General features: G+C 43.6%; 3 protein-coding genes and 3 long non-coding RNA genes across 20 annotated transcripts in view; 4 read left to right on the top strand and 2 right to left on the bottom strand.

The window, feature by feature from the left end:
- The window catches only part of LOC112586103, a 16,985-nt gene extending 9,866 nt beyond the window's left edge, over positions 1-7,119 (top strand). For all 4 annotated transcript variants that reach the window (XR_003110496.3, XR_006552325.2, XR_006552324.2 and 1 more), the window contains one exon: positions 4,235-7,119. This is a non-coding gene — a long non-coding RNA (uncharacterized LOC112586103). The remainder of the gene's footprint in view (positions 1-4,234) is intronic.
- Positions 7,120-57,055: 49,936 nt separating this feature from the next.
- SOD3 (superoxide dismutase 3) lies at positions 57,056-62,983 on the top strand. Of its 5 annotated transcripts, none has more exons than XM_025290239.3 (4): positions 57,056-57,155; positions 59,755-59,889; positions 60,535-60,773; positions 61,326-62,983. In XM_025290239.3, exons 3-4 carry the CDS (start codon positions 60,727-60,729, stop codon positions 62,065-62,067), a joined length of 789 nt encoding a protein of 262 aa, XP_025146024.2. In that variant the 5' UTR covers positions 57,056-57,155; positions 59,755-59,889; positions 60,535-60,726; the 3' UTR covers positions 62,068-62,983. The 5 variants fall into 5 exon arrangements, with proteins under 5 accessions (XP_025146024.2, XP_006041542.3, XP_006041541.3 ...); XM_006041478.4 differs by having other exon boundaries at positions 57,075-57,186; XM_006041480.4 differs by lacking the exon at positions 60,535-60,773.
- A 5,093-nt stretch (positions 62,984-68,076) lies between these two features.
- On the bottom strand, positions 68,077-189,189 carry CCDC149 (coiled-coil domain containing 149). Of its 8 annotated transcripts, none has more exons than XM_044946031.2 (14): positions 189,035-189,146; positions 160,926-161,025; positions 141,815-141,976; positions 140,060-140,098; positions 124,323-124,430; positions 104,233-104,349; positions 103,249-103,421; positions 102,469-102,541; positions 101,191-101,272; positions 98,440-98,584; positions 88,096-88,172; positions 86,702-86,734; positions 81,093-81,209; positions 70,370-73,129 (listed from the first exon to the last, which is right to left on the bottom strand). In XM_044946031.2, the coding sequence occupies exons 3-14, from the start codon at positions 141,872-141,874 to the stop codon at positions 72,702-72,704; spliced, it is 1,452 nt and encodes a 483-aa protein (XP_044801966.1). In that variant the 5' UTR covers positions 141,875-141,976; positions 160,926-161,025; positions 189,035-189,146; the 3' UTR covers positions 70,370-72,701. The 8 variants fall into 8 exon arrangements, with proteins under 8 accessions (XP_044801968.1, XP_044801969.1, XP_044801966.1 ...); XM_044946029.2 differs by having other exon boundaries at positions 160,930-161,025; XM_044946030.2 differs by lacking the exon at positions 189,035-189,146 and adding an exon at positions 177,934-178,506 and having other exon boundaries at positions 160,930-161,025.
- On the top strand, positions 68,346-72,456 carry LOC123334456. The gene is made up of 2 exons (XR_006552322.2): positions 68,346-71,089; positions 71,697-72,456. It is a non-coding gene; the product is annotated as an uncharacterized LOC123334456 (long non-coding RNA).
- Positions 189,190-195,277: 6,088 nt separating the features above from the next.
- On the top strand, positions 195,278-197,527 carry LOC112586222. Its single transcript, XR_003110661.2, has 2 exons — positions 195,278-195,566; positions 197,287-197,527. It is a non-coding gene; the product is annotated as an uncharacterized LOC112586222 (long non-coding RNA).
- A 61,464-nt stretch (positions 197,528-258,991) lies between these two features.
- Positions 258,992-287,646, bottom strand: LGI2 (leucine rich repeat LGI family member 2). The gene is made up of 8 exons (XM_006041992.4): positions 287,217-287,646; positions 285,251-285,322; positions 283,623-283,694; positions 281,000-281,071; positions 275,510-275,581; positions 274,350-274,519; positions 267,962-268,126; positions 258,992-260,203 (listed from the first exon to the last, which is right to left on the bottom strand). The coding sequence occupies exons 1-8, from the start codon at positions 287,411-287,413 to the stop codon at positions 259,386-259,388; spliced, it is 1,638 nt and encodes a 545-aa protein (XP_006042054.1). The 5' UTR covers positions 287,414-287,646; the 3' UTR covers positions 258,992-259,385.
- Between the last annotated feature and the right edge of the window lie 712 nt (positions 287,647-288,358).

The raw sequence follows: 288,358 nt of genomic DNA, 5'->3' as shown, positions 1-288,358 counted from the left end.
TGACAGTGGATGACTTTGCTATAGCAGACTCAGAGTAAATTGCCTCTGCTTATTCTCGTTTAGTTGGTCTTCATTTATTTCCATGATCTGCAGGGATCTGCTGGGCACATTTATTTGTGTGGTACCTCTTTGTAGGATGGGGATGAATTGGAGGGGAAACCAGGGCCTTGCGGCCCATGTAGACTCTGTGCCACAAATTGAGGAAGTGATTAACTGAACTATTGGAGGTCCACGAAAAATAATTTAAAAAATTTTTAATTAGTTAATTTTCATTTCTTTCTGCATTGTGCCTTTCTTTTCTGCTTCTGCTCCTTTCCAGATTTCCCTCTGCTTGAGGTTGGGGGATAATATCCAGATCATTCTTTAACCAAGAGGAGCTGGTTAAAAGGAATGAAAGGAAGCCATAAAAAGAAGCTGCCCTCATCTGCCTTCTGGGGACCAGTGTAGCAGAGGTTCAGATGATCTGTTAAGGTCCCCACCAAATCTGAACTTCTCTAGGAAACTCTCCAGGATGGCACAGGTAGAGGGAGTCCTGAATCTAGATTTTCTGCCTACAGCTGGGTTTTATCTCTGTTAGAGCATAGTTTAAAGCTGGTGACCTCCTTCTTATACTCAGTGCTGGAGATGAAAGGAGAAAATAGCCACAATGATTTCATCTCACTCTTTTTCATCGAAAATTACTTTTCAGAACTATTAAATCTTCTGTGAAGGTTATAACAGAGGACTCAGGTTCAGTTTCACCCATTTATTAAGATATAGGCTATCAAGCCCCAGTAGAAAAAATAAACAAACAACTAGCAGTTGACGTGAATTTATGCACAGTTTGTCGAATCAATCAATCTGTAAACATTATGCAAATGTGTGTAAACCCAAACCTAGCCCAGACTTTACGTATGCATTGTTATGTAAACGATCAATCTTGTTAATGCAAATATTAATATAAACCTGACATTAAACACTAGTTTACACAGCCTTGCTAGTTGAAGGCAGCTTAATTTACATTGAAATGTAAATAGCAGTAGTGCTCTGTTTGGGGCTTTGGAAAACAGGCTGACTAAAGCTCATTGGGTGGTGTGTCCCCACCAGGGTCCCCAGATCCACTCCCGGAACCCCTTCATTCACTGTATCTCATGAGGAATTGGGGGAGGGTTTGGACAACAGCTAGTCTGTGCCTACTGGAGTCCTTGTTGTTGACGCCTTGCAGGACACCACCGTTAGAACCAGAGGGCCGTAGTCTCTGAACCAACAGTTCAGGGAGAGTCATTCACAAAACTTTCCACTCCCACTTTAGTTGAGAGTTTGCAGGTGAACTGTTATACCAGTAGGACTTGCCAGTAGGTGGTTTGTGGGCAGCTCGGTGAGGGCAGCACTCAGTTCACTCTGTCCCACCCTCTCCTTCTTCTTATCCTTCTAATCTGCTGTAAATGTCACCTCTTTGGACAGGCCTTCCTTGACCATGTATTCTCGGTAGGGGCCCTCCTCCACCGAGCTCTAGCACAGCACCTGTGCATCACAGCCATAATGCTTTCCTCAATTTGTGAGGATGTATTTATTTACTTGTGTGTTTACTGTTGTGCATCTTCCCCACCTATGAACTTCCTGGGATCAGAGTGACATCTGTTTTGTTCATCCTTTCAAACTCAGTGCCAGGCACATTAGATATGCATAGACAAATTTTGTTAGGGACTTCCCTGGTAGTCCAGTGGCTAAGGCTCCACACTCCTAATGCAGGGGGACCAGGTTTGATCCCTGGTCAGGAAGTAGATCCCACATACTGCAACTAAGAGTTCACATGCTGCAACTAAGACCCAGTGCAGTCAAATAAATATTATTATTTAAGCTGTGTCGTGTGGTATGCAGGATCTTAGTTCTCCAACCTGGGATCAAACCTGTGGCCTCTGCATTGGGAGCACAAAGTCTTAACCACTGGACTATCAGGGAAGTCCCTAAATATTAGAATAAGATAAAATTAACTAAAAAATGACATTAAAAAAAGAAGATTTTGTTGGATGGATGAATGGATGGATGGAAAAGTGGATGAATGGACACATACTTGGGAACCTTGCTGCTTAGCACAAAGTTCTGTCTTTCCATAAGCAGTCTTGAGAAATTGCCCAGTTCTGTCTTTTCTTTCAGAGAAGGTGATGGCACCCCACTCCAGTACTCTTACCTAGAAAATCCCATGGATGGAGGAACCTGGTAGGCTGCAGTCCATGGGGTTGCAAAGAGTCGGACACGACTGAGCGACTTCACTATCACTTTTCACTTTCATGCATTGGAGGAGGAAATGGCAACCCACTCCAGTATTCTTGCCTAGAGAATCCCAGGGATGGGGGAGCCTGGTGGGCTGCCGTCTGTGGGGTCACACAGAGTCGGACACGACTGAAGCGACTTAGCAGCAGCAGCAGTCTTTTCTTTAGGACCTGGGTTCTGCTCTGAATATATTGATAATCTTCCAGGTCTCACTTGTCCCAGGCTTTCTGCTAGAATTGAGTTCTATTCTCTGAGCTCTTGCCATAGCATGATAATAATGACAGTAGAAGGAGAAGGAGCTGTCATCCATTCAGCACTTAGTAGGTCCAGTTATTGTACTCGGAGCTTTACATGCACACATCGTCTCACCCAGACTTTGATGTTCAGAAGTTGATTTTTCAGAAGATTCAAGAACTTGAGTTTTCGAAAGATCAAGCCTTTAACAAGAAGTCCAGGGTAAAAGGGCTTGGATGAGGAGAGAGTGCAATGCACAGTTAAGAGTCCAGATTTGAAGTCAGTGAAATGTGAGTTCTAATCCTGACTATACTGGCTATGGATCTTAGAAAAGATCTTTACACTGAGCCTCCATTTCCTGAGCAGTAGATCAGGGAAGTACATATTTGTTTTCCAGGGTTGTTGTGACAATTTAATGAGATTGAGAGTATAGCATAAGAATTTAGTCAATATTAGTGTTTACAGCTCTTACACAAAAGTTCAGATTTAGAAGCCAGGGGCTGGCTTTATTCTCTTCAATCTTTTTGTCTTCTTTGTCCTCTTCAAATCCGTGACTGTTTTTGGCTCTCTTGGATCACGCTGTGTTCCTTGTAGTAGAGCATTTATATGAGATGAACCTTTAGGTGCATCCACTGAGATCAGCCACCCCAGGGTGAGACTGAGGACCCAGGACGCTGCAGGTGAAAGAAAGAGGCACTAAACATAACTAGAACCCTTATGCACACAGAACAGTCCTAACCCCAAGAGCCGCCCCCAAAAAGGGAATAGAACTAGACCTCGAAAGTTAGAGCTAGTTGGTCACAGCTTCCAGCTGAAGCACATCTATTACTGGCATATCTATTTATGTCTCACTGCCCTGAAAAGCAGGGCCTGTGTCTTACTCATCTTTGTAATTCAGCAGCCAACACAGTGCTGGAACTTGGTGAGCACCCAATCAGTTTGTTGAATGAATATTCCCTTTCCAACCTCTCCTACCTAGATTCGTTGGAGTTCTATTTGGGGGTGTTTATTGGTAGGGGGTACTTTTAAGTTTTGACTTTGTTCTTCATTTGGGTGGGAATTGAAGTGCATTGGGAAGAAGACCACACAAATATTCTCCTGCACTCTCTAAGTCTCTAGGTGATGCCTGCCTGAGAATCACCTGTTTACATGGAGGCTCAATTTTGACCAAATGAAACTCAACTCCCATGACTCAACTTCCAATTATTAGTAGCAGCTTCATTTAGAGCAGAGAGTGGGTAGCCATTTCCTTCTTTAGGGGATCTTCCAGACCCTGGGATCCAACCCAGGTGGATTCTTTACTGTCTAAGCTACCAGGGAGACCCCAAATCTTCCAGCAAGAACACAAATACCAGCAGAATGAGACAATTTCTGTTGCTTGAAGCTGAAGCAAGAAAAACTGAAATGGAGCGAAAAGGTGGAGCTGAACTATTATTCTTATACATTATGAATAATAACACCTTTTATTTGAACAAGGCTTTGAAACTGATCAAATGCCTGGATTATCTCATTCATTGCTCACCACCCTTTGAGGGGTATTATTCGTCAATTTGCAGACAATGAAATTGCTCAGAGACAGTCCACAATAGCAACTGGACCCTCCAGTGATCAGCTATCAGAATCCTTTCATGAAAAGTCTTGGTTCCTTGATGTCTCCCTGGGAATATCTCACAGTTAGTATAGGGCTTTATGGCAGTCAGCTAGATGACTCCTAGCTGAGCGGTTGTCATTGTTCTGACCATTATAGGCTCACAAACTCTGTTTTGAAGAAAGGAGACATTCGCCAAGATGGGATTCTCCCAAAAGAGTTCTTTAGAAAGAGTGCCGGAACCTTCGCTTTCCACCTTGACAGTCCCCAGAGACAAACTGAAAGGACCTCGCTTAATGTCTCATCCGAAGGGTATTTGCCGTGCTGGCTTCATCATTCAAAACAGGAAAGGCCTTTGTCATGGTCAAATGCCTTTAATGTGTTTTGAATGCTACATAAATTCAAACTTGATGGCTCATTTATTTGTTGGATTGAAGTTTTATACAATAAACTAAGCCTTGGTATTTACTAATAACTTGTGCACTGCCCTTTGTTTGTTTAGAACAGCCGGAAGGCAAAGAAGTTGACCGAGTCCCTACTGGCCAATATGGTGTTCAGGTCCTGGCATTTCCTGGGAGAGTTTATGGATTGGTGGGAGGGATGATAAAAAGGTTGTTTGCGGAGGCTGGGGAGACAAGAGAGGGGGATAGGAGAAGGGGAAAGATGCAGGTGGGTGTTTTATTTCAGACTTCTAAAATTCCTGACAGAGCTCCACCCCAGCCACTTCAAAGCTGAATTCAGTGAGCTGGGAACTGGGAACTTTGAGTGACAGGCTAGGGTTGGCTAGCGACTTGTGGCATGACCTTGAGAAATCCGTCACCCCCTGCTGTGTCTCACCATCTCACTCTGAAAAAAAAAGCAAGAAAACTTGTAATAAATTCTATTCATCGTTCAAGGGGAGCTTCCTTAAGGTAAGCTTTCTCCTTTCAGGAGATCTTTGCTCTTTATCTTGACCCTATCCATAAAAGCTTCTCACTTTCTCTAATTCCAATAGGTACTACTTGTCCCATGTGTTATGGGCAAGAACACAGGCTTAAATGAGCTGAATGAGAGTCCCAAATCCTCTCCTTGTCTAAACCTGAACAAGTCAGGGAATATTTTTGAGCTTCCATTTTCTGTAATGAAATGAAAATAACAGTATGTATTCACTATATCATGAGAACTAAACCATAGGACACATTAAGTCCTCAGCTCAGTGCCCAGCATTTAGGAAATATTCCTATGTGTATATGTGTGTATATGTGTGTGTGTGTTAGTCACTCAGTCACATCTGACTTTTTGCAACCCCATAGACTGTAGCCTGCTAGGCTCCTCTGTCGATGGGATTCTCCAGGTAAGAATATTGGAGTGGGTTGCCATTCCCTTCTCTAGGGGATCTTCCTGACCCAGAGATCGAACCCAGGTCTCCCACAGGCAGATTCTTTACCATCTGAGCCACCAGGGAAGCCCCATTCCTTATATATACATGAGCAATATTAACTATAGCCTCTTGTTTTGGGGTCTGGAATAGAGCATAAGCTCCCAAAGGGAAGGAAGCAGGTGGGTACCGATCTTTCAGAACATCCAGCGTGTGGAGATGAACTTATAGTCTGTGATAACAGACATTTACAGAGACAGATAATGTGACTGTCTCACAGAGGAGTCGCTGAGAACAGAAGCATCTTTGAGTTCATTTGTATGGTAAGAATGAGTGTGGGAATGATATTAGTGGGCAAATTCTAGAAATCTTGACATTTCCATGGCCGAGGAAATATCTTCCTGTTTACACTGGAAGACAAGATTTGCCTTCAGTAGCTCACTTGAAGGATACAAGTTTGAGTAAGCTCTGGGAGTTGGTGATGGACAGGGGAGCCTGGTGTCCATGGGATTGCAGAGTCAGACACGACTGAACAACTGAACTGAACTGAACTTCACCCTGTTTCCAGACAACTCCATTTCCCCCCAGGCATCACCTGTAGAGTCCAAGGGCTTGTTAGCTGAGGCAGATTCTGACCCTAACAAGGTACACGAGGCAATGCTCTACTGGTCTAGAGCCTCGGCAAGCCTTCATTGGTGTCTCTCTGACTCCTGGATACTGGCACCTGGCTGCCTGTGTCCTGACCTAAGGCTCTCTTGCCTCCCAACACTTGCCGGCTGCTGTAGCTGACCTGGCAAGCCTTTCCCCTGCTTCTGTGCTGGAGGAGTCTTACTTTTGTTCTAGTCTGTGTTAACAAATAAATTGGGTCCCACTGATCACCACTTACACAATCAATAATCACGAATGTCTGTAGGAAGAAAAGATGCCTTTAATAAGAATGCAGGCAATCTGGGGAGATGCTGGACTCAGTGTTCCCCAAAGAACCACCTCCAAAGATTCTGCTTGGCCAAGAAAGTTTTAAATGGAAACAAAAAAGGAACCTCAGTTAATCATTGAGATAGGAGGTCAGAGTCATCACCATCCCCCAGTGTGTGCAGGCGCGGATGTGGGCTTACCAACTTCTCTAATCTTTCTCTGGATGTTATCTTGTTCACATAGTTCAGTCACACACTTTGTTGAGTTTACTCAAGGGGAAGCTGAGGAAGAGCTCTGGTCATCTGTTATTTATTCTTCATTTCTATTTCTTTGATCTATGAAAAGAACCAACAAGCCAAGCAACGTACTATGTGATTAAAAGATTTGAAAGGTATGCTTGGGTGGGAGATTAGTAGAGCCTGGGGGTGCCTGATTTAGAAGTGAGTTACAGTAGAGCTTTGCTAAAGAGACAGGAAAGGGGCTTCCTGCTAAGGGTGGTTTCCTGTGAAGAGCTGCTTACATTTGCATATCTTCCCCAAGCCACTTTAATGAATTCAGATTGGTCTAAGTGAATCATGGCACTCCCATTCCCTAAATGTGGCTGATGACAACAAAGCTTCTGAGTAGGGTTTCTTGACTCTAAAAAAAAGACAAAATGGATACCAAGAAGAGCTGGTCCCCTTTATCATTAGGATTCTCCAGAGAACCAGATATATATATACAGAGAAAAGGCCCTAATACTGGATGAGATTGAAAGCAAAAGGAGAAGAGGGTGGCAGAGGATGAGATGGTTAGATATCATCACCGACTCATTGGACATGAATTTGAGCAAACTCCAGGAGATAGTAGAGGACAGAGGAGCCTGGCACGCTGCAGTCAATGAGGTTGCAAAGAGTCAGGCATGACTTAATCACTGAAAAACAACAACAACAAAGAAATGTGTAGAGAGTGAGAGAGAGAGAGAGATTTATCATGAGGACTTGGCTTATGCAATTATGGGGGCTAGTAAGTTCCAAAAGTGACATGGTGAGTCAGTAAGCTGGAGACCTGGGAGAATGTATGGTTTAGTTCTGGTCTGCGTCTGGAGGCTGAGAACCAGAGGCAATGGTGTAGATCTAGTCTGAAAGCCAGTGGCCCAAGATTCAGGAAGAACTCATGTTTCAGTTTGAGTCCAGAGGCAGGAAAAAAGTCAATGTCCCAGTGTGAAGGCAGTCAGGTAGAAGAATTCTCTCTTACCTGGGGAGAAGTTTGCTCCTTCTGTTCTATTCAAGCCTCCAACAATTGGATGAGGCTCACCCACATTGGGCTTCCCAGGTGGCGCTAGTGGTAATGAACCCATTTGCCAATGCAGGAGATGTGGATCTCATCTCTGATCTGGGAAGATCTCCTGGAGGAGGGCGTGGGAACCCACTCCAGTACTCTAGCCTGGAGAATCCCATGGGCAGAGAAGCCTGGTGAGCTACGTGGGGTCACAAAGAATCAGACACAACTGAAGTGACTTACCATGCACGCAGGTACCCACATTAGGGAGGCAATCTGCCTTACTCTCATTTAATCTCATCCTCAAACACCTTCTCAGAAACACACAGAATGATGCTTGACTGAATATTTAGGCAACAAAAGACCCAATCAAATTAACCATCACCTTCCCTTTCTACCTAATGTACATTATGGGTTGATCATGTTTCACCAAAAACGTCTGTTGAAGTCCTAAACTGCAGGTTACTTCAGAAGTTGATCTTGTTTGGGAGTGATGTCATTGTAGATGTAAGGGGTTAAGACGAGGTCATATTGGAGTACGGTGGACCCTAATATAGTACAACTGGAGTCCTTATAAAATAAGGCAAATTTGGACATAGATACAGAGAGAGTGCTGAGTGATGATGGAGGCAGAGACTGAAAGTATGCAGCTGAAGCCAAGGAACTCGGGGAATTTTTTTAACACCAGAAACCAAAGGCATGGAATATTCTTCATCAAAGCTCTCAGAAAGAACTAACCTAGCTAACACCTTGTTTTCTGATTTCTGGCCTCCAGAACTGTGAGACAATAATTTTCTGATGTCGTATGCCATTCAGTTTGAGACATTTTGTTTTAACAGCCCTAGGGAACTAGTCCAGTGTGTGAAGGTGTGACGCCTGGGGCTGCTGGACCATCTTGCTCACAGAGATGAGTGGGGCTTATAGGCACGCTGAGGAGGATAGTATAGAGTTGGAAAAGCCTGGGTCTTTGATAAATTTGTTGAGCTTCTGAAATAACCAGCTCAGAAAGCACCCTTTCTCTACACTTGTAATATGAGATACTACATACCCTTATTGTTTCAACCATTTGGGATTGAGTTTTCCGATATGTGTCGACAAGTGCATCTGACTGATGGATGGATCTCATAGCCTCATAGTTCAGACATATTGTGCCTTCTGTGTTTCTTGTCTTAGTGAAAGGCATTACCATCCATCCAGGTGCCTGAGTTTCCCAAAGGAGAAATTTGGTAGTCAGTCTTGATGCCTTCCTTTTTCTCATCCCCCAGCTTAATCATTCATCAGATCCTGACAATATTATCTCTTTATTGGCTTTCAGTTTGCCAGCCATCACTGCCTTGCTACTGTCCTCCCACAACATCTTAACTGGACTCCATGTGTCAAATCCTGATCAACTTAAACCATTATCCTCACCAGGGCCAGAGTGATATTCTGCATATATAACTTTCCCAGTTTCTGCTTGGCAGAAAGTTGTTGGGTGGTGCTTAAAACCTGAAATGGATGGAAACTGACCAGACCACGCCCTCTGCATACGATAGTTGCAGAGTCTCTTATCTCCTGGCAGATTTTAAAAGCAGATCATACCCCTTTGTCCCTCATTTTTTCCCATACCCCAAACCACATCACTTGCTCATTTCTATCAGTGTATTTCATAAATTTCATTCTGTATTACTAACCCTAAATATAAATAGAATTGTTCAAAGGAGACCATTCTGTTGTTAAAGTACTTAGTGACATATGTATAAGCTCTGCACGGTGGAACTAAGGACAGGGCCCTTTCTTGCACCTGAACATAAATGTAAAAAGAAGATCCATTTTTGAGTGATATGAGACTTCAGCTTATTTGTAATTAACTTTCTTCAAGACAAAGTTCAAGCCCAAACTCCTTAGCACGGTATTCATTGTCATTCATGATCTAGCGTCTGGAAGCTATTTCAGCCTCATCTTTTATCACATGACCTGTGATCAGACTTGAAACCATTGAAGTTATCACTCTCTCTCTTGCCTCAGGATCTTTGCATATGCAGTCCCCTCAAGGTGAAATGTGTTAACCAAGCATTCCAAGAATGGAGACCTGGTGAAGGAAAAAATGTTTATTTGGGGTTTGTTAGGATTGCAGCCCAGGAAGTAGAAATTCAAAGAAGTTCACCTTGAATTATGTTTGGCTGGAAGGAAAGTTATGACCAACCTAGATAGCATATTAAACAGCAGAGACATTACTTTGCCAACAAGGATCCATCTAGTCAAGGCTATGGTTTCTCCAGTGGTCATGTATGGATGTGAGAGTTGGACTGTGAAGAAAGCTGAGCACCGAAGAATTGATGCTTTTGAACTGTGGTGTTAGAGAAGACTCTTGAGAGTCCCTTGGACTGCAAGGAGATCCAACCAGTCCATCCTAAAGGAGATTAGTCCTGCGTGTTCATTGGAAAGACTGATGTTGAAGCTGAAACTCCAATACTTTGGCCACCTCATGCGAAGAGTTGACTCATTGGAAAAGACCCTGATGCTGGGAGGGATTGGGGGCAGGAGGAGAAGGGGATAACAGAGGATGAGATGGCTGGATGGCATCACCAACTCGATGGACATGAGTTTGGGTAAACTCTGGGAGTTGGTGCTGGACAGGGAGGCCCAGTGTGCTGCGATGGGGTCACAAAGAGTCGGACATGACTGAGCGACTGAACTGAACAGGACTACAAAATAGGGGAAACTTATAAAGGTACCCCCCACTCCCTGCCAAGATTGGATAAATTGTTTGTCAAGAATTAGGGTTGGAGCTGGCAAGAAGTAAAGGTGCTTGTTAAGTCAGGAGTGGTTGGGGTTCTAAACTTTGAAACTTTGAAAGATGTTGCAGCTAGCTCCTGCTAGGAGATACTGGTTTTGAAAATGGCTGATGGTGTCCTTGAGTTTGATACAGTTCAGAAAATTCAAGTTCTCAGTGATATAGGAATGTGTCTGAAACCACATCCACAATGGCCCCTGGGGTTTATTTTCAATGCCTGAACCATAGTTACTCCATTTTGATTTTTGAGAAATCTTAAGTATGTCATCAAATGCTACTCAGCTCTCTTGGCTAATTCATCCTTCAGGCCTGAACTCAGCCACTCCCTCCTTCTCCAGGTGACCTTTTCTGACACCCTGCTATTGTTTGGTTGGGTATTTTCAGATTCTAGAAACAATACTGGCACTCAGGGAAATGTGGCCTGGAAAGCCCCTCGTTGTTGTGGCAAAATCACTGGAGAGAGAGTGAAGAGACCTAAGTTCCTGCCTCAGTGTCTGCCACTGAGGAAGCTGTGGGGCCTCGGGGAAGTACCGTCTCCTCTTGTGGGGGTCAGTCGTTCTGTTTTGAATAAGAAAGTAGGACTATGGTTAGTAGCTTCCAAACTACAACCTTCAGAGCCTAACGGCTCTGCAGACACAGCCCAGGTAGGGAGCAAAAGGAGGGAGAGACAATCCCTGGATCCTGTCTTCTCATCTCCTCAGGTCTTACTACATCTGCTTCACATACTGTGATTTTATCAGAACTGGGGGGAAAGAGAGGAATTAAGAGCTCACAAATGTTAGAAAACCAGTGATCTTTATAATTAGTTTCATTCAGGGCTTCTCTGGTGGCCTAGTGGTAAAGAATTCACCTGCCAATACAGGAGACACAGGCTCGATCCTTGATCCTGGAAGATCCCACATATCTTGGAACAACTAAGCCCATGCACGACCACTATTGAGTCTGTGCTATAAAGCCTGGGAGCCACAACTACTGAAGCCTGTGTTCCCTAGAGCCTGTGCTCTTCAACAAGAGAAACCACTGCAATGAGAAGCCCACACACAGCAACTAGAGTAGCCCCCGTTGCTGCAACTAGAGAAAAGCGTGCAAGCAACGACAGAGACCCAGCGCAGCCAAAATAAATAAATAAAAATTTTTTATAAATGTCTCATTCAGTTCGCAGGTTATGTTGTAACACAGGAAGATGAAAAGAGAGAGATGGTTGAGGAAACAAAGTCGGTGATGCCAATGTCTATGGGAGGAAGCAGGGAGAGCCATTCCCATGCTGTTGCACAGAGCTTGCACAGAAGTGACAGGCTCTGGGATAAGACTGGACATTAGGAGTTTGGAGTCCAAAGCTTGGGTCTTTGGGATTTCAAACAAGTGGCTCCAAACCTCAAGCAAACAATCTGTTTCCTGTCTTTACATACTGCCCTTTTCTGAACATTTGAAATTATAAAATATATAGTCTATTGTGTCAGGCTTTTTTCACTTCATGTAATGTTTTTGAGGTTCATCCATATTATAGACTTATAGGCTGTGCAAAGGATTTCCAGTCTGATGAAGGATAAAAATATGACCCAGAGAGGCAGTAACACACGAGGAATTTCATTGCGTGGTGCTTAAGCTTGCATTGGAGAGGAAGCATCTTTCAGGATGAGACCATCCAGAGACTTATGGCTCTGGGGTCATCATCTAGAAGAAGAGGGGAGCAAGGGAACTAATAGAGAGCTGGATCAGAAAAGGGGCTTGTGTGTTTAGGTAATATTACTCTGCAGTGCCTGGCAATCTCCAGGTCAGACATATGGAGAACAGTAGTATGGGGTCTTGGGGCCCAGGGCATACCTTTTTGATTGCTAGCAGATATGGGGTGAGGTTAAGTGGAGCATACACATCCTCTGGAGAAAAAAATGGCAACTCACTCCAGTATTCTTACCTGGAAAATTCCATGGACAGAGGAGCCTGGTGGGCTATAGTCCATGGAGTCAGATACGACTGAGCTGCACACACATTACACATTATACACACATCAGGGAAGTTTAAGTTGCTAAAAATCTGCTTGTTTGGAATATTTTTAGGATAAGTGGATCCATAACCATTCGAGTTTTATCAGGACTTTTGGCTAATAGGTTTCAGTCTGAAGAAATAAACACCCTAGGGACCAATACACACTGGCCATATTTGGCTCATTTATACAACAAGCATATGTCAGTATTTCATCTCTTTTCTTTCCTTTTTTTTTGTTGAATTGTATTTCATTGTATAGATATACCACATTCTGTTTATCCATTCATCAGCTGATGAATATGTGATTGTCTATCACAAATAATACTGCTATGAGCATTCATGAACATGTCTCTTTGTTGGCATATGTTTTCATTTTGCTTGGGTAGTTTCCTGGGAGTGGTTTAGCTTGGTCAAATGATAACTTTATGTTTATCTTTTAAAGAAACTGTCAAGCTATTTTCAAAGCAGCTAGATACATTTTACATTCCTGCCAGCAATGTATGAGGGGCCTAATTTCCCCACCTCCTTGCTAACATTTGTTATTGGCTATCAGTCGGTCAGTCAGTTGCTCAGTTGTGTCCGACTCTTTGCGACCCCATGAATCGCAGCACGCCAGGCCTCCCTGTCCATCATCAACTCCCAGAGTTTACCCAAACTCATGTCCATCGAGTCGGTGATGCCATCCAGCCATCTCATCCTCTGTCGTCCCCTTCTCCTCCTGCCCCCAATCCCTCCCAGCACCAGGGTCTCTTCCAATGAGTCACCTCTTCGCATGAGGTGGCCAAAGTACTGGAGTTTCAGCTTCAGCATCAGTCCTTCCAATGAACACCCAGGACTGATCTCCTTTAGGATGGACTGGTTGGATCTCCTTGCAGTCCAAGGGACTCTCAAGAATCTTCTCCAACACCACAGTTCAAAAGCATCAATTCTTCGGTGCTCAGCTTTCTTCACAGTCCAACTCTCACATCCATACATGACCACTGGAAAAACCATAGCCTTGACTAGATGGACCTTTGTTGACAAAATAATGTCTCTGTTTTCAATATGCTATCTAGGTTGGTCAGACAATAATTGGTGCAAATAGTTGGTGCTAAGTGGTGTCTCACTGTGATTTTAATTTGCCATCCCCTGAAAACTAATGATGTTAAGCATTTAAAAATAAATATATAAACAGAAAATTTGCCATTTTGCCCATTTTAAGTTATAATTCAGTGGCATTAATTACATTCTCACTGTACAACCATCACCATTATCTTAAAAAAAAAACATTCACTCATTTGGCTACATTGGGTCTCAGTTGCAGCACACACAATCTCTAATTGTGGCATGCAGGCTTAGTTGCCCCTCGGCGTGTGGGATCTTAATTCCCCAACCAGGGATTGAACCCATGTTCCTTCTGTTGCAAAGTAGATTCTTAATTATTGGACCATCAGGGAAGTCCTTCTGTTAAGCATTTGAAAATGGGCTTATTAGTGATTCATTTCTTTGTGATATGTCTATTCAAATCTTGTGTCCATTTAAAATTGAATTGTTGTCTTCCTTATTTATTATGTTATTTATTCTGGATACAAGTCTTTTACCAGATATACAGTGTGTAAACATTTTCTCCCAGTCTACAACTTGCTTCTTCATTTTCTGAATAGTCTCTTTTGAAACACAAAGATGTTTAATTTGATGAAATCTGATTTATCAGTTTTTTTTCTTTTATGTATTGTACGTTTGGTGTTGTATCTAAGAACTCTTGTCTAACCCAAGAACACAAGGATTTATTCCTATTTTTTTCTTTCTTGAAGTTTTATTTTATTTTATTTTTAAACTTTACAATATTGTATTGGTTTTGCCAAATATCGAAATGAATCTGCCACAGGTTTCTTGAAGTTTTATAGTTTTAGCTCTTAGACTAAAGTTTAGTTATAATCCAGTTTGAATTAACTTTTATGTATGGTGTGAAATTTGGATATTCTTTTGTTATGTGAATATTCAATTGTCCCAATGCTATTTGTTGAAAAGACTATTTTTTGTCCATTGAATTGTCTTGGCATCTCTTTTGAAAATCAGTTGACCATAAATATGTCTTTATTTCTAGACTAAATTCTGTTTAATTTAAATCTATCTATCTATCTTCTTATACCAGTGTCACATGTCTTGATTACTATAGCTTTATAGTAAGTTTCGAAGTGAAAGCTCTGCCACATTTCTCTTCTTCAAAATTGATTTTGCTATTCTGACTTTTGCCTTTTTATATAAATTTTAGAATCAACTTGTTAATTTCTGGAAAAACAACTCCCAGAATCTTATGGAAATTATGTTGAATCTATAAATTACTATGGGGATAACTGACTTCTGTAACAACTGTCTTATGATTCATGAACATGGAATATTTCTTCATATGTTCAATTCTTATTTCTTTCAGTAATGGTTTCTAATTTACAGTGCACAAGCCTTACACTTTATTGGTTAATCTATTATTAAATATTTTACCTCTTTTGAGGCTGTCATGAACTAAATTGGTTTTTAAAAAAATTTTATTGGAGTATAGTTGATTTACAATGTTGTATCAATTTCTGCTGTAATGAAATTGTTTTTTAAATTTCATTTTGTGGATTGTTCATTACTGTTCTGCAGAAATACAATTGAGTTTTGTATACTGATCTTATATCCTGGACCTTGGTATACTCATACATCATTTCCAGTAGTTTTAAAAGAAAACTGCATGGATTCCTTAGAATTTTCCCTATACGGGATTAAGTAATCTTCAAATAGAGACTATTTTACTTCTTCCTTCTAATCCAGATAGTTTTAATTAAAAATTTTTGCATTGATTCACTAGTTAGCTAACATTCCCTAGCTAACAATGGTGGTGCTATACTCATCATGTCAGATTCTTCACAACCCCATGGACTGTAGCCTCTGTTCAGGGAATTTACCAGGCAAGAATACTGGAGCGGTTGGCCATTTTCTGCTCTGGGGAATCTTCCCTACCCAGGGACTGAACCTGCTTCTCTTGTATTGGCAGGCAGATTCTTTACTACTGTGTCACCTAAAACCTCTAACAAAATGGCATTTCAAAGTGATGAGACAGTACATTCTTGCTTTCTTGCTGATCTTGGGGGGGAAGGCATTAAGTCTTTCACCATTAAGTATGATATTTAGCTTTAAGGTTTTCATAGATGCCCTTTTTCAGGTTGAAGAACTTCTCTTCCTATTTTGTAGAAAAATTTTTACTTGAATGAGTGCTGGATTCAGTTAAATCCTTTTCCTGCATCTATTGAGATAATTGTGTGGCTTTATTCTCTTAATAGGGTGCTTTACATTAGTTGATGTTCAGATGTTAAACCAATCTTGTATTACTGAGATAAATCCTACTTGGTCAAGGTGTGTTATTCTTTTTATATGTTTCTAGATTCATTTGGCTAATATTTTGTTGAGGATTTTTGTGTCTATATTCCTGCCCAGGTTTCACAGTGGTAAAGAATCTGCCTGATAAGGTAGGAGATATAAGAGATGAGGGCATGATTCCCAGTTGAGGAAGATCCCTGGGAGTAGCAAATGGCAACCTGCTCCAGTATTCTTGCCTGAGAAATCCCATGGACAGAGGAGGCTGCCGGGCTACAGTCCATGGGGTCAAAAAGAGGCGGACACGACTGAGCAACTGAGCATACACACACATTTCTCAGGATACTAGTCTACAGTTTTATTTTCTTGTGATATCTTTGTCTGATCTTGGCATCTGACCATTACCCGATGTTGGCATCTGAGTAATAGTGGCGTCATAGAATAATTTGGGAAGTTTTTCCCCTCCCTGTATTTTCTGGAAGAGTTTCTGAAGGATTGTTTTATTTATTATATACATACTTAATAGAATTAAAATTCTCCAAGCCAGGCTTTAGCAATACGTGAACCATGAACTTCCAGATGTTCAAGCTGGTTATAGAAAAGGCAGAGGAACCAGAGATCAAATTGCCAACATCCGTTGAATCATCAAAAAAGCAAGAGAGTTCCAGAAAAACTTATTTCTGCTTTATTGACTACGCCAAAGCCTTTGACTGTGTGGATCACAACAAACTGTGGAAAATTCTGAAAGAGATGGGAATACCAGACCACCTGACCTGCCTCTTGAGAAACCTGGATGCAGGTCAGGAAGCAACAGTTAGAACTGGACATGCAACAACAGACTGGTTCCAAATTGGGAAAGGAGTACATCAAGGCTGTATATTGTCATCCTGCTTATTTAACTTATATGCAGAGTACATCATGAGAAATGCTGGGCTGGAAGAGGCACAAGCTGGAATCAAGATTGCCAGGAGAAATATCAATAACCTCAGATATGCAGATGACACCACCCTTATGGCAGAAAGTGAAGAGGAACTCAAAAGCCTCTTGAGGAAAGAGGAGAGTGAAAAAGTTGGCTTAAAGCTCAACATTCAGAAAACGAAGATCATGGCATCTGGTCCCATTACTTCATGGGAAATAGATGGGGAAACAGTGGAAACAGTGGCTGACTTTATTTTTCTGGGCTCCAAAATCACTGCAGATAGTGATTGAAACCATGAAATTAAAAGACACTTACTCTTTGGAAGGAAAGTTGTGATCAACCTAGACAGCATATTAAAAAGAAGAGACATTACTTTGCCAACAAAGGTATGCTAGTCAAGGCTATGGTTTTTCCAGTAGTCATGTATGGATGTGAGAGTTGGACTGTGAAGAAAGCTGAGCACCGAAGAATTGATGCTTTTGAACTGTGGTGTTGGAGAAGATTCTTGAGAGTCCCTTGGACTGCAAGGAGATCCAACCAGTCCATCCTAAAGGAAATCAGTCCTGAATATTCATTGGAAGGAGAAGCTGAAACTCCAGTACTTTGGCCACCTCATGCGAAGAGGTGACTCATTTGAAAAGATCCTGATGCTGGGAAAGATTGAGGGCAGGAGGAGAAGGGGACGACAGAGGATGAGATGGTGGGATGGCATCGCTGACTCAATGGACATGGGTTTGGGTGGACTCTGGGAGTTGATGGACAGGGAGGCCTGGCATGTTGCGGTTCATGGGGTTGCAAAGAGTTGGACATGACTGAGCGACTGAACTGAACTGAATTGAATAGAATTCACTGAACAAGCCATCTGGGTCTGGAGTTTTTTTGCCTTTGGGAGATTTTTATTTACTAGTTCAAGTTTTGTTGTTGTAGGCCTTTTTTAAAATATTTTTAAAATTTCTTCTTGAGTCCATTTTGATGGTGTTCTTCTAGAAATCTGTCAATTTCATTTAAATTGTCTGGTTGTTGCCATAACATTGTTTGTGCTGATTCTTTGTACTAATAATTCCTTTAATTTCTATACAGTAGAATCCTCTTTCCTTCTGATTTTTGCTATTTGTGTTTTATCATTTTTTTCTTGGTCAATCAGGAAAAAGTGTGGTCAGTTTTTGGAAGTGTTTCAAAGAAACAGACTTTGGTTCTATTAATTTTTCAATGTTGTTTTGTTTTCTGTTTTGTTCACTATAATTTTTTATTATTTCCTTTCTCCATTTGCTTTGGGCTTAGTCTGTTCCTTTTTTCTAGTTTCTTAAGGTGGAAACTTAGGTTATTGATTTGAGATTGTTCTTTTATAATATACACATTTAAAAGTATACACTTTCTTACTAGCATTGTTTTAGTTGTATCCATACATTTTTGATATGTTGTGTTTTTGTTTTCATCCATTTTAAAATATTTTCAAATTTTTTTTCCTTTGATTCACCAGTTCTTTTGAAGTGCATTATTTAATTTCCAAATATTTATGGATTTCCTGATTTTATCTCTTTCTTGTTTCTGATAAGGAATCAGCTACTAACTGTATTGTTGTCTCTCTGTATGTGATGAGTCATTTTTCTCTTGTTTCTTTCAAGCTTGTCTTTAGCTTTCAACAGTTTGTATATGATGTGTTTATTTATTTAAAAAATGAACTGCAGTTGATTTACAATATGGTGTTAGTTTCAGGTGCACAGCAAAGTAATTTAGAGTGTATATATATATATATATGTGTGTGTGTGTGTGTGCGCCCGCACGCGTGCATGTATGTATGTGTATGTATCTGGAAAAGAGTATATATATATATTCTAGATTCTTTTCCATTATAGGTTATTACAAGATATTGAATACAGTTCCCTGTGCTATACAGTAAATCCTGTAGTTTATCTATTTTACATATAGTGCTGTGTATGTTAATCTTATACTCCTAATTTATCCCTCCCCACTTATACCTTTGGTAACGATAATGTTTTCTATGTTTGTGAGTCTGTTTCTGTTTTATATATAAGTTAATTTGCATTGCTTTTTGGACTCCAAAAATATCATGTAATATTTATCTTTCTCTGTCCAACTTACTTCACTTAGTGTGATGATCTCCAGGGGCATCAATATGGCTGCAAATGGTGATATTTTATTCTTTTTTATGGCTGTGTAATATTCCATGGCATATATACACCACTTCTTCTTTACCCATTCATCTGTCAATGGACATTTAAGTTGCTTCCATAGCACATGCGTGTGCATGAACATTGGGGTGCGTATATCTTTTCAAGTTAGAATTTCCATCTTTTCTGGATATATGCCCAAGAATGGGACTGCTGGATCATATGGCAGCTCTATTTTTAGTTTTTTTCAGGAGCCTCTATACTGTTTTCCATAATGGCTGTATCAACTTACATCACCATTAACAATGTAAGAAGGTTCCCTTTTCTCCATATCCTCTCCAGTATTTATTGTTTGTAGACTTTTTATGATGGTCATTCTGGCCAATGTGAGGTGATGTCTCATTGTAGTTTTGATTTGCTTTTCTCTAATAATTAGCAATAATGAGAATCTTTTCATGTACCTGTTGACCATCTGTATGTCTTATTTAGACAAATGTCTATTTAGATCGTCTACCCATTTTTTGATTGGATTGTTTGTTTTTTTGATATTAAGCTCTATGAGTCATTTGTATATTTTAAAAATTAAGCCATTGTTGGTTGAATCATTAGCAAATATTTTCTCCCAGTCTGTAAATAGTGTTTTTTTTGTGTTGTTTATGATTCCTTTGCTGTGCAAAACCTTAATTTGATTAGGTCCCTTCTTTTTTTTTTGCTTTTACTTCTTTTGCCCTGGAAGATGGATTTAAGAAAATATTGCCATGCTTTATGTCAGAGAATGGTTTGCCTATGTTCCCTTCTAACAGTTAAATGGTGTCATGTGTTATATTAAAGTCTTTAAGCTATTTTGAGTTTATTTTTGTATATGGTATGAGGGAGTGTTCTAACTTCATTGATTTATATGTGGCTGTCCAGCTTTCCCAACACTTGCTGAAGAGACTGTCTTTTCTCCATTGTATATTCTGGTCTTCATTGTTGAAGATTAATTGGCTATAGGTGTAGGTATATGAAATAGTTAGATATAGATCTATTTGTATTTAAACTACTTGAACTTCATAAAACTTCTTGAATCTGTAGATTCATGTTTCTTATCAAATTTGGGAATTTTTTGGCCATTATTTCTTCTAGTATTTTTTGCCCTTCCCTCACTTCTCTCCTTCAGATATTACCATTACATGTATGTTGGCATGTCCAGTGGATTCTTACGACTGCTTGAGGCTCTATGCAATTTTCTTCTTTTTTGTTCTTCAGATTGTATAATTTTTGTTGATTTATATTCAAGCTCACTGATTCTTTATTATACCATCTCAAATATGATGTTGAGCTCCTCTAGTGAAAATTCCATTTCCCTTACTTTACTTTTCAACTGTTAATTTTCCATTTCAGTTAAGTTCAGTTCAGTCGCACAGTCACGTCTGACTCTTTGCGACCCTGTGGATTGCAGCACGCCAGGCCTCCCTGTCCATCACTAATTCCCGGAGTTTATTTAAACTCATGTCCACTGAGTTGGTGATGCCATCCAACCATCTCATTCTCTTTCATCCCCTTCTCCTCCTGCCTTCAATCTTTCCCAGCATCAGGGTCTTTTCAAATGAGTCAGTTCTTCACATCAGGTGGCCAAAGGATTGGAGTTTCAGCTTCAGCATCAGTCCTTCCAATGAATATTCAGGACTGATTTCCTTTAGGATGGACTGGTTGGATCTCCTTGCAGGCCAAGGGATTCTCAAGAGTCTTCTCCAACACCACAGTTCAAAAGCATCAATCTTTGGTGCTCAGCTTTCTTTATGATCCACCTCTCACATCCATACATGACTACTGGAAAAACCATAGCTTTGACTAGCATACCTTTGTTGGCAAATAATGTCTCTTCTTTTCAATATGCTGTCTAGGTTGGTCATAACTTTTCTTCCAAGAAGTGTCTTTTAATTTCATGGTTTCAGTCACCATCTGCAGTGATTTTGGAGCCCATAAAAATAAAGTCTGGCACTGTTTCCACTGTTTACCCATCTATTTGCCATGAAGTGATGGGACCGGATGCCATGATCTTAGTTTTCTGAATGTTGAGCTTTAAGCCAACTTTTTGACTCCCCTCTTTCACTTTCATCAAGAGGCTCTTTAGTTCTTCTTCACTTTCTGCCATAAGGGTGGTATCATCTGCATATCTGAGGTTATTGATATTTCTCCTGGCAATCTTGATTCCAGCTTGTGCTTCATCCAGCCCAGTGTTTCTCATGATATACTCTGCATAGAAGTTAAATAAGCAGGGTGACAACATACAGCCTTGACATATTTTCCTTTCCCATTGGTTCCTTTCCCAATTTGGAACCGGTCTGTTGTTCCATGTCTAGTTCTAACTGTTGCTTCCGGACCTGCATGCAGGTTTCTCAAGAGGCAGGTCAGGTGGTCTGGTATTCCCATCTCTTTCAGAATTTTCCACAGTTTATTGTGATCCACACAGTCAAAGGCTTTGACATAGTCAATAAAACAGAAATAGATGTTTTTCTGGAACTCTCTTGCTTTTTCGATGATTCAACTGATGTTGGCAATTTGATCTCTGGTTCCTCTGCCTTTTCTAAAACCAGCTTGAACATCTGAAAGTTCACGGTTCATGTATTGCTGAAGACTGGCTTGGAGAATTTTGAGCATTACTTTACTAACGTGTGAGATGAGTGCAATTGTGCGGTAGTTTGAGCATTCTTTGGCATTTCTTTCTTTGGAATTGGAATGAAAACTGACCTTTTCCAGTCCTGCGACCACTGCTTTTCAACACATGATTTCTATCTGTTTGTTAATATTCTCTATTTGATGAGTCAGTCACCATACTTTCCCTTAATTTTTAAATGTAATTTCTTTTAATTTTGAACATATTTTTGCTACCTGCTTTACAGTTTTTTTCTTCTAAGTCCACCATCTTATAGAATCTCTCAGAAACAGCTTCTATTGACTGCATATTCCCTAAGCATTTCCTACTTTCCTGTTTCTTCAAATGCCTTATAATCTTTTATTAGAAACTAGAAATTTTAGATAATATATTGTAGCAACTCTGGATTCTGACTCCCTTTCTGGGAGTTGTTGTTAGCATTGTTTTTTGTTTGTTTATTGACTTGCTTTGACTTATTCTGTAGAGTCTCTCAACTTCAGTCTTTGCTAATTTTCTTTTTTGTTCTTGCTTTCCTAAGTTTGCCTTCCTACAATTAACCCTTAGTTCAGCATAGCTTACTAATTGGTCAGAGGTTGTATTCAAGCACCTTCAGTCAGTAAAGCTTCTACCCCTGGCTGTTGGAGCGCTCTATGGATTTTAAAACACATTTAAATTCAAGCAGGTTATACATCTGCCCTTGCTTATACTTTATGCCTGTTTGTGTCTTCTCTGTTTGTACACAAAATCTCACATTATTCAGGCATATGTACATAGCTAAAATCTTCTCCAGCCTGTCTTGGATATGCACTTAGCCTAGAGCATGGTTACAGCTTTTGAGATCTCTGGGGATAGGCTGAAGCTTATTGAGGCCAACTATGCCTATCCAGTTCCTTTAATATCATTGTCAAATTTCTGGCTATGTTTCTAAGTCTTCTTCTACCAGTGTCCCAAACAATATCACAGCCTAAAGACTAGCTGTCACATTAACCTTTCCCATTTGTTTGCTAATACAATCAGTACTGTTAATCATGATGTCTGAAGGCACGGGATTTTTTCCATGCTCCACTCCAAATCATGTCAGCTTTCTCTGAAAAAAAATGTAGTTGGTTTTCATTGCTTATCCTGCCCTGGTAGACCTATGATATTGATGCAGCTGAAGGGATGATGGGAGTAGCTGTGGGTTGAAATATCATAGAGTCCAACTGTCCTTGGCTAGGTTTCAGTAGGTTTACTTTAATAAACACATCTCACTTTTGTTGCATGTCTTTGGACAGTGTTCAGGGTCTCAAAGTTGTTTTTGACATTTCTATCTGGTTTTACAGTGGTTTGGGACAGAAAGAATTTATTGAGTTCCTCTCTCTGCCATTCTGGAAATCCCACCTTTTCAATATAACTTTATGTCCTTATGTCTCTATTGTGTGTTGCTTTGCTGAGATTGCTAACCAGAGGCCGCACCCTTTTCTAGCCAGGAGATACACCTAAGACATAAGTGAGACATCAAACTCTCCGGGCTCAAATTTTATTTATCTATGGTAAAACACCATTTATTTATTATTTGGCTGTGTTGGGTCTTCGTTGTGGCACGAGGGACCTTCTTTGTGTCGTGTGGGATCACTCGTTGCGGTGCACAGACTCTGGTTGCGATGCGCTGGCTCAGCACTTGCAGCACGTGGACTTTGTAGCTCACAGGCATGGGAGAGCTTAGTTCTCTGACCAGAGACTGAACTTGTGTCCCCTGCTTGCAAGGTGGATTCTTAACCACTGGACCACCAAGGAAGTCCCTGGACTCAAATTTTAAATCTTGATGGGTGTGATACAAAGTCAGGAAATAAGAAGTTGTAGTTCGTTTATTTGAGCCACACCCTGATAAGATTGTCAATTATCTCTTGCTCCTTACTTTTCTGGGACTCCCCTGGTTCTCATTATATACAAAGCCTGGTTGTCTGGCCTTTTATCAATTGTGGAAAGAACCCCTCTATGTTCGTTCAAAAAATACCTTTTCTGCTCAAGTTAGCCAGACCTTGTTTCTGTTGCTTGCAAACAAAGAACCTGACTGATACAGCTTTTCAAAGGATGTGCAGAAGGGAATCTTCTAAAGACTCCTGATAAGAGGCCAATTATTCACTTGACAGTTCTCGGGATTGCTATAACACACATGTGCCTGTGGGAAGCTCCTGAGCCGGTGGTGTGCTGTGTATCTGATGAGATCCCACTGGAGGGGCCAAGTCTGCACCTGTCACCAGCCACAAAGAGGATCCAATTTTTTTTTTTTTTATCCGTTTCATCTGGAGAACCATCTGGGCTGGGAATAGAAGTAATAATAACAAATCATTGTCACCAGACTTCCTCATAGATAGCACTTCATTTTTGTGGCTCTTGTTAAAAATCAAGTGTTCAAGCCTGCTGGTGAATAAACAGCCAGCGATCGTTACAAAGGCTGTCCTGAGCTGTCCTGAGACTGAATTGGGACTGGGCCTAAGAACGTGGCATAGAGAGACTTGGCTGCTGGCTGTCTTTTCTGGAGGGGCAAGAGGCTGGAAAGCCCCAGAAGCTACAGTAAGAGGAAGCCCTACTGAAAGCCATGCAAAGCAACATTGTGTAGCAATGGCCTCCTTCCCAATATCACGCATGAGAATCTAGGGTTTTGTTTGATGAGGGCCAGCAGCAGGATGTGGGGGCTTAAGGAAGCAATCTGTGATATTAAGTAACATTAATAGAGGTATATTATCTTAAACAAGGGAGATGATATTTATTTCTTTATTCTTTCTTTATTCCATGCTTCTCTGAGCACTCCAAGTTATGTCTTATTTTGGCATCATCTATTTCGCGTGCTATAGACTAAAAAGAACCTGTTCAGCGGAGAACAATCAAGATGGCAAACTGAAACTGCCACATGATAAACAATGGGAGAAACGGAGGGCATTTTGTTTATGGAGGAGGGATTAAGAGGGTGAAATAGAAGAGGGGAGGTGTGATAACTATTTTTAAAGATCTCCAGGGCAGACAGGAGGAGGAAGGACAACGTTCATTCTCTTTGCTGCCAGTGACAGCTAGGATCAATGGGCAGAAACTACAAGTAGACACATTTTAATTCCATATCCCTTTAAGTGAAATACTTAAATTTCCCCCAGGGTCACTAGGAAATGTGTTTTCATCTTATAATCTCGTCAAAGAATGTTTCTTTTTGAAAACCATAGATGTTAGTTTATACGTACGGACACTGATAAGTGGCTATATGACTTACATATATACAGACATATATATTTCCTGTTTTAACTCACTGTACAAACCCTATTTGTTAAAAAACTATGTGTACTTTAGGCATTTATTGGCTGAAAAATGTTTGAGTTTTAAAAGAATTTGCAGAACCATGTGTAAGAGCTCAGAGAACTGGAAGAAGATACACTAATAAAACCTTAAAGAAGAGATCAAGTAGCTGACAAGCGAGAGACTAACAGTGAACCAGGAGGAAAGAGTGGGAATTAGAAGAAGAGCAAACAGTTCTACAACTGTCAGAAGGAGCAAAGGAGAGTAATCCATCACCTGTAATCAAGGTGGAAGCGCACAGCACAGAAAATGTTAAAGCTGCATGCACTGCATTGATCTTAAGACTGTGGTACCCTACTGTATGGGCTTCCCCAGTGGCTCAGCAGTAAAGAATCTGCCTGCAAAACAGGAGCCACAGGAGACTTCAGTTTGATCCCTGGGTCAGGAAGATCCTCTGGAGGAGGGCATGGCAACCCACTCCAATATTCTTGCCTGGAGAATCCTATGCACAGAGGGACCTGGGCTAGGCTAGGGCCCATAGGGTCACAAAGAGTTCAACATGACTGCAGCGACTTGGCATGCATGCATCCTACTGTATATTTAAATAATCATCCATGCACCACAGGAGTAAGATTCAGGACCTCTGCTGGCTCATCCAACGCTTACAGGTGAACTAGAAAGAGGCCATCTACTGGACACATGCAGCCCTGCAGGTGAATGAATCACTCACAGTGAAATGGCCAGACTTCACCTTTCTCATGTCCCTTCTTCTGAGCATCTTTGTACAGGGAATTGCCGTCTTCACAGGCCTGGACAGTCTTGACATGATCTGTTCCCGTGTTCTGAAACTCACATTTAGAATTTTATATCTGGACCCTTTAAAGACTGGATCAGAAGAATGAAGTTATTCATTGCGTTTGGAACAGAATAGAAAATGTCAATCTACATACAACTGGTAAGGAAGAATTTTCAGAGCTATCCAAATCTGAAATGCAAAGCTTTAAAAGAAAGTAGGCTTCTCACTTTGAAGTGGTTCAAGTAAATATTTGGTTATAGGAAAAAAGAAAACGGTCCGGTTACTACAGCCAAGATCTAAAGTTTGAGTAAAATTAAGAGCAGAGTGATGAAGCTGTGTCAATGGTTCTAAATATTAAAATGTATCTGAACCTCCTGGAGGTTACAAGCGTATATTGCCTCAAAGTTTCCGATTCAGTAGATGTTCTAATAGGCTCTTAGCTGAGGCTGATGATGCTGCTTCAGAGACCACATTCTGAGACTGGCCTAGACAGTCATTAAGACGTTTTTACGTGGGTATGAATCACTTGGAGATCTTGTTAAAATGTAGATTCTGATTCATCCAGTTTGGGAAGCGGAGGCTGGGGATTCTGGACAAGCTTCCAGGCACTGGTCCAGGGACAAGGCTTTGAGTATCAAGCACCCAGGACTGGTTCCATGGCAGTTGCTGAATCTGAAGTCATGTGACAAGTTACCTCAGCTGTAAAGACTTAGAGGACTGTTGGGCAAGAAGCCATGTGGCTCATTCATTCATTTCACAGATATGAGTGCCTACTGAGTCTCAGCTGCTGGTAAAGGGGACATAGCAACGAAGAGGCACAGACCTCGCCTCCACGGAGCTCGCATTCCAGAGAAGCCAAGTCATGTTTACGGCTCACTCTCCAATCTCTCAGTGATCTCGTCCTTTGGCTTCAATATTTCATACCCCAGCTTATCCCAAGGAAGGAGAAGAAATATAAAGGACTGAAAAAAAGCAGAATAACTTAAAATACTTTTTTTCTTCCCACTTTATTTAAGAAGTATAAAATTTTCTGACTCTTGAAAAAAATTTTCAGAAAAGACATTCATATATTGACATAGGCACACTCACTTTTACTTTCTCTCCAATATCTCTAAACAAAATGTACATCAAGATGAACCTTAATGTCATTGTCATGTGTGAAACAGACATGGTTAAAACCTAGATGCTGACTTTTGAATTGGGATGGTTCAAAAATAGGGATCAGGACAGTATTTGGAGGAAGTAGACAATTTTGAAAGAAGCAAATGGGTATTTTCCACTGCCTTCTTCCTTCCTTCCAGAAAGTCTGGGTGAGTGGGAAGGAAACAGTCAATAGATTGGCCATGAAAAGTAGTGGCCTAAAGCATGGCTTCAAATTCTGTCTCTATCACTTACAAATTGTGATCCGGACAAGTTACCTAATGACTCTGATTTATAGTCCTTATATGAAAAGGAGGAATAAAGTCTACCTTGCAAGGAAAAGAATGAAATAACAGTTCAACATGCATATGGTTCACAGTAAACTCTCAGTGAATGGTAATGATAGCAAGATCCAGGTAGACCAGAGTGAAACTCACTCAGTCATGTCCAACTCTTTGTGACCTCATGGACTATATATACAGTCCGTGGAATTCTCCAAGCAAGACTACTGGAGTGGGTAGCAGTTCCCTTCTCCAGGGGATCTTCCCAACCCAGGGATTGAACCCAGGTCTCCCTCATTGCAGGTGGATTCTTTACCAGCTAAGTCACCAGAGAAGCCTAGAAAGTCAGTATAACTCAGGGCTATTTTTAAATATTTATTTTTATTTATTTTATTTGGCTGCCCAGGTCTTAGTCGTGGGACATGGGATCTTTAGTTGCAGCCTGTGAACTCTAAGTTGCGGCATATGGGATCTAGTTTCCTGACCAAAGACCAAACCTGGATCTCCTGTGTTAGAAGCATGGCGTCTTAGCCCCCAGACCACCAGGGAAGTCCTAGTTCAGGGCTATTTTTGAGAGGTGTGTAAGCAATGCAGAGGGAAAATAGCCCTTCTTCTTGGCCAGCCTTCCAGGAAGAGGCTCAAAATACAGTAGAATAATTTTGTTTGGATAAAAAGGAAAACATCAACCAGGTGATAAAGAACTAGGTTAGACTGAACTGAGGGAGATCTGTGGCTGCAACTAGTATGGATTCTGTTCTAGGATTAGGGTATTGGAATTTTACAATAGATACACAAGAACAGCTTTGGATTTGTGACGCTTTTAAATATACCTAAAATTATGATACCCAAAGCTGGTGAAGTTGCAGTTAAACTGCTATACCCATAAGGTTTTGGTGGAAAATTGGTACTATCTTTTAGGAGGGTAATTTGGCACTGTGAATTAGACATTATGAACATGTTCATATGCTTTCACTTGGTTATTTTCCTTTTGGAAATTTATTCTAAGGAAATAATCCAAGTGAAGGAAAATGAGGAAGGTGGTTATTTTTATTACCTGTATTTGAGAAAAAGAACCGGGAAGCAGCTGTAATAATTAAAAAAAATTTTTTAATTTTTACTGAGATATAATCACATGTAACATCGTGTCAGTTTAAAGTATGCAATGTGTTGATCTGACATACATATATTGCCATATGATTACCACTGTAGCCTTAACTAACACATCCATCATGTTATATAATTACTGTTTCTTCCTTGTAGTGAGAACATTTAAGATCTAGTCTTTTAGCCACTTTTAATTGTATAATACAGTGTTGTTAACTATATCACACTGCAGTGATTAGATTCCCAGAACCCATCTTCCAACTGCAAGTTTGTACCTTTTGACCAGCATCTTCCCAATTTCCCCCATACCACTCTACTCTCTGTTTCTAGGAGTTTGGTTTTCTAGATTCCACATATAAGTGAGAACATATAATATTTGCATTTATCTGTCTGACTTATTTCAGCGTAATGCTCTCAAGGTCCGTCTAGGTTGTTAGAAATAGCAGGATTTCCTTCTTATTTATGGTTGAATAATATTCCATTGTGTGTATATGTAGACATACACCACTTGATATATCCATGCTTCTTTCATTCATCTCTGGATGAGCACTTAGGCTGCTTCCATATCTTGGGTGTTGTGAATAAAATGCTGCGATAAACGCAGAAATGCACTTATTTATTTGATATCTTATTTTCAATCCCTTTGGATATATACTCAGAAGTAGAATTGCTGGATTATATGGTAGCTCTATTTTTAAGTTTTTGAGAAACTCTATACTGTTTTCCATAGTGCTGAACCAATTTACATTCCCACCAACAGTGCACAGGGTTCTCCCTTAATTTTTTAGATTGATGTAATCCCACTTGTTGATATTTTAGTTTTGTTGTTTGTGCTTTTTGTGTCATGTCCAAAACACTATTGTCAAGACTGGTGTCAAAGAGCTTTTTCCTCTGTTTTCTTCTAGTTAGCTTTTCCCCCTAGAAGTTATATGGTTTCAGGTCTTATGTTTAAGTTTTTAATCCATTTTAATTTTGTGTGAGGGGTATAAGTCCAACTTCATTTACTTCCTGTATGTAGTTATCCAGTTTTTACACCATTATTTATTGAAAGGACTATCCTTTCCTACTGAGTATCGTTGACTTCCAGCCAAGTGTTAGTTGATCACATATGCAAGGAGTTATTTCTGGGCTCTCAATTTTGTTCCGTTGGTCTACGTGTCTACCTTTATGTCAGTATCATACTGTTTTGATTATTATATTTTTTTAGTATAGTTTGAACTCAGGAAGTGTGAGACTGCCAGCTGTTTTTCTTTCTCAGGATTGCTTTGGCTAGTTGGAATCTTTTGTGATTCCTTACAAATTTTCAGATTATTTTTTCTTTTATGTGAAAAATGCCATTGGAATTTTGATATGGATTGCATTGACTCTATAGGTGGCTTTGCACAGTCCTTCCTTTACTATAATAAACGGTCTATTTGCAGCTGGGTAGCTTTCTCATTCTGCTTTTATCTCACAGAAGGGCTGGAGTTTCAAAGGCCTTTTTTCCCCCCATTTCACGTTGGTGCTGTCTTTTTCAGTTCAAGGTGGTATTGCTTCTGCAAGTAAAATTCTCTTGAAAATTTTGCGGGTCTTTATGAAATATTATTGTTTCCTTCATTAGGTAAAATTCACAAAACGTCTTTGAGGTAGACCCTTCTCTCCCTTCAACTCTCTATAAATCTGCTAATGGCAACATCCTTGAGAGTCCAGAAGTCCTATCATTTAAGAGGTATGGTTTACAAAGAGTGGCCTTAAGGTCCTTAGACAATTTTTTTTATCTGGTTGATGATATTTTTGAGATACCAACTTGGGTCTTTGTGAAATCTTTAAAAGAGTGTTTTAAACTCACCCTTTCTGGATTCATTTTTACCCTGTGACTACATTTTCCTGAAAATCTTTTTCCTGGGCTTGTTTCTACTTTCCATCCTCTGCTGGATAAAAATATTCTCTTTTGCCATTTGTATTTCCTCCAAATTCTACTTGAAAACTGTATAGTTGGTTTTTCAGTTAATCTGTTTATATCATTCTACTCTCATTTTATTAAAGGCAGCTCCAAAGAAGCCAGGTGGCATCTTAAACACTCTGCCTGGAAGTTCTCTTACCCGAAGCATAAAGTTCATTGAGTGCATTTTCTACTTTCCACATCACTGCAGGAGATGGTTTTGCTAAACCTTCTACCACTAAACAACAACAGTCTCTTTTCCTTTAGTTCCTTGTAACATTTTTCCTACATTCTTTCAAGCTCTCGCTGACATAGTTCTCATGGCCCTTCCAGCCCTTATACCTTGCCCAGCGTCAATGTCACATGTTTTAGGTTTTTATTATAGCAGCTGTTCATTCCCAGGTACCAAAATTCATTTTGGTTACTAGTGTTGTATGGAAAACTGGCTCAACACTTAGTGGCTTAAACCAACAGTTTTATTTTACTTATGATTCTGTGCATTGGAAACTTGAAAAATGCTCTGCTGAGCAGTTCTCGCTTGAGGTTACTCATGCAGTTGCAGTAACATGTCAGCCTGGGCTAGATGTCCAAGATGGCTCGCTCATACAGTTAGCAGTTGATGCTGGCTGTCAGCTGCAAGCTCAGCTGGGCTGTCGATCAGAGTGTCTACGTGTGGGATTCCTAGCATGGCAGTCTCAGGATACTTGGCCTTCTTACATGCTGCCAGTTTCCCCTAGAGCTAACATCCCAAAAGAACCAGACAAAAGCTTTGTGGCCTTGTCTGACCCAGTTCTGAAAGTTACACAGCATCACTTTTGCTGCATTCTGTTGGCTACAAGAAGGTCACTAAGTCATCCCAGATTAGAGGACAGGAGAGACAGAAACTACATCTTAAAGACAGGAGTGGCAAATAATTTACAGATATGTTTTAAAATCTCCAGACAATATATCCAATTCTACAGAATTGCATGTATACTGTCAATGGAGCAATATACAAGGGGCATATGGAAAACACTGAAAAGAATGAAGAAATTATTAAAACTATTTTGTTATTATGGAATATTTTTCTTCATTTATATTTGGAAGGAAAGATGGAAGGAAGGGAAACTACATACATAGCACAGATCTAAGTGATTCCATGTTTCTGCTTTCTAACCTTTGTTACTTTAGAAACAAAGTAAATTCAGAGAACTGAATTTACTGACCCAAGTGATGGAGGCATTTGAAGGATACAAGGCAGAAAGACAGCGATGAGGAATCTGATTTGAAAAAGTCCAGCAGAAAAACCATACTCATCCCAGTGGAACTTTATCACAGTCAGAAGAAGACTGATACACAAGAGACTGGAGAATGTGGTGGATCAAGGTCTTATGTTTGACAACCCTGTTTGTGATCATCGTACTTGTGTTTGCTAATCTTAAACAGCTGCATAGAATAATGTGCGAGGGAACATGGCAGCTGAAGAACTCAAGAACACTACTGCTGCTGCTCAAGCTGCCTCTCCTGACACTACTGATATGATGGCCAAGGAATGACCTGGAAAATTTCCAGAGTTCCACTGATGAGGAGGAGGCTCCAAGCTCCCCATTGTTGGTTTCTGTTCCCTATGAAGCCCACCAGAAGCCTTCAAGCTCAACTTCCTTCTTAACTCATGAGCACCATATGCCTTTTGCACATTTGCAACAGGCTGATCACTGAAGATGTTTAACAGCTCTCCAGATCCACATAAGAAAAGGGCTTTGTGTAGTGGTTAAAAGTCCAGGTTTTAGAGTGTTCATTCAGGCACATGGTCTTAGAAGCTTTGCAGGCTGTGTGAGCTTAGCTGAGTTACTAGGCCTTTCCAAGACTCAGTTTCTCTTCTATAAAATGGGGATGACAATATAACAACATCCTGACAGTAAGTGGGGTCTGTACCTGGTTGCTTCCATCCTTTGCAGGATGCTTGGACCCTTGGTGAGAGACCTGGTTGAACCCAGTGCCAATTTACCTCAATCAAGCTGTCAGAGTCTTACTGGGGGCCCTAGAGCTAGGTGAGAAACCCCTTTCCTCCCTGTTGTTGAGATACGCCAAGTCACCTGGCCTGAACTCTAAAATGTGGGGACATCTTGGCCTTTCTGATGACAGGTGGTGGAAGCTCATCCTAGCCCCAGAGTAGTCAGGAGGGTGCATGTCAGGGAAACTGACCTGTGTAGGATGCCAGGATAGGTGAAGGCCCATCAGAACTATGAGCTTTGATCTGTAATTTACTTCCCTGCATCACTCTCACGCCTGTTAAAAAATGACATTCTGGTCTCTGATCCTCTGGAGAACCACATGGAAGGACCTGCCCACATTTGGGATTCAGTGGACACAAGAAAGGGAGCCCTGACTTCAGACTGGCCATAGTGGTGGAATCACCAACAGAGGGCCAGTGGGGCAGAGGCACCATACAGAGGCATGATGAAGATGCTGAGTTGCTGAACTCAAGAGTCTGTGTCCCAGAACATGGGAGATGATATCCAGATGACTGAACTAGCAGGAAAATGCTGTGATGAAACAGAGGAGTATTTTCTGCTAAGTAGGCAAGTCTGTGTATACAGTCCCTTGGGTTACCAGCCCAACACCGTCTTCAGGTGGACCACATCTACATCTATACCCAATGTTGATGGTCACTATACTTAACCTCTACTGTATTGATTAGGACTAATCCCAAAGGATGTAGTTGGCACTGAAGCTTCCAGTCATTTTTGGAAGAAAGAAAATCTCACAGCTAATGACATGGAAAAATTCTAAAACCCTTTTATAAAGAAGAGAAAGGATAATTGGGTTGTCCATGATTTCCCCCCCAAACCATGGATTCCTTCCTGTTGATACCAAAAGAACCCTCACCACTAATCTTTTTGAGTTCTGGATTTTGATACTGGAGGTTTCGTTTGTTTGTTTAAGAGAACAGAGGGAATTTGATTTTCTGGATGTCCCGCTGCACAAGGAATCAACCCTTTGCTGTGGCTGCTGTTTAGTCACTAAATTATGTCTGATTCTTTGCGACCCCATGGACTGTAGCATACCAGGCTCCTCTGTCCGTGGGATTTCCCAGGCAAGAATACTGGAGTGGGTTGCCATTTCTTTTATCCAGAGGATCTTCCCAATCCAGGGATCGAATCCAGGTCTCCTGCACGTCCCCTGAATTGCAGGCAAATTCTTTTACTGCTGAGCCACTGGGGAAGTACATCAACCCTTTAGTTACTGGGTACTGGGGCAATTCATGAAATCCCAGAGGAGGTGCTGGGTAGCTGGTAGCAGTGAGACAAACAGAGGGCTAGGTCAATATACCTTTACCAAGGAGCATGAAAATATTCCAGTGTTTTAACAATGGGAGTAGCTGAGCACCGATGTACACCTAACTTACACACAGCACAGGTGCTCTTACCATGATGCCATCTCCTGACCAGGTACAGAGAGAAGACTGAGGCTCTGGGTCCCCCAAGCTTTACTGAGAAAAGGATAGGAGGTCAACTCTGCTTCAATTCAGGCCATCTTCCCTGCCAGACAGATAGATCCACATACTTTCCCTATCCACCACTGTCCATATAGCATAGTCAGGGAAGCTATGGAGGGAGGTGAGATCTTGGGTTAGTGCTCCTTCCCCCCATCCCCTACCTCTGTCTCCTGAGTCTCCAGAGCGAGGCAGGTCCACATGATACCCAATTCCCATTTCAGGGTGTGCTCAGCCTTGCCTAAAATGAAAAGGTTGACTTACTTTTAACTTCAGCTCTTCTGCTTCTGGACTGAATGAATGCTGGCTGATTCGTAGCTGGCAAAATGGAACTATTTCCATGACCACAAATCCTCATTCAAGGTCCCCACAAGCTCAGCCCACACCCTCCTACTCCAAATCAATGAGGCTGACTCAGTTTCCTGGTGACTCACAGCAGTCCCGGCTTTATCAGGCAGCTAGCTCCACAGGTTGAATGCGGCTTGGGGTAGAACCCACGACCTCTGGGAATCAGAGCATCGCATATGGCCACTGTGAGAGGCTCAGTGTGGTCCTCAGATCCCCTGCATTTTCCTCATGGCCTGGATCTCCTCACTGCGCTGACTGTCTGATTCTGAAATGGAAGTGTGAACAACAGCGTGAGGTGCAAAGGCAGATGGAAGCACATGGCTAAGATCACTACAGAGCCTTGATTCCTAACCCAATTCAAAGGCTACTTGAAATCAAACACCTTGGGATATTCAGGCAACCTGATGATCAGCTGCTTAGAAAATCTGGATTCTAAACTCCCAATCATGGGGAGTTACTCCGGAAGGAAGCTAACTCTATTGTTGGTGACATGGAAAGACTCGGAAGCCCTTTTATCAAGAAGAGAAGGGAAAATTAGATTTTCCCAATAAAACCCATAGTCCTTCCTGCTGAGACCAACAGAACTCTCAACACTAATCTTTTTAATTCTGGGTTTTGCTGCTGGAGTTCTTTCAAGAGAGCAGAAGGAATCAGATTTTCTTAAAGGAATATGTTCCTGACCTAAGATCAACCTTTTTACATTCACTCTAGTAAATCTCTGTGCACAATTTACAATACTCACTCCTGCTGGCAAAAAGTTGATAATCTTTTAATAAAAACATCCAATTCCAAGATGATGGAACAAAATACCTTATCTTCTCCTAATTCTTAATTTTAATAAAATCTGTGGGTTCTGGGAATAGGGCTTACAAGTAACAGGTAAATGGTTCCTCTAGGGATGAAGCTAAGGAATTTAAGAGGGCATCTCTTTGTAACCAAGTCAGGGAAATATACCTTTAAATAACCCTGAATTCCTGTCCCTATACCCTAATGATGAAATTTTTGAATATTTCCAAACAACTGTTAAATTGTGATGGTTAATTTTGTGTATCAACTTGGCTGGGCCACGGTGCCCAGATATGTGCTCAAACATTCTTCTGAATGGTTTTTGGATAAGATTAACATTTAAACCAGTGGACCTTGAACAGAGCAGATAGCACTTTATATTGTGGGTGGGCCTCATCCAATCAGTTAAAGGTATGAATAGAACAGACGACTCACCTCCCCAAACAAGAGAGAATTCAGCAACAAGTGGTCTCTAGACTTGAACTGAAGCATTCTCTTCTCTGGTCTCCAGCCTGAAGGCCCATTCTGCAGATTTTGGATTTCCTATCTCCATAACCACATGAGCCAATTTCTTAGAATAAATCTCTTTATTTGTACATATATATCCCATTGGCTTTCCCCTGGACTAATACCAATGTGTTTCCCTATTTCTCTAATATGATTCCCTGCTCATATTCTCTTCTCAATCTTAGCTAAACAGTGGACTCACCAAGGGGAGCTTTAAAAAATACGGGTGCCTGTGTTTCTAACTGCAGAGTATGATTTAATCCATCCAGGCTGTGGCTGGGACATCAAGATTTTAAAAGCTTCCCAGATGAAGCTGAGGTGCAATGAGATGGCTGAAAAACACTGTCTTCTAGCTCCTTGGTCAAATAATGTAAAGAAGAACTGCATTGGAACTCTACAACTATCCTATTTCTAATCATTTCATTGGATCCCTCTGCTGGGAGTCTCACCCTTATGGATTCCAGAACAGGGTCACAATGTCCCAGGAATCGACTTTTTCTCACCCACCTACTTGTGACAGTGCTTGAGGTCACCAAGTGTAAACCAGGTCATTTTGTGTTAACACAGATTTTGATCTTTCAGAAGAAAAATATGTTTTTCATTTAAAAGTTTTACATTAATTCTTTGACACTGGCAAGTGGCTAGTTAATTTGCATCTGTTTTACTCTTGAGGAAACTGGGGTAAAACAGACAATTTCTTTGCATAGAATTTTTCCTAAGAGCCAAAACTGTCCAGTGAAGGAATAAATTGTCTTTTGAGAATTTCTTCCCATAGTGCCTCTTATGAAGTCATGGAACCATGTCCTCTGCTATATTTGCACAGGAGCAAAATGACACGCACACAAGGTTATCCATTAAGGTCTGGATTGTGGAAGTAAAAGACCGGAAACAACCTGAGTGTCTACCACAAGGGACTGGTTAAAAAATTATAGTACATCCTAAAATGACCTGCTACATTGTCATGAAAGGGAATGAGGCAGCTCTTCATGCTCCGATATGGAAAGATCTAGCTGTGTGATGGAGGCGGCTTGGACCAATTCACGAGTGCAGATAATTAGCTTCTCTTCCTAACTCTGTACTCAGTGACCTCACACAGCTTGAAATTGACCATGGTAGTAGTTACACCACGGACATCTGTAAATACTAGCAATCAAGGCACTCGCTACCTCACAAAAGCTGGTCGTTAACTACTTACCAGCATACCACTGAAAAGATCTATAGAGCCCATTGTCAAGTGAGTAAAGCAAAGTGCAACACAATACGTGTAGAATGCAGGCAACTATGTGAAAATAGAGGAAACTGCATGTTTAAAAACTTCCTGTTTCTCAATATTTAAATTCTATTCTATTGCTGTATGACCCAGCAATTTTACTCCTAGATATATATGCAAAAGAAATCCATATGGAAACTTGTACACAAAAGACTATAGCAGCATTATTCATAACAATCAGTAGGTGAAAACAACTCAAATGTCATTCATCACCAGATAAATGAATAAACAAATTGTGGCATATACATACAACAGAATGTTATTCAGCCATAAAAAAGAACGAAGTAGTGATACACTCTACAACTTGGATGAACCCTGAAAACATTATAAGTGAAAAAAGCTAGACAGGAAAGGTCATGTATTGTATGATTTCTTTTATAGGAAGTATCCAGAATAGGCAGATTCATGAAGTTGGAAAGCAGATTAGTGGTTACCAAGGCGGGAGGCTAGTGGGGGAGAAATGGGTAGTGATAACATAACTGCAAGGAGATCCAACCAGACCATCCTAAAGGAGATCAGTCCTGGGTGTTCATTGGAAGGAATGATGCTGAAACTGAAACTCCTATACTTTGGCCACCTGATGCGAAGAGCTGACTCATTTGAAAAGACCCTGATGCTGGGAAAGATTGAGGGCAGGAGGAGAGGGGGACAACAGAGGATGAGATGACTGGATGGCATCACCGACTCGGTCCAAGTCGGTCCACCGACTCTGAGTGAACTCCGGGAGTTGGTGATGGACAGGGAGGCCTGGCGTGCTGCGATTCATGGGGTCGCAAAGAGTCGGACATGACTGAGCGACTGAACTGAACTGAACATAACGGTTAATTTTATCTTTTGCTTTTTCTGGGGTGCTAAAAAAGTTTTAGAGACGTGATGACTGCACAACATTGTAAATACACCAAATGTTACTGAATTGTACACTTTAAAATTGCCATATGTCAATTTTACCTCGAGTTAAAAAAATGCCTCTGGGATTTTATACATATAAACTGTATTGTATAAACTAGTTGTCTCTGGAAAGGAGAACTGGGTACCTGGGCAACAAAGCATCAGGGTGCCTTTTCGTTGTATGTGCTGGTGGGTTGTTTAGACGCTAAGTAGTGTCCAACTCTTTGAGACCGCATGGACTGTAGCCTGCCAAGCCCCTCTGTCCATGGGATTTTCCAGGCAAGAATACTGGAGTGGGTTGCCATTTCCTGCTCCAGGGGATCCTCTTGACCCAGGGATTCCAGCATTGCAGGCAGATTCTTTACCACTGAGTGACCAGGGAGGCCTTTTTTGTTGTATGCCTTTTAAAAATAATTTTACTGAACTACAGTTGATTTATTTAATATTATATTAATTTCTGCTGTATAGCAAAGTGACTCAGTTATACATTTTTTTTTCTATTATGGCTTATTATAGTATAGTGAATATAGTTCCCTGTACTATACATTAGCATGTAGTTGTTTATCCATCCTATATATGATAGTCGCATCTGCTAATCCCAAACTCCCAGTCCTTCCCTCCCACTCCCCCCTTCCCTCCCACTCCCACCTTCCTCCCCACTCCCGCCTTCCCCTTGGCAACCACAAGCCTGTTCTCTATGTCTGTGAGTCTGTTTCTATTTTGTAGATATGTTCATTTGTGTTGTGTATACCATTTTTGTACTTTAAAATTCTGAACCATGTGGACAAAAGGGGATACAAAGATCTAAACAGATGAATGTGTTCCCTCTACAAAGCCCAAGATATGTAGATAAACAGGTAAACAATGAGTTAGTGGCAGACCACAATTAATTTAGAGTCTACAAATACAGATTCTAGCTCAGTTCTCCAGATGCTAGCTTTCTAGAGGCTTCCATTGGCTGAGCTAAATTCACCATCAGTGGGAACATCTTTCCAGAGGGCAACTGGCATCTGGATGACTCTGCCCTGTGGACAGAAGACATAGGGGAATGTTTGGGAGCCCTGGTGGTAGAGTGGGTGAGGCAGACTTGGGGAACGGCCATATGTCCTTGGGTTAGGCATGTGACCCCTCTCTACCTGCTGATGTAGCATGAAGACTCACTCTGCCTTCATTGTTCAATTGTACAAGCTTGATATTTTACCAATAACTTTCTGAGACCTTCATTTCTTCTGTTTTTACAAATCAAGACTGTATCATTGAAGTGGAGGATGAAGAACAAAGAATCAAACTCCTAAGAGCAACCAGAACTATGATTTGCTGAATGCTTACCTTGGGTCTTGTATTTTAAATGTATTGCTTCTGACTCTTAAAACAGCCTTAGAAGTGATATATTTCAACCCTCATTTTAGACACCACAGAGAATTTGAGTAACTTGCTCATAATAACACAGCCTTAGTAAGAGGGCAGAGGTTGGAATCCAGGAGTGCCTGGCTTTCTACTCTATCATGTTTCATCATGGAACCAAACTTGCAAATTTCCAAAGTCAAAGCTATTTCTCCAGTTGAACAATCATGGAATCTAGATGAAAGTTGGAAGAGACCCCAAAGAGTATCAAGTCTAACCTTTCTCTGACATGGAACCTTAACCTCAACATCCTTGATTTTTTTATGGGGAGCTCACTACCTCATGTGATGGTCCATTCCATTTTTAGACAACTCTAATTTCTAAGAAGACTCATAATGTCCTATTTGCCAGTCAGATTCACCTGCTATTTTCATTACAACTTCATTCATCCTGATGAGGCCATCATTAAGACATTTTCAGCTGAAATCCTGAATCCATTACCTCCTGGACTTGCAATAGGTCCCTTCACCATTGCCAAATAAAGTCCCTCTAGAACATCAGTGATGCAGACAAAGTCATGAAAGGGATGCTGATTGCTGCTTCAAATGAATCTGGGATAGGTGATTATCTCTTCCTGAGAAAAGGTTTTTTCTGGATGGGATGTATTGTCACTCGGGACAGAGGTATAGCATATATTGCAAAAGTTTAAAAATAATCAGAGTCGTGTGCATGCAACACAATTCCTCAGTTAATTAAAACACTGCAAAAAGCACTGAAAGCTGATTTTTGTGCTTCTCCTTCTTCCTGGTTTTCAGCTTCTCTGGCAGTTTTCTGTTGACTTGAAGGACAGTCTGCTCTAAACAGTCAACAATGAGCTAATGTCGCTAGCATTCTGCACCTTGACCTTACTGTAAGATCCAACTGCTCATAATGGAGATTAAAAATGTGTAAGAATTAAGAAGGGGGTAGCCAAGGTCTTCTGAGTGTGGGAGCCATGCTCATCTGATTCTCCACAGGGAAAACAAAATATGTTTATGTGATTGTGCAAACTGCAGGAAACTAAAAGCTCAGGGTCAGAAGAGCAATGTGGCTCCTCTGGGATTTCAGGTGGCAAATCGGATTGAGAATTGTAACTTTAATGAAGACAACAAAAATCACATAATTAACACACACTGTTAACACCTCATTAGTCTCCTAGGGCTTAAGTTATGCTAAAAATAATCAACACATTTTGCTTAAATAGGGTGCTCTTACAGGTGGTCTTGAAGGCGGCTTGGCCGTAGCAGAATGAGGCCACTGCTCTGCAGTTTCTTCAGATGTTTTAAAGCAGGACTTATCTTCATCCCGAGGAAAGGATTATTAAAGACATGTGGAATCACAGAGTGGAAATGAGTGTATTATTAAGAGCCTCTCTGACTCTGAGCCTGACTACAAAATCTTACATAACCCTATTTCACAACCCAGGTCCCCTAAGTTAGGATTGTCTCCTAAATGAATCTGCCAGGAGGCATTGGTACTGGCTACAAGCCAAGCTGTAAAACTGATCAGTTTTGTTCAGTATGCCTTCTTTTCCTAGTGACAGTCTGAGCATTAAAACTCCTAAACATTAGACGTTTACCTCCACCTAACTCCTTGGAAGAAAAGTTATGACCAACCTAGATAGCATATTCAAAAGCAGAGACATTACTTTGCCAACAAAGGTCTGTCTAGTCAAGGCTATGGTTTTTCCTGTGGTCATGTATGGATGTGAGAGTTGGACTGTGAAGAAAGCCGAGTGCCGAAGAATTGATGCTTTTGAACTGTGGTGTTGGAGAAGACTCTTGAGAGTCCCTTGGACTACAAGGAGATCCAACCAGTCCATCCTAAAGGAGATCAGTCCTGGGTGTTCTTTGGAAGAAATGATGCTAAAGCTGAAACTCCAGTACTTTGGCCACCCCATGCGAAGAGTTGACTCATTGGAAAAGACTCTGATGCTGGGAAGGATTGGGGGCAGGAGGAGAAGAGGATGACAGAGGATGAGATGGCTGGATGGCATCACCAACTTGATGGACGTGAGTTTGAGTGAACTCCAGGAGATGGTGATGGACAGGGAGGCCTGGCGTGCTGCAATTCATGGGGTCACTAAGAGTCGGACACGACTGAGCGACTGAACTGAACTGAATCTAGTTTGGCCCATAACTGCTTTGACCAATGGAATTTGGAGGAAAGATGTTGCAGGAATCTGAGCCCAGGCATTCAGAAGGCCTAAACCTTTTGCCATGCCCTGAGCTCTCAAGTATAATGTCTGAGTTGTTGTTTAGTCACTAAGTTGTGTCTGACTCTTTGTGACCACTTGGCCTGTGGCCTGTGAGGCTCCTCTGTCCATGGGATTTTCCAGGCAAGAATACTGGAGGGGGTTGCCATTTCCTTCTTCAGGGAATCTTCCTGACCCATGGTTCGAACCCGAGTCTCCTGCATTGGCAGGCAAATTTTTTACCACAAAGTCACCTGGGAAGCCTGGGTACCCTTATCATAAAACAAGGCCACATGGACAGGGCTTGGAGGATGAGTCATCACATGAAGGATGATCACACAGAGGAACACCTGAGACTCAGATATCCAGCCCAGTGGCAACCCAGTTGCCCACTGACAGAAAGTGCAAGAAAGAACCCAATAGAGACCAGTAAAGGAGCTGCCAGCAGCCAATCCTCAGCTAACCCATTATCTAAACAACCCATGAAACATGAAAAAAATGGTTGTTGGGGTGCATGCTTCAGGACAATAAATAACCCAAAGACCTCCTCTCTGCCCTCCCCTTTTAAAAATCTGAAAGTACAGTTATTTTATTTGGTGGGAATGTTAAGGACTCTGAGCCCAAGAGGCAGCATTCCAGTAGCTCTGAGAAAACTGCTCCCTCTGCCCCACTTTTTAAGATTCTGTTTTTCTCTTGGGCACTTCCCGTCTTGTAAGATCTTGGCTTCCCGACCAGGGATTGAACCTGAGCCCTTGGCAGTGAAAACATGGAGTCTTAACCACTGGACTACCAGGTAATTCCCACTCTGCCTCTCCCCTGACGATGCCCCTGTTCACCATCTCTCTGGGCATTTCCAAGGTATCTTCTAACATGTTTGGGAAAATCACCTACGTGTATTCACATGTGCTCATGGAAGCAGGTCTCCCTCCATTTTTTGGCAAAATAATATTCACTGCGATTTTTGGAGATAAGACAGCAGATTTCTTTGTCTTACCTAAGAGAGAAATACTAAGTTGTTCCTTAACTTTTCTTGCTCTCGTTTTCTCTCTGGGTAAAAATAGGAACACCACAACCCCTGTGGGATTAAACAGCAAAACCCTGGTGGTAGTGCTGATTGGGGAGAAGGGTGAGAGTCATTGCTTAATTTTGCTGCCCTGTACATCTCCCTAAGTTTAAGAGGCAGTGATAGGTCTCCAAGGGGATTTTTCAAGTAATTCTCAACTTGAAAACTCTTCTCTTCCTGTCAAAAGTCAGGGCATACAACAAAACTGCTTCTACCCTCTAGTGAAGATTGGAGCTTGCTCCAGAGACAGGCAGGGAGGCAGCAAGCAGCCTTACAGGTCTGATAGACAGCAAAACAAGGAATTTGTGAGCATATTGAAGGAACATTTACACAGACCTGTGCAGTAGCCTCATCACTAGGAAAGGTAAAGTTTTAGAAGTATTGTTGACAAGACTCTGTACTTTAGAAAGCTTATATTGACTAAGTAAATGGACGGATGATGGAAGGATAGACAGACAATGGATGGATAGATAGGTGGATCATTGGCAGCTCTGCTCATGGGAAACAAGCATTTAACATTGTGAGACCCAGAGAAGGTCTGTGAATGGTGCAATACAAGGATGATAAGGAAGATCTGGGTGCAATGTTTCTTTTAGCTACATCTGGTTAAGGTTTACATCATTCCGTTTAGATAAGAAATAGACAAGATTTTGTGGTTATTTCTAGCCTGAGTCCTCTTTATTCATGCTTAAGTTAATTGTAAGTAGTTAATGCCACAGGATGAGCTTGGTTCTTCTCATCTAATCTTCTTGCTGTCTTTGTAAAATCTCAAATTAAAGAGCTTCTTTAGTTCCTTAAAGAACTAAAGATAAATATCTGAACTAGTGTTGCAGTCATTGCAAGCCGCCTCCCTAGTAAACATTCTCTTCATTCTTAATAAGGCAAATTTAATTTTGCTAGGGTAGCAGTATTTTAGGCTAAGCACACTTGCTCTGTCAGAGTCCCATGAATCTAGAGATGCCCTGTGATACTTTCCTCACCATGAGACATAAATTGAAGGCATCAGGGAGACAGGGTGCTTCCACTGCCCCCTCCTTCTGAATGAGATGGACATCTGGAGGTTTCAAAGCCAACTTGCAGGACGGAGGCAGCAAGCATGAGGTCAGAAGTCTACACACTGCTGATGAGGAAAAGGAAAGATGTGAATTTCCTGAGCCCGGAGCCACAGTGAACGTTTTGTTCCATGAGACAAACATCCAAGTGTTTAAGTAACCTTCTATCATATTTGTAGCCAAAAGCACCCCTGGCAGTTACTTCTGGGTTCTTTCTATTGAAAACTGCAGCCTAGGTTCTAGTGCCCAGGTAGGTAAGGGGGAAAAGCATTCTTAACTAAGCATTGCCTGAATAAAGGTGAATTCCTTACTGGGGATGGTACATCGTATTAGTATAGGCTACAAATAAAGAAACCCCTGACTCGTACTAACATATATAATAAATCACAGAGTGGAAAGTCCAGAGATAAAAAAGACTCAGGTGCAGAACCGTTGCAGCTCAGGGATCAAAATTATTCCATCCCTTTGCTTGACTGTCCTTGGGGAGCCCCATGTGCTGGCTGAAGTAGATTAATCAGGAAATTTTCTTGGTGATCTGAATCTTCTTGGGTAGAGTTGGATACTTGAACAAAATGTATGCCTATCAGCAAGGAAAAGCAGGGGTTGACAGTCGTATCCGTGACACACAGGCCATAGAAGTTCTCTGTAAAATGTGGAAAGCCCCAAAGGATGAATGACGGCAATTCCAGCAGCCTAGAGCCAGCATTGATCTGAACATGTTCTGCTGCCACTTGAAAAACAGAGGACTTGTTTTCTTGTCCATTCAGCTAAAATTTATGGCCTCCAAGTGAATGGTCTGATTCATTCATCCCATTTGACTGGTCTCATAACAGGAAGTAAAGTATCCCAAGGGACCAAATAGCCCTCTTATAAAATTGGAATATTTGAAAAAATAAACAATTCCTTCCTTCTCTTCCTCCAAACTTCCTTCTTCCTTCACTGGTGGTACCTAATAAATCCAAACTCTGTTTACATGGAAAGAAGAGATTCCAAAATCTATTTAATAACAGGACAAAGTCACGGATGCTTATTAGAAATAGTCTTTTTTTTTTTCATCGTGGAGCTAATGTCCTTAAGAATTTTAAGAAGTGGCGCCTCACTGGGAATAGATGTGAAAACTGAGTGCAGGGCCCTGTGATGTGCAGACAGCTTCCCAGGAGTTCTTTTCTCCCCAGAACACTAATCTTCTTGTGGGTAATCTACCGCAGTGCTCACTGTGGCATCTGTTGTAGAGAACAATTCCCAGAGCCAGGAACCACTTACGAGATATCTAGAATTTTGACAGCGAGGCACCCATGTTTTCCTTTGGGGAATTATGTCTTTCTCTCTCTTCCTTTGTGGGTTGGTTGTGCTGACCCTGGCTCCTGGCTATTGGTGGGCCTATCACAGTAGTGTATTCCATTCTCATCCACGCTGCAGCTGGTTCATATGTGGGACCCAAACAAGCCCCCTAGCCTTAACCTGGGACTCCTGTTGGACTTATTAGGGGTTGCAGGGTTACTGGAATATAAGACACTGGATTGTTCGGTTCTGTGAACCCATAAACTCCTGTTTGCTGAAGTTGGCTTGAAGGAGATGTAGCTAATATAGTGACAGATACCAGTATCTTGACTCCTCTAAAGGAGGATCAGTTACCCATGGTGAGATAAAGACATTTATTTTATATTTACACGTCTTCCCATACCCATCCTGACAACTCTGTGCATTCCCTAGCTCAATTTATTAAAATGAGCAATTCTCAAAACAAACAAACAAACAAACAAAAAAAAACCAACAACTAGAAGTAATAGAATGAGAGTGTGGTGGTTACTATGTGCCAAGCACTTTGCTGGTTACTTTTATACACGTATCTCATTCCATCCTTACACAATTACTGTCCTGTTTTCATTCGTGAGGACCTTGAACTTGGAGTGGATAAGGTCTGTGAAGTGGTGCCCAGTTCAGCTAACCCAAGCCAGGTGCAGCACTCACCGTTCCTGAGGTCTCCATCAGAACTTGGCAGAAGGCTTCAGAATTGATTAGCTCCTCAATAAGACAACCATTCAGCAATGGATAGAAACGCCTCCTCTTTCTTATCTAGAATGGTTACTCACTACAGGCTTGATCTCAAACTGTGAGACTGAACTTTAAGGACCAAAAACATAAAATCCAAAATTCCATTTAGATGACTTTGTCTGGAAAGAATTTGAACTTGAGGTTATTTTCACACCAGTGAGGTTCAGCCCAACAGCTGCCAACTTGATTATTCTGCTAATATTTACACATGTCTTTGCTTTTCAAATTTACTGAAGTACAATTTACAAGCAATAAAATGTATGATCTTTGACAAACCCTCATTTAAGCATCTCATATTCAATATAGAACATCTCCATTACCCCACTTTCATCACTCCAGAAAGATTTCTCATGTCTCTTTGCAGCTAATTCTGATACACATCCATATTCAGCGCCCCTTAACCCCCATCGTAGGAAGCCCTTGTTCTAATTCCTATGACAATAGATTAGTGAACCTGTTCTAGAACTTCATTTGAATAGAATCACACAATACGTACTATTTTGTGTCTGGCTTCTTTCACTCAGGGTGACACTGTTGACATCACTCTACCTTGCTGTATGTACTAGCAGTTTATTCCTTCTTATTTTTGAATAGTGTCCAATTATGGAAATATAACACAGATGATCTATTGACCTGCTGATGGACATTTGTGATGTTCCCGGTGGAACACTTACGTTTAAAGCTCTTATGCATATTCTTGCATAAGTCTTTGTGTGGATATTCATTCTCATGTGTCTTGAGTAAATATCTAGGAATGAAATGATTGGATCACATGTTATTTGCTGTTGTTCAGTCGCTAAGTCATTTCCGACTCTGTGACCCCATAGACTGCAGCACGGCAGCCTTCCCTGTCTTTCACTATCTCCTGGAGTTTGCTCAAACTCATGTACATTGAGTTGGTGATGCTATCTAACCATCTCATCCTCTGCCACCCCATGCTAAGTGTATGTTTAACCTTGTGAGAAACTTCTGAAAACTTTTCCAAAGTGGTTCACCATTTTACACACTCACCAATAATGTAGAAGTTCTAGCTATTCCACATTCTCACCAACATTTACATCATCCGTGTTTTTCTTTTTAGTAAGCATATTGATGTACTGCTACTGCTACTGCTAAGTCACTTCAGTCGTGTCCGACTCTGTGCGACCCCATAGACGGCAGCCCACAAGGCTCCCCTGTCCCTGGGATTCTCTAGGCAAGAACACTGGAGTGGGTTGCCATTTCCTTCTCCAATGCATGAAAGTGAAAAGTGAAAGTCAAGTCGCTCAGTTGTATCCGACTCTTAGCGACCCCATGGACTGCAGCCTACCAGGCTTCTCCGTCCATAGGATTTTCCAGGCAAAAGTACTGGAGTCGGGTGCCATTGCCTTCTCCGTATTGATGTACAGTGATATTCAACTGTGGTTTTGTTTTGCATTTTCTTGATGACAAATGAAGATGCTTATTGGTCATTTGTACTGAAGCATTGATTAAATTATTTGATCCCATTTTTAAAATTGGGTTATCTTTCTTATTATTTCATTGTAGACATTATCTATACATTCTGTATACAGGTCCTTTGACAGACAAGTGTGTTAGTAATACATCCTGGTCTGTGGTTTCTGTTTTCAGTTTTATAAAAGTGACTTTTGAAGAACAAAAAAATTTTTAATTGAGACGAAATGCAATTTGTCCATTTTCTTTTATAATTTATGCTTTTTTTGTTCTACTAAGCAAACTCTACCTACTTGAAGGTCATAAAAATTTATCTCCTACACTTGATTGGTAGAGTTTTCTAATGGGTCTTGAAGTCAGGTAGTATCACTCCTCTAACTTTTTTCCTGCAAAATTATTTTAGCTATTCTAGATCCTTTACTTTTTTACATACGTTGTAGAATCATCTCTTCAATTTCTACAAAAGTCTGCTGGGCTTATGACTAGAACTGCATTGAATCTGAGATAACTGACATCTTAACAATACTTATTTTATAATCCATGAATATGAAATAACTATATTTAGATCTACTTTAATATCTCTCAGAAACATTTTGTATTTTTGTACATTTTAAGGGTTGAAGTATTAAAATCTTTTTATAAATTTATTACTGAATATTTTATTCTCTTTGATGTTCTTATAAATAGTATTTATTTCATTCTCAGTTGTTTTTTGCCAGTATACAAAAATCCAATTGATTTTTATTTACTGGCTTTGTATTATGTGACCTTGCTAAGTTCTTTTAATTAATTTTTATTGGAGTATAATTGCTTTCAATGTTGTGTTAGTTTCTGCTGTACAGCAAAGCTAATCAGCTCTACATATATCCCCTCTTTTGTGGATTTCCTTCCCATTTGGGTCACCACAGAGCATTGAGTAGAGTTCCCTGTTCCCTGAGTGTTAATACACAGTATTTGTTTTTCTCTTTCTGACTTACTTCACTCTGTATGACAGTCTCTAGGTCCATTCATGTTGGATTTTGTCAAGAGCTTTCATGCATCTATCAAGATAATCATATGGTTTTCATTCTTTAATTATTTGTTAATACTGTGTATCACATTGGTTGATTTGTCTATATTGAAGAATCCTTGCATTCCTGGGATAAATCCCACTTGATCAGGACATACGATCCTTTTAACCTTGTTAAATTCTTTTACTATTTATAGTAGTTTTTAAAATAGTCCTTGGAATTGTCTCTGTAGACAACCACAGTGTTTGTATCAAGTTTACTTTCTTCCTCCTCAATATCCATCTTTTTTTTTCTTGTCTTACTGCACTGGCAGGGACTTCCAGGACAGTAGGTAGGAAGAACAGTTCCAATCTTAGGTGGAAAGCAGTCAAAATTTCTCCATCACCCATGCTGTTATCTGTAGGCTTTTCATAGCTGTCTTTGATGAAATCAAGGAGGTTCCCCTCTATTTCCATCTAATCAAGGAGTTCTTATCATGAATGGGGATTAGCTTTTGTCAAATACTTTTTCTTCTCTTATTGAGATAATCATGTGATTTTTCTCCTTTATTCTGTTAATGTGGTGAATTGCATAGGCAAATTTTCAAGTGTTAAACCAATATTGTATTTCTGAGATAAATTCTACTTGGTCATGATATACTTTCCCTATTATATATTTTCTGGATTTGTTTTGCTAATATTTTGTTGAGGAATCTTTTTCTGTGTTAATGAAGGACATTAGTCTGTCAGGATTTTGGTTTCAGGTTTATGCTAGTGTTGTAAAATAAATTGAGAAGAATTTTCTCCTCTATTTTCTGAAAGAGTTTGTGTAAGTGTGATATTACTTCTTTCTTAAATATTTGATAACTGGTAGAATTCACCGATGAACCCATGTGGGCCTATGCTTTTCTCTGAGGAAAAGATTTTTGAGCTACAAAAAAATATATTTTTAATGTACAGGGCCATTTAAATTATTTTTCTTGTATCAATTTTGGTAAGTTGAATTTTTCAAGAATTTTTCCAATTTATCTCAATTATTGAATTTATAAACAAATTTACTCAGAATATTTAATTATCTTTTTGATAGCCATAGGATATGATGTGTTATGCCTTCTTCTATTTCTTACACTGGTAATTTGGATTACTCTCTCTTTTTAAATTAGTTTTACTAGAAATTTATCAATTGTATTAATCTTTCCAAAGTACCTTCTTTTGGCTTTTTAAACTTTCTCTAAAGTTTATCTGTTCTCAATTTCATTGATTAATGTTTTTTATTATTTCTTTCCTTCTGCTTACATTGTTGTGATTTTCCTAGCTTCTTAACACTTAAACCTCCCTATTTTTCTAACATAGGCATTTAAAGTTATATATTTTCCTCTAATAACTGCTTTGGCTACATTCCACGAATTTTGATATGTTGTTTTCATTATGATTCACTTAGAAATATGTTCTAATTTCCCTTAGGGTTTCTTCTTTGACTCATGGATTATTTAGTGTGCCTTATTTAATTTTCATGTATTTGGGAATTTTCTAGATATCTAATTGTTATTGATATCTATTTTTCTTTCATTGCAATCAGATAACATATTAACATAATCTATAAAGCTTTAACTTTTTTAAATATAATGAAATCAAGATAGACTAGGATATAGTCTACCTTGGTGAATATTTCATGTAAACTTGAAAAGAACATTTATTCTGCAATTGTTGGGAAAATAATTTTAGTCATGTTGGTTGATAGTGTTGTCCAGATAATCTATATGCCAAGTGTTTTTTGTCTATTTCTTCTATCAACTAAAAAGAGAATATGTTAAAAAATGTCCCGGTGGCTCAAAGGGTAAAGAGCCTGCTTGAAACGCAGGAGATCCAGGTTCGATCCCTGGGTCAGGAAGATCCTCTGGAGAAGGAAGTGGCAGCCCACTCCAGTACTCTTGCCTGGAAAATCCCATGGACAGAGGAGCCTGGTAGGCTACAGTCCATGGGGTCGCAGAGTTGGACACGACTGAGCAACTTCATGGGCTTCCCTGGTGGCTCAGACAGTAAAGCACCTGTCTGCAATGCAGGAGACCCAGGTTCGATCCCTGGGTTGGGAAGATCCTCTGGAGAAGGAAATGGCAGCCCACTCTGGTATTCTTGCCTGGAAAATCCCATGGACGAAGGAGCCTGGTAGGCTACTGTCCATGGGGTTGCAAAGAGTCAGACATGACTGAGCGACTTCAATTCACTTCACTTCTGTCAACTAAAAAGAGAATGTGTTAAAAAATGTCCAATTATGATTATGCACTTATTTATTTATCTCTTTAGCCAAATTTCTGTCAATGTATTCTAATGGTTTGTTATTGTGCTAAACATTTAAGGATTACTGATAAATGTGCTTTCATCATCATAAAATGCCCAATTGCAATGATCTACACCAATCATCTTTATCTCGACATCCACTTTGTCTGATATTAGTATAATCGTGCTTGTCTTAAGCTGTTTGCATGGTAAATCTTTTTTCATCCTTTTAGTGTCAATTTATCTGTATATTTGATATGTAGCCTTTACAGACAGCAAATAACACTATTGAGCCATCATTTGAAAAACGAGAACTATTACGTAGAGATGTCAATCTCTGGTCTCTCTTGAAAACAGAAGGTATGGCAATAATAGGCAGCATTCCCATTTGGCAACATCTGGTTGTGCAGCTGCTGCCCCATATCTATTCAGAATTTCTCTCCAATCTCCACTCTTCTCTATTGTTTTCCAGGCACTGGGGCTGAGTTGCCATTTTTCAATGGGCTGTTGCTCTTTTTCTCACAGAAAAGAAATTTTTCTTCAGGTAAATACCTCCGCTAGAATATGAAGACACAATACATATAGAAAGGCTATGTGTTTAATGACAAAAAGGAGACAGCACATAGCTGGCCCACTTTCGACATGATGTGACCTGTCTGGCCCCCATAGGTGTTGGAGTTTTCAGTTCCTATTGTAATAAACACTCGAGTTCTGTTTGAGTTGATAGGACTTTGAAAGTTAGAATGCTTCTAACTAAACTATCCTCAAAAGAGAGGATGGTTTCATCCCAGGCATAGGCATTTTCTTTTACAAATGCCTGTTCGCTCCTTGTAATGTATTTTAAAAGCAATTTCAAGTCTATGTTAGTGTGTATGTAATAAATACATGTTCCCAAATGAGAAGATAACTTTATTCTGATCAATAATGCCCAACCAGGAAGATGCTCTGATGATCAAAACACATTTCCATAAGTCAAATAAAGTAGTTGAACCAACAGTTAGATCCCAACTCCTCTGTCTTGGATTTTAAGGGAAATTAACCCGGTGGCTCAGTGGCAAAAAATCTAAAGAATCTACCTGCAATGCAGGAGACACAGGAGATGGGGGTCAGATCCCTGGGTCAGGAAGATCCCCTGAGAAGGAAATGGCATCCCACTCTAGTATTCTTGCCTGGAGAATCCCATGGACGGGGAGCCTGGTTGCCTACAATTCATAGGGTTGCAAAGAATCAGACATTATTTAGCATGCATCAGCCAATAAGAGATACCCCCTAGTTTCTGATGTAAAAATTTTGTGGAGAAAGACCAATGCGAGAAGCTTCTTATGCTAAGATGGACAAAAGCTGGAGAAAGTTCCATGTCCTGGTTCCCATCTGGGTCTGCCAATAGTTCCTATTATGTCCCCGCTATAAGGAGGATGTCCCAAAACCTCAAACCTACTCCCATTCTCTCCAGGAATGGCAAGATGGATCCTGAACAGCTGTGTCTGGGCTCAGAAAAACTGCGAGGAGGTTGCTTGCTTTGTAAAATTGCTCCAAAATTCTGTGAAATGAAATTCAAAATATACTACAAGGGCCATAATGCAGGACTATCTAATCTTTCAGATACTGCTGCCCTTCTGGATTCACCTCTGGGTGATATTGGTAGGTGATGGTGGTTTGGAGGCTGTGATGAGAGTCACTACTCACTCCATTTGAGATCATCACTAAAGAAGGGCCAGAACCCTACTGGATTCATTTTCTAAGTGAGACACATGGCTGCTTCTCTATTTTCCTCCCTGTGCTTCAAATCTGAGGCTTTCTGAATTCCGTCATCATTAAGACTGCCTAAATCCTTTTCTAAAATAGAGGCTGAGTCAGAGAACCTCTTCTGCACAGTTTCTTCCAGCTTTGATTTTCTATAACCCTAGGAGCAGAGAATGTTATGTCACTTCCGTCCCTAGATGCCAATCTCTACTTGTTGCAGTGTTTGTGCATTTTGCACAAGCTCCCTGGGGGTTTCCTGTCCGTCTTTTTCTTGTTGTAGTTTGTTTGGTCATTCTGAAGGTGTGGACAAAAGGAATTGGGCCAGGGTGGCCATCTGAACGGGGAGAAGTTTTCTTCTTCCATGTGAAGTTGCAGGGTGTGTGTGTATTGCAGGAGGTGGTCAGAAGGGGAAAGGGAAAGAGATAGTCTATGAAGCATCAGAACCAGTGAGATAGACAGGCACCAATCTGAAGGCTCAGCCATCTGGGCTCAAGTCCTTCCTCTGCACCTATTAGGTGTGACACTGAACAAGGCAATTAAGCACTGTGGGTCTCAGTTTTGTTATTTGTAAATTATGAAAATAATACTGGGGAGAATCTGTGGTCCTTCATATATAGGTCTGTTCAAATAGATTATGAGCCGCCTGAACTAAGGTTATGATTCATACATTTTCACAGTCATGATGCCCAGAGCAGAGTCTGGTACGTAATTTTATCAGTCAGGCATGAATTTGGCTATAAGTATTAATAACAGAAACCCACTGACAGTGGAAAACATGGAGGTAATTTCCTCCTATTATCAGAAAACTACAACGGTGCTGGTGTTAGTTAAGGTGCTCAGCGAGACACTTTTCCCTCTTTAGCTTTTAATTTAATTTCGTTTTTAATGAAGCTTTTGAGGACCTAGGTTCTTTCCATTTTTTTCTCCTTCATCCTGTGCACTTTGGCTTTTGTTCTCATTCTCACCAACTTATAGCCCCAAAGGAGCTGCCACATTACCAGGCATCAAACCCATGTTTAAGACAATAGGAAGGATAAAGAGGCAGCACAAATCATTTCTGTCTTTTTAATAATGAAAGTGAGAACTTTTCCCAAAGCCACATCAGATTATGTCCAATTGGCTATAACTGGGTCTCATGACCACCACCAGCTGCAAGGGATTCTGGGAAAGTAAGTGCCTGGCTTTCCAGCTTCAATAGTGGGAGGCAGCAAGCAGAGGGAGGGATCAATATGGCCAATGGTTCAACAAATATTTTAAAATAAATACAACTAGAAAATAAGCTGGAAAATACTTCTCTTTTTTCAAGTGGAGTGTACTGTGCAATTATTTTGAGGAGATGAATGCTTCATTGGATATGCTTTTAAATATTCATACTGCTATTTTGTTTTTATGTGGCAAAACAGGAATGAGCTAAGTGTTCTCTCACAGGTATGGGCAGGAAGTGGAACTAGAGGCAAGGTCAGACCCCGTGAAGGACTTAGCTTGGAGGGATTTTACTTTGATGTTTTCCTCAGAGAATACTTTGCACATACTCACCTTCTGACCAGAAAGACATTGCTTTTCGTGAGCTACAGTTGGTCTTCTCCTCACATGGCCAGCCAAGTGTAACTTGTTCAGAAGTTCCTGGTTCTGACTGGTTTCCATTCCCTTCTGATTCACGTACATTTCAACGGAAGGGTTACACATTCACAGGGAAAAGGAAATTTCCCAGAACACAGCATGGACACGGGATGCAGTGTCTCTTCACTGAAGAGCAGGGCTATTATAAATAAAAGGTGCATGTGAGTCACTTAACTTGTGCCTGGCAGAGAAGAGGCACGAAATACATCTGAGATAGTATTGGTTTATGACTGTTAATAAGAGTGATGTTTTTAATCTCCCTGACCACTTTGCCAACAAGCGTCTCCTTTTCCCCGTATTATCCTGTTGGGTTTGGACAAAATGACAGGACGCAAGGTTAAACTACACAGGTCCCTGGTTCCACTCCTACTTCCCAGGGGCTTCTGGGAGAACCCAGGCGGGCAAGACACACTTGAAGCTGTCTCAGGTGTATCTGAAGTACTCTGGTTGGGTAAACTGTTACCACACAGACTCTGGCCTTTTAGGGAGGCAATCTGAAATCCTAACTGTTGTGTTCAGAAACTTTCTCCTCACAGTAACCACTTTATTTCCTGGTAGAATTTAATTCTATCAGTTTTCTGAACACAACGAGAAGGAAGTTATGTACAACTGATATTCCTGCATAAAAGAAGTCCGAAGTTCTCTAGCAAAGCTCTCTTCTATTCAGATGGAAGTACATTTGAATGCATCTCCTAATAATGGCTGATTTACAATGCTTGCTTGATTTTCCATTGTATTATACATTAGCACAAGGAGAAAGGAAGAGGTTGAGGGTTAGGTGTCTTGTTTGCACGGCACTCATTGACTACAGGGATAACTGGGAGGTACAGAGTCATTTGTTTCGAACTTTTCTTTCATCTCCCCTTCAGACTTTTGGAGGTAATAAAACATAATGATTAAGGGACCAGGATCAGCAATCAGAGACTCTTGGGTTTAAATTTTGCCTTTGCCATGTTATAACACTGAAACTTTCGGCCTGTTCTTTTCTTTAAAAAAACTGAAGTATAATTGACCTATTATTCAGAAAGAATAGTCCTTCTGAATCTCATTTCCTTATCTACAAAGTGGGCAAATTAACACCTATCCCACAAAATTAATGCAAGCATTAAATAAAGCAGTATGTGAGAAAGTGTTTTGTAAAGTGTTTGGTCTCAAGTGCAGAAAATGCAGCCCAAACAACTTAAGCAAAAAGAGAAGGTATTTTGTAATAGACTGGTAAAACATACTAGTCTATTAAAAACAATAAATTAAAAATAATTTTTTTAATGAAGTAATGCTTTCTCATAAATAATTTTAGGAAAAAAAACTCCAAATGGTGATTAGGGTGCTTCTTCCTCTCCTTCCTCATTCTCAGTTCTGCACCCCAAAGACAAATGCCATTAAGAGTTTCTGGTTTTAATACATGTTGTAGGAATAGAAAAATAGAGTGTATTGTTTATTAGGCTATGTTTAAATATATGTATTATAAAATGTGTATATTACTAAAAAGGTACAAAAACTACCAATAAATCATTTGTCCATTTAAAAACAACAACAAAAAGAATGTATTTGACTCACATAATGAAAACAGTTTCAGGTACAGCTGGATCCAGGGGCTTAAACACTGCTGCTGCTGCTGCTGCTGCTGCTAAGTTGCTTCAGTCGTGTCCGACTCTGTGCGATCCCAGAGACGGCAGCCCACCAGGCTCCACCATCCCTGGGATTCTCCAGGCAAGAACACTGGAGCAGGTTGCCATTTCCTTCTCCAATGCAGGAAAGTGAAAAGTGAAAGTGAAGTTGCTCAGTCATATCCGACTCTTAGCGACCCCATGGACCGCAGCCTACCAGGCTCCTCCGTCCACGGGATTTTCCAGGCAAGAGTACTGGATTGAGGTGCCATTGCCTTCTCCACAGCTGGGTCCAAATATAACTCTACTTTGATTCTACTTCCCTCCACTGGCCCCATCCTAAGATGGGTTTTCCCTGAGTGGAGCAAGGGGGTACAATAACTCTACCCTTTCTCCTCCAGTTTCAAGTCCATTGGGAAAGAGAAGATGCATCCTTCACAACAGTCCCAGCAAAAATGTCACTGCATCTTACTGGCTCTGAATGTATTATTCTGGAACTAATGCAATATTATGACTGGTCAGGAACCCACTTCTGGAGCAAAGGGTGAATCAATACTACTTTCATGGACTGAAAATGCAGCGGTTTCTAAGAAGGAAATTGGGGTGCTATTGCCAAAGGAGTGGTGCATGGATGTTCACAAGGTCGGGTAGGAGAAAAAGCAAATTTCTCCTAGAATGCCATAAAAAGGAAAGTGAAAATGGACTTTAATACCAATCCTAGAATATCATAGCAGAGGAAATCTTTCTTGGCCCTTAAATAAAACTAAGTGAAGAAAGTGCTACTTCATACAGTAGTTATGAACTGATACAAGTCTTACTTCAATAACAATGAAAATACAGATTTCATTTTTTTTTTTCTTCAGTTGGATGGACGATTCAGAATGGGAAACCAGAATGTTTCAGGGTGAGGTAGAGTGGAGGGCAGCATCTGGAACTCAAAATAGTCATTAGTTAAAGGCACCTATGCCCATCAACAGAATGCAGAGTGGGAGGGACTGAGCCCATGAGGCCTGAGTACTCAGTGTGTCAGGTGGGCTGATGCCAGGGTAGAGGCTGGAGGCTCTGAGTGCCCAGAAGTCTCCATCTTATCTTGTGCAATGGCTGCTCCAGGACAAGATCTTTAGTTTGAGTTCTGCCTGCCACTGCCTGCCAAGCAGAGGTTTCCAAACCCGGTTGTACCCCAGAATTCTTGTTGTTTCAGTTGCTACATCACATCCGACTCTTTTGCAACCCCATGGACTGTAGAGGGCCAGGTTCCTCTGTCCACGGGATTTCCTAGACAAGAATACTGGAGTAGGCTGCCATTTCCTCCTCCAGGGGATCTTCCTGACCCAGGGATCAAATCTGTGTCTAATGCTTGGCAGGTGAATTCTTTACCACTGAGCCACCTGAGAAGCCCATACCCTAGCTAGTTTTTAAAAAGATGATTCCAGGAAGCCCTGCTGGCAAAGGATTAACTTAGCCTGGGATGGGGCCCAGAAGTCTAGACTGTGAACAAGCTTTCCTGAGGTCAGGACAAGGGTCTGGGTCTCTAGGAGCCCTGGCTTTGCTTCCCCAGTTGCAGTCCCCACTCTGTACTGGATGGATCTGTTGACACTGCTGTTCCCTCCCTGGAGTGTGAACCCCAAAAGGCAGGAACTCACGCAGCTTTGGGTACCAGTACACAACAGAGTGAGCACCCACTAAGCATTTATTGAAAGCAGGCTGGAGGGCAGACAGGCAGGCAGGCAAGCCGCCTTTTCCAATGTGGGCTTTTCTGGTGGGGGGGAGGGAGCTTCTATTTCTGGAAAGAACTGCTGTGATTAAGGAAAGATCATGGCAAAAGAAGGAGAAAAAGGGCACTGGGAAAGTGAAAGTGGTTCCTCCACACTACTCATTATTTTAAAGGACTCCTCCATAACTTTAATGAGGAAGCGAGAACAGGATGAGTGGGACTACAGGCAGGGCACTGGGTTAACTTCATCTCCCCATGTTACAGATGATAAAACAGAGGCACAGGCACATCCTTAGGAAGTGACACGGCTGGGACTCTGCAGCCTGAGTGGGTAACTGCTACCTCACCTGCATCTCACTTCTCACAGGTGTGGAAGCACGGTCCTGGAGAAAACATTATGCATTTTTGCAGGGTGTCCATTTCCATCTTAGACATCCAGCAAAAGTAAATCAAGAGCTGAGGAAATCAGGGGACAGCAAAGGGCGTCTCAAGAAAGAGACCATTGTACACCTCTCCAAACAAGCTATTTTCTGTCTATTTTTTATTCCCCTGCTGTGCCCTGAAGGTCACTTGCTACGTCTGCACAACTCAGTGAAGTCACGAAAAGGAATACTTGGCCAGGGAATGCAGGGCTGGGGAGGGACTGCGGGGAGGGGACAGAGCTGGGGGAGGTGAGGCAATTCCACAACAAGGACTGCCTGGCCGGCTTCCCTGCCTAAACCAGCCCAATGACCTTCTTTCCTCTCAGTGACCACTCCCCCGGAGGCTGCCCTGCTCAGTCACAAACAGCCCGGGAGTTGCCCGCATTCCTGTGACCAGCTGGTGAGGTGCTGCTCCTTGGGTCCCAGGTGAGATAGCGCTCTTTGAAGAGCTGGAAAGGTGGGTGTGAAGTCGAGGTTCATTTCACTCTTCTCAGAGTGTGCTTACTGAGTCTGAAAATGGGACAGGGCATCCAGCCTCTTCTAGGAAAAGGATTTGAACATTTTCATGGGAGAAAACGCACTTCTTCTTGACAGAGCCCAGCTGCTCTGAAGGGGAGGAGGAGGGCGGTGGTGAGAGGGCTGAGGAAGGCAATGGGCGGGGGCAGGAAGTGACTGTTTGGGGATCCGTTAATGCCCTTCAAGAGGACCTCAGCATCCTCTGGGTTAGAGAAAAGAGAGATGTGGAGTGAGGAAGGTAGATGTTTCTGGATGTTGTCTGGTGTGGGTGGCAAGGAAAAGCCATCTGCTTAGGAGAGGCACAAAGGGAGGACCCCGCAGGCTCAGACTCACAGCCGGGACCCCGTCGCTTAGGGTACCCAGGCATTAGAAGACTCCAGGGTCTTTGAGGGGGTGAGGAGTAAACAGTTTTCCCAAACCCAAACCCAGGAAGGAGGCACCAGCTTGGTAGCTTGCTTTGTTCCCTGATAACTTTGTTCTCCCCTCTGGACCAAGCAAGCCCTTCTGAAACCACTTGGTCATCTACAGCTCTGAGAGACTGAGAAGGGTGAGCCTTCTGCGAGCTGAACTGGAGGGCTCGAAGTGAAAAGCTTAAGACCAAGGAGGTTTACCTGGGGTTTAAGAATTCTCTTTTATTTAAGAGGGCTTCCCTGGTGGCTCAGAAAGTAAAGAATCCACCTGCAATGCAGGAGACTCAGGTTCGATCCCTGGGTAGGGAAGATCCCCTGGAGAAGGGAAAGGCAACCCACTCCAGTATTCTTCCCAGGAGAGTTCCATGGACAGAGGAGCCTGGTGGCCTACAGCCCATGGACTTGCAAAGAGTCGGACATGACTAAGCGACACACACACACACACACACATTCTCTCTCTCTTTTTAAGACAAAAACATCTCCTTCAAGTGTTAATTATGATCCAAGCATTTTTGGAAAAGAAAGCTTTGTAGACATGTCCAAAACAACCTGTTTTTGCTGTATGCTTTCAGTGAAAAACCTTCCAGTTGGCAGAGCCCTCCTGAGGGGTTGGACCAGCTCAAAAGGACAGGGGTGGTAGGTAGTGATGGAGAGCTTGAGGCAAAGATGTGGCCTCAGGGATAGTCCTCTATTCCCGCCCCGGATCCCTGGGGCTTTACCATAGTAACCAGGCCATGTCAGAAGTGCTTCCCTTGATGTCACTTTCTGGACTTCTCCTCCTACCTGTCACTCCTTCTTGGAGCCTTTCCTGGCCACCTCCTCCTCCCACAGCTTCAATAGCACCTTTCAGTGGATAGTCCTGAAATCCTTATCAGCAGTTTTTCTCTGATAACTAAGAGCTGCCACTTACTAGGAATGTTCTATGTACCAGGCTCTGGGTTAATTGCCTCTGATGAGAGCTATACAGTGTGGTGCCTAAACCCTGGGCTTGGGGCAGACCACACCCCTTCACATCCTGCCTCAGCTATTATTGAATGTGTAACTCTGGGAGATAGTGGAGGACCGAGGAGCCTGGTGTGCTACAGTTTATGGGGTCACAAAGAGCTGGACATGACTTAGTTGTCTGTACAGCATTCACCTTTTTGTGCCTCAGTTTCTCTGTGCTCTAGAATGGGGGTAACAATACAACCACCCCAGAGGGTTCTTGGGAGGCTACATGAATTAACATTTGCAAAGTGTTTTTAATAGTGCCTGTATGAGTGTTCAGTAAACGTTAGCGATTCTAATTGTGTCTTTCAAGCACCACAGCAAGTCTCTAAGGTAAGTATGATTATCTCTATTTGCATATAAGAAAACAGAAGGCTCAGAGAGGAGGGTGAGCCCACCTAGACTCTGCAGTCCAGCACTTTCTCTGGTACTCTGTAACAAAAATAACAAGTGTGCCTACTTTAAGGGAGTAAGTAAAGTGGCAGTGTCAGGCTTCAGATGCAGTGAGTTCTGGAATCTGTGATTTTAATCACCATACTAGATTGTCTTTCTGTAATGATTAGGGAAGGAATAAACACTCAATCCCAGATTTTAACTTTAAAATGGCATCTGCTTTGAGGTTGGAGAAGGCCTTTGACAATGCAGTTGACGCTCAAACCAGCTCTTTAGAGGCAGCATTGATCCCTGTGGGCAGGCTTAAAAATGTGAAAATGGCCTGTCATCTCGTATCTCATTTAACCTTCCTAGTGATCCTTGGTGGTCTTACCAGCCTTGTTTTATAGCTAAGGCAGAGTCAGAAATTTCCCCCACAATACTGCAGTTAGTATATGTGTCTTGCTTTAAAATTCCTGGTTGGGTACCAGAGCTATAAATAAAACAAAATGAAACAACTCATGCCCACTGAATCAGACTCTCTTAGGGTGTGGCCTGGGCATCTGAATTTTAAGATTCAGAATCTGATGTGTAGCCACCAAACACTGAGAACCCCTCCCACTGACACTGCCTCTTCCAAGGGCCAGAACTCCCATTTACAACCGTCTGCCCAACATCCCACCTGGGATCTTACCCTTAGCAAGCTTGGGCGAAACTTGCCCTCTCTCCTGTCTTCTCAGGGCCTGGTACACCATCCATCATCCAGTCTCCCCTGCTGGGAACTCAGTCATCCCCAGCTCCTCTTCTCCACTGCCAGTGTACCCAAACCGTGAAAACGTTTGAAGCACTCCTGAAACCGTGTTGCCTCCACTTTGGTAATAGCCTTCATCATTTTTGGTTTGGATTGCTGCTGCTGCCCCCTAATTCATCACCCTCTGCCTGTCTCCATTTCTCCCTGGGGTCTTCCCATCCCTTCTCCTCTGTCCTCTCCATTCCCGAAGTCTAGCCCACATCCTTTCTCCTGCCAAACTAAAAACTATCTCAAAACTCACTTTTCTGCTTAAAAACTTCTACCAGCACTAGCTTCCTGGTTAATAACCACGCACTTTAGCAGAGCAAACCCAGCCCCTCCCTCCTTGGCCCAAAGCTCCCTCTTCAGCCTCGACTCCTCCCTGGTGGCACAGGCTGCGTCCCAACCACACTAACTTTCCCCCATGCCCCATACAAACTGTGTCCCTTCACAGTCTGTGAACACTCATGTTGTGCCTCCTGCCTGAAATGGGCTTCTGACCTGGCTTGGCTGAAAAGCTTCTACTTGTCCTGTGGGACCTTCAGAAGTCACCTCCTCTGGGAAGCCCTCCTGGAGTCCCCCATGGAGACACACACTGCTTATTCTGGCCTTCCCCTGCACAAAGCTCCATCTTCAATCAGAGGATAGCATTGGAATGATCTGATGACACATCTGTCTCTTAGTAAACTCCTCATCCCACATTCACATATTAAATGTCTCCTACTGCCAGGTGCAGGCCCAGATGCTGGGTATACAGATGAATAAGACTGAGTTTCTGGCTTCAAGTCTACAGAACATGGCAGAGAGGAGGGGATGGGCCACTTCAGAGAGCACATAGCAAGTGCAAGAAGCAGTGGCAGCAAGCCTTATGCTGCCAGTCTAAGGATGCAGAAAAAGAGTGGCAGGAGATGAGGGGGCAGAGATGCTGAGAAGAAGGAGATCTGGAACGGCCACGAGAGCCTCCCTCAGGTAGCCTGAGACAACCCCTGTTGTGCTTAGTGGCTCTTTTGTGTCCGACTCTTTGTGACCCCATGGACTGTAGCCCACCAGGCTCCTCTGTCCATGGGGTTTCTCCAGGCAAGAGTACTGAGTGGGTTGCCATGCCCTCCTTCAGGGGATCTTCCCAAGCCATGGATGGAACCCAGAGGTCTCCCACACTGCAGGTGAATTCTTTACAGTCTGAGCCACCAGGGAAGCCCACCCCTAGGCCAATGTCCCGGACTCACATTGCTATGGAGATGGTAGTTGGGAGGATCAAGATAAGACTTGTGGCTCAGAAAGATCCCTGTGAGTTTCTTGAGATTATTCCTCATCCATCTTTACAACGGCAGCACCTAGCCCAGTTTCAGGAATACAGCAGGCCCTGGAGAGACAGGGGCCAAAATAACAAAAAAAGCACGCTGGGCAAGAAAGCCCCTCACAGCAGGAAGGGTCTGGAGTCAAGGACCCCGGAGGGTTTGGGATTCCAGGTTTGCAGCGACTAAGCCTCGTTCCGCCCCCACCCCCTGGGGGTGCCCGCAGGTGCTCGACTCTGGCCATGCTGGCGCTGCTCTGTGCCTCTCTGGTCCTGGTGGCCTATGCCTCGGCCGACCAGGTCCAGCAGCAGATGGGCTCCAACACGGAGGAGCAGATCCGCGACATGCACGCCAAGGTGACGGAGATCTGGCAGGAGATGATGCAGCGGCAGGCGGCGGCCATCGACCCGGACGCGGCGCTCCATGCCGTCTGCCGGGTGCTGCCGTCGGCCACTCTGGAGGCGGAGCAGCCCCGGGTCAGGGGCCTCGTGCTCTTCCGGCAGCTCCGGCCTGGCGCCCTGCTGGAGGCCTTCTTCCACCTTGAGGGCTTCCCGAATGAGCCCAACGGCACAAGCCGCGCCATCCACGTGCACCAGTTTGGGGACCTGAGCCAGGGCTGCGACTCCACCGGGCCGCACTACAACCCGATGTCCGTGCCGCACCCGCAGCACCCGGGCGACTTTGGCAACTTCGCCGTGCGCGATGGCCAGGTCTGGAAGTACCGCTCCGGCCTGGCTGCCTCGCTCACCGGCCCGCATTCGATCGCGGGCCGTGCCGTGGTGGTCCACGCGGGCGAGGATGACATGGGCCGCGGCGGCAATCAGGCCAGTCTGGAGAACGGTAACGCCGGCCGCCGGCTTGCCTGCTGCGTGGTGGGTCTATGTGGCCCCGGGCCCTGGGCACGCCAGGCGCAGGAGCACGCGGAGCGCAAGAAGCGGCGGCGCGAGAGCGAGTGTAAGGCCGTCTGAGCGCTCCACCTAGGTGGCCCTGAGCTCCGACCGCGCACCGCAGACCCCTTCTATGCGCTCTGGGAGCCCTTTCATGCCTCGACTCCCCTCTAAATGCCCCTAGACCGCTCCACGCCCGGACTTCTCTCCAGGCTCCCGAGATTCCCCCCTGTGTGCCTCAGTGCCGCCTCGCCACAACATACCCCAGTATCACTGTACGCTGTGACATCTCTCCCAAGGACCCCAGGCCTTTCTACACCCTGACATTCCTCCAAGCGCCCAAGATGCTCTCTATGTGACCCAGGACCCCTTCTACGCATCCTGGGGAACCCTGGGACCCCTCAACATCCTGACGCCTCTTCAAGGACCACGATCCCCTCCTTGAGACCCCAAGCCGCCTACCCGCTCACCTTGATTTTTCTCCTTCCCCTCCCGGAGACACTCTGTACTCTGGAGTACCACTTCTGCCATGGCTAGGATCTAACTGAAAATCCCCTTCACTTCGAGGTCTTCAACCGTGTATATTGAGACACCCCCCTTTCATCCTGAGGGCACCCCGAGCTCTGAGGAACCCCCAGAGATACCGAAGTAAACCCATGAACCCTGAGGGTCTTCCAGACTCTCTGAGGTCCCTTTCCACCTTGACACCCCCATCTTTACCTTGTGAGCCCTGAGATCCCTCTATGCCCTAAGCACCCACCTACCCCCACCTCCTATGGGCTCCCTCTAGGCATTCTGAGACCTCTCCAGAATTTGCCTACTACCACTCCCCCACCTCTGCCCCCTAGCTTGTGCAGCCTGCACTTAGGTGCCTCTTCCAGGTGTCGCCAGGTATTTCCCCCCCGCAACCCCACCCGCAACTCCCTCAAGAAAGCAGCTCCTTTGGGGGTTGTTTGACAATGTTTGCATTGCACATTAAAAACTCAGCAAATCAGTACTTCATGGGGGCCTTGGTTACTTTTTTCTTTTTTGATGCTTCTTCCTGGCTCAGCTATTTTTGGGGAATGGTAAAGATGTTTCCCAAATCCCTGCAGGACTTCTCTTTCCTCCCTACCTAGCTCCTCTGCAAGGTTTAATCACCTATTGATCCTTATGCATTTGGGTGGAGCTGCAAGACGGAGGAAACCAAGATCTCTTAGGGAAGTGGCAAAACAAACAAAAAAACAGCTTCTTGGGCTACATCCCAGAGCTGTAGAATTCAAAGGGAGAGGAGGAAATGTATTTCAAACAACCTTTCCAGTGATTCTGGGCTTCCCTGGTGGCTCAAACAGTAAAGAGTCTACCTCCAATGCAGGAGACGTGGGTTCAAGCCCTGGGTTGGGAAGATCCCCCTGGAGAAGGAATAGCTACCCGCTCCAGTATTCTTGCCTGGAGAATCCCCGTGGACAGAGGAGCCTGGTGGGCTACAGTCCGTAGAGTTGCAGGGACTGACATGACTGAGCGACTGGCACTTTCACTCCCAGTGATCCTGATGCTGGAGCCACTGGCCTGGCATGAGGTGTGCATCAACTTGCTGGGCTCTGTGGCCTTTCACAGCTGCCTCTGTGTGAAGCCTGAGGTCCATTTCCCAGATGGCAGAGACAGGGCCACTGAGGCAGTGTCACTGGGCAAGTTGCAGGGAAGTTGGTGTTGGTATCTGAAGTTGTCAGCTTTCTCCACAACCAGGACAATGCTCTTCTTGACTTTTTTTTTTTTGGCCATGCCATATGGCATGTGGAATCTTAGTTCCATGACCAAGGATCAAACCCTGGCCCCCTGCTTTGGAAGTGTGGAGTCAATCACTGGACCACTAGGGAAGTCCCTCTTCTTAACTTCTTGATTACAAAAACAGTTGGAACCAGTGGGGTCCAAAGGTAGGTTGGTCTTGATCAAGGGTTGATGAGGGAATGGTTCTGCCTCTCCTCTTGAAAATTATAATCTATACACAGACTAGATCAGTCCTGGGTATTCACTTTCATTTATTAATGAAAGTATATTAACTTTTTAGCTTCCTGGGATAGACCCATTTGCTAGCTGTGAGTTTTCCACCCTGGTTCTTTACAGGCAGCTTCTGTTTCTCTCAGACTCTTGAGGCAGTAAGTCAAACAAAACTTTAGCCAAAAACTCATCCCCAGTGGTTATTTTTACCTCTTACTAGGACTAACTTGTTATTTAAAAACCATTCCTTGAACCCAAGTGACAATTGGGAAGAAAGACTATTGCCTGGTGAATTTGCTCCACCAACTGGTTCTCACTGGTTTTGAAACTGAACAGGACTCTGCGAGGCCTTCCCAGGGATACACTCCTTGTGTTCCCATACCCACATCCCCCAGTCTGTAGAAGAACTCTAGCCTGCTGGGCCTTCCCCGAGTTCTAGAGAGCAAATGGAATCAAAGAAGTGAGAAAATGCAGAAATAAAGAAAAACCACCAAGCAAGACAAAGTAAATGTTCAGTTATCAAATACTTATAAATGTAAAATAGTTATATTTTGTTATATTTAAATAAATGTTTAGTTATAAAACAGTCAAGGACCTTTAGTTCCTCCTCAAGGGCTATAGAGAATGTAAGCCATATCCTTGAGCCATTTTGCAGATACTAAACCCCCTACCAGGTGAAAGAGGTTCATGGCGTGGTGACAACCGTGTAGACCCCAGACCAGCTGGAACCAGAAGGTTGATGACTGAGATTCCTGAAACATCACTTTGTCTTCATCACCAGCCAACCAGAAGGATGTTCTTGAGTAGCTCATGCACCCTGTGACCTTCTCCTTCATCTTAAGAAACCCTTCACTGAAAACCATCAGGGAGTTTGAGTCTTTTCAATGAGCTGTCCATTCTTGCTTGGCCCCACATTGGGTGCCCTTTCCATCACCACAACCCAGTGTAAGTAGGTTGGCTTTACTGAGTATCAGGCAAGCAGACCCCAGTTTGGTTTGGTAACAGTCTGAAATATTATTTTAAACTGTACAGGTTGGCACTGATAAGGGATTGGTAAACCATGTATTTAAATATCCTGATCTCAGATGCATTCCCTATCCCCACAATTAAAAGTTGTGAAAACAGGCAACAATTACATAGGAACACACAATGGGCAAGAATAAAAAGCCAGCACCCCATCTTTGACACTGCTGCCCAGATTACAGGTTAATTCAGGATTGTCAATGGAAGTTTGTACTTGTTTTTCAGAAGGGGCTGGCGCCTCTCATTGTTTATTTTCTGTCTTGGTCCATTTGGGCTGCTATCACAAAATACTGCAGCTTGGCTGGCTTATAAACAATAGACATTTATTTCTCACAGTTCTGGAGGCTGGGAGTGCAAATCAGGGCACCAACATGGTGGATGAGAGCCTCTTTGGGTCTCATAGCCTGCACCTCTTTGCTGTGTTCTCACGTGGTGGAAGGGGTGAGGGATCTCTTTCGAGCCTTTTTTAAAGCACCCGTCTCATTCAAGAGTGTTGAAGAATTGGCACTTTTGAACTGTGATGTTGAAGACTCTTGAGAATCCCTTGGACTACAAGGAGCTCCAACCAGTCAATACTAAAGGAAATCAACCCTGAATATTCACTGGAAGGACTGATGCTGAAACTGAAGCTCCAATACTTTGGCCACCTGATTTGAAGAATTGACTCATTAGAAAAGACCCTGATGCTGAGGAAGATTGAAGGCAGGAGAAGGGAATAACAGGATGAGATGGTTGGATGGCATCACCTACTCAATGGACATGAGTTTGAACAAACTCTGGTAGTTGGTGAAGGACAGGGAGGCCTGGCAGTTGCAGTCCATGGGGTTGAAAAGAGTCAGACGTGACTAAGTGACTGAACAACAACAACAACTCATTCAAGAAGGTTCTCCCTTCATGACTTAGGGACCCCTACCAAAGGTCTCCCCTCTTAACACCATCATATTTGGGGGTTAGGATTTCAACATGAATTTTGCAGGAAACACAAACATTCAGGCCATAGCACCTTCTGTTTTCAGTTTCTCTCTTCACTACCTTTGACTCCGCTAGACTGAAAAGATACCCTGGCAGATCCGCTTCATTTCTGTTCTGTCCATTCATGGACATGGGGTTGATGAACTGCTCTATGGGGTTCCTGAGGCAAGAAACAGAAAAAGGAAATACTAGAGGGGCAAATTACGGTTCACTGTAAGGACAAGGAATGTGTATAGCACAGTGACCAACAGTTCAGGCTCAGGTAGGAAGGCCTGTTTGGAACCCCAGCGGGACCACACTTATAAACTCTGTGACCTAAGTGAGTCACTTCTCCTCTCTGGGCCTGAGTTCTCTCATCTGTAAAACAAGATTATTACATTGGCTTGTTGTGGTGATTAAATTGTTACTACTGAGAGGTGTATAGCATAGCGTTAAGGCCTAAGGATCTAATGAATGATTAATTAATAATAATAGCTTAAGGTCAGAAAAATAGTTACCTAGTAATGGATTCGGAGAAGGCAATGGCACCCCACTCCAGTACTCTTGCCTGGAAAATCTCATGGACAGAGGAGCCTGGTAGGCTACAGTCCATGGGGTCACAAAGAGTTGGACACGACTGAGTGACTTCACTTTCACTTTCATGCCTTGGAGAAGGAAATGGCAACCCACTCCAGTATTCTTGCCTGGAAAACTCCAGGGACAGAGGAGCCTGGTGGGCTGCCGTCTATGGGGTTGCACAGAGTCCGATGCGACTGAAGCGACTTAGCAGCAGCAGCAGTAATGGATTGGATGGGGGCTTCCCTGGTGGTGCTAGTGGTAAAGAACCCACCTGCCAATGCAGGAGACACCGGAGACAAGGGTTCAATACCTGGGTCAGGAAGATTCCCTGGAGGAGGGCATGGCAACCCACTCCAGTATTCTTGCCTGGAGAAACCCATGGACAGAGGAGCCTGGTGGGCTACAGTTCATGGGATCGCAGAGTCAGATACAACTGAAGCGATTTGGCACGCTCGCGCAGTGGATTGAATGACCTTGAAATGTAGTGAGGATTGTGTCACTGGAAGGATTCAAGTAAAGGAAAGGCTGCTACCTCTTTGGTTTGGAAGAAGGAGTTCCACATAGATTAGGAGGCCAGCTGAGATGAATTCTGTGATCACAGCTCTAAATGAGGGAAAGACTGGCGGCCATAAGGGCAGGCATCTGGTTCCCGGCACAGAACCGGATATGTACAACCAAACCCGCCTACAGGACCCCACTTGGCCCCTTGAGGCTATTTTCACTCCTCTACTCTTACAGATCTATTTTGTTAATCTCCTTATAGTTGCTGTTTTGACTTCCCAGCCAGCTTGCTAATCAGTTTGCCTATTTGATTCACAGGGTTTGCGTTTGTCACTGAGACTTAAACACACACTTGTTTTGATTTCTTTTTGTAAAATTAGAAGCGTTTGATGTAATGACTCTACCTAGACACAGCTGGTAAAGTGAGAATAATGCTCAAGTTTGCACAGTGTAAACACAATGTCGACAATAATTAGAAATGCTATCTTTAGATGTTTAGGATAAGCTTTTTCTCAGAATTGCAGTGCATTTTTTTCCAAGTGGGGCTTTTCAGTGCATGTATATACAGAAATACTAAAAACGTAAGAAAATAGAGCAAATCAGTGAGAGCTTTGGTCAACTTGAAAGATGGCAGGAAATAAACCAACTGATTTTAGATCTGGCGTTTTTGGCTGATTGCATAAAATCTTTACATTCTCCATATTTTTCACAACTAGCATATGATCTAATAATTTTAGGTGACAGATTGCAAGTGATAAGCTGCTACAGTTTGCTAGAAACTATGCTCAGCCCAGGCTTGGCCTTCAGCGAGGGTGGGTGGGGGGGATAATGTAAGTAATAAAGATAATCAATCACCTACATTGGGAAAATTACATTTTAATTTCAGGTAACAAAAAATATATAGTTATGATACACGATGATGGTAGAATCCAATAAAACAAGGTCTACACCTGAATAGAAGTTACTTCTTTCTTTAAATCAAAGTACAAAACAGTAGCTGGTGTGCTTTATTAAGTCTATTGTTTTAAATTTAATAGGCTATCACTGGCCTTCGCTACGATCCCAAAATATATTCCTGGGCTCATATAGATTTCAGAAAGTCATACTTGTCAGTATTATGCAAACTTTGCCTAAGCATCTGAAAAAAATCCTCATTTAGTAGAGAGGTGATGTGAAAAGTAAGGCAGCACATCTATATCTATCATTTTAAATTGCCATCACGCTGTATCAACTTATTTTGTTTTTGTGAGCAACCATAATATTGAGAGACGGGGCCTTCTTATTTTTCTGCTTCTCATTTCTAATTAGATTCACTGTCGAGCTCTCTACTGCATCTCTATGATCTTCAAATTTTTCTCTGTTCAGAAAGACATCTGGAAGACAAGGAATATATAACAATAGTGAGTTAAGGGAAACCCTTTGGCGTTTAGACATCCTAACTGAGCCGTGTGAATGTACCCTCAATATTATTAAGGAGGAATATTTGTTCCAAATGGAGGCTTCCACAGTGAAAGCCAAGGGCAGGGGGGAAGGTGCTCAAATAGAGCCAAAGAGAAAGAGGGCACCAGCTCATGGAACAGGAAATGATCCAGCCAGGAGAGCCCCCCAGGTTTTGGAGGAAACCAAGAGGGGCAAAGGCATGCTGTGATTTGAAAGAGACAGAAAAAGATAACTCCAATGAGCAAGCAGCTGGTCTTTGAAATTCTTTAGAGAGAAGATTGGACTTACATCTGGACCAATTCACATGGTGAACTGGGGTGCAAATGCTCCAGTAGGGATAACACATCCCCCAATTCACTCCAACACATGAATGGCCGACACTAGAACTCTTTTTAGAACTTCACCTCATGATGTGGTGTGTGTTTGGGAGTGAGGGCAAAGAAAGAGGAACAATAACGGGAAAATGAATTTAGCTTCCTTAAGACTGCCGGCGGGGAGGAGGGTCCCTCAGGGGCTGAGCTGAATGCCATCAGAGGCCTCCTAGCTAGAGAGGCGTCCGAAATAGATGTTTCAAGGGAAGAAGAAGGGGAGGGGGAGAAGAGGTGGGCAGAGGAGGCACAGAAAGAGAAGAGGATTAGGGGTGAGAAATGCCTGGTTTACAAAAGCCAACCCATTTCTGTGAACCTTCATTAGAAGAATGACAAACACTCACATGTAAAAATCCACACCCAAAGGCTCTCAGGTACAGAGCAATCACAAGAAATGCCACGTGTGCACTTCATTAAGAGACCTGCCAGCTCAGTTTCATTTATCCAGACTGCTCTGCATTCTGCTGGCAACTGAGCTGGAAAAAAAAAATGGAAGGACAGACATACTTGAAGAGGTAAACAGAGGTGGGAACATTCTAGCTACAAAATAGGACAGATGATGCAGAAGCCAGGGGAAGGGAGAGATGAGATGACATTTTTCTTAACAAACAACAACTGCTCCTCTCTCCAACTCTACATTTGCCAGTAATGTAATATTGTGGTTTTTAAGAGAAAAAATACAACAAGAACAGACATGTGTGGTGCAGAGACAATTCTGTTGGCAGCCTATTCAAATCTACTCCCAATTCTTCTACACTTCCCAAGACCTGATTTTGTTTCAGTGTTCACCCTTTTAGAGTCTCCATGTCCAGGGACAGGCTTCCTCGATAGACCTAAACCCATCACAGAAAATCCATCTTCCTTGCTAAGGACTGTTTAGACATAGGCATGTGACATGATCACACAGGCATGTGACAATTTTGACCAATGAAATGTGGCAAGTCCTAGGTTGCATGAATGTGTGCTCAGTTGCTCAGCTGTGTCTGACTTAGCAACCCCATGAACTGCAGCCTGCCAGGCTCTTCTGTCCATGGAATTTTCTGGGCAAGAATTCTGGAGTAGGTTGCCATTTCCTCCTCCATGGCATCTTCTCAACCCAGGGATCACACCTGTATCTCCTACACAGGGAGGCAGATTCTTTTACCACTTAGCTACCTTGGAAGCCCTGACAAGCACTGGGTTACTCGCTCTTAAAACACACACATACACACAACTTCCTTCTGCCTTTGGATAATATGTGAGAACAAGTGATGGCTGGTGTCGTTGCAGCCACGTTGTTAGCACGAGGAAGTATCTGCCACTGAGGCAGGCAGGGCAGCAAGACAAAATGAGTTCCTTGATAACTTTCTTGAATGAACCAGCCCTGAAATGCCCTACTTCTGAGTTCTTGTTATGCAATATAATTCATTTCCCTATACTTAAAGTTTCTTAAAAGTGTGAACTGTAGCTGAGAGGATCCTGACTGATGCAGGGTTATTTGGTGGAGTAGAAGACAGAATGAAGCACACTTTCACAATGACTCATGAAAAGACAAAAGACAACTGTTAAGTAATTGCTGAAATTCTTTAATGTCCTTGGAATCACGTTGGATTAGAATAGCAAAGGAGGGACAGTGTCACATGTGTACAGGGCAATGTTCAGATTACAAATACGACAGGATCAACTCATTGGCTACAATTTCATCTAATAACACAAGACCCCCAACCCCAAGCTGATTGGACATACAGAATTTAGGTGAGCATTTCCTATGACCCTCTGCCCTGAACCTCACTCTCTGGGACTCACAGCAGTTTTCCTATCCATGATGGAATGTGCTGGAGCTTATTATAAACCCTGCTTTTCAGCAGGTGATGGAGGCCCTAAAGACATGCACCTGGCCAACTGTGTGTCAAAACCAAGGCTATAGTAGGGAAGAGATTTTTCTTTTTATTATCCCTGTATTAAATCTGGCCATGTTTTCCTGTGGTGGCTCTGGCGTCCTACACAGTAGAGCTCAACATTTGCAGGGAGTTTAGGCCTGGTGCAGCAGGAAAACAATTGCTGTGGCTGCCGGCCTGAGCAGGAAGCTTTGCAGCTGCATAAGTGGGCTCCCTGGAGTGGAAGGCGGGGAGAATAGGTGTGGGTAGGGGGAGGGGCTGGAGCACAGAAGGATGAATGACTGGGGCCTTGGGCCCCGTAGGGCAGGGGTAGATGTGTCCAGCTCACCAGGAGCCACGGTGCGCTGACTCAGGCATGCCGCATCCTGCTAGTGGGGGTGACCTCAGGTGAGTGGGGGGAGGCAGCTGGAGGTCTTTCCAGGTGCATCTGGTAAAAAAACAGGACCCTCTAGTCTGCACCCTGCCCTCCTTCAGATTGAGACAGTGCCAAGTGTGATGGAACCTACCCTGCTGGCCAAGTGATGCCAGGAGGTAAAATGTGGAAGGGAGGTGTTGGGGGAGGAGCTGCTGGCCACCCATGTACATGTAGGATTCACACCTGGGATCGCAAGCCTGGTCTAAATATATCTGATTTCTAGGATGAATTGATGAATTTTCTACCTTTCCTACCTTGGGAACTTCTCTTTTCTCTTCAGGAGTCTCTCTCAAAGGAGTGATTCCAGTTCTCAGGGACATTTTGAGCTTTGGGATCTGGTTTTAGGTATTCCTGGGAAATAAACTGCATTTGGCAAAAGGAAAGGTCTCATTTCATGAACCCTGAACACCCTACAGCACCAGATGCTGCCTCGAAAAGCTAATTTTATTCCCAAGGGAAGCCACAGGTGGGGGTGACCACTCTCTACTTTCCTGCGTTTAGAGCTTGAATTTGGTTCCACACTCTGCCTCCCCAGGCTGTAATAAAGTGACTTTGTTTTTCCCTCTCTTTCCACTCTAGGGCCACAAGCTCTGCCTTGCCCCTAAAACCTCAGTGCCTGGTGCCACAGAGCGGGTGGCCGCAGCATTCTGCTGCAGGAGCAATGGCTAGAGATTCCAGGCGGTGGGGAAACCTGGATTAGCCCAGAAGCAGCTACACTTGCCACAACCCACAGGACCATAAAGCCCTAAATGCAGCCTGGGTTGAAGGCAGAGAACCAGCACTCCCAGGTTTTGGCTCCCATATCATCTCAGAAACAAAAAATCAAAACACCATCGGAGTCCCCTTCCTCTCTGCTTGTCCACAACCCGCCATCACTCCAGGTCAATTAATCCTCTAGAATTCCAGGCTGGAAAACTCAGCTCTAGTAGTCAGCAGACAGGTCTCAACAGGCGTTATGGATTTCAAACCAGAAGCCTAGCCTTCTGAGCCCACTTAAGCCCCTTTCCACTTGCCATTTGTGCCAGGACAGACAGTGCTGCAGGCAGGATGCCAAGAACATCCACGCTGGGAGGTCCCACCAGGCCCTGATGTGAAGAGAGGAGCCGTGCGCCCTCTGGACCCACTATGCTCAACCACACCTTACTCTACAGCCACTGAATCATGACAAAGACGGGCACCTGATTAAAAACCCCACCCGTTTCAAACCCTTTCCATAATTTTGACCAACAACTTTAATTGATAATAGAAAAACATCTTATCTCTAAATAAAACTAATGCTGACAGAAAAGACCGATGCTGAAAACCAGCCATGTGGCTGACATGAGCCCGTGCCTGGCCACATTTACAGCAGTGCGGCTTCCACAGAAAGAGACGCTGAAAAGCTTGAGGACCCGTGTTTAATAAATCAAACTCTGCTGGCATCATCAGAATATTCACAGTTTGCAACCGGATCCGTGTCCCTTCTCACTTGCAGACTTGGAGGTGTTTTAGGAGAAAGTGACTTCTTCGCTGAGCTGTTCTGATGTGTAATTCTTTACGTCTGGAGTACCTTCGACATGGCATCGTGCCCGCTCTCTTTCCGCTTCATGTTTTCACAGTGTTCCTTGTGCCTCCTCCACCCTCTGCAGTGTCCTTGTCATCTTCCAGGGTGGAAACTTTGGCTTCTGGCTGGCTGGACTCAGAGGAGTCCCGGCAAGGTTTGGGGCAGGGCCTGTCGGCGGTCAGGCCTCGGGGGGATGGCCCCATCTCCTCCTTCTGGCCCTCCACGGGACTCTCTCTCCTGACTCCTGGGTCTGCAGCTGCCTGCTCCTCTATCAGTTTCACGGTCTCCCTCCCAAGCCTGTTTACCTCTTCTTCCTCAGAAGGTAGTTGGAGTAATGAGGGATGAAAGGGCTTGGTTTGGTTCCTGTGGCTCTGACTTGCTGGGGAGCTGACAGCAAGCCTCCTGGCATCTTCCCGCACTGCCAACGCCTCGGGAGCAGCACAACTTTCATCTTGCTTCTGAGCCTCCCCTGAAACAGACAGCGGGTGGGGGGGATCAGCATCAGACCTCCAGCTGGAATTCAGCCCTCACTTCCCCTCTCCTCCCAACCTCCAGCCCACTGTGGCCGGGCCTCCGAGGTAGAAAATGCTGCCGAAGGCAACACAGGGCCCACAAAAAAGAAAGCAGCCACTCTGGTGACTCCTGTGTCATTAATTGAAGGAAAGGGGTCACGTGGGCCGTGTCTGTAACCCCTCCTTTCCAGGAGCCTGGTTATCACCTGCTTCGCTCACTGATGGTGACTACTTGAGCTCATGAAATATTTAAACTGAGGACAAAGGTTTTGTGCGTTGTGTAGCTCAGGGAAGATCTGGGGCTTTTCAGTAATACAAAGTGGTTCTGGCTTCTTCAGTGGGGGAAAAAGGAGTAGTTAGGAGAGATTGAGTGCCCCCGACCCCCAATCTCCATCAGCACCTCATTCTTTGATGCCGACCACTGGTACTTCCTCAATTTTAATAAAAGGTTATATGCAAAAGCAGCTTCAAGCTCCCTACCCCTCCTAACTAAACTGTTCTCCCTAAACTTGTATAATAGAAATTCTCCAGCTGCAACTAGAGGGGGATGAAAGAGAACGTGGGCCCCTGAGAACCAGCCTCCTGCCCCCATTTTCCTATTTGCTTGCTTTGTAATCAGGACAACCTGTTCTGCCTCCTTTTTTTCAGACATAAAATAAAGGGCAGGGCTCTCTAATGTCCCTTTTGAACCTAACAAGCCACAGGGGCTCTGCGTGCCTGGGAAGAAGCACTTGGGGAATGAACTCTTAGCACCTGGACATGTGCATTCAACACCAGACACCAAGGTTCCCAGAAGTCAAGACTGGTTTAGCCCTCAGGCCAGACGGGGATAAAGTGTCTGGAAGAGGCTTGCTGGGCAGATTGCAAGGGTAAGGGGGCTGGGGCATGTTTCCTGGTTCCCCAGATGGAGTCAGAGCAGAACCCACCACAATCAGACCTGTATCAGATATATGCAGGTGCAACTTCAAGCTGAAAGATGGAATTTGGGGGAGCTAAGTTGGACTGTGAAGAAAGCTGAGCGCCGAAGAATTAATGCTTTTGAACTGTGGTGTTGGAGAAGACTCTTGAGAGTCCCTTGGACTGCAAGGAGATCCAACCAGTCCATTCTAAAGGAGATCAGCCCTGAGTGTTCTTGGAAGGACTGATGCTAAAGCTGAAACTCCAATACTTTGGCCACCTCATGCGAAGACTTGACTCATTGGAAAAGACTCTGATGCTGGGAGGGATTGGGGGCAAGAGAAGGGGACGACAGAGGATGAGATGGCTGGATGGCATTGCCGATTTGATGGACATGAGTTTGGGTGGACTCTGGGAGTTGGTGATGGACGGGGAGGCCTGGCGTGCTGCAGTTCATGGGGTCGCAAAGAGTCGGACATGACTGAGCGACTCAACTGAACTGAAAGGAGAACTGTAGGAGGTTTGAAAGAAAGTTGACTTGTTTGATCACATTTCACTTACTGAATTAAGTAACTATGTGTTTTTTAACATTTATTTACCCAATCAAATGTTTAAAAGTTTTAAGAAATTTAAACATGGCTGAACCCTGGCAAAAATTCTGAGAAACTCTAGAAGAGATGAAATACTGATGAGATCAGATGGACCATAAGACTGCAATGAAACAGCTAAGATGAAGGGTGGGAAGAATGACGGAAGAGGAGATGACACAGAGAGAGTGGTGGGTATGACAACTGACAGGCTGGTCCCTGGGGAAGAGGACTGTGGTCTCCTTCAACAGACAGAGCTTGACCTCTGTCCCCACACTCCAGATCTCTAGTTCTTCTGATATAGATTTGCATCTCACCTTTCAAAAGAAGCCATTTCTTTCTCTTTAGCTCTTTGGATGACCACAGAAATCCCCCAGCAACAAAAATTTAATTCTTTTATATATACTCTAAAGCCTGTGTTTTAGTTATGGACAACTCTCCTGAGAACTCATTGACCTCAGTAAGTATTGTATCTGAAAATGAGACCATTACTTGTGTTTACAATGAGATTCTTGAATGTATAAATGAGTGACTAAAGCAAGTCTTGATTTTTAAAAAAGTAACTATTCAGATCTGTTCAGCCAGGATAGTGTATGTTAGTTCCTAATAGGTTCCCATCCTCCTTCTGCTGAGATCCAACCTGTTGGGAGAGGAACCTTTCCTAAAGCTTTGCTCCTCCAAGTGGAGTCTGTGGACCAGCAGTGGCAGCATCACCTGGCAGCTTGTTAGACATGCAGAGTCCTACCCCAGACCTACTGTTTCAGAGCCTGCATTTTAATAAGGTCACAGGTGATGTGGGTGGATGTTACAGTGTGAGAAACACTAGAACTGAAACACAAATCTGACCATGCCTTTCCCCAGCTTTCAAATCTCTAAGAGCTGTCTGTGCCCAGGGAGCAAAGCCCAAGCTTCTCCTGACATTCAAGGCCTTAAGTGACTCAACATCCATCTACCTGCCATACCAACTCTCCTCATATCCCTACATTCCAGCCACACAGAACCCTTCATGGCACCCGGCCCTGCCCTCTGTGCCTTTGCTTATGTGCTTGATGCCTCTATGACCATCACTCTTGATGCATCCAGATGACCAGTTTCAAGAGTGAGCCCTACCCTCCACCTCCTTCATGAAGCCTATTTGATAAATCTACCCAGAGGTAATCTCCCCACTGTCCTAATCCCCACAAAATTGTGTCTGAACCGCCAAGGGAACTTTGTGCTTTTAACCCTTAGATTGTTACTTACATATAACTATTTTATAAAACCCACCTGAAGTTTAATATCTTACCCAATTAATCTTTTACCCTGGCCAGTGCTCTACACTGGGGGCTCAATAAATAGCTTATTAAACATTTGAATCTATGGACATTTACATCAGTGCCTGAATAAATGAACATATTAGTACATATATTTCAATACTATCCATTAATAAATGAAAGCAATCCTCAAATTAATTTATTCCAGGTTCAGGTTGCCACCCTAAAAGTTCTTAAAATGGCACTTTCAGAAAAAAAAAAAAAAAAGATTTCTAACTCACACAAGCATTTAGCTACACCTGAGATAACTCAGGGAGGCAATCACATAATTTTTGTACAAACAAGTGAAAAATGCTATAGTGGTTGTACAGAAGACAAGGGAAACAGCCAAAATGAGCCAGTGTCCAGCACAGCACGAGAAACTTTACTCAGAAAGGGTAAATTATGGTCTTTTCTACAGTGAAAATTTTCACCAGTGTGAGATGAATAAAATCCTTCTGGAGATTACTCTTATGAAATTACTTCTACCAGGACACTTAATAGTATATTCTGGCGCCCCTGAAAAATTAATTAACCTGATCCGTAACAACCTAACCCCTAAGCCTTTTGCAGTGTTTTTACTGTGGGTCAGGTTAATCTTCTCTATCGTAATTTGCATCTAAGGGAGAGTGGTCTAAAGTACACTGAGGCCGTCTGGTCACCAGCCCCCTGCCTCACGGCATTTCTTTAGATGACGTTCCACGTGCGTTCAAGCGTATGAATCTTTTAACATGGCAAACCTCTGAGATTACCAGGGAGAACTTTTCAACGTTTGGAGGGTGAGGGGAGGGGAGCTACGCTGCCGTCATCATTATCGAGCAAGACACAGCCACAGTGAGGGGGTGAACAAGGCTGTAACTCTCTTATCTGGTTCTAGTGCAGATTGTTGGAGGAGGAAATGGCAGCCCACTCCAGTGTTCTTGCCTGGAGAATCCCAGGGACGGCGGGGCCTGGTGGGCTGCCGTCTATGGGGTCGCACAGAGTCGGACACGACTGAAGCGACTTAGCAGCAGCAGCAGCAGTGCAGATTATTTTTTTTTCCTGAGAAAGCCTAGATTCTCAGACCATATAGAGACCAGGCTCTGAGACAGGATTGTGGGTCAACAGCGGGATCCACAAATCCTCTTCTCCCTTTTGTTTATCCCAAAGATATCCAAAATGTATACTCAAGTCATGATCAGAAGACTAAGAAAAGTTACTGAAAATACCACAACACTTGAGCTAATAATGAGGGCCTCTGGTTATTCGCTGTGGGAACAGAATCTCCCTTAACTCTGTGGTTCTGGAATGTTGATCTTAAGCTGTGGGAGTTTTATTTTTCCTTTGAGAACAGACACACGGCATGCCCATTTCCATAAAAGAAAGATTTCTGAATTAGCTCAGAATCGGAAAATAGTGTTACCCCCAAATAGGAATTAATCTGTGCTGCTGTAGCAAACAGAATTAGCATCATTAATACTTATTAATAACAACATACATACCAATAATGATGAGGCAATCAACTGATAAAAATGCGTTAGGACACAAATAGTGTGGAAAGAAAAAAAAACATTTTCTCTAAAAGATGAAAAACATTAGCTCTTTGTGGAAAAGATTGCAAGTCTCCTAAAAACCATGTCCCCCTCCCCAAACACCGGCCCAAAGGGCACATTCGTCTTCTTTTGTGAACTGGTCTCTGATGGGCTCTGTCCTCCTTAGTGCGAGCTGCTTTCAGCTGGAATTAATCAGAGATACAGCGGTGATGAGGCCACCCCAGACACTGACAGCAGCTACATAAACGCTTCCTTGTTGCCATGCGCGCTGGCAAAGGATGGAGCTGGAACAATGAAAGCTAATGATGGGACTCTGGAAGCTATCATTTTGAATCAGACCATCCCTTATGCCACCCTCATGAAAATCAAGCCAGGCTCAGACTCCATGTCAGGTTAGCAGGCCTGGGAGCTCAGCGAGCCCACAGCAGACAGAGGGCTTTAGATGTCCATGGGAGCACTGGATGCTGGCATGGGATGACCACTTGCCAAGACATGTCCCAGATGGCAGTGGGCTATGGTGTGTTATGGGACAGCCTTGCAAACAGCCACACGCTGCTGGCTGGAAAGTCAAAGCTAGAAAGTCCCAGCTTTGTCTTCCGGCCACCGTGGAAACCACCCGAGTCAGGGGCTCTCTCCAGGAATTCTCTCTGCTTGTGCTTGGAGGACTTCTCTGTTGAAATCTCAGATCTGTCTTGGCTTTTCCTCTTATGATTTCATGCACTAGTATGAGTGATCAGAATGCGCTTCAAAACACAGCTGTGCAAAAGCAGAGGTGACTGAGCCTTGCTGAACCCAGGTCAGAGAAGCAGAACCACTCATCTGATCCAAAGACTCATGATAAATAATACACAGCTGTGGCTTTAAGTTCTAAATTTGGGGGTGCTTTGTTACACAACAGTTAATAATAGACAGTTGGGGAGCCACTTGACATTTTATGAGCACAGTACAACTATGATGGAAAACGTGCTCCAGAAGCTTTATCCTATAGCAGCAGGATAAAGATGGGAAGGGAGTCAGGAGATTCTGGGAGGCAGGAAAACCAGAATGGAGGCCTTTCCCAGGAGGTCAGGAGGGCCCAAACCAAGCCAGAGGTGATAGGAATGGAGATGCAAGAAACTCTGAGGAAATAGTAGCAACAGACCAGATATGGATGGAGAAGGAAAGTGCAGAGTGGTTGATGATGACTCTGAGGGTTGCTGGAGAGTTAAGTGACAAGAAGAAGGGCAGCAGGAAGGGCTGTGATGTCACATTTGAGAAGTCCATAGAGTATGTTGGTGGGACAGGTTGTGCTTTGGGAAAGATAGGACAGTGACTCTGTAAATGAGACCCACTGGGGAAAAATATTTCAAATATATTTTGGTAGAGGTGATGGTTGAAGGCATGATTCTCAGCAAAAGAACATGTAGAGGAAATTGTAGAAACACAGGAAAGAACCTTGATACCCATGTGCTGGGTATCAGTTCAGTTCAGTTGCTCAGTCGTGTCTGACTCTGCAACCCCATAAACCGCAGCACACCAGGCCTCCCTGTCCATCACCAACTCCCGGAGTTTACCCAAACTCATGTCCACTGAGTCGGTGATGCCATCCAACCATCTCATCCTCTGTCGTCCCCTTCTCCACCTGCCCTCAATCTTTCCCAGCATCAGGGTCTTTTCAAATGAGTCAGCTCTTTGCATCAGGCGGCCAAAGTATAGAGTTTCAGCTTCAACATCAGTCCTTCCAATGAACACCCAGGACTGATTTCCTTTAGAATGGACTGGTTGGATCTTCTTGCAGTCCAAGGGACTCTCAAGAGTCTTCTCCAGCTCCACAGTTCAAAAGCATCAATTCTTCTGTGCTCAGATTTCTTTATAGTCCAACTCTCACATCCATACATGACTACTGAAAAAACTATAGCCTTGATTAGGTGGACCTTTGTTGACAAAGTAATGTCTCTGCTTTTAATATGCTGTCTAGGTTGGTCATAACTTTCCTTCCAAGGAATAAGCGTCTTTTAATTTCATGGCTGCAGTCACCATCTGCAGTGATTTTAGAGCCCCCTCAAATAAAGTCAGTCGCTGTTTCCATTGTTTCCCCATCTATTTGTCATGAAGTGATGGGGCCGGATGTCATAATCTTAGTTTTCCGAATGTTGAGTTTTAAGCCAACTTTTTCACTTTCCTCTTTCACTTTCATCAAAAGGCTCTTTACTTCTTCTTTGCTTTCTGCCATAAGGGTGGTGTCATCTGCATATCTGAGGTTATTGATATTTCTCCTGGCAATCTTAATTCCAGCTTGTGCTTCTTCCAGCCCAGCATTTCTCATGATGTACTCTGCATATAAGTTAAATAAGTAGGGTGAAAATATACAGCCTTGATGTACTCCCTTTCCTACTTGGAACCAGTCTGTTGTCCATGTCCAGTTCTAACTGTTGCTTTCTGACCTGCATACAGGTTTCTCAAGAGGCAGGTCAGGTGGTCTGGTATTCTCATCTCTTTCAGAATTTTCCACAGTATATTGTGATCTACACAGTCAAAGGCTTTGGCATAGTCTCAATAAAGCAGAAATAGATGTATATTAGTTATCTAATGGTGTACAACAAATTACCTTGAAACTTAGCAGCTTATGACTTGGGAGCCTGTAGAAGTTTATCTGGGTGGTTCTTGCTAATGGTCTCTAATGTGGTTGTCATCTAAACCTTTACAAGGGCTGCTGTCATCTGAAGGTTTGCCTGGGGCTGGAGAATCTGCTTCCAAGATGGTGCACTCACGTGGCTGATGGCTGGAGGCCTCAGTTCCAGGCCACATGAAGAGCATGTAGGGATGGTCAAGAATCATTGTGATGTGGCACCCATCTTTCTCTATGGTGAGTGATCCAAGTCAGAGAGCGCAAGGCAGACCATGTGCCTTTTATAACTTGACCTCAGAAGTCAGGTACCATCACTTCTGTTGTAACCCATCAGTCACATAGACCAGTGTGGGAGAGAACTATACAAGGGCATGAATGCCAGGAAGTGGGGATCATTTGGGACCATCTTGGAAGCTGGCAACCACATTGGGGGTGTAGGAAGAAGCTGAGCAAAACTCAGAAAGATGTGAAATATAGTTTAGCTAGAGAAACAAGACTACCACCTGGGAAGAGATCTGGTTCTCACCCTGTTGCTTCATCTGGCACCTTAAATGGTCCCTTGATCTCCTTTAAAACACACTGCCTCCAGAAAGTATGACTGGTAAGGAAGATTTTTCCCTCATTCAACTGATTCCCAGACTACTTACCACATGTCAGGCAATGTGTCAAGATTTCCCCGAGGTTGGCAGTGTCTCATCTCATTGTCTTATAGGAAAGGAAACTGAAGCTGAAGTTACCAGTCCAAGTTCTCACAACCAGTGTGATGTGAGGCTGGAATATGAACCCAGGTTGCTTAAATCCTGCACCCTCACTCTTAGCCTCTTTCCACTATGCTGAGAGTACAGGAACCAGTGTTCTTCTGCTGGAAACTCCAAATAAGAGGAAGAATGAGGGATGACCCAAAAGTGCTGCAGATGCTGCAGAAGGGTGAAGGACTGGTGTCCACTCATCCCCTGCACCAGGCACAGGCCAAGAAAGGGTCAAGAAATCAAGGGCTTGCTTACCATCCTTGGGACTTGCTTTGTTTTCAGTGGGCTGCTCCACAAACTTGAGCAGTGGGGATCTTGACCTCTGCATGGTGGGAAGAGCCGGGTCACTGAACAGTATGGTGTCTTTGCCCCCTGTCACAGAAAAGAGGAGAATGGACATATTATGTCACCACTGGAGTGGTGGCAACACTCAGCCCACCCAAGAGACTGGCTCTTTGGGTGAGAAGGCTCCTTCTTCAATCATAGACAGTGCCATGGTGGAGAAGGGCCAGCCTACCCTCTCCACAGTGAAGGCAGGGCAGAGGGGTCCAGGGCCAGCTGCCTATGAGTCCTAAAGTCTGCTCAGAACACAGATGCCCACAAATGCCACCATTAAAGGGTAGCATGCTGTATCTATCAGAAACTGAATGGCTTTCATCTGGGTGAGACAATAGCAATACTAACAAGAGTAGTCGAGCGCTTTGAGTGCAGGCTCTGGAGCCATGCTGCAGTGCTTGTGTCCTGGAGCCCATTACGAGCTAGCCGGGTGACCTCAGACAAGTCACTGAGCCTCTCTGAGCCTCAGAGCCCTCATCTGTACAGTGAGGAAGAATAACAGCAGCCACCTCAGGGGGTGGTGGAGATAAAATGTACTGATTCACATAAAACATTTAGGCATTTCGTCAGCACTCAAGAAATTTCACAGATTGAAATGACTGTTTTATGGAACCAGTAGAACTGCCATACACACTGGGTCTGATTTAATTAGATTTGGTCATTTAAATTGAATCATAAGTATGTCATAAGGCAGGTAGTATCAGGTTCCCCAAATGATCACAGCTAGACTCTATTTAGGATATAAAGACACATCCCAGCCAAACCCTTTTATCAATTCATATGAGCTCCCTAAGTGGGCAAAGAAAGCCTGAGGTGAAGAGGAAGAGGAAAGGAAAACCATTACAACTCTATTTTTGAGGCCATGGCAAGGTATGAAGGTGGGGAGCAGGGAGGTGTGGCTTTGAAATGTGAGCTTGTACACATGGACACAAAACACGTACACAGAAGGTGATGCTGCCCCAGTGGTCAGGTGAGGGAGGATTTGATCTCCAACTCCTGCCCATGAACCCCAAAGATTCTCTTGGTGGGTACCACCATGCCAACAGTGAACCCCAGGGCCATGGCCCAGCCCATGCTTCAGCCTCAGCTGTCTGGCTTTGAATGAAACCATAAGAAGCCAAGTCACTGAATGTCTCTGGGGCTCTAAAGTTCTATGATTCTACTCAGGTTTGGTGGAGCACAGAATGGTACTTGGGTCAAGATGTCCACTGCCTTGGAGAACGAGGTGAACCTTGGCCTGTACCTCTGAGCCCTTAACTTGTTTATAATACTACCCTCCCTGTTGGCCATACATGTAATCTTATTAACTTGATTTCCAAAACTAGTAGAGAGTTTGGCATATGGCAGGTGCTTCATAAACAGCTGATAACTGTGAATAAATGGTTGATGCATCCTTGGGAATCCTGATGTTTACTTGGTGGGTATAGATGCCCGCGGCTCCCTCAGGCAGGTGGAGCTTGTTATTAGCAGCCATCACTCTTGGGTTTCTGCTTCATGAGGGTCATCCCAGAAGAAGAGGGATCTGATATGAGCTGGCCCTGAAGTTCTCCAGAAGTATAGATATTGTCTCAAGTTGAAAGAAATCCAGAATCTTTAGGACCACAACCTGGAGAGGTTTCCCAAGGAGAACCACTGAACTGAAGCTTTGGATATTTTAAGAGGCTCTCCGGATGTAGCTATGACAAACCTAGAGAGTATATTAAAAAGCACAGACATCATTTTGCCAATAAAGGTTCACCAAGTCAAAGCTATGGTTTTTCCAGTAGTCACGTATGGATGTGACAGTTGGACTATAAAGAAAGCTGAGTGCCGAAGAATTGATGCGTTTGAACTGTGGTGTTGGAGAAGACACTTGAGAGTCCCTTGGACTGCAAGGAGATCCAACCAGTTCATCCTAAAGGAAATCAATCCTGAATATTCATTGAAAGGATTGATGCTGAAGCTGGAACTCCAATACTTCGGCCACCTGATACGAAGAGCTGACTCATTGGAAAAGACCCCAATGCTATGAAAGATTGAAGGCAGGAGGAGAAGGGGACAACAGCGGATGAGAAGGTTGGATGGCATCACAAACTCGATGCACATGAGTTTGAGTAAGCTCCACGAGTTGCTGACAGACAGGGAAGCCTGGCGTGCTGCAATCCATAGGGTTGCAAAGAGTCGGACACAACTGAGCAACTGAACAACAGGATGAAGTCAACCCAGTCAGGTCTCCCCTTGTGTTGCAAAGATACAATCTAGAAACACCATGAGGCAATAATGGTTGTTATGAAGCCATACCAGATGTCTCAAGTGGGCTTCTTTTGTTTCTCTTCAATAAGTCACTGTCCTAAGTTAGGGGGAGAATTGCAATTCCTGTTCCATCTTTCCATCAGATACGCTGGCAGCAGAGGCACACTCTATCCTCTGTGCCCCAACAAGCCTTCCAAGTCCACTTTGTCCTGTGGCCAAGGAATCAGAATATGGGCGGAGCTGGGAGCTGGCTGCAGCTGAGTGGGTAAGGCAGTGGGAGGCAGACCCTCGCGCCTTCCTATTGTGAGGAATCCTCTAGGGCAGAATGACTCCCTGGCCCTCTTCAACCACAGTGAATTATCCACTCCACAATGGCTCCTCAAAAATGCTGGGGTGTGTGTGGGGGGGTGTGCTGTCATGTCTGACTCTGCAACTCCACAGACTATAGCCTACCAGGCTTTTCTGTCCATGGAGTTCTCCAGGCAAGAATACTGGAGTGAGTTGCCATGCTTCCTCTAAGGAATCTTCTCAGCCCAAGAATCAAACCTGCATCTCTTGCATCTCCTATATAGGCAGGTAGATTCTTTACCACTGAGCCACCTGGGAAGCCCTAAACTTCTACAAGAATCTGAGCAACAGGCATGCAGACAAGGGAAACAGAAACCACCATTTGTTGATAAATTAATCCGTATCTAATCAAAGTAGGGGTTGGAGGAGAAGATAAACACCTTCCAAAATCCCCACCTGCAAAGATTACTTCCTTATCTGATGGTAAAATGTCAAGATTTGGTTTTTATAAAACATTTGAAGAATTCAAAGACCCTCCTTAGAAGGCTCTCAGTTCTGTTGTTTCTAAGCCCAGACTCTCTCTGTATTGACTATGTTGAACTCTAATCTCATGGTCTGCTGTCTCCTAGCTCCATTTTGGTCCTCGGGACTGGGGAATGGGGTGTGGACGATCCACAAACTAGATTCAAACCACAATCAACGCAGGTTACACAGGCCCTTCTGTTAACTGGTGTTTGAGTTTCCAGAAGCCCTTCTGATTCCCTATAACACAACAGCACTCCTTCCTTTCTCCAAAATGTGCCAGTTACTTTCAGAATGCACATTTTCCTCCCCAGACTGATGTTGAGAGTGGAAAATACAGAATTCAAATAAAAAGCTCAAAGAGCCAGGCTCTGCTCTTGCCAGACTTTTTCCCAGCTTTCAGTGTTTCTTTTCGGAGCAGGAGCACATCCAGGAAGCCTTCTCTCAGTGCCTGCCCCCTCCCCCACCCCCTCCAAGCATCATTCTCACCCGCAGATGCCAGCAAACTATCTGCCGGGAGAAGGAGGCTGACAGATGGGGGGCTGGGGAGAGTGGAGGCCATTCCTTCCTGAAGAGCAAGGCCAACCAGCCCACCCTGTGGCTTTCTCTACAGAGCCCTGTGTCTCCCCCACCTCTCAGGGACTGTTAAACAGTCTGGAGGACTTGCTGCTTTCCAGATGATTTCTCCACATGGGCTGTGACATCTGTCAGACTTGCCTGCTTCCCGGCAAGATCACACATTTGCCCCAACTCTATCCAACACCACCAAGAGCTGTATATTGTTGGCCGAGAGAGTGAGGAGGGAGGGAGAAGAGAGTCAAAGAGAAAGAGCATGCTCCAAGGCCAAGAGAAATTCTGCCTTATAGTCATGAGAGGTGGGCTTCTTCACCACGGTCCTTTAGAGTCTTGGGAGAGATTGTTCCAGCTTCTGAATCTTTCTTCTCCAATTCAGCTTGCTTTGAGAACCAGTCCCCAGCTGATTTGATCTACACTCCCTATCCTCCCTCACTCTCCTCTCTGCCAGCCTTCTGTGTCTTTCTTTCCTGAATTGTACTTTCCCTGTGCAGATGGAGCACTGAAATGATCTGAACACCTGAGTTCAGCTTCTGTGGCCTTAAGTATTACCCAACTTCTTGAGTTTCTGTTTCCTTATGGAAATTTCTGTTTCCTTAAAATGAGGGGATCAGACTAGTTCATGAAAGGGAAGAAGGTTTTCTCTCACATGTCAACTCTGACCAGGAGGTAGCTTCCTGGAAAGCCAATGTAAAAGACTGTTTTGAGGGCCACATGTGAGATTAGCAAGGAAGGGCGATGTGATTGATTAGCTATGTCTGCCACTGGCACGGAAATGATGCTGTGTAATATATACCAAGTATTTGTCATCCTTGAACTTTTTGCTCTCAACTGTCATTCCAGGTCCAGTATTGAATGACTTGTCACATTATTCCCTTACATACTAACATCTTTATCACCTCATTGACACTTCTGTATCATTTTGTGTTTTCCTTTCACTGCATGATGCATATTTATCGCCCTTTCCTACCCACTCCAGTATTCTTGCCTGGAGAATCCCAGGGACAGAGGAGCCTGGTGGGCTGTCTATGGGGTCGCACAGAGTTGTACATGACTGAAGCGACTTAGCAGCAGCAGCAGCAGCAGTGGGACTGTTGATTCTTGGAGGGGGCGAGGGGCATGTCTAGAACGCCTGGTACCAGACTGAATTCACAAAGATGATACTCAGATAGTATCAACATGTTATGGACTGATCTCTTAGAGGAGACACAGATCCTTTCAAGACTGGGAAATAACTGAGAGCTAGCAATTCTCTGAAACCACTGGGTCTCAATCCCCTCTACTTGGCTAAAATAGTAAATATTCCCTTACTTAGCGAAAGAGGAAGAGGAAGAAGAGAAAAGTGGAAAAAGAAGAGCAAAAGGAAGTGGAGGAAGTAAGAGGAGGAAGGAAGAAGAGGAAGAGGAGAAGAAAAAAAAATAACATACTTCCTCTTGATCGGCTATTAGAGCTTAAATGGAGACCATACAACGATGAGCAGAGAGAAGGGACTGGTCTGATTTGCAGGAAAGAGGCCCCTCTCCCCGCACCATGGCTTGAAAAGGAGAGCGGGGCGGTGCCTCCTTGTAACACCCTTTATTACCGCATCAGGGCGGTGCTATCACAGTCGCATCAACTGGGTCCGGTGGGGGAATTGCCATTCTTTTTTTCTGTCCTCCCACTTTGTATCCATGTGGAGGCCAGAGATTAGAACAAACAGGCTGGGGCATAAAATTCATTCAGTCGCTGCCCTCCAAGCAAATGCTACCATTTAATATTTGCTTTGTGCTAATTGAATTCTCTATTTCAATTGACTATTCTAATCAGAAAAGTGCAAGGATACAAAGAGAATGCATTTCTATTTATTTACATGCAGGGATGATATTAATGCACTGCTATTAGCCACAAACACAGATATTTCAGAAAGAACATACTCCCAAATCCTATGGAAACATTGTAGCTCAGGCCTTCAGGCAGCAGGAGGAAAAAAAAAAAAAAAAAAAAGGAAAGAAACAATTGTTATTGCATAATAGCCATTCTAACCTAGACTAAACAACAGCAGAGATAGGAAATTCTCAGCATTCTTTCATTTATTTGACTTCCATCTTTTTACATAAGTTGTAGAAATAAAACATTGTGAAATCTCACTAAGTCATTTGGAGAGAAAAAAAAAATCCAAACGCTAGAACATGCACAGAAATAGCAATCCGACTGCACAAATAAACGATAAATTTGCCTGACTGTGTTGAAATTCAATGCAATAAAAGAAAGGCCTTCAAAAGAGATAAGGTTTTAACTGCATCAAAAGATTCTTGTGGAAAATGGATCATTCAAATCCCCAGGATGGCACTTGGCACTAATTAGGTCTGTTAGGTCTTCTGACATCAAGTTCAAGGAATCTCTACTAAAAATTGCAATTTATGAAATACACGTCCAGGCAACCTGAGGCGGCTATTCAGATTTACATTAAGAAAACATGTGGTTTTGTCCATGTCCCTGTGGCAATGTTCATTTCTCATACATTACAAGGAAGCAACGGATATGATTCAAGGGTAGAGAAGGGTTTGTGCAGAAAGGTTAAGTAACTAAAAATATATGCACAAAGTTGCTTCCAGGGAAAGAGGAGGTGGTAGAAAATGATAAATACAAGTTTCTGGAGAATGTAAAGAGAAAGAAGAAAGCTGACGGGGGTCTCATGAAGGGGGGTATTTTACTAAGACAAATGGGATAAATATAGCTAATAATGTGAAACATCAGTTTCTTCACACCCTGCACCACTGCGGAAAAAAAATCTACAGCAGAAATTTTTATTTTCAAGCTATGTAGCAAATGGAATGAGGGAAGAGGGAAGAAGGTTGTAAAGCGCATTTGGGTTAGAACAATTGTTTGTTCTTATATTCAATTTTAAGACCGATGATTAAATTGAACACATCTTTGTAAGTTCGTACATTCATTTTTAGAACGAATGATTAAATAGAATAAATTTTTGTGAGTTCTCATATTCCTTTTTAGGGGTGATGATTAAACTGAACACATCTCTATAAGACACCTACAGGGAAAAAATGAAGCAATTTACCATACTCACAAAAGTTAAAAATAACATACATACGGACATCTACAATGACAATTTCAGAATTTAGATTAGCAAACTTCATAGTTCACTTTGTATATTTATTAGTTTTTTTCTGATTTCCTCCAAAATCATGGCTTTTAACTTTCAAACACTTATAGACGTCTCAGCAATAATCTTCAAATAAAAGAACATTAAAAAGGTAAAGTCTGCTCTGCAAATTTTCAAAAAAAGAAATTTTTATAAAGTTCTGCTTACCTGGGAGACTCCACAAACCAGAAACTTCCAGAGTTCTTAATTTTTTCTCCAGTTCAGCCACCCGATTCCCTAGGATTCTGGAAAAGGGGAGAAAAATGGCAAAAGACAGATCAATAAGCTTCTGTCTCATCAGCTCTTAGGGCTGTGAGCAGGCTATCTGGGAAGGCTGGTGATGCACTAGTAGAGAGAAAATGTTTTGAGACTTAAGACACATGCTGAAAACAGTGGTGTATGTGTTTGTGTGTGTGTGTGTGTGTGAGCACGCACCCACGTGCTAAACATACACAGACTCTACTGAAAGTACATATGAAAATATAAAGTGAATGATTTAAAGTGATTTAAACCTTACTAAAGTGTTGCCATTCAAGTGAATCTTTCCCACAAAGGTAGCTGGGAAGACAAACAATGATTCTACCATTACCCAGGCACCTTACATCATTTCTATTTGGGAGTTCCTCATGGCTAAAGCGGAGAAGGCAATGGCACCCCACTCCAGTACTCTTGCCTGGAAAATCCCATGGACGGAGGAGCCTGGTGGGCTGCAGTCCATGAGGTCACGAAGAGTTGGACTCGACTGAGCGACTTCACTTTCACTTTTCACTTTCATGCATTGGAGAAGGAAATGGCAACCCACTCCAGTGTTCTTGCCTGGAGAATCCCAGGGACGGGGGAGCCTGGTGGGCTGCCGTCTATGGGGTCGCACAGAGTCGGACACGACTGAAGCGACTTAGCAGCAGCAGCAGGAGCAGCATGGCTAAAGATGACACTTAATTTTGAATACTCTTACAAGTATCACAACTTGATTCTTTGAGGGTGGATCTGAGTTTTAGAAGCAGCCAAGTCTAACAAATAAGATGAAAGAACATGCTTGGTGATGTTACTTCGAGTCAATAAAATAATACCCACCTTCTTAGACCTAACCTACGACTTACGAATGGCCATATCCTTGATATCTAGCATAATGCCTGGTAGTAGTGGGTGCTCAATAAATATATTTCATTAAATAAATGCATTTTTCATAGCTTGTAATGATCTCTGGAATTTAAAAATACACATTTGAAAAACTTTCAGAAATTATGGAATCACTAAAATAATTACACTGCTTTCCAAGATGACTATTCTGATTCACTATGATGTATAAGATCTTGAATGTGTATTTTAACAGATTACTCTGTTTACTTAGAAGCCAAACTTTATCTCTATGCATGAAGAGACCTAAATGTGGCCACATATTTCCCCTCCTTCACTCTACACAAAATTAAATATAGTTGGGAAATGATGTGATAGTCATCTCAAACTTCAATCGCTTTTCATTGGCCTGGAAATTGAAAAGCCAGTCTTTATCTTTGGGGGATTTTCTTGGCACTGCTGTGCTAAAATGATGTGGAAATCACCTTAATAACAGTGTTTCAAATTCTTTCAGCAGGAGAAACCAGAATGCCAGAATTGTTCTTCTATACTTCTTTATATTCTAGACATAGATGCACACACCCACGTACATACCAAGATCTGAATATGTAGATATCTGCATATATGTATATTGCTTCGAATGCATCCTTATTTTACCTGAATTGACTTGCAGACTCTTAATTAATATTCCCTTTGAGTTCACAGAAAACTCTTTGACGTGACTCTATGTGGTTTTGTTCATCTAGGTACTTAGAGCTTTTTTCTTTTCTTCTTTTCCTTAAGTCTTAAATTCTGCATAGTCTTTATCAATTACTTTCAATTTTCACTCCATTTGCTGGGTCTATTCGGCTTTCATGTCTCTGACCCCTCAATAAACACCTTTCTTCGTAATCTCGCTTTCAATATTTTGCTCAGACCTTCTGATCCGAGCTCCCTTTTCACCAGCTGATGGGTTTGAGATGCAATCACATTGGTGTTCAAGCTGATGCCTGCTTCTTAGAATGATCAGATCATCTGTACGTGGCTGCTTCTTGGAAACAAAAGATAAGGCTTAACTCTTCTGTGTACAATGAAAGATGCCGTCAGGGCGACGCTCAAAGGCGTGGTGAAGAGACATTTGGTTGTATTTTTTCTGATGTTCCTGGATAACGCAGCCACGTCTCCCAGAAATGTGCTGATGTGAATTTGCTGGTGTCTGGAACAATCTACTCTCAGGGACCTTGCCTTAGTTTGTTGGTGCTGACTGCTTTTTTCTTTAGTCTGACACAGGCATCTGATGCAGGGCTGGAGGTAGTAAAATGGACCCAGTAGAAGTTGTGGTAGTAGTAATGGCATCAATAACATCATCAATATCAATAACAACTATTCTATGGTTAACACAAATAGCAATTAATCTTTCCTGAATCCCAGGTCTGAATCAGAGTGCATGCCAAACATCTACCAAAAGTACACTTTCTTCTCTGACCTGACAAAACTCTGCAGTGTAGACTGTATTTTTATCCTCCTTTTATATATGTGGGCCCTAACAAACAGAGAGGTCAAGCAGTTTGTCTAAGGACACACAGCTCATCCTAAATCTATGTCTTTTCCCAACCCCCAGTGTTCTCACCCAGCACCCTCTACTCCCATTAAAAAACAGAAGCATAGAAATTAGTCAGCGTAACCAAAACTACGTGCTGGACTCAGCTGGTGATGAGCATGGATTTTTAACCTATGCCTCAGGTAGATTAACCTTTGCCTCCCAAGTTCATGTTCTTAACCAATAACACCCTCACGACACTAGAAAACCAGCATTCACATGCCTAAAGCAAGTTCTCTTTAAAACTATGCATAACTGAAATATGGATGCAGCCACAGCTGGACCTGCAAAATATAACCCAAGATCCTTCAAATGACACATGGTCTTCTAGTTGGCTTCACACTGAACAGATACAGCAGGTGGTCCACTGAATGTGATGTAACACAGCCCAGGGAGAGGAGAGGCTTATTAGAGCCTTCATAGCTGGCAGGACACACAGATGGAGACAGTAGGAGTAAAAACAGGGTCCGTTCAGTGAAGTTCAACCAATCCAACAATTATTGAGGCTGTAAGGAACAAAGATGAGAAGCTATATCCCACAAGAGCCAGTGGGGATGTAGGAAGCCAAAGGAAGAGTTATAAGAAGGAGGCAGAGGAGGAGGTGACCTTGGGATACCTGAGGAGACAGATGGACATCTCTGGGAGACAGGAAGATCCAGGAGTGCAAGGATGAGCGTGTATGCTGGGGGCAGGTCTACTCCCTAATGAAAGAGAGAAGTCAGAAGAACTGGGGACCACAGTGCCACCTGCGTAAAGCAAGAAGGGACCAGAGGAACACAGGTGAAAAGGGAACAGGCACCGCCTGGCACCAGGGCCACATGGGGAAAGGAGAGAGGGTTCCAGGTCAGGTGGCATGGTCTGTATCATCTTATTCTAGGAGGTGGTCACACAGGATGAAAAAGGCTGCTGAGATGTGCCTGACCCTTGAGAGAGCTGTTACAAGACAGACAAAGGGGTGAAATCCAGAACCCAAGTGACAGGGTTGGAAAAGCAGCCTATGAGAAAGCTGAAGTGGTGAATATAGATGACTCTTCAAGTAGTTTAGCAGGGAATCCAAGGAGACAGTCAGGGTAGTAGCTTGAGGCATAAACAGGCTTGAGAGAGGATTTTTTTCTTTGTAAGATGCGGGGTGGGGCAGGGGGGTGGTGTTTAAAATAAAGTTTTCATTTAGCTGTGGCTTGTTTTAGAATAGGGAAAATTTTAGCATATGTCTACCTGATAGCCTAGAAAAAACTTCAAGACACTGGGCTTCTAGATAGGATTTTCAGTAGTAGTTTCTGATAGTAAAACACTATGTGTACACTCTTTGTGACCCCATGGACTGTAGCCTGCCAGGCTCCTCTGTCCATGGAATTCTTCAGGCAAGAATACTGGAGTGGGGAGCCATTCCTTTCTCCAGGAGATCTTCTTGACCCAGGGATTGAACCCAGGTCTCCTGCATTGCAGGCAGATTCTTTACCATCTCTGAGCCACCAGGGAAGCCCACAGGGGATCTGCAAAAGACAGAACTAACTCAGGAACTAGCCATCACTTTGCCCTGTCCTTTCTCTCTGGACAACATGGGAAGCAGGAATCCTGAATGAGGGTCTCGGGGGGAGCCTGATCCTTAAAAGAGGAAGAGGTGGCAGTGGCCCCACACAAACTGCAGATAACCTCGCCCCCCACCTTCACCCCAGGAGATCTTCTTTTGAATCTTTGCTCTGATCCAGGACAGCTCCTGCTGCTTCCAAGATCTTGAACTTCCAGGCTACTTACCATTGTCCAGGTAAGGGAGAGAGCAGTGAAGAGTTTTAGGCAAAGCACAGAGGGTGGTGAAAGGCCAGGATGTCCTCACGCATAAACCACTGTTGCTACCACCCCACCACCGGCAGAGCGAGGGCTCGTTGGAAAAGGCTGGAGAACTGAAGGTGGTGTTCCATGAGACATGCTCTTAATATTTGTCTCTTCATCATTAACCTGTTTATAAGACACACGAACCCCATCCCTTCTTTAATAATAGCTAGACAGCTGCAGACTCGCAACAAGTACCTCAAGCAAAATGCTTATTAATGGAATATTCTCTCCAATTATAAAGTCCTAGGTTTACTCATCAGTTTGTCAAGCTGGCTCCCATTGGGCCTTCTTAGCGTTAAGGGAGGAGAAGGCAATGGCACCCCACTCCAGTACTCTTACCTGGAAAATCCCATGGACAGAGGAGCCTGGTAGGCAGCAGTCCATGGGGTCGCTAAGAGTCGGGCACGACTGAGCAGCTTCACTTTCACTTTTCACTTTCATGCGTTGGAGAAGGAAATGGCAACCCACTCCAGTGTTCTTGCCTGGAGAATCCCAGGGTTGGTGGAGCCTGGTGGGCTGCCGTCTATGGGGTCACACAGGGTCGGACATGACTGAAGCAACTTAGCAGCAGCAGCAGCATTAAGGGAGAGGAGGGTGGGGATGGGCAAGGGGTAGAGGGGGTAAGTGCCAGGCAGCAGAAACCCAGTAGGGGGCACACGCTCTTACAGAACAGACACCTGCATCCATTCCTACTGCTAATGCTCCACCTCAACAAAGCCATTTTAAAATTTTAGTTAAAAAAGGCTAAATCAAGGGGGATAAGAGCAAGCAGACCAAATTCACATTTTATTCTTAGCCCCCCCTCCATCTGTTATATAATTTGTTTTTTTCACATACCCCCAAATAAAACACTTATTGAAAGTTAAGACCCTCAAAGTATTAAAAATGGCACATTAGGTACTTTATGTACTGATATGAGGCAATCTTCAAGATCTATTGTAATGAGAAAAAAGCAAGGTGGAAAACAGTGAAAAAAACTTTTTTGATGAATGCTAGCTACCATTTGTAAAAAGATAAAAAGGGAGAAATAAAAAAGAAAATCTATATGTATATAATACATATGAGTATTTATGTGTCTATATAAATGTATTATATTATACATTTGCTTATATATGTATCCTTGGCGAGGACATATAAAAAATGAGGAACGGTGGTTTCTTCTAGGAAGGTGGATTGGGTGGCTGATAGACATTGGTTTGGAGATATACTGTTGTTTAACCTTTTAAAATGTGAATCAGATGGTTCAAAATGATTGCTGCTGCTGCTAAGTCGCTTCAGTCGTGTCTGACTCTGTGTGACCCCATAGACGGCAGCCCACCAGGCTCCGCCAACCCTGGGATTCTCCAGGCAAGAACACTGGAGTGGGTTGCCATTTCCTTCTCCAATGCAAGAAAGTGAAAAGTGAAAGTGAAGTCGCCCAGTCATGCCCGACTCTTAGTGACCCCACGGACTGCAGCCTACCAGGCTTCTCCATCCATGGGATTTTCCAGGCAAGAGTACTGGAGTGGGGTGCCATCGCCTTCTCCTCAAAATGATTAAATAACCGTTAAAAACAAAAAGGTGTGTTAAAGAAACAAAGCCTTCAAAATGAAAATGTCTATCTTTCTCAATAGAGAGCAAGGGTCCTTGAAACCTGGAGATGTGTGTGGTTGCAGTGGGGTATGGTGGGCATGTATTAGGAAATCAGTCCATCACAAGAGATGGGAGTGTCAGCCAGCAGCTTGGGATCATTGAGTTTAGCAGGTAGTGGGACTAAGCTGGGCTTTTCGGTGGAGGCTTGCATTGTGATCAGCACCGAGGTTGGCAGGTAGTGTGCCCAGGTAAACAGCAGAGGAGGCAGGCGGGGGTCTGAGGATCAAGGGTTCATGGGAGGATCTTCCTAAGGACAAGATAATGAATGGTCTGGTGGGGAACAAGCAGAGGGAGCAGGTAGGAGATGAACACAGAAGGGCCCTGGCAAGCATTCAGGAAATATATATTGAGTGAATGCATGCATGAAAATCATAAAACTTAATGCCCATTTGCACATGAGTATTAAGGGAAGAGGAATAAAGGGTTAGACTAAGTCAATCATCTATTCATTATCAAATAATTATAAGCACCCATTGTGGGCCTAGCGCTGTCCAATGTTCTAGAGAGAATAGTGACCAAAATGGACAAACATTCTGGCCTTGGGACAGCTGCAACCCAAGTGATGTGGAAGTTCGTCAAACCTAGGCATTAGGATGGTGGCCAGAACATGTTAAATATTCTCCAAGTCACACTTTAAGGGGCTGCGTAATATTCTGCCTTATGGATTTACTATAATCTTAACCATTCTCCAAGGCTTTCCTGGTGGCCCAGCAGTAAAGAATTCATCTGCAATGCAGGAGCCGCAGGAAATGTAGCTTCGATCCTTGGGTCTGGAAGATCTCCTGGAGGAGGGCATAGAAGTCCACTCCAGTATCCTTGCCTGTAAAATTCCATGGACAGAGAAGCCTAGCGGGCTAAGGTCCACAGGGTCACAAAGAGCTGGACATGACTGAAGCGACTTAGCGTGTACACACGGTACTATTCTCCAATTTAAAAATATTCTGGTTGTTTCCACTCATTTTCACTCTTATAAATGAACCTACAGTGAACCACCTCATGGATAAATCTTAAGAGTATTGTTCTGATTTGTTTCTTTCAGATAAATTTCTAGAAACTGACCCTTTGGGTCAAAGGGCACAAGCATTTTAAAGTATATTAAAACATACTATTATGTTTTATTAAAACATATATTAAAACAAATTTGTATGCAGGTCAGGAAGCAACAGTTAGAACTGGACATGGAACAACAGACTGGTTCCAAATAGGAAAAGGAGAACATCAAGGCTGTATATTGTCACCCTGTTTATTTAACTTCTATGCAGAGTGCATCATGAGAAATGCTGGACTGGAAGAAACACAAGCTGGAATCAAGATTGCCGGGAGAAATATCAAAAACCTCAGATATGCAGATGACACCACCCTTATGGCAGAAAGTGAAGAGGAACTCAAAAGCCTCTTGATGAAAGTGAAAGTGGAGAGTGAAAAAGTTGGCTTAAAGCTCAACATTCAGAAAACGAAAATCATGGCATCCGGTCCCATCACTTCATGGGAAATAGATGGGGAAACAGTGGAAACAGTGTCAGACTTTATTTTTCTGGGCTCCAAAATCACTGCAGATGGTGACTGCAGCCATGAAATTAAAAGACACTTACTCCTTGGAAGGAAAGTTATGACCGACCTAGATAGCATATTCAAAAGCAGAGACATTACTTTGCCAACAAAGATTCGTCTAGTCAAGGATATGGTTTTTCCTGTGGTCATGTATGGATGTGAGAGTTGGACTGTGAAGAAGGCTGAGCACCGAAGAATTGATGCTTTTGAACTGTGGTGTTGGAGAAGACTCTTGAGAGTCCCTTGGACTGCAAGGAGATCCAACCAGTCCATTCTGAAGGAGATCAGCCCTGGGATTTCTTTGGAAGGAATGACGCTAAAGCTGAAACTCCAGTACTTTGGCCACGTCATGAGAAGAGTTGACTCATTGGAAAAGACTCTGATGCTGGGAGGGATTGGGGGCAAGAGGAGAAGGGGACGACAGATGATGAGATGGCTGGATGGCATCACTGACTTGATGGACATGAGTCTGAGTGAACTCCGGGAGTTGGTGATGGACAGGGAGGCCTGGCGTGCTGCGATTCATGGGGTCGCAAAGAGTCGGACACGACTGAGTGACTGATCTGATCTGATCTGATCTGAAAACATACTAAGGAATGGGTGCTCCAGACTCTAGACTCATTGAATTTGAAGAGCTGAAATTCAGGAGAAACTGTCAACTGAGCAGCTGGAAATGTGGGTCTTGCTCTTGACGGCAAGGTGACAAGAGTTCTATAAGTCTGTAAAGAACAGGAAGCAAAGACAGGTCCCCTGAGTAGGGGTAAGAAGATGGAATATCAGAGAAGAGAGGAAGAGGAGGAAGAAGCCTAGGGTGGAAGGAGGAAGAGGAGGAGGGAGAGGGAACGAGGCAGCAGAGAGAGCAGAAGGAATCCAAGAAGATGGTTTTCAAGATGGGCATTGGGATGAAGAGAAATTATAGAAGAAAGAGACTCAGAAAGTGAGGTCTGGGGGTACTGGTGACCCTCACAGGAAGATTGCTACGGAAAATTCAGAAGAGGTCTTGGGAAGTATTCAAGCCTGTCCCTGGCATCACTGGACACCTGCTAAAATTCAGAATCCCGACATTCCTTCCAGAACCCCCCCAAATCTGCATTTCTAAACAATCACCCCCTTCAAGTAATTCTACCATAGGTGTCCCCCTCCCCTAGAACACACATTTGGGAGGTGGTTGATGAAGAAGTAAAGATGGCCTCTTGTTCACAAAAATTGGAGGTGAATGGAACCCTTTTGGGGTGGATGTTTAAAAAGATCTGGAAGGTTTCTGGGTGAAAATGCAGAAGCAGCAGGAGGGGCAGAAATTGAAACGGTTGAAAGAGGAGCTCACAGGAGAGCCAGGCCCCAGAGGAGGGAGCAGGGTAAGGACCAATAGGTCAGTGGGTCAGTGTGTTTCCCAGAGACCAGAGGGAGAGGGTGGAAGACACTGGGGAGCAGTGAGCCTCCGGGCTCTTGATAGGCAGGCTTTGTTTTCTCAGTAAAAGAGAAGCTGAGGCTACCTGCTGAGAACAAATGAGGGTTGAGAAGACCCGAGGAGGTTTGAAAGAGCCTCTGTGGATGCTTTATACGGAGTTGGCGAGGACAGAGAAGGCTCCTGGGACCACTACCAGCTGCGGAATAAAACAGACCTTGTACCTATTTGAGGAGATCCCCATTTCTTCGTCCTCCCCTGAGGAGCATCTCCATTTTAGCATCTGGCTGTTTCAGTCCTTGGTTAATATTTCTTTTAAAAGAATTTTAAAAAACCTTCTGTCAATAAATCACCCTTGTCATCCCTCTGAGATTGCCCAGACTCCCTCCACTGCTCTCCGCCTTCTTTTATATATATCTTAATCTCCTGTGCTATCTTCCCTTCACTCCCAGCCTCTCTTTTTGCTATTTTGCTTTTACAATACTCTCCATCATTTCACGGTTGCCTCTCCCCTTGCAAACCCCCACCTCACCAGGCCCCCGGTTCCCTGACTGCTCCCTGTTCTTGCTGGAAGCCCAGTCTTTGGGAAGCTGCTCTTACATGGCACACTTAAATTTTGCTTCCACGTGTAGGTCATAAAAGCAGGACCAGCTACGTAATTTGCAGGGCCCAGTGCAAAATGAAACTTCGGGGCCCTCTTGTTAAAAAATGATCAAGAATTTGAAGATGGTGACTGCAGAGCATTAGACCAAGTACAGGGACCTTCTGAACACTGGGCTGTGTGTGACTGCATGAGTCGCTGGTCCTCGAAGCTGGCTCTATTTGCAACGTTTGTTGCATTGATTTATGGTTTATTCACCATTCTCTGAACACTTCCAATTTTGCTTCTGACATCTCTACCTGCCACTTTAACTTGCTTGATTTTGTCCAATGTAGTTAACATGTTTATAGTAACAGAAGAAGACATGCTCTTTAAGCTATTGTTCCTTTTCACTGTCTTTTTTTTTTTTGCTGATCTGGAAAAATGGCATGAGACTCCGTTCCAGGCCCCATAGACTTGTAAGTTGAAACAACCAAAGGTGTTTCTACTCTCAGAGCCCCAGAAAGCCGTGCCATGAGGTTAAAATGGCATGAGGAGGTGAGTTCCCCAGAGGAGACTGGAGATTAAGTTAAGGTTAAGTTCCCCAGGCACGTATACCATCAAAATCAGCCAGGCAACAAGCATGGCTTGTTAAGTGGCTCAGACTAAGCATTCAGTGAGGAATAGCCGGTATTCTCTCCATGTTGATCCAGGTAAGCTTCCCTCTAGATTCGAGGGTTCTCCTCTCCTTCCCTTAAGGCTTGCAGCCCACCTGGTTGCCACCTGGTTGCCTGCTGACAGCCATCGTCCCACCGATCTCCCACCCACCCTGCACCCCAGGGTCTGACCACCTACTTGTTGGTCTGCCTCTGGTGCTGGATGACCATGTTTTTCTCATGGATCGTCTCCAACAGGGCTGTTGCCAAAGATTTCAGATCAGAAATGGACTGTGGAGTAGCTGGGAGACTGCACCCGTGATCCTCAGATAACAGATCCTGAACTAGGAGGGATATAAAATTACATCTCAGTCTTAAATCCTTCTGGAATGATCAAATGCAAACCAATGTTACTTCTTCCTGGACAACGAAGCTGGGATCAGTTCCTGACTTCTATGTGCTACTGTGTTGTAATTGAAGAATCCACTTCAAGTGTCAAAAGTAAAATGAAATAAAAATCAGTATGAGAATTAAACAGAAAGGAAGAGTCCTTGTGGACTTTTGCAACATTTTTTTAAAAGGTAATAATCTATAACCCTGTATGTGAGAGAGCAAAAGAGACACAGATGTATAGAACAGTCTTTTGGACTCTGTGGGAGAGGGAGAGGGTGGGATGATTTGGGAGAATGGCATTGAAACATGTATAATATCATATAAGAAACGAATCGCCAGTCCAGGTTCGATGCAGGATATAGGATGCTTGGGGCTGGTGCACTGGGATGACCCAGAGGGATGGTACAGGGAGGGTGGTGGGAGGGGGGTTCAGGATGGGGAACACGTGTACACCCGTGGCGGATTCATGTTGATGTATGGCAAAACCAATACAATATTGTAAAGTAAAAATAATAATAATAAATAAATGATAAATGGTTAAAAAAAAGGTAATAATCTTTTGTATTTTTCTAGTATTTTATACTTCAAAATGCTCATACTAATTCATTTGAGACTTCAAATTTTAAAAAGAACCTGGAAAATGTTATTTATTCCCATTTCATGGACAAAAATGCAAGGTGCTGATGGATTAAAAGCATTAGCTGAAGGTTACCTTCTTTGAGGTCTATTCATTCAGCCACCCTTCTTTACTCTTTCTTGAGTATCTGCCTGTTATATGCCTAGCATTATGCTGAGAACTGGGCTGTGTGCATATGTGTGCTTAGATGTGTTCAACTCTTTGTGACCCCATGGACTGTAGCCTGCCAGGCTCCTCTGTCCATGGAATTCTCCAGGCAAGAATACTGGAGTAGGTAGCCTTTCCCTTCTCCAGGGGATCTTCCCAACCCAGGGATCAAACCCAGGTCTCCCAGATTGCAAGCGGATTCTTTACCAGCTGAGCCACCAGGAAGGCCAAGAATACTGGAGTGGGTAGCCTATGCCTTCTCCAGCAGACCTTCCCCTGGGAATTGAACTGGGGTCTCCTGCATTGCAGGCAGATTCTTTACCAACTGAGCTATCAGGGACTGGAAATTTATTTAATTATGCTGGACATTTATGTTGTTTTCAATGTTTTTTTCCTTATAATTAATGAAGAAGAACTTTCTTAAAGCTAAGTGCTTACATATGTCTGTAATCATTTCTTATCAGCTCAAAGGGGATTGGTTTAAGGCTTTTTGTAACAGACTGCCAAATGGTTCTCTAGAAAGGTTTGGCTGGCTGACTGCTCTGCCAGGGTGCTTGAGCTTGGCTGGCATTCCCCACAACAATGACAGGACTGGGTCTCAACATTCAGAGATGTTTGGCTATCAAGGGTATACACAGCTGTACTTAGATGGGCTACCCCACATTTCTATAGAATACTGTACTTTTCTCTTTAAAAATAATTCTAGGGTGTCTTTTCTAGTTGAGGGGGAAAAAAAGGAGTTGCTTAGGCAGGCTGGATTCAGCACTTTTTTTTTTTTTTTAATTCACCATAGCTCTTATGAGGACTACCACATGATCCTTGCTGGTCTGCGTTGCCAACAAGCCCCAAACAGGCCAGCCCAGCATGGCCCACTTGAGGCTCACATTTAAAACTGAATCCCCAAATATTAAGTGTCAGAAGCAAGCGCTCTGCTATTTATTCCCCTGACTGTTCATGGAAGATCATTATTTTTCATCAGAATCGACAAGAAGGAGGAACAAGATTGCAATCAATAAAAACTTCTTTGAAAAAAGGCATGCGTGCCATGATAAAATGATTTCAGTAGCTAGGAGACTTTTCTAGTCTGATCTCAGAGGCCACAAAAAGGAGAAATTCAATGAGGATGGAATAGACACTTGGGGATGCTGACCTGGTGATTACAGAAGGGAAAACAATCCAGAAGGGAGAGTACAGTTAGATGAATAGATGCAAATGGGGCTCAGTTATTGGAGGAACCTTCAATGCAGCAGCTCTCCAAGCAGGGTACCCAAACCAGCATTGCATCAGCTGGGAACTTTTTAGAAATGCACACTTTCTGGGCTTACCTTAGGCCCACTAAATTGGAAACTCTCAGGCCGGGCCCTGTAATCTGTGTTTTAATAAGCCCTCCAGGCAATGATGATGCAGGGGGAGGTTTGGGGGTGACCACTCTAAGGATTGGGCTTCCCAAGTGGTGCTGGTGATAAAGAATCCACCTGCCAATACAGGAGATGTAAGAGACACAGGTTTGAGCTCTGAGATCCCCTGAAGGAGGGCATGGCAACCCATGCCCTCCAGGCAGTATTCTTACCTGGAGAATCAACATAGACAGAAAGAGCCTGGTGGGCTTTAGTCCATGGGGTTGCACTGAGTCGGACACAACTGAAGTAACTTAGTATGCATGCATGCACACTCTAAGGATCACTTTGGTTCCTAATTCACAAACTGAGATGTGGACCCACAGCACCAGCATTCTGTGATCATACATGGTCCCTCCCAGAAAATGACCCTTACCTTGCTTTGCAGACAGGACTCCAGTCAGAGCACTGCTGGATTTGTTCTGGCCTTTTGAGTTTTTCCGTCTCTCAAGAGCATTCTAAGCAGCATTGGGAGAAAACGAAAACCTCTGTCAGAAAAGCCAATAAAGGAAAAATACCTAATTCTGGTAGATGCATCCTCCCCTCCAGCACACAAGAACTCTTTGCAAACTCTAAATGCTGGCCTGACTTTCAAAATTCAGAGTCCTTGCCAAAGAGTTCTGATTTTTACGGACCTGGTAAAGAGTTTTTTTTTTCAGTTGGTGCCCAGAATAATTACAGCAATTACATCCTCCTATATATAGAAGATACTCAATGCATATGTGTTAAATTAAATAAAATCTGAAACAAGAACTCAGTCTAATGTGTGAAGTCACTAGTTATGGAAACCCCTTCTGAACAGACATGAGATAGAGGCTGGGTTTAACTTTCGTGGAAGAACTGAATAAATGTTGTTAAGTGAATGCATACACAAGTTTTTTAAATTACGTATTAATTATACAATGTTAAGAGCTATGTGTATATATAGATGGGTATAAACTCAAGCCTGGCCCCCACAGAATGGAAAAGGAAGGACAGCATAGAGACTTCCGAGAAAAAAGCAAACGTCAAAAGTCAGGAAAATGAGCCAGCTCTCCCCAGCATCTAGACGGCTGTAAAACTTCACCCTCAGGAAGAGAAGTCAATCTAGTTTCAAAGCAGAGAAACCCAGGAGATTTTGCTAATTATAACACTTACAACTAACATCTGCAGAAATAGATATTATCTAACTAATGGTGCTGGAATTAGACTAAATAACAGTGGGGAGAATTTAAACATTCTGTCCTTTCAGTATGACGTGAACATTATCGTTTAGATTGTGATTTCCCAATCTTTGTTTCTTCATCACTCAGAAATCATTTTCTTATGGATGATTAGGAGACAAAGCGCATCTGATAACAAAACACCGTACAGAAAAGCTGGAGCGGAAATTCAGTTTAATATAGACCGAGGCTGTAAAGTGGTTGCATCCAGATTCTGGTGGTCTCAGTGTGCCCTGTCCAGGTAATGAAGGAGCTGTTGCAAAACCTGTTTCTGTTGTGTTTGCTGTTTGGGGGCTTAATTCTCACTGGTTCCTCAGTTTAAGCCTTCTTATTGCACTATCTGGAGGGCAGGCAAGCACTAGAATATCTTTGGCACATAAAAGAGAATTAAAATAAAATGACATTTAGATGTACAATCGTGAATCATCAACATCACTGTCATAATTTTCTACCTTGTATTTGGCAATGTTAGATTTCAAGAGGTTGACCTCTTCGTGAAGTTGCTTTAATCTCTCTTGAAGGTACCTGGAAAAGAATACATACAACTAGAAAGAGTTTGGGAGCAAAATAAAAACCATACACTCAAACATAAGGGGGAAAAAAGGAAAACCACACACCTGAAGAACCACCTTTTACATATAATGCCTTCCCACCACCCAAAAGAGGTAAAGTGCATCTTGGTGACCTCTTCTTAAATGGATGCGATGAAGGTCAAATACTCCCCAGTCACCTAAACCTCACTTCAGAACAGCCCTCTGCAGAGATCCCCTAAAGGGTATCAACACAGTTTTCAAATAATTCTCATTAAGATGATTCCACTGGGAAGCAAAGCAGGAAGAGGCGACACCAGACACGCTGTTAAGTTAGTCATATTCAGACACGGAAATTTGCCTCCAGGAAAAGAAACAGCTAAGGGAATTCCTCAATTTATTTTCTTATTCTTTTCTGTCTTCTTGATAGCAATAACAAGCAGCTTTCACTGTTCCATACCCTTCTCACCCAACCAGAGAAGGCAGGGAAAGACTGCACGTATGTAGCTTGTAAGCATTTGTTTGTTCTTTTTGTACTTTTACAACTAATGGGTGACATTAATATCATTGCTTTAGAGTTGGGACTTTCCTTTCATTGTAAGGCAATTTTATCAAATGTAAATAGGGCTGCAAATAACTCCCAGCCTGCAGGCAAGTGGAGGGCCAGCACCCTATGACCACAGCCAGGGCCTGGGCACTTGCCTGTTCTCCATACACAAGGCGTCCACATCAATGATACGGTTCTCATGGCCACTCAGGATGTGGTTCAGCTCCTGGTTGAGCCTCTCGACTTTGTCCTGGTAGGAAGACCGCTCTTCTTTAACATCCTGAAGCTCATCCACAGAAGCCTGTAGGTCATGCTCCAGAGACTCAATCTGAAAGCAAAGGAAGCGCCCTTACTTAAGGAGTTCTGCAGACACTGGCTTTAGGGTTAGAGAGGGAATCTTCTATTTTGCTGACTGACTTTTAGAGAGCTTATTAATGCCAGCCACCTTCTATAAAACCATAAGTGCCACTATGATGAAAGCTAAAAACAAGGAGCTGGCTTCTAGCCAGTCACTTCCTATATCCAAGATGAGACAGACATGGCATCTTGGAAGCACAGAACTTCTTGCTTACAAACTGCAGCCTGCCCTAAAGCCAGAGGCTCAGAGAGGGCAAATCCAGACATTGATAACAACAGCCAGTGTCTTACAACTACATACTTTTTTAAACCACTCTAGACCCAGAAATCTTGTTCTGTTCTTCAAAATCACTTAATAAGAGAAGAAAAACAAAGTTGAGGCTCTCTAAGCTGCTTCCTAACTAGGGCTTGGTACCCGTTGAGATTTAGACTAAAAAGCATCGCTCAGTATTTTCAGCTGAAACTTGCAAATTAAGACCAGTTCATCACATTTATTCGCTCCCTGTCTGTCCTGGGTATGGGGGATATTTCTTGCTATGTTCAGAACAATGACACCCAAAGTAAGACAGCAGATCTGCTTGAAGGCAAAAACAGAAGAGATCGCTTGAGAACTTAGCAGAGGACGGAGAGTGTAAATGCATTCCAACTGTATCCTTCTTCCTCCTCTGACCACATCCCAGACACGCCACACTCTTGGAGAAACAGGGCACAGTCTACTCTTCTCCATGTCGTGCCCAGCTGTGCGAACACACCCCCCACACTTAACAGATGTTGACGATAACCTGTTCCTTTGCTCTCTCCAGCTGCTGAACCAAATCTTCACGCTCATGGGCTGCAAAGTGCCGCACGCCAATTTCTTCGTCTCCCAGCCTCTGTTTGGCAATTGTCATCCTCAACAGCTGCATTTTCCATTGATAGGAAAAGAAGAGGGCGAGAGAGAGTTAAAATGAATAGATCTAAACAAAACCCCAAGCCTACTTAGGCAGAAAGTGTTGGAAGAAAACATTTTTCAAGAAATACTGGGGAAAGGCACAAGACAAAGAAATTTCTTACCAATATCATTAATTCAATTTAAAAAATTCATATTGTATTCTGTACAGGCATGCCTAAACACACATGTCCATGCATTCACCTATAAGGCTAATGGGAACACAGGGCTAGGCATCTGAAGATGGATGTCCTGTGTAGCCCTACCACAGTGAGGAAAAAAAACTCTGGGTCTCTTTTAAACTTAGCAAAGTGTAAAAAAATGATAACACAATGTTGCAAAGAATCTGCTAAGATGGGCAATCTCCCACATTCTTGACATTTAGGCTATGATATATTTGGGGTCCTTATTTGAAAACTAGTCAGCTGAACTGCACAAATATTTATTGTGCAACTATTGTGAGCAAAAGCATAAGGTGGATCAGCCGACAATGTTACAGGCAGGTGGAACAGCTTGTACAAAGGCCTAGCAGAGGATACACGGCACTTAGTATACAGATGGCCATGTTTGATGGAATTCTCATTTCAAAACTCAAGGATTTTGTCTTTGTATACCTGCATAAAGCAAATTTACTTGTAGCCTTGGAATCAGCATTCATGGTGCTTTTGCATGGGTGGATGCTTGCATGCTCAGTCCCTAAGTCATGTCTGACTCTTTGTGACTAGAGTCACACTAGACTCCCACTAGACTCCTAGCCCACTAGACTCCTCTGTCCATGGGATTTTCCAGGCAAGAATACTGGACTGGGTTGCCATTTTCTCCTCCAGGGGATCTTCCCAATCCAGCAATCAAACCTGTATCTGTTGCATTGGCAGGCAGATTCTTTACCTCTGAGCCACCTGGGAAGCCCTTGTAGGTGGATATGGGCAAACAAATGCAGAGTTGCAAACAATGGGAAGTGTCCCACAGGAAAGTTCCCAGCTAAGATCCTTATGCTTTCTTCTTTCAGCTCATATTATAAACAAGTGACCTTTTCATGGTCTCATTTGTGCCCCTTTTCTTCTCTCACATTTTTGCACCTTCTCTCACTGTTTTGCTGTTTAAGAAGGCCCCCCTGAGCTGTGCTGGAGTGTTGTTTGGTGTTTCTGAGCACAAGAGGTCATGATGTGCCTTACAGAGAATATCCGTGTGTTAGATAAGTTTCATCCAGGCACGAGTTACAGTGCTATCGGCTGTGAGTTCAATGGTAAAGAATGAACAATGTAAGTTAAATAAAGTCAAACAGAAACGTGCAAAACATATATTGATCAGGTGACAAAAGTGTTGTGATGAGAGGCTCAGAGGAACCTAATCTCCTATTTCCCCTAGGAACAATGGTTCCGTATTCCCTAAATCAGTGTTTGGAGGGATTTTAGAGAATGTAACTACAGCAAGTGTCAAGCATTGGCTATACTTGGGGGAGAATGGAGTTTGTGTCAAAACTGGTTAATTCACCTGAAAGCTGATAACGTGAAAACACAAATTCTTGACTCAGGACTTTCAGAACCCCAAGTGAGTGAAAGACAAACAGCTAACCAAATAAGAAACACTTTCAGATCAAAGAGTCTAGGAACAGGAAGGCCTGTGGCTTTTTTTTGGCATGAGGCAACCGGCATGCCACATGGCTTTGAAAGCAGGGTGCTTTTCCTTGTATGTGAAAAGCCAGATTGACAGCCTGAACTTTAAGTAATAAAACACCACTGTGGTTTCCCATTCACAGTACGCTTCGCCGAACACTTAATTTAGAATTACACAATTATGTTTGCTTAATACCAATTAATTATTAAACATGTTTATTGAGGTCTGACAGCCATAGAAGAGAGTCATCTTTTATATACTGGATGCCTGTTAAGCTTCAATAAACATGTTAACAATCATTTGGTGTTTAATGTGCATACAATATCGGCTATTAAATCTCAGGGCTGGGCTGGATGAAACACTTATTTTTAAGAAGTGAGGCCCAAGTTGGTGATAGCTGGATCACTGGTTGGGCCTGACACTCAACGTTCAATTGCCTGAAAGGGCCCGAAGGGGCCATGAGAGCAGGGACAGAAGCCCCAGGGAGACTGCTCTTGTCTTCGCAGCTAATAGCTCACAGGTTCTGGAGTCTGCCTGCCTGGGGGCTGGTGTCCTGGGGCCAAGTGTGAGAGCTGTGCAACCTCAGGCTTATGCCTAAACTTCTCTTAGTATCTTTTACTGTAAGAGTCGACAGCAACAGTACAGCTGTTTACTCCCCAGAGTGCCTGGAACTGTCGGGCCCAGAGTAGGCTGCACCCAAATGTGCCTCAATGCCATATTGATTATTTTGAATTAAAGTTACTTAAGAAATGGCCAAGAGGGACACTTGGCCCTTAACAAGAGGGACTCTGATCCTCCTTTCTATCACCCTGAGAGCAGGAAAAGATCTCTCTCATGTGGAATGGACTTGTAGACACAGAGTGGGAAGGAAAAGGTGGAATGAACTGAGAGAGTAGCGTTGACATATGTACCACCATGTGTAAGACAGCGAGTGGGAAGAGGCTGTATAGCACAGGGAATGCAGCCTGGTGCTCTGTGATGACCTAGAGCAGTGGAATGGGGATGGGGTGGGAGCGAGGCTCAAGAGGGAGGGGACATACGTATAGCTGATTCATATTGTTGTATAGCAGAAAAGAATACAACATTGTAAAGCAATTATGTTGTTGCTGTTGTGTTGTATCGTTGTTGTTTAGTTGCTCAGTTGGGTCTGACTCTTTTGCAACCCCGTGGACTGTAGCATGCCAGGCTCCTCTGCCCATGGAATTCTCCAGGCAAGAATACTGGAGTGGGTTTGCCAGGCACTCCTCTAGGGGAATCTTCCCAACCCTGGGATCAAACCCATATCTCCTGCTTGGCAGGTGGATTCTTTACCACTGAGCCACCTGGGAAGCCCAAAGCAATTATATTCAGATTAAAAAATAAATGTAAAAAATCTCTCATATGAAAGGTGTACTCCTTGCATCTGAAGGTAGAAGGACACCCTTACTGTCAGAGGTAGGGAATTCAGGCAAGAAACCAAAATCTAAACAAACTCTGTTACTGCTTCTATTTACTACCCCAAGTCAAAACTCAGTTTATATTTTTCACTAATTGGGCACCCAAAACCTAAGGTTCTCTCTCCTGTCAATTCCTCCCAAATATATTAATTTCTTTCTCTGAAAGTATAAAAGTTATCTGCTTTGGTCACTTCTTAGATCCCATGTCTGAGAGACCAGCATGAATTTCAAAGATGTCTCTTTTTCTCCTGCTAATCTGTCTTGTGTCCAACCACAAGATGTCAAGAGGGGTGGAGGGGGCAATTTCCCCTCCCCAACACTGAGCATGAAGTCAGAGTGAAGTTGTATTAAATGAGAATTTAACTTAGGGCAATTCAAATTGATGTGTCCAGTTTCTGAAAAGATGAGGGGGAAAACCAAGGGGAAGAAGAGCAGGATGAAGAAAAGGGGATGGGAGAGATAATAATTTTAAAAATTGGTGGCTCCCCCCATCCCTACTTTCAATGTCCCAGACTGAGGGCAAGGTGAGAGAGAGACTGATGATGCATTTAGGCAAAATCATATTGTTCATGTTTATAAGTAAGACTGCTGTTCAGGAGCTTGCATGGCCATGTGCCTGAACATTATGGGCAACTTCAGGGAACTTCAAGGCGAATTTCAGCCAGACACAAGTTTTTGCCTCTTACATGCTGATTTTAGAACCTAGTCCCACGTAAGAGAAGGTATTTCTCTACCATACTTAGCACAGCCCCAGAACATAAACAGTGCTCAATCAATGTTAGCTGCTATTACAATCATGGCTGTGACCACTGGTGTCCCCCTCCACGTGAGGTTCCCCACACATACACCCACTGGGGAAGTCCCAATTTTCTTCCAAGCTGGAGGAAAGTGAGCTGCCGAGCCAACGTTATCTGTAGACCACAGGCAACGGGGTTGATTTCCCACCTTGGAAGCTGTTAGGAAGCAAGTGCTCTGAGCACTTAATTTCCTCCAATGGGACTATCGAAACTGCACAGCCAGCCTCCCTGTGCCAACCCTCGGAGTGGACCAGTGCCCTGAGAGGCGCGTGCATGGCCATCAGGAGACATGTCCGTTTGCTGATTTAGATGGAAATAAATGCTTATGAATGAATTACGGGTGTGAGTCGTCCGCTTATGGATGAGGTGCAGCTGCAGCTGAGATGTGGCCGAGGGACAAGACCTCAAAACGATGTGGCAAACGGATCTTGGGCCCCCTTCCCCCACCCTGACGGCAGAGTTTGACTCCTCTGCCAAAGCCCTGCTCAAACTCGGGTGCTGAGAAGGCCCCCCAGTCAGAATGACTCACTTCCTCCTTGATCTCTTCTCTGGCTTCATCCCTCAGAGCCCTCAACAGCCTCTCCCTCATCTTGTTTTCATTTGCCTGAATCCATTTTCCCCAGCTCACCAATGAGTCATCACCGACTCGATGGACATGAGTTTAAGCAAACTCTGGGAGATAGTGAAGGATGGAGGCCTGGTGAGCTGCAGTTATGGGGTCACAAAGAGTCAGACACAACTCGGTAACTAAACAACAACAATTTTCCCCAGTAGCCAGAGGCAGGAGCAGCTATTATTCTCCTGGTGTTACCTGTGTTCAGCTCCTGCATCTGCTCATTCTAGTCACGTGTCCTCAGCTGTCACCTAACCTTCACGGAGCCCTGGGTGACGTCAGTTTTTTTGAAAGAGGGGACTGTCTTAGTTCGTTCAAACTGCTATAACAGACTGCCATACACTGTGTGGCTTATAACAATAAACATCTCTCATAATTCTAGAGGCTGGGAAGTCCAAGATGAAAATGCTAGTGGATTGGGTGTTTCCCGGTTCATAGAGGGCTGTCCTTTGGCTGTGTCCTCACATGGTGGAAGGGCTGAGAGAGCTCTCTAGGGTTCCTTTTACAAAGTCACTAACCCCATGGATTAGGGCTCCACCCTCATAACTTAATCATCTCCCAAAGGCCGAACCTAAAAATATCACCACACTGGGGGCTAGGCTTCAACATATGAATTATGTAGGGGTTGGGGATACAGCTTATAGTATTCCACCCTCGATCACTCCCCAATTCATGTTCTCACATGCAAAATACATTTACTGTATCCCAACGCCTCCCAAAGAATTAACTGATTCCAGCATCAACTCTAGAGTCTGAAGTCCAAAGCTTCATCTAAACCTCACCTTGTTTAAATCACCCATAAGTGAGATTGGAAGTGAGATACATCCTGAGGCCAACTCCTCTCCAGCTGTGAAACGGAGAGACCTAGCAAGTTATGTGCTCCCAAAATACAGAGGTGGGACATGAGCAGGAGAGACATTACCATTCCAACAGGAAGAAACAGGAAAGAGGAAAGGGTGACAGGTCTTAAGTAAGCCCCAAACCTAACAGAGCAGACAACATTAAATTGTAAGGCTCAGGACTAATCCTCTTTGGATGGATGCTCTACCTTCCAGGCCCACTGGTAACATCGCCCCCAAGGCGTGGCAGGATGGCTCTGCCAGGGCCCTGTAGCTCTCCTGGCTGGGGTCTTCAGCCTTGGGGTTCTGGGAGGCCCCCTCTTTTCTAATTCAAGTGGAGGCAACTGTCCCCCAGAGCCATGCACTCCAGGCTTGTGGCAGGAGTGACAGCCTTGCTGGTCTCTGAATCACCTTCCATGTCATTCTTCTCTTGTCCTGAAAAACAGTGCCCAGCCTCTTACTAATACTAATTAGTATTAACCTCCTTATCAAAGAGTTGTTAGGCCAACATCTTAGCATTCTCATTTTTTTGCAATATAGACAGGCTGAGAATTTTCCAAATCTTTAAATTCTGATTCCTTTTTGCTGAACAATTCCATCTTCAAATCATCTCTCTCTTCTCACATTTTATAAGCAGTCAGGAGAAACCAGGCTGCTTCTTCAACACTCTGCTTAGACGTTTCCTCAAATATTCAACTTCATCACCTACAATTTTTATCTTCTATAAAGCAACAGGACCTAACCACAATTCAACTAGGTTTCTCTGGGCTCAGATGGTAAAGAATCTGCCTGCAATGCAGGAGACCCAGGTTCAAGCCCTGGGTCAGGAAGATCCCCTGGAGAAGGGAACGGCTACCCACTATTTTCCAGGTATTCTTGGCTGGAGAATCCCATGGACAGAGGAGCCTGGTGGGCTACAGTTCATGGCTCACAAAGATTCAGACACAACTGAGTGACTAACACACAAGAAGGATGGCCTTTGCCCAGTGTCCAATAACATGTTCCTCATTTGCATGTAAGACCTCATCGGGATGGCCTTTACCGTCCATATTTCTACCAACTTTCTGTTCAGGATGACTTAAGTATCTCCACAAAGACTGAAGCTTTCTCTACAGCTCCCTCTCTCTCTTTTCTTCTCAGTCCTCACCAGAATTGCCCCTACTTCATAGCAATGCTGTGAAGGACAATAGGCTTTTTCTAGCAGGGGCCTCAAAATTTTTGCAACCTTTCTACCCACTACCCAGTTTCAAAGCTGCTTCCACACTGTTATAGCAGCACCCCACTTCTCAGAACCAATTCCTGTCTCAGTCTATTTAGGCTGCTATAACAGAATACTATAGATGGAGTAGCTGATAAACAGCAAACATTTATTTCTCACAGTTGGAGGCTAGGAAATCCAAGATCAAAGCCGTGGTAGATATTTTGTCTAGTGAGGGCCCACTTTCTGGTTCATAGTCAGCTGTCTTCTCACTATGTCCTCACTTGGCTGAGGGGGCAAAAGAGCTCACTGGGGTCTCTTTTATGAGGGTACTAATTCCACTCATGTCAGCTCTGCCACCCTGAATCACCCAAATCACCTAATCACCCAAAGGCCTCAGCACCTAATACCATCTCATTTCAGACTGGGTTCCAACTTACAAATTTTGGTGGGGGGCATATTCCATAGTGAGTCCATGGTGAGGGTAAGAGCTATCTTGTAGACAGGACAGTTAAGTACGGCTGCCCAGCCTGGGCACTGCACAACTCCAACTCTGGGGATGGTCTCCATCCTTGCAATGCAAAGATACAATGCAATGATCACTCTCTGAAGAGCTTTGAAAGTGCAATCCCCAGTTGTAGCTGGTATGGCTATAATCCTCATCCAATGACTCTCTATTTGCCAGAATTACTGGGAGGATTAGATGAAAAAATGAACAGGAAATAGATGTGAGCCCTTCCTCACCCTGGTCCTTGCATACTTCTGCAAATAGCATGCCTAGGGAGAGGTCAGCACCAAAAGTCATTTATTAAACATTCAGCTGCCGGTGTTGTGCTGGGTGACTTAAAAAACAAGTTCCTGCCTCTCTTGTCTTCATTGGTTTTTTCCACATCCTCTCCAATTGCCCCCTGACCTTTTGAAATACCCTTGATAAAATTAGACACAAGAGCTTTAAATGGCTCCAAGTAGGCAATTCTATTGTGTATACCAAAGTTCAAATTCCTAGACCTATATGACAAATCCAGTTCTAGCTTTAAACAAAAGAATTTGTCACTTAAAGAACAACAAAAAAACATAATACAGCAGTTTTCATTGTCTTCTTCCCAGGCTCTGGAGATCACCATGCACACACTCATTAGTGTGCATCAATGTTTCCCAGTTAATGAGCACCCAGTTTGGGCCAAACAACATGCTAGAAGCTTTCCTTACACACAGTAGCTCCAGTGACTTCACTGCAATGGAATAAATTTGGGATAAATCACAAAGCCCTTCTGAGAGCTAATGATGCATGAACTGCCCCCACCCGCTTCTCGACCCCAACTCTAACCACCTCTCTTATTCGCCAGCTTCGCTGGCTTCCCTTCAGCCCCTGCTTCTGCCCGCCTTTGGGCCTCAGCACTTGCTCTCCCCACAGGACTGTGCAGAACCCACGTCTTCTGTCTCTTTCAGGTCACAGATCGAATGTCACCTCCTCTAGGAGGTCTTCCCTGAACACCATTGCTGAAGCATTCACCTTCAAGTAAGTGCCCCAATGCCTTCACTGTGCTTCCAGAAATCAACTCGCTCATATGCTTATCCCTCCCGCTGTCAGCTCCACCTCAGGGACCTCTCTGGCCACATGCACAGAAATACCTGGTGCCCATAGCAGGGTCCGGCTAGCCTCAGGGAGTCCTCAGATGCATCTTAGATACAGGAAGCCTCCGGTTTGCGGCTTCCCACAAGCCCAGGAGGCAGACACTGTCTGTCGTCTTCACAGGGGAGAGCCGTGGAGGGGCTGCAGCAGAGTGCTGAAGCCAGGGTCCTTGCCCGGGACCTGCCCTCAGACTGGGGTGTTCACTTCCCCTCACCGTCACATGCCAAGCCCTGTCCTCAGTGCTTACACACTGACCCAGTAAGTCCAACAAGCATCCCGTGATATACTGTTCCCATCCCCGTGGAGACAGAGAGGTGGAGTGACTTGACCACCTTAAAGACCTTAGAAATGGCAGGGCTGGGAGTTGAACCCTGGTGGTGAGGGTCCTGGAGTGAGCACTCTGCAGCCTCTCTCCTCACTGATGACAGCACTCACTGCCTGGAGCACTTCCCGTATGATTTCCTTCAGGCCTCGGAACCAAGGGCATGTGGACAGGAGTGCCTTCCTGACACCCGATGTAAGCAGTGCCCTCCAGGCTGCAGTCTACACAGCTCCGTGCCTGTGAAGTCGCTCAGTCATGTTCAACTCTTTGTGACCCCATGGACTGTCACCTGCCAGGCTCCTCTGTCCATGGGATTCTCCAGGCAAGAATACTGGTGTGGCCAAGCCCTCCTCCAGGAGATCTTCCCCACCCAGGGATCTAACTCATGTCTCTTATGTCTCCTGCATTGGCAGGAGGGTTCTTTACCTCTAGCACCACCTGGGAAGCCCTACAGCTCTCTAGCCTGCTGTAACTTGTTGACTTAGTACTTAGCACTGTCTGACATATTTTACTGTATTCAATCAAATATAAGATTTTGTCAACTCTAAGACCTACCATTTTGCATCTCTAAAAAGGCTGGAAAATACCAATCATCACTACATGATACCAATAACTACATCAGAGATGTTCAAACAGTGTTATACCATATATCTATCTATTTTCTCACTGTCCTTCTATGCCCACTAGAATAGAAGCTTCATGATAGCAGGAATTCAGTGGGTTGGTTTATTACCCTATTTCCAGACCAGAGAGTCAGGTTTTCAATGAAGATGTGTTGAATTGAATTGAACCAAACCACTCTCTGTGAGGCAAGTACCACTATTACCTCCATTGTACAGATGAGAACAACTGAGATAGAGAGGTCAAGGAACTGGCCCAAGATCACACAGCTAGCAAGCTCCTGACTTATCTTCGGATAGTTCAGAACACATTGTTCCCAGGGGGACAAAATTTAGAGAGTTGTACAAAGCAGTTTTAAAGCTGCTTCAATTTGTTTTGATTTTAGTGTAATTTGGGTACATTGTAGTTGTTGTTGTTTAGTCAGTAAGTCATGTCTGACTCTTTGCAACCCCATGGACTGTAGCCTATCAAACTTCTCTGTCCATGGGATTTCCTAGGCAACAATACTGAATTGGGTCACCACTTCCTTCTCCAGGAGATCTTCCCAACCCAGGGATTCCTGCATTGCAGGTAGATTCTTTACTGCTGGGCCACCAGGGTATCCCAATTTGGGGGTGGTGTACTGTAAAATAAGTCTTCTACCCAGGCTATAAGCTCATACAAACCAGAACAAGCTTAAATATGGTCTCTGAGACCAAATTCATTTGTCTAATTCATCTGACAGTAAAGCATTAGGAAATGTTGAACTAGTCTGGCTGCTTGCTGAACTAACTGAGTGTTGCCTATGGTTCACTGTCAAGATCTCAGTTAAAGTAAGATATGACAGGGCCAGAACAGGTGAAGGGAACTTCTCGCTCATTTTAATTCTTGGTTCAGTTCAGTTGCTCAATCATGTCCAACTCTTTGCGACCCATGGACTGTAGTACGCCAGGCCTCCCTGTCCATCACCAACTCCCAGAGTTCACTCAAACTCATCTCCATTGAGTTGATGATGCCATCCAACTATCTCATCCTCTGTTATCCCCTTCTCCTCCCACCTTCAATCTTTCCCAGCATCAGGGGCTTTTCAAATGAGTCAGTTCTTCACATCAGGTGGCCAAAGGATTGGAGTTTCAGCTTCAGCATCAGTCCTTTCAACGAATATTCAGGACTGATTTCCTTTAGGATGGACTGGTTGGATCTCCTTGAACTCCAAGGGACTCGCAAGAGTTTTCTCCAACACCACAGTTCAAAAGCATCAATTCTTCAGCACTCAGCTTTCTTTATAGCCAGCTCTCACATCCATACATGACTACTGAAAAAAACCATAGCTTTGACTAGCATACCTTTGCTGGCAAAGTAATGTCTCTGCTTTTTAATATGCTGTCTAGGTTGGTCATAACTTTTATCCCAAGGAGTAAGCATCTTTTAATTTCATGGCTGCAGTCACCATCTGCAGTGATTTTGGAGCCCAACAAAATAAAGTCTGTCACTGTTTCCACTGTTTCCCCATCTATTTACCATGAAGTGATGGGACCAGTTGCCATGATCTTAGTTTTCCAAATGTTGAGTTTTAAGCCAGCTTTTTCACTCTCCTCTTTCACTTTCATTAAGAGGCTCTTTAGTTCTTCTTCGCTTTATGCCATAAGGGTGATACCATCTGCATATCTGAGGTTATTGATATTTCTCCCAGCAATCTTGATTTCAGCTTGTGCTTCATCCAGTCCAGTGTTTCTCATGATGTACTCTGCATAGAAGTTAAATAATCAGGGTGAAAATATACAGCCTTGACATACTCCTTTTCCTATTTGGAACCAGTCTGTTGTTCCATGTCCAGTTCTAACTGTTGCTTCCTGACCTGCATACAGATTTCTCAGGAGGCAGGTCAGGTGGTCTGGTATTCCCATGTCTTTAAGAATTTTCCAGAGTTTGTTGTGATCCACACAGTCAAAGGCTTTGGCATAGTCAGTAAAGCAGAAATAGATGTTTTTCTGGAACTCTCTTACTTTTTCAATGATCCAACAGATGTTGGCAATTTGATCTCTGGTTCCTCTGTCTTTTCTAAAACCAGCCTGAACATCTGTACGTTCACAGTTCATGTACTATTGAAGCCTGGCTTGGAGAATTTTGAGCGTTACTTTACTAACGTGTGAGATGAGTGCAATTGTGGGGTAGTTTGAGCATTCTTTGGCATTGCCATTTATAGGGACTGGAATGAAAACAGACCTTTTCCAGTCCTGGGGCCATTGCTGAGTTTTCCAAATCAGCTGGCATATTGAGTGCAGCACTTTCACAGCATCATCTTTTAGGATTTGAAATAGCTCAACTGGAATTTCATCACCTCCACTAACTTTATTCATAGTGGTGCTGCCTAAGGCCCATTTGACCTCACATTCCAGGATGTCTGGCCCTAGGTGAGTGATCACACGATCGTGGTTATCTGGGTCATGAAGATCTTTTTTGTATAGTTCTTCTGTATATTCTTGCCACCTCTTCTTAATATGTTCTGCTTCTGTTAGGTTCATACCCTTTCTGTCCTTTATTGTGCCATCTTTGCATGAAATGTTCCCTTGGTATCTCTAATTTTCTTGAATAGATCTCTAGTCTTTCCCATTCTATTGTTTTCCTCTATTTCTTTGCACTGATCACTGAGGAAGGCTTTCTTATCTCTCCTTGCTATTCTTAGGAACTCTGCATTCAAATGGGTATATCTTTCCTTTTCTCCTTTGGTTTCCGCTTCCCTTCTTTTCACAGCTATTTGTAAGGCCTCCTCAGACAGCCATTTTGCTGTTTTGCATTTCTTTTTCTTGGAGATGGTCTTGATCCCTGTATTCTGTACAATGTCACGAACTTCTGTCCATAGTTCTTCAGGCACTCTATCAGACCTAATCCCTTGACTCTATTTCTCACTTCCACTGTATAATCGTAAGGGATTTGATTTAGGTCATACCTGAATGATCTCGTGGTTTCCCCCATTTTCTTCAGTTTAAGTCTGAATTTGGCAATAAGGAGTTCACGATCTGAGCCACAGTCAGCTCCTGGTCTTGGTTTTGCTAACTGTATAGAGCGTCTTCATCTTTGGCTGCAAAAAATATAATCAATCTGATTTCGATATTGACCATCTGGTGATGTCCATGTGTAGAGTCTTCTCTTGTGTTGTTGGAAGAGGGTGTTTACTATGACCAGTGCATTCTCTTGGTGAAACTCTATTAGCCTTTGCCCTGGTTCATTCTGTACTCCAAGGCCAAATTTGCCTGTTACTCCAGGTGTTTCTTGACTTCCTACTTTTGCATTCCAGTCCCCTGTAATGAAAAGGACATCTTTTGGGGGTGTTAGTTCTAGAAGGTGTTATAGGTCTTCATAGAAACTTTCAACTTCAGCTTCTCCAGCATTACTGGTCAGGGCATAGACTTGGATTACTGTTATATTGAATGGCTTGCCTTGGAAATGAACAGAGATCATTCTGTTGTTTTTGAGATTGCATCCAAGTATTGCATTTTGGACTCTTTTGTTGACTATGACGGCTACTTCATTTCTTCTAAGGGATTCTTGCTCACAGTAGTAGATATAATGGTCATCTGAGTTAAATTCACCCATTCCAGTCCATTTTAGTTCACTGATTCCCAAAACGTCAACATTCACTCTTGCCATCTCTTGTTTGACCACTTAAATTGGCCTTGATTCGGGGACCTAACATTCCAGGTTCCTATGCAATATTGCTCTTTACATCATCAGACTTTGCTTCTATCACATCCACAACTTGGTGTTGTGTTTGCTTTGGCTCCATCTCTTCATTCTTTCTGGAATTATTTCTCCACTGATCTCCAGTAGCATATTGGGCACCTACCGACCTGGGGAGTTCATCTTTCAGTGTCCTGTTTTTTTGCCTTTTCTTAACGTTCATGGGGTTCTCAAGGCAAGAATATTGAAGTGGTTTGCCATTCCCCTTTCCAGTGGACCATATTTTGTCAGAACTCTCCACCATGATCTGTCCGTCTTGGGTGGCTCTACATGGCATGGTTCATAGTTGCATTGAGTTAGATTGATTCTTGGTAATTAATTTCTAATTACCCAGGGTGAGAGCTCTTCATTAGAGTGCCCTCTTCATGTGGGCTTCCCACAGGCTAGGACATCTCAGTGTTCCTTTGAAGCATAAAGAGGAAATGTTTATGAAGAGCTCTCTGATCCCTCATCCTGGACTGTTACAAACATACACAGCTGAGCACTCTTTTTTTTTTTTTTTTTTAATAAAAACAAAGTATACTTTAATAAATCCCCTGCATGCTCATTGGTCGATCTTTATTGGCTGGTGGCTTTGCTCAATTGGTTTGCTTGCTGAATCCATCCAAAAGCCCCATGTCAATAGAGGTATGTTCACAGAAAGGGTCTATCATTTTATGGTGCCAATACCAGATAAAACAGAGTTATTTAAAGACTGTCGGCTGGTGTAACATAAAGCTCATTATTAAGGGCAAAACCACATGTTTATGCACAATTGCAAACAGTTACATTTAAATTGGCCAGCAGGGGCCCAGTAAAAGTGACTGCCTGACACTGCCCACCTGACGTTCCTTGGTTTTGAGTGCCTCGCATTGCATTATCGTTTTTCTGTACTAAAAGTGCCGTAACCTGTAAAATGAAGGAAACATAAAAGCAAGTGGCCTAGAAAACCCAACAGAAACATGAGATGCCACTCCTGGTATATTCCATTAGGTGCTTATTCCACAAGGGGTACATAAAATGCAAGGTGCCAGGCTTCTCACCTCAGTCTGTGTCTCTAATGGGAGGCATATGCCCACCTGGTCCACTGGAAACAGCTGATCAACAGGTAAAACGACCTTGAGATTCCTGGTGGAAATTTTATACAAGAGGACTCTAAGCTGATCTGGGCCCAGGTTGTGCTAAAGATACCAGCAATGTTTACCCTTCATGGAGTGCTTACTGGATGCCAGACACTATATTACACCCTTTATAAACATAATATTGATGTACACACACAATTCTAATCATTAAATCTCCTGTTTTCTTTTCTTCCTAGCACTAAACACTGTCTGATGATTGTGTATATAACTACTTAATTTTCTTACCCTCTGTCTCCCCAACTAGACTGTATATCTGTGAGACTGGGTACCTTGTCTTTCTTATTCCTTGATGTAATCATAGCACCTAGAACATTAATCAGCACACAGGGAGTTCCCAATTATGTATTGATGAATAATGATGAAAACTGACAGCAAGTCTACATGAGATATAATTACTCCCATTTTACAGATGAGGAAACTGAGGCCCAGAGAGACAAATGACTTGCACAAGGTAATAACATGCACACAGATCATAACTGACAGAGCTAGAATATAAATCTGGTCTAGCAGTTTCCAAAGATGGACCTTCTGGACTATTCTAGACTATACCATTTGGCAGTGGGAGGCTGGAGCTGGCTCTTTCTGGAGTGCCAAGCTTTCTAACTTCCAATTCAGTGACTTCGATTTGCTGGCCTGATATTTAAATGTCATGGCACCAGTGTTTATACCACAGAAGTCGGCACAGCACTACCAGCCAGGCTCCCTCTTAGGAGCAGCAGGCTCACCAGCCCCCTTCTGGATATCTGTGAGTCAAGTATGCTTGGTTGGTTTCGTGCCTCTTGTGTGCACATGTGCTCAGTTGCTTCAGTCGTGTCTGACTCTTTGTGATCCCGTGGACTGTAGCCCGCCAGGCTCCTCTGTCCATGGGATATCCCAGGCAAGAATACTGAAGTGGGTTGCCATTTCCCTCTCCAGGGGATCTTCCTGACCCAGAGATCAGACCTGGGTCTCCTGCATTGCAGGTAGATTCTTTACCGCTGAGCCACTGGGGACCTTTGTGCCTCTTACTGATTCTTAAATTCTCAAAGACCTCCTTCTTCCTCCTGGTCCCCTTTCCCTGAAACTTCTCTTTTTCTAATGTCTGCTCAGAAGCGGAAGCAGGAGTATGGTGGGGGCAGGAAGGGAAGCTGTAATTCTCTCAGTGGGCTGCTTTCCAGACTTGAGGTCCTAGCACTGCTGGGTCTTCCCATGTAATTGGTCCTTATTCCTCACAGACGGACACACAAAGAGCCCTGGGCAATCCACCCTCGTGAAGAGCTTTCCCCAGGGAGATCTGTGGAGGTGTAAGTCCTCCCTTCCTTCTTTAACCTTTCAGAGGTATAATTATCAAGAAAGGGGAGGACATCTACTAGGCTTCCCTTTTCCCGCCCCTCGTCTGGTTTGGACTGGGGCATTGTATCTGTCTGCGAGCCTTGAGAAATTATTGGGCTATGCTCAGAGAATACTAGGTGATGTTGATCACGGAAGCCCACCATCCACCTGCCAGCCCTGTGTGAGTACCAAGCTGCTTGTAAGCCAGGGTGGCAACAAATCTCTCAAGAGGCTGTTTGAAAATGCTTTATGGCACGTAGGGTTACAAGGCTCTAGCTGAACAAATGGAAAAATTAGTCTACCTTAAAATAACCAAGGCAAGTAATTTTCTATCACCTTGTTTCTTAAATGTACTTAACGTCTAGAATCTGGGCTTCCCAAAATATGGCGAAGGGTCATCAGTTAAAATGGCAACTTAAAGATAAAAAAAAAAAATTCCACTTTAATAGTTGCTTCTAATTGATGCCATCAGCCCTTCTGTTCAGAATATGGGGAGTTAGGAATCAAACAACATCAATTATTATTTCTTGAATTGAATAGGCTTGAGCCAGTCTAGGAGCAGGAGTCTCATCCCACATCTACTTAGGCTCAACCATAGCTCTCCCTGACCCCTCCAGGGGTTTCCCAAGGTCTCACAGCTTAGGTTTGGTTTTCTTCAGGTTTTTCTTGAATGGAATGGTTTGCTTTCTAACTCCTTTCTCCAGATTTCTAAATTAGTCTTCACCCTACAAAGCAAGTTAGTGATGACAACCAGATGGACAGTCAGTCTTCTATTTTCTTGTGTTCTTTTTCTTTTTCTCTTCCTCTTTCTTGAATTTTTTTGCTCTTTTTTTTTTTACATTTCCTTTATTCATTCATTTATCCTATTCCATTGCTTCATTAAAGATCTGTTATTAAATAGATACAGCCACTATGGAGAACAGCATGGAGATTCCTTAAAAAAAAATAGGAGTAAAACTCCCATATGACCCAGCAATCCCACTACTGGGCATATACCCTGAGAAAAACCATAATTCAAAAAGAAACATGTATCTCAACGTTCACTGCAGCACTATTTACAATAGCCAGGACATGGAAGCAACCTAGATGTCCATCAATAGATGAATGGATAAAGAAGTTGTGGTACATATATAAATGGAATATTACTCAGCCACAAAAAGGAACGAATTTGAATCAGTTGAACTAAGGTGGATGAACCTAGAGCCTGTTACACAGAGTGAAGTAAGTCAAAGAGAACAAATATATATGGAATCTAGAAAAATGGTACTGATCACACTATTTGCAGGGTGAAAAATTGTACTGATCACACTATTTGCAGGGTAGGAATAGAGACACAGATAGAGAATAATGGATGAAGGAGAGGGTAGATGAATTGAGAGAGTAGCATCAAAACATATACATTACCATGTGTAAAACAGATAGCTAGTGGGAAGTTGCTGTAACACAGGGAGCCCAGCCCAGTGCTCTGTGACAACCTAAAGGGGTGGGATAGAGTATGAGTTGGAGGGAGGCTCAAGAGGGAGGGGGTATTTATGTAGACTTATAGCTGATTCACATTGTCGTTTGGCAGAAACCAACACAACATTGTAAAGCAATTATCCTCTGATTAAAAATTTTAAAAGATCTATTAAATAAAATCTATGCATCACAAACTAAGAATGCTAATTCCTATGGATACCAGGAATTTGGCCTGCAAAGGGTTTGCGCTTATGGGAGGAGAGCCACAAAAGTACAAGCAGAGGGGAAAGAGTAGGACACTGTTGGTGTGTGCAGGAAAGCCCCTAAGGGTTGGAGAAGGCTACATCTGACCTATGACCTGAAAGATAAGCGGGAGTTTGCAGAAGTAAAGGGGAAGAGTGTTCCAGACTGTGGCAGCAGGTGCAAAGGTCCTGAGGCACACAGCAGTATGGCTCCAGAAAGAGGCTGAAATGAGCACTGCAGGGTGGAGGTATGAGGCGACTAATGGCAAGAGATGTGGCTGGAGAAATTAGGAGGGGCTGGATAATAGGGATCCAGTACACCAAGGTAGGGAGGTGGGACTGGATTCAGAAGGTGATGGGAAGGCTGGAGCTGTGAGTGACGCAATGAATAAAAAGCGAAGGTGGGGTTAACTCATTTCCTACCACACACTCATGGCCACCCTTCAACAGAGGCCTCTGAGTTTCTCATGATGGCTGGTGTCATTACTGAATGAGTCATCTGGCCTTAATGTTGATGACTGGGGGTGAGGGTAGCGGGGAGGATGAACATGACTCACAGGGGGCTGAAAATAAACCAGCCCTATTACTTTAGATGCAAATGAGAATAAATGGAATTTCTGGGGCTCACTGTAGCTGGTCTTTTTTGAGGAGGAGAGGTCTGGATATTGAGATACAGGGTCTACTGAACATTATAACATCTTCCCTGCACCTTTTGGCAAGCAAATTACTTCACAGGCCATGAAAATGAGTCACTAAATCCTAAACCTTGGTTGAGAAAAGCAAGTTTGATAAATGTGTTCAGCTACTGGAATAAAGACCCAGAATGCAGGCAAATCATGAAGTTCAGATGGTGCCAATGCAAAAGCAGCCCCAGACCTGCGCTTAGTGTTTCACACACACTCACACACACACTTATGTGCACACCCCCTCCCTTTCTTTCCTTGAAATATCAGTTGCAAATGTCAATGCCTAGAATATCTCATGCCTACAAAGTGATACAATTATAAGTGACCAAAAGGTGAGACAGAGGTGTGTTTAGGAGAGTTGGGGGTAGCCCAGAAAATAAAAAAGAAAAGAAGCAAAAAAATCAGTCAAGAAGAACCATGAATCCAAATATCACGTTTCAAAGTGTTTTAGTATTTTGTGGATTTATATCACTTCCAAGTGTATTAGTCACTTAGTCATGTCCAACTCTTTGCGACCCCATGGACTGTAGCCCACCAGGCTCCTCTGTCCATGGCATTCTCCAGGCAAGAATACTGGAGTGGGTTGCCATTTACTTCTGCAGGGCTTCTTCCGGAGCCAGGGATTTAACCCAGGTCTCCTGCATTGCAGGCAGATTCTTTACTGTCTGAGCCATCAAGGAAGCCCCATTTCATCTCAAAATTCCTGCAATATTTTTACAGATTTAAAGGACAGGATTGTACATGCCTGATTTTAGTCTCTGGAAAAACTTACTCTGATGTTATAACTTGTGGGAGTGACTAAGAAGGCCTGGCCTTTAATTTTTGGCCAAACACCTAGGTTACAGAGCTTAAGTCATTTTGGAAGGCCTGATTAGCTTGTCTAGGGTTAATTAGTACCTTTCTTAGGCATTCTCATCCACCTCCTATTTCATGACTGAGAATAGTAGAGCTTACTTTTGCAAATATAGTATGTTAAATCCAAGAGTTTTTAAAAAAATTTTAAAGGCAGACTAAGTGGAGAAGTGGAGAAGGCAATGGCAACCCACTCCAGTACTCTTGCCTGGAAAATCCCATGGAAGGAGGAGCCTGGTAGGCTTCAGTCCATGGGGCCGTGAAGAGTCAGACACGACTGAGCGACTTCACTTTCACTTTTCACTTTTATGCATTGGAGAAGGAAATGGCAACCCACTCCAGTGTTCTTGCCTGGAGAATCCCAGGGATAGCAGAGCTTGGTGGGCTGCCTGCCATCTGTGGGTCGCACAGAGTCAGACACGACTGAAGTGACTTAGCAGCAGCAGCAGCAAGTGGAGAAGAGGCTGCGTAGAGGACTCCCCAGTACGCCCTTAGGTTGATCCCCTTCAGCCAGCAGTAAACACACAATCCTCTCTGCTCTTTTGTCATGGAAGGGTTCTCTGGATGATCCAGACACTTCCGTGCATTTTTTTTAAAAAAGAATGAGCATCTTTCAAAATGGCACCTCCTGATCACCAATGACTCCCAGCAACGCTGAACATGCCCATCATTTGTCAGGGGATTTGGTGCCATTCAAAAGACATTTCCCAAGAAAGCACCTCCTTCCATGTAGTTTTCTTGAGTCAAACTCCAAAGGCCATCCCTGTTGTGAAAGCTGCCTCTAGCAAGAAGTTAAAATTGAAGTTATCTTGGAAAAACAGGAAATTATTTGGGGGGCGGGGGACAGAATTAAACTTGGGTAGTTTTTCTTCCTTTTCTCAATTGTACTTTTGTTCACAGCTTCAGCTGGGAGAGAGAGTGTTCACATTTAGTTTGGAGTTTATGAGTTCATATTTTATAATTAACGTTGCCAACAGGGGAGTTTGATTAATACCAAGCAGTGGATTTTGAGCAATGTTCCATACAAATTGCCAAATTTAGCAATAAAATAAATTGGTTATGTGAACATAATTAGTAGGATGACTACTTAAAATTCAAAACCGAATGTGAATAATTCCAAATCATCTGAGCCACAAATCCATTATTTGTATAGAAGAGAGAAAGTATAGCATTTGGGTTTTATTTTGCCCTCAACCACAATGTTATTCAGCACCAAGCTGAACATAATGAAACTTCTACAATGGGTTGTGACAATATTTTAGAACAACCCAGAAACACACACAGACGCATGTGCACGGATACATGCAAAGGGAATGTAATAAAGATAAGAAATGCTAAACTGAATTTCCATTGTAAATGTAAAAATCTATAACAAATTTTTACACAAATGCTGTATTACATTTTTCTGATGCACCATACATAAACCTATGGCACAAAATTACTCAGGAGAGCTTCTTGTCTTTAAATATTCACAGTACCTTATTGTCACCCTGGACTTCTCCGAGCCTTTGCTGAAGTTCTTTAATTTCTTCTCCCAGATGTTTATTTCGGTCCTGAGAATCTCTCAATAGTTGTGCAAGATTAGCCTGCAAATATCAACACATTATGAAATATAATCAGAAGTGGAGGAGTGGAGAAATGTGAGGTTTTATTAGGCTTATTGCAGTCAGCATCCAAGCCCAGCTGAAGCACACAAGCCCTTTAGAGTAAACACATGTACGAATATAGCGAGTGTGAAAATCACGCCACTACAACCGCATGGAGGGAAATAAAATTGGCCATGAACCTCAATTTGGGGATGTTCTTTATTTCCAGAATGGCTCACAGACAAGTGATGGAGGACTTGGTCTTACTTGACATTTTTTTTTTTAAAGAGTTCCTCATGAAAACTCTTACAAGCAGTCCAGAGTTCAATGCTAACTTTGGGCCAACAATAATGGAAAAGTTTCATTTCCTTGTTTGGATAGTTTTTTCCTTCAAATAGATCATGTTTAATGAACTTTTCTTTGCCACCTTAATGCCCAGAATTTTGATCAAAAAAATCAGTCAGACAAGAGACTGGTGAGGTATCATGATTACAGAAATCAGGATCCAGGGTAATGCAACAACTTCCTAAGCTGCTTTGCTCACCTCCTTATTCCCCTGTTTTAGTTCCCAGAGTACCAAACAGCCAGCATGAGCGCCTTCAAGTCCAGTCTTTGTAATGGCATCGCTTCCTTAAGACTTCTTCCTGCTCAGACCAGATCCCGCTAGCCCACATGGGCAGTTCTCCCCTCCCTCAGTCCAGCTTCATCAACACATCATAGCCGGTTCCTCTGGACCGCTTGAGCATCCTTTACCATGCTCCCACCCTTCTCAGTTTCCCTGAACCTGAATTTACATCTGTTCCCAAACTATGTGCATGCTTTCATCTATTCAAGCTTGTAACTTACTATTCAACTTTACCTAATAGTAAATAGTCTAATGGCTAATAGTAATACCTAATAGTAAATAGTCTAATAGTCTAATGGCTGCTGCTTCTATACTATTCAAATTTTGCTAATTTGTTCTAATTCTCACCTTGCTTATTGTGCTCTTATCTAACCTCAACAAGAAGAAACGAACTATTCAAAGGTACAGATTCTTTTTCCTCCTTCCTAAGCCTCCAAGGACATTGCTCCAGGAAGTGCTCTCATTTCAGCAAATGTTTTAAAGACTCCTGATGAATAAATGAATGAAGGAAGGAGGGAGGCAAGCAAGCCAGCAATCGGAATATGACTCCTGAAGAGGCATTTTTCAGAAACAGTCATACAAGGGGTTTGAGAGTCATATTTTAGATTCCTGCCCTGTGATAGCTGAAGAAACTCAAATCCAGAGACACTGTGGATGAGTGCAAATGCAGTTGGCTAAATCTCCAAAGACTTCAATGCTAATACTTCCAGGAATACTCAGTTATGTTAGGTAATCAAAGGGGAATGAAAGTGAAAGACTAATATAAAGACTAAACCTTGGCTCACGCTTGACTCCTCACTTTATTTCATCTCCCATATTCCAGCCATCGGAATATCCAGCATCTCTACTGTCAAGGTAGGCCCCATTCAGCTCCTCGCGAGCCCACCTTCTGGCTGTTCCCCGCATAGTGCAGGCAGGACCCATCTCAGCATCGCTCCCTCTGTCGGTTCTCTTGGACTAGAATACTCTCCCTCCCAGATACCTCTTGGCTCACTCCCTGACTTTTTGAGGTCTTTGTTCAAAGTGCATCATTTCAAAGGGCCCATGTGGACCACTGTCTAATGGTGCAAACTGCCTACCTCCCCTGAATGCCCAAGCCCTGTCCCCTGCACTACTTTTTATTTCCATAGCATTTCCATCTCTTAACATACCATGTAGTTTACTTTCTTGTTTATTGCCATATGTTGACATATGTTTATTGCTCAGTGTTTATTTCCCGTCTCTCTCTCCCTAATAAGAGAGAAGCTCCGTTAAGGGCAAGGAACTTTGTTCTCTCTACTGGTCTACCTCGAGAACCTAGTGGATGCTCCATAAATATTTCTTAAATTAAAGATAATAGGTTGAGTCTGAAGTTTGTGGTCTTAGCCTAGAAATGTCTGGAATAATAACAAACTGAAACCAGTTCATAGAACGTAACGTTGCATAGAAACCCCGCTCATCCCCACTTGGCAGGATTCAACCCAGTCCTGTTTTCTACTTGCTTAATTGTGAACATTATTCAAAAACGTGACCTAATTCTCAACCCCATATTTGCAAAGCTCATATCTTGTAATAGTTTTTTTCCAATTTTCCCAGATTCCTGTCCTTATCAGATAAAAATTTGGTGAAGGATAAGGAAAATTCACCCCCATTTTGCAGGCAGAAGAGCAAAGAAACAAGAGATACTATGATCAACAGACGACTTTTGGAAATTTCTCCAGAAGGAATCATAGACTAAGTTGGGTCCCAGTTCTGCCACTAACTGGACTGGGTGACCTTAAGTAAGTCTCTTAACCTCTTGAGTTTCTTCACGCATGAAATGGAGCTAACCATACGTAGTTCATGTAATAAATTGATACTTTCATTGAATAATGAACCTAGGACATCTTCTACAGTGCTTGATGTATAGTAGGCACTGGTTAAAGGCTGGTCATCTCTCGTTGACTCTGCCCTTCCAGTGGCTCCAACTCACTCACTCAGTGGACAGTTGGGCAGATTGGCAGAAAGGCTCCTTGGATACAGCTTTCTCCTTTGTCATCCTGCCCCTGCACTCAGTCACCCATTCATTTAGACAACAAATATTCAGGGAGTGCCCACTATGTGTCAGGCACAATTTTTAGACTCTGGAGATACAACAGTGAGCAATACAGACAAAGTCTTGTGAAATGAAGTATTTCCTGCCATATCGGTGGGCAAGAAATGTCACAGCCGTCCATGATTTCTGGCCTCCTAATGTGAATGGGGGCTCCCAAAAGGGAGCACTATGCCAGCGATCCGGCAGATGCCGCCACCCCCTAAAGGCAATTGCTGAGGAGTGGGGGTAGGGGGCTGCAAGAAGCAGCCATCCGCCACACCTGCCACCCCTTAAGGTGAACAAGGAATTAAGGATGTAAACATTCTAGAAACAGGATTTGGCCCCAGATAGTTGAGGTGCATATGAAAGGAATGAATTCAGTGAGCCCAGAGGCTTGCATCTTCCCATACATAGAAGAACACTAAATTCCTTAGCTTGATATCTGGTTTTCCTAACTACTTAATAATCTTTGATGCTCAGACTGACTGCCTGGCCCCTTTATTGCAAACTTGTATATAGCCTGACTCTCTCCTGCCTCCTCGGAGCAGTTTTCTCAGAGCTATTGAGATGCTGCCTCCAGGGCTCAGACTCTTTAACATTCCCACCAAATCAAATAACTCTCTAGTTTCAAAGTTGTGATGAATTTTTTAGTCCACAGCCCCTTGCCCTTGTAAATTTACATTTTAATAGATGACATTATATTAACTGTATTATATTTCAACAAAATGAATAATGACCGATGAGTTAAATGATGAGTGCTATGTGAAACAAACGCAGCAGGCAAAGGGACAGCGTGTGCTGGGGAAAGACCACATAAGGTGTCACAAGGAAGGCCGCATCTAAACCAAGACTTGAAAAAGGAGGAACAGCAAGCATGAGCCTTGTGGATATCCTGGGGCAAGTTCCAGGTAGGGCGAAGGCAACCGGCTTCCTTCTCGCTCTCACATCACAAGATTTCCACTTTGGAAAACAGTTTAAAACCACTAGAGCAGGTTAACCCCAGGGACTGCAGTAGAGAGATGATTCAATTCTTGATTTTCTTTTCTGGGTTCCTCCCCTCCTTCTTGCAGCTCTCCTGTGCTAGCACAAAGTATCACAAGCGGGCAGCCTCTCCTTTTCCTCCAGGGAACTCCAGAACACTTCCCAGACATTAGCTCAGCAAGCATAATCCCTCCCCAGCAGATGGAGGGACAGGCACCCCAGGCCACAGGGACTGGCCCAGAGGGAGGGTGCAAGGAGCAGCCCAGTGCTGGCTGGTGCATGGTTGAAAGTGTCCTCAGGGAGTCTGCTGGCACCTGCACGCAGCATCTCAGCACCCCATCTGCAGGAGACACAGCAAAATTCACCTTCACAGGAGCCTGCTTCTCTTAAAACAGTGGAAGAGATGTTCAGAAGGAAACGCTTGTGGGAGCAACAGTGAAAGTTAACAACAAAATCTGCAACGTCCTTGACCTGCTCTTTCTGAATCAATCACTGCTTGAGCCCCTTAGGTGGGTGGGAAGACCCTGACCTTGGTTCGTTGATGTAACCACAATAGCTTAACCCGCACAGCTTGAACTCATGGTGGTGAAAGACCCTGACCTCCAATCTGTCACATATCAGTATTTGTGCAAAATACAATGGAGATCAACTCCTAGGAAAACAAATTGAAGAAGACCTCAAGGCCCCAAGTGTTTGTTAGATTCACCTGACATAAAATCACACGTACTGTCAGACTGCTAGCAAGGAAATATATACATTTACCATATGTAAAATAGATAGCCAGTTGGAATTTGATGTATGATGCAGGGAACCCAAAGCCAGTGCTCTATGATAACCTGGAGGGATGGGGTGGGGAGGGAGGTGGGAAGGAGATTCAGGAGTGGGGGGACACATGTATGTCTGTGGCTGATTCATGTTGATGTATGGCAGACACCATTACAATACTGTAAATTAATTATCTTCTAATTAAAAAAATATATTAACACCTGCTCTCAATTCCTGCACTTATCTTTGTCACAGGGACCAGAAATGGCAGCTTGCAGCCTTTCACTGGTCCTTAGGCCCTGCTTTGAAGAGCATTCAGCCCAGAGATACTTTCTGGTATTGGGTGTTAGAGCAAGGCAGGCACTCAGTTTATATATCAAAGGTTCCAGTGATATGCGAAGCAGAGGACGGGGCTGCTTTAGGAAACAGCGATTCAGAGACATAGTGATGTGATTGTCAAACATTATTTACTCTGCAGCCTGGCTGAAAAGAAATCTACTAAAATAAAGTCAAGCATTTCGACAGTAGCTGCAAAACAATGGTTAATTAGAATCACATCTCCTCCAAGGGAATTCACCATAATCTACCCCAGCTTTCAAACTGACCCTTGGGGTAGGGAAGGGTGGGGGAGATCCCCCTTCTAAAGCAGGTGACTGTAATTTTCTTTCCCATTTCATAGGCTGGCTTACTTGTCAATACACAATTCTTTTCTATTCAGTCTTTCCACCTCCTCAACTCCCAAACGATAACTTTGAAAACTAGAAAATGACTATTCTGTTACAGTGCCTAATTCCTTGACAAACACCTTAAAGAACAAAAAAAAAAGAGACAGAGAGAGAAAGAAAAGTAGTACATTTCAAAGCACTCAAAATAGAGGAGAAAAGTTCACACAATTCTTTTGACCAAAAATAACACCCATGACTCACACACATTCACTATAAGCATCCATCAAGCTAACACGCGGTGCCTGCTTATAATTTATCAGCTATGCAGAGCGTTTGTCTCTGTGTTATTGAGAAGGACTCTGTGACCATCAGTTTAGAATAGCTGCACGATGTAAAGGAAATGTCAGGGGAAAAGTGGCAGACCGTCTAACACTGGAAAGGATTTCACAGGGAAGAAAACAAAACCAAGAGATTATTTCCTCTAAGTCTCTGGGGCAGGGAGTAGCATAAATAGCAAAACATGAAAAGGTTTCAAAAGAAGCCTCTTTTAATATTCATATATAGCCAGGGCTGATGTTAAAAGGTTGACATTTTCACTCTGATAATAGTGGGATGTTGAATATACTAGAGTATATTGTAGAAGCTATATATTTAAGTCACTCTTCTAGTTTGGAGTTTCTATATTAAAATTGTGATGCGGAAAAGAGAGAAGACAGATGTGATGAAAACATGGCTGGGAGACCCGAGGCTGAAAGGACTTTGCAGCTGTCTATTCCAACACACCTTCCTTTGTCAAGGATCCAGTCAACCCCCAGTTACAATGGATGTTCACAAAAGCACCAGCCAAGGCCAGCCCCTGGTGTGGGGACTATGATGCTTGTGGAAATTCTCTCTGCACAGAGATGAAGACTACACAATCTGACAGTTGTTATAAATGCAGAGGTCTGGGAGTTGAGAGAGCTGTGTGCATCTTGCCCCAAACTCTCTGCTTTATTTTTGCAGAAATTCTCAATGAGGCAGACTGGTCATATGGACAAGGGGAGTTGTCGTTGCTTTCTTCAAGTCCTGCTGCATCCTAAACTCTGGCTCTTGCCTCTACCACTGTGTTTGAATTCCTTCATAAATGTCAGAAAATACATAGAAATTTACACTATAGATGCAACATGTTTTTTAAACTTATAAGAAGTGGTGGGAGTTTTTTTTTTTTAATGGTATATCACGTTGGCAATGACAATCTCTTTGAAGGACCCCTGTTTTCTAAGATCAAGTAACCAAGACTGGTTTACAAGGAGGGGAATTCAGGATATCTGTTACAAGGAGCAGCCCTAAATCTTTTAGGTGGGGAGACAAGATCCATTATTTACCAATTTTCTCACTGATGTAAGAAATGAAAAGTTGGACATGAGATCAGTATATGCCACCCCAAAATACACTCCTCTGCCATGAGAATTATTTTGATCTGAAGGCAATTGAGAATCAACAAACACTAAGAATGTTCTCCCTTCCCCTTTTCAGCCTAAAAACAGGGCATAAATTCCTATTTGTGAGGATCTGTAGTACCAGTATCCTCTCTAGTACCAGAAAGGGAAGAGCATCTCTTATCACCGGACACAGAGAACCGGCACCATGATGAGTCTGCACAAACAAACCTTACCAAAATAACCCTATCTTCTGTTGGTTTTCCTATATATCTTTCTAGTTACTGTCCCACAATTTATCATCCCTGGAAGCCCACATGCCCTTTTCTTTTATTAAAATGGTATGTAAACTCCTCCCACCCCAGTCTAAATAATTCTTTTGAGTTTTACTTCCCTGGCAGCTCAGACAATAAAGAATCCACCTGCAATGCAGGAAACCTGGGTTCAACTCTGGGGTCAGAAGATCCCCTGGAGTAGGGCATGGCAACCCACATCAGTATTCTTACCTGGAGAATTCCATAGACAGAGGGGCCTGGTGGGCTACAGTCCATGGGGTCATAAAGGGCTGGACACGACTAAGCAGCTAACACTTTTACTTTTTTTTCTTCTCTGTGAACTTCCATGCACATAAAACATTTATAAAATTGCTTTTTTCTCCTGTTATCTGCTTTTGTCAGTTAAATTTGCAGGCCCCCATGCACTGAACCTAAGAAGGTAGAGGAAAAGATTTTCCTCTCCAACAGATAAAAACAAAATGAAAGAAAGTGATGAAAAGTTTAACATTAACCTTCCAACCTTGCACTAACAAGACACTGGGAAGGGCAGCAAAATGGGAAGGCCACATGTTTTCACCCAAGTTCTTAAATAATTCAGCCACCTGGAGGGGAAAGGAGCAACATTTCAGTTATGATCCCTTGAGTTATCCTGAAAACTTTGTAATTTATGAGATATACACCACTTCAGAAACCTAGCCATGGAAAAGTCATCATAATGACTCTCATAATTCTCCATCATAACGTAAAAGTGATGTGTACCAGAAAATCCTGTAACTGCCTTCTCAGCTAGCTGACATATCAAAACCAGGATTTAAAAATTGGAGGGGAAAAAAAATAAGAGAGAGGCAGGTAAAAACGTGGCCTAGGCACTTCCTCAAGACTACTTTTTTTTTTTTAAACTGTGAGAAAGAGACCAGATTTAGAAAATGCTCCTCAACTACATGGTGTTTATCACCTGAACCCTTTAAACTCACACCTCCAGTAGTGCAAAGTACTCAATTAAGTAAGAATATGTAAAAAAAAAAAAAAGTTTGAGAAAATGTGGAGTATACTTGAGTGGTGTGATTGATAGCAAATTTAATTGCAATTTCTACTCCGCTGCTTTGGTCTGCAGCGACTCCTGTGTTAACAGAGTGAAACTTGCTTTGCTGAGCAATGGCGCCCTGTTCACAGCAACTGCCAAACCTCTGCTACAGCAACAGCTTTCTTATTTACAAAAAACAACCACCCGAAAGAGAGTTCATTCCACACAGTCACACAGTTTTCAGCTGCGTAAGGAGCCCTCGGCCCAACTACTCTCACCTCACAATCTCCAAACACACACTGGAGAAGGCAGGCATTTCCAGGCCCACAGGCAAATGCTCTTCTATGGGCTGAGGAGGTTGCTATGTAAATAAATGTTTGCTTAATCTTGGCCATTATGGTTCTGCATCTGCCACTTTAGTGGCTCCTGTAATAGCTCCCAAGTTCTTTAGACTCAATGAGCTTAAATCCCTCCATCTATAAATTGGGGGAAGCCCTCACCTTTCTGACAAAAGCTGTTGCAAGGACTCGAAGGGCTTCTGAGCAGGAGGCGGTAGCACTCAGAAGGAAGTGTGGGTGGGTGGGGGTTTCCCACAGGCTGAACCCTGGATTTCTTCCCAGTTTCCCTGGTGTAACAGTGAAGCTGTACTGTTCAAAGTGTTATAAAAAGAAACATCTCAAAGCACTCAAGACTTTTGAAGGAAGTTTTAGGTTCTGAGCATCAAACTGGAATGCATATACAAAGTTGCTCTGATTTGTGGTCACGGGACTAAAATAAGATTGACCAAGAAGATTTTCTGCTGAAGCAAAAGGTTCCCTCCCATTCTACAAAGGGTCATTCTGTGCTCTGATTTCTCCAGGGTTGTCATTCTGGCGCATGTCATCATCCAAATAAGCCATCACTTTTTAAGGGAAGAAAGCAAAGGCCCCCTCCCGGAACTAAGAGGAATACCTCCCCTGGTACCTCTGCTTGAAATCAAAACAGGCAAAGACAAAGATGTGTTTGATTGTTTATTCAAGGAGGAGTCTGCTAGGGGAAAACTGTGTTGCCATGACCCCAAAGAATCCCAACCTGTAAGAAGATTAACCCCAGATCATTTAAATTCCCCTTTATCTCCTTTGGAGGAACTGCTTGTTTAGCAAAAGAAAAATATTTCAAGGGTCATCTGAGATCTTTTGGTGATCTTGCACTGCACTGCAGAGAGGTGCTCTGTGTATAGTTCTGCCTGGAGTATCAAGAAGAAATTTTCATTTCAATATCCCCTGAGAAGCTATTAGTGAAATCACTGTTGTCACGATTTCTTCACTGCTTCTTTAACAGATGATTTGCCATTGGAAATTGAGTTGTTCTAAAAAGGATTCTAAATTCTAAAAGAGAGCCTCGACTGACAACCATATTTCTAGAACTACAAACGTGAATGTTCTTGTCTATCCTGAGAGGAGGAGACAAAAAACAGGTAGATATTATGACCGGACACTGGTTGCCACAAGAAAGAGCACTGGCCTAACAGATACAGATTTCTAGCTCAGTTTCTGGTTCTCAACCACTGCTTATGCAGAGGGCTTCACATAAAGCACTTCATCTTTGAACTTCCAAAACGGGTTGGATTAAATGTTGACTATGCTTTTTCCTGGACTTCTCTGGTGGCTCAGATGGTAAAGAATCTGCCTGCAATGCAGGAGACCTGGGTTCAATCCCTAGGTTGGGAAGATGCCCTGGAGGAAGGCATAGCAACCCACTCCAGTATTCTTGCCTGGAGAATCCCCATGGATAGAGGAGCCTGGCGGTCTACAGTCCATGGGGTCGCAAAGAGTCAGACATGAATGAGTGATTGAGCACATGCTCTTTCCAATTCAAACAGCCTCAGAGTCAAATAAGGAACAAAAACCTAAATTAGAACACTGAACAACACACTAGCAGATTTGGATTTTTAGTCCTGCTCTATTCACCTGCTGTATGACCTTGGACAAGTCACAAGAAAAATGAAAGACTCAGGCAACACCCAGTGAGCTCCCCATGGGATCACAAAGAGCTGGACACTACTGAGCAACTGAACAACAACACTGAGCACTCACCAAGCACAGGCAACGGGCTTTATACAGGTTATCACAGTAATTCTTTATGAAAATCTTATGAATCTATCTCATGATTACGTTCACTTTGGAGAGGAGGAAACTGAGTCTCAGAAAGGTTACACAGCTTGCCCCAGATCAGCCAGTCAGCAAGTGAAAGTATTATACTTGAATCCCCCAAGCTGGATGCCAGAACCTCAGCTTTTATCTATTGCCTTTCAACTTTAGGAAAGACCTAACTTGCCGTGAGGCCGCAGAAGCCAGCTGGCAGATGACACACATACATGGATACCCGTGTGCAGGCACACCATACGCACACGGCCTCTGAAAAGCGCAAAGCACTGCAAAGCTGCGGATGCGGTACTGCTTCTGCCTATATTTGAGAAGAACTCGCAATACATTTGTAGCCAGCTCGAGCTGCTACAACAAAGCACCACAGACTGGGTGGCTTATAAACAACAGAAGTTTATGTCTCACAGTTTTAGAGGCAGGGAATTGGAGATCAAGGTGCCAGTACTGTCAGGTTCTGGGGAGCGCCCTCTTTCAGGTGGTAGGTTTCTGGTTTTGTACTCACATGGCAGACAAAGCATGCTCTCTCATAACTCTCAGAAGGGCGCTGAATCCGCTCATGAGGACTCTACCCTCACGACCTCACCTCATCCGAACTACCTCTCAGAGGCCCCACCTCCCAACACCACCACACTGAGGAGCGGAGTTTCAACATGTGAATTTATTGGGGGGGGGGGGATGTAAACATTTAGTCCATAAGACAGTGATGATATCTCTCCTTCTGAGCTGAAGAGGGGAGGAAGCCATAGGAATCCCTCCTTCAAGTCAAGAAACTGAAGCCACGGTTTCGAGGCCTGTGGCCAATGAGGTCCTCAATGCTGCTTCTTCCCCTTTTCCAATGTGGGGATCTCTTGACCCCCTTCCATGTCCCATCTGTTACCCTGGCAGCTAGTTCTCATTCCAATGCCTTCTGCTAACACAGGTACATTTGCTTTGCAGCTGGAGGGGTAAATACTTCACCTACTGTTTTGCCTTTGGGATAAACACGCGATAGACAGGAGACACTAGGTCAGGGCGCACACTTCCACCCCTTGTTCCTGCTGAGGAAAAAGTGAAGAAGGTAATTGTGCCTCTCTCATCCAGTACCAGCACACAGATGCTAAAGCTGTCTGCTTCTGGCTAAATGGAAAGTTTCACTGTAACCAGCACCTGCAAATTCAACAGTGCATTCTCTTCCCCACACTGAGCTAATGAAGAGGGCATCTGAACACCCTTGCCCGCCCAAAAACCAACAGCATGCTTTTATAAATCAACTAAAGGTAAACAAAATTTGAAAACCTATATTTTAAACAGGTAAGAATTTTTCCACAAATACTAGAACTATTTCCCCCCATTGTTTATCAAGACATTTTTTCCATTACTAAGCCAGAATTCCCTCCCTGGCTTTGGGCTATATTTTTCTCTCCATTGCACCGACTAAACCATTTAACATCTTATATATTTTAATTATTTTGTTTATTGTCTGCTCTCAGCATCTCTACTCTGATGCTTAGGTAACTTAAGGTAACTATATTATTTATCATCCAAATCAAGACACTCTAGAGAGAGAAGGGAGCACTAATACAAATTATGTCAGAACAGGGACTTCCCTGGCAGTCCAGTGGTTAAGAGTTTGCCTTCCAAAGCAACGGGTGTGGGTTCCATCCCTGGTTGGGTAGCTAAGATCCCACATACCTCCTGGTCTATCTCTATATGTGTGTGTGTGTGTGTGTGTGTGTGTGTGTGTGTGTGTGTGTATAACAGAAGCAATATTGTAACAAATTCAATGAGGACTTTCAAAATGGTCCCATTCCAGTATTCTTGCCTGGGTAATCCCATGGACAGAGGAGCCTGGCAGGCTGCTCACAAAAAAGAGTAGGACAACCACATCAAAAAAATCTTACGTAAAAATAAAATTATGCCAGGACAAGAGGTGCAAATGACAATGCTCTTGAGCCATTTAGGTTTCACACGCTCAAGGATTTGGGTCTGACTTTTTTCACTCCTGTGTTCCTAGTGTCTAATCAGCACAGGATACACATAAGGTGTTCCATAAACTCTTACTGAACCATGGTGGCTCTAAGAATGAGCTCTGAGTAGACTGCAGGACTTTATACTCTTTCTCCATCACCAATTCCTTATGTTATTTCCCTTCAGTAATTTACTTAACTGCCACTGGCCTCAATTTCCTAGTTGGTCTGATGGCAATAATAACCCCACCTCCCATGGTGGTGTGGGAATTAAATGGGATCCTCCAAGGTGTAATGTTAGGCATAGGGTCTGATATGGCAAGGATGAGCACTCAAAAACACTGGCTGCCATCATTACGATTTGTCATTCCAAGACTGTCTCAGGAAGGCACGTAGAGCAGATGGTTAAGACACAGTCTACCCAGCATCCTGTCACCATGACAACAGCAGAAACTGCCTTATATCTACAGTATGCCTGGCTATGCCCAGCTGACCCTGAAGTGGACTCCTGGACTGAGCCTGGCCTAGGGGACCTATCTCCTGGGACTCAGGGAGCAGCTTCTTCTAGAGATCAAAGACATGGGATCTGTAGCCCTTATGTGGTCAGCAGTCATGTTTCCTATTCTATAGAGAAAGCAGGTCCAGAAAAAGAAATGAGAGCTGACCCAGAGAATGCTGAAGGCAGAGGAAAAACCTGGGGGCCCCTGAGTGCTGGTGGTAGCTGGTCTTGAGGCCTGGCTGCATTTCTGCCTCCCAAGGTGGCTGCTCACCCAACCCTTCTGAGGTTCTATGAGCCAGTAACTTCCTCTTTGGCCCAAGCTATTTCAAGTTTCCAAGTGTAACCAGAAGAGTCCTGACAAAGCCACACAAATATACAGTTGATTAGAAAAGAAAGGGATGATCAGGAAGGGGAGAGGATGATAAATATTTTTTGATCCTCACCCTGTGCCAGGCACTGTGCTGAAGACTCTACTTTTGTTATCTCATTTGTTCCTCACAGCCACACCATGCAGTGGGCACCATATTTATTCCCATTTTGTAGATGGAAACACCAAGTCTCAGGCCTGGAAAGGAAACTTCCCAAGGCACATGATTAGTTTAGAGGGTATCAATGCCCTTCCATCCCAGGTGATTAATCTAAGCCAATTAATGAATAGTATCCTCCCAGTGAATATTAATGGAGAAGGAGATGGCAACCCACTCCAGTGTTCTTGCCTGGAGAATCCCAGGGATGGTGGAGCCTGATGGGCTGCCGTCTATGGGGTTGCACAGAGTTGGACATGACTGAAGCGACTTAGCAGTGAATATTAACAGACCAGGAAGGACAGCATGTCCTACATTGGCCCAGTGAGACTGGAGGGAAGGACTTATATTCCAGGGCTGGGTTTTCGGTCTTTCCTGCTTATGGGAACTGGCCTCAGGAGAAAGCTGATGCTAAATTCAAGAAGAAACTGATGTTAAAATCGGCACAGTGATAGAATGGTCTGATAAAATATACGATTCCCAGCTCTATGTGAACTTCAGATTAACAGTCAATATTGTTTTAGTTAAGTAAATATTATTGCATGATACATGAAATTGAAAGTGTTAGTCGCTCAGTCGTGTCTGACTCTTTGCAACCCCACACCCTGTAGCTCATCAGGCTCCTCTGTTGATGGAATTCTCCAGGTAAGAATACTGGAGTGGGTAGCCATTTCCTTCCCCAGGGGGTCTTCCTGACCCAGGGATCGAACCCACGTCTCCTGCATTTCAGGCAGATTCTTTACCATCTGAGCCACCAGGAAAGTCCCACACTCTTATACTAAAAACGTGTTCATGGTCCATCTGAAATCCAAGATTTGCTTTACTGTATTTTTCTTTGATAAATATGGTAGAGAAGAGAGAATGAGTACATGACACTACAGCATCTGAGACCCGCACTACCTCTCAACTTGCGGTTATGCAAGGGTATCGACTCCTTTATTGTTTGAGCAGTTTAGAATGTCTGTCACTGGTACCCCAGTCCATCCTATGTCATCCATCACAGGCAGGAAGGGTGCAGAGCCCAAGCTCAAACCACCACACTAAATCCTAAAGGGACAGAAACTAAATGCCATATTAAAAGCTCCAAAGCCAGAACTTAGGACATTGAACCTGTTTGTTTCCCCAGAGTTGTAAGAATGCAGCTTGACAGACTTACTGGAATTCATCAGATTCTCTTCAGTCAATGTAAATTTTTTATTATAAAGTCACGGAACGTGAATTCACTTCCACTGTAAAACTCCTTCATGAATACTAACAAACCCTAAAATCGCAGCAAAGATGACAGCTCATAGACACCAAAAACAAAAACATAAGTGATCCCACACTAAGGATCCCAATTTTAAAACATTTATGATAAATTTCCACATCATTTTGTTTAGGAAAAAAACATCAATTAGCTCCATAGAAGAATCTGATATTAGCTCAAAGCTGGAGCATTACAAAATAATCAAATAAAATAGGAAAGGAATATGGGAGTGACCAGAACTGAAAGCCTGAAAGGGTAACCGTAGGACCGAATTGTTATTTAAGGGTAAATGTTGTGTGCGTGTGTGTCTACAGTTTACACAGTCATGAAGCTTACGTGTTTATATGCTGCACCAGGTATATGATCAATGAACAAAAACAGGATGTTGGCTGAGCCACTACAGCTCTGAGGACAGCAAACAATTCCTGAGTCCTTATTTTCATCCACCAGTTTTGAAGCCCTGCTCTGGTGCAGAGGGTTTCCCATAACATGGAACACATGGCATTAATATCACCATCATCCAGGCTACCTTCAAGCCCATGAAAGGCTACCAGTCAGGGTGTGTCAGTATAGAAAATTGTGAAGTTAAGGAAACAGCTAACAAGATATCTTTGAAAAAGCAATATATATATGTATGCATGCAACTGGATTTTAAAAATTTGATGTATGATATTCCTGGACATAATGCTATAAAAGTGTTAACTGTCCCTACATCAATCTATACATTTAAGAAAACTCCAATCAAAATACAAACAGGAATGGGTTTGGGTGGGGTGGGGATCAGAGGAGGACTTGATAAAATATTTGTCAGTTATATTAAAAAAAAAAAAGAAATCTGAAAAGAAAGAGCAAAGCTAAGGATAATAGCCCAAACAGGTATTGAAAGTATAAACAAAAACAGAATAATGTGGTACAAATAGGATGGTACAGGAAGCTCAATGGAACAAACAGAAAGTCCAGAAACACACACACACACACATACACAAGATAAGGATTTGTTCATTGATAAAAGTGGGCACCTACAATCTGTGGGAAATGGATTCATCAATAAACAATGCTGGTTAGCATTTAGGACAGAACATAAATGGCTTATGAGTTTTGCTGGGAAGATGTCTTTAAAAGTCTCAAGTGGCAGAATGGCATTCATCCATGGAACAGTGAGCTAAAGCCCGCTAGCAGTGTGCCCTCAACTCGTGGTTTTTCAACAGGGTCCCCAACAAGAAAGGGAACACGGTCAACTTGGGTGTCCTCTTCTATCCTGTTAGACTTCACTGTGTCCCTTCACCCAATCCTTAGCTCCTCTTTGTAGTCAGTGTTTCTGAACCACACTTCCCCCAGTAATACAACACCTCTGAGAAATTAAAAGATTTCTCTACACATTTTGGGATTCCCTGATCCTCCAGTTGTTGTAAGACATCAATACAAGCATCCTGAGAGTTACCAAAGATCAGGAGTAAGTCTTACCTGTTTCCTCTTTTCAGGGGGAAGTGATGGATCTCCATCCTACAAAGAAACCAATGTTACATTTTATTTTTTAAAAAATCAGATATATGTAGCTTCAAGGAACTGTACTGAACTATGAACTAAATTCAGACCCTCCACACTCCTGCCCCTTGCAACCAGCAATGTTCTGAACCAAACTAAAATATACTTTAAAAACTGATAACTGTAAACTGAACCAGAGTTATTTTGGGAAAACCTCTAAAGAACCACTTTCAATTAGGACCAATTTATATGTTTTCTATAAGATGGTTGGATGGCATCACTGACTTGATGGACATGAGTTTGAGCAAGCTCTGGGAGTTGATGATGGACTGGGAAGCCTGGTGTACTGCAGTCCATGGGGTCGCAGAGTCGGACACGACTGAGTGACTAAACTGAACTGATATATTTTCTAAACCTATGTGAGCCAAATAAATTCATTACTTAGATTTATCAAAATTACTTTTGAGCAGACTAAACAAATAGTATTTCATTTGGTTTGCTTTCCTTTTTTAAATAATTAGATTCAAGGTAATAGTAATGGACACACATATGCACGTGCATATACACACACACTTGAATTTATAGGCAGAACAATTTGGGGACAGGATATGCCCAAAATACAAGAAAACTAACTGAGAACTTATAGCCCTATCAGATTTTTGTCTTAAAAGGATTTAATTTCTCTCCCTCATGTGCCATCTGGGAATACATAAATATCTCAGGTAAATGATAAATGCTCAGGAAACAGTATTCCTATATCTGATGCAGTCCTCATGTAAGTCAACATTACTTTAACCTTAGGAATCTTTCTATTGTATTTCTGTTGAGGACAATTCAATGACCCCAGCAAAGCTGGTTAAACGTAAGCAATAGTGTCAGCACTTAAAAAAGAGATGGCATAAGTGAGAAAAAACGAAGTGAGAATGCAAAATAGCACTATGCAGTTGGTATCCTCCAATTCATTTTAATTTGCATCCTTAAAAATTGTGCCATATGAAAACTAGAGAAAATCTAATTGCCCAGGAGAGGGAAAGGTTTAAAAATTATGGCAATACTACTATGCAAATTTTTTTTAATGAGTTAAATCTGTATATATGGCCTAGAGAGATGTCCAAAATAAAGTGCTGAGCGAAAAGAGCAAGTTTTAGAGTCACATTTATATAAAGCTGTCCAATAGGACTCTCTGCAATGAGGGACATGTCCCACAGCTAACTGTCCAATATAGCAGCCAGCATGGAAATGTTCTATATAAACACAATCCCATACGGTAGCCCCAGCCAACTATAGCGATTGAGCACACGAAATATGACGAGTCTGAGTGTTCAATTTTAATTCTAATTAATTCAAAATGAAACTTAAATAACCGCATGCAGCTAGTTAGTGGGTTCTGTATTAGAATCGATTTATAACATGAATCCTCCAGAAAAATAAACCCTTCATACAATTCATTAATAAGTAAATAAGGCACACGCAGACACATTCAGATATGTGTGTACATTCACGGGTGCCAGAGCAAGTATCCAGAAGCATATACTTATCAACCAGTATCAAATGGTACTGGGTGTGGAGGAAGTAGGGTTGATGTCTTTCATGTCCTGATAACGTGAAAGACTTTTATGTCTTTCCAGTTGGTAACTGTCTGGATTCAGGCCTCTTTAGAAGAGATCGCATGTTTAAAGCCCCTCTTTCTATCTCCGTAAGGGAACAGGGACATCATCATAAAGTAATACGCACGATGAGTTCGCGGTACTTCTTCTTCAGGGACTGGTGACGCTCTCGAAGCTGGTTGGCCATGAGTTTGTACTGGTCCCTTTCCTGCTGGCATGTGTCCAGCTCCTTGGAAAGGATCAGCAGGGCTTCCTTCTTACTCTCCAGCTTCCTTTTACACACCAGGTACTGCAGAATAAACACACCCACGTGTCTCAGAACTGTCATCAAGCCGCCCTCCTTTCACCTGCGTTGGAGTTGACACACTCCGCAGGGTTGATTTTGCTTTGTTGCTTTTTGTCTTCAGAGATCATATACCCAGAGACATTTGTCATTCAATGACACGTGAGCCCAAAAGCTGCTAAAGTACCTGACACAGTGCCCTTGTGACAGAACCAGAACCGTGGACGTTCATGAAGTTTGGCCAACTGAGACAGGGAAAATAATTGGTAAGTTAGAAAGCACAATCCTTTTAAACAATTCCATAGTTAAATAGATAACAGGATGCCAAATTTTGTTTCAAAAGGCATTTATATATCCTGATAAGACTGTGTAAAATTCTATTAAAATTTTACAAAATAACGTAACACAAATTTAGTAAAAATTCTGTATACTACTAATAATTATCTCTTGGTAGCAAAATTATTTGCATGTTTTCTTTAATCTTTATACTTTTTTATGTTTGTCAAATGTTCTAGAATACACCTATATGGTTTCTATAATTTTAAAAAATACAAAAAATGTAATAAAAATAATTTGATCAAACTATACATTACTACAATACATTGCACCTGCCCATGCAACCCAGCAGACATTTTCTCACTTGAGAGTTTTTGTTCACTAAAATCGGGCAGAGGTGCGCACTTTTTTCTAGGATTCAAGTGCAGATACCTACCACCCAGAGACCAATTTTATGAGTGAAATATTTTAGTCACACTAAATTATCCCCTCAAAGTCAAGTTCCATCTTGCTGGAACTCTTCCTCAGAGTTGCAGGATATCTTCGTCCCTCCATCGCCCCACTCCCTCCACTATGACAGACCCTCACCTGACAATCACCCACCACCTGGGCCAGAAGCCCGACTGGGATTCTGTCCTTTTAACTGGGTCTATTGTACCATCTGGTGTTATTCACATATGTGAGATGTGGCACTAAATACCTTTTGAATTTGCCCCGTAAAAGACCAAATTCAGAGCATTCATGAAAACAATTTATAGTTTCATTATACACTCTGACACGAGCACTTTGTCATTACGGACGCTCACACAAAGCAGACAGAGGATCAGCACTCCCATACCATTCGAGTCAATGCTCTTTTATGGACAAAAAGCATTACTCATATATAGTGCTTGCTTGGAACTGACTTTGTTAAGTTCAATTTCAAATAAATGAAAGGGGTAAAAGAGAGTTTTGTGCATTAGCACATTTTTTTTCCTTAAAAAAAAAAAAGTAATTGCTTAGCTTCAAAAACAAAGGGGAAAGAAAAGCCATTCTGAGATGATTTGAGTTCTAAGAGAGGACACTTCCACCTTGGATGAATCTTATTCCAGGCAGTAATGAGGTTGGAATCCTGCCTTAAAATGTCCCAGATTTTAAGACTTTGACATCGTCTTCGTGGAGGCAAATGGTTCTGTTGCCACAGTGATTTCTCAAGAGTAAAATCCCCGACGTGTAAATATCAGAGAAGAGTAGCTCAAAAACCTGAACAGCAGTGTCCTCAGGGAGGTATTGAGATTTCACAGGAAAAAATACCATTTACACCGTTCAACAGATCTACCCTTGTGCCTTCAGTTCTTTGCCTGTGATCAGCAGCCTCGGCTGGCAGTGGTGTTAGTCCTGATGGCACAAAGACAGCCTTTGTCCCTTCAGATCCAAATCTAAGGGCCCACATATACTCTGATTCTTCCCACTTTGGGGAAGAAAATCACAATCATGTGTAGATGTTATAAGCTGAAGCAGGCAAGGTTAGAGTCACATCTGGTCTATTGAAGGCGACCAGGTAAGGGCCACCACTTACTGGCAAAATGGAATTCAAGTTCCCTAACCTTGAACTGCAGTCTGTGAGGGTCCAAGAGAGAAGCCGCTTCTCTCCCAAAGCATGACACAAACTGGGCCTTGGAAGCTGTAAAGAGCAGAAGTAGACATCCATTCCCTCTCTGTCTAAGACACTTGGTAGAAAACAGGCACAGAGGTGCCTAAGACCCAGGGACCAGGGATTTGAGGAGCAGCATTGCTGCTGTTTGGCTGTGTTTAGGGTGTGGAAAACAAGACAATTATAAATTTCATCAAAGCGTAAGAAACTCATTCTGTATAAAGATGAAGCCACTTCAAGTTTGGTCTTGAGAAAGCCACTGCTGGATGGTTCTTTCTTCTGCTTACTGTGGTCTAGAATAGTGAATTGCAAAAATGTTATTCCATGTCATTTGTTTCTGTCAGCAGAACAAGCCTTAGGCTTAAGCCTTATTTATAAAATAGCTCCAGTGTTGTTGCTCTGGCTGAAGATGGGACACCTCCTCTGTAGTTCTGCCACCTTGGTGCACTTGCTCTATGTTACCCTGGGACACTTGTGAAAATGCAGATTTCTGAGCCTGGGCTCAGACTGCTCACCCCCAGCTCACACATTGCCCAAATCGTCAATCGCTGGTGGTTGGCTCAGAAGTCTGCTATTAGCACATGGCACAGGTGATTCTTACTCCACCTGTACTTTGAAAACCCAGGCTCTGGAGGCCTCAGCTTCACACTGTGAAGTTAGAAACAATGAACATAGTCTGGAGGGACTGAAAGGCCAGCTGCTGCCCAGAATTTCCAGGCAAGCCTCAGTCTCAGAGCCATTCAGGGTTGTCTGAGCCCCCTTTTTATAGCACAGAGGGGTTCTGAACAAGTACAAGCAGGGACCATATTTTACCATCTGGCCAAAGAGCTTCTACATGCAGTCTCATTAAAATATCAATAGAAACTCTGGGAGGTATATGGGGGTGGGGGTGGGGTGTACTGGGGAATGAGACAGAATTTCTCATTCTTCTAAAATGGTGACAGTTTAGTCCCTGTGGTAGCAACTGCTAAATTGTCCCATTTCCTGTCCCTCCAATTGGAAACAAAAAACAAATGACAAAAAAGAAAGAAAAAGGTGCTGAAGATCCTCCTCCATGAGTCGCTCTGAACAACCAGGGAATGCACAGGTCCAGCCTCAGCCTTAGAAGGGACCAGAAATAGAACAGAAAGCGAGACAAGCCAGTTGTTGTATATGGGGCATCTCCGCTTCTAAAGGAGGATAAGTATGGCTGATGCAAGTGGTGGACAGTAGAAAACGACCAGGCAGAGCCAGGAGGCCTCTGTCCAGATATAGGTTAAGTGATGGGCTAATCATGAATTTGGGGACCCTGGGAAAGCTCCAGAAAACAGGAAACAAAACAAACTCATGCTGCCTGGGTCTCAGTTTCCACTCTTGGAAAATGAGCAGGGTTCCCAAGAGTGCCTCCTAACATGAGGAACCCATGATTTCAACATCTCATCCAGTATCACTGGGGTGCAGGGTGCTGGGGAGAACACTTGGGGGTGGGGCTCCAACCCAGGAGGCATGACTCACTTCCGGTGCCTAGAAAGTACCTCCTCTACCTCACCTAGGGCAGAGTTAGCTCAATGATTTCTAAAGATCACCTGCAGCAGTAACTTCAGGGCAGCCACCTGGTTGGAAAGGGTGCTCAGGCCAAAGCAATCACCACTGTGTTTGTGATAACCATCTACGACAGAGTGAGAAAAGGCTAAATACCTGCGTGGTCGTCGTTAGTGCCTCTCACCAGTATTTCTCGTTCTTCTTTACTTCCAGGCATCTGGCCGGACTGTTCTCCCCCCATTGCTTTGGAGTAAGGCAGAACCACGTAACTTGCTTTATACAGTAAAGGGGAACTGGAGGACTACGAGTCAGTTCCAGGGTGGATGATCCCGAGGGTCAAGGTATGAATCACCAGCACAACTTGGATCATGGAACCACAGCAGACAACTGCTCTGAAGAATCATTTGGGTCCACAGAGTAATCTGTGTGATCCAGAAATAAACTTTTGTACCATTAAGATACAAAGATTAGGGGGTGTTTGTTATCAGAGCACATCTTAGCCCATCCTGACGAACACGATCCATAGCAAAGGATGAGGGTAGCCAGATTGGGGAGATCAAATCTGCCCTGCTCTGTGCTTCTCCTGAGTTACCACAATGATGAGGAGGATTGATATTATCACTATTATTATTGCTGTTAGCAACAACAAAACCAAAGTTTTATGTCAAATGCTTTCCACGGATGATCTCCTTTAATCCCCACAGCACTGCAGTGGGGTTACTGTGTTATTTCAATGTATATTTCCTAAATGAGAACGTGAGACTGAAAGAGTTTATGTTATATGCTAAGGGTTTAGTAGAGCTAGAATCTGAACCCAAGTCTTTGTATAGCCAAGCTTGTGAAACCCCAATTTCTGACAAACTAAGCATTCCGTGAAAAAACAATCAGAATATTCATGGAGTTGGTTACTACATCTAGTTGGTATTTTCAGCATAGGGAAGCTAAGAAAGGGGAATTTTAAATTTGGCTCCTTTTATGTTTAGAATCTCTTCACCCACCCCCTTCTAAAACTAGATACAAGGCCTGAAGGAAGAAGGAAAAAATAAAGAATTCATGAGCATCCCTCTCCTCTGCTCCTTGTGAGGGAGCCAAGTAGAGGCAACAAGGTTTCCATCCACTTAAAGGAAATGGGATAAGACTAGAGGCTGTTTTCTCAAAAGGCTTGGTTGCAACAATTTTCTATAAATTGTAGTTGGTCTCAATCATTCATTCAGGGAATATTTTCTGGGTGTCTTTCACTGTGTTAGGCACCAAGCCAAGCATTTGGTCTCCTAAATGGATAAATGGTCCTGGGGATTTTGAGAAGGAAAAACATGATACCTGGATAACAAGACGTAATTTCCACAATCCCTTATGGGTTTTTCTGAAACACTCAAAGTTTTGAAAACTGAAAACGTGCTCACATCTTGTTAGTGACCTCAACTGATGTGAGGGTTTTTACTGTCTTATGCCACCGATTGTGAATATTCATACATTTGCTGAAGACAAATCAATGTGTTTGATTATTTGCTGCCGCCCAGAAGTCTACTGGGGCTGATACACAATATACACTTCACTTACTGCATTTCCTTTCAGATGCCAAAAATCCTGCCTCAGAAACATATCTGGGGGCCAAGGATATCAGATACAGAAACTGCCTTTTATTTCAAAGTCACCCTTGCAAATCTCTATATAGTCTCAAAGACACACTTGTGAAGAAAATCAAATCTTTCTCAAACAGTTAATTATCCAAACCTAGGACGTTATTAGATTTTTTATTTCCTTATATAGGCAAGGAAAAACTGAAAATACATTACATGCAGTAAATGTCCAAGCTGCCACAATGCTTACATGCCTATTCCCATCACCTCATAATGCCTTTATTCTTGAAAATTAGCATGAACACTGGAGCAGGGATAAACCTCCCAGATAACCCAAGTGACTTGCCCAATTGCAAAGAACAAGGTTCCCAGCTGCCAGCATCTTCCATAACAGTGTCTTCCAAACTGTGGGTCACAATACATCAGTTTGTGTAATGAACTCAATTCAGCTGCTACCCTTGTTTTCTTTAAAACAAAAACAAAACCAGAATAGAACAGAAAATAGCATGATCCCATGCAGTAAAGATAAGTATTATTTCATGAAACTTTTGTCTGTTAATATGTGTGTAGGAACAAACACACTTTCTATGCATATTTTCAGCATATTCTGTGGACTGCCATTCTAAAGTTTGGAAATGACTTTTCTACAGTAAGTTACTCCATACATTTATTCATTCATTCAACAAATATTTAGTGAAAGACAGCAAGAGAGGCAAGAATGTAGCTGGGGGGTAAAGCCATTATGTAATAGAATTAACCAGTTCTTTGGGGTTGAGGTGCAACTCGGATTAATTAATACCTGCTCTGCCTACCTCTGGCACCCCACTCCAGTACTCTTGCCTGGAAAATCCCGTGCGTGGAGGAGCCTGGTGGGCTGCAGTCCATGGGGTCGCTGGGAGTCGGACACGACCGAGCGACTTCACTTTCACTTTTCACTGTCATGCATTGGAGAAGGAAATGGCAACCCGCTCCAGTGTTCTTGCCTGGAGAATCCCAAGGACGGAGGAGCCTGGTGGGCTGCCATCTGTGGGGTCGCACAGAGTCGGACACGACTGAAGCGACTTAGCAGCAGTAGCAGCAGCAGCTGCCTACCTCAATGAGATTACTGGGAGCTTGAAATGCAAGGTATGATGTTAATATTTGGCTTTGGAAACATTCTCAAAACTGAAGGCATTATTTTTTTACAGCACTTAAAGCTTACAAAACATTTTCCCAGAGACTCTCGTTTGATAGGCAACATTATATGGCAATTTTAACAAAAACTGCTTTCCCCATTTTATAGACAAGATAGCAGAGATTAATCGTCTTTTTCAAAGTCACAATGCTAACAACTGTCAGTTCAAACTAGGGCTCTTAATTACGAATTTAAGATTCTTTTTAATATTGTGTATTGGTACCAATTAAATTATTAGCAATTCCACAAATCACCTCTCTTGGGTCAAACCATATTTTTAACAAGACACTCTTAGAGATAATTGTGTAACTGAAAACCATTTTAATTCATAGTATTTTGAGACCCTGTTTGGAAGACAGGCAGCCCTCCTGGGGCCTTTTCTTTTAAAAAAAAACGTATTTATTTTAATTGCAGGCTAATTACTTTACAATATTGTGGTGGTTTTTGCCATACATCAACATGAATCAGCCATGGGTGTACATGTGTCCCCCAATCCTGAACCCCCCTCCCCACGCCATCCCTCTAGGTTGTCCCAGAACACCAGCTTTGAGTGCCATGCTTCATGCATCGAACTTGCACTTTTACATATGGTAATACCCATGTTTCAATGCTATTCTCTCGAATCATCCCACCCTTGCCTTCTCCCATATAGTCCAAAAATCTGTTCTTTATATCTGTGTCTCTTTTGCTGTCTTGCATATAGGGTCATTGTTATCATCTTTCTAAATTCCATATATATCGTTAATATACCATATTGGTGTTTCTCTTTCTGACTTACTTCACTCTGAATAATAGGCTCCAGTTTCCTCCATCTCATTAGAACTGACTCAAGTGCATTCTTTTTTTATAGCTGAGTAATATTCCATTGTGTATATGTACCACAACTTCCTTATCCATTCGTCTGCCAGTGGATATCTTGATTCCTTCCATGTCTTGGCTGTTGTAAACAGTGCTGCAATGAACATTAGGGTACATGTGTCTCTTTCAATTCTGGTTTCCTTGGTGTGTATGCCCAGCAGTGGGATTGCTAGGTCATATGGTAGTTCTATTTCCAGTTTTTTAAGGAATCTCCACACTGGTCTCCATAGTGGCTGTACTAGCTTGCATTCCCACCAACAGTGTAAGAGGATTCCCTTTTCTCCACACCCTCTCCAGCATTTATTTTTTGTAGACTTTTGGATCACAGCCATTCTGACCAGCATGAGATGATACCTCATTGTAGTTCTGATTTGCATTTCTCTGATAATGAGTGATGTTGAGCATCTTTTCATGTGTTTGTTAGCCATCTGTATTTCTTCTTTGGAGAAATATGTTTAGTTCTTTGGCCCACTTTTTGATAGGGTCATTCATTTTTCTGGTATTGAGCTGCATGAGCTGCTTGTATATTTTGGAGATTAATTCTTTGTCAGTTGTTTTATTTGCTATTATCTTCTTCCATTCTGAAGGCTGCCTTTTCACCTTGCTTATAGTTTCTTTCATTGTGCAAAAGCTTTGAAGCTTAATTAGGTCCCATTTGTTTATTTTTGGTTTTATTCCCATTATTTGGGAAGGTGGGTCATAGAGGATCCTGCTGTGATTTATGTCAGAGAATGTTCTGCCTATGCTTTTCTCTAAGAGTTTTATAATTTCTGGTGTTACATCTAGATCTTTAGTCAAGTTTGAGTTTATTTTTGTGTATGGTGTTAGAAAGTGTTCTAGTTTCATTCTTTTACAGGTGGTTGACCAGACTTCCCAGCACCACTGGTTAAAGAGTCTTTTCTCCATTGTATATTTTTGCCTCCTTTGTCAAAGATAGGGGTACCTAGGTGTGTGGATGTATCTCTGGGCTTTCTATCCCGGGGCCTTTTCAATCGCATTTCACGGGGAGTGGCTGAAGAGGTAGAGGCCACCTACAGTCCTACTCAGTGTTCAGCCAAGTCCATGTTCCCAAGAGCTCTGCTAGTGGAGTGTCAGATGATGGTCAGTTCCCCACACTGGGGTATTCACCAGCTGAATCGTGGGCATAAGACACTTTATTTTTCAAAGAGCAGTTGACCTTATAATTGTCTAAGTCATAACTCAGGCCTAGCCCTCTTGGCTAACTCCAGTTCTACCCCTAGCAACCCCGCATCAAGGCAATCTCATTCAGTCCAATGACTTTCGCTGTCATCTCTGTGCTGATTTTACCCAAATTGATATCCCAGCTCAGACCACTCCCCTGTATTCCTGCTCTGCTAGCCAATGTGTACCTCTATTTGAGCATCTTAGAGGCATTTTAAATGAGCCCTTGATATTCTCTCAGACCTGCCCTGCTCCAGACCTGCCCTGTTGGTAAACCAAACCATATTTGGTTTTCCATGAAAACCCTGGACTCACCCTTGCCTCTTTTTCTTTCCCAGCCCTCGTGTATTCATCAGCAAATTCTATGGGTGCTATCTTCATAAGACATATTGAATTCAAATGCTTCTCACCCACTTCTACCCCTATCATCCTCCTTCAAGTCACCATGATCTCTTGATTGGACTGTGGCCCTAGCCTCCTATTTCTACTTCCTCGTTCTACCCACCTCTATTTTCCAAACAGTAACAAGAAAGATGCTTTTCAAATGAAAGCACATGGTGCCAAATGGTGGTTCAGAAACTCACATCACACTGAAACAAAGTCCAAAGTGCTTCTATTCCCCCTTGCGCAGTGCTCTCCATCTTTACTGGTCTCCTTGCTAGCTTTGACCACATTAAGCCAATTCCAACCTCAGGACCTTTGCACTGCTCTCTGCTTGGATTGCATGGCTTCTTCCCTGGTTTTATTCAAATTTCTATTGTAATGTCTCCTTCTTAGGAAAGAGATTCTCAATCTCCTTATACTGTGTTACTTTCCTTCATAGTACTTACCACTTGACCTTGAATTATAGGACTAATTATTGATTTACTTTTAACATCTCCACATCCATAGCAGCAAGAATGTGATGTTTCGTCCAGATCCCCAAAGCTAAGAACAGCACATGGTACATGGCTAATGAATGAGAAAACTTAATCTTACTACATCTTCAACACACCTATGACCCATGTGATATTGGACCCATTTTACAGATTCTCAAACTTATAGCTAGTGAAGACCTCAGGGATGGTCTAAAGCCCATTATTATATAAATGAGGAACCTGGGACTCAGAATAGTAAATTGACTTATCCAAGGCTGGCAAGTAGATGCCAGAGCTAAAATCTAAACTGAGGATTCTTCTCATTCCAAGTTTAGCACCATTTTCACATTACCTAATTAAGGCACACGTTCCTGGCTAGGGAGTCACAAATGCCTATAAACTTAGAATAGTGCCTAGTACTTTTTATAGTAATAATAATTATTATTATAAGAAAAGAGATAATAATAGATGATAGTAAGTAGTCTCATCATCATTCATGAATAGTTACCAACTATGTAATATGTTAAATGCTATAAAGAAAACAAAGCAAAAACAAAACTCCCAGAACACAGAGAAAAGCAGTTCAGAGTAACAGCTGACAGCATGGCAGAAAAAGCTGGAATGCCTATATTCAAATCTTGGCTTTACCACTCACTAGTTATCAATTACTCAGCCTCTCTGTGCCTCAGTTATACCATTTATTAAATGAGTATAATTAAAGTATCTTCACAGGGCAGATGTGAGCATTAAAAGCACTTGCGTATGTAAAACATTTAAAATAGTAAGTGCTGTATCCACCTTCATTATTATTACTACTATTTTTATCATGAGCCAAGTGATCAAAGAAGGTACTCAAAGAGCTGGAGGAAGATGTAAACATTTGAAATGGATTCTGAAGAATAAGTAGATGGATAAATTTTGTCTGGGGATAGATGGAGTTGTGACAGGAGTGGTGATGGGAAAACAATACCCCTAGCAGGGAAACAGCCACAGAGAAACACAAAGGTGAGCAGCAGGAAGACACATTGTCAGCACAGTGAGCAGCACCTAGGGCTGGCTTCAGTGGAGGGGTGGGGATAAAAGCTGTGTGAGATGAAGATGGAAGGAGAGATAGATGGTGGCTGGGTCAGAAAGGGCCTGGAAGTGTTGCTGACGAGTTCAGATTTCATTCTTTCAGCAGGCAGGAGCCCCAAGGGTTTCTGCATAGAAGAGTGACATTAAGAATCCTTTTAGAAAGACAGTTTCATTCTGACAGCATGTAGTGTACATTATCTTGGACTCTACAGCTTGGGTAGAACTGGCTACCAAGCCCATGGGGGAGGGGAAGGATCTGGGGTTCGGGGCCCCCTTTGAAGACACGCCTCTGAATCCTGTTTTGATCTGAACTGTCAGGCCTACAAAGAACACACTGGCTTTGCTATTTCTTAATGTGGGGGTCTGTGATCACCTTGCATAATGCAATATTGTTGAGCAAGGTGCTACCTAGGCAACCAGATGCATGCATGGGCTTAGCCTCAGCCTTAGCAGCTGGTATCACAATCACATGAGGGGGTGGGAAGTAGGTCACAAGGCCACCCAGCCATGTTCCAAAGGGCTGAGCTGAACAGGGCACTGGCAAATGCCCCACTTTCTGGTCACCTGGGTGGGGCCAAGGGATGCACGCTGGGTTCTCCTTAGGCCCCCATTTCCGCTCTTCAGTCAGGGTGTGATTCGGCTTATCAAGTTCATGTGTGGTGTACACACCAGGGATATTTGCTCTCTACCTCATAAAAGGTAAGTTTGTTTTCGGAGAGGGGAAGGGAAAAAAAGTAGTAGTCTCTGAATGTTTACTATGTGCCAGGCACTGTTAGGAGTAATAATAATGTGAAGAAGACCTTTATTTGATTATAAGAGTAAGTGGAACAGCCACTACTGAGTGAAAATTACTATTTTCCAAATCATGCCAAAAGCTCTGCTTTAAATGTTTTTTTTTTTTTTAACCCTGAAATAAAAAAGGTTAACCCTGTTGTTGGATCAGCCCCATTTTAGAGATAAGGATACTGAAGCCCAAAGAGGTTAATTTATCTTCATCATGAAGGTTATAAGTAGTGAAGGCAGACTGTTCTCCACACATATCTGTTAGGATCCTTTGGTTGCAGGCAATGGTAATCCACACTCTTTCCTAGGAATGTGTTGGAAGGATGAAAAAGTGAAAATGCAAGTGAAAGTCACTCAGTCGTGTCCGATTCTTTGAGACCCCATGGACTATAACTTGCCAGGCTTCTCAGTCCATGGAATTCTCCAGGCAAGAATACTGGAGTGGGTAGCCTTTCCCTTCTCCAGGGGATCTTGCCAACCCAGGGATCGAACCCAGGTCTCCTGCATTGCAGGCAGATTCTTTACCATCAGAGCCACCAGGGAAGCTCAAGGATACTGGGACTCATGGAATTGGCAGGAAGACAGAGAAGACTTGGAAATAGGCAGGCAGTGAGGTGGCTCTGGAGGCTGGAGGCAGGGCCAGGAACCACCGGGTCTCAGTGCAAGGAAGGTCGGGTTAGAGGTGACTGAACAGGGTAGAAATGAACTCCGTTATGTTTCAGATTCTTTACGTCTCAGGTAAAGAGTGTTTCCAACCAGCCTAAAGCTGATCACAAGTCATTCTGGGCCCAGGGGACAGGACACCCAGACTGTAACCCTCTGACCTGTCTGTCTTGACTACCCAGTGGTAACACCTTCCAAATTGGGGTGCTGATGAGAAAGAGAAATGAATGCAGGGAAGTGAGAAAACAGCAAGTGTTCACCATAAATAACCTAGTGTTGGGCAGCTCCCTGCAGGCCTACAAGACCAAGTAAAGACCCTGGAGTCAGCAACAGAGACATCAGTGGTTTAACGGATGGGGAGCTTACTCGTCTGAAGCAAGGTCCTAGAGCAACACCCCACAGTGTGCGGCAGATGGTGGGCAGGACTTAGTGACAGGCCTCGTTCCAGGGGGAAGGGAAGACTGCCGGTTATAGGGTGAAGTGATGTCAGGTTACCAGGGAAACTAGCAGAGGGACACATAAGACCAGTCACTAGCTGGGGCCTGGGGCAAGTATGTAGGAAGGTCAGTCTGGTGAGAAAGGTGTAGGTGAAACAGGCACTGGTCAGGCAGGGGTTGTACAGAAGGCAAGAGCACAGCCATCTTGAGTGGCCTAACCATACATACACCTAAGTAGATGCATTCTATTGAGCTTATTTCTCAGACTCACTAAGATTCCCCTTCTAGTGCTTCATGCATAAAGGTTGAAAAAGAAATGGTGGGCATTAAATACCAACTTTTATTTGAATTAACCTTTAAGCCTCTACTCATCACACACACACAAAAATACATACACGGTGGTGAAGTTTACACAGCTGCAGGGCACATACACCTACCAACTGGAGGAAGGAAAAACATACACCCACCAAGTATACTGGGTAATCAGTGAAACATGAATGGAATAAACTTGGAAAAATATGCCCAGTTTTTGGCATGTATATTAGATACCATGAAATGTTTTTATTATCCTCTCAAAAATAGATTTCTTTTGAATTGCATTTCAATTACAATTTTAAAGCAGAGCTCATAGCTCATTTGTTGATGTTAATTCATGCCCCCACACAAATACTTGAAGGTAGCTTGTGCTTCTCATCTTAAGAACTCAGACCTACAGTTTTCATCACTGAGTGACTTTTATCTACCCATTTACTGTTATCTACAATAAAGCAAGTCATAATTGCTACAAGGAAGATCATAATGATTAAATGACTATCTGACATACTACATTACTATTTGGATGGCTTTACAACCAGATAACGGCTGAGAGAGATGAAGGTAGCTGGGGTGTCAGGGAGGGGACCTCTCCACCAAGTGACCCTCTCTGTCAAACAGTGCCTCGTGGTCCTTGGCGGCTTTTACTGATGGGATTGGGTTAGCTCTCTCTCATTAGCCGCTACAAGAACATGGCCTGCTATTCCAGAAAGGTTTCTCGGCGTGATGATAAACACACATGGCTGAAGGGTTCATGTTCGAGAATAATTTAGAAACTTCTCAACAGTGCACTCACTCTTAGAGGGATTTCCTTCCCTGGTCCCCCACTGCACTTTACTCTGCTATCACCCTCTTCCTACCCTACCCTCTTTCCCCTATCCAGGAATACCTCCTCCCCATCCACTCAGCAGTGCCAGGTAAACAGTATTCAACAATCAACATGACTTCTCCAACCTCAAATAAGCTAGTCCCTCCATTCCCAGAATTCCCAGTGATTTCTAGCTGGGATCATCATTTGTTTGCTCACCTGTCTAGCCCAGGTATGGGTCCCTTTGAAAACCACAAATCCGGTACTGTCACTCTTCTTTAAAAATATCTCTATTAAAGGAAGTGGCAAACAAGAGCCCTTTGATATCTGGCTGCAATCCACCTCCCTGACTTTTCCCACCAGCCATGATTCTATCAAGTCCCACTTACTGCTACCCTATACTTGCTCTCCCTCACCTCTCTTTTGTCTGCTCCTGGCCCCAGCTCACAAGTCCCTGACTGGGAAGCCCCCTGCCATCCCAGAGCAGAGTAAGAGCTGGCGCCTGGCAGTCACACAGCATTCTGGGTAACCCTTAATTAGAACATCATATGTTGCATCACCATCACCTGCCTCCCCACAGACTGAGGCCTCTTTGCAGTCAAGAGTCCACCTCATTCACCTTTGCTTCTCCAGAGCCAAGTACAGCTCCTCAACCAGAGTGGGTGCCCCCCAAATATTTGAGAAATAAAGGAATTTCAGTTCCCATGAATCTAAAAAAATATATACATGTTGTCTACAAATATGATATTTGTAATACAAAATTGTAGTAAGATAGCCATCAATTTATTATTAAACCTAAATCTCTAAATCCCATTTTAGCATCACGTTTAGGGGGAAAAAAAGACCAGTTTTACATAAACTTGATGTGTACAGAGAGGGCACAGGATAGCTCCTATAGAGTTATCAAAATAGTTTTTGTATTTAAGCTCATTTTTATCACTTAAAATGAGCACTTCCTTCATCATCTAGGCATATATTCCATTCAGCACTTCCATCCTCTGAGGTATTGCAGAATCACTGCTCCAGACGGACATACAGGACTGTCACCTGGAGATACACATATACTTAGAACTTCCCCAGACTGAGTGTGGGCATCTATAGGGTCCATGCAATGTGGGGCTGACCACACAACTGATGCTCACTTGGCGGAAGTCCTCCAGCCTCCGCAATCCCAGCCACGTACCACGAACCCATGCCTTCATGAGAGTCCTTCCCATCCATGTGCAACTGTACAGCTTCCTGTGCATTTCCACAGTCTTTTTCTAAATCTGTGTTCGCCTCTGTAATTTCTAGATAACATTTCAGCAATTTCAAGTTTGTAACCTAATGATTCTAATGCTATTCTCTAAGATGACTCTTTTTTTTTTTTTAATGATTTATCTTTCTCAGAGTTACCATGGCGGTTCCCCTCTCTGGTATTACTTTCGACAGGCAAACTTTGATTATTACATGCCCTAGGGGATGTGCTGAAATTTCAGTTAAGTGAGATTTCAGGTAATTGGAAGAGTTTATAATGTGATCCATAGTAGCTGGGGGGTATGTGAAATTCGCTGACAGTCTTGGTTAACTGGAGTTATGAATAACAAAGGTTCGTCTGAATATCTATTTCAATCCTTTAGCTCCTGTTATTTATCTTTTCTCCCTTCTCACCATCTTCTCGCTCTCCAAAGAGTATAACTTAATACTTTTAAGGCTGATAAAGATGAGAAAACGAAAAGCAAAAAAGATCGGCTTTCCATCCAGTTGGCCATACGTGGGCTAGGAAACCCCCTTGAATTTGCTGAAGAGAGCAAATATTTTTAAAAATCATTGCTTGCCTGGAGTGAATGTGCTCTCTCCCTCATGCTAGATTATCTTTGTAACTTTACCTCGGGCCAAGATGCTGAGGGTGGGACATACAATGCTGGTTTGCAGTTCAGCATGGAGCATTAAAACCACCCATGTCCTGGAACTCTGCTCAGTGTTATGTAGCAGCCTGAATGGGAGGGGGGGGTCCTGGGAAGAATGGATACATCTATATATATATGGCTGGGTGCCTTCACTGTTCATCTGAAACTATCACAACATTGTTAATTGGCTACACCCCAATACAAAATAAAAAGTTTAAAGTTTGGGCGGGGTGGTGGGGGGGAACTACCCATGTATCTGAGGTTCTCTCTTGAACCTGTGATACACTAGACACAGGTGACAGCCCACGTCACTAACCCTCACATGCTAATGCCAATGCTACGCAACGATATTATAACACATAACATTCACACTGGGAATGTCATGATATTAGTAGGTTCTGTGGTTACTCCATTATATGATGATAATTTGATTCAGTTGCAGAGGGCTCCCCCTGTGGGCTGGGTGACAGTAAACAGGCAGCCAAGCAAGGACAACATTTTGGTCAATCTATCTTTAAAAGCTGTAAAGATGCTGTGGCTCCACTTCCTTTTCTCTCAAAAAAGAAATCATAAAAAGACCCCAACATTCCCCAATATGGCACCCCCATCCCTACCTATCAGATCTTAACCTCTCAGCTCTGACTCCAAATATCAGAAGCAGAGGGACCGGTGACAATGCCTTCACTTTATAGATGTGCCAGGAGTACAAAGGGGTGGCATTTGCTAACAGAGTTGCTTCCTGGACCATCATGTAGCAAGAGAGAACTGGGGGGATGCAAAGGTGCCATTAATAAAAGCAACATGGCAGGTGGGATTTAGGGTGCGATGTGGCTTCGGGGAAGGCAATGGCACCCCACTCCAGTACTCTTGCCTGGCAAATCCCATGGGCGGAGGAGCCTGGTAGGCTGCAGTCCATGGGGTCGCGAAGAGTCGGACACGACTGCACGACTTCACTTTCACTTTTCACTTTCATGCGTTGGAGAAGGAAATGGCAACCTACTCCAGTGTTCTTGCCTGGAGAGTCCCCAGGACAGGGGAGCCTGGTGGGCTGCCATCTATGGGGTTGCACAGAGTCGGACACGACTGGAGCGACTTGGCAGCAGCAGCAGCAGTGGGTTCACTGCCGTCACCTACCACTGGCTGGACTATGCAAACCCCTGTACCCACTCTGAGCTTCCGTTTCCTCCTTTATAAACATCGGTATGAATAACCATCATCATTTTGAAAGCTACTCTCTGCCCAAAGATGATTCATCATTTTGCATGTATAAATCATTAATCCCTATCACAACTCCAAAAGGTAGACATCATTACCCCCTTTTACAGATAGGGAAATCAAGATGCTAAGAGGTTTTTTTTTTTAAAAAAAAGCATGCAGCCTGTAAGTGGCAAAGGTGGGATTTGAACACAGGCCTGTGCCATGCCTTTTCTGCTACAGTGCCCTGTCTCTCTTACAGAAGAGTCTACAGATTTCATAAGACAACACTTTTAAAAAAAAAAAAAGAGCACTCAATAAAATCCAAATGGATCAATCATTAATTATCACAGTATCGGAAGAATCAAGAGAACTGTGTCTGTCCCCATTCAAAGAAAGAAAACAATCTTTGTTCCTAAGTTCGTCAGCAGACCTTGCCTTTCTGAAAGATAGTATCTCCCTGATGGGATGAACAGTTCCCTAAGAGGGTCAGAGTGCTCAAGATGAAGATTCAACTCAAGATGGAGCATTTTGTGGGAATATTCCCTGGCTCCCTTTGCTCTGAAACCTGAGTCAGGTGCAGATACTCTAAAGCAAGGAGGGGTTCCATCCCCATCTGCCCCACAAGGCAGTCATCTGCAGACTAGAAATCTTGAAACCAGCCATGCAAATCCATCACCATTTTAATTATCCAAGTAAATAGAGCTCTTACCACCATCTGCCAGGATTTCAACCAATTGTGATCGTTAAGCTCCCCCAGTGGTTCTTTCTGGATGAGAACCAGAGAGTCATTGCTAAAGAGCCACTTGGGCCCAAATTTCTACCTACAGGATGAAGGTGTGCTCAGCTGAGTCTCATGGCTGGAAGGTGTTTTTTTTCCTCCTCTCTACTTCTTGCTCATATTTTTCTGAGCACCGTTAATTTCCTCCTTCAAATTAACTATCCTCATCGTTCTTTCTTTCCACCGACTCCAGGCAGTACTGATTAGTGAGAAATTTTCCTCCCCAAGAACTGTCAGCTTGGAACTCAGCCCCACAGTAAAAAGTGAGGTAGATTCATTCTGGAACACGAGTGGGTGTGCAATCCTGGTGACTCAAATTACCGGAGATTCAGAGACCAGACTAAATTGTAAACACTTGTTAAGGCAGGGACTCTGTCCAGGTCTGTTTCTCTGACTAATAACTGTGCAAATGAGTTGATTATGTTAGTGAAGGGCTCCTGTGGGCGACCTGAGTTAATTATGGCTTTCAGGGAAAATGGCAAAAACCTCACTGGCTACAAACCACTAGTGGACCACAAGGCAGTGTTGGGATAATTGTATCGATACTGGCTTTTCTTGACAGTCAGTTTGTCCACCACCAACACTACTTTTGTCATCACCGCTTATCAGGATAGCATTTAAATGATAATAAAGTGTTTACTCTTCTGCAAGAACAGAATTAAAACCCGACACCTAAAAGATTCCTTGAAGAAGGACACCCAGACATTACTGTTACAGGCAATGTCAAGGTTTGGACATCTCTCTTTTAGTAAAGAAAATTCGGTGATAATCAGTATCACCACAGACAGAAGCAACAAACTGCTAATTGCTAGATATAAGATCAGGCTGACCACTCCAAAAGGAGATAACATTTCAGAGGCAGCGAGACCTAAAAGGATATGGAGGGCAGTGGGTATGCTGAGTAAGACTCTGACCTTGAGACCAGGTACTACCACCGAAGCATCAGTCAAAACACAGATGTCCTCTAGTGACTGTGTACCAGGCACTTCATACATGTGAGCTCATTTGTCCCACAATGAGACCCCAGGAGTAGGTACTTCTGTGATCCTCTGTGTGTGCATGCCAACTAAGTTGCTTCAGTCCAACTCTTTTTGACCCTCTGGACTGTGGCCTGCCAGGCTCCTCTGTCCATGGGATTTCCCAGGCAAGAATACGGAACTGGGTTACCATGTCCTTCTCCAGGGAATCTTCCTGTCCCAGGGATTGAACCCACGTCTCTTACATCTCCTGCATTGGCAGGCGGGTTCTTTACCACTAGTGCCACCTGGAAAGCCCCTGTGATCCCCTTTATACATATAAAGTGCTATCAGTAAGATGGAAGCAGAAGTGTCCTTTGGGACTTCTGTGAAGTTTCTTTAAGAGGAAAGATACACTCCTTTATATGGACCCCTGACAAGTAGTGAGCCACCATATCAGCTCAGTCTACCTCCAGACTTACTGTGTGTATGGCTGTTAGCATAATGGAGGCATCTTGAGTCCTTCAAGTTTCTCCTGTCCTTTTGCTGACCCTACCCAGAACTGTCCTGTGCAATAAGTCACTTCTCTGTCATCAAGGGCTTTGTAGTTAATAGATATTGTTTAATAAGCATTGGGACCAGGTGGCCTCTATGCTCTGTTAGTCCCCAAACAATGATGAAGACTTTCACTGACGTATTCCCTGTGCCCACGAAATTAGTTACTCATTCATGCATGTCCTGTTTCCCAGCACCTACCCCAAAACCCTTTTAACTATGAAATTGTCCCCTGGCCCCGAGGTGGTACAGGTGCAGCTGCAAATGCTTCCAGATCATCATCTCCCTTATCCCACCCTGTTAGTAAATTACCCTATAATAAACTGATCCATTGGCAACCCACTTCAGTATCCTTGCCTGGAAAATCTCATGGACAGAGGAGCAAAGAGTCGGGCATGACTGAGTAACTAACACTTACTTACTTATTTAAACTGATTCATTGACTCCATGGAACTGTCTGTCTCATTTTCTGGTCTCAAGATGCCTTCTCAGTTTGGTGGGCACTTTTTAGTTTCCTCTGTCCTTCTACAATGTAAGTGAGAAATACAGATAATTCTACCTTATTTAAACTACTGTTATTTCTGATATGATATTAAAAGTAATACTAAATAATATACTGATATGCCCCCAAACAACTGATACTGAGGCAATTACAGAAAGAAACAAACCAGTCCCATCAAAAATAGTAAAATAGAGAACAAGATGGTAGAGAAGTAGGTGGACGTGGAGTACATCTCTCTCCATGGATACATCAGGAATACACCTTCAGACATAGAAGTTCATGCAGAACACCACCTGAGAGCGGACAGGAATGCCTGACCAGAGGAAAATAATATATAGAACCGCGCAAAACCTGGTAGAACAAGGACCTAGGGGGAAAAACAGGAGTGTTAGTAGGACTGGACCTGCCCTCGGTGGGTGGGGGAACTGAGACAGGGGTCTGATCCCCACATCGGGGCAACTGTCTGAGTCAGAAGAGAAACATTTAAGGGTGAGAGTGAAACAGCTGATCTGTGGCAGCCTAAATGGAATGAGAATCAGACAGTCCTTGCCGTAGCCATACATACCCCGGACAGGGACGAGGGACCCCTGGAAGGTGCAGCAGCTGGGAGCTGGAGTTTGGGGAGTATGGAGGGATCACAGGGCGAGGGCTGCTGTTGACTGTGGAGAGACGGATTGGGGGGAGGTGAGGGAGGAGATTGTGGTGGGAAACAGCTGCGGAGGAAGGCCGGGCAGCCATGGAAGCAAGGTGATATTGCTGAGTCACGTGTAGGGGGTGGAGCCATCACCACAGCCGCTCTCTCCCCACATGCCAGCATCGATTGGCAGCTGAACAATAGAGAGGCTGGCCCATCAAATGCCTGAGGCACTGAACTACAGAGCAGGACCCCACCCAGGTGCTCCTTTAAGTGACTGATGCACTGAACTACAGAGTAGGATCCCAGCTGGGGGGGGCCCCCCTATGTCCCTGAAGCACCAAACAACAGAGAAGGACCCCAGGAAAGGGAGCCCTCTAAGTGCCTAAATGAGTGGAGCTACAGAGAAAGACTGGAGCGTATTGGCCAATACTGGTTTTCATACCTTTCTAGAGCACTATATTTTCTGCTGTCCTAACTGCCAACCCCCCTGAGTACCTGGTGCTGCCAGAACCCCTGTGACCCAAGAAGCTGCACCACTTCCACACCTGGCCCTCACAGGGGCAAACTCAAGTCCTCCAGGGCAGCCTCAGGAGCAAACCCCAGTGGACAACCCACATGCAGAGGTGGAAATAAAACCACAATTGAAACCCAGGGTCAGTGAGTCTATGGAAGAAGACCCAAAACCTTCCCACCAGCTGTACAACCTGCAAATTAAATCCACATGATCAGCTAGGCAGACTCTGTGTCTATGGAATATATAAAAGGTCACTGAGAACTCCCACAAAAGAAAACACACTAGTTCTGATAGCTGTGGACATTGGAGGCAAGAACACACAGGAGTAGGACCAGATTAGAATCTGAGCTGCCCGCACAGCGGGTCCAGAGATCAGCACAGTGTTGGAGGGCATCCTAGGGAGGTGAGGTGGACTATGACTGCCAGCGAGGGAAAAGACTCTGACAGCAGTGACTCAAGAAAAACATTTATTATTCTTATCTTTTGACTTGCTCTGTAGATTCTTTCTGATTTTTTTCTTTTTCTTTCCTTTTTACCCCCCTCTGTTGTAGTTGTCGATTTTATTGGCACTATGAAATCTAATTAGGCTTTTGAGCTTTTTATTTCTCAGTCACATTTTTTATTGCTGTTATAAACCCCTGCCTCTACATTGGGCTTTTGCAGTTCTTTTCCTTTTTTTTTTTCCTCTCTCTTTTTTTAATTTTAATTTTTAAACCTATTATTATTTTTTCTATATTTATTCCTTTGTTTGCTTTTTCTACTGTTCTTTTCCCCTTGCAGTTAATCTTTAATGTATATAAATCTTCTTAATCTACCTCTATTTAACTTAGCATATCTATCCTTTCTTTCTTTTCTTTCTTCCCTTTCCTCTCAACATTTTGTTAGTTTTATTTTCATTGCTTTATTCCCCAATTGGCACCTTGCTCTAGTTTTGCTTTCCAGTTTGTGCTTCAGTTAATTTTGTTCTGGCAGATATAATTTTTGGTTTCCTTTGTTCACTGGGTTGGTCTATTGCACTTTATTTTTGTTGGACTGTTTTGATTTTGCTTATGGGTGTATGTGTATATGTGTACATTCAGTCACACTTTTTATTGTTGCTATAAACCTCTGCCTCTACATTGAGCTTTTGCAGCTCTGTGGAATTTTCCTTTTTTTTCTTTTTTCTTTCTTCTGTTTTCTTTTTTGTTTTATAATTTTAATTTTTTTAAAAAACCTACTATATTTTTTCTATATGTATTCCTTTGTTTGCCTTTCCTCCTGTCCTTTTCCCCTTGCAGTGAATCTTTAATGTATATAAATCTTCTTCATCTACCTCTATTTAACTTTGCATATCTATTCTTTCTTTTCTTTCTTTCCTTTCCTCTCAACATATTGGTTAGTTTTGTTTTCATTGATTTATCTCCCACTTGGCAACTTGCTTTAGTTTTGTTTTCCAGTTTGTTCTTTAGTTAGTATTGTTCTTAACTGGTAAATATAGCTTTTGATTTACTTTCTTTGCCAGGTCAATCTACTGTACTTTATTTTTGTTGGACTGTTTTCACTTTGCTCATGGGTGTATATGTGTATGTGTATATTCCATTATTTTAATTATTATTTGCCTGATTTTGTAACTGACATTTGTCTGGGGTTCATCTTTGGTTTCTCATTTTTGGATATTTGTTTTAATCTCACTTAATGCCATAACAAACCACTTGTGGAAACTTTGTTCGTGACCAGAGATCAAGCTCTGAGCCTCTGGAGTGGGAGCACTGACTCCAAGGCCCTAGACTACCAGAGGACTAACCCTAGGGAGTCTCAAATAGTGAGAACTCACACAAAGGAAACCACCTGAATACAAGACCCAGCATCACCCAACCACCAGTAGCACCCTGTGCAGGACAACTCATCTAAATAACAAACAAAGCAAAAATACAAACCCAATCATCAGCAGACAGGATTACCACCTCACTCAGCCTTGCACATCAGAGGAAAAACAAACAAAAACTCAGCACAAATCTCACCCTATATGAAGCTTACACAAATCTCTGGACCAAACTTAGGAGGGCAGAAACCAAAAGGAAGAAAGAATTCAACCTTGAAGCCTGGGAAAAGGAGACCTCAAACACAATAACTTAAAAGAAAATAAGGAAAAGGCAAAGAAATACCACACAAATGCAGGAACAAACTAGAAACACATAAGTCCAAATAAATGAACAGGAAATAGGCAAACTACCTGAAAAAGAATTCAGAATAATGAGAGTAAAGATGATCAAAAACCTTGAAAACAAAATGGAGAAAATACAATAATCAATTAACAAAGACCTAGAAGAATTAAAGAATAAACATACAGAGACAAACAACACAATTACTGAAATTAAAAATACTCTAGAAGGAATCAATAGCAGAATATGTGAAGCAAAAGAACGAATCAGTGAGCTGGAAGAGATAATGGTGGAAATAACTTCTGAAGAGCAGACTAAAGTAAAAGGAATGAAAAGAATTGAGGAGAGTCTCAGAGACCTCTGGGACAATATCAGATGCACCAATATTTGAATTATAGGGGTCCCAGAAGAGGAAGAGAACAAGAAAGGGTACGAGAAAATTTTTGAAGAGATTATAGTTGAAAATTTCCCCAACATGGAAAAGGAAATAGTCAATCAAGTCCAAGAGGCACAAAAAGTCCCATACAGGATAAACCCAAGGAGAAACACACCAAGACACATACTAATCAAACTAACAAAGACTAAACACAAAGAAAGAATATTAAAAAGCAGCAAGGGAGAAGCAATAAGTAACATAAAAAGGGAAACCCCATATACTTAACAACTGATCTTTCAGCAGAAACTCTGCAGGCCAGAAGGGAATGGCAGGATATATTTAAAGTATTGAAAAGGGAAAATCTACAACCAAGGTTACAGTACCTGGCAAGGATCTCATTCAAAATTGATGGAGAAATAAAAAGCTTTTCAGACAGCAAAAGTTAAGAGAATTCAGTACCACCAAACCAGCTTTACAACAAATGATAAAGGGACTTATATAGTCAAGAAATACAAGAGAAGGAAAAAAATCTACAAAATCAACCCCAAATGATTAAGAAAATGGCAATAGGAACATATATATCAACAATTACTTTAAATGTAAATGGATTAAATGCTCCAACCAAAAGACACAGACTGGCTGAATGGATACAAAACAAGATCCATATGTATGCTGTCTACAAGAAACCCACTTCAGACCTAAAGACACATATAGACTGAAAGTGAGAGGAGAGAAAAATATATTCCATGCAAATAGGAAGCAAAAGAAAGCTGGAGTAGCAATCCTCATATCAGACAAAACAGACCTTAAAATAAAGAAGATTACAAGAGATAAGGAAGGATACTACATAATGATCAAGGGATCCATCCAAGAGGAAGACATAACAATTGTAAATATCTATGCACCCAACACAGGAGCATCTCAATACATAAGACAAACACTAACAGACATAAAAGGAGAAATTGATAGTAACACAATAATAGTAGGAGATTTCAACATCCCACTCACACCAATGGACAGATCATCAAAACAGAAAATTAATAAGGAAACACAAGTCTTAAATGATACATTAGATGTGATGGATCTCATTGATACCTTCAGGACATTCCATCCAAATACAGAAGAATGCACTTTCTTCTCAAGTGCACATGGAACATTCTCCAGGATAGACTACATCTTGGGTCACAAATCAAACCTCAGTAAATTTAAGAAAATTGAAATGATATCAAGCATCTTCTCTGACCACAATGCTAAGAGAGGCTATCAATTACAAGAAAAAAGCTGTAAGAAACACAAACAGATGGAGATTAAACAACACATTTCTAAATAACCAACAGATTACTGAAGAAATCAAAAAGGAAATAAAAAAATTTCCAGAAACAAATGACAATGAAAACACAACAACTCGAAACCTATGGGATGCAGCAAAAGCAGTTCTAAGAGGAAAGCTTATATCAATACAATTCTATCTCAAGAAACAAGAAAAACATTGAATAGACAACCTAACTTTATACCTAAAACAAGTGGAAAAAGAAGAATTAAAAAAACCCCAAAATTCATAGAAGGAAAGAAATCATAAAGATCTGAGCAGAAATAAATGCAAAATGAAAGAAACAATAAAAAAGATTAATAAAACTAAAAGCTGGTTCTTTGAGAAGATAAAGAAAATTGTCAAGCCTTTAGCCAGACTCATCAAGAAAAAAAGAGAAGAATCAAATCAACAGAATTAGAAATGAAAAAGGAGAGGTTGCAACAGACAATGCAGAAATACAAAGGATCATAATAAGAGACTATTATAAACAACGATATGGCAATAAAATGGATAACCTGGAAGAAATGGACAGATTCTTAGAAAATTTCAATCTTCTAAGACTGAGCCAGGAAGCAATAGAAATTATGAAAAACCCAATTACAAGCACTGAAATTGAAGCTGTGATCCAAAATCTCCCAAAAAACAAAAGCCCAGGACCAGATGGCTTCACAGAATTCTATCAAACATTTAGAGAAGAGCTAATGCCTATCCTTCTAAAACTCTTTCAAAAAACTGCAGAGGAAGAAACACCTTCAAACTCATCCTACGAGGCCACCATCACCCAGACAAAGACAACACAAAAAAAGAAAACTAAAGACCAATATCACTGATGAACATAGATGAAAAAATCCTCAACAAAATTTTAGCAAACAGAATTTGGCAACACATCAAAAAGCTGATACACATGATAAAGTTGGGCTTCTTCCAGGAATGCAAGGATTCTTCAATATATACAAATCAATCAATGTGATACACCATATTAACAAATTGAAAGATAAAAACGATATGATCATCTCAATAGATGCAGAAAAAGCCTTTGACAAAATTCAGCACCCATTTATGATTAAAACTCTTCAGAAAATGGGCATACGAGGAACCTACCTCAACATAGTAAAGGCTATATATGATAAGCCTACAGCAAACATTATTCTCAATGGTGAGAAACTGAAAGCATTCCCCTTAAGATCAGGAACAAGACAGGGGTGTCCACTTTCACCACAATTAAACATAGCTTTGGAAATCCGAGCTACAGGAATCAGAGAAGAGAAAAAAAAGGAATCCAGATTGGAAAAGAAGAAGCAAAGCTCTCACTGTTTGCAGATGACATGATACTGTACATAGAAAACCCTAAAGATAGTATCAGAAAATTACTAGAGCTAATCAGTGAATTTAGCAAAGTTGCAGGATACAAAATCAATACACAGAAATCACTTGCATTTCTATATACTAACAATGAAAAATCAGAAAGAGAAATTAAGGAATCAATCCCATTCACCATTGCAACAAAAAAATTAAATATTTAGGAATAATCTTTCCTAAGGAGATGAAAGAACTGTACACAGAAAATTATAAGACACTGATGAAAGAAATCAAAGATGACATAAACAGATGGAGAGATATTCCATGTTGCTGGGTAGGAAGAATCAATATTGTGAAAATGGCTACACTACCAAATGCAATCTACAGATTCAATGTGATCCCTATCAAATTATCAATGGCATGTTTCACAGAACTAGAACAAAAAATTTCACAGTTCATATGGAAACACAAAAGACTCCGAATACCCAAAGCAGTCCTGAGAAAGAAGAATGAAGCTGTAGGAAACAACCTTCCTGACTTCAGATTATACTACAAAGCCTCAGTCATCAAGACAGGATGGTACTGGCACAAAAGCAGAAATATAGAACAATGGAACAAGATAGAAAGCCCAGAAATAAATCCATGCACCTATGGGTACCTTATTTTTGACAAAGGAGGCAAGAATATATGGGCAAAGATAGCCTCTTCGATAAATGGTGCTGGGAAAATTGGACAGATACATGTAAAAGAATGAAATTAGAACACTTCCTAACGCCATACACAAAGATAAACTCAAAATGGATTAAAGACCTAAATGTAAGAGCAGAAACTATAAAACTCTTAGAGGAAAACATAGGCAGAACACTTGATGACATAAATCAAAGCAAGATCCTCCATGGCCCACCTCCTAGAGTAACAGAAATAAAAACAAAAGTAAACAAGTGGGACCTAATTAAACTTAAGAGCTTTGCACAGAAAAGGAAACTACAAGCAAGGTGAAAAGACAACCCTCAGAATGGGAGAAAACAATAGCAAATGAAACAACAGACAAAGGATTAATTTCCAAAATATACAAGCAGCTGATACAACTCAATGCCAGAAAAACAAACAACCCGATCAAAAAGTGGGAAAAAGACATTTCTCCAAAGAAGACATACAGATGGTTAACAAACACATGAAAAGATGCTCAACATCACTCATTATTAGAGAAATGCAAAACAGAACTAATGAGATATCACCTCACACTGGTCAGAATGGCTATCATCAAAGTCTACAAACAATAAATGCTGGAGAGGGTGTGCAGTAAAGGGAACACTCTTGTACTATTGGTGAGAATGTAGACTGATACAGCCCCTATGGAAGACGGTATGGAGATCCATTAAAAAACTAGAAATAAAACCACTTTATGACTCAGCAATCCCATTCCTAGGCATATACCCTGAGGAAACCAAAATTGAAAAAGACACTTGTATCCCATTGTTCATTGCAGCACTATTTACAATAGCTAGAACATGGAAGCAACCTAGACGTCCATCGACAGATGAATGGATAAAGAAGTTGTGGTACATATACACAATGGAATATTACTCAGCCATAAAAAAGGTATGCATTTGAGTCAGTTCTGATGAGGTGGCTGAACCTAGAACCTATTATACAGAGTGAGGTGAGTCAGAATGAGAAAAATAAATATCTTATTCTAACACATATATACAGAATCTAGAAAAATGGTACTGAAGAATTTATTTACAGGGCATCAGTGGAGAAACAGACATAGAGAATAGATTTATGGACATGGGGAGAGGGGAGGAGAGGGTGAAAGGTATGGAAACAGTAACATGGAAACCTAAATTACCATATGTAAAATAGATAGCCAACAGGAATTTTTTGTATGGCTCAGGAAACTCAAACAGGGGCTCTGTATCAATCTAGAGGGTGGGATGGGGTGGGAGATTGGAGGGAGGTTCAAAAGGGAGGGGATATATGTATACCTAGAGTACATTATGAGAAATGCTGGGCTGGAAGAAGCACAAGCTGGAATCAAGATTGCCGGGAGAAATATTAATAACCTCAGATATGCAGATGATGCCACCCTTATGGCAGAAAGTGAAGAGAAGCTAAAGAGCCTCTTGATGAAAGTGAAAGAGGAGAATGAAAAGGTTGGCTTAAAGCTCAACATTCAGAAAACTAAGATCATGGCATCTGGTCCCATCACTTCATGGGAAGTAAATGGGGAAACAGTGGAAACAGTGTCAGACTTTATTTTTGGGGGCTCCAAAATCACTGAAGATGATTACTGCAGCCATGAAATTAAAAGATGCTTACTCCTTGGATGGAAAATTATGACCAACCTAGATAACATATTAGAAAGCAGAGACATTACTTTGCCAACAAAGGTCCGTCTAGTCAAGGCTATGGTTTTTCCAGTGGTCATGTGTGGATGTGAGAGTTGGACTGTGAAGAAAGCTGAGTGCCAAAGAATTGATGCTTTTGAACTGTGGTGTTGGAGAAGATTCTTGAGAGTCCCTTGGACTGCAAGGAGATCCAACCAGTCCATCCTAAAGGAGATCAGTCCTGGGTGTTCATTGGAAGGACTGATGCTGAAGCTGAAACTCCAGTACTTTGGCCACCTCATGTGAAGAGTTGACTCATTGGAAAAGACTCTGATGCTGGGAGGGATTGGGGGCAGGAGGAGAAGGGGACAACAGAGGATGAGATGGCTGGATGGCATCACCGACTCGATGGACATGAGTTTGAGTGAACTCCGGGAGTTGCTGATGGACAGGGAGGCCTGGAGTGCTGTGATTCGTGGGGTCGCAGAGAGTCAGACACGACTGAGTGACTGAACTGAACTGATGGCTGATTCATGTTGAGGTTTGACAGAAAACAAGAGAATTCTGTAAAGCAATTATCCTTCAATAAAAAAATAATTTAAAAAAAAATAGTAAAACACCTGGGAATAAATCTAACTAAGGAGGTAAAAAACCCTTACTTGGAAAACTATAAGACACTGATGAAAGAAATTGGAGATAATACAAACAGTTAGAAAGATAATACTATGTTCATGGATTGGAAGAATCAACATTGTTAAAATGATTACCACCCAAAGCAATTTACAGATTCAATGCAAGCCCTGCAAAAATACCAATGGCATTTTGCACAGAACTAGAATAATTCTAAAATTTATGAGGAAACACAAAAGACTTTGAATAGCCAAAACAATCTTGAGAAAGAACAAGGTAGTGAAAGTGAAGTCGCTCATCCATGTCCAACTCTTTGTGACCCCATCGCCTATAGCCAACCAGGCTCCTCTGTCCATGGGATTTTCCAGGCAAGAATACTGGAGTGGGTTGCCAATTCCTTCTCCAGGAGATCTTCCTGACCCAGGGATTGAACCTGGGTCTCCCACATTGTAGGCAGACACTTGACCATCTGAGTCACCAGGAAGTCCATTGGCAGGTTGGTATAAACCCCCTACAGGGTTTCTGCCATAAGCCATATGAGGTCACTGCAGAACCGCAGAGCAGGGCTCCTCACTTGCTTTGAGCAGGGTGTGTCATTCATTTACACAAGCACAGTGTAGAGTTAGTAAAGTACAGCAGAAAACATGTTTGCTAGGAGAACAAAGAACTAGAGCTCCAAGCATCCTTACCTTTTCCTGAAGAATCCCGGACAAGCCCCCAAGATGAAAGGTTGCCACTGAACAACAAAAGATGCCGGGATTCTCGACCTCTGGAGGAGAAGAATTCAATCCAGGGCCAATGACGAGGCTTGATCGCTCAGAGCTTTTGTGTAATAAAGTTTTATTAAAGTATAAAAGAGATAGAGAAAGCTTCTGACCATGTTTCCTGATTCAAACTACAGTACAAAGCTATATCATCAAAGCTATATGGTACTGGCACAAAAACAGACACATAGATCAATGGAACAGAATAGACAGCCCAGAAATGAACCCACACTTATATAGGTAATTAATCTATAACTAAAGAAGCCAAGAATCTACAATGGAGAAAAGACAGCCTGTTCAATAATCAGTGTTGGGAAAACAGGACACCTACATGCAAAAGAATCAAACTGGGCTATGTTCTCACACCATTTGCAAAAATAAATTCAAAATGGATTAAAGACAAGTATAGGATCTGAAACCATGATACTTCTAGAAGACAACATAGGCATTACTCCCTCTTGGAATGGAGTAACTGAGCAGAGAAACAGAAGGTGCCTGGATCCCTGACAAATGGTGGGCCACCATATGCATGTACCTACATTTTCCAAATTTGGCGGGGGTGGTGGGAGGGGCAGTGAACTCATATTACTTGTATACTTAAAGTTACATCCATCACAACCCTACTTTTACCATCTCTAGGTAATACCTTCAGCCACTCAGTTTTTGACCCCAACCTTTTCTCATTCACAGATTCAGGCCATCAAGGACAGGAACCTGCCACTGCTGAAGGACACTGTGATGGGGGTGGCCAGGCAGGGGTGGGAAGTTAGAGTCCCCTAATTTCCATGGAGCCAGTGCTTGGACAGAGCTGGGTCACTTGGCATACCTGCCTGCCTGCAGTCCACAGAACAAAGGAGATGTCCTGCCTGTCCTTTAGGATGTGGTCACAGCTGTAGGTCTCCTGACACCACTTTAGCTCAACTTCCAGCCTAAACTGAAGTCTTGTCAGGGGCCTGGAGCTAGACCCCAAATGTCTCTTCTTTAGCTCAGACTTTTAGGTTTAAAGCTAGGTCAGCTGGCATGAGTATACAGAAGATCTGAACCCAAGGCTCCCAGAGGAAAAATCTTCTAACTTTTCAGTTTAAAAGTCTAGTTCCAAGTGCTTGCTTCCTGTTGAGTGACCAAAAAGAAAGACTCTGAATTTCTGAACATTTCATAACCAATCTGAATTTCTATTTCTTCATATTTCTTCATCTATAAAGACGTTACCCCCTGCTCATTCTAATTGGTAAAGTGGTTACAAGAAATTGATTTAGGAATATAGAGGAAGGTGACAACATCATGTTGGATTTTGTATCCCCAAAGGGTCTGGGACATAGTTAATCCTCTTTAAATATTAGTGGAGGAAAGACAAATGTAAGGAATTACTTTTATTTACTACTGCTTTTGGTAAGAAGATGGCCATAGGTACACACACATACACACAAAATCACACAATTTTTTTGCATGAGAGTCAACTGTGGGTGGCAAATAACCTAGGAACAAACTTAAATTCTAGTCCAGAGCAGAGTTAAAGGCTGGCCTCTGTTCAGATACACTATAGAACAGGTCAGAGTCCATTGCAGAAAGTAGCTCTTTATAACTGAATGATTTCCCACCTGCAGGTTCTGCCTGGCTCTTTTCAAGCAATATATCTGATAGAATAAAATTCCAGTTGGAAGAAAGGAGGAAAATGAAGGAAAGGTGGGAGGGAGAGTGGGAGGGAGGAACTGACTTCTAGTAAATTCACAAATCCCTTAGAGCTTATTAAAAGGAGATTTGACTTACTGCCTTTAAAAGATCACAATCTACGGATAAATTTTGAGTCAGAAGGCCTGTGAGACCAAATGGAGATAAGGGGACTTTGGGGGAGAGAAAGAGATAAGAACGTTATTTTGACAAAAAGGATATCCTTGTTTTAATCCAGTAGTTTTTCAATTCAAATATTAGCTGAGAATCCAATGGGTTTGTCATCCCTTTAAGATTTATTCATTACATGAAGCACATTGTTCTGCACACAATGGGAAATTCAAAACTGAATCTACTCCTCCTAACTGGGTAACTCCAGGCTGGAGGCAAGGTTTGCACCTAAGCAACTCCAGTGTGAGGCAGCCAGGGAGACACTGGTCACAGCGGTGTGTCTAGATGCTTGGCATCACAGAAGGCAAAAGACCTGTTAGTTCAGGGTCAAGGTGGTTATGACCAAACCTGAAAGTGGAGTGAGGAGAACTGAGAGAACAAGAGTTCCAGGCAGAAGTCACGGCCTGAATACAGGCCAAGTGCATGGAAACACAGGCTTTGAACAAAGACCCCAAAGTAGTTATATTTGCCAGGAACATATTAATAGGCCACATGAAAAGGAGAAATGTAAAAAAGGCTTGGTTTGGATGAAAGTAAGAAAGACTTTAAATGACAACAGTCTGAGCCAAAGGCAGAACTAATAGGGCCGTGGAGGGCTCTAAGCGAGGAAGGTAGGGATCGTGGTCTTGCTTCCAGACTCTTGACCAGGCAGGATGGATGAGAAGGAAAGGCAGAAAGAGATGCAGGAGGCAGGAAGGCACCTGCAAGAATCCAGTGTGGGGAGCTGACTGCTAGTTCTTTGTGAGCAAGTGCTGAGTCTTGAGGGACCCAGGTGGCTCAGTGGTAAAGAATTAACCTGCCAGTGCAGGAGATGGGTTTGATAGCTGAGTCGGGAAAATTCCCTGGAGGAGAAAATGGCAACCCACTCCAGTATTCTTGCCTGGGAAATCCCATGGACAGAGGAGCCTGGTTGGGCTACAGTTCATGGGGTCCCAAAGAATCAAACACGACTGCATGACTGGGCACACATGCTGAGTCTTAAGCACTGAAACCAGCTGGATAGGAGGCTTATTCAAAACCCCAGGAAACAGGGAAGTAGAGTGGTCAACAGGAGACTGAACCGAGGGGAGGGAGAAGGGTGAAAAGTCAGAAGGTGAATGAGGCAAGCACAGAAGAGGCCACAGAATGGAAGTTGCCCAGGAATTGATGGAGCAGCCTGGAAACATGGAGGCCTGGCAGTGCTAGAGACTGTTGGGAAAGCAGAAGAGGTTACAGAGTGACCCCAGCAGCACTCACCAGTCTGGAGCAAATTAAAAAGCAAATTGGAACTGGCTTAAATAAAAGATACTCCCATCACTGCCACTTCCAATAGTGCCTTGGTCGTGGGGTCTGCAGATGGCAGAGCAAGCAGGTATGTCAATCTGTGCTCCATCAATATGAATTTTCAATGGCATCATGTTGACAGCCAGCAGCTGACACATCACCATCCTCTGCTGAAGCATCTCTGAAGCCCTGGGAAGGCTTTTCCTAAAGCCAAGGCAAGGACAGGACCACCTCCTTGCCTGTAGAAAGTGGGGGACTTTAAAAAATAAAGAAAGAAAAATAAAACACACTCTCACGTACATCATCTCACTTTATTCTCATCTTAGTTGAGAGCCACAAGGCAGGTATTATTATCCTCATTGTAATCCAGAGAAACTGAGGTCTGGACAAATCAGGAGATTTGTCTAAGACCATGGAGCTACATATCTATGCATCATCAACTCAATGGACATGAGTTTGAGCAAACTCTAGGAGACAGTGAAGGACAGGGAAGTCTAGTGTGGTGCAGTCCATGGGGCCGCAAAGAACTGGATACCACTTAGCGACTGAACAACAACAAGTGTAGTTATATAGTGGCGGAGCTTGATGACCTACGTAAGCCACTGCAGCCTGAGACGGCAAGCTGCCCAGAACACCAGGCATTTGCTGGCCATGTAGACATTCCCTCCCAGCTCCTTCAGAACCATGATCAGCCTGGGGAGAGGTTGGAAGTGGGGTACACCAGCAGACAAGTAGGGCTGGCCTCAAAGAGAATGTGGAAAATGGCATGGTGAACTGTCTTTCCCTCCTTCATTCCTCCCCTCCATCCCTTTCTTCCACAAGTACCTGCCAAGGATCACGTGCCCACTCACCCCTCCAAAGGTCCCTATCCCCAAACACCCCACTGCCTTTCCTCCTTATCCTGCTCACCGTCTCCCACACTGTCTTCCCAACTGAAACATACCACCATTCACTTCTCAGCCTCTTGAGAGCCACAGGAGGGAGGAAATTCAAGTGGACATTACGACACCTGAGCTGGTCTTAAAGTGTGAGTAGCAGGTAATATCTGGACACAAGCAAAGGCTTAGAGATACCTCAGGGCGTGGAATGCTCTGCTAACAGGAGTTCCATAGAGCTTGGGGCCAGTGATGGCGTAGGGGTACAGAGGAGCTACTGAAGATGAGGAGAGAGCAGGCCCTCGGAGATCACCTAAGGAATGCCTCTCACTCCACAGACCCTAGAAAGCCATCAGAGAACTCTAGGCAAAGGAGTGGTAAATAATTTCAGCACTTGGAAGGACAACTCTAGTAACTGCATGGAAAAAAGAGGATCATAGAGGGTGTTGCACAGAGAAGGCAATGGCACCCCATTCCAGTACTCTTGCCTGGAAAATCCCATGGACGGAGGAGCCTGGTAGGCTGCAGTCCATGGGGTCGCTGGGAGTCGGACACGACTGAGCGACTTCACTTTCACTTTTCACTTTTATGCATTGGAGAAGGAAATGGCAACCCACTTCAGTGTTCTTGCCTGGAGAATCCCAGGGACGGGAGAGCCAGGTGGGCTGCCATCTATGGGATCGCACAGAGTCGGACACAACTGAAGTGACTTAGCAGCAGCAGCAGCAGAGGGTGTTGCAAATATTTCAAGAAGAGTAGACGAGAACCTGGGCCATGAGGGATTAGTAGAAAAGGTGGCACAGAGCCCTTATTAAGTAATTGTATCAAAGCAGTCAATCCTAAAGAAACTGAAGCTCCAATAATTTGGCCACCTCATGTGAAGAGCCAACTTATTGGAAAAGACCCTGATGCTGGGAAAGATTGAAGGCAGGAGGTGAAGGGGATGACAGAGGATGAGATGGTTGGATGGCATCACCAATTCAATGGACAAGAGTTTGATCAAACTCCAGGGAATGGTGAAGGACAGGGAAGCCTGGTGTGCTGCAGTCCATGGGGTCACAACGAGTTGAACCTGACTGAGCAACTGAACAACAACAATCAAAGCAGAAAATATGCCTTCCAGGTGCAGGTGGGGGTCCAGGGGGCCTTGCGGGTCCTGCTCAACCTTCATCCCCACACAAGCTCTCCCCTTTTAAGGTGTACAGTCATGCCCATTGAGTCGTCTTCAGAATGAAGGCCACTCAGGATCCCCGAACTCTCTGGGCATTCAAGGTCAGCCCAACAAATAGTACCTGATGTGTGTCTCTAATCACAAAAAGACATCTGGGATTTCCCAAACAAGCCCTGTGTTTTACCACCTCGGCACACTATCTCCATTCCTTCTGCCTAGAACACCTTTTCTTTACATTTCCACTTACAGGAATCCTACCAACCTTTCTGGTCCCAGAGTCACCCTCATCAAAAACCTTTCTCAATCCCCCAATCCAAATGAATTTCCCTGCAGAGCACAAGGCTTTGTCCACAACAGTGTTAATTATGTGTCTGCTACGTTGAATGCTTACCTTCTCCTTTGTGATCCACCTGTCCCACTGAAATACCCCTGGGCTGTGTTTCATTCTTCTTTTCCTGCTAATATGCCAACTGACCAATCTAACACAGTGATGGATCCATGCTGATGTCAATGACCCCCCACCTGTATGTCTGTCAGGAATAAACTAGGTGGGCAGGCATATCCGTGAGTGTCTCCCCATAAATGAGAGTGTGAAACCAAAGTCCAGGCCCTACAAATGGACCAGAACTAGGTCACTTGAGGGATGCTCTCTCAGTATCCTCACTCAGGTCCTCACCTCCTGAGCCATAGCATAAAGCCTCATCATTTTAGAGCTCCAGTCTTCCACCTCAGCACAGGTGGGCACAGTTCCTTCTCTTAGGGGCTTACTAACTTGTATAAGAGTTAAGATCCACACAAAGAGAAGGGCCTTTCCCTTCTCAGGGAGCTGGCAGTTCTACATGAGTGGTTTGTAACCTGTACTACATAAGGCAACATGATGAAGAGCTCACTTCAAGCTCGGATGGTCATGGATGATTTTACAAGGGCTGTGGGCATCCATCCCACCTTGGACAAGTGCTAAAGGCTGTGTTTGGTCAGAAAGGAAGAAGTGGAAGACCCACCCAGTTGAGGTCAGGATAATAAGGCAAAAGTCAGAACAGAGAACAGATCACTTTGGCTGGAACAGCCAATCTCTGAGGAAAACTGAGGGATAAGGCTGGAAAGATAGGTCAAGACCAGCTCGGGGTGGGTCTCAGATACCCAGTAATGGGGATCCATTGACATTCCCTGGGTAAGAGCACCTGGTGAGGCATCTTTTTTAAGGTATTTTAATAGGCTAGTTGTATAGAAGGTATATTGGCTTGAAAAAGATCTGATATCTTGAACAAACTTAAGATGTTTGTTACAGTAGGATACTATAAGATAATGGAAATAAAGTAGACTAGAAGAGGTGAAATAAAAATAGGAACACTTCAAAATAAAACATCTGCTAAAGGTTTGTGTTCCTTGTGCACCAGGTATCTACTACCACTGGCACCATTTTCCCCGAAGGACCAGAGAGAGACAAACTCACAACTACACAAAGTCCTCTGCCAGGAAGTGCCCAAAGCCCCACTATGATTTTGTTGGTGGAAAACCAGGCAGTGGGTAAGAAACCTGGCTCGCTCTGGTCATTTTTCATTCAGGGACTAGCCAAAGTCATCTTCTTATCTTCAGCCAATGTATTTTATTCAATGCAAAAGTCACTAAATTAATTTTTTAACATAATACGAGTAGAAACTGTCAATTTTAGAAGCACAGATGCCAATTTCCCTGCACAGGAGAGAACATGAATCCTATTAGTTAAAAATAGCAGTTGTACTCACTTTCCCCCACATGCTAATTTTAATAAACTTACTCTGAAATTAGCCTGCCACTAGGAAGATAGCTGCTCATCAAAGATGTTCCCAGGAAGCACTAAGCTTGCCTTGCAGGAGTTCAAGCACTCCCAGGAAACTCAGAACAATGCAGAGTTCTAAATGGAACACATCGGCTTCTCACCAGACCCGGTCACCTCCTACCTCTCTGTCACACCCAGCACCACCACTCTCCAGCCACACCTTGAGGGTCATCTTGGACTTGTTCTATTGCATCTTCCCAATCGACTTGGCTATGAAATCCTGTATGTATCTTCCTTTAAAAATCTGTCTCATAGACATCCCTTTTTCTCTAATCCTCACTGATGCTGTATCCTCTGATCACTTTATTTATTCAAATATCTAAGCAGTCACATATACTACATTCATTGAGTATCTACAAAGGGCAAGGTCTAGTGGCAGGTGCTAAGGTCACAATAACATATGGTCCCTACCCTCAATGAGTTCAAGATTTTTTGGGTCCAGTGGAAAGAGAGGCAAGTCAAAGGTTGGTTAAAGAACCATATGATAAATGGTATGACTTAGGGGCAATAGCCCCACTCCAGTACTCTTGCCTGGAAAATCCCATGGATGGAGGAGCCTGGTAGGCTGCAGTCCATGGGGTCGCTAAGAGTTGGACACGACTGAGCGACTTCACTTTCACTTTTCACTTTCATGCATTGGAGAAGGAAATGGCAACCCACTCCAGTGTTCTTGCCTGGAGAATCCCAGGGACAGGGGAGCCTGGTGGGCTGCCGTCTATGGGGTCGCACAGAGTCGGACACGACTGAAGCGACTTAGCAGCAGCAGCAGCAGGGGCAATAGAGGTAATTGGGAATATTGATGGTGACAGAAAAGACTAGATTGCTGGTAGCTCATCTCCACTTATCTTCCCCTGATTTTGAGGACAGCTACCAAATTTGTCTTTATATCCTTACTGCCTGGCACAGTGCCTTGTGAATGACAAAGGCTCAGAGCTTGTTGAGTTCAGTGGAAACAAATCTTCCCCAAGTATTTTCATCAGCTTACACTCTAGCTAAAAAAGCTTTCAGTGACTATTGCCAACTACATCAGAGCACACCCTTCTGTCTTGCTTTTGAAGTTGTTTGCCATCTGGTCTACTCTGGCCATCCAACCTCCATTTCTGCTATACCTCAATGCACTGCTGCTGCTGCTAAGTCGCTTCAGTTGTGTCCAACTCTGTGCGACCCCATAGACGGCAGCCCACCAGGCTCCCCCGTCCCTGGGATTCTCCAGGCAAGAACACTGGAGTGGGTTGCCATTTCCTTCTCCAGTGCATGACAGTGAAAAGTGAAAGTGAAGTCGCTCAACTGTGTCCGACTTTCAGCGACCCCATGGACTGCAGCCCACCAGGCTCCTCTGTCCATGGGATTTTCCGGGCAAGAGTACCAGAGTGGGGTGCCATTGCCTTCTCCGACCTCAATGCACTAGTTTTAGCCTTTAGCTGGAGCATTCCCTCAAAGGTCGACCACCAGTTCGGTGCTCAGGGCTGCTTCCTGTCACCTTCGCCCACACCCTCTTCACTCAAAGGTGAGGGACCCAGTTCCAATTCTCTTTTAAGACGTTTCCCTCTTCTTCAAGCCTCACCAACTGCCTGTATATATATCTAAGATCAATTGTTCATTATTGTGCACTGCTTCTTTGTTTAATAATATCAGTATGAACGATGCTTTGAAATATTAAATGATACTCTATCCACCTTGCCTCAAATTCCTGTAACTCCTCCGCCTTTTCTCCCCACATATCCATCTCCCTCTTAAAAGCCAGACAGTCTGCATTCATGTGCCAAGGAAGAGATCACTCAGCAGAACACTGGAAGCAAAGCAACTGATTTTCAACTTAGAAAGCCTGATCCTTAAGACACCAGAGCACAGAAGAGTCTCTCCAGTTTCTCCCTCCCCCATGGTCCTCCAAAAGACTAGAAAAGATCTCCAGTTGAGAAAAGGCAGACAGAGTACAAGGGAGGAGAGAGCCTGGATATCAGTAGGTGTCTAAGAATGAACACTAATCACCCTGGTGTGGGGAGAAGAGAGTAAGAACAGCAGGCCTGAGGTGCGTATGTGGGGGCATAACTAGTTGTGACAGAAACATGTAAGTGGGGAATTAGTCAATCTCTCTATAGCAATAGCTGTCTTGAATATCCATTCCCCCTCCCTTTGAAAGATTTAGGTTTATTGAGGTATAAGTTCAGTTCAGTTCAGTCGCTCAGTCATGTCCGACTCCCCGAGACCCCATGAATCACAGCACGCCAGGCCTCCCTGTCCATCATCAACTCCTGGAGTTCACTCAGACTCATGTCCATCGAGTCAGTGATGCCATCCAGCCATCTCACCCTCTGTTGTCCCCTTCTCCTCCTGCCCCCAATCCCTCCCAGCATCAGAGTCTTTACCAATAAGTCAACTCTTCGCATGAGGTGGCCAAAGTACTGGAGTTTCAGCTTTAGCACCATTCCTTCCAAAGAAATCCCAGGGCTGATCTCCTTCAGAATGGACTGAATCTGGTCCACTGGATGGCTGGATCCAATGGTTGGATCTCCTTGCAGTCCAAGGGACTCTCAAGAGTCTTCTCCAACACCACAGTTCAAAAGCATCAATTCTTCGGTGCTCAGCTTTCTTCACAGTCCAACTCTCACATCCATACATGACCACAGTAAAAACCATAGCCTTGACTAGACGGACCTTTGTTGGCAAAGTAATCTCTCTGCTTTTCAATATGCTATCTAGGTTGGTCATAACTTTCCTTCCAAAGAGTAAGCGTCTTTTAATTTCATGGCTGCAGTCACCATCTGCAGTGATTTTGGAGCCCAGAAAAATAAAGTCTGACACTGTTTCCCCATCTATTTCCCATGAAGTGATGGGACCAGATGCCATGATCTTCATTTTCTGAATGTTGAGCTTTAAGCCAACTTTTTCACTCTCCATTTTCACTTTCATCAAGAGGCTTTTTAGTTCCTCTTCACTTTCTGCCATAAGGGTGGTGTCATCTGCATATCTGAGGTTATTGATATTTCTCCCAGCAATCTTGATTCCAGCTTGTGCTTCTTCCAGTCCAGTGTTTCTCATGATGTACTCTGCATAGAAGTTAAATAAGCTTACATAGAGGAGAAAAATCATTCTTTTGAGGCATACAGATCTATGGATTTTATCAAACTTATATAGTCATCCAGTCATCAATATAACCAATGCATAGACTATGTTCATCACTTCAAAAAGCTGCCTCATGTTCCTTTGCAGTCAGTCTGCTCACCCACTCCAGGCTCTGGCAACCACTGATTGGCTTTTTTGTCCTTTTAGTTATGCCTTTTCAAGAACTTCATCTTAGTGGAATATTACAGCCAGGGCATTTGAGTCTCTGGCTTCTTTTACTTGCCATGTTTTTGTATGCATCAGTAGTCTAGTCCATCTTAATACTAAACAGGATTCTATGACACAGATGTAGCAATTTATCCACTCACTAGTTTTGAACATTGTTGTGTTTTCAGTTATTAGTAATTATAATAAAATTGAAATAAACATTCGCACATAGGATTTTGTGTGCGCATGTGTCTTCATTTCTCTTGGATCAACATCTAGGAGCAGAATTTCTGGGTTGTTGGGTTAGGTGTTGATTTGACTTTACAAGAACTTACAAAACTGTTTCCAAAAGTGGCTGTACCATTTTATACTTCTCTAGCAATGCAGGAGACTTTCCGTCACTCTGCCTCCTTGTCAGCACTTGGTTTCTCCATTTTTTGTTTGTGAGTCTGCTTTTCATTCAAATAGATGTATTGTAGCATCTTGCGTGTGTGTGTGCTCAGTCACTCAGTTGTGTCCAACTATTTTGCAACCCACACGATCTGTAGCCCACGAGGCTCCTATGTCCATGGTATTATTCAGGCAAGAATACTGGAGTGACTTGCCATTTCCTCCTCCAGGGGATCTTCCCCACCCAGGGGTCGAACCCGTGTTTCCTGTGGCTCCTACATTGGCAGGAGGATTCTCTACCACTGAGCCACATAGGAAGACCCTTGTGGTATCTTACTGTGGCTTCAATTTACATCTTTCTGATGACTGATAATGCTGAGTATCCATTCATATGCTTATTTGCTATTTGAATCTCTTCTTCAGTGAAGTGTCTATTAAACTCTTTTGCCCATTTTAAAAATCAGGTTGTTTTCTTATTATTGCATTATAAGAGTTCTTTATATATTCTGGATATAAGATATGTGTTATGCACATTAATTTCTCTCAGTCAGTTTGTCTTTTCATTTTCTTAACAGTCTTTCAAAGAGTAGACTTTTTTAAATTGTGATAAAGCCCATTTTATCCTTTTTTTTCTTTTATAGTTTGTGTTTTCTGAGTTTTTAATAGAACCCTCCCAAATTTAAGTTGGGTACATCCAGCTTAAGATGACATTTCCTAGCCTCCCTTGCAGCTAGATGTAGCCATGTGATGATTCTCAGACCAATGGGGTACGAGAAGTGGTCCCTAATTAAAGAAAAGTAAGCAGAGCATCCCTAATTAAAGAAAAGCCCTTTGCCCTGAGCTTCCCCTTTCTCTCTCTCTCTCTTTCCCCTACTTATGGACTGGGACAAATCATGGCAACCATCCAGCTTTAACTATACAGTTGAAGATCACCCCCTCAAAAAATAGTAGAGAAACAAGATGGAAGAAACCCAGGTTTTTAAATGACACGTGGCGCAGGGCTGTCCTCCTGGACTGGACTACAGACTGTAACACAAAAAAGACCTAAATATCACTGGGGAGTAGGTATCTTTTTCAAGTGGTTTAGATTTTACCCTAACAAATACACTCTTCTTTCTTAGGAAGTAAAAATAATCCCCATTTCCCTGGACCCAGCTTGGTGTGGTGTGGTATGTCTATGCAGAAAATTGCACCATAGTTTCTCAAAGTTTTCCTCAGTTCAGGAGTGATTCAGGGACAGCAGAAATGATCAAAGCTACCCACCTTGGGCAAGAGAGCAAAGTCCCCCTCTTCACTCACCTAGGGTATCATGGGTGTGGTACAGACACCAAAGGGCCAGAAGAGCGAACAAGGGAGGATACAACAGTGATCAGCAATGACCAGTGACCAGATACTAGACTGAAATAAGGACAGTATGGCTAAACAAAAATAGTCTAGACCAGATGTGTGCCCCTCCACACCATCCACTCCTGCCCATGGGGTGATATGCTAGTAAACACCACTTATTTACATTGGCTAAATACTACTAACTCCCTCTAGAACTCCAATACAAGTTCAGGAAGAGGCGTGACTCCAATCTAGATTATGTTTCCACTCTCCTTACAATGGGAGTTTGTAATCAAAATTAAAATGTTATAACAAAAAAATAAGAAGTTTTTGTTTTATGAACATCTAAGTTGGTGTCCTGAGGTCCACCCTCACGATATTGATATTTGCTGAACACTTACTGTTTGACAAAGAGAGCAAAGCACTAACAAGTGTGATTTCATTGGAGCCTCACAATAAGAGCACCTATATGGCATGTACTTTACGATCCTGTTTAAGGATGAGAAAAATGAGACTTGGAGGAGTTGCAGAATGTGGTGATTCTATCAACATCCATTCCCCTTCTTCTGGCAAACAGTCCCACTGCCCCAGTCCACTCACAATCCATGTGGCCTGGGCAGGGCCCCATATACAACTGCAGACCCCAGATAGATCATTACACCCCTGAGCAACTTCTCCCAGGGCAGGTGAGAGATATAAGTGGGTTCAAAGGGAGTGATTCCTGAGTTTTTATGGGACCTCTGGCATGAGAGTTTCTGTCTCTCCCTCTGTACTTTAAGGGTGGGAGGGTGATACCAGGCAACAAGCAGACCCAAAGATGGACAGAAAGCATCCATTTGAGTGGTCTGAGGGCTGAATCCAGCTGCACCCCATGCCACACCATCTTGGAATGATTATTCATGTCAGCTGTATTAGTTTGCTAATTAGTTTGCTAGAGGATATTAACACAACGGAGAAGGCAATGGCACCCCACTCAGGTACTCTTGCCTGGAAAATCCCATGGTCGGAGGAGCCTGGTGGGCTGCAGTCCATGGGGTCGCTGAAGGTCGGACACAACTGAGCGACTTCACTTTCACTTTTCACTGTCATGCACTGGAGAAGGAAATGGCAACCCACTCCAGTGTTCTTGCCTGGAGAATCCCAGGGATGGGGGAGCCTGATGGGCTGCCGTCCATAGCGTCGCACAGAGTTGGACACAACAGAAGCAACTTAGCAGCAGCAGCTGTTAACAAACTGCATAAACTGGGTGGCCCGGAACGGCATAAACTAATTTCTGATAGTCCTGGAGGTCAGAAGACTAAAATCAAGGTGTAGGAAGCACCAGGCTCCCCAGTAAGACTCTAGAGGAAGACCCTTCCTTGCCTCTCCCTAGCTTTGGGTGGCTGCCAGCATTCTTTGGCATTTCTTGGCTTATAGCAGCATAACTCCAACCTTTGCCTCTGTCATCACACAGCTTTCCTTCCTCTGTCTTCACATCATCTTCTCTTTGCACATCTATGCACTCCAATTTCCTTCTTCTTACAAAGACACTTGTCATTGGATTAGGAGTCCACTCAAATGACTTCATCTTAACTTGATTACATCTGCAAAGATCTTATTTCCAAAATAGGTCACATTCACAGGGATTGGGGGAAGGGAATAGGATTTGAACATAACTTTTGGGGACACTATTCAACCCACAATATTAGTCAATAAATTCCTTCTGAGCTAAACTTCCTTGGGTTGGATTTTTGACCATTTGCACCAAGAAAGAAGTAGAGTCATGACGTAGGTCCAGATCTCAGTTCACAAACAAGACCCAAAGTCACACCCTTAATCACAGGCTCAGACTGTAAGCCTCTTCTACTTCTCTACCCCAAATGTCAGTGGCTCAACTTTGGGTAGAGGCCCAGGGTTAACAGGGCTTCCCAGGTGGCTCAGTGGTAAAGAATCCGCCTGCCGATGCAGGAGATGCAGGTTCGATCTGTGGGTTGGGAAGATACCCTGGAGGAGGAAATGGCAACCCACTCCAGTATTCTTGCCTGTGACATCCCATGGACAGAGAAGCCTGGAGGGCTACAGTCCATAGGGTTGCAAAGAGTCAGACAGGACTGAGTGACTGAGCACACACACCCAGTCACTGAATATATAACATGCTCAAGGAATACAGGATTGATTGCTATCTAATTAATTAACCAAAATTCAAACAGCAAAATTGAATTGGGCATGGTTTATCGTAGAGCAGCCGGCTGACAGATGACCAGGAGTTTTATCTTAGAAATAAAGTTGTGGATTGTCTGCACGACTGCATTTCAAGATGTCCTCTTGATATGAAAGCTCACCTCAGGTGGTGATGAGAACATGGTTTCCCCCTCCCCAGACATTTAATTTCCAGAATAGAACAGCAGCCACGCTTCTTTCACATGCATGGCCGTGTTTACTTCAGGGCCTGAGAGAAGGCTGTAATTTCAGCTTGTTATACTGAAAATATGAAAATAAAACTGATCTCTATAGGGTTATTTAAATGAAAACTGCTTTCTAGAGGCAAACTGAGGAAGCAAACTGATTGAAAGAGAGCACAGAGCCCTGGGCAGGAAGGGCGATGGGGTGTGGAGGTAAGAGGTAGGGCCAGGGATATCTGATGAAATAGGTGGGCACCTGTCAAAAGCCCATTTGATCTGGGTCACATGTCTGGTGATGTCTTCCCCAGTTCCTCCCACTGGCTTCCAAAGTCACTTTCAAAACCACTAGACCCTGACCACTGTAGCTGTTGTTTAGTCACTAAGTCATGTCTGACTCTTTGCGACCCTATGGACTGTAGCTGGCCAGGCTCCTCTGTCCATGGGATTTCCCAGGCAAAAATACTAGAGTGGGTTGCCATGCCCTCCTCCAGGGGATCTTCCTGACCAAGGGATTGAACCCCTGTCTCCTGCATTGACAGGAGGATTCTTTATCACTGAATCACCAGGGAAGTCCCACAAACTGACCATACTCTTCTTTGAATCCAACCTGTGTGAGTCCCAGACGATGTTTCTACACCAGACCCAGTGTACACCCATGGGCAGGAAATGGTCAGGGAAACACCTGGGGAGCCCTGTTTGTGAGAAAAGCAGATTTGGGGGCTATAGCCCTGGCACTTTCATGCAGTAAGGTAATTAGTTTCCCGTGGTTGCCATAATAGATCACTGCAAGTTGGGTGGCTTCTCACACAGAAATGTATCTCTCACGATTGTGGACGCCAGAGGTCCAAAATCAAGGTGTTGGCAGAACTGGTTCCTTCTGGAGACTCTGAAGGACAACCTACTCCAAGCCTCCTCCAGCTCCTGGTGGCTGCTGGCAGTCTTGGCATGCCTGGGCTGTCACTGCCCAGCTCCCCATTCTACCTCTATCTTCACAAGGGCTTCCTCTCTGTGTGTCTCTGCTTCCCCACAGCCTTCTGCCTTGCAGCTCTGTGACTCGAATCTAAGAGCACCAGTCCTTAGATTTAGGGCCCATTCCTAAGTCCAGGATGATCTCATCTTGAGATCCTTAGCTGATTTTATCTGCAAAGACCCTGTTTCCAAAAAGTTCTTGTGGCAGCTACTGGGACATTAAGACTTAGATATATCCATGGTGGAAAGAATACAATTCAATGCACTACACTGGATCTGAGGAGAGACCCAGAAACTTGCATTTTTCCCCCAAATTCCAGTGACTCTTTGTACTCTTTTTTCCCAAAATGCCTCTCATAATCTGTAGATCGTACTCTGAGCAATACTTATCCAATTGTTGAGGATTCAAAGATGAATAAGACACAGACCCCTCCCTTCGAGAACCTGCTGTCTAGGCCAAGATAAACACAGATGAACTGGTGATTAAGACACAAAGCATGGCCTAGTGATCCTGAGCTCTGGAATCAAACAGACCAAATTCTGCCCCCTTCAGATGTGAGGCTCTGAGCAAGTTCCTTAGCCTGTCTGAATCACGGTTTCTTTATCTGTAAAATAAGAACTAATTTCTACCTTATACATGGTGGATGGACTCAAGGAACAGATTTTGGCTATTATGAAGTTGGGAAGCTTTCTGCATTCATTTTCACACCCCACAGCCTCGAGCTGTGTGTCCTCCGTGTCCTTAGCTTTAATAAATGTCTGAAGGCAAGACGGCAAGTGCCCTGGAGATACACAGCTAGGACAGGCAGGAAAACTCTGGAAAGACCCCTTTCTGGATCTTGACTTATTCTGCAAGTATACTTTTGAGGACCTACTGTATATGGAGCTCAGTGTGTAGGCACCTGGAACAAAGCCAGATGAAACACATAGCCTAGTGGGGAGAGCAGAAGGCCGCACTACCACGTGGTCAGTGCAAGGTAGAGGCACCCTGATCCAGGTCAGCCATACCAGGAAGTACTTCCTTCTTTGGTCTCACATCATTCACATTCCACCTTTTAGGATTCCCTTAGTGTTTGTGGTGTGACACTCTTCCCACACTATACTGTATGCTTGAGGAGTTCTCTGAGGGCAGAAGGGGTTGTCTGTTTTCTCGGCCACTGCATTCCAATACAGAGCGATGTACCCGACTCCCAACAGTCATTCGACAAGCATTTGCTGGAGTAGTGAACATTCTGCTATTTCAGAGCTCAGCACTGGACTTCCAAGAAGAACCACCTCCAGCTTCCTCCACTACTGGGTCTGATTCTCCATGGGCCAAGAGAGAAGATCTCCAGAGTCTCTGTCCCCTGACAGAGGAGATGCAGATGGACTGCACGACAATGTATCATAATACTGGACAGCTATTACTTACAGACTGAGAGTGGACAAGCTAAACTTGGGTAGAAGCTATGACAGCCCATTCCTCTTCAGAAATACAATGTTTGGCACACTAGACATTAAATACTGCTAGTAGACTGAGCTGGAGGCCCAGGAAATGATTAAAGGAAAAAAACAGTACAAGTTTTCCCTTCCAATACTCAAGAAAGGAAGACAGCAAACGGTTACACCCCGACTGGTACACAGTAGGATTGAGAAAAAGAAGGCCCAAGCTGGCCTTGCCGGTGGGGATGGTCCTCAGGAGCGAAAGAAAGGAGAATTGCTGGGAGATCATCAGCATTGGGTACTGGGTACATGACTAACTGCCATCACAAATAATGGTAAGTCAGGAGAAGCAATTTACCTGTGAGACCTCAGCACCCCGCTCTCACCTGGAGAAGTCAGGCAGCCCACTCCCAGGCCCCAAAATTCTTAGAGTGGGTTGAAGGGGAACTCTCATAGGAGCGCAAAAGCCGACCCCAGGGGTGTTTATGACAAAATCTTTGCGGGGCAGGGGGTGCGGGATGCGGAGGCACCGGGCGCAGGGCATTCTCTGCTTCCACAGAGTGAGTTCTGCACCAGTGCTTCACTCCTTCGATAAACAGCCAGCCACCTTACTGGAGAAGGTAATGGCAACCCACTCCAGTACTCCTGCCTAGAGAATCCCATGGACGGAGGAGCCTGGTAGGCTGCAGTCCATGGGGTCGCACAGAGTCAGACACGACTGAAGCGACTTAGCAGCAGCAGCAGCAGCAGCAGCAGCAGCCACCTTACACAAAGGTGGCCCACGGTAAATATATGTCGACTGAACTGAACCTGAATGAATGAAGGCTATGGAGGACCCTATGGAATCTCCCCTCCCTCCCCCAAACCTCCGCCGTAGGTGATTCCGCCTGTCACACCACCCGGATTCACCCCCCTAGCACCACCTTTCCGCTTCGGCACTGGGCGTCCAATCGCTTGGCTCCAAAACAGCGGTAACCGAGAAGGCAGGTGGGGCTTGGCTCCCACTCCCGGATCCGCGCTGCTCTCTCCAATCCAGGGCCAAGCCCTGCCCAGAGGGAAGGGCCCTCCCCAAAGGCTGGCACCAGCTGTCATGGGAGAAAGTGGCGCCCGGGCAGACGGGAAAGCGCGGGAGGAACCGCGCACCTTGCAGGACGCGCGGGGGCAGCGAGCCGAGGCCAGGGAGTGCGCGTCTCCCGGCGAGTCCCCGCCCGGCTCGGCCACCCGGGGGGAGAGGGGCGTGGGCTCGGGGCTGGCGGCCGCTCGGCCTGGCCCATCCCGCCTGGCCGGCGCCTCGGCCTCACCTCGCTCACCAGCCCCTGCCAGTCGCTCTCGGTCCGGTCGCCGTTCATGGCCTTCTCTTCCCGGCCAGGGCCGGCCTCTCTAACGCCGCCCTCCTCCGCCGCTGCGGCCGCCGCCGTCGCCGCCCGGCCCCCGCGCGGCCCCGAGAGGGCCCGGCACCTCCGAGCCACCGCGCCGCCGCCTCCTGAGGCCGCCCGCGCTGTTGACTCAACGTCAGCCTCCGCGGGAGGAAGAGGAGGAGGAGCCGAGGCCGGTGCCCTGCCACCGCCACCGCCGAGCGGGCCGCGGAGAGGCCCGCGCAGCCCGGGATCCCGCGCTCTTGGTGGTCCGCGCCCCAGCCCGCGGGAAACTCCTGGCCACCGCTCTCCAGGCGGGAGGCGGCTCGGCTTCCCCCTACAAGAAGTAAATCCCCAAATCCAGCCGTTCCCTGACCACCATCACGGATCCCACCACTAGAATGTAAGCCCACTCGGGCAGGGGGTTGCCTCCTTCTCTGATAAACCTTGAGTACAGGGCCTGGCACATAGTAGGTGCCCTGCAAATATTTGTCGAACCTATGGATGATGAATTATGTGTTATTATATATTCAACGTCGTTTGTTAAGTTACTAATGTCTGTTTCTGTTTATTTCTTGAATTATCAGCTGTCGTGAATAAAACACGAATAAAAATATTGAAAATAAAATGGTAATGATTCTAAATAGAAGCTAAAGCTCTGAATATGGTGCTTGATGTGTGTCAAAAGAGATGTTGAAGACAGTGGCATCAAACTGAGACTATCTCTAAGTGGAAGGACTAAAAGGGAATTACAGAGAGCAGGGGAATCTTCATACATGTCTTGTCAGTATTATTGGAGGTGATTTTCCCCAGTCACCTAAAATCCTGACCTGAACCATGACCAGCAGTGAGCTTTCCATACTTTCAGAAGTGCTGCCAGTGGAAATGAGCATATAGGTTGAGAAGCTGTGAATCCATTTTACAGTTGTGAATACACCACAGCCAACATTTATTTGTTTTAATCCCTAGTGATCCTGACTCAACCCTGCAGGATGCATGTTACTTCCATTTATTAGAAAAAGTGGAGAAAGAGACTCAACTAAGACTTCTAGTTCCCAGAGACCCTTTCTAGCATCTTGGAAACCTGAAAATGAAGTATCACCCCCTGGGAATTGGAAATATTGCATTGTGTTGTTGGCCTTGTTTTATTGGTGTGATAGGTTGTTTGCAAAATATTATCAATAATTTCCTGCCCATGTCGCAGTCAGCGTCCATAACTTTGACTCTAGGCTCAACCATGTGACTTGCTCTGGCTAGTCAATGTTTGCAAATGTGACTTGCTCTGCCAAGTCAATGTTTGCAAATGTGACTTGCTCTGGCAAAACAACATTTGCACGTACTACACAAGGAGGCTTGTAAAGTAACTGTACAGTAGGGTTTATCCTTTCTATGCTCTTAGGAACCTGTGATCACCACCTTAGAAACAAGCCCAGAATAGCTTGCTGGATGATGAAGGACTCACAGCCAATGACCAGTCAACTGCTACATGTGAGTGAGGCCATTAACTCCCAGCAGCTACTGGTGCCTGCATGAGTCCCGTTGAAATCAATAGAACTACCCAGCTGAGCCCTGGGTAATTTGCTGACCTACAGAGCATATGCTAAATAAGCTGTTGTTGTTTCGAGCCACTAAGGTTTGGGATGATTTGCTATATATCAACAGCTAATTCATATAAAAGGTGACACCACTGATGAAGAGCCTGGATGACTGAACTCTTCTTCATCATGACCTGTTGGGGCCTCATCTAAAGAAGAATCCTGCAGGCCAGAGGCTATAGAGAGAAGCCAGTCTAGTAGGCAGCACTTTTATTCAGTGCCTGTTGTGTGTGCTCATCCTGGAGACATTCAGTAACAGTGCAGACCCTTCAACTACCAGTCCAGGTCCCTGTCCTAGAGGGTTTGCAAACCTTACCATTTAAGTTTTGGAAACAAGGGTTCTAAGGAACAAGAGAAAAAGGAAGGTGCTAGAATATAGCTAAGGCTTCTGGGCTTCCAACCAGCTGGGCCGCCTAATCTATTTTTTGTGATCCAAGAGAGTGGAAAGGTCATCCCTGAGCTGAACATCTAGAGTTAACTCAGCGTCAAACACGTGTTCCTAACAGCTGGATGGATGTCTCATGCTAAGAAGAAAGGTATTGTCTGCCAATATGTTGCCCTCTGGCAAACCAACTGGTTTCATTCCAACCTGTCAATGAAAAAGAGTGTAGGAAGAGTAGGCATATACTTGTTCCATCTTGTGTTCCACTGCCTTGTGGTCTGCGTCTTGCTCCTGGCTGGAATTCAGGTGGGAAAGCAGCCCACCCCTTCCAGTTACCATGTTTAGTTGGGGCTTTCAGTACTGCTGTGGCTTCGGGGGCTTCACTGGTATTTCGGGCAGTAGGACAACCGGCAAGCTGTTTGGAGTGAAGGAATCTTCACATGAGAGATCGCTTACTTTAGGACCACTCTCTGAGTGACTCTGTTGCCCCTTCTTGCTTTCCTCTCTGAAGTAAGTCAGCCAATTATTAATGTGTCTAAAAATAAAACTGGGGAGGACAAATCAAAGAGTGGCAAGCCTCTTCCCGCCCCAGCATGTTGAGAAACTTTCAACTCACTTGAAACGGCATCTCCAGTTGCCTGGGTTTCCCTTAGAGGTTTTATGCCCCAAGTGCCAGCTCGAACCTGCTTAGCTTGTGAGATGTGATGAAATCACACACCAAGGCACTGTAGCTGCAAGCGTTTCTTTTTTATCTCTTTTCATTTATGTAGCCTGACATTGAGTAATAATAATAATTAAACGCAGTTTAAGCTTTTAGGCACCTATACCAGGAGGCCTCTAGACACCTCATCAACAGCAGCCCAGGCAGACAAAAACAAAGCTAATTACATTGTGGTTAACGTTTTTCAAAGAAAAAAATTAAAACCACCCAGCAACTGTCCTCACCTCTGATAAAAGTAGTACATCAAATGTTCCATCTCACAGTCCATTTGCATGGGACCAATTTAAAGCCAAGTAGCTTTGTCTTAAATTTGCCACCCTGGCACTAAGTATTGAAACATACTTTCAATATATGAAACATAAAGTATTGAAACATACTTTTCAATATACTTTCAAAATACTTCAAATAGAGGCTTTAGCTTCTACTTTCACACCCCTTTAACTCTCTGGAAAATCTTCAGGGACCCAATTTTTCCATGTATATTCATAGCCCCAGGGCCAGTTCTATTTATTTATTTATATGCACAACATTCAGAAAACTAAGATCATGGCATCTGGTCCCATCACTTCATGGGAAATAGATGGGGAAAACAGTGTCAGACTTTATTTTTCTGGGCTCCAAAATCACTGCAGATGGTGATTGCAGCCATGAAATTAAAAGACACTTACTCCTTGGAAGAAAAGTTATGACCAACCTAGATAGCATATTGAAAAGACGAGACATTACTTTGCCAACAAAGGTCTGTCTAGTCAAAGCTATGGTTTTTCCAGTAGTCATGTATGGATATGAGCGTTGGACTGTGAAGAAGGCTGAGTGCTGGAGAATTGATGCTTTTGAACTGTGGTATTGGAGAAGACTCTTGAGAGTCCCTTGGACTGCAAGGAGATCCAACCAGTCCATCCTAAAGGAGATCAGTCCTGGGTGTTCATTGGAAGGACTAATGCTGAAGCTGAAACTCCAATACTTTGGCCACCTCATGTGAAGAGTTGACTCATTGGAAAAGAATCTGATGCTGGGAGGGATTGGGGGCAGGAGGAGAAGGGGATGACAGAGAATAAGATGGCTGGATGGCATTACCAACTCGATGGACAAGAGTCTGAGTGAACTCCGGGAGCTGGTGATGGACAGGGAGGCCTGGTGTGCTGTGATTCATGGGGTCGCAAAGAGTCGGAACGACTGAGCGACTGAACTGTACTGAACTGATAGTTAGAAGAAAGTGCTTAGGTGCTTTGGAGCAATGCTTAAAACTTGCAAAAGTTTGAGAGTTTTAGCTTCATCTAAGAAATTGAACCAGCAGATACTAATGAAAACAAAACAAAATAAATCTCAGGAGAGAATGGGAAAGATAAGATGACTTGAACTTATCATTAGAAACCAAGACTCTCGTTTCGGGTTCTCAACTGACTTATTAGATAAGTTTGGCCAAGTCAAAACAGCTCCAGACACATGGGGAAGCCCTAAAGCTTTTGATACAACTTCACCACATGGTATTTTCAGTTCAAAGTCTGGCTTCCCAAGCAAAAATGTCAGCATTCTCATTAAAGGAAACTAAGCAAATCTTCAGTAGAGATTTCGGCTCAGCTCCTCTCCAAAATGTACAACTGGGGCAGTGTTCATGGCCACACTTTTCTGCTGCCTGAATTAGGAAACCCAGTCTGATGAACCTGGGAAGGAAATGATTCTTAATGATAGTGGTTTACAGTGGTTATATATATATATATATAATGTATATATATATGTATTATATATTTATATATATGTGTATATATACATCAGTTCAGTTCAGTCGCTCAGTTGTGTCCAACTCTTTGCGACCCCGTGAATCGCAGCAGGCCAGGCCTCCCTGTCCATCACCAACTCCTGGAGTTCACTCAAACTCACGTCCATTGAGTCAGTGATGCCATCCAGCCATCTCATCCTCTGTTGTTCCCTTCTCCTCCTGCCCTCAATCCCTCCCAGCATCAGAGTCTTTTCCAATGAGTCAACTCTTCACATGAGGTGGCCAAAGTACTGGAGTTTCAGCTTTAGCATCATTCCTTCCAAAGAAATCCCAGGGCTGATCTCCTTCAGAATGGACTGGTTGGATCTCCTTGCAGTCCAAGGGACTCTCAAGAGTCTTCTCCAACACCACAGTTCAAAAGCATCAATTCTTCGGCGTTCAGCCTTCTTCACAGTCCAACTCTCACATCCATACATGACCACAGGAAAAACCATAGCCTTGACTAGACGGACCTTTGTTGGCAAAGTAATCTCTCTGCTTTTGAATATGCTATCTAAGTTGGTCATAACTTTCCTTCCAAGGAGTAAGCGTCTTTTAATTTCATGGCTGCAGTCACCATCTGCAGTGATTTTGGAGCCCAGAAAAATAAAGTCTGACACTGTTTCCACTGTTTCCCCATCTATTTCCCATGAAGTGATGAGACCAGATGCCATGATCTTCGTTTTCTGAATGTTGAGCTTTAAGCCAACTTTTTCACTCACCACTTTCACTTTCATCAAGAGGCTTTTGAGTTCCTCTTCACTTTCTGCCATAAGGGTGGTGTCATCTGCATATCTGAGGTTATTGGTATTTCTCCCAGCAATCTTGATTCCAGCCTGTGCTTCTTCCAGTCCAGCGTTTCTCATGATGTACTCTGCATAGAAGTTAAATAAACAGGGTGACAATATACAGCCTTGATGTACTCCTTTTCCTATTTGGAACCAGTCTGTTGTTCCATGTCCAGTTCTAACTGTTGCTTCCAGACAGATTTCTCAAGAGGCAGGTCAGGTGGTCTGGTATTCCCATCTCTTTCAGAATTTTCCACAGTTTATTGTGATCCACACAGTCAAAGGCTTTGGCATAGTCAATAAAGCCATATATATACATATACATGGACTTGCCTGGTGGCTCAGATGGTAAAGCATCTGCCTACAATGTGGGAGACCCAGGTTTGATCCCTGGGTTGGGAAGATCCTCTGGAGAAGGCAATGGCACTCCAGTACTCTTGCCTGGAAAATCCCAGGGACAGAGGAGCATTGTAGGCTACAGTCCATGAGGTCACAAAGAGTCGGACATGACTGAGCGACTTCACTTTCACTTTTACTTTCATACATATACATAAATATACATATATACATTATATATATATTATATATAATATTATACATATATAATGTATATATATATGTAATGTATATATTAATAATAATTAGCTCTATATGAGCCAAGGTCCCCAGTTCTTCCTCTTGTCAATGGAAGGCCAAATTAAGCAGGGCCTGCCAAGAGCCCCCATGACCTGGTTGCTAAATGCCTTCCTTCATCTTTGACTTTAACCTGGGGCAGGGGACTGCAGGTCGCAGTATGCACTGCAGATAACCTGAGGTCCCCTAGGCCAGTGGCCTCAACTCTGTAAAAGATAAGCCTCTTGTCTTCCCTTTACCTGGGGATACTGTGCAAAGGGCCTCCTCCGTCATTTCCCTACTAGGGCCAACAGCCAGACACCAGACAGATAGACGGAGATTCTAGCTGGATTCCTGACAGAGCATTCTCTGTGTCTTAGCCCCCTGAGCTCTTGGGTGCTCGCTCTGCCTCCACTAAGCCTTCCCTGCCCAGCAGCAAACAATCAGTTGCAAGCTGCTCCCCCACCTCCAGCCCTGCTGACTGCCAATCAGCTGGGCGGCAGGGGGTGGAAGGAAGTTCCACTCCCTGCTGAACCTGCACTGAGGTACTCAAAATGACTGAGTGGGGCTGATGACGACCTGGCAGGCCAGGGACTGCGTTGCCATCAGAAGGGGTGAAGGGTGAGTGTGATTGACTGGCGCGTTGCAGGCAGGAGGTGGGGATGAGCAGAGGTAGAGGGGCAGCTTCTTTTACCTATGGAAGGGTTCTAATACGGGAGACCAAGATGTCAGGAGGAAAGGACAATGAACTGGAGAAGGAAAGGGAGATGCAGAGCTTGTGGCTCCTGATAAGAGGTCAGGAAATCAAAGAGCGATTATGAAGTGAAGTAAGAAAGAAAGTGACAAATACTATATGATACCACTTATATGAATGAATGACATGAATCTAAAATATGACACCGAGCCTCCCTGATGGTTTAGTGGTAAGAAATCTGCCTGGGTTCCACCCCAGATTCGGGGGGATTCCACATGCTGTGGAGCTCCCATGCGCCACAACGATTAAACCTGCACTCTAGAGCCCAGGAGCCATAACTACTGAATCCACATGCTGCAACTATTGAAGCCCTAGTGCCCTGGAGCCTGTGATCTGCAACCAGAGAGGCCATCACAATGAAAAGCCTGCATACCAAAACTAGAGGGTGGCCCCTGCTTGCCGCAACTGAGGAAGAGTCCTCACAGCAACAAAGACCCAGCAGAGCCAAAAATAAATAAAAAGCTTTTTAAAACTTTGTAAGAAAACTTTAAAAATAAAATATGAAACAAATGAACCTTTCTACCAAACAGAAAGAAACTCACAGATGTAGAGAATAGACATGTGCTTATTAAGGTGGGTGGGGGCAGGATGGACTGAGAGTTTGAGATTAGTAGATGCAAACTATTACATGTAGAACAGATAGACAGCAATGTCTACTATATAGCACAGCTGGGATGAACTATAATGGAAAAGAATATAAAAAAAGAATTTATACATATATATATATATATAAAATATAAAAGGACCACACACACACACACACACATATATATAAACTGTGAGAAAAGAAACTGAAAACCTTGGGCACAGGGGTTGGTGGGGATAAATACAACCCCATCCAGTGTGGGAAGTGGAGTAAGCCATGGCCCAAGGAAATAAATGGAGACAAGGAAAGTCATTCCACTCTCAGATTATTCAAATTTGTTGTACTTATTGATAATGTATTTCATTTCTTCCACGTGGGGGGGATATGATTCAGCACAAATTTGATGTAAATTTATGGAAATAGAAATGCAGAGAGACTACGGGTCCTTGCTGCTGGCGGGTTAGCAGCTCAGCCCTCACCCAGGCTCGGGTTACCGCTCTCTGGACTTGGGGAGCTGAAAATAGAAACATCTGAATTGGGGGTCACTGGCCTCTCCTACAGGCCAAGAGAGGGACTGACCCTGTCGACTGGCAAGGCTTATTTAAAAAAAAAAAAAGCCTGATGATTATATAAAATAGGATCACCTACATTGTCCTCCTGTCTGATATTTGTCTTTGGGTGGGGGGACAGTTTTTACCCAGTGGAGATGGATGGGCTTATTTCAGTGAAAAGGAGGGGCAAACAAGGAAGAGATTAACATTATCTAAGACCTACTGTGTACTGTGTACACTACCTACTGTGTTGTGAAGTGACACAAATGTTTTTCCTCCTGTACTATGGAAGAATCATGGGGCTAGGGGGAAAAAAAAGAAAACAATTTTCTAGACAGGGTGAAAGGTGGCATTTCATACAAATGGCCAGAGCTGGGCAAATATTTATTGTCCATTAGGCTGTCCTTCGGAACACTGGATGTTGATTTGTATCTTTCTCTTTCATACCAGGTCATGGCATTTCTCTAACGTTGTGCCTCTCCCAGCTGGCAGCAGCCTCTCCAGCCTGGCCATGACCCTGACATCCAAGAGAACCTTGCACAGTTTGGGAATAGCTTCTCTGAGCCAAGCCTTACTCTGCAACCTGCAAGTGAAATGAGAGGAAATTCAAGAGACCAAGATACAAAGCCAGACCAAAGGATTTTACTGCCCCTTCATTCCCACTAGAGATAAAGATTACTGGTACACTGGTTCTCGCTTTTCATCAAAGCAAGCAACATCCAAACAGTTGTGAGGTCCTGAACCGCTGAGCTCACCTGGTCTGCGGGCACTCAGAAGGCGTTTGTCTGCAGCCCACAGCCAGGGTCTGTGGATGTATTTGAGCAAATGTTTCCAAGGATGGCAGCGATCTGCTCACTTGTATTACATCCACGGGGCAGAAATTGTTAGCTCTTGGTGACACTGTTTATAATGCTTTGACCTCATTCAGTCACTGAAAAGCAAATTTCTCTTTGTTCTCCTACAGGAACACAAGGAGGCAAGTAAACATAATGTCTAAGAAAGACTGTCAACAAGGGTGTTTACGGGCTTATCACGCCCTTGCTGTTCCACCGAGTAGCTTACCTTTGGGGAGAGAGGCATACATATGCCCCCTGTGACATAATAGTTGTCGTTTATTAACACTGCTTGTTCCCATAAGACAGGAAAAATAATCTTAAGGTGATATAAGAGAGTCTGAGGAGGGTCTTCTTTAACTTGAAGGGTCATTTATTCACTCAGCAAACATTTCTTGAGCTTCTCTTAGAATGCTGAGCTAGGCAGTGGGGAGGACAAAGAGGCTAAGACCCCTCCTCTGTCCTCGTGGCCCCAAGTTTAGTAGCTGAGTTCCCCAAGCATCTGAACACTGCAGAAACATGGAGAAATATGCCAGAATTGGACTCTTCAACTATGATATGTCATAGTCAGCCTCTTTAGAAACTGGGAACGAATCAGGAAATCAGATCCATTTGGTACACTTATCATGGTTAAAAAGGCAAATGTTATCTTATATATATATATTTACCATAGTAACAAAGTTTTAAAAGCTAAAAAATAAAAAAAAAAAACACAAAAAAGAAAACCCAGATCCATTTGGAAAGATGGGAGAGGGCAAGGTCAAAGACAACGAAGACACAAAAAGTATGAGTTCGCAAATTTACACACAAATCCCAGAACATTTGAAAAACAAGAAGCAATGACCCCTTTTCCCAGGTGAGGGAAAAGTTGAAACTGGACCAGAAAATTTTCAAAAGGGAGCAGTGGGTTGGAGCCTTGAACCTGGGAACTGGAGCACCTTCACCTCTCTGTGATTTGATGTCATCAGCTGTACAGTGAACAGACTGGGCCAGATGACCTTGAAGGTCCATGACTCCATGCAATTAAGCTGAATTTTACATTTGGTTGGAACTCTGTACAAAAGGTTAGTGAAGGTACTGTTAATATCGATGAAAGATTACAGCACCATAAAGTGTTACAAAGACGAGGACTCTTTAGATAGCTGGACCCCGTACTGTACAAAAGAAGAAACAGAGGCCCAGAGTGATAAAGTACTATGTCAAAGTCACAGAGCTTGTTAGGGACAGAGCTGTGCCCAGAGTCCAGACCTTGTAATTCCATGCCCTGGCTCCTTCACAAGGCTCTGAAGCTAGTATTTGAGGTTTCTGAAGACCAGAATTCTGGTTATCTATTGTTATGCAACAACCCTTAATAGGTTCTTGATAAATGTGTCTTGAGCTCTATTTAAACACTATTCTATATAATAATAGCATAGACTAGCATTTACTGAGCGGAGAAGGCAATGGCACCCCACTCCAGTACTCTTGCCTGGAAAATCCCATGGACGGAGGAGCCTGGTAGGCTGCAGTCCATGGGGTCGCTAGGAGTAGGACACGACTGAGTAACTTCACTTTCACTTTTCACTTTCATGCACTGGAGAAGGAAATGGCAACCCACTCCAGTGTTCTTGCCTGGAGAATCCCAGGGACAGGGGAGCCTGGTGGGCTGACATCTATGGGGTCGCACAGAGTCGGACACGACTGAAGCGACTCAGCAGCAGCAGCATTTACTGAGCAATTGCCATATGCCAGGCACTTGGCTAAGTACTTGACATGTGTCACCTCAACTGATCTTTATAAAACTGTATAATTATCTGTAATTATCCTAGGCCTGATATTCAGCAGGTAAAAGCCAGGAAGGCTCTATTAGTTGTTGAAATTGTAAAATACTTCCATATGAGTTGGTAAATAACAGCTGCTCTGTGCCCCTTACCCTTAGACCTCTTCTCCACTAAACACTCCAGCCCAAGAGAGACCCAGGTGAGCACAGGCGGGATGGACCCCTTATCATGTCTGAGGCCCTGTGTGTTTCCCTCACCACGGATCACATTATCCTGTCTCCCTGTTCTGAGCTGATTCCATGGTAACGGGTAGATAGAGCTTGGTAGTTGTGCTGGAACTTCAGCAGGTTAAGTGCTTGTCGTCTGCAAAGAATCAAGAATGAATGGATGGAGGGAGGGAGGGAGAACTTAAGAATTAATGCGCTAGAGTCACTCTCCTGTGGCCACTTGTGGGACTGGCAGCCTCTGCAGGATGACTTGTGGGCTGTTGAATATTTTGAATATTGCTCTTAATTGTCTACATTTGACAGAGAAGGAAGTTGAGAATTTTAAAGTTTTTAAATGACTCAATCAAAGTCACGTAGCTATTGATAGTGAGGGGGGTTTTGTACGCACGTTCAGTCTTGTTCAGCTCTTTCGTGATTCCATGGACTTTGGCCCACCAGGCTCCTCTGTCCATGGGAATTTCCAGGAAAGAATATTGGAGTGGGTTTCCGTGCCCTCCTCCAGGGTGCCTTCCTGTCCCAGGGATAGAACTTGCGTTGCCTGTGTCTCCTGTACTGGCAGGCAGATACGTTACCACTGAGTCGCCTGGGCAGCCCAGTGTGGACTGGGTCCAAGACTAAATGCCTCTGAGCTCCACGTTCTCTGCTGTTGCACTAAGCTTCTGAATTAGTATTTTAGGGCTGCTGTAACAAAGGACCACAGACTGGATGGCTTTAACAACAGAGATTTACTGTCTAGAAGAACGAGAGGCTAGAAGTGTGAGATCAAAATCAGCTGTGTTGCTTCCTTCCGAGGACTGAGAGGGAAGATCTGTTCCAGGACTTCCTCCTCAGCTTTAGACAGCCATTTTCTCTCTGGGTCTCTTAACATTGTCTTCCTTCAGTGCCTGTCTTAGGAGCCCACCCTAAGACAGGGCTTCCCAGGTGGCACAGGGATAAGGAATCTGCCTGCCAATGCAGGAGACACAGGAGGTGTGGGTTCCATCCCTAGGTGGGGAAGATCCCCTGGAAGAGGAAATGGCAATCCACTCCATTATTCTTGCCTGGAGAATCTCCATGGACAGAGGAGCGTGGTGGGCTAAAATCCATGGGGTTGCACAGAGTAGTACACAATTGAGTGAGCACACCACACAATACTGCATTATGACCGTATCTTAACTAATTACAGCTGAAATATTCCAATTTCCAAATAAGGTCACAGTTTGAGATACTGGGGGTTAGGACTTCAAGCAGGTATTTGGAGGGAGGACTCAGTTTTTTTCTTTTTCAATGAAACTTCCTTATCTCTGTATAACCTAAGTTAGTTAGGTGTTTATATAAATCATTTGGAGAAAGTTCACGATGTCTACTAGCACCCCAGTTCATTCTTGACCTCTGTAGAGGGACCTCATACTTCAGTTAGAAGTAGTGTGAATTGATACTGACTCAGCAACGTTTGCCTTCCCCCCATGCATTCCATACCTTTCCACTGTGGCAGCCCCTTCTGATGTCCAGTCAAAGGCTCTGAGATGAGGTGTTCTTTACTCATTCTTATTATTTTTCACACTATTTCAATGTCTTGGGCTTGTGGCTGTTTCTGCAGTCACTTTGGGTGCATGAGGTCAGCCCATGTCCTGTCAGCCATTCAGTGAACTCTGCAACTCCAGAGATCCTGGAACTGCAGTTTATATATGATGAACCCTTCTTAGTCTCAAGGAGCTACTGCAAAGGTCTTTCCCAGGAAGTGCTATTTGGAGCTTTTCTCTCACTGGGAGCTTCAGCTCTACTCTCTGTATGTGAGATGGTCATCTGGTCTGCTTTGGCACAGGCCTTTGAAACTGACAGTAACCTTGGTCTCAGATGCAATGTCCTCAGACTTGGAAACTCATTGCACCAAAAATGTCTACAACTTATTTTTCCCCTTAGATTTTCTTTTTTTTATTGATTTTCCATTTTTAGCACAAGATTGATCACCAGCAAAATACCAATTTACATACAGATTCTGCTAAACTCAGCATCCTATATACTTGGGACTTTTTCATCCATAAACCAATTTTTTAAAGAGAGAGATTCTATTATCAGAAGTGTCCCTGACGACAGTCAAGATGGCCTGTAGAGAACAGACTCAGGAGGCCCACAGCTTGGTGGGGGTGAGCTCAGCTGATTTGTGAGCATAATAACTATGAAGCCAAGGTTGCAGTTTGATACCCATCTGGGCAGGTTCATCTTTTGCTTACTTTTCTGGCCACAAGCCTAAACCGCAAACCTTGGTCAGTTATCTTACAAGTTCATTCAGTAAAATTCAACAACAAAAAAACTTTGAGTACCTACTATGTGCCAGGCACTCTTTGGGGACTGGGAATAGAGCAAGAAACAAAAAGAACATGAGCCTGTCCCTATGATGTCCACAGTGCCGTGGTGAAGTAGATATCAAACAGCTATGCAAAGGATTAGTTAATAGCAAGATGGTAAGTGCTATGAAAGAAAAATACAGGGATGCTCTGAGGGCATATGATGAGAATCTGAGTTGTGTCATTTAAAGCAAGACCTTGAGGATGTGTAGTTGGCTAAGCAAGAGGATGTGCCAACCATGTGGAGACAATAGCGTGAGAACACAAGAACCTCAGGCAGTTGATTTAACCAAAGAGTAGGGAAGGAGATCCGCTGGAGGGAGGATCAAAGCCAGATCTCTGTTAAGGAAGTTGGAATTTGTCACACAAGCACTGGGAGCCCTTGAACGGTGTGTTAGGATTAAAGTGATCCTTGAGTCACAGAGACCCAAACATATGTGGCTTGAACAAGAAAGAATTTAATTTCCCCTTCACATGACAGGCTGGCAGGGCAGTCGTGCTCCCAGGGCCATTTAGGGCCTGATGTTCCTTACATGTTATGGTTCTTGCTACCCCTAAGACATTATCCTGAAGTGCAGATTTGAAGCTGAATTGCTGGCCTAATTGTGTTCCAGCTTGTGGCATGGGAAAAAAGCCATGCCCTGTGACTTTCTTCTAAGCAAGTGAAAGGGAAGTGGTTGGTGTCCATTCTACTCATGTTCCCTTACTGAGAACTTAGAACCGTGATCACAGACCACTGCAAAGGAGTCTGAGAAATGTACTCTCCAGCAGAGGAGTCTGTAACCACAAAGAAAACAGATTTGAGGTGATGGGAATAGGCAGAAATCTGACCCAAAGGCTTTTAAGTCCTATTGTTGTTCAGTCGTAACCAATTCTTTGCGACACCATGGACTGCAATTTGCCAGGCCTTCCTGTCCCTCACCATCTCCCGAAGTTTGCCCAAATTCATGTCCATTTTAAGCCATACAGTGATATAATAAGATCATATTTTCAAGTTCTTATAGTTTAAAAAGGATCTTGCAAGTCACATAGACCAGATTCTCCAAATTACAAATGTGAAAACAAAATGAGGTCCAGGTCCCAGTCAACTGCTGCTGCAAGACAAACCATCCCAAACTTAGTGATATAAAAGATGTCTTTATCTTCATGGACTCTGTGTAAGGGATTCAGAGAGGGTACAGTAGGGCCAGCTTGCTCTATTTTGTAATGCCTGGGGTCTCTGCTGGAGAGATTCAAAAGCAGAGTGACTCCATAGTGGGGTCAGAATCATCTGAAGACTCATTCTTTCGCATGCCTGACACCTGGTCTGCTGCTGCTGCTAAGTCATTTTAGTCGTGTCCGACTCTGTGTGACCCCATAGACGGCCATCCACCAGGCTCCTCTGTCCCTGGGATTCTCCGGGGAAGAATACTGGAGTGGGTTGCCATTCCCTTCTCCAATGCATGCATGCATGCTAAGTCGCTTCAGTCCTGTCTGACTCTGTGCTACCCTATGGACAGCAGCCCTTCAGGCTCCTCTGTCCACGGGATTCCCTAGGCAAGAATACTGGAGTGGGTTACCATTTCCTTTTCCGGACACCTGGTCTGGGAGGACTCTAAGACTATTGACTAGAGTGTTTACTCGTGGTTTCTTCATGTGGCTTTTGTTTCTCACAGCATGGTAGCCTCTTGGTAGGAACTTCTCATATGGGGCTGCAGATTGCAAGGGTAACTATTTCAGCAAACATGGTGGAAAGTACATTGTCTTTTATGATCTAATCTTGGAAGTCATTTCACATCATTTTCACTACATTTGTTGATAAAGAGAGAATCGAAAGCTTGTCCAGACTTTACCTCTTGAAGACGGGAGTATCAAGTTACATATCAGATGAGGTTGTAGGTGGGAGAAATTGTTGTAGTCACCTCTGAAAAGCACAATCCACTACAGTGACCACACCCACAGGCCACAATACCTATTGCATATGCAAAACGAATTCTCTCTTTTCCAAGATGCACAAAGTCTTATCCCATTATTCCATCAGTTGTATAAGTTCAGAATCTCATCTTAAAAGTCAAGTCCAAGTGTGGATGATGCTTCTCAGGTACAGCTTTTAGTTGCTCTCCTTAAGTACCATTCCTGTTAATGAACTAAAGAGAGGATTCTCTCGTATACATACAAACTGCTTACAACAGCAGGACAGGTGTAATATAGTCATGACTGCTGTCAACAGTCCTTTCACAGAAGGCACCAGTGGTCACTTCTGAAATCTGAGCTCATGTCAGGTTTTAATTCTATTCTCTGGGAGCGTTTCTTTGTGGCTCTAGTTCTGCCCTCTGAGTTATCCTTTCTTTTCTATAAGGAGTGATTCACCATGCATTTTGATAGGCTTTTCAGCCTGCTTCTTATCCTTAAAAGATTGGGAGTCAAAAATCTCTTTTCATTTTATACTATCTCTGTTCCTCTCAGTCAACGCTGCATAGTTTTAAAAAAAACTTTGTGTGTTTTTTTTTCTTTTTGTAAGTGTGAATCAATATATAATCTTCTGCATTAGATAAGACTAAATTTACAAATCTCTTTTAGTCATGCCCTTATCTCTCGGGCCCTTGTGTGGCTATTGTGAGACAACACCCTTAAGTTTCTCAGAAGTCTTATTGTTCAGTGAAGAAGTTCTACAAAAGACACATTAAGATCCTTAGAAGGACCTTTATCTTCCTGGGAGAATCTCTGAGGTAGCATCTTAGATCTTTCTGAGATTGAATCAAAGCATCTTATAGCACATCTTGAATCTACATTTTTCCAGAAGCCACTTCTTACTTTGGGACACTTCCTGGCAGAAAAGACTGTTCTGGAATCTTTATACAGTCTCCAAGTTACACTTGAAAACTTAAGAATTTATCCTGTTATCTGTTGTGAGATAACACCCTTAAGTTTCTCCTGTTACCTGTCTCACTCTCATTTTTTTATTGGCAACTAGAAGTCAGGCAGCACCCTCAATGTGCTGCCCAGAAATCAAATTTACTAGATATATTTTCTACTTTTATACTTTATCACAGGGAAATGTTTTGCTGAAATATTTCCACCACATAACAAGGATTTCTTTTCCCTCAGTTTCTGATAACATGCCCCTTCAGTTCAGTTCAGTGGCTCAGTTGTGTCCGACTCTTGGCGACCCCATGAATCGCAGCACACCAGGCCTCCCTGTCCATCACCATCTCCCAGAGTTCACTCAAACGCACATCCATCGAGTCAGTGATGCCATCCAGCCATCTCATCCTCTGTTGTCCCCTTTTCCTCCTGCCCCCAGTCCCTCCCAGCATTAGAGTCTTTTCCACATGCCCCTTGGTTTCCTTTAAATCCTCATTAGCACTGTCCTCAGACCCTTCCAACCTGCCCTAACCTCCCTCTCAAGGGCTTCTGGGACACACCTGCCACAGGGTCCCAAAGCTAATGCCGCGGTTTTAGTTTTTTGTTACAGTAGCCCCCACTTCCAGATTTCAAATTTTCTGTTTCTGATTCCAATAATATTATTCCTATTACCTCCAAACTTAGGGGCATAAAATATTATGCTCAGTCGTGTCTGACTCTTTCAACCTTAGGTACTGTAGCCTACCAGGCTTATCTGTCCATGGGAAGATAAGCATTCTTCCCTGTCTTCCCAGGGAAGAATACTGGAGTGGATTGCCATTTCCTTCTCCTAAATAGTACAGTGAATTATTGGAGTCAGGAATTCCGAAAGGATGTAGCAGGGATAACTTGGGTCCAGTGCATCTCAGGTGAAAATACTTGAAGGCTGGGATTGACTCCATGACTGGCAGCTGGACCATCTGGAGACTTCTTCAGTCACATGTCTGGCATGGGGGCCAGGAGAACTCAAAGATGAGGACTTGTAACTGGAGGGGCCACCTGTGTCTGTTGCACACTCTTAGCTTCCTCACAGTACGGCAGCCTTGGGATAGTCAACTTCTTACTCAGCAGCCTGGTTCCAAGCACAAATGTTCAGATGAGCAAGCTGCATTGCATTTTATGACTCGGCCTCAGAAGTCATCTATGGTCACTTCTCCCACATTCCATTGGTTGTAGGGAAGTCACAGCCCATTTGGATTCTAAAGGAAGGGATGTGAACTTTTCCTCTTGGTGGAAGAGTGTCAAGGTCACCTTAAAAGGAGTACAGGGGATGTGAGATATTTGAGGCCATCTTTGGAAAATGTAATCTGCCACATCCAGGAAGGTCATTACTGAAGCAGCAGAACGGCAACTCGTTTTGAAACCTAGATCCCTGTTTTTTTGCTACACCATGCTGATGCGTCAATAGCATTATTTGCATGAATGAAGGTCCTTATGTTATTTAAAAGAAAAGTTGAAACATAAGGCAAAATGCCAAATTCAGTCTCAATTGAACATTCTCTATATCACAAATGCAGCATAAATATATGTTTTCCATAGCTCTCACACAGCAAACAGCTGCATTTATTTGTGTCCAAAAACATGGAAAAATTCCAAACTATAAGCAAAGTGAAGAAACTCAAGAAAACTACTCAAACTTCTACAAGTGTAAATCTTCATAAAAATAGTTGTAAGGTTGATTAAAGCAGGTGCTGAAATCTCCTAGTCTGAAGAGTTCCACTTACAAACAACCCCTTCCCATGTAATGATGTCATTCTCTAGGTTCTGCTTCTATATTCGTCTAAGCAGTCAAATGCCTATTAAACTTTCTTGACCCAAACCCCCACTATCTCCGACACACATGAACTCAGTCTCTCTCCTCTCTCGATATGCACACACACACAAGCATATACAAACTTTCTCTTGGAATCCTTAAAGCGCCTTAGATCCTTTATAAGAAAGGTTTATTTTCTACAGCTAAGACTTGGCTTGGACAAAAGTCAGGGCACATATATTTGTGGACATCCATGAGGTCTATTTTACTCTATTCCTTCCTTTTGGTCTATGAATAAAGATTTCATCTGGAAGAAGAATGAGACCAAAGAACCTTATAAAGCTGCTCACCCCTCTTCCCCCTTGATCATATATTCAATCTCTGGTCTGGGAATCTGAAAATGTCAGGAATGCGTTGTTCCCTATGATTTAGCATTAGCAAGAGAGCTTTTTGAAAGGATTCTATTACATCTTTATGTCTTTGCACATAAACTTGGTCTCTGAAAACTCAGTTCCAATTTGATTTGCGATGAAAATCCCTACAGTTGTGGTATGGATTTTAAGAGATGAAGACAGGAAACACCATTCAGCAGTTACGGTGGCTATAGCAGTGTGCTAGGTGCTTTTCTAGACATGGGTGCCTTGGATAGTTTGGCATAAAAGAGGTCAAGATGCATCCTGTGTGTAGATAAGGCAGGTACCCAGCAAGGAGGAGGTGATGGAAGGGGCGGGAGGGGGCAGAACCAGGGGCGATGGGCACAAGCTGGTTTGGAAGGATGCCTAGGAATGTCAGTAGAGTGGATGGTACACATAAAGGAAGAAACCCTGGCTTTGACATCCTAAGTTTCTCTCCCTTTCCTAATGAGCTCCCTAACTCCGTCTCATTGTCTCTGTGGGAACCTGACTAGTATCGGATGACCCAGATTTCCCCTTGGCTCCCACTACTCTTATTATTTCTCTCTCTGCTTCAAACACCCTGGCCAGGCACATCCCACCTCAGCCCCTTGGCAGTTTTGTTTCTCCTGCTTAGAATGCTTTTTCAAAACTGTGAGAAAATCAATTGCTGTGGTTTTCAGTCCCCCAGTTAGTGGTACTTGGTTGTGGTAGCCCCAGCACCCTCATACAGATGTGCCGTAGTCTTCACAGAATAGCAGTGTTTTCCTGTTGGTCTCTAATGTGTCCAGGAACTGAACCAAGTCCAGAAAGCAAAGAAGGCAAAGAAAAGGAGGAGCAGGTTGCTCTCCACCTAGCAGCAGACACCCTTTAAAAAAAAAATTGAATGTGACAACCTAGAGGGGTGGGGTGGGATGGGGTGGGAAGTGGGAGGGAGGCTAAAGAGGGAGGGGATATACGTATACCTTATGACCAACCTAGATAGCATATTAAAAAGCAGAGACATTACTTTGCCAACAAAGGTCCGTCTAGTCAAGGCTATGGTTTTTCCAGTGGTCATGTATGGATGTGAGAGTTGGACTGTGAAGAAAGCTGAGCACCGAAGAATTGATGCTTTTGAACTGTGGTGTTGGAGAAGACTCTTGAGAGTCCCTTGAACTGCAAGGAGATCCAACCAGTCCATTCTAAAGATCAGTCCTGGGTGTTCATTGGAAGGACTGATGCTAAAGCTGAAACTCCAATACTTAGACCACCTCATGTGAAGAATTGACTCATTGGAAAAGACTCTGGTGCTGGGAGGGATTGGGGGCGGGAGGAGAAGGGGACGACAGAGGATGAGATGGCTGGATAACATCACCAACTCGATGGACATGAGTTTGAGTAAACTCCGGGAGTTGGTGATGGATAGGGAGGCCTGGTGTGCTGCGATTCATGGGGTTGCAAAGAGTCAGACACGATTGAGCAACTGAACTGAAATGAACTAATGGCTGATCCATATTCATGTATGTCAGAAACCAGCACAATTGCAATTATCCTTCAATTAAAAACAAATGAAGTTTTTAAAAATTGGAGTATAGTTGATTTACAATATTGTGTTAGTTTCAGGTGTACAACAAAGTGAATCAGTTACACATATGTCATTACAGAGTTACACATAGGTCATTACAGAGCATTGAGTAGCGTTCTCTGCACTATGCACTAACTAGGTCCTTATTAGTTACCTATTTTACATATAGTCATGTGTACATGTCAATCCCAATCTCCCAGTTTATCCTTCCCTCTTCCCTTTCCCCCCATAGGTTTGTTTTCTACATCTGCGACTCTATTTTAGCAGACACCCTTTTGTTAGGTGACATTTGTGGTCAACGGAAATGATCTTGAATTATTGCTAAACTTCATCTGCCAGGTGGCTACAGTGTCATGCACTTAGCTGGTCTGCCTGCCTAATTTAAATGAAGGATAAGCACTCTTACTAGCCCAGAACTCCTTGGTGCTTTTTTGAAAGGCTGAGGGTGGAGGAAGCCAGGCTCCGCAGCAGGGGCTTTCAGTCCCACTCCCATTCAGAAGATGGGCCCATTCAGAGCTTGCCTGAGCGTGCTGTCTGGTGACTTCTATGTTCTCCAAGCTGATTGCCAAGCAGCCCCACTCTACTGAAATCCACTCTAAAGCAGTCCATAATCTGCACTTTTTGTGATGTGGGCGCCCAAGGAGCGGAAATTGCCCCCACAGCACCTTGTAAATGATGATCTCAAGGATCCTTCTCAGAGTGAGACAGAAAGATTTCTGGGTAGATAAGAAATTTTAAAGAATCTTTTCTCCCTCCTAATCATTAACATCACCACTACTATCATTTCCATAATCATCTTTATAATTATTTGAAGTGGAAAGGAAAGCAGGGTACCTGCTTAATGAAAAATAGATGGGGAAAAAATAGAAACTGTGAAGATAGGTGATTGAATAGCCTCTCAGAAATGCACACCATCGTATGTGATTAGTGAGCACTGGAGGGCATTCTTGGCCCCCTAGAAACTTTTCCAACTGAAACTTGCCTCACGTCTTCTAACACCTTTTGCTCCAGTCAAACTGAATCTCTGATTTCTCACCAAAAAGACTCCCTGATTACCTACCTCTGTGACTCTGCTTCTGTTTTGCCTCTTTCACTCCCACTACAGAATCCTCCATCTGTCTCCTCTTTAGAACTTCCAAAAGGCCCTATCTGAATCTCTCTTGGAGCTTTTTTTATTGTCTGCCATAGATAGATAGATACAGATATAGATATATTGATAGATAGAAATAAATAGATACAGTTTTTTTCCTTCTACTAGATTAACTCCTTGAAAGATATTCTTTGCATTTTTCTCTGCATCTCCCTTGCCCAAGTCATCAGGCATGTGCTTTGAACACAGTAGGTTTTCCTGAATGTCTGTTGAAAGAATGAGAAGCCAGAAATTTACAAACTCACTTTTTTTTAATAGACATAAGTCAAGTGGAAAGGCTTGGGAGGAGCAATACCAGTTGTGGCAGAGCCTACTATTATTCCCAAAACATCTTTTGTCTCCTTCCTGGACACACAGGCAAATAACATTTACCTATTTTGCAGTTAGAGGAGATCTGATAATTAAGTTTTGGAAAATGGCATGTGAGCAGAAATGTTGTGTCCCACATCAAGATCTGACCCCATAAGCCTGCATACGTGACCCTTCATTTTCTTTCCCTTCTGCCAGCTTGATGAAGGTTAGCATAGCAGTCTTGGAAATCACAGCTTGGAGATGACAAAGCCATAAGTTAGAAGGAAACTGAGTTCTTGAATCATCACACTGAGAGAAGCCCTTTAGCAAGCAATAATACCATTTTGAGATTTTGTGTAAGAAATAAATGGCTACCATATTTGAACCATTACCCAGTTTGGGGTTTATTTGTTACACTAGCTAGAATCACCTTAACCGATATAATAGGTTTTAGTGTTTCCAGAAAAAAAAAGTACAAAAACCAGCATTCTTGGTGTACATAAGTAAACTGGTTTCCCACTTTGGGCACCAATATGCCCCCTTTTGGGCTTCCCTGGTGACTCAGCAGCAGGCTATAGTCTATGGGATTACAAAGAGTCAGTCATAACTTAGTGAATAAGCAACAATAATAGCAAATGCCTCCTTTTCAGTTTGGTTGTAGAGGGAGGTATTTAAAGATCACTCCATTTCCAGACACATGCTCACCATCAATGCCTCCACCCGATGAAAGGAAGTGTGACAGTTTGGGGTCACTCTTCCTAGAAGCTGCCACACCGAGATGCTGTCCCAGTTCCTATAGCAAATGCAGAGAAGGTTCCTGCTACTGTGGACAGGGAGAGTTTATGGAGATGGGTAAGAATCACGACAAAAATTTCTATTGTAGCAATCATAAAACTCAATTCTTTTTGATATTGACCCACAGAACACACTTGTAGTGTTTGGGAAAAGGAGGAAAACTCTGGCTCAAGCAGGTACCACCTGAAAGTATTGGACTTCACAAAAGTGTCGTGCTCTTCAAAGAGCTCTCACTGCTACAACCTGCCCAATGTAATCTTCCCAGGAAACGTACTTCATTGTTCCTTGCTGTCTTAGGGATTAAAGTCTGAACTCTTTAAGGCCCTCCATGATCTGACCTCAGTTTTTCTTTCCAATCAAATAAATATTTGTCCCATAAGCTGTATTCTTTCCATTCTTTTTCTCGGGCTCAGCACCATCACATTCGTATACGTATATGGTTACATTACATGTGTATAAGGTTACCTGTATAAGGGTAATAAACATGTATGTATATTATACAAGGACATATATGTTCTATAAAACCTTAGTCAAGACAAATGAGGTGGACTTCCCTGGTGGTCCAGTGGTTAGGAGTCTGCCAGCCAGTGCAGGGGACACGGGTTCAATCCCTGGTCCAGAGGATTTGCTATACCAGGGAGCACCTAAGCCTGTGCACCACCGCAAGTAAGCCCACGTGCCGTGCCACAACTGGAGCCCGTGCGCTCTAAACAGGAGAAGCCACTGCGACGAGAAACTCGCTCACTGCAACTATAGAAACCCTGTGTGCAACAACGAAGCCTCAGTGCTGTCAAAAAAATCCCAAAAAGACAGATCAGATTATACTAGAGTGACAAATTAAGCCCCAAATCCCAAAAGCTTAGCATGTGAAAGGTTTCTATTTTGCTCCTGCTGCACATCCATTGTAGGGGTTGTGTTGAGTGTTTGGGTTAGAAGAGACATTCCTCCTGCATACCAGCACTCAAGGTACCCAGGCGGATGGCCTTTCTACCATTGTAGTGCAGCGCCTGGAATGGGCAGCCTTCTCTTACTGCAGCAGGAGAGGAGGGGACCCAATAAACTCAACACTTTCACACATACTTCAGTTACAAGGCAGGGAAATAGATGACGCAAATGTAATATCAGGTAAGCATCAATGTCTTGGTCATTCTTCCAGGAAGCCTCCCTGGTTCCCTCCATCTGCAAACAATGTCTCCTGTGTCTGAATCTGGTAGCAGTATATGTGCCCCTCCCTTCTAACAGTTATTTTCTATATTGTATGGGTACACACACACACACATCCATATCCATACCTATATAAAATAGAAATCACTTACTACATGTCAGACTCCCTGCTGTTTACATTTCTTACCTCGTTTAAATCCTTATAATAATTCTATTATGTAGAATATTTATGTAGAAGTAGTTACTCTCATTGTCTCTGACTTACAAGAGAGGAAACACAGAAAGGCTAAGTATTCTAACAGGATTCTAGCTCGGCCAGCTGACTTACACAGCACATGCTCTGAACTACCCTGCTGTATTATGTCTTGTCTTTTGAACTTCTTTATTAACAGAAAGTCAGCTATAAAATGGTCTCGCTTTGTTTTTTTCCCATAATACCAAGTACAGGTTTAGGTGCATAAAAGGTTTTCAGGAAGGTATTGCCCACAACTAGTCCCTTTTCTAATCAAGATCGTCAACACGTCTGCTTTTAGTAGTTTGACTTTCTGCGTTGCTGGATTGCTTCTAAGGTCGTCAGGAAGCATTTTAGGAGATGCAATTGTTTCTCCTTAAAAAGCTACAGGTCTTTAAGAAGATAGAAGGGGGTCTTTGGGGACATCTAGGGGACAGCAAGACAGAAGACAGCAGAAGTTAAGGTAAGACACTCAGGAAACACTTGAGCCACTTTATTTATATTGTGTTTGATTTTGTGCTTAAGAGACTGTTAAATTGCAGCAGGGAAGTGTGGCTCCTCAGTCTATTTGGTCTTCATTTGGGTCCCCAAACTCCGTAAATAAATCCAGATCCCTAGAGAGGACTTTCCTTTGCTTAAATGTGAATTCCTGGTAAACCGTAATCCCCTTCCACTGCTTGTGAGCCTTCTACAAACTAAATTTAGAAAAATTAAATTACAGCCCAGCAATGCGGCTCCCTAAATGAATGTATAGGACAAAGTACCTGAAAACACAGGGGAAAACGTTCTTCAGAGGGAAGTGGCAGGGGCCCTTGATCAATCTCACACATCTGCAATCAGAAAGGCAGCGATCTAGTTCATTTAGAAAGAAATAGGACTGTGTAAACCAATTTAGAAGCATCAGAGCAATGATCTGGGAGAAGAGGCTCGTTCTAATTATGACTTTGTGTTCCAACCAGGCATGAAAGAAATCACAATAAAACCTATTCCAGAGGAAAGCATTCCCCAATGAGGCAGTGTCCGATGTCTTCTGCACAGTGAGGGCCAGTGAGTCAGGGAGGAAAACTGCCAGAAAAGGAGCTTTGATGACTAATAAAGAGGGACTGTTCTCATGTTTTGATGGAAAAATTGGTGTGATCTCAGGAATTAATAAGGAATTATCAGCCCCTGCTTGGATGTTTTATCCTAAATGTGGGGACTTCTATGTATTTAAATGGGAGGGGCTGGTGGCACCAGAAGTCTATCCAGAGAAGAGAGAGGACGAAGTGGTACTTTGTCATTAACCCACCCACAGGATTGTTCTGTACTATCCAGTGAATGGTAATATGTCCATGTCATCTTAAAATGCACAGCAGACCTTGACTCAAAGTATTTTCTGGACTTAAAAAAAAAATTCCTGTTATTTTACTAGTGACTAGAGATCTCTGGTTTAAAAGGCAAATGTAGTTGGATGTTGGAATTTAAAGGAGAATGTTTTCATGATAATGGATATGATTTGGGAAGAAAAGGAAGGCTGATGTATCAGTGTTTTGTGTCCATCTTGGCTTTTCAATAACCAATGTTGTGATTGGACTGGTCCTTGGGTTCTTGATATAATTGCAAGGTACTCATCAGCAATAACTATCAGGAAACTTTGAAAAAATAAAGATTTATTAGTCAACAGGAGCTAGAAATTATACTGCACAACTGGAAGCACACACAGCATTGTAAGGAATAAAAGGAGAGAGAGAAAGAGAGAGAGAACACTGGCCTCGAGTTCTGCATTTTTATTGGGCTCAAGGGTGGTAGTCTTGGGTTTTGAGGACTCTTTATTGGGTTGTGGCCTTGGGTTTTGAGGACTCTTTATTGATGAATCTAAAATATAAGAGTGGAAAGAGAGGAAAAAAAAAAACAAGCAGCCCAAAGGGTCAGTTACAAAAACCAACCAAGAAAGGTCAGTGAGGTGGCCTGGCTCATCATCTAGTTCATAGACGGCAAAGTGCTATTGGAGACTGCCATCTTTGAAATGGCCTTCTCTTTGAAGTGGATGCCTCTGTAATCAAAGCCTATGTCAGGTACTTGCATTACAAGAAAGAAAAAAAAAATCCCACCAACTGTCAGGGTTTATACTACAATCAGGTTCTTAGTATATTCATTTATTCAACAAACATTTGTTGGGTCTTGAAATAGACCAGGGATTGCTTCAAGCACTGGGAATGTTGTGGTGAACAAAGCAAAGTCCTTTCACTCATAGAGTTTATATTCTGGAGAGAGAGTCTGATAATAAACAACAGACAGATAAAGTGATAATTGTGTAATTTCTTACTGAGATAATTGCTATGAAGAAAATAAGCAATGCCATAGTCTGTTCTGGCTATTATAACAAAATACCATTAAAATATGGTATAAAAATACTGTAGATAGTGAAGCTAATAATTAACACCATTTATTTCTCATAGTTCTGGAGGCTGGTTGTCTAAGATCAAGGTGCTAGCAAATTTGCTGTCTGGTGAGAGCCCACTTCCTGGGTCATAGATGACCATCATCTCTCTGTGTCCTTCCGTGATGGAAAGGGAACAAAAGAGCTCTCTGGGATCTCTTTCATAAAGGTTCTAATCTCATTCACGAGAGCTCTGCACTGATGATCTAATCACCTCCCAAAGGACCTAAATCCTAATACTATCACGTTGGGGAAGAGGTTTCAGCACATGAATTTTAGGAGGACAGACTCTATCTATGGCACAGAGTGAGGAATTATAAAGTATTTCAGGTATCTATTGTCTTGTAACAAATTATCCCAACATTTAGTGGTTTTAAACACAATATTTAGTGGTTTTATTATTTTTCATGATTCTGTGGGTCAACATTTGGGAAGGACTCAGGTGGCTGGTTTTTCTGCTCCATGTAGCATCAGCTGGGGTCAATCGCTTGGTCACATTCAGTTGGCAGCAGACTAGGCTGAAAGATCCAAGAATGTATTCCTTTGTATGTATGGTTTGTTTGTTGCCTCAAAGCTCATACATGTGTCTTCTTTCTCTATATGGTGTTCAATGGTCCAGTTTGATCTTAACAGCATGGTAGTTTGTCTCCCCAGGGAAAACAAAAGTGGAAGCTCCCAAGACTCTTAAAGGTTAGTCCTGAATGGGCACCCTGACATCGACTGTGTGTTTCATTGGTCAAAGTAGGTCACAAGATGAGCCCAGACTCAAGGATGGAAAAATAGACTCCACCTTCTGATGGACAGAATCCATGGCAGCCATCTTTGGAAACTGTCTAGTACTGAAATTGAATGAGATAGAGGGAGCATGTTGTGTTAGATAAACGATCTTAGGAAATGACATGTGAACAAAGACCTGAATGAAGTGAGAGGTTGAACCACGGCAAAGATGGGGGCAGGGTGGTATGCTCTAGACCAGGGTTTCCCAACCTCTGGGATCTAATGCCTGATAATCTGAGGTGCTGATATAATAATAGAAATAATGTGTATAATAAATGTAATGTATTTGAAACCTGAAACCATCCTGAAACCTCCCAGTCTATGGTAAAATTGTCTTCCACAAAACTGTTCCCTAGTAACAAAGTTAAGGGACGCTGCTAATAGGTTAAGTAGACAGTCAATATAGACAGAGATACAGTCAGATTACCAGGAACTTTGAATTTTGTGTCTTTTTATTTTCTTACAAATAGAATGAGAAGCTCTTGTAGAAGAGTAAAATGAAATGGTGTTTGTAGCAGAAGGATCACACTGGTTGAATGTGTGGAAAATGGATTAGAGGAAAAGAGTAGAGGTAGAAGGAGACCAGCAGGGAGGGTTCCTTAGTCATCCAGGTGAGATGGTGGCGGCTTAGCACAGACTAGTAGTGATGGAGGTATCAGATTCTGGGTATATTTTCAAGTTAGATCCAGCAAGGTTTGCCAACAGATTGGATATAGAACTGAGATGAAGGGCAGAATTAAGGCTTATATCAAAATATTTGACCTAAATAGCTGTGTTAATCATGGGGCCATTTCCTGGAATAGAAAAGACATATGAGGAGCAGGGTTGGGGTAAGGGGCGGTAAACAAAAAGAGCTCTGTTTTAGATATTTTAAGTTCAAGGTGGCTATTAGATATCAAAATGCAGATTTTAGTTAAGTAGTGGACACATGGGTCTAGAGTTCAGGGGAGAAGGGAAACTGAAGACATAAAGTTGGGAGTCGTCAATGTACAGCTGGCACTTAAAGCCATGAAACTGGGACAATTCTGGTGGCCCAATGGTTAAGACTTCACCTTCCAATGTGGGTTTTATACGTCATCAGGAAGCTAAGATCTCACATGAAATGTGGAAGTTGCCGGTTCAATTCCTGAATTGGTAAGATCCCCAGAGAAGGAAATGGCAACCCACTCCAGTGTTCTTGCCTGGAGAATTCCATGGGCAGAGAAGCCTGGCGGGCTATAGTCTGTGGGATCTCAAAAAGAGCTGGACACGACTGAGCTACTAAACAACAGCAACAAAGTTAAGGGGTGGGGAAATATATATCATGTTGATGACAAGGACTCCAAAATCACATGAACAAATTCTTAGACAAAATAAAAGTCTTTAAAAAAAAAACAAAAAAACCCAAGAAACTGAATAGGACCTGGGATTCTCAACTTTCAGAGATCAGGAAGAGGAGGGGCAGCCAAAGAGACAGAAAAGGAGTGACCAGTGAAGTAGAAGCAACAAGAGAGTGATGCGCTGGGGGGCCAAGGAAAGAGGGTGCTTCAAAAATAAGGCAACGCTCTCGCAAGTTGCCGATGTTGGTCATGTAAGGTGAGAGCCGAGATCTCTTGGCTTTGATCAGTCCAGAAATCTTGGGCAACCTTGACAAGAGCAAGTTCAGTGGAGTATCAAGGAAGGAAGAATTGATGAGAAGGTAGAGGCAGCTGATACAGACAACTCTTTAAAAGACTTGCTTAAAAGGGAAGGAAGAAATGGGTCAGTAGGTGGTATGGATAGGCAGGGTTTTAAGTTTTTTTTCTTTTTAAGATGAACAATATTCGAGTATATTTTTACACTGATGGGAATATGCATCACTGATGGGGAGAAATTTCTATTTCAGGGAAAGAAGAAGATACTTGCAGAAACCAAGTCTTTTATAGGCAAAGAGTATGGATTCCAGTGCCCAAGAGGAAGCGTTAGCTTGAAACAGAAGAGTAGATAGATGCAGATTCAAATGGCTTGGTTGATATGCTGGTTAAATTACAAGAAAGTTCTTTAGTTGTTTTGGTTTCTCTGTGAAAGGAGAAAGAAGGTCATTAGCTGAAGGTTAGGTGGAGGTGCTAGAGATTTTTTGGAGAGAGGAGAATGCTTTAAAAAGAGAATGGAAGAATGTATTGATTAGAGAATGGGGTAGGATTCTGGGCCCCTATGAGGTTAGCCAGTCAGTGTCAGTTGTTCGGCCATGTCCGACTCTTTGCGATCCTATGGACTGTTGCCCACTTGGCTCCTCTGTCCATGGGATGTTCCTGTCAAGAATACTGGAGTGGGTTGCCATTTCCTCTTCCAGGAGATCTTCCCGCGCCAGGGATCAAACCTGCATTTCCCATGCCTCCTGCATTGCAGGTAGATTCTTTACCACTTAGCCACCAGGGAAGCCAAAGTATGTGGTCATAAATTCATACATTTAAAATTAAATATGGTCATGTATTTTTCTCTAGCCATTTGGACCTGCTAAGGTACATGTATGAAGTAAATAGAGAATTGGGTTTAACCAAAAATTTGCTTTTTGCCACATGGGTAAAAAGAAGGCAGTAGGATGCTATTTTTATAAAAATGATTGAGGAGTTTTAAAAATTTATCCAACATGCACTTATATATTGGCTCCTATGTACCACAAACTAGGTACCATACAGTAACCCTTCTGATACTTACAACAACCTTATGACAAAGATTCTTATTTCCCTCCATGAGGTGATGAACTGAGGCCCAGAGGATTAAGGAACTTGTCTAAGGGCACACAGCTAGTAAGTGACAGAGCCAGGGCTTGAACTTGGCAGTCTGACCCTGAGCCTGTGCTGTTCACCACTGTGATACTTCTCTAGAGGACTTATGGAAGACAGAAACAGTAGGGATGGGTCAGAAGGGAAGTGGAGACACAAGGCAAGGGATGGGCAGTGAAGAGTTTGTAGGGCCAGTGAAAATGAAGGTTTGGTTGGAGTTAGGATAATAGAAGGTGAGCTGGAAAGATGAGAGGACGTAATCAGAGAGTGGTCTGCTTCTTGAAATAGACATTTTGGAGGGGGTGGCTTTGTTGATCACATCAAGGTGTACAGCATGATTCTGGGAATAGGTAGCTGAAATAGGATGAGAAAAAAGACAATTGAAAGATAGAATTGAGAGGCCAGAGGGTTGGATGAACTGTTTACTTTAGTAGCAAAGCCTCTGAGAATGCTGACAAATAGCGATGGAGAGAAAATACAAGTCAAGCTAGCTGACTCTTCACTGCCTGAAGGGCTTTGTCATGGAGGCTGGTAGGTGAACGCAATAGGGAAGGAGCGGGTAGATGTGCTTCCAGCAGGCTGAAAACTTTGCAAGAGGTGGGGTGCAGGGGTAGGATGGAATCGGCAGTCTTAGAAGGAGCAGTGAGGAGATACTCCATGCCTCCAGGAGAAAACCAGTGATGACAGCAGAAGGCTTGAGGGAAACCATGTTCTCAGGGAAAGGTGGGGTTTAATATGGAAGAGGCTGAGGACAGTGGGGTTTTGCTGCTGACCAAGCATGAGTTTGAGAAGCACGCTGGAAGAACCTGGAGTTTGGGAAGGGCTGGCAGCTCTGAGTCACATCAGGAAATACCCAGAGATGTATAGAAATCAGATCACTGAGGAATGGCCTGGGAGGCTGGTACTCTTTTGTGCTGTCCGAGGAAATGAGATGGGTCCTGATAGTATTCTAGGGGTAAAGGATAATCAGGTCTAATTGTAGGCTTTTTGGGGGGCTTGCCTCTGAGGTAATTCTTGCTGTGGGGTTGACAGTGCTCGTAGAAGAAGAGTGCTGAGTATGAGCAGGGGCACAGGTAGGCCAGTATCATTGATATCAAAGCCAAGGGGAGGAACCTTACCAAGGCTAAAAGAAACAGACCTTGGCTAAATGAAGCAAAGGTGAACTTATTGGAGGGTTGTCAAGAGACCACAGAACTACAGAAATCTAGAGAGCCCAGCTGGGAGGTGGGCAGGAGTAAAGGGAACTCTGATGGACAGGGGTACTGTGATACCAGTTTTGTAGCAGGAACAGTCTAACGAACACATCACAGTTTTGATGAATGTTCTCACAGCATCATTCATGTAAGAGGCACTAACTCAAGGCTCAAAGTTCTGGGAGAATAACTTATTGATCAAATTTAGATCAGTGGCTCTTCTGGTCAGAATCGACTAAGCAACACCATTATCAAAAAGCCGTATCTCAGTGACTTAACCAACATGACTTAATTTCTTGTTCAGTCTTGTAAGTAAGCAGGAGGCTCTGCTCCACTTGGTCACTCAGAGATTCAGCCTGAGAGAGGTCATGCTGGTTGCAGTGTCTTAGTATATGTCTTCAGAGCTTGCTGCAGAAGAAGAGGAAAAAAGCAGGAGGGTCACATACTAACTCTTAAATGCTCCAGCCTGGAAATGACACATGTCCCTTCTGCTCACACCTATTGGCCATAATTAGTCACATGACTCTGATTAACTATAAGCAGGGGGCTGCTGCTGCTGCTAAGTCACTTCAGTCATGTCCGACTCTGTGCAACCCCATGAACCGCAGTACACCAGGCCTACCTGTTCATCACCAACTCCCTGAGTTCACCCAAACTCATATCGAGACAGGGTGCTCAGGGCTGGTGCACTGGGATAACTCTGAGGGATGGGATGAGGAGGGAGGTGGGAGGGAGGTTCAGGATGGGGAACACATGTACACCCATGGCTGATTCATGTGAATGTATGGCAAAAACCACCACAATATTGTAAAGTAATTAGCCTCCAATTAAAATAAATAAATTAAAACAAACAAACAAACTCATGTCCATTGCGTTAGTGATGCCTTCCAACCATCTCATCTTCTGTTGCCCCCTTCTCCTCCTGCCCTCAATCTTTCCTAGCATCAGGGTCTTTTCAAATGAGTCAGCTCTTCGCATCAGGTAGCCAAAGTATTGGAGTTTCAGCTTCAACATCAGTCCTTCCAATGAACGCCCAGGACTGACCTCCTTTAGGATGGGCTGATTGGATTTCCTTGCAGTCCAAGGGATTCTCAAGAGTCTTCTCCAACACCACAGTTCAAAAGCATCAGTTCTTCGGTATCAGCTTTCTTTATAGTTCAACTCTCACATCCATACATGACTACTGGAAAAACATGGTATTTAGTGAGCAGTAAATATCCTGCCCATAGGCTATTCTGAAGCAGGAAGAAAGGAGTACCATATCCAAGGTCTTCAGACACCAAATTCACCACTTTTCCTAAACCCTACACTGCCTCCTTTGAACACGACTGAAGCGACTTAGCACACACACACACACTGCCTCCTAACGGATTATAGGTATGTGAGTGGGTGGATGGGTGGGGAGGCATGCATGAGAGGCTACTTTATATTTCTGTATGTACCTTCTTATTTCTTTCCAAAAATACTTAACACAGTGTTGGAGCACAGAGAATATGCTTGAAATTTCTTTTTGACTGATAGATTGATTGATACGTAGCATAAAAGTTTAATCATAGTGAAATAGCCAAAACCTCCACATCACATAAATTCAATTCAACCAACCCCTGAGAATGAGTCTGTACCACACATCAATTACGGGCATTAAAGAGAAACAACAGAGCCCTAGTCAGAGGAATAAGAGTGCAGAAATCTTCTGAGAGAATATTATTTCTTTTTCTTTTGGTAATTAAGGAAAGCCTTCATTTCTTTGGAAGAAAGAAACAACATTAAGGAATAAAAATAAAGTTTAAAGTAATGAAGTCGATGGCCAAGGTAGAAGGACCATCCTTTAGCTCCAATAAACACATTTTGAGAGCTTTTATGTGATGACTTTTGTTTTCTGCCATATATGATTTGAGTGGTTCATGATGACGACGACTATGAAGGTGACTATTTTGGGGGTAAGTATAAATACATTTTGGGGCTTCCCAGGTGTTGCCATGGTAAAAATCTGTCTGCCAATGCAGGAGCCAAAGGAGACATGCGTTTTAACCTTGGGTTGGGAAGATCCCCTGGAGGAAGGCATGGTAACCCACTCCAGTATTCTTGCTAGAATAATCCCATGGACAGAGGAGCCTGGTGGGCTACAGTCTATGGAGTCACAAAGAGTCAAACATGACTGAGCACCTGAGCAGACAAATGCACATTAGCTGACAACCACTGGCAATGTCGCTAGTGTTCAAGTGCAAATCCACTCTTGCTTCCAAGTTCAGCCCCACATCCCTGCTCTCCTGTTGTACTGCACTCTCTCTTCCATCAGACATTTAACTTCTCCTTATGGTAATTTTTCCCCATGTTTTCTTTGTGGACTGAATGCTGAAGTTGGGAGATGCTGGTGCACCTCCTTCCAGGACAATGATTGCCACCCTTTAGGGGGCTCTGTTAATCTCCTGGAGGTCTTGTTTAAACACAGGTTCTTGGGCTCCACTCAGTGGAAAGTTTACCACGCAATGGGTCTAGGGTGAGGCCTGAGAATTTGAATTTCTGAGAATTCTCATTTCCCTGATGTTCAGAGTTAAATAATGTGTCCCATCAGTGCCCACCCCATCCCCACCCCCAACTCATATCCACCCAGAACTTCAGAAAGTGACCTGATTTAGAAGCAGGGTAACCGCAAATGTAACTAGCTATGCTGTCATACTGGATTAGTGTGGGCCCTAAATTCCATACGACTGGTGTCCTTATAAGAAGAGAAGGCACACAGACACAGAAATACAGGGGAAAAGCCAGGTGATGATGGAGGTGGAGGTTGAAATGATGCATCTACAAGCCAAGGAACACCAAGGACTGCCAGCAACCACCAAACACTAGGAAGAGAAAAGGAAGGATGCCTTTCCTCAGAAGGCTTCAGAGGGGGCATGGTTTTTCCAAAAACTTGATTTCAGATTCTATCTTCCAGAACCAAGAGAGAATAAATTTCTGTTTTTAAGTCACTTCAGTTTGTGCTCATTTGTTATGGCAGCCCCTAGGAAACTGATACAGCAAGAGGTGCTGATGCTGTTGGTCTGGGGATCACAACTTGAGAATCATGGTTCTAGGGAAAAAGGAAAGAAGGCCAAGCACTTTTCCATAAAAAATATAGAAGAATTTTAGTAATAAAATATTTTTGTGAAAAAGGAACTTCTAATCTGCTTTCTTTTCTTTTGGGTTCCGTATGGACTTGTGCTGTTTTGAGGTTGTCCGACAGCACCTTGATGGCGCTAGTGGTAAAGAACCTGTCTGCCAATGCAGGGGATGAAAGAAATGCAGGTTCGATCCTTGGGTCGAGAAGATGCCCTGGAGAAGGGCATGGCAATCCATTCCAGTACTTGCCTGGAGAATCCCATGAACAGAGGAGCCTGGTGGGCTACAGTCCGTAAGATTGCAACGAGTTGGACACGACTGAAGCGAGTTAGCACACACAAAGCAGCTTTCATTGCTTTTGGGAATTGCCACTGAAATGGTCATTCTAGGAGACTTTACTCTGAAGCCAGGTCCTTTCTGTCCCTGACCTAATACAGTCAGAGCATGGCATATGATCAATGCTTAGCCAATCACACTCTTCTCTCGGACTTTGGATTGTAAACAAGACAGGCAGGTACAAGCATACAGCATTGATTTCCAGCCCACTGACCAGACACCTCTATGAGATGGTGTCATGGTTTGGTTATATACCTCTCTATGGAATCCCGCCCATTTGTAGTCCAGTTCTTCAGCTTTCTGGAGATTCTGTGAGTCCCCAGTATCCTTTCAGTAAATCCCTTTTAGTTAAATTATCAAGTCAGTTTCTGTTGCTGGCAATTAAAGAGCCTAAACCAATAGAGAGAATCTGTTGTCTTCATATATGTCCTTGAAATGGTCTACACTTAGCTGGGTTGGCAAGGAATGAGGACTAAATTTTTTACTTCAAATTTCCTATCATTCAAACATAAAATTGTTTTCAATTAAAAGATCTTGGGTTCCCCCTCCCTAATTACAAAAGTAGTGTAAATGTTGCAACATTTCTAAAGTTTTTTCTTCTTAAAAAAATCTTTTTGCTTGACTTGCCATTGATTAAAATGCCATTGTATATGACATTATATAGATGATAATAATAATAGAGGATAAAATCTCAGTTAACTAAAGGGCTTTCCCTGACAATGGAACAGACATATTAAAAGGCTGTCTAAAGAGACCGCAGTACTGGTGAACATGTGGCTACTTTATGGTGAGGAGTGGGAATTTTCTCTCTGCCACCTTTTTTGAGTGAGTTAATACTGACTCCAGCTTCATCATCAGCCTCAAGACTTGTCTTAAAAGTCTCATTTATATTAACTCCAGATACACTCTTAGAGTTTAAGACTGGATGTTAGATACACAATTATTTGTGGTGTCTATGTATTTGTATGTACTCACAGCTTTTCTTCCCTGAGTTGTGAATCTGTTCCTCATTGTGATGCCATCTGCTTCCTCCACTTAAGCTACTTTGTAATATTTTCCAAAGTCCACTTCAATAGCTTCCTCTCTGACTTGGGATTCAGGTTCCTGAGAAGGACAATAATATATATTTTTGCAACTGTCGGAGACATTATGCCAACTTTCCCCCTTGATCAATGCACTAATGCATTAAAACAGTCCCAGCTGGGTTTTCATATCTGCTGTTTGCTTACAAATGCCTCCCCCCGGCTCTGCACTAAATCACAGGTGTTCAAGTCCAACTGGACTCTGAGGAGCCCTCCCCAGACCCACCTTTTCCTTCCAAGGAATCCAAGCCAAGCTTTTCTGAATCTCCCAGCAATATTTCCACCACATAGGAAATCTTCAAAACTTGCCACCACTGTTCTTGCATGTTTCATACAAAAATACAAAATGCTACCTTTTAAAAATTAAAAAGGTAAGGAAGTGTCTCCTAAGGTTCAATCTGAGTTTAGAAAATCCATTATAATGAAAAGAGAAGAAGGCAGATTTTTTTTTCTTTATTGCTTATAGTTAGTGGCATTGATAGATCATGGCAGAACCGTCTGCAATATGGCCAAATAATTTCACTGGAGAGGATTTTATATAGCTACAGCTAAAATTCAATGAACTGATTCAGAAGACTCAGTATAAAATATAACAGTGACTTCGAGTGCCAAATCAATTTGGGGGCTTGAAGGGATGGGAGAGCTGTTCATTCCCTCCCCCTTCATGGATGTGACTTTAACTGGAACCGTAAATTCAGAGGCATCGGCCTGGCTAGGCAGTGGGTTACAGCAGGTGATTTAAGAGACCTATCATGAAAAATCAGCAAGTGGTTACAAACACCAGTGCTTAGAGGAGCATGTGACTCTGAAGTATGGCCCCAAGAAAAAGCTAGAAGTGTATCCTTGAGGACAAATTAGGAATTAGCCATCAGGTAGTTAAGGTTCCAGGTTTGCAATGTGAATCAGGTCAATATCAGATTTTCTACCTCACTTTCCTCACTGGGAAGTAAGGGAGATGGATCAGAGTACTGGTTTTCAAAATGTTGTTTTGTCTTTTCAATAGAGGAGGCTTTTATCAATGAATTCATCTTACTAGGCTGAAGGTTTGAAGTGCTCCTCCAGGTTCATAGCTGCTATTGACCGAACGTTTGTGATCCCCCAAGATTTGTATGCTGAGACCTCATCCTCAACATGATAGTGTTTGGAGGTGGGCTTTGTGAGGTGATTTGCTCATTAGCAGCCCTGATGAACAGCATTAGTATCCTTATAAAAAGGGGAGGAGGCATGAGATTTCTGTCTCTGTTCTCCACCGCCTCCTTGAGGACACAAAGAAAGGTAGCCATCTGCAAGCCAGGAAGAGTTCTCTCACCAGACCCTGGATCTGTCAGCACTTTGATCTTGGACTTCCCAGCCTCCAGAACTGTGAGAAATACATGTTTGCTGTTTAAGCTCCCAGTCTGTGGGCAGTTTTATTACAGCAGCTCGTACTGACTAAGACATCCGCTTTCTTCATCCTGCCCTGAGCTCTGGGATGCCTCTTGCTTCTATTCAGCTCCAGCCAGTAGGAGTAACCAGCAGCAGACTGAAGGATGGGAGGAGACAGAAATCAAGTCATCTCTATCCCCGCCAGGCCCTAGGTTGGCAGTGGCTGGTGCCCCTCTGCCTCAGCCACACCGCTCTCTTTCTCCTTGTGGGTTCCAGAACCATCCCATCCTTACCCCTTTAGACATGCAGAGCAATTGCTGCTGCTTACCATCCCTTAGGGGTTTCCTTTAATCCTACTCACACCTTTATAAATAACCTCTTCATTAAATTCTCCTCAATTGCCTCCATAGAAATGTGATGTCTCTTTCCTGCTGGGACTAACGTATACAGATACTTCTTAGGGGAAAGAGAAGAGAGAAGAGCGACTCTGACTGTAGATGTGTCGGGCACTCTGGTCCTGCCCATGGTGCACCCCACCACCATGTGCCTCGTATCCTGAAGGGAGAAACTCCCGAGATGTTTTTCCAAGTCATCACTTGGAGAGAGGTGAGGGGGCCTCCTTTATCCAATGAAATCAAATATACTGAGCCCCTATATTAATCTATTCACTTATTCAGCTATCTTTAGTAGAACACCTCAGTGAGGCAGATTCTGTGCTAGGTTCTGAGGTTAAGAGATAAACAAGCTGTGATAACTGGTCTCAAGGGGCTCACACACATTCTGAAAATACACAAGTCAAATACTAAAAATTCAGGTTCTCATCTTTACCTGCACTGAAGCCAAGAAGGTCCTCTGAGGTCGAAGGGAGGCCCCACCTCTGAGCAAGAACCGTAAATCATGCTGTAGGACCCAGTTTCTCCTGAGAGACAAGGTCAGAGGCAGAAGGATGAGACAGACGAGGTCTTTCCTCCAGATGCTACCAGGGATTCAGGCATGGACTCTCCAGGGCTCTTGGCTCAGGTGGATGGTTGCTTTAGAAACCTGCAGATCCACAACAACCGAATGGTGGGCTGCAGAGTCTGTGGGCTGTGCAGAGAACTAGAGAGCCAGGCTCATGCTGGGTGTGAGCCAAAGGCACCATGTGTATGTCAGGGCCAGTCCTCTGCCATGGCTTCTCCTCACTTGGAGAAGTGAGGAGGGACAGTGTTCACCCTGCTGGGAAGAGGCAGGAACAGTCCTCACCTTTTTCAGCCACATGAGGGGGTAGAGGGAACATGCAGGAGCGCCTCCCCTATCACAGATGACAGCGCAGTCAGTGAGCGCCAGGTCCGGAGCCAAACTGTCCGGCACCTAGTCCAGTCTTTGCCTTCTGCTGACAAGCCACTTACTGTCTTCAGTCTCCGCATCTGTAAAGGCAGTTCCTAACCCAACATCAGAGGAGGGATGTGAAGATTCAAATAATTATTTTAAAGTAATTAATGAATTAATACAGGAAGAGTGGAAAGGGGGAGTGGGATGAATTGGGAGATTGGGACTGACATATATTCACTACCATGTGTAGAATAAATAACTTGTGGGAACCTGCAGTATAGCACAGGGAGCTCAGCTTGGTGCACCGTGGTGACGAGAGGAGTGGGATGGGTGCAACTTGGGCTTTGAAGGGAGATCTAAGAGGGAGGGGATATATATATATATATATACATATACATATACAGCGGATTCACTTCATTGTACAGCAGAAACTAACACAACATTGTAAAAAACTATATATATGCAAAGGGCTTAGAACAGTGCCCCCACCTTGTAAGTGCTATACAAATGTTAATTCTTATTACTCCTCATAGGAGAGTGTGTTAAGTTGCTTCAGTCGTGTCCAACTCTTTGCGACCCTGTGGACTGTATCCCTCCAGGCTCCTCTGTCCATGGGATTCTCCAGGCAAGAATACTGGAGTGGGTTGCTGTGCCCTCCTCTAGGGGATCTTCCCGACCCAGGGGTTGAATCCATGTCTCCTATGTCTCCTGCATTGCAGGCAAGTTCTTTACCAGTATGGCCACGTGGGAAGTCCTATTACTCCATACCACTCTGCTATTTTCATTTACTAGTGACTCAGTTGTAAATGGGAGAAGGCAATGCCACCCCACTCCAGTACTGTTGCTTGGAAAATCCCATGGATGGAGAAGCCTGGTAGGCTGCAGTCCATGGGGTTGCTAAGAGTCAGACACAACTGAGTGACTTCACTTTCACTTTCCACTTTCATGCATTGGAGAAGAAAATGGCAACCCACTCCAGTGTTCTTGCCTGGAGAATCCCAGGGACGGGGGAGCCTGGTGGGCTGCCGTCTATGGGGTCGCACAGAGTTGGACACAACTGAAGCGACTTAGCAGCAGCAGCAGCAGCAGCAGTTGTAAATAAAAAATACTTCAGGATGGCCCCTGAGTTAAGTGGACTTGGAGGTTGGAATTTGGCTCATGAGCTTGAGCACAAGGTTGGAAGGGAAAGTGGAGCTTCTCGGAGTAAGACAAATACTGGACCGTCAGCTGTGTTGAGGCAGCTCTGTGATCTTGGCAAGAGCTCACCCTCTCAGACCCTTAGTTTTTCCATCTATAAAATGGACATTACTGAGAGCATTTCCCTCTGAGGGTTTTGGTGGGACTTAATGCAAATCATTCCTCTCCTTTTCATTTGCTCCGTCATTCATTTATTCAATAAACAGATTTTCCCCACCAACCTAGATGTGTTTATTAAGGTAACAAACTTGTGTCTCCCTCTGGGAGTGGGACTCAGGCGCATGTAATGGTCCTTCAAGGCCTCCCACTAAGTGAAAGTGAAAGAAAGTGAAAGTGGCTCAGTCCTGTCCGACTCTTTGCGACTCTATGGACTATACAGTCCATGGAATTCTCCAGGCAGAATACTGGCATGGGTAGCCTATCCCTTCTCCAGCGGATCTTCCCGACCCAGGAATTGAACTGAGGTCTCCCGCATTGCAGGCAGATTCTTTACCAACTGAGCTACCAGGACAAAGTTGCCACAAAGAGTTGACAGAATTCTTACTTCTGGGTTAGATGCTCCCTGTCTTTCTTACATCCAGACTCAAGGATTCAGATTCCTTCAAAGCCTCTGCTCAGCAGCATCAGTGTTCCCCCAGGGATCACTTCTGGAGAAAAAGCAGCTGTTATCATGCTGGGGGGTCGTGGAGGGGGACATGAAGGGAACGCGCAGGAAATTGCTGCCCCCAGCGGATGCTTTCCCCACGTGTGGGTGCCACTTGTGACTGGGCAGTGACCAGGAAGATAGGCAGCGAGTGACACCTGAGACTCACGCCTCCTCATAAATCTACGCTCCCTGCTTCAGACCTGCCTGCTCCCAAGGAGGTCTCGGGGCAAGCTGCCCCGAACATTTCAGAGTGACGCATCCCTACTCATTTGGGGAAGCTTTTAAACTACAGGGTGGACAGTGTAGCCATTGGGAATGTGCTTTCATGCATTAGGCGTTGATCTGAAACATCAAATATGCCGCAGTCAGTCATAGAGGGAAATAGTAACACAACTTCAAAAGAGCAGAGCCCAGGAGAAAGGGTATGATTAATGGAAAAAAAAATGTTCAGTCATAATAAAGAGCCTCAAGTCTGGGGGAAAAAGCCAGGAAATGGGAACAAAATTAGCATTATTATAGCTTTTCACGGTAACTTACTCTGGGTTTTTATGCTGGCTTAAAAAGGGAGAAAAGAAGGGAAAACCTAGCTGATAATAATTTATAGGAGCAAATACCTTTCCCAACTCAAATGCACCTGCGATAGTGACTGTATTTAAAACATTTTCTTTTGATAGTGGTTTGTGGCTGTTTATACTTCACAGTGTTGTTAGAGAAAGAAGCATTTTGTTGAACAACAAATAGGACAGCTCTTTGAGGGCTTTCAGGAAGAGGTGCCATTTAAGGGCCAGGAATTGTGGTCATTAATTTGCATCTTAATCCAAGTCTTCACAAAAGCCCACACTGCGGATGTATCCTCTGAAACTCTGCCAAGGGTCACCGCTGTAAATAAATAAATGTGGCTCCTCGGATGCTAGAGGACAGCGAGGTTGGGTGAAGGGCAAGCCCCTTCCTTTTTGTCTCTGCCATCCTCTTCCTGGGAGTCCCACTCCACTCTGTCTCAGCCGCTGAGCTCAAGCAGACTGCCCCACTCTCATGGCTCCCAGCACAAGAGCACTGATTTCTGGTCTCCCCAATTTTATTCCATTTGACTTTGGGTCACGCACAACTCCACTCTCCTGAAAGTATTGTGGAGCATATGTGTGCACAATCACATGTGTGCAAATGGGCACACCTTGGACACACAGCCTGATTCATGCATATCACTATGCATATTCTGTTGTTAACTGTTTGGAGCTACCTGGGTTTGGAAGTAAGTGAAGTTTAGATGACCGTTAAAAATATTTTTTACCACAGTAAAATAGCATGCAATCTACCATCAGAAGCATTTTAAAAACAATTTTATTTCTTTTTGGCTGTGCTGTGTCTTTGTCTCTGTGCAGGCTTTTTTCTTTGGTTGTGGTCAGCAGGGGCCAGTCTGTAGCTTCAGTGCTCATGCTTCTCATTGTGGGGACTTCTCCTGTTGTGGAGCCCGGGCTCTAGGGCACAGGGCTTCAGTAGTTGCAGTTCCTAGGCTCTAGAGCACAGACTCAATAGTTGTGGTGCATGGGCTCAATTGCTCCACGACGTGTGGGATCCTCCTAGACTAGGGATCGCACCCGTGTCTCCTGCATTGGCAGGCGGATTCCTCACCACTGAGGCACCAGAGAAGCCCCAGAAGCATTTTTAAATGTACGGTGGTGTTAAGTGAATTCACATTGCTGTAAAAACAGATCTTCAGAACTTTTGGTGGGGTGGGGTTGGGGGGAAGGCTTAAAATTTAGACAATTTACTAGAGGAATTTTGGGTTGGCAGTAAAATTCAGAGGAAGATAAAGCTACCTTCACAGACCTGCCCCCACACAGACATAGCCTTCCTTGTTGGCAACAACCCTCAACAAAGGGCTGCATTTGTTACAATCAATGAACCGGTGCTGACACACATGCTCACCCAGAGTCCGTAGTTTACATCAGTGTTCACTCTTGGCGTTGTACATTCTATGGGTTTTGGACAAATGTATCATGTGTCAATCAATATGGTATCTTGCAGAGTATTTTCATTATACCCCAGATCTTCTGTGCTCTGCCTATTCATCCCTCCCCAAACTGCCCAGAAGTTTCCAGCTTGTAAAACTGAAACTCTGTACCCATTAAACAATAGCTTCTCATTTCTGCTCCTCCAGGTCCCTGCTCACCACCATTCTCCTTTGGTCTATGAATCTGACTACTCTAGATAACTCATATAGGGAATTCATAGAACATTTGTCTTTTGCCCTTTTATGTTAGGAGATGGTCATGATGTCAATGGAGACATAGCTGATACTTCTGTATGGCTGTAGTAAAGCGTTCAGCCCCCAGGGACTGAACTACTCCTCTTCCGGTTGTCATTCATTGTCTATGTGGTCTGGAGAGAATGCCAAGTGGGTGGCAGCTGGGAAAGGGATAAAGACCTCTTCTGTCACATCTGGTGGGGGCTCCGTCGGAGCTGAGGCTGATGGGTACTCCTCCCTGCAATCTCCTGTCCCCTGCTGGATTACTAAAATAGTGTCCCAGGTTATGGTCCATCCTGGAAGCTCTGTGTGGACCAAGATGACTCCTTCCAGAACAACAGAATAAGACCAACTTCCCCTGGTGGAAAGAAAGGGAAAAGAATGTCATTCCTGGATTACACTTGAAGGAAGTTTTTTGAAGAAACAAAGATAAAATTTTCCTAGGGACATCAGTTAAATGGCACCTGCCCTCCTTTCCCAAACAGAGGGAAAAAAGTTTTGCTTTAATCTTTGGCCAAGAAGGTGGAGGGAAGCTTAACGCGTGTATTAGACTCTAGAGGTGGTTCTGAAAGAAATTGGGCACCATCATTAGAATAATAAGAGGCCAAAATATAAACCTTAACTTTTTCATGTATCTTCTACCAAATTAACTGGATCTGTGCTGAGTCGTTTACCCCTGTGCTGAGGTAGAAGCAAAAGTGGTTTTGGGGGAGGTGACGGAAAATCTAGTTAACCCAAGCTGACCCCACAACCAGGATTTCTTTGAATTTGCCCACACACCCTCTTGGTGACCCTCTATTAACATATGTAAAGACTTTCCGAGTGACTTCTAAAGCTGTCTTGTTTTGTTTAAAGGCTGATTACAGCCTGACTCCATCCTTTAGGCTGAATTTGTGAATCTGCTACATGGTCATTCTATGAGGACTGAACCGGGTCTGAGCAACTTTGTGCTGTCATTGCGAATTATTTTAGCGATTATTATTTTAGTGATCAACACACACCCTCCCCCTGCTACTCCAGACCTCCACCACTTCCTCTGGCTCATGGTCCTAGATAAGCAGACGACAAGGATAACTGTTTAATATGAAAAATCAAGAGAAAACTGAGGTCTGCCACCTCTGTACAAAGTCATAATCCTCTGCCACTTTCCAGATCTGAGTTACTTCTTGGACCCAGAACCCTCTGCTTGGAGGAAAAGGCTTGAAAGGATGGATTCTGCAGCAGCTGAACAAGTATCATCTTTCCTCAAGGGTCTATGTCCATCAATTCGGGTAACCTGGGGAAGGGGGAACACCCAGACATTTCAAGGGTTTTGGATACAAGGCCTAACTTGACACTGAAACCCAGAGGCAAAAAGCAACTCTGTTAGCATAGACCTATGAGGTCATGTGATAAACTGACTCCTGGGGCAGGTCTGTTTCACACTGAGACATTGGGTCCATGAAGCTACCCACTGATAATTTCTCTGGTTTCCAAAAGTATAATGCGAATAGGCACACTTAGCAATTGGTTGAGCCTTCACATTGGCTTCTTGTCTGTAAACACAAAGTGGAAGTGCCTAAAATTTCAACATCTCCCCACTCCTCCCAAGACATGATAGTATATATATTTCATATAGATTTTTATAAATATAGATATATCTATTTCTTTATCTATCTGACCCTGGGGGAGGGGTATGGAGAAATCAGTGCCATCTTCAGTGGCTTATAATGATAAAAGGGTCCTGCTCCTGTCAGTTTTTTGTTGTTGTTGTTTAGTTGCTAAGTCGTGTCTGAATCTTTGAGACCCCATCAACTGCATCACATCAGGGTCCCCATCATATTCCCAGTGAATGCACCAGTTTGGCCCCTGCAAAGATCAGATGGATAATGGTGGATGGAAAGGGACTACCACCATTTTCACCCAAGTTTAATCAAGTAATAGAATTCCAGCTAATGTGCTAAATGGGTATCTTTACTAGAGCAAATTGGCACAACGTGGGAATATAACTTAGGAACATGGTATGTGGCTATTAATATGGTGAATATGCTTTTTCCCACATTGATCCAAAAGGAGGATTAGAATTTTCATGAGGTGGGCTATAGGACATAATCACAGTTTTGCTCTGAATTTATAAGGTTTGCCTGCGAGTTATCCTAATTTCTATCATAATATAGTCTGAAGGGACATGGGCTGTGTAGCCATCCTGAAGAACAATGCATTGGTCCATCATATCAGTGATATCATATGAATTTGACCCAGTGAGCAAGAAGTACTGTGGATGCCAGAGCTGGACATGGTAAGGGCTAGGAGATAAACCCTACAGAGAGTCAGAGGCCTGCCACACTGGTAAACTTCAGAGATGTGTGGTGATCTGAGGCAGGCTGGGCCAGTCCATCCAAAATGCACCTTGGCCCTCGTGTCACCAAGAAAGAAGCACAAACTTGACGGGCTTCTTTTCTGGAGGCAGCACGTCTTACTTGAGAAAACCGATAGAATCCAATTCATCAGGGGACTTGGAAAGTCTCTAGCTCTGAGTGGGACCCAGAGCATAAAAAGATTCTGGAGTAGGACTTAGTAGGATAAGCATCCTTGTTTGGGTTACGTAACCAAGAAACCCCATGGAACTAGAGGTATCGGTGCAAGAGAAAGATACAGCATGGAAACTCTGGTCTCAAAAGTAGAGACATAGCAGTCTCGCACCCCTAGAGTTCTGGAACAAGGTCATGAAGTCTGTGAAAGGAAACTATACACCCTTCAAAACACAGCTCCTGGCACTTAACTGGGCTCTGATGGAAACTGAGTACTTGACTGTGGGACTTTAGGCACCCATGTGACCAGGACTGCCTGTCTTAAGCTGGGAGCTGTCAAACCAACCAAACAATAGAACAGACAGACCCAGTGGTAATACACTGAAAAAAGAAATGTTACCTCTGGGGTCAGACATAAGCGGGGTCAGATATAAGCGGGGTCAGAGGGTGCAAGGAAGCTTCACAAACAAGTGGCCCAGATCCTCACACTACCTGTCACTATTTTCTGATTCTCTTCTTATGGCTCACAGCTTACACCCGATATGGGCTTCCCTACAGCTCTCCGAAGAAGGAAGAATTAGCCCAAGCTCAGTGCACTGATTCAGTGACGTGATTTGTAGGTGTGGGCCTGAAATGGACCATCACCACCGTACAGCCCCACGCAGTAGCCCTGGAAGGAGCGGGGAGAGAAGTGCCTCAGGGCACTGCCTCTGGTCAACCACTTTGTATGGCACAAGAAGAGGTAGAGTCAAGGGAATATACATCCTCATGGGTAATGGCAAGTGACTCAGATCATGGGTTGGCCAATGAGACTCAAATCCAGCCCCATGCTTGTTTTTATAAATAAAGTTTTACTGAAACCCATCCATACCCATTTGTTTTCATGTTGTTTGTGGTTGCGTTTGCACTATAATGGTAGCATTGAGCAAAGTGTAAAATATTTGCTACCTGGCCTTTTGTCAACTGTTAGGTGGTTGAGAAGAGGAAAGAGTAAGATTGGGAACCTGGAGACAGAAAGGTCTAAGGAGGACGCAGTGGGAGTGGACATAAAGTGTCATAACTTTGGCTAATACATTCAAGTTCACCAGAGACATCTCCTGCAGAAGAGACATGAAACAGTCAAGTGGACCAATGACTCAGCCCACAGATATAAGCCAAGGTCTGTCCTTGCTCACACTCCAGGTATACTACAATACCTAGAAGGATCACTAAAACTACTAAAAGTTTCAAGCCATACCAAATATATTCTCTAACCACAGTGGGAAATACATTTGAAATAAATAACAGAAATACATCTGGAAAATTCCCAAATGTGTGAAATGAAACTGCACCCTTTTAAATAACATGGATCAGAGAAGAAATTAACAATTAAACTGGCAAGTATTTTTTTTCCATTTAATATATTTGAAGGTAATGTTTTCAGGATAATTTGTTTACCACTTTTATTTATTTTTTAATTAATTAATTTTTTGGAAGCTAATTACTTTACAATATTGTATTGGTTTTGTCATACATTGACATGAATCTGCCAAGGGTGTACATGTGTTCCCCATCCTGAACCCCGCTCCCACCTCCCTCCCCATCTCATCCCTCTGGGTCATCCCAGTGCACCAGCCCCAAGCATCCTGTATCATGCATCGAACCTGGACTGCAATCCTTTTCACATATGATAATATACATGTTTCAATGCCATTCTCCCATATCATCCCGCCTTCACCCTCTCCCACAGAGTCCGAAAGACTGTTGTATACATCTGTGTCTTTTTTGCTGTCTCACATACAGGGTTATTGTTACCATCTTTCTAAATTCCATATATATGCGTTAGTATACTGTATTGGTCTTTTTCTTTCTGGCTTACTTCACTCTGTATAATAGGCTCCAGTTTCATCCACCTCATTAGAACTGATTCAAATGTATTCTTTTTAATGGCTGAGTAATACTCCATTGTGTATATGTACCACAGCTTTCTTATCCATTCATTTGCTGATGGGCATCTAGGTTCCTTCCATGTCCTGGCTATTATAAACAGTGCTGCGATGAACATTGGGGTACACGTGTCTCTTTCAATTCTGGTTTCCTCGGTGCGTATGCTCAGCAGTGGGATTGCTGGGTCATATGGCAGTTCTATTTCCTAAACTGGGAAGTATTTTGAACTCAATGACTATGAAAACACAACATATTGAAATTTGTGGAACTCACCCAAAGCAGAAATTAGGGAGAAGTTTATAGCACTAAGCACCCATGTTAAACAAGAAGAAAGGTCTCAGATCAGCTTCTGCCTTAAGAAACTAGAAATCCAAGGGCCAATTAATCTTAGAGTAACCCTGAACCTCCACTCACAGGTAGTACATACTGTGTGACTCCATTTATATAAAACTCTAGACTATGCAAACTAATCTAAAGTGACAGAAAGCAGATCAGTAGTTACTTGGGAATGGGGGAAAAAGGAGAAGTAATAAAAGGGGATTACAAGGGGCCCAAGGAAACTTCTGAGTCATAGATATATTTACTATTTTGATTGTGGAGATGGTTTCCTAGGTGACTACATATATCAAAATTCATCAAATTGTACACTTTAAATGTGCGCAGTTTACTGTATATCAGTTATGCCTCAACATACCCATTAGAAATTAACGAGGAAAAGAAGCTTTTTTTGGTTCAACTTGGAGCAGAGTCTGTAAGCTTGAGACTCATGGCAGCCGTCTTGACATTGTGAGGAGAAAACCTGCTTGAGCGTGAAGCCCACCCAGAGGAAAATAGAACTTGCAAGAAGGCTGGATTCTGGTGATACCTTGAGCACCTGGATCCAGCTGTGCCTGAAACCATCCCTGACATTTTTATTTATTCATTGAAACAAAACATCTCTTTGTGTGTATGTGTGTGAGAGAGAGATAAAGAGATTAACTCAGTCTGAGTTGAGTTTTCTCTGTTGCAACTGAAGAGTCCCATAAAATAGTCCACAGTCAGACAGAAAAACTGAGAGGCCCTTCCTAATCAGCATGTATCCTGGGGGGATTCATTCTGGGATTGCAGGAGTGATCAATGCTGCCTGTATTCAGGGACCCTGGTGGTCCCTGAGTGTGGAGGCGCCAGGAGGAGGCTTCAGTGCTTGCGCGCTGGGCTGTCTCACAGAGAATCACAGTCAGCTGTGCCTCTGCTCTGGAGGAGTATTTTCAGCAGCAAATAGAGTGGTTTGCATATAAACAAACACCTGGAACAAATCCTGAAAAGGAGAGCATCTATGTGTGGACACTGTCAAGCTAGGTCAGCCTCAGGCACAACTGCTTTGACAGTTTGCTCTCGAGGGGGACCTGCAGCTGCTCGCTTCTTTCCCCACCAGTCAGCCATCTGCGGTTTGAGACATCCCGGCCTGGGAGAGACTTACGGTGTCATTGACTTTGTGCTCCTCACTTCCACAGGGATGCACCCCCACCCCAACCCAAACCCCTGAATTCCACAAAGGTAAGCCCCACTGCTTCATTTGTCAGCGATTCCAGGAGATGTGGTCTCGCCAAGTAATAAATGTGTGAATCCAGAAGACACAGCGACCACTTTGGAGCTAGGCAGACCGAACGTCTCCTCCCAGTTCCTCGGTGGCACTGGAAACCACTGGAACTTCCACTTCTTCCAGGTGAGCTTATCCTAAGGATTTCATGATGTACTTCCCCAGCTCTTAGGAAGGGATTCAGCAATGGAACTGTCCTTTTCCTGCTCACTAGATTCTGAGTTTCTTAAGTAAGCGTTTGATGGGAGCTGGTGGGAGGAGCATGTCCTAGTCACCTCTGCACCTCCCACACCAAAGCCGGTACACAGTAGGAGTTCTGAAAATGCCTGTTGAATGAGCATAGGACTGAACCTGGCCTCAGCTGCGCTAGTTCTGTAGGGTTCCTGGCTCCTTGATTCTGAAGGATTTCGACTGTCCACTCAAAAGTTTGTGCCAAGCTTCTTTGAATCTATGGGATCTCCATTTGTGTTTGCTTATTTTTTTTAAATAAATCCACATTATTAATGCTTTTATTTTATAAATTTATTTATTTTAATTGGATGATAATTACTTTACTATAGTATGATGGCTTTTGCCACACATCAACATGAATCGGCCATAGTATCCATGTGTCTCCCCCAGGCTGAACCCCTCCCCCCACCCTCTCCACCGCATCCCTCCAGGTTGTCACAGAGCAGGGGCCCTGGGTGCCCTGCTTCATGCATCGAACTTGCACTGGCCACCCAGTCTACATATGGTAAGGTACAGGTTTCAGTGCTATCTTCTCAAGTCATCCCACCCTCTCGTTCTCCCACTGAGTCCAGAAGTCTGTTCTTTACATCTGTGTCTCCTTTGCTGCCCTGTATGTGTGTTTGCTTTTTTGAGACTCACACAGGGTCAAAATTGAGGCCTCTTAGTGGATCCATCAAGAGCCTCAGTCTGCAGGACCTATGCATGTGACTCTGATCATACCACTCCCCTGTCTGGAACCTTTTGGTAGTTTTCCCTGGCACTTGGAGACAGTCCAAACTTCTCACACGGTCACCAGAGCCATCATGAGCTGCCCTCATCTTGCAGACAGGGTTGCGCAGTACATTCCTAGTAACAAACTGTGTTCCAAATCTCTGTTGTCTAGCACATTAGCCGCTAGCCATGCAGCTACCAAGCACTTAAAATGTGGCTAGGCTAAAGTAAAGTGTATTGTGAGGGTGAAATGCACACTAGCTTTTGAAGACTTAGTATCTTTAAAAAAAGTAAATATCACATTAATAACTTACATATGGATGATCTCTGGAAAGGATGATACGTGTGATACATTGTTAAATATATATATATGTGTGATATAGTGTGTTAAATAAAATGTTAAAATTAATTTCACCCATTTCTTTTCCCTCATTTGAGGTGGATACTAAAAAATTTTAAATCATATATGTGGCTTGTATCTGGGGTTTCCATTACATTTCTATCAGATGCCCCTAATCTAAATTGTGAGTGATGGTGTGTTGATGCGGGAGGTCAGTGAGGTCTGGGGCAGTCAAGATAATCAGGCAAACCTCAGATTGGGTGATGAGGTAGGCAGAGAGGGACTTTTGGAAGCAGCCTCCTTTGGCTGTTTTCTCTAATTTCCCCTGTGAATAAAATGGACTATCTGTCCTTTTCCCCTTTAGTCTTGTCTCCTGCCGTTCCTCACCTACCACCTGCTCAGCACCCTATGTGCTGGTCACAGTGGAAACATTGGCAGTCTTGCTGCAGATGCTGAGCTCCTCATTCACCCCAGTTTCCTTCCCAGAAATGCCCTCATCCAGAAGGGAGCATCTGGGTTCTCGGACTTGGACATGTTCAGGGTTTCTCGACAGAGTAACATTTGGGGTCTGCTGTCCAATGTCCATGTCCCCCTTCTGGAAGTCATGTGCTTTTTTCTTAGTCTGTGTTACCCTCCAAAAAGAGATACTGAGAAAAGGATTTGGGTTGTGATTTGTGGGGGAGGAAGTCCCAAAAAACATGTGAGGGAGTAGCTGTATAAGACAGGGAAAGGATGGAAGGCAACGCAGGCTGGATTGGTAAGACCACTGTAGGCAAAGGGGACTCAGTCCCTTGGGAACACGATGAGAAATGGTGTGGCATATGTCTCATAATGGTCCAGCTGCGGTGAGTAAGCTGGGATACTTACTCTCTAACATTTGTTCTTTGATCAGGGTCAATTGTGAAATATTAACTCTGGCTTCCTGGTGGCTCAGATGGTAAAGAAACTGCCTGCTGTATAGGATACCCGGCTTTGATCCCTCGGTCAGGAAAATCCCCTGAAGAAGGGCATGGCTACCCACTCCAGTATTCTTGCCTGATGAATTCCATGTAGAGCCTGGCAGGCTACAGTCCATGGGGCGGCAAAGAATTGGACATGATTGAGCGACTAACACTTCATACTTCAGTGAAGAGATAGTGAACGCCCTCTGGCAGAAAGATGCAGGGAACAATATTTAGAGTATATAAGAAATGTCAGCAACTGACCTTCAGAAAAAGCTGCAGGGAAATGGACAAAGCACAGTAGCTGCTTCACCTTAGAAGACAGAGAAGAGAAATGAAGAGAAGTGGGATCCTTGATGATGTTTCAGATTTGTTGGATCAAGCACTACCTGAAGGCAACATCTAGACCTATCATTGACCTATGCCTATAAATTTCGTATACTATTTAAACTGGTTTGAGATGAGTTTTCTGCTATGTACAATATATTGACTTCTAATTAGTGTATTTCCCAACTTTGTTCCCACAAAGAAGATTCCCTGTGGTTCAAAACCCAGGCTGATGGGTAAGTCATGCCATTATTTCCTTCCTGAGACAGGAGTGCAATGGTAAGTGAATGAAGAGCTGCTTGAAGCAGTATCCAAGTTCTTCTTGTGACATGGCAGCATTCTAGTAAAGAGGCCCACACTGGGGAATCCACCAACTCTCTCTAAACACAGTCAGCTCTGTGTTCCAATCTGAACCCCATATCTAATGCTTTAGGGTTTATTCCAGACAGCTGAATTCACATAAAAATCTTGCTTTTAAGCACAAAGGCTTAATTTTAAAAGATTTCTTTGATGCTTCAGGAATTCTTACAGAAGAATAAATGGAAAATAATGAAGGAGTTATTTATATACACTATAAAGTACTTATTTATACAAATAATTATGAAGAATAACTAAGGAAGAAGTTAGAAAAAGAGAAATTTCTCTTGAAATTCTCATCATTTCACAAAGATTGATGGATTCAGGAGGACATCTGGAATCCAGGAAGATTTAGCATAACATCTGAGACTCCCCAGAAGTCTGCCACTCTAAGTATCCCGTCTTGGACCTACCAGCTTGGGGCAATTTCTCTTCTCAGTTTTGCTTTGGGGGCATGAGTGGGGAGGTGGGAAAAGAGACACAGGTCCATTCCTGATGTGACCACCAGAGGGAGCTCCCAATGATTTTCTGTACCTGAAAGGAAATGATAGTCCAGTCCATGGAAACTGACAAAGAAAACTTGACTTAAAAGGTGTCTTCCTACAAACCTCAGCATCTTCTTGCTAACATGCCAAGAACAATCACTGAATACTTTTAGACTGTTCAATGCATCCACCTGGGATCTGAGAAGCATTGCCTTATTAAATCTAGGTCATTTGATTCTGGGTATCGGTTTATCTTGGGAGCTGGCCCTACATTTTACAAGGTGAATTCTGGAGCAAAAAGATTAAAGATTCAGAAAGAGTAAAGTTAACACTGAGCCCTTGGCCTGGTAAATTGACAATCATGCCAGAATAACTATTCTAAAACTGATCCTCATTTCACAATCAGTATGAAGAATGCCACCATCACCTCCCTTCCCCACACTTGTCTGGGTCTTTTAACTCATATTTAAATTGATTCTCTCATTTATTATTATTATTATCATTTTCCCAGGGACTTTGGATCATTATAAGATTGCTGGTAATGACAGACTATAATTAAGCTTAAGACATATTTTTCTTTTAGGAAGAGGAGAATCAGCTCTAGCTGAGATTCCAGATTGCTCGGGCTGTAATTTGTGGTACTGTCACAAAGGGGTCCTTTCCCGGCAGCGGTGCATGCGATGATGAGCAAGGAGCTGCCTTTGGGGGCACGTGCCTCTCCCCTCACTCTCTCTGGAGCCCACAGAATGGATGCCTAAATAGCTGAGCATCGTTTGAGACTGATTACAGGCCAGATCCCGCTATTGTGCCTCATCAGTTGTCATTGTTGGGGCTGCAATTGCGCTGGGAAGGTTCTCTTTGCCGCCTGCTCCAAGCTCATTTCTAGGACATGAGAGAAAGAGTCTGGTGAGCTTGAGGCTGGGGTGGGGAGGATTGTTCTGATTGTTGCCAGAGGAAGGGCTTGGCAGATCATTGGAAATGAAAAATGGACTGGCTTCAGCCATGATGCCAGTAATGTTGGTCTTCCTATGACTCCCAGATTTATGGATAATCTGTCACAAAGAGGGCTGAAGTCATGGCTCTGTTCTCATAAGTTGTATGAATTTAAGCAAGCAGCTTAACTTTTATGGCCTTACTTTTCTCATATGTACAATGGGATAAATAATACTCTCCTATTTGAATACCGATGGAAAGAAACATGAAGAACCTAGAGATAGCTAGATGTAGATAGAGATACAGATACATGGATATACAGACATACAATGTATATGGTAGATAGAGCAACGCCCCATATATATTATTATGGGTATTGTGGGTGCAGGTGTATGTAGTTTCTTAGTAGTAGGGATCAGACTATATAGAGGGTTTTTTATGCTAGAAGATGAAGACTGCACTTGACTGCCTAATGATGATGATAAACTTGCACTGAGCTCTGAGCACTTTCCACGCATTAAAGCAGTGATTCTCAGTAAAACAAAAAACAGACAACAACAACAAAAAAACCTCTCCGCTCTTGGGCAGGACAGTTCATCCTCTTTGGGACTGTCCTAGGCACTGCACGATTGTCAAGGTCCCTGAAGACCCTCAGCCTCTCTGCCCACGAAGCATGGCCAGTGCATCTTCAGTCATATGACAGCTCAGCCCCTGTACCTCTTTTAAAATATCCAACTGAGAACCCTTTTGCTAAGTGTAGGCATGTATTGTCCAATGCGAAAGCTCCCAGCCACGTGTACCTGTGGGGCACTTGAAATGAAGCTAGTTTGAATTGAGACGCACTGTGAGTGTAAAACAATACACCCTGGATTTTAAAGACTTGGCATGGAAAAAAACCCTGCAGTATCTCATGAATATTTTGTAATGTTGATTATACAATGGAATGATAATATCTTGAAAACAGTATATTAAATAAGACATTTGGATTCATTTCACCTGTTTCCTTTTACTTTTAAAAAGTGGCTACTAGAAAATGTTGAAGTAGACCATAACTTGCATTTGTGGTTTCTGTTATATTTGTATTGGGCATTACTAGTAGGGATTGGGATGCTGTGGGAGGTTTCAGAGTCATAATGGTGTCAGAGCTGCTGGGGCAGACACTGCTAGAATGGCCCAGCAAATATATGTATTCTGTTTCCTCAGTACTAACAATATCCTGATTAAGTCTGGAAAAATGCCCTTTTCCTTAGCTTCCCATGTTACCTTGTTCCTGCTCCAAAGGTACAAATGGAAGTCGACTGGATGGGGCATCTGAGAAAACTATTGCTAAACTGAGAAAAAGGGGATTTGTCTGACAAGTGCTTTTGCCCGTTGCTCCTTCCCCCTCTCTCTGCCTGGAATGCAGCACAACGTCTGGAGGCAGAGCAGCCTTCTTGAAACTGTGAAGTTGACAGTCATTCTCTAAGAATGGTGGGAGCAGTAAGGAATTGGTTGCTTGAGCAACATCCCTAACCCGACACAGCCCACCCCTGAACTCTTCCTGCTGTAAGCAGAACCTCTTTTGAGTAGGCTCCTGAAGTTGGGTTTCTGTTTACATGAACTGAACATTAGATTAACCAATAGCCATCTTTACATTTTGGAGTCAATACAGTGGATATTTTCACTCTGTCCCAAACATTAGGGCATCCTTGGTCTGTTTGGGGACATTCTGGCATAAGAGTTGGGCTTCTCTATGGCGGAACTCAGAAAACATGATTGCTCAGGCCTTTCCCCTCATGAGACTCTCTTAGTCAGACTGATACAAGGGAGACTTCAATTCAGAGGAACTGGAGGGAGGGAATCTGTGGGTTATGCCCCAATACCCATTGAATAAGCTCCTTTTCTGCTTAGTCAGCCCACATCAGCATCTACAGCCTGTAAGCTAGAAGCCCAAAAAACACAATTGTGATTTGGTGAAGGTCCTGCTCCTCCAGAGTCTCTTACTGAACTCCAGGTTTTCCCCGAGAAAGACATATGAACCCTTAGGAATGACTGACCAGAGATCAGGTACTTCCTTTGGACGTCTGTGACACGGGCAAAATGCAAGACAACTTTTAGCACCCCTACCCATCTATTAGGTCACCACAATGCAGGGATTTTTGAGCTGAAGTTACTGATGAAGAACCTAAGGTAAAAACCAGACCTGCATAGGGAAACCTAACAAATGTGGATTTGCTCAAACCTCAGCCTTCTGACTCCCAATAAAATACACTTTCCAGTTCTCCTCTCCACCTTCAGCCTAAGCAAATGTATGTAGAGTTAGACAGTGTGGATTCAAATCATTGCACCAATTGTTAACCCACTGTGTGACCTTAGCCAGATCACTTAACCTCTCTGAACTCTGGTTTCCTCTTTTACAGAACCACCTTCTTGACCATGTAAACTGTGGTCACACAGGGCTCCCTCTGCTTAGAAGTTTCCCTGCTTTGTTTCCTTCTTCGTTGTTGCCCTCTAGAAATTCTTACATTTTGAACAAGGAGCCCAGCATTTTCATTTTTCATGGGCCTTGCAAATGATGTAGCTAGTCTTGCTACTTTATAAAATGGAAATAATATTTACCTCAAAGGTTTGCCATGAGAATCAAATGAGAAAATGGCTCTTGTGATCTTAGCCTGGTGCCTGGAAATAGCATCATCTCAACAAATGATAACTGTTCCATGTCGGTGCAGGTTACTTTTCCTGCAGCATCTTGCCTGACAGGCTAAGCTCCTGCTTGCTCACTAACCTCCATATAGTCAGGGCCCATCTGGGGACAAATTTGACACCTACTGCAGCTTCAAGGAAGTGGGAAAACTTAGGCAACCCCAAATTCCCCAAGGTGGAATTTTGTTTCAGTTCTTTCCAAATGTCAGGGCACATTGCACTTCTGTGACTTTGATGCTGCAGATGGAATTTCCTAGAGAACTCCTCGATGAGAAATCCAGGCCATGTGATTAGCCAGAAACACTGGAGTCTCCTAGCTCCAAGTCACCTTCATCTTCTGGACACTGACATCCATCTGCATAGGAAAGAACCGAGGTTTGAGGATCAGACCCCTCCTGAATCCTCCTTAAATCTCTCTGGGCCTCACCTCTTATTTCAGTTGCCTCTGCAGTGCCCTGCTCCAGGCAGATGCTGACCAGCTTTGCCCAGGGGCAACTGGACACGTAGTGTGGGATCCACCTTGGGATGGAGGACATGCATCCTGATGTCATGGCAGGGGCAGCCCAGAGACTGCCCAATGCAGAAGAGGGCAACAGGGAATGCCTGCCAGGCCACCCTTGCCCAGTGGAGGCTGAGAGCTGATACATAAATGCTTCCAGCCTTTCAGCAGGGAGCGCTGAAATTCAGGTCACATGGCCACTTAGCTGTCCCTAGTGGGATCGGGTAGCAGTCCCTGTGTCACAGGCCAGCCTGTCTCCTCCCCCTGTTCCTCAGTCCTGCTCCCAGGAGTCACAGTCCCCTTGCAATAAAGCTTTTGTCTCAGGCCCTGCTTTCTGGGGACTCAGGCTGAAATGATCCCCATGACTCTCCTGAAATGAAATTCATTCTTAATAACCTACCTACACACATATTTTTTTTTTAATTAATATGGTGCTCTAACTGTATTTTAATAGAGAAATAAAAAGAAGTAATAAAAAATATCTTTCAATTTGTCCATGTTCAGCTAAACTATATTAGAAGACCAAGCGAGCAGGGTAGACACCGGTGCCTTTGTGTGGATTCACTCACCATGAATGTGACCTGGTGGGAGGAGACTGGAAGGAGGATCAGGGGACTTGGTTCTAGGGGTCAGCTCTGCCATTAACCCCCCGTGTCATTCAAGTCCTTGTCTCCGGGCATCTGTTTCCTCAAGGGTAAAATATGGCATTGAACTGTGAGCTCGTTAAGGACCAGCTCTGCCCTATTGCTATATGGTTTCTGATCTTCTGACCTCTTCTGAACACTTGTTTTCTTGCCTGGCCTCCCTCCAGCTGTTAGATCAGCCATCGAGAGCTGAAACAATAAAGTTGGTATTGAAAGCCCAGGCACTGAAAGATGAGGCAAAGTTTGCCATTATGAAATTTACATTCTGGGAGGAGATGGGGTGGCGTGGGGACTAGGCATCAAGCAAATAACTAAACGCAGAGCGTGTTTGCCTGCTAAGTCACGTCAATCGTGACTGACTTTTTGCTACCCTATGGACTGTAGCCCACCAGGCTCCTCTGCCCATTGGATTCTCCAGGCAAGAATACTGGAGTGGGTCGCCATGCCCTCCTCCAGGGATCTTCCCTAGTCTGTTATGTCTCCTGCTTTGGCAGGCAGGTTCTTTACCTCTGGCGCCACCTAGGAAGCCCCAGCTGGCACCGCAGCTGAGGGCAGGAAACTGACTCCAGTCCTGCCAGTTGGGAAGGCCCCTGGAGGACTCAGGCCAATCAGACATCCAGGCTTGGTTCCCTTCTGCAACATCACCACCTAGTGGACCTGCCAGAGTGCTTCTCTAGAGGGGATAATAATAAACCCCAGTTGCCCCAGGGAAGAAAGAGCAGGTTCTATCCGGAAGAAAAAAGCCATTCATCAGCTGGAGCCTCTAAGCTGCCTTCCTTGACCTCTTTAGCAAGTCAATAGTCTTCATAGCCAGGCACCGTCAAAAGAAAAGCATTTTTCTGAATTCCTCTAGTTTTATTATATGTTAGAGCTTGACTGACTAGAACAGAGTTTTGCCTTAGGACAGAGGAGAAAGAAGCCATGGTATGAGGCAGAGAAGATGGGTGGTCCATTTCTTCTACTTTGGCAGATTATGGGAGGAAGGGGAGAGAGGCAGGGGAGGCCAAGGACCAGCCAAGGTCCTAGAAGTGGAAGATGTGCTGCAGAGGTCAAGGCAAGGGCCAAGAACTCAGAAGAGCCAGGGGCCCACTTCTCCCCAAGTCCCAGTGGAGACTGCAGGGTCTAAGGCAATGAGTGGCTTCTTCCAACATGGCTCCAGTGGAAAGATGGTGACTCTTATGGAGAAGCTTCTGGCCCTCTGGGATCTCAGTGTCTACATGCCCTGGAAAGCAGGGCTGCAGAGGCCAAGAGGACTGACAGGGGGACAAAGAGGTCACTAACCTCAGATATGCAGATGACAGCACCCTTATGGCAGAAAGCGAAGAAGATCTAAAGAGCCTCTTGATGAAAGTGAAAGAGGAGAGTGAAAAAGTTGGCTTAAAGCTCAACATTCAGAAAACTAAGATCATGGCATCCGGTCCCATCACTTCGTGGCAAATAGATGGGGAAACAGTGGAAACAGTGGCTGACTTTTTATTTTTCTGGGCTCCAAAAACACAGCAGATGGTGATTGCAGCCATGAAATTAAAAGATGCTTACTCCTTGGAAGGAAAGTTATGACCAACCTAGACAGCATATTAAAAAGCAGAGACATTACTTTGCCAACAAAGGTCCATCTAGTCAAGGCTATTGTTTTTCCAGTAGTCATGTATGGATGTGAGAGTTGGACTATAAAGAAAGCTGTGTGCCAAAGAATTGATGCTTTTGAACTGTGGTGTTGGAGAAGACTCTTGAGAGTCCCTTGGACTGCAAGGAGATCCAACCAGTCCATCCTAAAGGAGATCAGTCCTGGGTGTTCATTGGAAGGACTGATGTTGAAGCTGAAACTCCAATACTTCGGCCACTTGATGCGAAGGACTGACTCATTTGAAAAGACCCTGATGCTGGGAAAGATTGAGGGTGGGAGGAGAAGGGGACGACAGAGGATGAGATGGTTGGATGGCATCACAGACTCAACAGACATGAGTTTGAGTAAACTCAGGGAGTTGGTGATGGACAGGGAAGCCTGGCATGCTGTGGTTCATGGGGTTGCAAAGTGTCAGACATGACTGAGTGACTGAACTGAACTGAACTGATCTTTTATTATGATCCCAACTGTGTAAATAAGGGAACCTGCCCAAGGTCACTGAGAGAGAACAGATGGCATAAGCCAGACCTCAGTGCTCCCAGAACCAGTATCTAGAAAATTCTACATGGACGTGAAGATCCTTCCTTACCCCACTCCTACTGCCATTAGGCCCCTGAAAGCTCTCCTGAAGAAGAAGCCGAGAGGGTGGAAATCTGAAATACTGTGTTTGACTCACCACAGCCTGAATGATCTAATGAGACTATTAAAACTGTAGGATTAGACTGCGTTTACTGGATTGGCCTACATTTACCCACTGGTGTGGGATCCACTAAAAAATAATTAGGTCAATTAGAGGAAAAAATACAGAAGCTTAATTTTTCACTTCTTTGAATGGAGTGCAAGTCAACTTATGACTTAACATCAACTCTTAGCCTGGCTCATCAAAGGGGCTATTTGACCTAAACTTGAGTTAGACAGTACTGGGTTGGAATTCCAGCTGAGCTGGTCACTAGCTATTTGACTTTGAACAACTTACTTAACCCTTGAGGGCTTCAGTTTCTTCATGTGTAAAATGATCACAAGTGTATATTGTGTAGACCAGAGGGCAGCAAACATTTTGTATAGAAGCCCAGACAGTAAATATTTTAGGCTTTGTAGGTCATGGAAACCGTCTCAACTATTCAGCTCTGTGGTTGAAGCATAAAAGCAGCCACAGGTGACATGTAAATAGTGAGCGGGGCTGTGTTCTGTTGTGTTGTTCAGTGGCTAAGTTATGTCTGACTCTTTGCGACCCCATCAACTGCAACATGTCAGGCCTCCTCATCCTTCACCATCTCCGGGACCTTACTCAAACTCATGTCCGTTGAGTCGGTGGTGCCATCCAACCACCTCATCTTCTGTCATCCTCTCCTCCTGCCTTCGATCTTTCCTAGCATTGAGGTCTTTTCCAGTGAGTCAGTTATTTGCATCATGTGGCTGAAGTATTGGAGCTTCTGCTTCAGCATCAGTCCATCCAGTGAATATTCAGGATTGATTTCCTTTAGGATTGACTGGTTTGATCTCTTTGCAGTCCAAGGGACTCTCAAGACTCTTCTCCAGGACCATAGTTCAAAAGCATAATGTAAATAAAGTTTTTTTATGGATGAGTTCTAATAAAATTTTATTTACAAAATCAGACAGCACTGATCCCCAGGAGTCCTTGCTGCAGTGAGGACTGGGGACAAGGATGACCTCTTTAGCTTTTCATGTTCCCATACAGCATTCTTTGTGTTCCCCTGCTCTAATACCACACATGCAGGCTTTACTTACAATGGAGTTACAGAAGCAACATGGACTTTGGAGTCAAACACATGTGGAACAGCTTTGGTCATCAACAAAGCTATAGTTCTTTTGTATTTGTGAGTTAAAGCAGGAATGTAGCACAGTGGATGAAAGTATACTATCTTTGATGCCAGATTTTCCCGGGTTCAAAGCCAGGCTCTTCCACTTGCTGATTGTGTGACCCAGACAACTTCTTTAACCCCTCTGTGCCTCTTTTGCTCAGTCTGTGAATGGATATAATGATTTGACCTGTCCTGCAGGATTTTTGAGGACTCAGTGAGAAGATATGTAAAAAACTCATAAAATAGCACCTGGCATTGGCCAAGGGCCATGTCAGGGTTGGATATGATTAGTATTTTCTGATTTTAGGCAAATGATATGAGCTGTTTGGTTTCAGCTTCCTTGTAGTATTGACCCTTCCCATTGGTTATGAGAATAAGGTGCAAACATTTATGTATGACATAAACTATACAGACATACAAACTAAAATGAGTGGGGAACGCATCTCCCCAGCTGCACTTTGAGCATCTTAAAACAATGTGTGCTTAAAAGTGTGGATTCTGGATTAGGGTTGCCAAATTTAGCAAATAAACGTATAGGACACTGTATCCGCTAAATCTGAATTCCAGAAAAACAAAGGATCATTTGTTAGCATAAAAGTGTGAGAAATGAAAGTTGCTCAGTTGTGTACAATTCTGTGACCCCATGGACTATAGTCCACCAGGTTCCTCTGTCCATGGAATTCTCAGGCAAGAATACTGTTGTGGGTAACCATTCCCTTCTCCAGACGAGCTTCCTGATTCAGGGATCTAAACTGGGTCTCCTGCCTTGCTGGTGGATTCTTTACTGGCTGAGCCACCAGCATAAGTATATCCCATGCAATATTTGGGATATCCTTATGCTTAAAAAAAAAAGTTCTTATCTGAAATTCAAATTGACTGGGCATCCTGCATTTTAACCCTATTCTGGTGGTGAATGATGTAATTATGTTCCCATTCCAGGTCTTAATCTCTGTACTAACTTGAACAAGTCACCTGAGTTTGCCACTCTTTAGCAGTGGGACTTTGGCCATCTGATGTGAAGAACTGACTCCCTGGAAAAGACCCTGATTCTGGGAAAGACTGAAGGCAGGAGGAGAAGGGGACCACAGAAGATGAGATGTTTGAATGGCATCACTGACTTGATGGACATGCGTTTGAGCAAGCTCCAGGAATTGGTGACAGACAGAGAAACCTGGCGTGCTGCAGTACATGGGGTCGCAAAGAGTCAGACACGACTGAGCGACTGAACTGAACTGAACTGAACTGAGCAGTGTGACCCAGGCAGGCCTCAAACTCTTTGAGTCTCCACTTTCTCATATGCGAAGTGGAGATGTGAGAGTGTTGGCTTCATAGGCTGGTGACATAGCAGGTGCTGGGGTGACCCCTAGACACAGCCCGTGTAGGGAGAGCTTCTTCCTGCCATGGCCTCCTTCTCCACCCATGACTTGAATGGTTGTAGAACTTTCACATCTTTAATTTCCTAACAGCCATTGAGCTTTTGTTTGAATTCACTTATATTTCCTTTGCAAGTGTCCACTTATCCCTTCCTCTGGGCATTCATGACCATAAATCATTGTCTGTGATTCCATGCTTAGAAAGAGCCAGGGCTGGAACCTACTCATGGGAGGTTTTTACTGGGTTATGTATTGTGACAGAAAATGCAAATGTATTGGCAGTAAACATCAGGGAAAATAGCTACCTCAGCAGTACCCACAGTACGTAAATGCAGATGGAAACGGTGGGGAGAGAGTGTCATTTTTAGTAAGTAGAGCAAATACTCCACTTCGCTGAATATATGAATGCCAGAAAATTCACCTGACTTTCTACGTTACTGAAAGACATTTAAAGTTGACCTGCTTCTTCTTTCAGGACCCTGGAATGACATTAGATTTCACTATATTTGGTGCTATATGATATGAAAAGCTGATAAAATAGAAAATTAAAAATTAGAACATTATTGTGGGGAAAACAGAGCTTTACTGAGGTATATCTAGTTCCATCACCTGCGGGAAGGACCCTGCCTCAATGCGGGCAAATTTCCCTTTTCTTCTGGTCTATTTCAATGGCAACCCACTCCAGTGATCTTGCCTGGTGAATCCCAGGGATGGGGAGCCTGGTCGGCTGCCATCCATGGGGTTGCACAGAGTCGGACATGACTGAAACGACTTAGCAGCAGCAGCAGCAGCATTTTATACCAAAATATCTTTGCCAAGTGGTTAAGACTATATTTTTATGGTCTCTGTGGATAACTTGCAAATAGAGGTAAGGAACAGAAAGTCGAGCTCCCCAGATCCAGTCAAGGACCAAGACACACTAACATGTCCTGAGCTGTTGACAGTAGTGGAGAAAAGGCTCCTTTCCTTCTGCTGATGTTTCCCTCCACATGGAAGGAGCCCAGGAGTGTGATTCTCCTGGTACCAGTATGCTGGCTTCACCCTCTCCACCCTAGACAAGGTAGGGGGTGTCCTAATGAGACTGGTGACTTAGGATGCGAAACTGAATGCACTAACCCAATCTCACCAACCGCCCCCCCCCCCCCCCCGCCCTGGTCTACCTGCCAAGAGCAAGTGTGTCTCTTGCTCCTCTGTATTGTCAGTCTATGACCAAACAGTCAGACTCAGGATTCAGTGTTAGGAAATCCACATGCCTGCAGATACTGTCAGTCTCCAAGGTGACCCTTATCAGTTAGAGAGATGCTATTCTGTCATTTTCTTATTTCTCAGTGGGCACAGTTTTCAGACAGAGAACAGAAAGCTTGTTTCTTAGTCTGGGCTGCTGTAACAGAATGGTAAACCAGGGGGCTTCAACCACATTCATTTCTCTCAGTCTGGAGGCTGGAAATCTATGATCAAGGTGCTGGCAGATTTGTGTCTGGTGAGAATCCACTTCCTGGCTTGCAGACAGCTGTCTTCTTTTAATATCCTCATGTGACAGAGAGAGGGATCCTAGGTCTCCTCCTCTTTCTTTTTTTATAAGGGCACTAATGCCATTCTCGCTCCACCCTCATGACCTCATCACCTCCCAAAGGGCCCCGCTTCCAAATACCATCACATTGGAGATTAGTCTTCAACATATGAATTTTGGGCTTCCCTGGTGGCACTAGTGATAAAGAATCTGCCTGCCAATGAAGGAGATGAAAGAGAAGCAGTTTCGATCCCTGGGCCAGGAAGATCCCCTGAAGAAGGAAATGGCAACAAACTCCAATAGTCTTGCCTGGGAAATTCCATGGACAGAGGACCCTGGTGGGTTACCATCCAAGAGATCACAAAGAGTCAGACATGACTGAGATCATGTCTATATGAATTTTAAGAGGAAACAAATATTCAGTCCACAGCTACTGAGAGTTACCTCAAAGCCCAAGAGTTGACAAGGATGTCTCTGAGGTACCCTGGATGGCCTTCAGAGTGCTGATATCCTGCTCTACGTCAGCCACAGCCAACAAGCCACACTGTCACTAAGACTTCTTCTTGGAAGTGGTTAAGGAAGTTAATGCAATTGCATTCCTCTTCCATACTCAATTCTTAGTCAAGTTACTTCAGTTGCCCAGTCGTGTCCAACTCTTTGTGACCCCATGGACTGCAGCACACTGCTTCTCTGTCCATCACCGACTCTCAGAGCCCACTCAAACTCATGTCCGTTGAGTTAGCAATGCGATCCAACCATGTCATCCTCTGTCATCCCCTTCTTTTCCCACCTTCAATCTTTCCCAGGATCAGGTCTTTTCAAATGAGTCAGTTCTTCGCATCAGGTGGCCAAAGTATTAGAGTTTCAGCTTCAGCATCAGTCCTTCCAATGAATATTCAGGACTGATTTCCTTTTGGATGGACTGGTTGGATGTCCTTGCAGTCCAAGGGACTCTCAAGAGTCTTCTCCAACACCACAGTTGGAGAAAGCATCAATTCTTTGGCACTCAGCTTTTTTTATGATCCACCTCTCACATCCATACATGCCTACTGGAAAAACCATAGCTTTGACTATATGGACCTTTGTCAGCAAAGTAATATCTCTGCTTTTTAATATGCCATCTAGGTTGGTCATAGCTTTTCTACCAAGGAGCAAGTGTCTTTTAGTCAATTCTTAGTCAAGACATTGCTCAAATACCTTCAAGTAACACCCATTGGTTTTTTTAGCTCAACTGAATATTTTCTCCTTTTAATTTAATACAGATTTTTACTCAGGAAGTGTGTATTAACCTAGTTAAGCACTATTTGTGGAAATGGCACCTGTCACTTCTACAATGTGTATGTGTATTTGTGTGCGTGTTGGGGGGTATGGTAACGTGATGGGTGGCTTGTAGGGGTTTAGTACATGTGGTACGTATTTGTATGTTTGTATCTGATATGGCATGGTGTGTGATGTGTTTGGATGTTGCATGTGTATATGTGTGTGTGTGTGGTGTGGTATGTGTGTAGGGGGGTATGGCATGGGTATACATTGGTTTCGAAACTTCCTCAAATTAATGGATTCATTTGGCCATAATATCATGGGCACATGGTCAGGACCAGGCAATTTGTATGGAGCGTTTTAGTTCTAAGATGAAATGCACTGAGAGATTGGGATGAATGAGCTTCTGACTTGCAGATTTAGAGAAAATCAGTTCTTCCATGCACTTCCCCACAAACACCAAACAGAAACCAGGAAAAGGAACCAGGCCCTTCTCCCCTTTATCCTTGTCAAGAGTTCTTATCCTGGCCTGAAGTGACCTTTTCTCCTACGATTGTATTGTCTGTGTTCATAGCTCATGTTTGACTGGAACATACTGGTCAATTTGTTTATGAATAGTGTCTACTATGATCAGCGGAGCATCCATTCTGTTTGGCTGGTGCTTGTAGTATACACACTTAAAGGTGATCTGTCTCCAGGGGTCATATTCTTTATAATCCCCTCCCTGTGAGTAAGCGGGACTTGTGCCCTGCTTCAAACCAATAGAACAAGGCAAAGGTTACAGGACATCAGGCCCAAGATTCTTGATGACCATGAAGAAGCCAAAGGTTCACGCTGTGAGGAGACCTATGGTGAAGGTTAGTGGCATGCAACTGTGGAGCTGGAGGTGTTCTCATAACCACAACCAGCAAGAAAACAGGCCCTCAGTCCTATTATTTCAAGGAAATAAATTCTACCAACCACCTGAATGAGCTTGAAATCAGATCTTTCCATGAGCCTCCACACGAGAATGCAGTCTGGCTGATACCTTGACTGTAGCCTCATGACACCCTAAGCAGAGGACCAGGTGAGCAATGCCAGGACTTCTGACCCATGGGAACTGGAAGCCGACGAACGTGTTTAAGATGTGGTCATCATCTGGTCCCATCTGTGCTCAGTCATGTCTGACTCTTTATGACCCTTTGAACTGTAGCTCACCAGGATCCTCTGTCCATGGGATTTTCCAGCCAAGAATACTGGAGTGGGCTGCCATTCCTCCTCCAGAGGATCTTCCCGACCCAGGGATTGAATGTGCAACTCCTGTGTCTCCTGCATTGCAGGCAGATTCTTTACCTGCTGAGCCATTGGGTATGGTCATATATCAAACTAATTCAGGGCATACACCATACCAATAGTTAATTTAGTTGTCATCCCTTCTTGTCCCATTCATTGCCCAATGAGTCTTACATTGCTTTGCAGAATATCCACTAGACTCTGTGTTGTAATTTTAGCTTAATGCAATTATGACTTTTCCTCTTTACTTGATTCTTAGTACCACAAGAGCAAGAACTCTGTTCTACTTTTTAAAAAGCCCCCCAGTGTATCAAAGTACCTGACACACGGGACACAGTCATAAGTGATTGGAGGCTTTGACCCTTTATTTGTTCAATTAAACCAAATGGGTCTTAAAGACATAGGTACAGGGGACAAACTTTGACTGCATGATTAATGGGTACCCACTTAGGTCTCAGACAGGCAGAGAACAAATCAAAAGCCTTCAAGTTGATCGTGGTTCAACCCAGCCAGTGGGATCTTGTAACATCATCTCCTTCTCACCAGCAATGCAACAGAAAATACCCAAACATCCTAGACTTCTTTGTCATCTGTCAAGATTATGATTCTGCAGATCTGGCAGAAATGTGACTGTAAAAGTTCTTCGTGGCTTTTAAGTTTGCAAGTAGAAGAAGCAAGAGGCCTCTGCTGTGCCCATCTTCCATGTCAAAGAGGAGGAAGCACACCAAGAGGATGGGTACACACTGCCCTTCCTCAGGAGCCCACTGTGGGCAGCCCTTCAACTCTGACTCAAGTGGGCATATCCAGATTCAAGCAGACCAGAAATCCAAGCCGTATCAGGCAGGGCTACTTTTTATTCATAGGCTTACAGAATATGTTGAATTAAGAGGCACGTCATTCAGTAAGTCTATTTGCCAAAGCTAAATGTGTATTCAGCCTTAAAATTCATCCATGGTAGCTTGCATTATAGATTGCAAAATTTGCTTTCATATACATATAAACTATTCTTATTTGATTTAATTTATGTATTTAAAATCCATAAAATGGTACCAGATGGCATACTGGCCAATTTTACCACAGTTCTTATACATTCCTGATAAGTCGAAGAGATTGGTAGAGAATACATAGCTTCCTACTAGAAAAAGGGAGATTCTGATACAAGCAGTGGCATAGTGTCAGGACAAGAGTGCCTCGGTGTAGAGCTAAGTAGTTTTACAATATAACTCTCATTTTAATTAGCATTACAACTGGTTCCCTTCTTTAATAACTGGAATACTGTTAAATTTGCCTGGTCTTTCCACCTTCCATTTGTCTGGCTGAGGCAAAGAAAACCATTATTACTTTTCATTTTCTTCCAATTTATTTCTACTTTCCCAAAAGCATTTCTTTCACAGCCATCTGCCCTGCCTTTCTGCCTATTCCAGTGTCCCCAAGTCTGGGTCACTTTGTTCACTGCAACACCTAGATTATAGCAGCCCACTCCAGAATCCTGTTTAACAGAATTTTTGACCACACCCTAATTAAAGAATTCTCTTCTAAAACTGTGATCGTGGGGCTGTTACCTCTGCAGAAGAATGGGGAAGCTGGCTAAAGAGCTTTTCTTTGGATGGCATGCAAATAAGACTCCCCTCCCGCAGACCTTGGTCTCTCTTTCATTATACCCCAGGTTGGAGAAATTTCCATTGTGAGTGTTCCTGGCAGCCAAACCTCCAGCATCCCATGCTGATTTCTTGCCTAAAAATACACAGCCTCTCACTCCATGGGGAAGAAAAATGCAACACTGCCATTTCCAGCACGCTCCCCAAAGGCTGATGACGGCCCGGGAGCAATTCATCATTATTCGTGCATTGGAGGTTTTGGCATTTCCCTCATGGAACTCTGCTTGTTTATCTTATGGACATTGTGATAAGAACCAGATGTGTCTTAACTTTAACAGCCCCCCACCTTAGCTAACTTGGGGAAGGGGCGGGGGTGGGGTGGGGAGGAACTATCATGCTAGCTAAAAACCCTCCTAAGAACAGAAAATTATCCGTGCCTTCTGGCAGATTTTTTAAAGAGTCTTGCACATAACTGCAGTTCTGTAGTGTTTAATTATTAAATGGGCCAATTGATTGAATGGTGTCTGTTGAGGACGATTTTTCCTCTGTCTACGCACATTTTGTTGCATTTTTTATTTTATCTCAAGGTGCTGCTATAGTCAAAATTGGGATTAAAAAGCCTTTACTTGGAGGGCATGGCAGTGTCACAGAAAGAGAACACAGAGCCTGCTGCTCAGAGGATAGCTCTAGCCTTGTCACTCACAACTGGATAATCTTGAGCAGACAATTGACTTAAGATTGTCTGTGTCTACTTCTTTCTCCAGAATTAGAATAGTATCTGCCCTCCAGTATGCCTTCAAAAACTGAAAAACTGAGATGAACACAATTGTACATAGGAAAAACAAAGTTTTTCCAAAATGCAGGGTTGTCTTTTCACCCATTATGCTAGGTAAAAACACTCCTTAGAACAGAAAATTATTTGTAACTTCTGGCAGAATTACAAGAGTCTTGCATGTAATAGCAGTTCTGTAGCTTTTAGCTGTTAATCATGCTCCTGAGAACACCATGATACTCACACCTAAGGTTTGTTTTCAGAGTGTTTGCGAGAGATCTATGCCTGACCCCATGGAGTTTGGGGACAAGTCCTCTCCCTTTAAGGCTGTGGGGCTTGGCCATATGGCCATACGGAGGGACTTGACATGGGTGCCTAGACACTGAGTTTATAAAGAAGAAATCAGCTGCAAAGATGATCAACCAGTGGGTGATGGAGAGGCATGGAGAAGCCAGGGCAATGTCTTCTAAGGCCAGCCCCACAGGGGAGGGGCCCACGTGTTTCTCTGCATTGGGTTTTCATTGTTGTTGTTGTTTGGGGCTTTTCTATTTGTTTTTTTACTTCCAGTATTACTGGAAGAAAGCTTCTTGCAGGAATTGTTTCTTAGGGTTCTTTGGAGGGAGCAGTAAGATTAATGAAGTAAAGCTTCCACAGCCTCGTGCCAAGAACATCTATGCTGTTTTGGTAAGTCGGCCAGAACAAATACCTTGTCCCTTGGCATGGGGACTCTGTAGACTGAAGATTCCCATCCTGTCTACAGTGTTTTTTTAAAAGAAAAACTGATTGCTGCTGATGGGTTTCCCACCCTCTCATCCCCACACCCCTCCTCACCACCAGTTGCTTTAGATTTTTCTTTCACCCTCTGATGTCTCATCTGGACTCAGCAAGTCCCCGCCCACCCCCAGCCCCGTCCCCTCTGCTTCCCGGGTTTTCCAGATTCCAGGCAATGGTTCCCAGTGTGGTGAGGGCAGGAGGCGGGCCCCAACTCCACCCTGAAAGGCAAGGCTGAGAAGGTGGTCACTGCTCTGAGGAGGCAGCAATGGAGAAGATGCCCTGTTGCCTCCTCTACCAGCCGCTGGCACCAGGAACACCACTGCAACCTGGCGCAAATGCTAGGATGGTCTAAATGCCTCCTGCACTTCTTGTCAAGTGCCTGCTTTTCTGCCAGGCTCGTCTGAGGGATTCCAGGTGCCAGAAAGCATAGGCAGTCCATCTTGACAGCTGGGGGGAAAGGCAGAGCTGTCCCACCTTCAGCCTCTGATGTGAGGATTTGGGTTCGTTGTTTAGTTGCTAAGTCGTGTTTGACTCTTTGTGAACCCATGGACTGTAGCATGCCAGGCTCCCCTGTCCATGGGAATCTCCAGGCAAGAATACTGGAGTGGGTTGCCATTTGAACCCATGGAATTGAACCCATGTTTCCTGCATTGGCAGGCAGATTCTTTACCACTGAGCCACCTGGAAAGCCTGAGGATCTGGTATTTGTAGTCAATTCAAATAAACCAGGAAGGCAAAAAACATAGAAGAAAAGAATGATTTGTGCTTAAAAATGAAAACTAACCACTTTTTTCCCTGTTCACTCATGTTTAGCAGGAAAGTTTGGAGCAGCAACGCTACTGTGTGTGGGTGAGTTGGGCTGGAAGCCCTGAGCCTGCAGTCCCAGAACGTCCCCAAGAGTGCTGCCATGACCCTGGGCATCATTCTCTAAGTGCTATTTATTGCCTTGATCTGCATTGCTCAAAGTCTGGAAACAACAAACACATTCATATTTGTGACAAAACATCTACCTACTCATGACTTGGCAAACAATCATTAAAAAACAGCAATACAGTATAAGATGAGTGTGCTACTTTTGCAGCCAGAAGAGAACTTACTGGAGAGCCACCCCTGAAAGCTTCCACTTCATATACTCTGAAGGGAACCCCCTAGCCAAGCAGACTATCCACCTGGAACCTCCTACAAAACCAGACCCCATGAGCTTCCCACACCGTCCAGACCAAAGAGGTCACTGTGTCCCCTGAGTGTGGATGGGGATTCATTGTGTCTGGCTCCAAACCTGGTCCCTCTGGATCAGCCAGAGACCCCCCACCCCCCAGAGCCCAGCCTGTACAGGGTGAGGCCTTGCTGGCACGTGACCCCATGTGAGGGTGTGGGTTTCTGCTGCTAATGGGCTGGGAGGGGAAGGGGCACTGCCACCATGAATGCCAGGGTTCTGCTATCTGATGCAGCAGCACCTTCAGAAGGACTGGACTGGCGGCCGCAGTACCAGCAAGCGGACCAAGCAGGACTGGAACAGGGGCAGGGGGGTAGGCAGTATTTCAATTACGTGACATATTAAGTTGCCCAGAGGGCAAAACACGCATCCATCACAGACTCATCTCTAGGTTTCAAAGAACGTCGAGAGTTGTACAGAACCCTTTTTTGACTCCACAAAATCTGACTTCAAAAACTCTACCAAATGCTCATCAGATGAAAATACCTGTTCTACTGCTCTAGGACAGAATAAAAAGCACCATTCAGTTGTTGGCCTGTCTGCAGGTTACCCACGCACTCAAAGGATGGGTCCAGAGAAGCACATGAGTCGTGGAGAGCATTAAACGAGCACGACTGTGCTGGCCACTGCGGGGGTCAGCTTTGAAGCACAAGCAGAGCGGGAATCGCCTTCGTCTCACTTCTGGGCCCGCAGCCGTGATAGACCAGTATGCAGAATACTTTCTCTGTAGCAGAGAAAGCAATGTTAAACCTTATTTTGTTAACACACCCATGATGAAGATCCATCTATAGGAACCAATGAAATAATCAAGGCTCTGCTATTAGGGGGGATTCAGGAAACTGGAAAGGCTCAAAATAGCACTGCTGAGTTGTTATCAGATTTTAAACTGATCATCAGCAAATCTTTTCAGCTGTCTCTGACTTTAAGCGTTCTTACCCAATAGACTGCTACAATGGAATGAGAAGGGCCCAAAGTGTGTTTGGTCTTTTTTGTTTGTTTGTTTTTATTTCATTATAAGAGCGGTCCCAACTTATTGAGTTTTCTCCTTCCTCATTAAAAAGAAGAAAAAAAAAAAGCTTATTACGTCCCTAGATGGTAAGAGTTAATGCTGTACTCTTTTCTCAGTAATTATAGGCTTTAGAATGTCTTTTTAAGTGGGAGAATGGACGTGTCATGCAGTTAGCCAATAAATGCAATCCCTGATTAAAATATGAGTTCTAAAAGTTTGCAGACTTCTAACTATTTCCCTAGTGCATTTTCAGTTTCGGAGATGTGAACCTGGCTTCTTTCCCACCCCACCCCCCACCCCCTCAGTTCTCTCACGTAAGAGCTAAAGCTACGTGTCTTTTAACTGCACCAATCACACCCTCACAAACTTAAGTCGACAACTATGTGTTCAAAAATCTTTGTTTTCCCTTTGAAACTGGATGCGAAAAAGAAATCTCTCCTGTCAGTGGAGACAGCTGTGAAGGAACGAGGCGCCTGCACATAAATCTCCTTAAATTTTTTGAAGAGCTGCTTCTCTTTATCCCACTGGTATATCTGGGAGAACGTGTAGTCGCTCCCCAGGGCCAGGTAGTGATTCTCTTTAAAAGAAAAGGGCTGCAGGGTCATGGCCCCCCGGGACGGTAGAGCCTGGATCTCCACAAACTGCTTGCTGTTCCACCTCATGACCCTGGAGTCCCCGATGAAGCGGGTGAGGGACAGGTAGAGGGCGTTCTGCATGCGGAAGCTCTTCACAGCCAGCACGTCCTCCATGTTGGGGATGTCACTGTGGGGGACAAACTTCTTCGAGCTCTTATTCCACTGGAGGATGATGGGGACCTGGGAGCGGCTGGACAGGATCAGGTGTGATTTTCCATCTATATCCACGAACTCAGCATCCGTGTCCCTGAACCACTCGTGCAGGGACTGATACGAGTAGAATCCTTTGCTGTTCCATTTATACACGGTCGACAGACCAGCTTTGGAGCTGTCGGCGATGACGAAGAACGTCTCATCCTCAATCTGAAACAGCTCAATGTCGTTGGGCTTGGAAATGCGAGAGACTTCTATGTCTTGGAATTTGACAAACTTGGTCCAGCTCTCGTCGTATCTGTAAATGTGAGAGCCGCCGAAGAGCTGGGCCACCACCACAAAGACCTGATCTTCGATGAGGATGGCCTTGCAGCCCACGATGGACTGACCTGTGCTCCAGAAGAGGAGAGAGGGGGGTTAGGACAGCCACTGTGAGAAACTCTTGTCCAGAGTCAGAGAAGGACAAATGTTATATGATGCCAGTTTCACGTGAAGTCTAAAAATAATACAAGTAGACTTATTTACAAAACAGAAACAGGCTCACAAACATAGGCAGCAAACTTATGGTTACCAAAGGGGAAAGCAGGGAGGGATAAATTAGGAGTATGGGGTTATCAGGTACATACTACTGTATATAAAATAGATAAACAACAAGACCTACTGTATAGCACAAGGAACTATGGTCACTGTCTTGAAATAACCTATAATGGAGAATAATCTGAAATACATACATATGTATACAAAATGGAATCACTTTGCTGTATACCTGAAACTAACACAATATTGTAAACAAACTGTAGTTCAATTAAAAAAAAAAAAAGAAATAACAAACAACAATGAACAGAGTAAATATTTGTTTATGTAAATCTAAACTATATAGTAGTTCAAGGGGTTGCAAAGAGCCGGACATGACTGAGCGACTTCACTTCACTTCAAACTATATAAAACAAGAATTTCTTCAGGTAAATCAACTGTATTAAATAATAACATATTAACCAGAATATTTTGAGTTTAATCAAGAGGATGAAAAGGATAAATAATTATGTAAATCTAACTTGTATTTAAAAATTGGTAACTAATGAAGTCTTTAGGTAAATTTTAAAAAGTGCTTGTCCATCGTGAAACTGGTACTCTTGTGGACATGTAGCCATTGTGGAAAAAAGTATGGCAGTTTTCAGAAATCCTAACAAAGAATTATCATATGATCCAGGAATTCCACTTCTGGGTTTAGACCCGAAGAATTGAAAGCAGGGTCTTGAAGAACACCATGTTCACAGAAGCATCATTCACAATAGTGAAAAGGTGGAGACAATCCAAGTGTCCATTGATGGATTAATAGATAAAGTGTGGTATATACACATCATGGAATACTGTACCACCTTAAAAAGGAAGGAAATTCTGACACATGCGGTGTGATGGATGAATGTTGAAGACATTAGGCTAACTGATGTAAGCAGTCACAAAAAGGCAAATAGTGTGTGATTCCACTCATGTGAGGTCCCTAGAGGAGTCAGTAGAGAGAGAAAGCAGAAGGGTGGTACCCAGGGCCTGAGAGCAGGAGAGAAAGAGGAGTTACATTTTAATAGGCATGGAGTTTCAGTTTTTCAAGATGAATTCTGGGGATCAATGCTTGTCTTGGACAGCACACAAACATAGTTAAGATGGTAAATTTTATATTATGTATATTTTCCCACAATTAAAAAAATAGTTTAAATGTATCTCCAGAGAAATAGGTTAAGTGTTGGTCATCTTGGCCTCTGGTGTCTTTAGAAGCAGGTACATAATTCAGGAAATTCACTAAGACACAAACTGTCTGCATGTTATTCCTAGCTCCACAGGTCAGAATGAAGCAACTAAATGGGTTTCTTCTCTTGATGGTTAAAACACTAGGAATCAGGACTTAGAGGCGACTCTTTAGCAACTGCCCAGAGCAGGTGCTGCAGGAATACCTGCTGATGAGCCACTATCTGAATGATTCAGCTGCGGCAGCACCACACCAGAACTTTGCAGGAAAAGGGGAACCTTTTCAGTCATGACTCCTCTGTCTGGCTCAGCTCCCACCATCCTCTCCCTGTCTGCACCCAGAGTCTCCCTCAAAGTCTCCCCAGTCTTCCCATTCCAGCCAGAGAACAATAGCACCATCCACATCTCAAACAGTACTCACCCTCCATGTAGGTCATTCAATTAAAAGTTATTTCTTTCCCCTTATATCCTAAGCAATTTGAACCAAAGCGAATTTGGTCTGTAAATTACAAGGATAATTACCCAATTTCTATTCTTAGTATTAACTTTGGGGGAACATGGTGACTGGTTTATACAGTGGTATTTACTTTTCTCTTCCATTGCTTTGGCTTCCCAGCAAGAACCTGGTCCCTTTCCTTTGTTGAAAACTAATTTTTTAATGTTCATCAAAGCAAATTTTGAAAATAATAATAGATAACACTTATAAAGGCACTATTCTAAGTCCTTTACATGCTTATTATATACTTAGTATATACCCACTGAATCCTTACAACAGTCTTATGAAGCTGGTACTCTTATTACCATCAACATGATCCTCATTCTATAAAGGCATAGAAAAGTTCAGTAACTTATATAAGGTCACACAGCTATTATACCATGTGGTAGAGTCTGAGACTCAAATCCAGGGAGTCTCATTCCAGCCCACACTCCACTACCAATGTACCAAAAAGCACAAAGAAGGAAATTTAAAAAATCACTTGAACTGAAAATGCTGAAATAACACTTAATATCTTGATATAGTTCTTTAATTGCCAATCTCTGCACATACTCAAAGGTGCTTTTTAAAAATAGACTTGGGCAAGAGTAACATGAAAACTTACATTACCATATGTAAAATAGATAGCCAATGGGAATTTGCTGTGTGGCTCAGGAAACTTAAACAGGGGCTCGGTATCAATCTAGAAGGGTGGGATGGGGAGGGAGATGGGAGGGAGGTTCAAAAGGGAGGGGATATATGTACACCTATGGCTGATTCATGCTGAGGTTTGACAGAAAACAATAAAATTCTGTAAATCAAGTATCCTTCAATAAGAAAATAAATTAAAAAAGAAAAGAAATGGGGAAAAAATAGATATGCACTTACAGTATACACAGACTTTTTATAGGCTACTTTTTCCCCTTGACCATTATGTTGTGAACATTTTCCCATGTTATTGCATCTTCTACAACTTGGATTTTAACACTACATAATATTCCATTGCATGGAGACACCACATCTTACTTAACTAATCCCCTACTGCTGGACATTGCAGTTATTTTCAGTTTTTCATTATTGTAAATAGTATGTTTCCCTGTAGGGAAATCTGTTTTTGAAAACCATCTGGCAGTGGAGAGATTGCAGGGCAGATGTTGTGCACATTTTTAAGACTTCTGAGTTTAAACTACTAAACCGCTTCTCAGAAACTTCTGACTCCCACCTGCCAACGCTAATTGAGGTGCATGCTCCTTGTTTCCCTGAGGCCTTAGCTATGGAGGTCCCTGCTCTGGGGTCTCAGCAGAGGGGCCGTGTGAGACAGAAAGAATTCCTTTCTTGGAGATGCTCCATAACACCTCTGTCCAGGGGTATCTTATGAAGTTGTAGTTAATGGAGTTGCAACAGCATAAGAAATCTTGTGTGTGTGTGTGTGTGTGTGTGTGTGTGTATTTTAATCTAGGAGGAGAGATGCTGCAACATATTTAGTGGACAGAAATCAAAAAGCAAACGAAATTAACCCAAAACAGGAGAGTTGAGAAGATACGTAGAAAGAAGAAGATGTAAGGAGCAAAGCTGGGGATGGGAGTCATGACCCTGGGTCTCCCTCTCCTACTAGGAGACAGATGTCCCTTTTGCATGATGCCCAGTAGGGCCACAGAAGAGGAAGCATGTGTCCCTCCCATTCCTTGGAGCCCCAGACTTGCCAGGCGTGAATGGAGAAAAGCCTGCCCAGCCCTTGCTGACTCTGGGATCACCCTGTGATCAAACATGATAAATGAGGCATGCACGGCCCTGAGAGGGAAGAACGGCCCGCATTTGCCTTGGTCTGGTTTAAGGCAAGTGGTTCAGGGCTGTGCCCTGGCTCATCCACTTGTCGTATGCCCAGCTTGTGTGAGCTACAGAGCTTTTCTTCATACCAGGCTGAATTCTAGCGAGTCACACTCCTTCCTCCAAAGAACGACTGATCTCCTTGCTTCTGTAACCATCCTTCTCCCCTGCCTCCCTCAGGCCATTCTCTGCTGGTCCTGGCATTCCTACACTTAGAAAGTTGTAGAGACATTTTTACTGAAGTCAAAGAGTTAGGGTCTATGGGGGAAGGAGAGCTGCTTCTGGTTGTTGATTTTTTCACTATAAAATACAGACAATAGTACACACTATGAGGCTGTGTGAAGAAAAGATTTATGAATCACTGAGCACATAAATATGAGCTGCCTTCCTCTAAGTGAAAAATTATGTGACAGTGAATGTCATTTGTGTTTAATGGAAATTCATGTATTAAGAGAGCAGAGAGAACAGGTAAATCATTCCAATAAGGTAATCAAGGAATGCTCCCTGTAGGAGGCTGCATTTGAGCCTGGAAATCCAGGTAAAGGGAGAAACAAAAGAAAGTGAGGTGGCTGAATTGTAAGATGTGATCAGAAAGCATTGACAGAAAATTGGCAATATGTGTTTGGAAAGGTGTGATGGGACCCTGATGCATGAATTCTGTGTGCTTTCGTAAATTAAGAAAAGTAAAATATCCGAAGCTCGTGGATCTCCCTAGTGGTGGCAGCAAGGAAGGAGAATCACGTGTTTATTTTTTATCCTCAACTGATATCCCAATTGTTAAGAATTTACTATATGCCAGGCTCCATGCTAAGTGTTATATAAGCTACCCAGTTAAATTCCCATGGGCCCAACACTATGATCCCATTTTACAGATGAAATGGGAATTCATGAAATTACCATTTTACAGATGAAAGAGGCTCATGGACATTAAAACTCAGCCAAAGTCACCAGTTGGAAAGATCCAGAGCCAGATTTATGAAAAAACAGTGTCATGTTGGTGTTCCTAAGCTTAACAAACACAAAGCTTAATGAGCTATTGTAGCTCATTTCTTGGGCTTGATGTAAGGCAGATCGCCGCGGGCTTTGTGTCCACCTGCCACCTCTCGGAAGATTCAGACTTCAACCCTGAGAGGCCAAGGAGTCCCTGGAAACCAGCAAGCTCCAGTCCTGGCTCTAGCCTCACCCACTCTGCCCTCACCACTTCCTACCCACCAGTTCTGTGGCCTCTGCCAGGTCACTTGCCTGAACCCTTGCAACAGCCCTTCAACTACTTTCTCTGATTCCACTTTTGTCCCCTCCCCACACATAGACTACTCTCCATTCAGCAGCGGCACGCAACCTGGCATTCTGTAGCAGGCACCCAAATCTTCCGTGTAGACTGGCTGATGCCTGCACAGTCCTCCATGACTCAGGTAAAAACCCAAGTCCTTGGCAGGACCTGCAAAGCCCTCAGAAGCAGCTCTTTAGCCTCTCTGACTTTGTCTCCTGCAACGGCCCCTGGACCACTCTGTCCAAGCCAAACTAGCCACCTGCATGTTCATCAAACAGAAAAAATACCCTCCTGACTCTGGACATTTGCACTTGCTCTTCCCTCTGTCTGGAATGTTCTCCACCTCCCCCAACCCCTGCTGTCCATGTGCATCAAGCCCTCATGTCCCACAGGTTTATTCAGACGCCTCCTTAATGAAGCCTCTACCAGACACTCTATGTAACATTTCAATCCTTCCACGCCTAGCACTTCAAATCTTTCCTCCCTGCAGCCTTTTCCCCTCTTAGCATGCTGCCATCTAATGCTTTGTATGTATGACAATTTTTTGCCTTGTTTTGCCTCTTTTTCTCTCCACCATTATAATACAAACTCCTTGAGGGTGGGGGTTTTCCTGTGGCTTGTTCACTGCTATGGCCCCCGCACCTAGACTGGGCTTGGCTCAGAGTAAGTGCTTAAGAAACCTTTGAGTGAACAAATGAATGAACGAATGGCTTGAAGAACCTGGTGCTGTGACCTATGCAGTGTGTAGGAAGGGCAGATGCAGGGCAATGCTGTTGCTTTCTACCAAGGTCAAACGGGAGAGGGAAAGGGAGGGCTGAGCAGTGACAAACCCTGGGCTCTGCTTTGGAAGTGACAGCAGAGTGGCTCAACATACCCGAGCCTCCATCTCTTCATTCATAAAGGTGAGAAGGAAGTCGGCATTAGGAACTGCCTGCGCTGTGCCTGCACTTATCCAGTCCTCACACCCTAGTGAGGCAAGTCTCCTGCCTATTTCACAGATGAGAAAGCTGAGGCTCAGAGGCCACAGCTACTTCCTAGCGCATAGCGGAGTCAGGAGTAGAACCCACATTCATAGATTTTCAAACCCTGAGCTCTTTATACTTTATACACCTCCTCTCTTTTGAACGAATGGTGCTTGTCCTCTACCTATGGGCAGGGGACCTGCAGTAACGCCTCAAATAGCTATTGTGAGTTCCAGTGAGACTAACCAGTGCCTGGATCCCTGTAAGCCCACAGCCAGGGCCAGCATGAAGCACTGGCATCAGAACTCCTTGCTTTAAGGCACAACTTCACTCTGCTCCTACTTCCTCAAGTGGGAGGCAGGAGAGAAGGCAGAGGGGCTGGTTCACTTAGCCCTCGCCGATCTTCCAGGTCAGAGAAAAGGCACAAGCAAAAAACCTTGCAGGTAGCAAAGCGAGTCCCTCTCTCACCCTCCTTTTTCTTCTAACATGGACTGGCTCTTGGGTCTTGAGGCCTGGGCTTCCCTCCATCGTGCGCTGCACTGTGAACCGCAGCACTCACCTGTGCTGAGTCTGCACTTGGAGTGAGTAAGGCTGCTCCCCAGGAATGTGGGCTCAGCACTGGGAGGCCAGATGGCATCTTGGAGCATCGAGATGTACGTCTCACAGCCCTCTCGCCAGATCAGGCTCATTAGCAGCTCTGCCTCCAATGGTGAGCGTCTCTCTCCCTGCATCCCTGCACCTGCGGCAAGGCCACCTTGGGCCTGAGAGGTTCCTAGGAGCCTCTGGACCCTGAAATGCTACCTGGACGTGCCCCCTCTGCAGCAGCAAGATGCTGCTGCAATCAGACCAGGAATCACAGAAGGAAACCCGCACATGGGGCCACAGTTAACGGTGCTGTTTGTAAAGTCAGGATTATGATCAGATTGCATTTCAATACAGAAGTCTTTGAAAGATTATTTTGACTTTATCCACTTATTTAAAAAGCAAGTAGATGGTCCATTTTTAGTAGCTCTAAGACACTGGGATTCAGTGACAGCACTGAATGAACCACCAAGTCTTATCCCAAAGGTTTGAATTTAGGAAGCCATTTATGCTTATTTTGTATGTGTTTACTAAAAGGAAGGGCTTCCCAGGTGGAACTTGCCTGCTGAAGCAGGAGGCATAAAAGATCTCTGGGTTTGATCTCTGGGTTGGGAAGATCCCCTGGAGGAGGGCATGGCAACCCACTCCAGTATTCTTGCCTGGAGAATCCCATGGACTGTGGAGCCTGGAATGCTATATTCCATAGGGTAACAAAGAGTTGGATACAACTGAAGCAACTTAGCATGCACACACTAAAACACAGCAGTGATCACCAGGACCTGGCCAGGGGGCAGTAGAAACAGCTATAGAGTGTGTGTCTGTGTGTTGTGTGTGTGTCCATACATGTGTGCATGAGACTGTGTGTGTGCATGTGTGTATGTATTAACATATTAGTTACCAGCATCACAAAAGTCAAAGGATGCATATAGCTGCTAGAAAGCTGGTGCAGTCTTAGGCTGTCATGACTGTTCAAGATCAAGGAATTCTAGAAGTGACTTCTCCCCATTTCAGGAAAGTGCTTCCCACCACAGGCCCCCCCATCACCCTCTCCCTTTACAAAAGGATCACCAACAGTAAGTAGAATCACCACCTGAGCTTTCTGTTTGCACCATAACTCACCACATCCAGAAAAAGTTGGAGAGAAGTGGGTAGGCTGGAAAGTGTTCCCAAATCAAATCAAGCGGGAGAGCCAAGCTCCCTCTCAGGATGACAAAGAACATTTCTTCTCTCCCGGGTTTTAGACTACTCTGAAATGAGGTCAGTACATCCAGTCAAAGCCACAACACACCTGTAATGTTGTCGTAGCTCCGGAAATTCATTTCGATGTGGTCCCATTCCAGCACCATGCAGTTCTCCATGCTGGGCTGAGCGATGGCCACGTACACGTCATTCTTGGAGTTGAACGTATCCACTGAAACTGACTGGTAGGGCAGAGTCTGATGAACAACAAAATCTGGGAATGTGTGTTTAAAAAAAAAAAGTCTCCATGAGATCTCCTGTGAGAATTACAGACCGCTACCCTCACCCCTTCTATCTTTTCTCTCATTGATTCCAAAGAAGACTGGGGAGGAGGGAGGGTGGGAGAGAACACCACACATCCCAGCATGTTTCAGTCTGAGAGATTCCAGAGGGTTCTGGCTTGCACGGGATTAGCAGATTGAACGCACAGCTTCTTACACAGCTTCCTTGAGATAAATAGCTCACGAGCTTGGCTAGAGTATCTCAAAGTTTTAAACAAATTTGGTGAGACCTGGCTTTCAAAAAGACAGGACAGCAAGGATGCTGCAGAGTAACATTCCTGAAATTACCATGAAATTTACTCTGTGAAGAAGGGATGCTGTGGTTAAATTCCTTTGGAGATGCTGTATTTTTAGCTCACTCAGAATAGTCCCAGTAGTAAAGAAAAGTGAAAGTTAACTCCCAAAAAGGCACTTTTGGAAACCAAACTGAACTCTCTGACTAGGTCTCAGAGGTTTATAAAGCCCACAGTTTGGGGAAGTTAACCTAAGTGTGTTTACTGATTACTAGCCTCGTACAGTGCTAAGTATGGCGGTACCTGGGATCTGGGCAACGCTCTGCAGCTCAGAGGGCAGTTGCAGGAGATCTTAAATTTTCCAGCAGCATAGAAGCCATCCTATTTGAGCACACGCTCTGCTCCTCCATTTAGTGGTAAGTCAATACTCGTCATCTGTATCGCTCCCCTGAGCTACAATGACTCACTGTATGAAATCTTGGTAGGAATGTACAGTCTCACCAAGAAACAGGGTTAACATGCCATTGGATGCAAGAATAGTTAGTGTGTGGGGTAGCCAGAGAACTAGTGAAGAAAAAAAAAACAAAAACCCAAAACATTCATAAGAGTTTATTTCTCTGGCCAGAAATATTTTAGGGTTCGCTGCTTCTTGGCAGACTAAAAGCGCCCAGAATAAAATGAGGGTGGATGTCTGGTTTAGGAAAGTCATTCCTATGAGAAAAGCCTGGCTTTGCCCACCTCTTCCCCTCTCAATCCTTTTCCATGCCTGCTGAAGTCCCATCTCCTCTGCAAACCTGTTCTGATGGGTCCAATCCACAGGACCAGTCCTAACTCACTGGACTCAGAATCAGGCACTATTGTTCACACGTGATCATTCACGGTGATTGAATCTCCAATTTTGTGGCATCCTGGTAGCTCAGTCAGTAAAGAGTCTGCCTGCAAGGGGAGACCCGAGTTCAATTCCTGGGTCAGAAAGATCCCCTGGAAAAGGAAATGGCAACCCACTCCAATATTCTTGCTTGGGAAATCCAACGGACAGAGGAGCCTGGTGGGCTACAATCCATGGGGTTGCAAGAGTCAGACAGAACTTAGCAACTAAACCTACCTACCTATAGTGACATCAGGGTCAGATTTGGAAAAATTCGAGGAATCTTAGCTCCAGAAGCTGAAGCTCAGAGAGGGTGTGCTCTTGGCCACTGACACACAACCAGCATGATGTGTCTCTGGAAAGGCTTCCTAAGGAAGGGCCTGGGTCTCCATGACACAAGCTCATAGCCGCCATTCAAGAAATAACTGACTCAGAAGCCTCACAAAGATGCCAAATGAGAAAGGCATTCACAGGCCAGACACCCGGTAACAACTAAGGAAGGCCAGTGCAGAAGGACCAGAGGCAGGTCAGTGGCAGAGCAGCTGAGCCAGTGTTGAGGTGGGAAGCATGGACAGGGGTGGGATGAGCAATGCCAGTCAGGGGCAGGAGAAAGTAGGGCTGAGGAGTAAGGGCAGAGTGAGGCACCGGAAAGAGCACTGTGCCTGCAGTCAAACCACCTGAAACCACCTTCTGCCTTTGAATTCCCAGGCTGTGCACTTCCCTTTACAAGGCCTCAGTTTACTTATCTGCAGTATGGGGACAATGATACCTGCCTCTCAAGCGCAGTGTCAGGGACAGATTAGGCAATGCGGTGGACATGCTGACCCCAGACTCAGCACACACGAGGCAGTCCCCTCCACTGTTCTGGCCACTGCTGGGCTATCTCTCAGGGAAAGTATCCATCGTAATGGCATCTAAGATAAAATGCCAGAGTTATGACTGTTTTTTTGCTGAGTGACCTCAGGGAAGTTGCCCAACCTTTCCTGGCCTCAGTTTCCTCGTCATTTATTATGATTCATACTCATGTAGAACAGTGCTTTACATGTGGTGTGTGTTCATACGTGTCACCTCTTTGGAGGGGCCCATTTCATTGCAAGTGGACAGGAGCTACTGACTTGGTGAGTGTGGGAGGGCTGACCTCACCCTGGCCTACTCTGAAGATGTCAGGGGAGAGGATGGGCCTGAACGAAGGACACTTGCAGGTATAGAGAGAAGGGGGAGAAGCAGAGAGAAGGCTGCCTCTGCCTCTGACAGCAAAAGGTGGCCAAGGATCTGTGGGGACAGGCAGCAGGAATGGAGGAGGTAACCCCCTTCTGAAACATTCAGAAGCACCAAGGCAGGTGGGACAGATGGCTCCTAACCCGCCTGCACCTACTGCTCCAGGAACTCAGGGAAGAGCTTCAGATTCCCCAGGAATAAAGTGAGAGCCACTTCTATCTCACAAGGGTGCTGCAGAGACCCAACAGGAGAGAGCTGGTAAGTGTGAGTGCCCAGCCGTGGCTGCACTCAGGAGTTTTATACATGTCACAACGACAGTGAGAAGCTGCCTGTGTGAAGACTTAGGGCTCCAGCATGGCTCCAGGCTCCCTCTCCTCTCTCAAGACCCACCAAATATCAGCGTTGCTTGGTCAAAGACTAAAAATTGGAAAACTTGCCTGATTCATTCCAGTGGGCCCTGGCGGTCCCAGTGTAAAAGTCAGAAAGTGCTCTGGGGGCTGCAAGAGGTTTCCATGTTCACAGGCTGGTCAATGGGAAAGGGAACAGGAGCAGCCATGGTCTGTTACCTTTCTTGGAGGTAGAAGAGTACTCAGCGAGTACAGCCGTGTTCTTTGAATTACAGCCAAGAGGGCTATCACTTCCTCCAGTGTCTCCGCTTGTCTTTTCTCATCCAAGTGTGCCCAAGGTTACAAACACTCCCGATGGCTATAACCCCAACTCCTTGTATGCATAGACTTCTGCCTACACTGAATCCCCAGCAATATGAGCACTCGTGAGCTTAAAAATGCAGGCTGTTCAAAGCACAGACCCAAAAGTTTACATTTTTTTATTTTAAAAAGTTCCAGAAAGAGAGCTGCCGAAAATAGAGAGCATTTTACAAATCTAGACTCTAATGGCCCTATTTCCATTGATTTCCCCAAAAACGTTGGTTTCATAATATTTTCTATACCCTAGCTGACAAAGCAGACTCCTAAATCATTTGAATTATAAATAGAATTCTTTTAAAAATAATTTTTTTAATGTGGATCATTTTTTAAATCTTTATTAAATTTGTTACAATACTGCTTTTGTTTTACGTCTTTTGGCCTCAAGGTGTGTGGTATTTTAACCTCCTACCAGGGATCGAACCCGCACCCCTTGCACTGGAAGGCATAATCTTAACCACTGGACTGCCAAGGAAGTCTCATAGATCTAATTCTTAATAGGAGACTCCTTCTCCCTCTTTGATGCTGCTGACCGAAAAGGGGAGGAGGAACAGGAGGAAGAAAAAAGAGAAGAAAAAGGGGAAGAAACGGGTGAAACAATATGATTGATGGATGTGTTCTTGTGTGAATGGAGGAGGGGACCTGGAGAATTTAAACATCTTCCCTCATCCCCCTCTTATATTACTTGTCAGAGACAGCAAAAGCACATTCATTGTGGAAAGATCTCGAACAATCCACATATTGATATGACATCAATTTACTAGTGTTAAAGTATTAATGGCCTTCTCTGCAAGAAGCCCTGCCACTTCCATTCACATCGGATTAAGTTCATGATGTCAGTAGGACTCTTACAATTTAGGCCTTGCTCCCACTGGAATCAACAGATTTTTACATAGCTATTTATAGCACTTGCAGGAAATAAATTATACATGATGCTGATCCTATGGGGAGAGAAACTGCACATTAATGCATTATTTCTCTTTGCATTTTCATCAGCCCTGAAATAGGGAAGCTAACGGGACAATTAGGATGCAAAATTCACTCCCTCTAAGGAATTTAGTGAATTATCCACCTAACATGGGGAATCATGAGCAGGTAACAGGGATTTTGGAGGTGGTTAAAAATAGACTTGAAGCAGAGTGTTATGGAGGGACTGTGATTAATCTGGAGAGCTGAAACCAGCCAGGGGTGGCTTTGTGGTGTTAATTACACCCCTGCGCTAGGAACAGGATGGTAATCATACGTTCCTCTCCCTGGGAAGAACAAGGTGAGACATCTACCTAAAGAATTTACTCCTTCCTAAAACCCTGAGCTAAGAGGAAAACAAGGCACTGAGAAAATATGCTTCTTCCCCAATCTCGTGTAAGGATGCAATACCGGTACCATGAATCTCAGACTTGACTTTCCAACTTCCATCCCTCTTCACCTATTTCCTCCCTAGTCCTAAATAAAGCAGCAGAGGATGAGGCTTGATCTGAGCCAGAAAATAGGAAGGGACTATATTTGGGGGTGGGTCACAGCTTGCTGGCACCATTTTTTCATGATGGAAGATGCTGTGAGCCAGAGTTTATTTGTTCATGAGCCTTAAGGGGATAAAACAAGTACAAAGGCAGAATCATCATTTCCTTGCTTCTAGGGTAGGGTGCTAACTTTCTAAATTTTAGCAAAAAGCTTGTTAGGGAAGAGAAATATGTATAAGAGAATGCCCAAAATATGTTAAGGACTTCATGCTACCCCAGAGATGCCAGGTCTGGAACAGATGCCCGAGTTCCAAGGCTCTCTACAGCCCAAGCTATTTCTCCCTGAGACTGGCAGTTTTCACACACTAGGGCCAGGTGTGAAGAGAACAACAAGCTGCTCACTTCAGTGTAGGGTTTAGAAACTCTCCAGAAAAATGAGAAGAGGCAGAAAGGAGCCCCAGTGAGCTGTGGTTTCACATTTCGTACGGCATGGCCTTGAATGCCACCTTTTGGTGCAAACGTCATTGACCGTGACCTCTGATTTATTGCACTGCTCTACAAGACAATAAATAAACCCCCAGTGGCCTCAGCTGGCTAAAGGGCACCTGCCAATTACACAGCTGAATGAGTCCCTGTTCAGTGACGAAAGACAAGGGCATTTCCATAAGACTTCAAGTTTCCTCTCAGAAAAGGACAGAACTTGTCGGCGTCCTTTATTGACAAAGATATCTGGAAATAATTTTTACTTCTGAGTTTTTGTTTGTTTATTTGATCGGGGGATAGCAGTAGAGTTTAAATGTGGTATTTTGTTCTTGGAGTTTTTGTCTTGTGAGTTTCTGTAACTATTTTCTGAGTTTTCAATCCTGCTGCTCCTACTGACATGCCTTGAGGCTTTGTAGATATCAACTCTCAGCCTGAATGTTTATTTTTATAAGTCTGGTAAGCAGGTTGCATACTGTGGCTTGATCTGCTCTCCTTTAAAATGTGGCTTTAAAAGCTGTAGAAACTCCATCTAAGCTTTCATATGGAGCTACTCTCCTGTTTTCTACAAGATGTGACAGTTGAGACAGTATTTTAATTTTATCTTTTAACCTAAAAATGTATAAACTGAAACCTTGAGGCAGGCCATAGAAAAAATAATCAAACTTTCTTTACATTTTGTTTCCTCAGTGTGAATTTTTCCTTTTGATAGCTCGTTGTTAACTTGTGTTTCTACTCTGCCATGGTTATGTATGACTTACTTAGTTATCTCATTTTACATGGAACTATGAGAGTAATTCTGGTATTTATTAGTTAAGTGTCCAATAAATTTCATATTATTCAATCAAGAGAACAGTAATTTAGGCATCTCTGCACTGCCTTTCCATGAAGCCTAGCCTGATTTGAAAATGTTCTCATGCCAAACTCACCAGTTCCTGCCTTAAAAGCTTTAGAGAAATTTGAAGTTGTAAAGAATCAAAATTAAAGTAAGTGCAGTTAATAAAAATCCTTCCAGACCGCTGAGATATTTTCCCTGCCACATCAATTCATTTCTTTTTTAACGCTTAAATTTCCCCTAAAATAATTTTGATAGAAAACTTTTATCCCTACATTTTCCAAACTCCCTATTGATAGTATTTTTAAAGAAAGCATTATTCTAAATAACAGACTTTGATGATAGAGGTTCTGAATACCTGTAGTTGTGCATTCATAGTCAAAGCTGGTCACGTCATTCAGCTTCTTTTCCTGATATTCTGGCGGACCGATACACAGGACATCAGAAACAGTGGAATTCGTCATCTTCAACCACAGATACAACCACTTGGCTTTACAGTCACATTCAAACTTATTGCCCCTCAAATCTCTAACAAAACAAAACAAACACAGATGCAGAGAAATAGACATGTCAGAAATGTTTTGGCAGTAATATGAAACTCCAGAATTCTTAATATCCTGACATATTTAACAAATCCCCAAAAATGGAATTAAAAAAAATTTTCTATTTAATGCATCCAATGTCCTTTACTTCTCATTGACTTCATTGAAGACTCTTTAGTGTTCTTGATTTTAACCATATAGCACACAGAGAGTTCTCAGAGTTGACACACCACTATTTCTGCAAATCGTCTTGAAAATGTCACCACACCATGCTGGAAATGGGGGACGGGTGAAAGAAGAACACCACCCAGCATAGGTCCTTACACGCAAACAAGACACTACAGGAAGATAGCTCTGACAAATGCAATTGATACTTTGCTGCTGCTGCTGCTGCTGCTAAGTCGCTTCAGTCGTGTCCGATTCTGTGCGACCCCATAGACGGCAGCCCACCAGGCTCCCCCGTCCCTGGGATTCTCCAGGCAAGAACACTGGAGTGGGTTGCCATTCCCTTCTCCAATGCATGAAAGTGAAAAGTGAAAGTGAAGTCGCTCAGTCATGTTCCAACTCTTAGCAACCCCATGGACTGTGGCCCACCAGGCTCCTCTGCCCATGGGATTTTCCAGGCAAGAGTACTGGAGTGGGTTGCCATTGCCTTCTCTGATTGATACTTTAAGATCTCGTTAAACTTTGTCCAATAAGGGATGACAAAACACAAGAAAATAAAGCAGATGGGGAAAAAGGGGGACCATTGCTCACGGGACAAAAGGGGGACCCTATCACCCAGCATACCGAATTACCACTGGCCTAATGCTACTAAGCACAGTTAACATGGCAAAATTAAACACAGTACAATCTATATGCTGTTTCCCAGTGTTGGCTGCTTTGTCATGGGTTTTTATCTATTACAACAAAATGCAGTATAGGGGAAGACTGGATTTCAAGACAAGCACACATAAACTTAATTTTCATTACTTACAGTTCAATCAAAGAGTCTAAATCACTGAAGACATCCCTTGGGAGTGCTTTTATGTGGTTGTTGGCCAAAGAACTGGAACAAGAAAGTCACGATTTAATGTGTATATTATCTTTATGCCCAGTCACTCTGAAGTCCGTTAAATAATGCAAGTGATTTAAAACAGAGCTCAGTGTAGTTCAATGTCTGACTTTGGTTACTGATACTGAGATAAAGAATTTTAGTTTACTTATACAAAGAAAACATTAGAGATGCTGAACTACACAATATAAGTTTTTTTATTTTGTTTTTAAAACAATTATTTATTAAGCTCTTGATATATATGTTAAACCTCATGTTTTATGATATATATGATATACATGTTGGCATCTCGTGTTTCTCAGAATAAAAGCCGAAGTCCTTTAGATGGCACCCAAGGCCCTCCATTGTCTAATTACCTCCATTCCCACCTACCCGTAGGACTGAATCTCTGCTGACTCAGATCACCCACACTGGTTCCTTTGCTATTCCTCACACAGGCTAGGCATGCTCCCAGCTCAAGTTCTCTGAACCTGGTGTTCATCTGCCTGATGCTCTTCCCCTAGTTATTCACATGGTTCAGCCAGCACCCTCTCCAGGTCCACCCTCCACTTTCACCACCTTCCCTGATCTCTACACAAGTCCCTTCCATGCTCTGTTGACCTTCATTGCACAACTATCACTTAGCAAACACTATGTATTATCTATTTGTTTATTGACTGTGTATTCTCCCTAAACATAAGATCAGAGGTTTTTGTCTGTCCACATCTGTATCCCTTGCATCTAGCACAGTGGCACACAGTGGGTACTCAGTAAATCTCTCTCAATGAACGGTTTAAACACCAAATGAGAATGATTAAAAAAAAAAGCAAAAACACAGATGTTCAGTCTTATCCCAAGAAGTTCCCTAGTAGGGCATCCAAGTGAATTTTATTACTTGTGACTAAAAAAAAAAAAAAGGACTCAGTAAATACTCTTTTACATAAAGAATCTCAGCACTAACCCTAATGATAATACAAAATCTCAGTGAACCACAATGTTTAGGGAATGACTGATTGAGATCAGTCTCATTTTCTCCTTAATGAAGGTTGACTAGAAACCATTCTGCATTTTTGTTCTTCGAGTTGAAGAACTTTCTATAATGTCTGTCTATAATATAGTCCCCATCTTCAGCAAGTAGACTTGAACGAATATTATCAACTCTTTCTCTGATGATTCAGGATTATGCAGTGCCCTGTCATCATCCTGCTGAAGATGAATGTCCATGGTGCTGGGCTGCTGACGCAGAAAGATGCTAGGTGTTGAAACGAAGTACATCAAGTCTGATTTCCCCCAGGCCTCGTGCCCTGAGTGAGTCAGCCAAAACACTCATGCTTACTTTTGTTTTCTTCTACACACTTGAGTACAAACAGAAAACATATAAATGATAATCAACACGTAGGGAATTGAGCACCACCCTCTTTAAAAATATATATGAAATCAGTCTTTTATAGCATCCTAATGACCCATCCAAGAAGTAGGAATGAAAGAGTGTTCTTCCTTAGAGTCAGCTAGGATAGAAAGCTTTGTGCCCGTTTTTAATCCAAACATTCTTATTGTGTGATACCAACAGAATACAGGGAGACCTATAGTTTCTGAATTATGTCCTTTCTCATCCAGGTAACCACAAATGGATTAAAATACAATTTCATGTATCATTTTACATTCTTTCGTAAATGATTTATTTGTATATTTTTAAAGATGTTGGAAATAGGTTGAACAGATGATAAATTGGAATTGTAACTACAGACTGTAGATTATAGACTTCGGACTGTAATCAGACTGAATGTTCTCTAGAAGCCGCTTTTTGAAATTTAAAAAGGAGATAGTTGTTTTTATTTTTTTCTGGTTGCTAGTCACTTTTTTTTAAGTAAAGCACAATTTTTAGCTAATTAAAGGTTACTAGTTTAGCTAAATATTTTTAGTGAATTGAAATGCACTGGATTGAAGTGATAAGCATATATAGAGTCATCAAGGCCAAAATAAAAGCAACTGTTCTAAATGTTCAATTTAGATTTCAGAAAGCTGAATTATTTAGATGGACTATCCACCACCACCTCCCCACACCCCCAGACTCAGTGCATAACATCTCACTTTCCACTTCATTTTGTCTACAAATTCATGGCACATACTTCATTTCTAAAACTACTTAACTGGTCCCTTGGGCTTTGTGGGACTGCTGGAAAAACAAATGTCCCAGATTTTAGTTACAGATTGGCACTGTTCCTTCAATGCTTTGAAACCTGATCTGTGTTTCTTTGTGTATGAATGTGAGTCTGCAGGTGTTAGAAAAGTTCATAAAAGATAAAAAGCAGGTACTTAAACAAGCAAATTTCAGACAGTCACTTCCTTAAGCACGGGAGTGAAGTTGAATGAGCTTACCAGTTCACACAGAAAAAAAGAGGATGGGTGATCAGCTCATTCTTTACACAGTGTTTTGCTGCTTTGTGCTCACGCTGCATGCATGCTCAGTCATGCCTGACTCTTTGTAACCCCATGGATGGTAGCCCAGCAGGCTCCTCTGTCCATGGAGTTTTCCAGGCAAGAATACTGGAGTGGGTGGCCAATTCCTACTCCAGGGAATCTTCCCAACCCAGGGATCTAACTCACATCTCCTGCATTGGCAGATGGATTTTTTACCACTACACCACCTGGGAAACCCTGAACAGCATAGTAACTGTTTTTTATTACTACATACACCTCCAGCCTTAGAGGAGTCAACTTTAAAAGTCATAAGACTTGCACTGCAGTAGAGCATATAAGGAAAACTCAGCTTAGTAACTCATTGGTCTGCCAGTGAGTCGGAAAGAACATCCTGCTGGTTCAGCCCCATGTGAGATGCTGGCGAGGAGTAGAGCTAATGGAAGAGCTGTAGGAACCCTGCCCTCAGGGAGCTTTCAACACAGCTCAGAGACGAAACTAGCATCCGTGAAATGGCATCAACCAATATGGCCAGTGTCTACAGCCAAGAACTGGTTGTGTGGAGTCAGCAGGGCAGGCTACAAGAAGGGAGGAGGGGGGATCAGGACTGGCTCCAGGGAAGAGAGAGAACTTAATCTGGACTGTGGAGGAAAAGGCAGATTCCAGAAGACTGTGGGCAGAAGAAACCATCTCCTGGGCAAGGGACCTGATGTGAGGGAAAGGTTGGTTATGGGGGTGAATTGGGTGTGCCCAGGAAGGCCCAGTATTGTGGGCATATTCAGGGAAATAGGGCTGGAGAGCTGGGGAGGGGGGTGCTCTGTAGGCTTGACTGGAGGATGGTAACACATGCCAGATGGTAATGCATCTCCTCTAACACATCAGATGCACTCTCGACCCAAACAAAAGACTCCTTTGTTTCCTCTGTGTGTGCCCCTGCGTGTCACACAGACAAAGAGGTGCCTCTTGCACACATATGGGTAACATGGCATATGGTTGTATGCGCAAATGCACAAGCACACACACAGTTATGTGCACCCACGAATAGAAGTGCATGGACCCAAGGGCCCACTTACACAAAAATATGCAAATATATATGCACAATACCTGCATATTCACACCTGTTTTCAGATCAGGGACTTACAGCCAATTGGTTCAATGAAAGTTGACATCTGGGCAAAGTCAACCAGTCACACTGGCTTTGCTTTAGATGCAGAATCTGCCCAGAGCCTTTGCTCAGAAACAAAGCCCCTCATTCCTGACTTTCAGGACGTGGATTTGTCTGGCCACAGCTGTTCCTCTCCAGACATCCACAGCTGTCTTACCAAAGACCCTGTCTAGCCACCCAAACTGCCAAGGCTACTCAGCAGCCATTGGAGAAAACTGAGACTTTTTCATGAGTGGATGGAGGGAATGACGATGCTCTGCTGTGGAGGAGGAAGATGATAATAATGCAACCAGATCTTAGGCATTTACCACGGATAATGGGCCGGATGCTTTGCAAACAAGCATTAACCCACCATGTGCAGCTATTTTATGAGTTCAGTATAATCATCCCCATTTTCACGGATGAGGAAAGTGAGGCTCAAAAAAGGTTAAATAATCTTAACAAATGGCAGCCTTGAGATTTGCACCTAAGTCTGTGTAACTCGAAGCCCACTGCCTTGGCCTCTGCAAGAATGTGGGGATTGGGCATCTAGGCTGAATCTGAAAAAACAATCAAGACTTTTATAGGAAAGAAAGAAATCACAGAGAAATAACGCCAACAAGAGTTTGATGCTGTCCAGGATCGGCTGTGCTGTTTGGACCTCCCATTCCCGCTCCCTCTTTTCCTTCCTCTACAAACTGTGACTCAGGCAAGACTTTTGATTGGTAGGACCCAGAATCAAGTGCTCGCTGAGCCTACTGACAGATACCTTTGCTTCTATCAGGGTCTGATGTAAAAGATTATCTCTCTAGATGCTTTATCAGTTAGAGTTCACATACGGGAGGTACTGCCACCCTTGCCTAATACTCCTGCTCAAAGCCCTTCAATTTCCCCAGTTTGTTTTTTTGACCATAGACAAGCTCACTATGGAAATGGGGTATGTTATCCTACTCAAACACAAAGTTTCCAGTATGCAAAAGTGACTGGTTCCTGGCTGTTAAATTGCTCCTATCAAGACAAAGACGATGTTCACATTTTCATAAGCTCAGCCACAATTTCTCCAGTTTTCTGAATTTGCTAAGTGTGTGTGCTTGTTTCATTTGATACGCCAATTCAAATCAATTTGTTTAATTTTTTTCTCCAGAAAGCTATTAAAGAACCCAGAGAGCTTAGCTTAAGCAACAGACAAATCCAACATAAAAGAAAAAGCTATTTGCATTCAAATTAAAGGAACCACAAAAATGTCTCTATTCTGCTTCAACAAATGTTGATCCTCCATTCAGCATTCTTCAATGAGTTAGGTAAGCCTCAGTTCCCAAATCTGTACAATGGGGACTCCCAGATTAAGGAGAAAGATAAAGAAAAGCTTACTAAGCACAGAGTAGGTATACAATACATGTTTGCTTTCCTTTCCACCTCCTCCATCACTCCCATCACTCCCTGATTTCACAGGCAGTCATGTGAACCATAATGGTGATTCAGGAGGATGGAGAAGATAAGAAAGCCAAGTATGTGAGTATTTATGATGGGATGGTGCCTGACTGACAATATAGAAACCTCTCGGGCAATCTAGAAATGAATTTCCTTCAGTGGATATTACAATATGGACAAAACAGCCAAGAAAGAGAGGCACTGGGAACTCTACTCAGAACTCTGTAATAACCTACATGGGAAAAGAATTTGAAAAAGAACAGATATATGTATATGTATAACTGAATCATTTGGCTGTACACCTGAAACTAACACAACATTGTAAATCAACTATACCCCCATATAAAATAAAAATTTAAAAAAAGGAGAGAAGCACCAGGAAGTGACCTTTAGCACGAGGAAGGTGCTAAAGAAGTTATAACACTTTTCACAGGACTTACAGGTGAGTCAGGTCACGGAGACCACGGAAGGCGTTTCTTGAAATTGTTTCTATTTTGTTCCCTTCAATGAACCTAAGAAGAAAACGCATATAATTAAACTGAATTTTCTGTGCTTAATACCTCAAAAAAGATACTGGGATGCTTTCAGAATGGAATCTGAAAGCACTTATGAATCTCAGAAATTCATGTCCAAAGGTTCGGCCAGCTACACCAGATTCCAAGTGGGAACCGGGTGTGTGTACAAGAGTGCATGCACACAGATATGCTTTTTGCATTCCTTCCAGAAGCAGCATGGAAGTCTTCAAAGTCAGAGTTGGCAGCATGGGTAGAAACACTTTGGGGGAGAAAGAAGAAAGCCCTAGACAAAGGCAAAGGAAAGGAAAGGAAAGTGATGTCACTCAGTCATGTCCAACTCTGCGACCCCATGGGCTATAGTCTCTACCAGGATCCTCTGTCCATGGGATTTTCCAGGCAAGAGTACTGGAGCGGATTGCCATTTCCTTCCCCAAGACAAAGGTAAGATATTCTCAAATTCCACAAGATTGGAACACTTCCAGACTTCTTTCTCCCTCCAACCTTTTTACATTTCACAGCACCTGACTATTAATATTTGTCTTTATATCATTGTCCCTTGAACAGAGCCCTCTGTTTTACACCTCCATATTGAAGCCTTTGGGCTTCACAGGTGGCTGAATGGGTAAAGAACCTGATTGCCAATGGCAGGAGACAGAGGAGACATGGGTTCAATCCCTGGGTTGGGAGGATCCTCTGGAGGAGGGCATGGCAACCCAGTCTAGTAGTCTCACCTGGAGAATCTCATGGACAGAGGAGCCTGGTGGCTACAGTCCATATGGTTGCATAGAGTCAGACACAACTGAAGTGACTGAGTGCTTATGCACACATTGAAGTCTTTGCCCAGGGAGAATTCAATTAAACTTCCAACAGGGCTTCCCTTGTGGCTCAGCTGGTAAAGAATCTGCCTGCAATGTAAGAGACCTGGGTTCGATCCCTGGGTTGGGGAGATCCCCTGGAGAAGGGAAAGGCTACCCACTCCAGTATTCTGGCCTGGAGAATTCCACAGACTGTATAGTCCATGGGGTTGCAAAGAGTCGGACATGACTGAGAGATTTTCACTCACTCACTCCAACAAGCTTGAGTTCATCATGTCCTGCAGAGTACCTCTGAACACATGGGCAACAAGACTGAGATGCTCTCTGGATCTCTAGGTCACTGGAAATAGAAAGTCTAAGGAAGTTGAGCACAGACCAAACTTCTTTCTCAGTGCTTAAATGTCTTAGGGCTTGCACATAGGATCTCACAATAAAAACTCTGGCCATGCTTTAAAGTCTTTTTGGGAAATACATGAAGCGAATGCACTGGGACTATTCCCTAGGGCCACAGAGAACGAAATTTCAGTTTACAGCCTCACATCTCTTCAAGTATAAGAGGGTCTCTGATGAGATGGTCCAAGGGAGAGGCTTTGCACTGTGATGTCATTAGTTAGTGAAACACTTCTTGATTCGTACACTGAGAATGATCTGGTCTTTTTTTTTTTTTTTAAATCAGGGGTCTATTTAGTAATAAACTTCAGTATGAACTGAGAAGCAAACTTCCTCCTCAATAACTGACAGGAATACGCACTACTGGAAGAGAGAACAGACTGCTCTTCACTCAACACCTCCACTGACTGTTTATGTGCTTCCGTAGAACCTAGTTAAACTTAGCACTTCAGCCTGACCACTCTTCCCAGGTTACCTAGAATATCAGGTATCATGACAGTACCTGTATTATGTGTCCTCTGGAGAAAGAATTCCTCCAGAGACATCTTTCCTGGGGACAGAAAATCAGCAGAGAGCTTTCCTAGACACAGGATGTGCTTAGAATTCAAATATCTCAGATAAGAAGGCAGAGACAAGGTTTTAAAAATCATTCTGAATGCTAAGTGAGGAAATCCCATCTGATAGCTGGATTAATATTATTACAAAGTGACAAGAGACAAGGATGGGAGAACTTAAGGGGAAAAAAAGACTATGAGAGTGTGAAAAGGCAGAAATCAGAGGGAGGGCAGAGCTCATTGCTGGTGAGGGGACAACTGCACATCTGAAAAGGGAAAAATAACCTTTATTTTAAAGGATAAAAAATAAAATTAGACTCCCAGCAGCAGCTCCAGGGGATACTGAAAATGGGATATAGAGCAGTTGAATTAAAAACATGAAGTTGTAACCCCAAATAGGGAGACTTTCTTACAAATATGTAACCCTCGGAATCCTTCAGCTTTATTTCTGGCTGATCAGCAAATCCACACCTAGTTTTGAGAGGTAAAAATACCCGATGCAATTTCCAATTGTGCTTACGACATGACAAATTAAATGTCAGCAGAGAATGAATGAATATCTTTCCTTCTTTGTTCCCTTTCCCCCTCTTTTTCTCCAACCTCCTCCTGTCCCAGCATGTTCATACACAAGTAAACTATAAAAGGTCAGCACTGAAAAGAGAATGGGGTTTCTGCATTTTCTCCCCCACCCCCAAGCTCTCTAAGAGATGCTGTTCCAGCTTGGAAAGCAATACAGCCATTCCACTGACATACCAATTACTCAGCACATAGACAAAGCACAAAACTTACAGGTATTCGAGATGAAAGAGTCCAGCAAAAGCATCATCCCGGATGACTGTGAATGAGTTAGAATTCAGCAATCTGAAAGCAAGAGACAGATATCAACAGAGTCCAGTGAAGAAGTGCAAAAGTTGAGTTACATGGTGAAGCCATTTCTGTTTCTTTGGTTATGTTCTGATCTGTGGGCAAATAGGGGCACTTCTCAGCCTAAAACTGGCCCATTCCATGCACAACCTGACTCACAGACACAGATGGATAATGGCAAGTAGATTCCCTTTGGCCAGATTTTCTGGTCCCCCTTATTATTCCACCTTTCTTCCCTGTGGGTCTCAGTAAATATGACCTAGAGCTGTTATCTCATAGCTTTCCAATGTTCAGCACAACTAAACAGCCAGTGAGTGCTTTATGATGCACACATCTAAAAAGAAGCAATCTGACTCTTGGAGAAACTTGAATTCAGAGAAGTTAAGTGACTTGATCAAAGTCACACAGCTGAGACCAAACAAAATGAAACAAAACAAAAAACCTTCCTAGCATACTACACGTGCCCATGGGAAATCATAAAAAAAGTTTAAGAAAACTTCAGAAGATTCTTTTTCACCACATAGCTGTTTGAGCTGCCACTTAAGCCTTTGGTAAAAGTTTATATAGTCTCTACCGTCACCACTGATGACTGTTCTGCATTTGTATCATAAGAATATTTTAATAGAACTATAATTTCTCAGAGATTACAGATTTTAAAATGGTAAGGATAATGTTGTAAGTAGGTACATAACATTTCAAGAACAAAAATATCAACATGAAGTTGATTTGGGATGAGTCTACTATATGCCATGTCTTCATATCTTTCTGTATGCATCAAGAATGTTGATGGTTTTCATTCTGATCTCATTAAAGTTTAAGAAACTAATACAAATAAAGAGTGAGCTAAATACTCCTGGCTTTGCCTGTCACTGATTTGCTTTTGAAAACTGCATTTTGGACATTGCTTTTTATCAGTAAATATTAACTGACCAAGGCTAAAGGCACAGGACACAAGTACTTGGCAGGAGCACCTGTGATGAAGAGGAGCTATGACTGTGGGCTTTGGGCCCTGGGTCAGAGTTCTGGTTGTGGTTTGGGGCAAGTTACTTAACTTCTCTGAGCCTCAGTTTTCCCATCTGTCAAACGGGAAAAGGAAAATACTGATATCATTAAATATAAATTTGCCCATAAATGCATAGCATGCTGCCCAGCAGTTGACATACTCAGTCAACTAATATTCCTATGACCATAATAACATTAAGAGTTTAAAATGCAGGCTCTCTTTTAAAGGGAGGTGTTTGGGAAATGGTTCATTTGGGCAAAATTCAGGCCATAATTCAATGTAATTAATCTCCTCAGTTGCTGGGTGTGGGCGATGGCATCTACAATAAAGTCCTTGAGGAAAACACATGTCAGAGAAGGAAAGGGAGCTGGGCACTGGGGACTCAGCTTGGTGGGGACACGATGGGCCAAATCAACACTAAGAGCCTGCCTTGGTTTACTGGTGGAGCATGGGTATCTTGGGAAGGACAGATACCCAGGAGGCAGAAATGGCTCTTCCCAAGACCACAGCCCCAGGACCCCCAATTCCAGAGAGGATTTCCCACACTCACAGCAACTGCAGGGACGGCAGATGGGAAAACATCCGGTCCTTGATTTCCGAGAACGTTCCATTTACCAGGCTCCTACAGGCAAGAGAGGAACAAAATGGAGACTATGTTGCTTTCACAAAGTGCCAGGCAGGATGGGCGAGTGGCCTTGTCCAAACTCCACCACTCAGGAGTGAGGCTTCAAGCAGGACTTCTTGGGGTAAGAAACAAGACGAGTCCAGCCATTTTCCAATGAACTGGATCAATAAGAAAACTGTGCTGAATAACGGAAACCTTCACCATCAGTCTAGCTCCTTCCATAGACATTATCTCAGCCAGTTTAAATCAATCCCCCTACTTCCTTTTCTTAACTACAGGAGGCCCTAGCTGAAAATGGATAATTGCTTTACCTCTGCCCATGATTCTGTTTGTGTAGACACAGCATTAATGTTGGCCCACGAAACTCCAGGGTAGGATTAAGCATTCCCCTTGGGAGCACAGCTCTGAAAGTCACTCAGAGCACTTCTGATTAAATGCACCGTGAAAGCCTTGGGGAAAAACTCAGAGACACCTGAACTTGAATGTGCAGTGGGAGGCAATACCATCTGTCAGATTTAACGGTCAACCAGAGCAAGGAACTTGACTATTTTAGCCACCAGGTCCCTCATCCTCTCTGGCCCCAGTAGGACCTCAATACATCATTTCAGAATTATTTCAGTTAGCATGCCATTGTGTTAAGCAGCTGGTGGTATAAGGGATTTAACCAGGGGAATTCTCATTTCTGGAATTCTCCATGTCATCTGACTTAGCAATATTAGGCATCAAATGGGCCCTCTGTTCCGGCCTGGCCAGACTCTCCTGACTTCTAAAAATGCAAACATGAAGCTCTTCACTCCTGGGTCCAGACCCCAGTACCTTGCTTGGGATGGAGGCAGGGAAGTGGAGATAAGAGAAAGTGTGAGCAACTTTCTCCTCCCTACCCCCAGGGGGAATCCGTGACCTGTGACAGAATAGGTATCTCCAGCACCTCGGCCAGGAACAAAGGAGTCATCTCAGCAGGAAACAGTTCTAGCAGTGAAGATACAACCCAAGAGCCCCTTCCACAACCATGATGAGACCTGGTCATGTGGCCTGAGTGACTGCGTAAGGCCAGGTTGAAAGCATTCTCAAGCAGGTGAATCAGTAAGGGGAAGCCCTTTCCTATCTGCTCCTCCAGCACTGAATAGGCAGCCAAGGTAATGCGTGGTGGGGAAGTTGGCAAGAAGGCCTTGTAAACTCAGGGCAAGAAGTCAGGCTGATTCCCAGCACTTGCCCACTGAGCTGGATGCCCACACTCTCTAGTACTCCACCAAGTCCCCTGTGCTTCCGTCTTCCAGGCCACATGGAGCAGCATCACCACTTCCAGAGATGACATGCCCTTTCCCAGCTTCTGTCCAACCTGCAGTGTGAACAGGTCCAGAGGAGGCCACCGTGGAAACCACAGCCCCAGATCTCGGGTGGGACAGTGAGGCCTCATCATTGCTCCAGTTCTGCTGGGCTGCATATACACGCCCCCACACAACCCCCACACCTCTCCACTCCAGCACACATCCTCCTCTCAAACTTTAATGCATGCCAGTGTCACCTGGGGACGGCCAAATGCAGACTCCAAAGCTCCACTCCCCAGATCCTGCATCATTCCGCGCGGGCCCCGGAAATCTGCCTTGGCACAAACTCCCCCAGGTGGATCTGATGCAGGTGGCCAGCGGGCCAGACTTTGAGAAAACACTGCCACAGGGACTTGTCCGGCTTCCCAGACTCGGGTTCCCCTCATCCTCCCCGGGGCCCGAGGCTCCACCCACGTCCCATAGCACTCCCCAACCCAAACGCAAAGAAAGGGGGCCGGGAAGCAGGGGAGTCAGGGTCGCGCTGTCCCGGCGCCAGAGGCAACTCCCGGGCGGCAGGGTGGGGCAGGACGGGGCAAGGGGCTGGCGGGGTCCCACTCACTCACAGGGAGCTGATGTCGCCCGGCACGATCCTGGGCACCCAGGAGGAGCCCACGCAGATGATGGACTCCTTGGTACAGCTGCAAGTGGCGGGGCAGCGGACCAGCCGCCTCACCTGCGCGCTCGGCGGTGTCAGACACGCGGTGCCCAGCAGCAGTAGCAGCAGCAGCCCCGGCCCCCCGCCGCCCCTCCGTAGCGCCATGCCCGGGTCCCCGGTCTCCGTCCCGGCCACGACCCCCGCCGCCGCGCCGCGTGCTCGGACCCTGCGCCGCTGCAGACGCGGGCGCTGCTCGCTACTCCGCCGCCGCTACTGGCGAGGACAAGGGCGCCGCGGGTATGGGAGGCCGAGCCGCAGCCGAGCAGCATGCTGGCCGCCACCCCCACTCGGCGCCCCCCCACCCGCGCCCGGGCTGCTGGGCGGCCGCCGCCGCTGCGCCCGCCGCACCCGCGCCCGCCTGACATCAGCACCCGCGCCCGCAGCCCGCTCTGGCCAATGAATAATGCGGGGCGGGCGCCCGCCCGCGGGGAGGGGGCCTCGCACCGCCCCCGCCGCGCCCCGCCGGCCCCTCCCGGACCCTTCCCAGGAGCTGCGGAGAGAGGAAAAAGTTAGGTGACCTTGCGGGAGGGGCCGGCCTGGACGGAGACCCCCGCCCTCGCCCAGGGGACCTGGCTGAGCGATGGGGGATCAGATGCCCGCAGTCCCTCCACCGGCTCCAAATGATTTGGGGGGAGACCCTGGGCTCCTTTGAGCCAGACCAAAACGTGAGGAAAAAGGAAAAGTAGGGCTCGGGGCAATGGATTGATCACTGGGAAGGGAGACTTTGTCCTGGGTCTTTGAAGAGTACAGAATTTTGAGCTGCCTTTATTAATATTTGAAGGATGTGAATGCTGTCGTTTGAGTTCAGCGGGGATGGGCTTGCTTGTCTTTTACGGTGGGGCTGTGGGGTCGGCTCCCTGCCCTCAGCACCGGAGGCTGAGGAAGCTAGCCGCCTTTCTCTCCTGAAAGCATGTAGGCAAGAAAAGCCGCTACAGCACTGCGCGCCCCTGCTGCTCCGGGGCCTGCCTACTGCTTGCCACTGAGCTCAAAAGCCTATCCAAGCTCTCCCTGCCTCAGCGCATCAGTAGCCACCCCACACACCCGAATTAA

The sequence above is a fragment of the Bubalus bubalis genome, chromosome 7 (genome assembly GCF_019923935.1).
Source record: "Bubalus bubalis isolate 160015118507 breed Murrah chromosome 7, NDDB_SH_1, whole genome shotgun sequence".
Classification (NCBI taxonomy): Eukaryota; Metazoa; Chordata; class Mammalia; order Artiodactyla; family Bovidae; genus Bubalus; species Bubalus bubalis.
The sequence above is the reverse complement of the archived record's forward strand: the minus strand, read 5'-3'. Positions and strand labels throughout refer to the sequence as shown.

Coding starts and splice junctions, on each gene's coding strand:
- SOD3 (XM_025290239.3), top strand. CDS start 60,727: ATGCTGAGAAGAAGGAGATCTGGAACGGCCACGAGAGCCTCCCTCAG. Junction 60,774..61,325: donor GCCACGAGAGCCTCCCTCAG/GTAGCCTGAGAC, acceptor GGGTGCCCGCAG/GTGCTCGACTCTGGCCATGC.
- CCDC149 (XM_025290238.3), bottom strand. CDS start 189,082: ATGAACGGCGACCGGACCGAGAGCGACTGGCAGGGGCTGGTGAGCGAG. Junction 140,099..141,814: donor AGAAGTACCGCGAACTCATC/GTGCGTATTACT, acceptor GTTTCTTTGTAG/GATGGAGATCCATCACTTCC. Junction 104,350..124,322: donor AAGTCCAGGGTGACAATAAG/GTACTGTGAATA, acceptor TGGAAAATGCAG/CTGTTGAGGATGACAATTGC.
- LGI2 (XM_006041992.4), bottom strand. CDS start 287,413: ATGGCGCTACGGAGGGGCGGCGGGGGGCCGGGGCTGCTGCTGCTACTG. Junction 275,582..280,999: donor CTCCGTGACCTGACTCACCT/GTAAGTCCTGTG, acceptor TTCTTGTTCCAG/TTCTTTGGCCAACAACCACA. Junction 274,520..275,509: donor TTAGACTCTTTGATTGAACT/GTAAGTAATGAA, acceptor TTGTTTTGTTAG/AGATTTGAGGGGCAATAAGT.